This window comes from Thalassophryne amazonica, chromosome 6 (assembly GCF_902500255.1).
Source record: "Thalassophryne amazonica chromosome 6, fThaAma1.1, whole genome shotgun sequence".
Lineage (NCBI taxonomy): Eukaryota > Metazoa > Chordata > Actinopteri > Batrachoidiformes > Batrachoididae > Thalassophryne > Thalassophryne amazonica.
In genome coordinates, this window is record NC_047108.1 from 7118913 (window position 1) to 7407270 (window position 288358).

The 288358-nt window shown below is 41.9% G+C and overlaps 2 protein-coding genes and 1 long non-coding RNA gene across 4 annotated transcripts; 1 reads left to right on the forward strand and 2 right to left on the reverse strand.

Annotated features, from left to right (window-relative positions):
* The first annotated feature begins 878 nt into the window (after positions 1-878).
* On the forward strand, positions 879-39812 carry LOC117511807 (vesicle-associated membrane protein-associated protein B/C-like). Of its 2 annotated transcripts, none has more exons than XM_034171722.1 (7): positions 879-932; positions 965-1127; positions 6632-6784; positions 10009-10112; positions 14337-14417; positions 22741-22923; positions 39389-39812. In XM_034171722.1, exons 2-7 carry the CDS (start codon positions 1070-1072, stop codon positions 39554-39556), a joined length of 747 nt encoding a protein of 248 aa, XP_034027613.1. In that variant the 5' UTR covers positions 879-932; positions 965-1069; the 3' UTR covers positions 39557-39812. The 2 variants fall into 2 exon arrangements, with proteins under 2 accessions (XP_034027613.1, XP_034027614.1); XM_034171723.1 differs by having other exon boundaries at positions 22792-22923.
* Positions 18499-35720, reverse strand: LOC117511808. The gene is made up of 3 exons (XR_004561085.1): positions 35710-35720; positions 20373-20378; positions 18499-18594 (listed from the first exon to the last, which is right to left on the reverse strand). It is a non-coding gene; the product is annotated as an uncharacterized LOC117511808 (long non-coding RNA).
* Positions 39813-64025: 24213 nt separating the features above from the next.
* On the reverse strand, positions 64026-221886 carry gnas (GNAS complex locus). The gene is made up of 12 exons (XM_034171724.1): positions 220904-221886; positions 186970-187042; positions 166771-166825; positions 166554-166673; positions 118179-118276; positions 98838-98892; positions 95801-95874; positions 94283-94341; positions 83431-83551; positions 72777-72907; positions 71712-71779; positions 64026-66153 (listed from the first exon to the last, which is right to left on the reverse strand). Exons 1-12 carry the CDS (start codon positions 221040-221042, stop codon positions 66007-66009), a joined length of 1140 nt encoding a protein of 379 aa, XP_034027615.1. The 5' UTR covers positions 221043-221886; the 3' UTR covers positions 64026-66006.
* Between the last annotated feature and the right edge of the window lie 66472 nt (positions 221887-288358).

The following is a 288358-nucleotide window of genomic DNA, read 5'->3' on the forward strand; positions in this document are numbered from 1 at the left end:
AAGAGAGAGAAGAGAGAGAAATAAATAGATAGGGGAAGAGAGAGCGAGAGAGATAGGGAGAGAGAGATGGGATAGGGAGGAGAGGGAGAGGGAGAGAGAGATAGCTAGTATAGAGAGCGGTAGAGGGAGGAGAGAATGAGAGGATAAGAGCTAGAGTGCAGAGCAACGAGAGCGGAGCGAGGAATATATGGAGAGAGAGAGAGGGAAGAGGAGAGGGAAGAGGGGAGAGGAGAGAGGGAGAGGGAGAGAGAGAGAGAAGGGAGAGGGGTGAGAGAGAGAGAGGAGAGAGAGGGAGAGGGAGAGAGCGAGGAGAGAGCAGAGAGAGAGAGGGGAGAGAGCAGAGAGAGAGAGAGAGGGGAAAGGCAAAGAGGGGTGGGGAGTAGAGTGGAGGGGGGATGTAGGGTGGAGGTGGGGGTGTATAGGAGCGAGATCAACCCATTGTGAGAATACAGATTTAAACCATGGGGTCACACTGGAAAACGTGTTTAGCCCAAATCACACTAACAGATCGAGTCCAGATTAAAAAAAAACAAACCCTCTGCTGCTTCTCTGTGTCATTCACTGGAGATAATGGAGACAGACGCATGTTTTTATCCACTTTTCTGATTATGCAGATCCAGGAGCTTGATTTGTTTTTGGTGTGGCACCAAAAAAAAATAAAAATCAAGCAATCATATATATATATATATATATATATATATATATATATTATGTATATATATATATATATATATATATATATATATATATATATATATATATATGTGTGTGTGTGTGTGTGTGTGTGTGTAAAATAAATAATAAAAAAAATAAGTTGCCAAGTAACAATTTCAAAACTCCACCTGTCAAAACATTCCAGGAAGCGTTTCGAATCTCACAGTCACGTGTTTTTTTTCCACGAGACAAGTACCGAACCGAGCTTCATCCCGGTGTCCCGACGATTCGTGAACCGCAGCCTATTTGTTACCGAGTCCGGCACAAAGTTTGAAACTGTAACATCATCAGCCTGCAGTAAAATCGTTGCTCTCGCCGTCTGAAAGAAGTAGGGAAAACACCGAAGCTGTGGGACATGGCCAGACCAGAACAAGTCCTGGTGCTTGAGCCACAACAAGAACTGAAATTCAGAGGTAAAGCCCAGAGCAAGGCCGAGCATATAATGTCTATGGGTCGAGGCTAGTTAGCTGTTTTCACGGTGGCTACTGAATCGAATTCTGCGTTCACAATGCAGTGTTATTTATTGTTGGCTTTATTTAAATGAAGCGACTATAACTTCTTGTTAACCGTATAATGTGTCGCAGTAGTAGCTGTGACGGGTGACAAACACTGCTAGTTAGCTAACTACCTAGCGTTCGGTTAACTAGCAACGTGCTAGCTGTCATTGCAGCGTCAGGAGAGGCCCACTTGCTTAGAAAACGTGTTAAAACTCCATGTTGTGTACAGTCACGTTCCACACATTTCGTTATCTTGTTATTGGAAGGTAGTTGCTGGTAACGACTGACTAGTGAAGCATGTTGCACCATCAAAGTGGCATTGCTGTTGCATTTATTGTTGCTCCAACTGGGTAATTCTTGCCCTGATTTTTTTTTCTACTCCTACATCAACAGTATAATTATTGTGGAAAAGGTGCTTAAGCTGGCCAGCTAGGAATGAATAAGCATTTATTTTAAGGGCACAAAAGGATGACAGCAATGATCAAAACAAAGAGCACCTTGTGTCTGCAATCTCTGTCATAGAGCTGACATTCTCCAAAAAACAAGTAAAGCAGGTCTCAGAATCATAGCTATTAATTGGTAAAATAAGCAAATGGCGACATTAAGGCTGAGAACCTCTTTGTGACATCCTGCAACACCTCAGTGACACTCCTGTTGCATATTGTGCCACAGGAGTGTCACTGAGGTGCCACTAGAGGAGTCCTGCTGACTGTTACCTCCGCCAACTGCAGGACTCCTCTAGTTGCCTCCGCCAATGAAGTTGGAGGAGGTATCAGACAGTCAGCAGGACTCCTCTAGTTACCTCCGCCAATGAAGTTGGAGGAGGTATCAGACAGTCAGCAGGACTCCTCTAGTTACCTCCGCCAATGAAGTTGGAGGAGGTATCAGACAGTCAGCAGGACTCCTCTAGTTGCCGCCGCCAATGAAGTTGGAGGAGGTATCAGACAGTCAGCAGGACTCCTCTAGTTACCTCCGCCAATGAAGTTGGAGGAGGTATCAGACAGTCAGCAGGACTCCTCTAGTTGCCTCCGCCAATGAAGTTGGAGGAGGTATCAGACAGTCAGCAGGACTCCTCTAGTTACCTCCGCCAATGAAGTTGGAGGAGGTATCAGACAGTCAGCAGGACTCCTCTAGTTACCTCCGCCAATGAAGTTGGAGGAGGTATCAGACAGTCAGCAGGACTCCTGTAGATACCTCCGCCAACGAAGTTGGAAGAGATATCAAACAGTCAGGACTCTTCTAGTTACGTTGGTGGAGGTATCAGACAGTCAGCAGGACTCCTCTAGTGTCACTGAAGAGCCACTAGAGGAGTCCTCTAGTGTCAGCTGCCAGCTCAGCATGCAGCCGAGGAGGACAGCGAACAGAGATTCTGTCCGCTGAAAGGGAAAAAATCTCCTTTAAAATCCTGTGCGTGAGCGTAGGATTTTAATGGAGACTTTTATTTTATACATTTATTTTACAGTTGAAAGGTTGATATCAAATCTATCATTTTCCTCTAAAAGTCTGGAAAACGTGGTGTCACAGCAGCTCGTAGATGATCTTATTGAGAATAATCTCTTTGAGCCACTGCAGTCTGCTTTTAGAAAATATCATTCCACAGAGACGGCTCTCACTAAAGTGGTGAATGATCTTCTGCTTACAATGGATTCAGACACCACTATGGTTCTGTTGCTGTTAGATCTCAGTGCTGCATTTGATACAGTGGATCATCATATTCTACTTGATAGGCTGGAAAATCATTTTGGGATTACTGGGAGTGCCCTTGCATGGCTGACGTCTATACTTGACCAGTCGTTCTCACTGTGTTTTGTACAGTAACACTACCTCTAACCTTAGTGACATGACTTTCCTTTTTGATAAAAAAGCTTATAGTTAGGGCTGGATCAGGTGACCCTGAACCATCCCTTAGTTATGCTGCTATAGACTTAGACTGCTGGGGGGTTCCCATGATGCACTGAGTGTTTCTTTCTCTTTTTGCTCTGTATGCACCACTCTGCATTTAATCATTAGTGATTGATCTCTGCTCCCCTCCACAGCATGTCTTTTTCTTGGTTCTCTCCCTCAGCCCCAACCAGTCCCAGCAGAAGACTGCCCCTCCCTGAGCCTGGTTCTGCTGGAGGTTTCTTCCTGTTAAAAGGGAGTTCTTCCTTCCCACTGTCACCAAGTGCTTGCTCACGGGGTCGTTTTGACCGTTGGGGTTTTTACGTAATTATTGTATGGCCTTGCCTTACAATATAAAGCGCCTTGGGGCAACTGTTTGTTGTGATTTGGCGCTATATAAATAAAATTGTTGATGATGATGATGACATGAAATTTGGGGTTCCTCAGGGGTCTGTCTTAGGCCCCCTGCTTTTCTCCCTTTATATAGCACCCCTTTGGCACATATTGCGGTGTTTTGGGATTACCTTTCACTGCTATGCAGATGATACTCAGTTATATATGCCGATAACTGCTGGTAATCTCATTCACATAAAATCCTTAGAAGATTTCCTTGTAGCAGTGAGAAGTTGGCTGTCTAGAAACTTCCTACTTTTAAACTCTGATAAGACTGAAATGATGGTTCTTGGTCCAGTGAGACATCGGCATCAATTTGACCAGTTAAAACTCAGCCTAGGCTCGTGTGTCATACATCACACTGACAAAGTGAGGAACCTTGGGGTAATTTTTGATCCTTCATTGTCCTTTGGCCTCCATATTAGAAATATTACTCGGACTGCTTTCTTCCACCTGTGAAATATAGCGAAGATTTGTCCCATCCTGTCTATGGCTGATGCTGAGACCCTGATCCATGAGTTCATCTCTTCTAGATCGGTGTACTGCAATGTTCTATTGTCTGGTGGCTTCCTGTCCCAGTGAGATTAGATTTTAAGGTTCTGCTACTAACCTATAAAATTATTCATAGACTGGCACCTCCCTTCCTAGCTGACCTAATTAAACTTTACGTAACACCCCAGGCTTTACGTTCTCAGGGTGCAGGACTACTTTGTGTCCCTAGGGTGAATAAGAAGTCTGCGGGTCACAGAGCTTTCTCTTATCGTGCCCCTGTTCTGTGGAATGGTCTCCCTGCGTCAATAAAACAATCAGATTCTGTGGAGACTTTCAAGTCCAGACTTAAGACAGACTTATTTTCCCTTTCATATGGCTGGCATACTGGTACAGTTTTGTTTACGCTTTTTACTCTTTTAATTCATGTTATTAGTAATTGGAGCGGGCCGCGGCCTCAACTTCACCTAAATTCTGGGTCTTTTAGTGAAGCTTAGGGCTTAGTGTTTAGTATCACCTTAGTATTTCTTCTGTTTTTCTTGTTGATTAATGCTGACAAATTATACAGTATTTTTTGTCTTTCTGATGCCTGATTCTGTTTTTTCTCTGTTTAAGGTGCAGCTCCATCCAGAGATGGGAGTTGTGTTTGTGTTGGCGATCCTCCTGTCCTGTGCACCAACAGCAGTTCTTGTATAGTCATCCATGAATTGTTCTGTGAATTATTTCTTAATTTATGTTTGTAGCATGGCCCAAGCAGAGGGTCACCCCTTTGAGTCTGGTCTGCTTGAGGTTTCTTCCTCAGAGGGAGTTTTTCCTTACCACTGTTGCTCTGGGGGTTGGTAAGGTTAGACCTTACCTGTGTGAAGCGCCTTGAGGCAACTCTGTTGTGATTTGGCGCTATATAAAGGAAAATAAATTGAAATTGAATTGAAATTGAGCAGATTGCCTTGCATCAGTGAGAAGCTGGATGTCTAGCAACTTCCTACTTTTAAACTCTGATAAGACTGAAATGATGGTTCTTGGTCCAGTGAGATATCGGCATCAATTTGACCAGCTAATGCTTAGCCTAGGCTCGGGTGTCATACATCACACTGACAAAGCGAGGAACCTTGGGGTAATTTTTGATCCTACGTTGTTCTTTGGCCTCCACATTAAAGATATTACGAGGACTGCTTTCTTCCACCTGTGAAATATAGTGAAGAGTCGTCCCATCCTGTCTATGGCTGATGCTGAGACCCCGATTCATGCGTTTGTCTCTTCTAGATTGGACTACTGCGATATTCTATTTTCAGGTTTACCGCAGTCCAGCATTAGGGGTCTCCAATTGTTTCAAAATGTTGCTGCCAGAGTTCTGACATGAAACAGAAAATTTGACCACATTACACCCATTTTGGGATCTCTTCACTGGCTTCCTGTCCCAGTGAGATCAGATTTTAAGGTTCTGCTACTAGCGTATAAAATTGTTCACTGACTGGCTGAAGCTAAATGTAGCATGTGGACATCGCAAACTCTTAGAGCTCTCAAGTTTTTAAAAGAAGAATTTTGCAGCATGTCTGTGTCACGGAGCGACATCAGACAGAGTGAAGATGGCGAGAAAGACCGTTTGATAAGGACAAGAATCCATGGAATTATTGCTGGCTTCATAGACACACCTGAAAGATAAACGGGAAAAGCAAACTACCATCAAGAAACACAGTAACAATTTTTCTCTCCCTGAAAAATAAACATTGTGCTGTTCAAACAGGATTTTAGACAAGATTATGTGACTTTTTTATTATTAATCTAGACTTTCTTTCATTAGAAAAAAGACATTGTGGCTTTGAATGGATTTACAGGAATTTACACAAGGATATAAATGAGTTTTTATTAATGTAGACTTTTTTCGTGGGGAAAAAGACACTGTGGATTCAAAGGAATTTCCACAACAATATGTGACATTTTTACTATAATGTATGTTATTGATATTTTACCCTGATTTTCAAAATATTCTACAAGCTTTAGCTGTGGTTTTTGAAATACATTAACAGTCTTTTCAGTCTTCATGAATTTCATGTAGTTTAATTGTTCTGAGTTGATGCATAATTTGGTTTACAATTAAAAGGAAAATCATTCCAGGTCCTACTTCCACGTCATATTCTGTTATTTCAACATGATCATTGACAGTTCAAATGAAAGATGGAGTGTCGGATCATTTAAATATGCACTTCTTTTGAGATTTTTTTTTTTTCTTCCAGGAAATGCTGAAAATGTGTCATTAGATACACAATTAGTTTGGTTTCTGGGCCCCCGCAGGCCCTAAACCCCAGCTTGAGCCCCTGCAAATTTTCCTCGAATTTTACAATTTTCATTTCACAGCCCTGTTAGACCTTACTTGTGTGAAGCGCCTTGAGGCAACCTCGTTGTTATTTGGCGCTATATAAATGAAATAAATTGAACATTTTTTCCAAGGTAATTGGATTTGGAAACTTGTGTTGAGGGATGTTTGCTCTGTACAAGCGTGGTGCTTTAGTTGTTTGTTGTTTTAGGTCACTGCGAGTTGAACACCTTGGGCTGTGGAAATTTGTCCTATGTTTGTTTTTATTTATTTTATTTCATGAACCAAACAACTGTTTATTATTGGGTAAAGAACTTGACTTTCAAGCTTCTGTCTTCTTCAGGCCCCTTTACAGATGTCGTCAGTGCCACCCTGAAGCTCACCAACCCCACAGATAGAAATGTGTGTTTCAAAGTCAAGACCACGGCACCCCGCAGATACTGTGTGCGCCCAAACAGCGGCGTCATTGATGCTGGAACGTCCATTAATGTTTCTGGTTTGTAACCATTTTCTCATCCTCTCAATATATTTGTGATAAGCCAGTTGTTAGGTCAGTGCCAGATTTTTTTCACAGTTCAGAGTTTGGTAAAGCTGATGCTTTCATTTGATACAAAGTGTTTGAGTACTGTTTATAGTCCATGAGCCAGTCATGAATTTTGACCTAATCGGTACCACTTAAGGGGAAAAAAAATGACACTTAGAATCCAGCCTCAGTGTATCATGGCCTACACAAAAATGTATGATAGCCACTCCAGGGTGGTAGCTGTAGCCAGGTAGGGGTCAGTGAAGAATTACACAGGGGTCAAACTTTAAAAATGCTCCAGTCATGTTGAAAACTATATCACATTATTTGTCTGATCATAACAATTCCAAAAAGGTGTAGTTCGGACTATCTATGATGGAATGTTCTGGAGTTATGCGGTAAAACCAGCAAAAATGGTAGCAAAGGTCAGTTTCACTTTGTACACGGGTCAAAAGTTAAAATTGCTCCAATTTCAGCAAAAATATTATGCATATTATTGGTTGAAATAAAAGGATCAGTAAAGGGAATAGTTTTGACTGTGTTGAATGTTTTGTCTCCAAAATAAAGGTCAAACAAGGTCAACATCCATTGCATTCTATGACATGTGACATATGTTACCCTGTAACATGATAACCAAGCATGACAGATGGTGCACACTATTCCTTTTTAGAACCCCATTGACCCAAACAATAATTTGCATAATTCTTTACACTGAGGCTGGATTCTAAGTGTCAGGGGTTTTTTTTCCCCTTAAGTGATACCGAAAACCTGCATGGACTATTTTGTGTGTGTGTGTGTGTGTGTGTGTGTGTGTGTGTGTGTGTGTGTGTGTGTGTGTGTGTGTGTGTGTGTGTGTGTGTGTGTGTGTGTGTGTGTGTGTGTGTGTGTGAGAGAGAGAGAGACTTTGTTCCATAGTTGATACAGATTAGTAATATGTGTGTGTGCGTTAGGGATGAGCGAGTACATCACTATCTGTATCTGTTGAACCATAAATGATCTGTATCTGTACTAGGGTTGGGTATCGGGAACCGTTTCTTTTTGGTTATCGTTAAGAAATGATTTGATCCATTGACATCAATAGTCTTCTTGCTTAACGATTCCCTTATTGGTCCTTCAGAGCGGCTGTTGTTTTGAGTGTTTGTTGGGAAAATGATCATTTCTCTACATTGATTACAGACCCTGCAGTGGGTCTGTAATCATCCATTTCTGCAGCGTGGCTTTGAACCTTGAACGAATGAAGCAGTGTTTTGATCTGCTGCTTCGTTGGTTCATTGCTTTGCTTCTCTTCAGAAGCGGCAACTCCGCTTCTTAACCCCTCTCAAAGCTGTTAAAATATATCAATTGTGATTCACTTTTGTGTGGATTAAAGTGACTAACTGGGACTCCTTTCTTGTTGCAAGAAAGAAACGAGACTCATCCTTCGTTCTGTTGCTCCAAATGCTGCGCCGCTCTCTGCCGAGTCGAGTTTGCTTTATAACTTCAAAGCGAATCACCTTTTAAATCAAATGACCCCTCTTTCCAAATGTTGTAATACAAACAATAAACTGCAATTGACCAAATGTTTGTTTTTTTTTCTCCCAAAATGAGACATCCTGCGCTGATGTGCAGCAGCCCAAGACTGTTTGGCTGCAGACCTGCAGATTTCAGCAGCTGTCTGAGATCACCTCAGATGTATGGAGAGACAATCATGCCATTAATGTCTGAAAGGAAATGCTTTTGACAAAAACTACAGATTTTATTTCTGTTTATGTCCAGTGATCAAGGATCCAGTGACCAATTTCATATTTATTTACTTCAAGACTCAATAAAATGTTGACATAGCCTGTAAAGCCTACTTTTAGTACACAGAAAATTAACAGGGATGTATCGATTAAAGAATTGGATCAATAAGTGGAATTGATAATAGTATCTATCGATTAAAATCTTATCAATACCCATCCCTAATCTGTACCCAGAGTGGGCGGGGCCTAAACCGGAGGTGGGCATGGTTTAACTGGAAATGGGTGGGGCTTAAAATAGTACATTATTTTAAGCCTGAAATTGATATGGATTGATAAGAAGTTGCTATGACAGCCTCAAATTTGAGATTCAAATAAATGATTTTGATCACAAAAGTAAGAGAACTATTTACAGAACAAATTTTTTTTTTTTTTTTTTTTTTTTTTTTTTTTTTAACTCAGAAGAATATTCTTAAGTGTATGAATGAATATTTACAGAGCAGCCTCAGAATTGAGATTTAAAAACCCCGACCAGAGTGGAGGCAGTGACCGACACAACATGAGCCGTTTTCAGCTCTGTCTTGTCAAATGCAACCCGTGTATTACAAAACAAGTTCACCAAGGAACTTTAAATACCCTACAAACCAAAATAGAGGCTAATTGAAGAAAACCTAAGGAGTACTGAGAGAGCAACATGAGGTAGAGCCAAGCACAGACAGAGAGATCACTTCCTGTCTGTCTGTGTGTGAGAGTGAGGTGTGGGTGCAGAGACGTGTCTGTGTAGGGAGGGGTGGGCACTGTGTGTGACTGGCCAATCACAGAGCATGAAGACAAGTCAGTTACCCAATCAGGATTTTCCTTCAGCATGAGCACAGATATTGACGAGTTTTACTCGTCTCATGCTCATCAAAAATGCTTTATCCGTACCAGATACTCGTCTGAAATGAGCATCATATTATCAAAATCATATTTTACACATTTTGTTGGCTGATTAGAAGGCAGTGTTTACTCACCAGGGGAAGAAATTTAAGCTTTATTAAGATCTTGGGATGTAGGCAGCCGGTCTGCTCTGTGTCAGCCTGATCCCGTCAGATCTCAGAAGCAAAGCAGAGCAGGATCTGGTTAGTACTTGGATGGGAGACCTCTTTGGAATACCAGCGGCTGTGTGTGTTTCTCCGGGAAAAACTGGAGTTGCGTCAGGAAGGGCATCCGGCGTAAAACTTGTGCCAATTACCAATGCGGATCTGGTTGTATCCGCTGTGGTGACCCCCGAACAGCCAAATGAACAACAACATTAAGATCTGTGATGTCCTGAATCACAGGTGGTCTCTTGTCATTTCATTAAAAGGAAACTGTGTGATCAGATTATAAACCCCAACTGATGCCTTTTCACTTGCTGCTTATAGTTGTGTGGCAATCCAGGAAGTTACTCTTATGCTAATGTCTGGACCTCTGTTGTGCTATTGTTTGTGTTCACAGTTATGCTTCAGCCTTTTGATTATGACCCCAATGAAAAGAGTAAACACAAATTCATGGTACAGTCCATGCTGGCTCCATATGATATGACTGACATGGAAGGAGTTGTGAGTATCTGAACATAAAACTGATTTCTGAATGTGCACAGTTCATCGAATGCATCTATTTAAAATGCATGCATTGGGTCTGTGGTAGCTTGCAGCACCAGCACAAGTTCATTTTAAATAATTGCTCATCCAGTGGAACCCCGGTTTTCGAACGGCTCTCTTTACGGTTCATGAACATATTTTTTGAGTGAAAAAAATGCATCACTTTTTGAACAAAGTCTAACAGGTGAAGCTACTAACAGATGCTAAAAGTGTTAACACCATTAGCAGAGAAGTCCAGAAATTCAGCTACCTGATGTTACTATATGGAGGGGGATTCCCCTTCTGTAGAGTAACATCCGTGCCCTTCACCTTCCATGTATGTCATCAACTCGCTTCTGTACAGGTAAGTTGAAATGAAATGGTCTTTTTTGTTATAATTATTGTACAGTGTTTTGTATAAGATACTATGCATATTCTTTGTATTTTGTCTGCCTGTTGTGCATTAAATGTTGTTAAAAAGGTAAAAACACCATGTTCTTGTTGGGGCAAGGAACCGATTAATCCATTTTCTATAGTTTCTTATGGGAAAACTGGTTTTGGTTTAAGAACAGCATTTAGGAACCAATTAAGTTCTAAAACCGAGGTTCCACTGTACTTACGGAACAGGATTATGGTCTTATGGAAAAACTAGCATGTCTCTTGGAGAGCACAAGGAAACTGACAATACCATTATTACCTCTATCAACTGACAAAGGAGGACAGCCACAACTGTGACTTTTTTCCACTTCAGCTAATTCTGGTGTCATAAGGCAAAAATGTCAAGAGAGAAAACTAAAACCAGTCTTACTGTTTTTTTTACTGTTTTTTTTTTTTTTTTAAGTCCTGTCCTCGGGGACAGAACAAAAATTCAGTGAAGCTTTGACTGAATTGCAGACTGGGGAAGGAAGATGACAACAGAAAGATGAGAAAGTTATGGTGAGAGAGATGGTAGACCAGAAAAACTTTATTTGTTTATTTATTTTTTAGTAGAATATTCAGACCATGTGAAGCACCCCCCCCCCCCCCAAAAAAGAATAAATAAATAAAACAAAGATTAAAAAAAAAATTGTTTGCGGTGGGGGATCTAGCTTTGACTGTGCCACTTCCATAGAGGTGCAGGATTTGCAGATGCAGTGAAAAATCATCCCACAGTGAGTGTGCAAAAACAACAAAAAATGCTTAGATACTGCTTGGGATTGGGGTTCAGAAGGTTTTTATTATTTATTTATTTTACTTTTTAATGATGAGTTTTGTTTAAGAGCCCCGCCCTCCCCCAAGCAGCCAACACTGTATTTGGGCATAAAACACTACCATAGATATTTACGGATATGTAATATTCCCAGTTGCAGTCAGGAAACATGGCATTTTAGAAGCCCATGATGGCACGTTCCTGGAATAACTACAAAAATAAAAAATACACTCAACAAAAATATAAACGCAACACTTTTGGTTTTGCTCCCATTTTGTATAAGATGAACTCAAAGATCTAAAACTTTTTCCACTTACACAATATCACCATTTCCCTCAAATATTGTTCACAAACCAGTTTAAATCTGTGATAGTGAGCACTTCTCCTTTGCTGAGATAATCCATCCCACCTCACAGGTGTGCCATATCAAGATGCTGATTAGACACCATGATTAGTGCACAGGTGTGCCTTAGACTGTCCACAATAAAAGGCCACTCTGAAAGGTGCAGTTTTGTTTTATTGGGGGGGATACCAGTCAGTATCTGGTGTGACCACCATTTACCTCATGCAGTGCAACACATCTCCTTCGCATAGAGTTGATCAGGTTGTCAATTGTGGCCTGTGGAATGTTGGTCCACTCCTCTTCAATGGCTGTGCGAAGTTGCTGGATATTGGCAGGAACTGGTACACGCTGTCGTATACGCCGGTCCAGAGCATCCCAAACATGCTCAATCAATCAATCAATCAACTTTTTTCTTATATAGCGCCAAATCACAACAAACAGTTGCCCCAAGGCGCTCCATATTGTAAGGCAAGGCCATACAATAATTATGAAAAACCCCAACGGTCAAAACGACCCCCTATGAGCAAGCACTTGGCCACAGTGGGAAGGAAAAACTCCCTTTTAACAGGAAGAAACCTCCAGCAGAACCAGGCTCAGGGAGGGGCAGTCTTCTGCTGAGACTGGTTGGGGCTGAGGGAAAAATGGGTGACATGTCCGGTGAGTATGCCGGCCATGCAAGAACTTGGACATTTTCATCTTCCAAGAATTGTGTACAGATCCTTGCAACATGGGGCCGTGCATTATCCTGCTGCAACATGAGGTGATGTTCTTGTATAGCACAACAATGGGCCTCAGGATCTCGTCACAGTATCTCTGTGCATTCAAAATGCCATCAATAAAATGCACCTGTGTTCTTCATCCATAACAGACGCCTGCCCATACCATAACCCCACCGCCACCATGGGCCACTCGATCCACAACATTGACATCAGAAAACCGCTCACCCACACGACGCCACACATGCTGTCTGCCATCTGCCCTGGACAGTGTGAACCGGGATTCATCCATGAAGAGAACACCTCTCCAACATGCCAAACGCCAGCGAATGTGAGCATTTGCCCACTCAAGTCGGTTACGACGACGAACTGGAGTCAGGTCGAGACCCCGATGAGGACGACGAGCATGCAGATGAGCTTTCCTGAGACAGTTTCTGACAGTTTGTGCAGGAATTCTTTGGTTATGCAAACCGATTGTTTCAGCAGCTGTCCAAGTGGCTGGTCTCAGATGATCTTGGAGGTGAACATGCTGGATGTGGAGGTCCTGGGCTGGTGTGGTTACACGTGGTCTGCGGTTGTGAGGCTGGTTGGATGTACTGCCAAATTCTCTGAAACGCCTTTGGAGACGGCTTATGGTAGAGAAATGAACATTCAATACACGAGCAACAGCTCTGGTTGACATTCCTACTGTCAGCATGCCAATTGCACGCTCCCTCAAAACTTGCGACATCTGTGGCATTGTGCTGTGTGATAAAACTGCACCTTTCAGAGTGGCCTTTTATTGTGGGCAGTCTAAGGCACACCTGTGCACTAATCATGGTGTCTAATCAGCATCTTGATATGGCACACCTGTGAGGTGGGATGGATTATCTCAGCAAAGGAGAAGTACTCACTATCACATATTTAGACTGGTTTGTGAACAATATTTGAGGGAAATGGTGATATTGTGTATGTGGAAAAAGTTTTAGATCTTTGAGTTCATCTCATACAAAATGGGAGCAAAACCAAAAGTGTTGCGTTTATATTTTTGTTGAGTGTATTTCTGTCCTCAGAATCAGAACAAAAATTCTGTGAGTCGTTGACTGAATTGCAGGCAAAGATAAAGTTATGGTGGGAGTGATGGTAGACCAGCAAAACACTGCTTTTTTTAGTAGTGTATTCAGCCCATGTGAACCCCCCCCCAAGAAATAAATTAAGACAGAAAAATTATTTTGGGGACGGGACAGTTCTGCCTACATCTAGCTATGAATGTGCTGCTTCCGTAGAGGTGCAGGATTTGCATGCATTCAATAATTTTCTGCCAGTTATCTGGGTCGCGGTGGCAGCACACCAAGCAGCTCATCCCATACTTCTCTATTAGGGATTAGGATTTGCAGGTGTAGTACAGTGAGAAATCATCCTGCAGTGAGTAATAAATTAATAAATGTCTGGACCATCGGGTCGCAGCCGAGTGTGAAGCACCTGGGATGAGAATCAGCACCTCTAAATCTGAGGCCATGGTTTTCAGCAGGAAACCAGTGGATTGCCTACTTTTTGTGATTTTATCTCATAATCCTGAATTTGCATGAAGTATTATTTTTCCATGTTGGGCAGGGGTGATGGCCAAGTGGTTATTGTGCTTGGTTTCCATGTGGAAGGTTCCTGGTTCAAAAATCCCACCCCTGCCTATTTCTACATGTAATGTGGTGTTGCGTCAGGATGGGCATCTGGCGTTAAACCAAATCAACATGCAGATCCTGCTCAAATGCTGTGTTGACCCCGAGTAGGTTTCCTTGTGCTGACCCTGAGTGGGGTCAACACAAGGGAGCAGCCAAAGGGACTTAATATTATTTGAACATGTGGCCTTAATTGTTTTCTCACTATATAATTATACAAAACATTTTGCTCTGTTATGACTGTAAAGAAGTATGGCTGCTAAAAGTCTTCTTTCTTTCTTTGTCTCATGATGTCTGCAGTGGAAGGAGGCAAAGCCAGAAGAACTGATGGATTCAAAGTTGAGATGTGCATTTGAGATGCCGCTAGAAAATGACAAAACTGTATGTACAAGTTTGATTCTTATCTTAACTTGTTTGTTCATTCATGGAAGTCCGATTACACCAATCATCATCAAATCAGCAAAGCTGGATATGTTAAAGGGGGCATTTCATCTCGAAAGATGTCACACATACGAGGCTTCAGAACCAGGATCTTTTTATGACACTCCGACACACTGCCACTTGTGTGCCAGAAACTAATTTCTTCTTCTTTATTAGTTTGTGTTTATTATTAACAATAAACAGGCAGCATGATGACTTGGTGGTTAGCACTGTTGCCTCACAGCAAGAAGTTCATAGGATTGATTACCGCCTGCGGCCTTTCTGTGTGGAGTTTGCATGTTCTCCCCGTGTTTGTGGGTTTCCTCCGGGTCCTTAGGGCTTCCTCCCACAGTTAGACATGCAGGTTAGGTGATTTGGAAACTTTATAATTGTCCAGGTCTCCCTTGCAATAGAGATCTCAATCTCAGTGGCACTAACCTGGTTAAATAAAGGTTAAATGAATTTTAAAAATAAACCATTTGTTGCATTGTCTTTAAGAAGGCACTGTCATTACCACGCTGTCACTTCCAGTCTACCTGTTAGACGCTGCAGGCTTTAATCCTGGCTTTTACTTCCGTGCTGCTGAATGTCAGAGCTAGACGTGGGCCAATAACCAGTTTCACGGTATACCGCTGTATGAACAAGCCACGGTATCAAAACCATTAAAATTTTCTGTTATACCATCCCTACAGTATGAGCGGGTTATGAGAATTCTTGACAGGCAGAGCGGAGGCGGCCGTTGCCGCCCTTCCCCCTGGCGTGCACCTCCGTCTCTGTTTACAAACAGGCAGCTAACATTAGCTAGCTCTGCATCATGGCTGAAGGAGGCGAAGCCTGCACTGAACTTTTCCCTCCGTCTAAAAGGAACAAGTCAGCTTTTTCATTTTATTTTCTGTGGAATAGCCCTTCAAGCCAAAAACAGTGGCAACAAAGCACCGTAGCTATGGCCTTTGTCGGACGCAGAGCGATTCAAGATACCTGCAAAGGATTACATGGAAGGAGTAAACTTTATCCCGGCTTTGAAAACACTGAGAAGTACAAGCGGTGGACTCGAGTCGTGCTTGGGGTCGACCAAATTTCCGGACCTCATTCCAACCACGTTTCTCCCGAAGCAAGTCATGTTTCCCACGGGGCAGATGCTACATGTCTAAAAGAGTGACTATTATTTTGGTATTTTCTCTAAAGTTATCAGTTGTATAGTGTTCGTAGCGGGAGACATCTTGTCAATTAATGTGCCTGAATCATGCGCGCTTCATGCAAATAGCCATAATGTTGTTAAAGTACATTTTAAAGCTATACATAATACCGTGAAACCGCGGTATTTTTGCCCACGGTTATCATACTGGCCCATGCCTAGTCGGAGTCTTGATCAACGGTGTGCTGATGGGGGTGCAGAGCCTGTTAGCGGAACATAGTATGCTAGCTCATCTAGGGAGAGGACATATGTGAAAAGAAAAGATTTACCTGAGTTTCAAAATGTCACCAACAGCCTACTGTTTTAATCATCAACATGCTAGCAGCTGCCACAAGCTGATTAGCTCATTCAGGAGCCTGTTTCAGACGGGAGGCTCAACAAACTCTTGAGTCTGACTCTGAAATCTGAGTTGATTTGCCCTGAAATGGAGAAACGCTTGAGATTTTGGTTCCAGAACACCTGATTTGAGTTAATCAACTCAGAGTAGGTTGACTCTGAGTTAAGTGTGTGCACAAAAGGCAGAATTAATGGTGCCGCGATGCTGGGATTCACCAGGGCAACAACTAACAAAAAATAAATAAATAATTCAGCACAACACAGCTGCGGTTGCAACAGCTTGAAATGGTGTGGGAGAAAATTGCTGCTCAAGTCACTGTGTATATTGATATATTTATTTAATATTACAGGTGAAAACTGGTAGCGTGAATTAAAATTTTACTCATTTGATTGCACTCCTTCAACTGGAAAAAACCTGCATCGCTTTGTCCCTCACTGGGCTCCAACTCAGTTCCCAAAGTAGGAGACAGAAGCTCTAACCAATCAGGTAAAACCCGTCTTCCAGTATTTCTACAACATGTATCGTTCTAGGAGAGTGAGGTTTACGTTACTGCACAGCACCCCCTGTTGGCCACGGTTACACATGAAAGCACCTGAAAATGAATATAAGAAAGTTCCAGCTGGTAAGACTAAGACTTGAAGGACTTGTGGCTGCGCCTCACTTTAATCTGACATTTATTTGACATGTAATGGTAAATGTACTGGCCCTAGCTGTCTGTGCCTGAATGAGCTACTGAACTTGTGGCAGAGCAGATATAGAAATTCTGCAGGTTAGGTGGTCCTTGGGAACCGGGTTAAGATCTATTGGTGTAGATGTGAATTTTGTACATGACGGCACATTCACATCGGGGTGAAATGTTAGGTGTCGCTGTAAAGCGCGTTGAGCATCTACAGCAGCTGGGGGAAAGTGCTATACAAATGCAGTCTGTTTAAGTTGTGTTTATTTTCATTTTAGGGGTGTGAGATCTCTCTCTCTCTCTGTGAGATCTTGTAAACGCAGAAAACCATGTTTTAAAATCTTTATATTCTGTGGAAAAAAATCCATTTCCAAGTAAAAATATATGTTGCTTAGTTTCGATGCGAAAATATCGCAAAGCAAATGCAATTGCAGTTTGGCTTCTTTGTCTTTCTCTGTGTCCTGTCTGCAAGTGGAGGAGGGGGGGCAGTGTGTTTGAGTGTCTCTCAGCCTCACAGTGCGGTGGTGACACAGCGAGCAAAACATTTTTAAACTTTTCTTTCAAATTCTGCTCTGAGTGTCCTCGCTGTGGTTAAACTAAAAACACAACTTCAGACCCGCGGCACATTAACAGCACACACGAATATTGTTTTTTTTTGTTTTTTTAGTACACCTAAAATCTCTTTCTGAGGATGACATAATGTTCCTGCTCAGAAAGTGCAAACCAGGGGCAAATCTCTCCGTACAGACTGAGCAAGTGAGGTTTATAATTCTGTTCTAGGATTTATTGATGAGCCATATAAAGATAAGTTAATTTAACTTGCATAAATAACGTGGGATGTGAAGGAATATATATATATATATATATATATATATATATATATATATATATATATATATATATATATATATATATATTTTTTAATGTAATGTCTTAGCTCTGGCATTGCTCGGTCTGTTTGAGGTTCTAGCTTTAAAGGGCATGTCGCACGTTATTTAACATCCCAGTTAGCAACACACAATAAAGCAGTCATGAGTGTAAGCCTATCTGTGCACATGCATTAATAATTAGTGGTAGCTGATGTATTTTATTGCTAATTATCCCTCTTGCTGAGCGAGTCAACAGGTGCATTTCCAGAAAACATCTTACTCTGCAATTCTCGGTGTGTGATGTACATCATGGAATAAGCAGAAATATTCTGATCGCTGACATACAGGTTTTTTACCTTGTCTTGTTAACATAAATTGTGAAATGTGGTTGATTAAACAGTTCATTCTGTTGAAATCATGAGTTTGTTTTACCTAAATTTGTATGCTAAAATGCAGGAAATGGAAGGGAAAAACGACCTGTTAGAAACATTTTCTGGGAGAGCGTGCCCCTGGGCCCCCCAGCTTCCTCTTTTTTTTTTTTCCCCAATTTGCCACTCACATCGTGTAATTTAAAATCGGCAGAATTATAAGCCTAAGTCAGGAATAGGTAGATGCCCATTGATTTCCTCTTCAGCATTTTTAATGAGATTAGTCTCATGTGGTAATGTTGTCAGTAGTGTTGCCACAGTTGCTTTGAAAAAGTAATCTAATTACTGGTTACGGATTACTCCTTGAAAAAGTAACTTGGTTACTTTGCTGATTACTCAACTTTAAAAGTAACCCAGTTAGATTACTAGTAACTTTATTAGTTACATTCAGCAGCTGCCGACAACAACCCCTCTGACACCTCAGCATGGAAATGATAACCTGTTTTGCCAATACTCACGTTATTGGAGGTGTATTTTTAACAGTAACGTGATGTAATCAATGTACAGGTTAGCCCTGTTAACTCACACAGGCGTAAGTCGCAATTTGGCTTTACTCGTGGTCAAGTTGTGGACCCTGAAAATTTAGACCACCTATAAATGTCCATTTTGATTTGACTGTTTTTGGGAGGGATCCTCAGTGCAGACAATGATTTCTTCTTCCTCCTCCGGTTGCTGCAGGTCAGCGATGAGGGCAGACAATTCTGTGTGGAAGATTCCTGATGATTCAAAGTTTTGGATGCGACTCTTTAGGTCCTTACTGCCCGTTCAGATTGGGCTGGAATTTATACACGCGCCTGCCACACGAATGTCAGTGGCCGATGGGCGAAAAAAAGATTCCAAACCCACTCCAGATGAAGAAATTATAACTCAGAAGCTTCCGCACTGACAAACCTCTCTCATCGCTGACCTGCAGCAGCCGGAGGAGGAAAAAAGAAACCCGAACCCACTCCAGATGAAGAAATCATCACCATCCAGGAAGGAATCATGCTTCAATTGTTGAAACTATTATAATATGGCAAGGTAAGCTGATTATTTTTATTTATTTTTTTTATGGTCAACTTGATTAACTTGGGGTTTCAGATAATTCCGATTTTGTGGACCCCAACTCGTGAATTGACATACAGACATACAGGCTCACCTGTATGTCCTGACATTTTAGGTTGAACTTAAATACTATTTCCTGGAAAAAGTTTTTGTTAAACATGAAATAAAGTCAGTCATTCTTGACTTTGATGAACATAAATATTTGTTTTATAAAAATAAAATACAATTCTTTGTTGACCTCATTTAACTGTTGACAGCACTGTAACGGTAAAACTTACAATTTCTAACCAACATTGTTTATAAATGTCACTAATGAATTCTTTCTAATATTTTTTTCTAAAATTTTAATTATTTCTATACGTTGTAGTTCTTGAAATTATCATTATTATAAGTAGTAGTAGTATGGGAAATAAATGTCTTCAAAAGTGGTCCTTTGATCTAGGGATGTTGTGGGGAGCTGAGCTCCCCCTCCACACCCTTTTTCCATCTGGATTCATTTGCTGTGTGAGCAAGAAGAATGGTTAATGTGTATTTATGGGTGATTCTTAGACTACAGGCACTTATGTCCTTTGATCATATTGTATGAAAAACAGAAAAAAAGGGGAAATTTCACACTTTTGTAGTTATCTTTACAATGAAAGTGTGTTAAGAACTTTCTTCTAGTAGTCTATGATGACTTCTTCACCTTTTTTCAGCATCATTATATGCAAATATTGCCAATTTGTGCTTGTCCCACACCCAGACTTTTGATCTTCAATGATAAAAATGAATGGTAAAGAAACATTTTTTCTAATGTTTTAAAATATCTCTGAATAAAATATCAGTAAAATAATCAAAACATAATTGGGGTATTCAATGTCATACAACTGTTGTGGTTTTTTTTTAAACAAAATGTAGTTGTCCCACACTATTGCCGTAATTTCCACCACAACACTGTAATGTCCCTTTAAACAGTTTGTATGAAAGATTGTTTGGGTAGTTTCTATGGAGATAAACAGTGACATCAGAGCACATGTATATAGCGCCAAATCACAACAAACAGTTGCCCCAAGGCGGTTTATACTGTAAGGCAGTGGTGTGGTGGAAATTACATTTACCAGGCCAATAGTGCCCGTAGTTAAAGAATCACCCTTATGCAGAAAACACGACCAGATTGACAGGTAAGAAAGTTTTATTGGCATTTTTTACGTCATGTCGTCCTCAGAAAGAGACTTTAGGTGAATTTGGGTGATGAAAAAAATTTTCTTAAGTTGTCTTTAGTGAGGACACTTTTAAAGAAAAAAAAAAAAAAGCATAACAATATTTTGTAAAGCTCAGTGCAGGTGTGCTACTGTCACAACGCTTTGAGAGACACCTGTTTTTTCAACTCAGAGCTGCTGCACAAAACAGCAGACAAACAGCTCACAACATCAAATGCTAAAAGTGGTTGAAGTGGGCAGTTCAGCCAAACCCGGCACCCCTGATTTATACTGTATGAAGATACAAAAATAATAGTAACACACAGTGGCTTGGAGAAGTAACTTTAATCCGATTACTGATTTGACATGGAAATATTAATTTATTAGATTACTCGTTACTGAAAATAGCGGTCAGATTAGAGTAACGCAGTACCGGCATCACTGGTTGTCACAAAAACAGAGCACCATAGACAAAGTTCTGTTTGAGTTTCTTGCAGAGTGAAGATAAATGCTGCCTGCACCATGAAATGCCTTTTTTACCCTCAGACTTCTGCATCTTGGAGGCCCTGCCTGTGTTGGAAGCCTCACGTGCTGTGGAATTGGACGCACAAAGATTAAAGACCCAAAGTGGACTGCTTTTTAATTTCACTGTTTTTGTTGATCTTTTGTTCTTTATGTTATGTAAAAACCTTGCCACTGTTAGGATGGCCTAAGCAGTGGGTCACCCCTCTGAGTCTGGTCTGCTTGAGGTTTCTTCCTCATTATCATCCGAGGGAGTTTGTCCTTAACACTGTCGCCTGTGATTTGGCGCTATACAAATAAAATAAATTGAACTGAATTGAATCGTTTGACCTTTCAGGTTGTTGCTTTTAGACTGGCCGGATATGATTTGTAGAAAAAAAAAACATTTTTAAGTCCCCTTACACTTTGTTTTTACACTTTTTGGTGAGTATACAACCCCTGGCAAAAATTATGGAATCACCGGCCTCGGAAGATGTTCATTCAGTTGTTTAATTTTGTAGGAAAAAAGCAGATCACAGACATGACACAAAACTAAAGTCATTGCAAATGGCAACTTTCTGGCTTTAAGAAACACTATAAAAAATCAAGAAAAAACGATTGTGGCAGTCAGTAACGGTTACTTTTTTTAGACCAAGCAGAGGAAAAAAAAATATGGAATCACTCAATTCTGAGGAAAAAATTATGGAATCACCCTGTAAATTTTCATCCCCAAAACAAAACACCTGCATCATATCAGATCTGCTCGTTAGTCTGCATCTAAAAAGGAGTGATCACACCTTGGAGAGCTGTTGCACCAAGTGGACTGACATGAATCATGGCTCCAACACGAGAGATGTCAATTGAAACAAAGGAGAGGATTATCAAACTCTTAAAAGAGGGTAAATCATCACGCAATGTTGCAAAAGATGCTGGTTGTTCACAGTCAGCTGTGTCTAAACTCTGGACCAAATACAAACATGGGAAGGTTGTTAAAGGCAAACATACTGGTAGACCAAGGAAGACATCAAAGCGTCAAGACAGAAAACTTAAAGCAATATGTCTCAAAAATCGAAAAATGTACAACAAAACAAATGAGGAACGAATGGGAGGAAACTGGAGTCAATGTCTGTGACCGAACTGTAAGAAACCGCCTAAAGGGAATGGGATTTACATACAGAAAAGCTAAACGAAAGGCATCATTAACACCTAAACAGAACAAAACAAGGTTACAATGGGCTAAGGAAAAGCAATTGTGGACTGTGGATGACTGGATGAAAGTCATATTCAGTGATGAATCTCGAATCTGCATTGGGCAAGGTGATGATGCTGGAACTTTTGTTTGGTGCCTTTCCAATGAGATTTATGAAGATGACTGCCTGAAGAGAACATGTAAATTTCCACAGTCATTGATGATATGGGGCTGCATGTCAGGTAAAGGCACTGGGGAGATGGCTGTCATTACATCATCAATAAATGCACAAGTTTATGTTGATATTTTGGACAATTGAAAGGATGTTTGGGGATGATGGAATCATTTTTCAAGATGATAATGCATCTTGCCATAGAGCAAAAACTGCAAAAACATTTCTTGCAAAAAGACACATAGGGTCAATGTCAATGAGCAGATCTGATTTGATGCAGGTGTGAATTTGGGGGATGAAAATTTACAGGGTGATTCCATAATTCTTTCCTCAGAATTGAGTGATTCCATATTTTTTTCCTCTGCTTGGTCTAAAAAAGTAACCGTTACTGACTGCCACAATTTTTTTTTCTTGATGTCTTATAGTGTTTCTTAAAGCCAGAAAGTTGCCATTTGAAATGACTTTAGTTTTGTGTCATGTCTGTGATCTGCTTTTTTTCTACAAAATTAAACAACTGAATGAACATCCTCCGAGGCCGGTGATTCCATAATTTTTGCCAGGGGTTGTATTTCCAGCCTCCCTCCCATCTGCAAAACATCACTGCATCATTTATTTATTCATTCATTTATGATTTGTTTATACTTTCATCTCACTCCCTGCATGTCTGCAACCTATTTTACCCCCTCCCTCCACAGCATGAGAGTGAAAGCAACAGAACTCTGTCTTCCTCTGCCTCCCCTGTCAAGACTGAGCATTCTGCACTGCCGAAGTCAGCCAGTGCCTCACTGGATGATGGAGAGGTGAAAAAGATCATGGAGGAGTACAAGCGGCTGCAGATGGAGGTGCAGAGGCTACTGGAAGAAAACAGAGAATTCAGGGTGAGTCAGTCAAAAACAAAAACTCTCAGGTTTCCTCCTGTCATACCTATACGAGGTCTGTTAGAAAAGTATCCGACCTTTAGGCGGGGAAAAAAAACTGGCATACCTGGAGCGTTGGAAACCTAATCACCCTCAAAGTAGTCTCCTTGGGACTCCACACTTCTCCTAGCGGTGTCGCCACTGTTGGAAGCATTCCAAGAAAACCTCTTTTGAAATGGAGTTCAGCTCCGCTGTCGTTGCAGCCATAATCAATCAATCAATCAATTTTTTTATATAGCGCCAAATCACAACAAACAGTTGCCCCAAGGCGCTTTATATTGTAAGGCAAGGCCATACAATAATTATGTAAAACCCCAACGGTCAAAACGACCCCCTGTGAGCAAGCACTTAGCTACAGTGGGAAGGAAAAACTCCCTTTTAATAGGAAGAAACCTCCAGCAGAACCAGGCTCAGGGAGGGGCAGTCTTCTGCTGGGACTGGTTGGGGCTGAGGGAGAGAACCAGGAAAAAGACATGCTGTGGAGGGGAGCAGAGATCGATCACTAATGTCCTCTCTCGTCTCAAATGTCGTTCCTTTCAATGGCCTCTTGAGTTTGGGGAACAGCCAGAAGTTGCAAGGGGCCATATCAGGAGAGTAAGGAGCCTGTTGAACCACAGGAGTCTGTTTTTTCATCAAAAAAGTCTGAATTAAGTTCGAGGAATGTGCTGGAGCATTGTCGTGGTGGATGCGCCAATTTTCTGTGGCCCACAACTCCGGTCTCTTGCGCCGCACAGCATTACGTAGGCGACGGAGGACATCCCTGTAGTACTCCTTCGTGATTGTTTGACCCTGTGGTGCATACTCGTGGTGTACCACACCACAGGAGTCAAAGAAAACAGTCAGCATCACCTTGATGTTGCTGCGCACTTGACGAGCCTTCTTTGGTCTTGGTGACGTGGAATGCTTCCACTGTGACGACTGGAATTTGGTTTCCGGGTCGTACTCGTACACCCAGGACTCATCACCAGTGATGATGGTGTTCATGAAGTCAGCGTCACTTTTTGTGGAGTCCAGCATGTCCTGTCAGACTTCAACACGAAGTTGCTTTTGCTCCGCAGTTAGCAGCTTCGGCACGAATTTCGCCGCCGCTCTCTTCAAGCCCAAATCTTCTGTCACAATGGAATGTGCCGAAAAAGTGCTGCTGTCCACCTCTTCCGCAATTTCTTGGATAATCACATGATGGTCCTGCATCACCACAGCGTTCACTTTGGCAATGATCTCGTCATTTCGGCATGTTGATGGCCGACCAGAGCATGGCTCGCTCTCCACCGTTACGCGGCCGTCTTTAAACTGGTTGTACCGTTCCTTAATTTGTGTGACGCCCATAGCATCATCACCGAAAGCCGTCTGAATCTTACCAAATGGTTTCCACCTGGCTGTCGCCCAGTTTCTGGCAAAATTTGATGCGGTAACGCTGCTCCACTCGTTCCGCCATTTTCCTTGGAATGAAAAAAACGCCGAGTGCACAACACACACCTCACACAGAGGCTGCTTACCAGGAAATGATGCAATTGACAGGCGTGGCAAAGTTCACTCATTCGCACGAAGGTTCAAGGTTTGCTCATGCAAGCACATGTGATTCAAATCCATCAGGTTTAAAAAAAATAAAAAGTAAAAAGGTCGGATACTTTTCTAACAGACCTCGTATAGAAGTCCAAGACATATTTAGGCCCTCGGACCTGTTGGTGTCGGTGCATATCCCCGGATTCTTTAACTTGAAGCAGATAAAAGTCTGACTCCTTTTGAACAGGAATTCTGTCTGTCACAGTTTATTTCCTCAGTATCTTTTTACAGCTGGGTGCACTGGCACAATGGAGACTGTTTTGGTAGCATGAGCAGGAGTCAAACTCAGCTCTACCTATTGGTATCCCACCTTGTTATCCCACTTAGATACCTGCTCCCAAGTCTTATTACAAAATCTGGTATCCACTGTTTGAAATGGTAGCAAACAAAACCGCATTGCACAAATGAATAAATAACAATATTACATTTTGTGTGCACACATGCACATTGCTCACATTGCTGTAAGACTATGAACTTTTAAAATGTTGTTATAATGCCGAGTGTCTCCATGGCTCCAAAACCAGTGAAATCAGGATAATATTATTATTATTATTATTACTACTACTACTACAGTGCATCCAGAATGTATTCACAGTGCTTCACTTTTTCCACCTTTTTATTTACAGATTTATTCAAAAAGGGATGAAATTATTTTTTCCCCCTTAAACGTCTACACAAAATACCCATAATGACGATGTGAAAAAATTTTTTTTTTTTTTTTTTTTTTTTGGTGTTTTGAGATTTTTGCTAATTTATATATATAAAAAAAAAACCCTAAGAAATCACATGTGCACAAATATTCACAGCCTTTGCCATGAAGCTCAAAATTGAGCTCAGGTGCCTCCTGTTTCCACTGACCATCCTTAACATGTTTCTACAGCTTAATTGGAGTCCACTTGGGATAAATTCATTTGATTGGACATGATTTGGAAAGAAACACACCCGTCGACAACTAAGGTCCCACAGTTGACAGTCAGAGCACAAACCAAGCATGAAGTCTAAGGAATTGTCTGTAGACCTCAGAGACAGGATTGTCTCAAGGGACAAATCTCTTTCAGGGTACAGAAACATTTCTGCTGTGTTAAAAGTCCCAATGAACACAGTGGCATCCATCATCCGTAAAGAGAAGAAGTTCAGATCCACCAGGACTCTTCCTAGAGCTGGCCGCCCATCTGCACTGAACAATCAGGGAAGAAGGGCCTTAGTCAGGGAGGTGACCAAGAACCCGATGGTCACTCTGTCAGAGTTCCAACATTCCTTTGTGGAGAGAGGAGAACTTTCCAGAAGGACAACCTTCTCTGCAACAATCCACCATTCAGGCCTGTATGGTAGAGTGACCAGACAGAAGCCACTCCTTATTAAAAGACATATGGCAGCCTGCCTGGAGTTTGCAAAAGGCACCTGAAGGACTCTTGGACCATGAGCAACAAAAGTCTCTGGTCTGATGAGACAAAAATTGAACTCTTCGGTGTGAATGCCAGGTGTCATGTTTGCAGGAAACCAGGCACCATCCCTACAGTGAACCATGGTGGTGGCAGCATCATGCTGTGGGGAAGTTTTCCAGTAGCAGGAACTGGGAGTCTAGTCAGGATTGAGGGAAAGATGAATGCAGCAATGTACAGAGACCTGCTCCAGAGTGCTCTTGACCTCAGACTGGGGTGACGGTTCATCTTTCAGCAGGACAGTGACCCTAAACACACAGCCAAGTTATCAAAGGAGCAGCTTCAGGACAACTGTGAATGTCCTTGAGTGTCCCAGCCAGAGCCCAGACCTGAATCTGATTGAACATCTCTGGAGAGATCTGAAAATGTCTGTGCACCGACGCTCCCCATCCAACCTGATAGAGCTTGAGAGGTGCTGCAAAGTGGAATGGACCAAACTGCCCAAAGATAGGTGCACCAAGCTTGTGGCATCATATTCAAGAAGACTTGAGGCCGTAATTGCTGCCAAAGGTGCATCAAGAAAGTATTGAGCAAAGGGTGTGAATACTTACGTACACGTGATTTATTAGTTGTTTATATATATATATATATATATATATATATATAATTATTTTTTTTTTTGCAAAAAAAAAAAAAAAATCAAATACTTTTTCATGTTGGCATTATGGGGTGTTGTGAGTAGAATTTTGAGGGGAAAAATGAATTTACTCCATTTTGGAATAAGGCTGTACCATAACAAAATGTGGAATAGAATTAAGCTTTGTGAATACTTTCTGGATGCACTAGTCACATTTTTAGTCCATCTGGTGATGACCCAAATGTTGACTTTTAAAAATGGATGCATACACTCATTAAGTTGACCAAGGTCAATTAATTCATCTGGATCTTGTGGGCAAAATAATTTTATTTTTACATTTGTAATTTTGAGTATGTGCAGCACATTTTCCAAAACACATATATAATGTAAAAGCACACTAACTATTCTCAGCATTGAGGGAATTCCAACAGAAGTGTTTTGAATGTGCAGCTACAGTGTAAGGTTAGCAGCAGTGTTATAAATTAGTTTCCTGTTCAGTGTGGGTGAACCTAATGTAAGCTTTTGGGGTCAGGTTTCAGTCCGTTAGATGAGACATGTCCCAGGAATGACACTTCCTGTTGTGTGAAGCTGCATTTTGAGGGTTTGAGTTTGAGGTTGGCGGCTCTGAGGCGGTCAAACATCTCTCTCAAATGCTGAAAGTGGAGAGAAAAACTGGGGCTGTACACAATAATGTCATCAAGGTATACTAGACATGTTTTCCAAGACAGACCTTGTAAAACCAGCTGCATGAGATGCTGAAAAGTGGGAGGGGCATTTACCAGACCCATAGGCATCACACGAAACTGGTAGAGTCCTCTGCCTGTGGTGAAAGCTGTCTTTGCTTTGTCTTGCTTATCAATCAATCAATTCAATCAATCAATTTTTTTATATAGCGCCAAATCACAACAAACAGTTGCCCCAAGGCGCTTTATATTGCAAGGCAAGGCCATACAATAATTATGTAAAACCCCAACGGTCAAAACGACCCCCTGTGAGCAAGCACTTGGCTACAGTGGGAAGGAAAAAACTCCCTTTTAACAGGAAGAAACCTCCAGCAGAACCAGGCTCAGGGAGGGGCAGTCTTCTGCTGGGACTGGTTGGGGCTGAGGGAGAGAACCAGGAAAAAGACATGCTGTGGAGGGGAGCAGAGATCGATCACTAATGATTAAATGCAGAGTGGTGCATACAGAGCAAAAAGAGAAAGAAACAGTGCATCATGGGAACCCCCCAGCAGTCTACGTCTATAGCAGCATAACTAAGGGATGGTTTCAGGGTCACCTGATCCAGCCCTAACTATAAGCTTTAGCAAAAAGGAAAGTTTTAAGCCTAATCTTAAAAGTAGAGAGGGTGTCTGTCTCCCTGATCTGAATTGGGAGCTGGTTCCACAGGAGAGGAGCCTGAAAGCTGAAGGCTCTGCCTCCCATTCTACTCTTACAAACCCTAGGAACTACAAGTAAGCCTGCAGTCTGAGAGCGAAGCGCTCTATTGGGGTGATATGGTACTACGAGGTCCCTAAGATAAGATGGGACCTGATTATTCAAAACCTTATAAGTAAGAAGAATAATTTTAAATTCTATTCTAGAATTAACAGGAAGCCAATGAAGAGAGGCCAATATGGGTGAGATATGCTCTCTCCTTCTAGTCCCCGTCAGTACTCTAGCTGCAGCATTTTGAATTAACTGAAGGCTTTTTAGGGAACTTTTAGGACAACCTGATAATAATGAATTACAATAGTCCAGCCTAGAGGAAATAAATGCATGAATTAGTTTTTCAGCATCACTCTGAGACAAGACCTTTCTGATTTTAGAGATATTGCGTAAATGCAAAAAAGCAGTCCTACATATTTGTTTAATATGCGCTTTGAATGACATATCCTGATCAAAAATGACTCCCAGATTTCTCACAGTATTACTAGAGGTCAGGGTAATGCCATCCAGAGTAAGGATCTGGTTAGACACCATGTTTCTAAGATTTGTGGGGCCAAGTACAATAACTTCAGTTTTATCTGAGTTTAAAAGCAGGAAATTAGAGGTCATCCATGTCTTTATGTCTGTAAGACAATCCTGCAGTTTAGCTAATTGGTGTGTGTCCTCTGGCTTCATGGATAGATAAAGCTGGGTATCATCTGCGTAACAATGAAAATTTAAGCAATACCGTCTAATACTGCCTAAGGGAAGCATGTATAAAGTGAATAAAATTGGTCCTAGCACAGAACCTTGTGGAACTCCATAATTAACTTTAGTCTGTGAAGAAGATTCCCCATTTACATGAACAAATTGTAATCTATTAGACAAATATGATTCAAACCACCGCAGCGCAGTGCCTTTAATACCTATGGCATGCTCTAATCTCTGTAATAAAATTTTATGGTCAACAGTATCAAAAGCAGCACTGAGGTCTAACAGAACAAGCACAGAGATGAGTCCACTGTCCGAGGCCATAAGAAGATCATTTGTAATCTTCACTAATGCTGTTTCTGTACTATGATGAATTCTAAAACCTGACTGAAACTCTTCAAATAGACCATTCCTCTGCAGATGATCAGTTAGCTGTTTTACAACTACCCTTTCAAGAATTTTTGAGAGAAAAGGAAGGTTGGAGATTGGCCTATAATTAGCTAAGATAGCTGGGTCAAGTGATGGCTTTTTAAGTAATGGTTTAATTACTGCCACCTTAAAAGCCTGTGGTACATAGCCAACTAACAAAGATAGATTGATCATATTTAAGATCGAAGCATTAAATAATGGTAGGGCTTCCTTGAGCAGCCTGGTAGGAATGGGGTCTAATAAACATGTTGATGGTTTGGATGAAGTAACTAATGAAAATAACTCAGACAGAACAATCGGAGAGAAAGAGTCCAACCAAATACCGGCATCACTGAAAGCAGCCAAAGATAACGATACGTCTTTGGGATGGTTATGAGTAATTTTTTCTCTAATAGTTAAAATTTTGTTAGCAAAGAAAGTCATGAAGTCATTACTAGTTAAAGTTAATGGAATACTCAGCTCAATAGAGCTCTGACTCTTTGTCAGCCTGGCTACAGTGCTGAAAAGAAACCTGGGGTTGTTCTTATTTTCTTCAATTAGTGATGAGTAGAAAGATGTCCTAGTTTTACGGAGGGCTTTTTTATAGAGCAACAGACTCTTTTTCCAGGCTAAGTGAAGATCTTCTAAATTAGTGAGACGCCATTTCCTCTCCAACTTATGGGTTATCTGCTTTAAGCTACGAGTTTGTGAGTTATACCACAGAGTCAGGCACTTCTGATTTAAAGCTCTCTTTTTTAGAGGAGCTACAGCATCCAAAGTTGTCTTCAATGAGGATGTAAAACTATTGACGAGATACTCTATCTCACTTACAGAGTTTAGGTAGCTACTCTGCACTGTGTTGGTATATGGCATTAGAGAACATAAAGAAGGAATCATATCCTTAAACCTAGTTACAGCGCTTTCTGAAAGACTTCTAGTGTAATGAAACTTATTCCCCACTGCTGGGTAGTCCATCAGAGTAAATGTAAATGTTATTAAGAAATGATCAGACAGAAGGGAGTTTTCAGGGAATACTGTTAAGTCTTCTATTTCCATACCATAAGTCAGAACAAGATCTAAGATATGATTAAAGTGGTGGTTGGACTCATTTACTTTTTGAGCAAAGCCAATAGAGTCTAATAATAGATTAAATGCAGTGTTGAGGCTGTCATTCTCAGCATCTGTGTGGATGTTAAAATCGCCCACTATAATTATCTTATCTGAGCTAAGCACTAAGTCAGACAAAAGGTCTGAAAATTCACAGAGAAACTCACAGTAACGACCAGGAGGACGATAGATAATAACAAATAAAACTGGTTTTTGGGACTTCCAATTTGGATGGACAAGACTAAGAGTCAAGCTTTCAAATGAATTAAAGCTCTGTCTGGGTTTTTGATTAATTAATAAGCTGGAATGGAAGATTGCTGCTAATCCTCCGCCCCGGCCCGTGCTACGAGCATTCTGACAGTGTGACTCGGGGGTGTTGACTCATTTAAACTAACATATTCATCCTGCTGTAACCAGGTTTCTGTAAGGCAGAATAAATCAATATGTTGATCAATTATTATATCATTTACCAACAGGGACTTAGAAGAGAGAGACCTAATGTTTAATAGACCACATTTAACTGTTTTAGTCTGTGGTGCAGTTGAAGGTGCTATATTATTTTTTCTTTTTGAATTTTTATGCTTAAATAGATTTTTGCTGGTTATTGGTGGTCTGGGAGCAGGCACCGTCTCTACGGGGATGGGGTAATGAGGGGATGGCAGGGGGAGAGAAGCTGCAGAGAGGTGTGTAAGACTACAACTCTGCTTCCTTGTCCCAACCCTGGATAGTCACGTTTTGGAGGATTTAAGAAAATTGGCCAGATTTCTAGAAATGAGAGCTGCTCCATCCAAAGTGGGATGGATGCCGTCTCTCCTAACAAGACCAGGTTTTCCCCAGAAGCTTTGCCAATTATCTATGAAGCCCACCTCATTTTTTGGACACCACTCAGACAGCCAGCAATTCAAGGAGAACATGCGGCTAAACATGTCACTCCCGGTCTGATTGGGGAGGGGCCCAGAGAAAACTACAGAGTCCGACATTGTTTTTGCAAAGTTACACACCGATTTAATGTTAATTTTAGTGACCTCCGATTGGCGTAACCGGGTGTCATTACTGCCGACGTGAATTACAATCTTACCAAATTTACGCTTAGCCTTAGCCAGCAGTTTCAAATTTCCTTCAATGTCGCCTGCTCTGGCACTGTTAGTATTCGTTTCAGTGAGGCAGACACCTGGGGCTTCTGGAGGAGTAGCTGATGAGTGCCCCGCATCACCAGCTAATGAGCGTTTCCCTGATGAAACCTGCTGTGATCTTTGTAGCCACTCTTTGTGGGGTATTGTTGACCATTTTCCTCATACTGCTGGAATGACACATATTTTGGATGAGGACTTGGGCTTCGCTGATGAGTCATAGTACCGCTGGTGGGGTGAGGTATGTCTCCTTTGCCTTTCCTCATAAGGGTTAAAGGCGTGGTCTGAGTAGCCTTTATCACCATAAGGCTGTCTGTAGCTGTCAGGTTCTCTGTGAGTGTAGTCTCGATAATGACGGGTCAGGGGAGGAGAGCAGCGCTCAGGTGATGAATGGTGAGAATATGAATGTCTGGTGGGGGAATGTCCATAACCAGACCTCCAGGGATTTCTCTGTCTATTTGGGCTCCTTCCGTAAGGTGAGAGAGACCGCGGAGAACGTGCATGTCCATGCCGATCATGGTGCTGCATGCTGCTTCGCTCAACCAGTTTCAATTTGAGGGCATCAAGATCATTACTTAAGTCTTTGACAGTGGCAGTGAGGGTCTGGATGGCTTTCCTGAGTTCAGTGTCATTTTCACGTACAGAATTAACAGTCTGAGTGGGGCCATTGTCTCTAGCAACATTAGCTGGTGATACAGGCATAATTAACCTGGCTGCCTGACGTGCCCGCTCTGCTAGGGAGGCGAAGTCAAAAGCTTCAGTGAAATTTTTCACTCCTCGTTCATGACACTTCACCTGTAGCTCTTGAACCAGGCCGGCAATTAAGCCAGATATTTTCATATATTCAGTGGCTTTGTGTTCAAAGTCAGGGAAGGCTTCTTTAACAAGTCGACATACATCTGCAGCATAGACTTCCATGGCTTCATTAGGTGGTCTATGACGGGCATTTGGGAATGTTTGAAATGATGCAATGACATCCTTTTGGCCAAAAGCTGCCTGCAGATGTTTCTTTGTTTCAACATATGAGCTCTGGGTGTCAGGAGGCAGGTTATCCCACACAATGAACAGTTCAGGTGGTAGTCGAGTGGGTAACTCAGCTGCCAACACTGTCGGAAGATCCACATCGCTACCCCTATAGCATGCATCTTGAATTACTTCGTAGCAGCGTGCCCACAGCTGAAAAGACTCACAACCGTCATTGAGAAAAGGTGGCGGCAAAGGAATGCCCCGCGGCACTCCCTGTGCACGGCTGGACTGTGGCAAAGCTGCCACTGAAGCTCCGAGTGAGCTTGTGCTGGCTGGCTGCTGCTCTCCAGCAGGGTGTTCCTCCTCAGACTTTTTCCTTTTTTTTTTTTTTTCTCTTTTCTGGCAGAGATAGACGACCGGAACACGGTTTCTAAACTCTTTGAAGCTAGCAAAACAATAAAAGGTGGACGATATGGCGCGGTAGCTCACTGTACTGAAGCTTAATCAAAGCTAGCGGCTAGCGCGGCTAACGTTAGCTTCTGGTGTTAGAGACTCACAAAGTTGAGAACAATCCTAATAGGCGATTTTCCACAGCAAGATCATCCCACCACTGCCACCAGTGTAAGCGACATGGGTGTGTGTGAATGAATAAAGCAGTCAACACTTTCTCGTAACTCCTTTTAGTGAGCTCCCACACACACCGCGCCCTTACTCCTTCTTCTCTCCCTCTCTCGCCTCCACCGTGCCCCCTAGGTGGAATACCCAATCAGTCTCAACTTAGCATTACTGCAAACCTTTATGCCCACACAACACCAACTGTTTGCATAAATTTGGACACCCCAACAGAAAAAATACATCAGTATTTGCATCAGTATTCTCTGAAAAAGAGAGCTTTAAATCAGAAGTGCCTGACTCCGTGGTATAAGTCACAAACTCGCAGCTTAAAGCAGATAACCTGTAAGTTGGAGAGGAAATGGCGTCTCACTAATTTAGAAGATCTTCACTTAGCCTGGAAAAAGAGTCTGTTGCTCTATAAAAAAGCCCTCCGTAAAGCTAGGACATCTTACTACTCATCACTAATTGAAGAAAATAAGAACAACCCCAGGTTTCTTTTAGCACTGTAGCCAGGCTGACAAAGAGTCAGAGCTCTATTGAGCCGAGTATTTCTTTAACTTTAAGTAGTAATGACTTCATGACTTTCTTTGCTAATAAAATTTTAACTATTAGAGAAAAAATTACTCATAACCATCCCAAAGACATATCGTTATCTTTGGCTGCTTTCAGTGATGCCGGTATTTGGTTAGACTCTTTCTCTCTGATTGTTCTGAGTTATTTTCATTAGTTACTTCATCCAAACCATCAACATGTCTATTAGACCCCATTCCTACCAGGCTGCTCAAGGAAGCCCTACCATTATTTAATGCTTCGATCTTAAATATGATCAATCTATCTTTATTAGTTGGCTATGTACCACAGGCTTTTAAGGTGGCAGTAATTAAACCATTACTTAAAAAGCCATCACTTGACCCAGCTATCTTAGCTAATTATAGGCCAATCTCCAACCTTCCTTTTCTCTCAAAAATTCTTGAAAGGGTAGTTGTAAAACAGCTAACTGATCATCTGCAGAGGAATGGTCTATTTGAAGAGTTTCAGTCAGGTTTTAGAATTCATCATAGTACAGAAACAGCATTAGTGAAGGTTACAAGTGATCTTCTTATGGCCTCAGACAGTGGACTCATCTCCGTGCTTGTTCTGTTAGACCTCAGTGCTGCTTTTGATACTGTTGACCATAAAATTTTATTACAGAGATTAGAGCATGCCATAGGTATTAAAGGCACTGCACTGCGGTGGTTTGAATCATATTTGTCTAATAGATTACAATTTGTTCACGTAAATGGGGAATCTTCTTCACAGACTAAGGTTAATTATGGAGTTCCACAAGGTTCTGTGCTAGGACCAATTTTATTCACTTTATACATCCTTCCCTTAGGCAGTATTATTAGACGGCATTGCTTAAATTTTCATTGTTACGCAGATGATACCCAGCTTTATCTATCCATGAAGCCAGAGGACACACACCAATTAGCTAAACTGCAGGATTGTCTTACAGACATAAAGACATGGATGACCTCTAATTTCCTGCTTTTAAACTCAGATAAAACTGAAATTATTGTACTTGGCCCCACAAATCTTAGAAACATGGTGTCTAACCAGATCCTTACTCTGGATGGCATTACCCTGACCTCTAGTAATACTGTGAGAAATCTTGGAGTCATTTTTGATCAGGATATGTCATTCAATGCGCATATTAAACAAATATGTAGGACTGCTGTTTTGCATTTACGCAATATCTCTAAAATTAGAAAGGTCTTGTCTCAGAGTGATGCTGAAAAACTAATTCATGCATTTATTTCCTCTAGGCTGGACTATTGTAATTCATTATTATCAGGTTGTCCTAAAAGTTCCCTGAAAAGCCTTCAGTTAATTCAAAATGCTGCAGCTAGAGTACTAACGGGGACTAGAAGGAGAGAGCATATCTCACCCATATTGGCCTCTCTTCATTGGCTTCCTGTTAATTCTAGAATAGAATTTAAATTTCTTATTCTTACTTATAATGTTTTGAATAATCAGGTCACCCTCTCTACTTTTAAGATTAGGCTTAAAACTTTCCTTTTTGCTAAAGCTTATAGTTAGGGCTGGATCAGGTGACCCTGAACCATCCCTTAGTTATGCTGCTATAGACTTAGACTGCTGGGGGGTTCCCATGATGCACTGAGTGTTTCTTTCTCTTTTTCCTCTGTATGCACCACTCTGCATTTAATCATTAGTGATTGAGCTCTGTTCCCCTCCACAGCATGTCTTTTTCCTGGTTCTCTCCCTCAGCCCCAACCAGTCCCAGCAGAAGACTGCCCCTCCCTGAGCCTGGTTCTGCTGGAGGTTTCTTCCTGTTAAGAGGGAGTTTTTCTTTCCCACTGTCGCCAAGTGCTTGCTCACAGGGGTTCGTTTTGACTGTTGGGGTTTTTCCGTAATTATTGTATGGCCTTGCCTTACAATATAAAGCGCCTTGGGGCAACTGTTTGTTGTGATTTGGCGCTATATAAATAAAATTGATTTGATTTGATATTTTAGTAGATCCTCCTTTTGATGAAATAACAGCCTCTAAACACTTCCTGTAGCTTCCAGTGAGATTCTGGATGAAGGTATTTTGGACCATTCTTCTTTACAAAACATCTCAGGTTTGTTGGTTTCCGAGCATGGACAATGCACTTAAACTCACACCACAGATTTTCAGTAATATTTAGGTCTGGGGACTAAGATGGCCATTCCAGAACGTTGTACTTGTTCCTGTGCATGAATGCCTTAGTAGATTTTGAGCAGTGTTTAGGATCGTTGTCTTGTTGAAAGATCCAGCCCCGGCGCAACTTCAACTTTGTCACTGATTGATTCTTCAACATTGTTCTCAAGAATCTGCTGATATTGACTGGAATCCATGTGACCCTCAACTTTAACAAGATTCCCAGTACCTGCACTGGCCACACAGCCACACAGCATGATTGAACCATCTCCAGATTTTACTGTAGGTAGCAAGCGTTTTTCTTGTAATGCTGTGTTCTTTTCCAGCCATGCATACCGTCTCTTGTTATGTCCAAATAACTCAATTTTAGTTTCATCAGTCCACAGCACCTTATTCCAAAATGAAGCTGGCTTGACCAAATGTGCTTTAGCATGCCTCAAATGACTCTTTGTGGCGTGTACACAGAAAAGGCTTCCTCTGCATTACAGCATCACACAGCATCTCTTTGTGCAACGTGCACTGTATAGTTGAACAATGCACAGAGACATCTGCACCAAGATCATGTTGTAGGTCTTTGGAGCAGGTCTGTGGATTGACTATGACTGTTCTCACCATCCTTTGCTTCAGCTTATGAGATTTTTCTTGGCCTGCCACTTTGGGCCTTAACTAGTAATGTGCCTATGGTCTTCCATTTCGTCACTGTGTTCCTCACAGTGGAAACTGACGGCTCAAATCTCTGAGATAGCTTTTTGTAGCCTTCCCCTAAACCATGATGTTGAACAATCTTTGTTTTCAGGTCGTTTGAGAGTTGTTTAGAGGCTCCCATGTTGCGACTCATTAGAAGAGATGCAAAGAGGGGAAACAATTGTAAATGACCACCTTAAATACCCTTTCTCATGATTGGATTCACCTCTGTAAGAAGGTCAAGGGTCATTGAGCTTACCAAACCAATTTTGTGTTCCAGTAATTAGTGCTAAATGTGTTCAAATCAATAAAATGACAAGGGTGCCCACATTTATTCTCCTGCCTAATTTTAAATAATTATTGCACACTTTCTGTAAATACTAGAAACTTCATTTCACTTCTCAAATATCAGTGTGTTCGTCTACTGTATGATATATTTAACTGAAATTTCTGATTCAGACAACCAATGATTTTTAAAGGAAAATCATGAAAATTATCAGGGTGCCCAAACTTTTGCATACAACTGTACCATGACTTACTACATAATATTTTGACCACTTTACATTGAAGTACAGGTGAGCCCCATTAACGTTTGTGAGTTTGGGGTCCACAAAATCAGATCGAGAGTTATCTTAAACCGCAAGTTCATGAAGTTGGCCGAAAAAATGCACAGTATATTTATACAGTAGTCCAAATTTTGAAGGGCCACAAATCGACATTGAGTAAAGCCGAATCTCGACTTACACACAGGTTAACGGGGTTCTCCTGTATTTATATAATATTTTTCATATCCATGTGCAGTTATAGTTTTGATTAAAATGGAAATGACTAACTTTAAAGTAGGAATGAGATGACTAGTCATAATAGTTGAGTACGACTAGCCAACACCCGACTAGTCCACTATTTTTTTTTTTTTTTTTTTAATTAGTCGACTAGTCAAAAGCCATTTATTAAGTTCATTTAACCCTTTAAAGAATGGAGCTGCTACTGCTCCCTTCATTCAGTGAAGAAAGTGTGTGAACCTAGGCAGGTGAGTTAGTCAGCTCAAACGGCTCGTTTATTACTAGTAAATCAATGCAGGTATTGTCTCCATACTAATGCTGTTTCTTGTATTTGTGATTTTGTGCTTATGTTTGTTAAAATAAAAGTTCCTGCATGAAGATTCAAAATTGGCTTAATTCATTCACAGGGGTAGAGAAATCTGACGTCGCGGACCAGTAATATTTGGCCTATGTCTAACAGATATTTTCCCCTACTAGACCAAAGTTTTGTTAAAAAGCTTGTCAGTCTTGTGGTTAAAAGTGTTCGCAAGTCAGACTTTTTTTTTGTTGTTGTTCTCAAAATTGCACCTTAAATAGCTGAGCCATTTGGAGATAACAACCGAGTTTGGATAGCAAGCCATCCAGCCTTGATTTGGATGGTCAGTTTTCAAAAAAGATGGTGGAAAAATCCGTGGACTGCTTTCTGAAAGCTGTCTAAAATGCGGAGTTTTTCAAACGAGCTGTCTGTGTGTGTGCGGAGCTGGTCAGTCAGCTGACTCACACAGGCAAGGAAAGTGCGGGGGGGAGGCAGCTGAACAGAGCAGTGTCTCATTGCGCAGATTTTCATATTAATCAGGTGAGAACTCTGAACTTTAATAAGCTTTTATTTTTTAAAAGTATTTATTTTAGATTGTGACTTAATGTTGTTTTATGTTCAAGCACGAAACATGACTGAGGAGGAGAAAAAAAACAGGATGAATTCCATCATCACACTAAAATGTACTCCAGTCAGAATAAAAATACAAGCTGCAAATTTATTTTTCTAAAAAACACAGGGAGTCTAATCAGCCTGCATTGTTCTGTTCAGTTTATATCAGTTTTCCTGCACATGTCCATGTATTTTTTTCCTTCTTTATAAGAGTTTAGTGTTTACATTCGTTCTACAAACTTTGAAAAAAACAATAAAATGTAAACACTTTTCTTTATAGCAGGTCTGTAATTTCAGAAAAGCAACAGAAAACAACCACAAATCAGAAAAAGTTGGGACTGTATGTAAAATGAAGATAAAAATAAAAAATGGTGCACTAGTCCCAGTTTCTCCACTCAACCCACAAAAGCCAAAAGTTCTTCCAGCGTTGTCTTGGTGGCTTCCCTCACATGTCTCCTTCCAGCATGGACATTTAGTTTTTGAGAACTGCCTACCTGACACAGATTTACCATAAAGTATCACACTGTTTGTATTTCTGAATAATTGATGTAAATGAAGTCTAATAGTCAGTGATTTGGAAATGTTCATGTTTTCATCCCCTGACATTTCTCAGGGGAAGAAAAGAAAACTGGCTGTAAAAATGATTAATTCTTACATTTTAGAATAAGCTGCCCTGTGCCAACCTTTTTTTTTTTTTTGTTGGAAAATGCTGCAGGCCTTAAATCTAGGAATATATTAACAAATAAAGCTTACCACATGAAATGTGAAATATGTTGATTTTAAACAGTCTGCAGTAAATAGAAGTCAAAGTAAATGTCAGGATCATTATGCCCCCACCCCCACATATATCATCCAAACTTTTCTGATTTGAAGTTATACAAATAAAAATTTTTTTACATACATTCAACACAAAATGAAAACATTCCATCATGCTATAGATTTATAAATGCAATATTAATTGAATACATATGCATGATGTTATGATGATGATAATCTCTGCTGAGGCTCGCCGTTAGAGGCTCTGAGCTTCCAAATACTTGGGGCCACTACCTCAGACCAGAAGGACCAGCAACAAAATTAGTGCTATGGTCCTGACCAGTAGGCTCAAAAAAATATTTCTCTAACCCTGATTCAATGTCAAATTTAGTCATCAACTAGTGGATAACTGATACCTGACGATTTATGGCCTTGCCTTACAATATAAAGCGCCTTGGGGCAACTGTTTGTTGTGATTTGGCGCTATATAAAAAAATTGATTGATTGATTGATTTGACTAATGATTTTCATTAGTGGTCTCAGTCCTACTTTAAATGTTCTGAGGTCAGTTGTCTCTCATGTTGGTTTTGAGCTTTAGATTCTTGAGTGTGCAGACATGTCTCTGTACCATTTGTAGACTTTTTAATCTGTACTTTCATGCATTTCTTTTATTTGTTCCTGCTGTACGGCAGGAGGACAACGGGCTGCGGAAGAGAAAGATCACGTCAGCGACTCACTCCTCTTCATCCTCCGCCCTGATGAGCTCCTCTGTGAGGGACGAAGGCCTACGCACTCGTGTGGTGGCGCTCTGCGTGCTCTTCTTTGTCATTGGAGTCATCCTGGGCAAGCTCGCCCTGTAGAGACACGGCCAGAGCGCAGTGGCAGGCGGACGGACAGCGTGTTGGGATGTCTTCTGGGTTTATGTTGACTTTTCTTTCCTTCTCGGTTGATCATTTAAGGCAACGTCATGATTGTTTGTCTGGATAAAACTTTTTAATGTGCAATCACTTCCATAAATATTTTGACACTGCAGTTATTTTTTTTTTAGTTGTTTCGAGCTGAAAGCAAAGAGTTTTAAGTGTTGACTTTCAATGTCAAATTAAATGTATTTGCATCTAAATCAAATGAACTGTTTTTACAATAATATACAACCCCTGGCAAAAATTATGGAATCACCGGCCTCGGAGGATGTTCATTCAGTTGTTTAATTTTGTGGAAAAAAAAGCAGATCACAGACATGACACAAAACTAAAGTCATTTCAAATGGCAACTTTCTGGCTTTAAGAAACACTAAGAAACCAGGAACAAAAGATTGTGGCAGTCAGTAACGGTTACTTTTTTTAGACCAAGCAGAGGAAAAAAATATGGAATCACTCAATTCTGAGGAATAAATTATGGAATCACCCTGTAAATTTCCATCCCCCAAACTAAAACCTGCATCATATCAGATCTGCTCGTTGATATTGACCCTATGCCATGACATTGATCCTATGTGTCTTTTTGCAAGGAATGTTTTCACAGTTTTTGCTCTATGGCAAGATGCATTATCTTCTTGAAAAATGATTTCATCATCCCCAAACATCCTTTCAATTGTCCAAAATATCAACATAAACTTGTGCATTTATTGATAATGTAATGACAGCCATCTCCCCAGTGCCTTTACCTGACATGCAGCCCCATATCATCAATGACTGTGGAAATTTAGATGTTCTCTTCAGGCAATCATCTTTATAAATCTCATTGGAACGGCACCAAACAAAAGTTCCAGCATCATCACCTTGCCCAATGCAGATTTGAGATTCATCACTGAATATCACTTTCATCCAGTCATCCACAGTCCACGATTGCTTTTCCTTAGCCCATTGTAACCTTGTTTATTCTGTTAGGTGTTAATGATGGCTTTCGTTTAGATTTTCTGTATGTAAATCCCATTTCCTTTAGGCGGTTTCTTACAGTTCAGTCATAGACGTTGACTCCAGTTTCCTCCCATTCGTTCCTCATTTGTTTTGTTGTGCATTTTTGGATTTTTGAGACATATTGCTTTAAGTTTTCTGTCTTGACGCTTTGATGTCTTCCTTGGTCTACCAGTATGTTTGCCTTTAACAACCTTCCCATGTTTTTTGTATTTGGTCCTGAGTTTAGACACAGCTGACTGTGAACAACCAACATCTTTTGCAACATTGCGTGATGATTTACTCTCTTTTAAGAATTTGATAATCCTCTCCTTTGTTTCAACTGACATCTCTCGTGTTGGAGCCATGATTCATGTCAGTCCACTTGGTGCAACAGCTCTCCAAGGTGTGATCACTCCTTTTTAGATGCAGACTAATGAGCAGATCTGATATGATGCAGGTGTTAGTTTTGGGAATGAAAATTTACAGGGTGATTCCATAATTTTTTCCTCAGAATTGAGTGATTCCATATTTTTTCCTCTGCTTGGTCTAAAAAAGTAACCGTTACTGACTGCCACAATCTTTTTTTCTTGATTTCTTATAGTGTTTCTTAAAGCCAGAAAGTTGCTATTTGAAATGACTTTAGTTTTGTGTCATGTCTGTGATCTGCTTTTTTTCTACAAAATTAAACAACTGAATGAACATCCTCCGAGGCCGGTGATTCCATAATTTTTGCCAGGGGTTGTAGACTACCTGTTTTTGAAGTGTACCAGTATTACCCTCTATATTTACATTTAAGTCTTTATTGATGTAATTCTTGGAGGATGTTCTTATTGAAGGTCCTTTCTGTGAGGCCGTGGAAATTTGAGCCAGTGAGGTCTGGTTGTCAATACTCGCAAATTAAGAAATTTAGCAAGAAATACACTGGATCTCTGCGGTCCCTCTAGTTTTAAGCATGAATCTAACAGTTGATTGGGCTACACCTGATAATTTTTTTCGCTAGCACTGTCGTGCTTCACTCAGTTGGTGTTTTGGCCTTCGTGTTCTCAGGTAACTCCAATACATTAGAAATGCAAACACTATACTTTAAACCTGTCTTTTATCTACTCATAACAGTGAACGTCCTCCTCGCTATGAAGCATCTCTCCAGCTAGTTGTCCAATTACTTTTGATCCTTTTGGGGGGGGGGTGTCATGGCTGTAAATACCTTGGACTTGAAGCTGAAATGTGTTGCTTTGAGATTAAATATTTGCTTTCAGCTCCGTCACGCTGTGGTCACAAGTTAAAATGGTGACTCTTATCGACAGTGTTCAAATATTTATGGAGCTGACGTCCTCACAAAAAAGAAACAGCAGGCATCCTCGGTTTGAGTGTGTCGTCATCACAGGTTTTGCCTTTTCATTTTTGTGAATGACCATCACTGATTCAGTAATCTTTCCATCCGTGGCTCCTTGCTAACCCTTGCACAGGTAACAGTGGCTTTGCACTGGTTGAATGTCTTCATTGGTCACATTGTACTGGAGGAAGATTCCTCTTTTGATAATCTCTCTTCCACTTAATGAACACAAAACAAAGACATTATTTCTCAGTCGGTCTTGTCTTCTTGGGGTGAAAACATTTGATCCCCCCCCCCCCCCCTTCATGCAGGACGGCCTGCTGTGGTTGTGTGTTGATTACTTGACGTCACTACAGATGGCTAAGTTTTGGTACAAAGAAAAGAGGAATGCAGCAGTTTAAAAAAAAAAAAAATTATATGACCAAAGTACATAGTGGAATTATTGGAGTGATTTTTCAGAAGAAACAAAACACTTTTTGGGCATTTGTATGGTTGTTGGTGGATTACGTTATTGACTTTATGCTGCACTGTGATGCACAGAAACGATTAGCTATAATTTACGGCTTTTTATAGGCGATGTTTTGATTTCCAGACTGTTTGTTTTAGAAAATTTACTCACTATATTATACAACAGTAACAGTTCTGGCCACTTTATTAAAGCTGCCACCGTTTTAGTGTTGTTACAATTTTCTTATATTCCACAAAACTTCAGTTTATAATGTTCATGTACACTATATTCAAATGTCTATTCTGCACAAAATGACAAACTGATTTCTGTGTGTTGAGGTTATAGTCACAAAAGAGAATGTTACTGTCCAGTTCATCAGGGACCATTTTGGGGCTCACTACTCCTTCACAAAGCTTATCTAGTTCAGGACCAGTTCAAATAAATGGATTTTTCTGTCAAAGCTCTGTGTTAGTTGTTGGGATTAAACGTGACAAAAGAAGCACAAGTTAACTGAGACTAAAGTTAAACCACAGAAACACTGAGTTTTGCGCACTGTGTTCCATGTAGCATGACCATACAATGTACGTAAAATGGAATCGCTTATCCCAAAACTGATCTAAACAGCACTTAATATAGAACATCTTCCTCTTGCAACCTTTGGAGGTTAATTTCTTACATTTATTTCTCTTTCCTCCAAAAATGTAATTTTTAACATTTTTCATTTTGCCGCCTCCTCAGAGATGGTTTGTTGCTCCGTGGGGAGAGGCATTCTGCTGCTACACTGATTAAAAGCATCATGCCTCCTGTAAAATGCAGTGAGTGAGTAGATGAGGCCAGTCCCTTCACGTTGTGAACACAGTTACCCACAAATAAGAAATACTATCTTTTAGGCCTCCAAATTTTAAAATGGCATATGATGAAAATCAGATTCAAATTTAGTGAGCTTTGATGGACCAGATCAATGGTTTTGCTCATATACCAACACAGTGCAGAGTAGCTACCTAAACTCTGTAAGGGAGATGGAGTATCTCAATAGTTTTACATCCTCATTGAAGACAACTTTGGATGCTGTAGCTCCTGTGAAAAAGAGAGCTTTAAATCAGAAGTGTCTGACTCCGTGGTATAACTCACAAACTCGTAGCTTAAAGCAGATAACCCGTAAGTTGGAGAGGAAATGGCGTCTCACTAATTTAGAAGATCTTCACTTAGCCTGGAAAAAGAGTCTGTTGCTCTATAAAAAAGCCCTCCGTAAAGCTAGGACATCTTTCTACTCATCACTAATTGAAGCAAATAAGAACAACCCTAGGTTTCTTTTCAGCACTGTAGCCAGGCTGACAAAGAGTCAGAGCTCTATTGAGCTGAGTATTCCATTAACTTTAACTAGTAATGACTTCATGACTTTCTTTGCTAACAAAATTTTAACTATTAGAAAAAAAATTACTCATAACCATCCCAAAGACATATCGTTATCTTTGGCTGCTTTCAGTGATGCCGGTATTTGGTTAGACTCTTTCTCTCCGATTGTTCTGAGTTATTTTCATTAGTTACTTCATCCAAACCATCAACATGTTTATTAGACCCCATTCCTACCAGGCTGCTCAAGGAAGCCCTACCATTATTTAATGCTTCGATCTTAAATATGATCAATCTATCTTTGTTAGTTGGCTATGTACCACAGGCTTTTAAGGTGGCAGTAATTAAACCATTACTTAAAAAGCCATCACTTGACCCAGCTATCTTAGCTAATTATAGGCCAATCTCCAACCTTCCTTTGCTCTCAAAAATTCTTGAAAGGGTAGTTGTAAAACAACTAACTGATCATCTGCAGAGGAATGGTCTATTTGAAGAGTTTCAGTCAGGTTTTAGAATTCATCATAGTACAGAAACAGCATTAGTGAAGGTTACAAATGATCTTCTTATGGCCTCGGACAGTGGACTCATCTCTGTGCTTGTTCTGTTAGACCTCAGTGCTGCTTTTGATACTGTTGACCATAAAATTTTATTACAGAGATTAGAGCATGCCATAGGTATTAAAGGCACTGCGCTGCGGTGGTTTGAATCATATTTGTCTAATAGATTACAATTTGTTCATGTAAATGGGGAATCTTCTTCACAGACTAAAGTTAATTATGGAGTTCCACAAGGTTCTGTGCTAGGACCAATTTTATTCACTTTATACATGCTTCCCTTAGGCAGTATTATTAGACGGTATTGCTTAAATTTTCATTGTTACGCAGATGATACCCAGCTTTATCTATCCATGAAGCCAGAGGACACACACCAATTAGCTAAACTGCAGGATTGTCTTACAGACATAAAGACATGGATGACCTCTAATTTCCTGCTTTTAAACTCAGATAAAACTGAAGTTATTGTACTTGGCCCCACAAATCTTAGAAACATGGTGTCTAACCAGATCCTTACTCTGGATGGCATTACCCTGACCTCTAGTAATACTGTGAGAAATCTTGGAGTCATTTTTGATCAGGATATGTCATTCAAAGCGCATATTAAACAAATATGTAGGACTGCTTTTTTGCATTTACGCAATACCTCTAAAAATCAGAAAGGTCTTGTCTCAGAGTGATGCTGAAAAACTAATTCATGCATTTATTTCCTCTAGGCTGGACTATTGTAATTCATTATTATCAGGTTGTCCTAAAAGTTCCCTAAAAAGCCTTCAGTTAATTCAAAATGCTGCAGCTAGAGTACTGACGGGGACTAGAAGGAGAGAGCATATCTCACCCATATTGGCCTCTCTTCATTGGCTTCCTGTTAATTCTAGAATAGAATTTAAAATTCTTCTTCTTACTTATAAGGTTTTGAATAATCAGGTTCCATCTTATCTTAGGGACCTCGTAGTACCATATCACCCCAATAGAGCGCTTCGCTCTCAGACTGCAGGCTTACTTGTAGTTCCTAGGGTTTGTAAGAGTAGAATGGGAGGCAGAGCCTTCAGCTTTCAGGCTCCTCTCCTGTGGAACCAGCTCCCAATTCAGATCAGGGAGACAGACACCCTCTCTACTTTTAAGATTAGGCTTAAAACTTTCCTTTTTGCTAAAGCTTATAGTTAGGGCTGGATCAGGTGACCCTGAACCATCCCTTAGTTATGCTGCTATAGACGTAGACTGCTGGGGGGTTCCCATGATGCACTGTTTCTTTCTCTTTTTGCTCTGTATGCACCACTCTGCATTTAATCATTAGTGATTGATCTCTGCTCCCCTCCACAGCATGTCTTTCCTGGTTCTCTCCCTCAGCCCCAACCAGTCCCAGCAGAAGACTGCCCCTCCCTGAGCCTGGATCTGCTGGAGGTTTCTTCCTGTTAAAAGGGAGTTTTTCCTTCCCACTGTAGCCAAGTGCTTGCTCACAGGGGGTCGTTTTGACCGTTGGGGTTTTACATAATTATTGTATGGCCTTGCCTTACAATATAAAGCGCCTTGGGGCAACTGTTTGTTGTGATTTGGCGCTATATAAAGAAATTGATTGATTGATACCTGTCTGCCACCTGCTGGACATGTCTGGGCTTGTTGGAGGGATGATGGAAATTAGGAGCAGGTGTGAATGAAGTGGACTGTATCTTAAAATTAGATTATGTATTTGGATTAACAAAATATTTGGAGCCCTATTTGTTACAGAAAATTGATAACATCTAAATTTATACGTTCCAGTAAACATTTCAATGTGCACACAATTCTTGTTGACTGAACGTACAGTAGTGTTCAGAATAATAGTAGTGCTATGTGACTAAAAAGATTAATCCAGGTTTTGAGTATATTTCTTATTGTTACATGGGAAATAAGGTACCAGTAGATTCAGTAGATTCTCACAAATCCAACAAGACCAAGCATTCATGATATGCACACTCTTAAGGCTATGAAATTGGGCTATTACAACCCCTGGCAATAATTATGGAATCACCGGCCTCGGAGGATGTTCATTCAGTTGTTTAATTTTGTAGAAAAAAAGGAGATCACAGATCACACCTTGGAGAGCTGTTGCACCAAGTGGACTGACATGAATCATGGCTCCAACACGAGAGATGTCAATTGAAACAAAGGAGAGGATTATCAAACTCTTAAAAGAGGGTAAATCATCACGCAATGTTGCAAAAAAATGTTGGTTCACAGTCAGCTGTGTCTAAACTGGACCAAATACAAACAACATGGGAAGGTTGTTAAAGGCAAACATACTGGTAGACCAAGGAAGACATCAAAGCGTCAAGACAGAAAACAAAGCAATATGTCTCAAAAATTGAAAATGCACAACAAAACAAATGAGGAACGAATGGGAGGAAACGAGTCAACATCTGTGACCGAACTGTAAGAAACTGCCTAAAGGAAATGGGATTTACTTACAGAAAAGCTAAACGAAAGCCATCATTAACACCTAAACAGAAAAAAAAACAAGGTTACAATGGGCTAAGGAAAAGCAATCGTGGACTGTGGATGACTGGATGAAAGTCATTCAGTGATGAATCTCGAATCTGCATTGGGCAAGGTGATGATGCTGGAACTTTTGTTTGGTGCCGTTCCAATGAGATTCATAAAGATGATTGCCTGAAGAGAACATCTAAATTTCCACAGTCATTGATGATATGGGGCTGCATGTCAGGTAAAGGCACTGGGGAGATGGCTGTCATTACATTATCAATAAATGCACAAGTTTACATTGATATTTTTGACACTTTTCTTATCCCATCAATTGAAAGGATGTTTGGGGATGATGAAATCATTTTTCAAGATGATAATGCATCTTGCCATAGAGCAAAAACTGAAAACATTCCTTGCAAAAAGACACATAGGGTCAATGTCATGGCCTGCAAATACTTGTAGTCCGGATCTTAATCCAATTGAAAATCTTTGGTGGAAGTTGAAGAAAATGGTCCATGACAAGTCTCCAACCTGCAAAGCTGATCTGGCAACAGCAATCAGAGAAAGTTGGAGCCAGATTGATGAAGAGTACTGTTTGTCACTCATTAAGTCCATGCCTGAGACTGCAAGCTGTTATAAAAGCCAGAGGTGGTGCAACAAAATACTAGTGATGTGTTGGAGCGTTCTTTTGTTTTTCATGATTCCATAATTTTTTCCTCAGAATTGAGTGATTCCATATTTTTTTCCCTCTGCTTGGTCTAAAAAAGTAACCGTTACTGACTGCCACAATTTTTTTTCCTGATTTCTTATAGTGTTTCTTAAAGCCAGAAAGTTGCCATTTAAAATGACTTTAGTTTTGTGTCATGTCTGTGATCTGCTTTTTTTCTACAAAATTAAACAACTGAATCAACATCCTCCGAGGCCGGTGATTCCATAATTTTTGCCAGGGGTTGTATAATTATTTGCACCTGCATATAAGTTTTCCCCTCTCCAATCAACTTTTTAATCAAACTACACTGTTCTTCTGAACAATGTCTTGAACGTCCCATTTTCCTCAGGCTTTCAAAGAGAAAACCATATTCAACAGGTGCTGGCTTCATCCTTAAATAGGGGACACCTGATTCACACCTGTTTCTTCCACAAAATTGATGAACTCACTGACTGAATGCCACACTACTATTATTGTGAACACCCCCTTTTCTACTTTTTTTTTGCTAATAGCCCAATTTCATAGCCTTAAGAGTGTGCATATCATGAATGCTTGGTGTTGTTGTATTTGTGAGAATCTACTGGTACCTTGTTTCCCATGTAACAATAAGAAATATACTCAAAACCTGGATTAATCTGTTTAGTCACATAGCACTACTATTATTCTGAACACTATCAATCAATCAACATTTATTTATAAAGCGCTTTACGGCACCGACTGGTGTCCAAAGTGCTTAACACTAAAAACACAAATTCACAAAAATAAAACACATATAGAATAAAATTTTAAAACAGCACATAAAAAAACAGAACGTCACCTCCCCACTAAGTGTTAAAAGCCAGTTTAAATAAATAAGTCTTTAACTTAGATTTAAAAAGTGTTAGGTCAGGAATAGTACGTAACTCAAGAGGTAGCTCGTTCCACAGTCTGGGGCCAGCTACCGCGAAAGCATGATCACCCCAGCGTTTATATCTTTGACCTTGGAACATCTAAGTAAAGTTGGCAAGACGCCCTTAATGTCCTACTGTAGGTGTGCAAAGTTAAAATTTCAGACAAGTAGGGAGGTGCAAGGCCGTAAATAGCTTTAAAAACCAACATTAAAATTTTAAAATCAATTCTAAAACGAACTGGAAGCCTGTGGAGTGAGTACAGGACGGGCGTAATATGCTCACGTCTAAAAGTGTTTGTTAAAAGACGAGCAGCAGCATTCTGCACCAATTGGAGACGTGCAAGAGACAACTGTAAGATGCCTGTGAACATGAACACAGTTGCTGAGCAGTAAAACCAAACCTTTCTCTACAAATTTACACTTTTCATTCTAGTCTTCAGAAGAGGTCTGTGCTTTTACAATTCTACAAAAATTCTGTCATTTTGAAGATGTTCAAAATTCAATCTTAAAGACAAAAGGAAAATTTTGAAGCAGAGATGTTACAGCTGTTGTCTTTGTTGAATTAACCTGTAATGTGCTGTCAGAAAAATTTTGTCACTGTTTTGGACTATGGCTGGAGGAAGAGAGACAGACAGCTTGCTTCAGTTGAAGACTTTATTACCCAGCGAGTGGACAGTGCATAACATTACTTCCTTCCACTGAAGGCCCTCTTACAAACCTCAAGCTTTTATGCATTTTAAAAATAACAGGAAAGTAGTGGCTACCTAGCAATAGCTTTCAGCCAGTCATTTCTGAAACCCCCCCCAAGAGAGACGTCTGCTCGTATCTTTACTCCCTGAGGAGAGCCGTCTCTTGTCTTTTCACATGAAAACCTCAGCATTAATGGTCTTATTAAAATGTAAGAATTAGCACAATATATGCCAACATTTTCCCATCAAGATAATTAATAAAACACAAAAAACAACTTTTCCAACATGTGCAAAATTGATTTAGCATTCATTGAAATTGCACTTATTCCCCCTTTTTTGTTTTGAGTATTTGCCGTTTTTAATGCGTAGTATCAATTTTTATAGAAGCAATTAAAGCTTCTTTGTATTAAAATGTCTAAAATCATGTCTTTTAAACACAGTGGAAAAAGTTTACAACATGGCATAAATAAAAATAACACAAAAACTATGGCGAGCATTAAGCTGCATAAAACAACTAAATACACAGTCACTTTTACAGCCAGATTTCTTTAGACAATTTAAGAGGTCATACATGAACATTTCAAGTCTTGGCCCTTATTTACAGCAATTATTAACAAAATACAATATAGTAAATCTGTCTGGAGTAGGCAGTTTTCAAAACCTGAATTGCTACACAAGAAAGAGACTAGTGAGGGAAGCCACCAACCTGTGTCTCTGTGATTGGAGAACCTACATGGTGCGTCTTTGATTATTATTTTTTTTTCTCATGTAGAGATTTTAACTGTGTCTAATAAAGAAGCCTTAATTATTTTAATTTGATGGCATAAAAGATTACAATGTATTACAAAGGACCTTTTTTTTTTTTTTTTTTACAGCTATTTGCTTTTTTTTGTGCAACTTGATAGTGTCGTTAATACAATCAATCAATCAATCAATCCATTTTTTTATATAGCGCCAAATCACAACAAACAGTTGCCCCAAGGCGCTTTATATTGTAAGGCAAGGCCATACAATAATTATGTAAAACCCCAACGGTCAAAACGAACCCCTGTGAGCAAGCACTTGGCTACAGTGAGAAGGAAAAACTCCCTTTTAACAGGAAGAAACCTCCAGCAGAACCAGGCTCAGGGAGGGGCAGTCTTCTGCTGGGACTGGTTGGGGCTGAGGGAGAGAACCAGGAAAAAGACATGCTGTGGAGGGGAGCAGAGATCGATCACTAATGATTAAATGCAGAGTGGTGCATACAGAGCAAAAAGAGAAAGAAACAGTGCATCATGGGAACCCTCCAGCAGTCTACGTCTATAGCAGCATAACTAAGGGATGGTTCAGGGTCACCTGATCCAGCCCTAACTATAAGCTTTAGCAAAAAGGAAAGTTTTAAGCCTAATCTTAAAAGTAGAGAGGGTGTCTGTCTCCCTGATCTGAATTGGGAGCTGGTTCCACAGGAGAGGAGCCTGAAAGCTGAAGGCTCTGCCTCCCATTCTACTCTTACAAACCCTAGGAACTACAAGTAAGCCTGCAGTCTGAGAGCGAAGTGCTCTATTGGGGTGATATGGTACTACGAGGTCCCTAAGATAAGATGGGACCTGATTATTCAAAACCTTATAAGTAAGAAGAAGAATTTTAAATTCTATTCTAGAATTAACAGGAAGCCAATGAAGAGAGGCCAATATGGGTGAGATAAGCTCTCTCTTTCTAGTCCCCGTCAGTACTCTAGCTGCAGCATTTTGAATTAACTGAAGGCTTTTTAGGGAACTTTTAGGACAAACTGATAATAATGAATTACAATAGTCCAGCCTAGAGGAAATAAATGCATGAATTAGTTTTTCAGCATCACTCTGAGACAAGACCTTTCTGATTTTAGATATATTGCGTAAATGCAAAAAAGCAGTCCTACATATTCGTTTAATATGCGCTTTGAATGACATATCCTGATCAAAAATGACTCCAAGATTTCTCACAGTATTACTAGAGGTCAGGGTAATGCCATCCAGAGTAAGGATCTGGTTAGACACCATGTTTCTAAGATTTGTGGGGCCAAGTACAATAACTTCAGTTTTATCTGAGTTTAAAAGCAGGAAATTAGAGGTCATCCATGTCTTTATGTCTGTAAGACAATCCTGCAGTTTAGCTAATTGGTGTGTGTCCTCTGGTTTCATGGATAGATAAAGCTGGGTATCATCTGCGTAACAATGAAAATTTAAGCAATACCGTCTAATAATACTGCCTAAGGGAAGCATGTATAAAGTGAATAAAATTGGTCCTAGCACAGAACCTTGTGGAACTCCATAATTAACTTTAGTCTGTGAAGAAGATTCCCCATTTACATGAACAAATTGTAATCTATTAGACAAATATGATTCAAACCACCGCAGCGCAGTGCCTTTAATACCTATGGCATGCTCTAATCTCTGTAATAAAATTTTATGGTCAACAGTATCAAAAGCAGCACTGAGGTCTAACAGAACAAGCACAGAGATGAGTCCACTGTCCGAGGCCATAAGAAGATCATTTGTAACCTTCACTAATGCTGTTTCTGTACTATGATGAATTCTAAAACCTGACTGAAACTCTTCAAATAGACCATTCCTCTGCAGATGATCAGTTAGCTGTTTTACAACTACCCTTTCAAGAATTTTTGAGAGCAAAGGAAGGTTGGAGATTGGCCTATAATTAGCTAAGATAGCTGGGTCAAGTGATGGCTTTTTAAGTAATGGTTTAATTACTGCCACCTTAAAAGCCTGTGGTACATAGCCAACTAACAAAGATAGATTGATCATATTTAAGATCGAAGCATTAAATAATGGTAGGGCTTCCTTGAGCAGCCTGGTAGGAATGGGGTCTGATAAACATGTTGATGGTTTGGATGAAGTAACTAATGAAAATAACTCAGACAGGACAATCGGAGAGAAAGAGTCTAACCAAATACCGGCATCACTGAAAGCAGCCAAAGATAACGATACGTCTTTGGGATGGTTATGAGTAATTTTTTCTCTAATAGTTAAAATTTTGTTAGCAAAGAAAGTCATGAAGTCATTACTAGTTAAAGTTAATGGAATACTCAGCTCAATAGAGCTCTGACTCTTTGTCAGCCTGGCTACAGTGCTGAAAAGAAACCTGGGGTTGTTCTTATTTTCTTCAATTAGTGATGAGTAGTAAGATGTCCTAGCTTTACGGAGGGCTTTTTTTTTATATGGCATTAGAGAACATAAAGAAGGAATCATATCCTTAAACCTAGTTACAGCGCTTTCTGAAAGACTTCTAGTGTAATGAAACGTATTCCCCACTGCTGGGTAGTCCATCAGAGTAAATGTAAATGTTATTAAGAAATGATCAGACAGAAGGGAGTTTTCAGGGAATACTGTTAAGTCTTCTATTTCCATACCATAAGTCAGAACAAGATCTAAGATATGATTAAAGTGGTGGGTGGACTCATTTACTTTTTGAGCAAAGCCAATAGAGTCTAATAATAGATTAAATGCAGTGTTGAGGCTGTCATTCTCAGCATCTGTGTGGATGTTAAAATCGCCCACTATAATTATCTTATCTGAGCTAAGCACTAAGTCAGACAAAAGGTCTGAAAATTCACAGAGAAACTCACAGTAACGACCAGGTGGACGACAGATAATAACAAATAAAACTGTTTTTTGGGACTTCCAATTTGGATGGACAAGACTAAGAGTCAAGCTTTCAAATGAAATGGACAGAGAGATCGTTAGATGCCTTTATTGTCACTGTACAAGTACAATGTGATGTTCAATCCAGTTGGCAGATTTTCTGTTAAAAGTACAAATAAACAATTAAAAACTATGGATGAGAGAATAATAATATAAACATGGCCAGTTAATCAGTAATGTTCTATCATTTAAAATCAGTTACATGACCACATTAGATCTTTCTGGAAGTGCTGCCCTGAAGAGAGATGATACATGATGGCTTTTAGCTGTCAAAACCTTTTAAAATTCAGTCTAGTAGAATTGTATTGGTAAACAGAGTTGATTACTTGAGTTAAACCTCAGAAACCTTCACGTCCAGCTGTTTTTAAGTAATTTTTGAGGTGTTCAGTAATCAGGTTAGATCCAAAACTTCATGCAAGTCTACTTTAATAAGGACAAACTTTGTGACAGAGTACCAGCCCTCTGAGCCGTCACCATCAGGTTTTGTTTCCTCTCTTTAAATCTTTGTACTTTTGTTTCATGATTCTGCTGCTGTATTTTCTCGGGTTATCAAGTGATCTTATTTATGCACTTCTGGTTGCTTGAGGGAGCAGATATGTGAAAGGAGGCCTGACCTGTGAATACACACATTACCAAAAACACATCAGCGCCTCACACCACCAAATGCAGAGTCACACGATGGTGAAATCACAGTGATCGCTCACCTTTTGTATGTACATAAGAATAAAAAATGGAAAAGATTACTGGCAGCGTTATGAACATTCTGCATTAAAGTCAGAGCAGAAACAACCGTAGGTCATGTAGCGTCATTCATTCTAAACTAAAATACATAAACCCACAATGGTCTTTCTGTGAAAAATGTTTGAATTTCAGTACATAGATTATTTTTGTTTGTGTATTTGTGTTTTGTTGTTTTTTTTTTGGTGTGGGGGGGGGGGGGGTGAACAGCTGAACCATTGATGTGTGATGAAGAGGAAAAATAGCTTTAATTGCTTTGAATTTATTCAAACTTAAATATACACCAGATCTTACAGATTAATGATGTTGAAGAAGTTGGTTGTCAGATTTCAGCAAAATTACATATTTTCCACAGATTTATGAAATTATCAACATATGTGCTTAAGAAAAGAGGTTTTCCTCATTTTTATTAACAAAACATGCAGGAATTACAAGGTGTTTAAAGGGAGGCTAAAGACTCCAAAATGACATAATTTGTTTACAATGTATGCATGCATTTGTAAGTATTGTCCTGAAACATGAGCTTCACAAATGTCTAAATTGCATCAGTAATTTTCCCTGTAAGATTTCAGTGTGTTATTTATTACAGGAAGACTTCCAACCTGTCAAGACAATAAACCATAACTCAAAAAGTACTGGACCACACACACACACACACACATATATAATAGAACAACACAGATTTGACCAACATGAAAATGATGCACAAACACAGGATCCAAGGAAAAGTAGCTGTGGGTGGTCCAAAGTGATGACTTACAGGGGCCTGAGAATACACAAATGGAAGGCTAAATGTGGAACGATGGGCCAAAGGTCAGCTTCCATTGCACGAGCAGGTGGACTCGGAGATCGTGTGCTGCTAATGACTATATTACCAATGGTCAGAGGAGGGAGCAGCCTTGCCAGAAGCAGGCGGATGGACAGCAAACAATGCATAATGCACAACATGAGCACCTAGCAGTAAACCCACGAGACAAGTAAGAGTGATGTCCAGTCAGGAGACCCAAAGTCAAATGGCTTGGAGGAGTTTTAACCAAGATGTGCACACATTCCTTGAGAAGTCACTGTGAAGTACTGTAACCACCAAAGTGAACCTTTTTGGCAGCACTGTCCACAGATAATCCAGGAAGAGGTTTGGCAAGATGGTTCAGAGGAAGCACCTCACCAGGGAGATGGGAAGGTGAGAGCTGGACATATTGAAGCTTGTAAAGGGGAGGCGGCTACTCAGGAGGTCCTGGCAGAAGACAAACCGTAATGAGAAGAAAGGTCTAAAAGGTGTTCTGGGGCCAGAGTAGCTGATCTTGGGGCCCAGCTTTCTGATGTGTTCATGGATGCTTCTTGTCTGATCCTGGATTGTGGCTCTGACACGCTAATCCTTGCTCTCTCTTTCCCTGGCTCATAGAGCCTCAGGGTGCTGGACTTTGGGTGAAAAACTCCCCGTATTGTGATGAGTTTTCATGTCTTGACAACAGTGGCATCTTTCTTCTCCTGTGGACAATTTATTATTCCAGCTGGGTATCTGATGACTGGTTGGACGTATGTACTGATGGCGTGGATCTTGGCTTCTCAGCACTTGTGTTACTTTCTGGAGGTATTTGGTTGTGGCTGACCTTCTTGCATCTTCATCGTGGTTTCCATTGGCTTATGGGAATCCAGGTACTTGTAGCTGTCCTGCCTTCGGGCGACTCCACCCCCACAGTCTGGCTCATCTTCCCTCTCTTTGCCACCATTCAACCACACTTATCCAATCCGACTGGCATCTCCATGTCCTTTGTAGATCCTGGTGAGGTGGATCAGTGAGTCAATGTCTCACTTATTCTTGGCATACAGCTTGATGTCATCCATGTACAGGAGGTGGCTGATTGTTACTCCACCCATGAATCAATATCCATATCTGCTCTTTGTGATGAGTTTGCTGAGGGGGTTGAGGCCTATGCTGAACAGCATAGGCCTCAACCCCCATATTTGTACAGTAGTGTTCAGAATAATAGTAGTGATATGTGACTAAGAACATTAATCCAGGTTTTGAGTATATTTCTTATTGTTACATGGGAAACAAGGTACCAGTAGATTCACTAGATTCTCACAAATCCAACAAGACCAAGCATTCATGATATGCACACTCTTAAGGCTATGAAATTGGGCTATTAGTAAAAAAAAAAAAAAAAAAAAAAGTAGAAAAGGGGGTGTTCACAATAATAGCATCTGCTGTTGATGCTACAAACTCAAAACTATTATGTTCAAACTGCTTTTTTTTTTTTAGCAATCCTGTGAATCACTAAACTAGTATTTAGTTGTATAACCACAGTTTTTCATGATTTCTTCACATCTGCAAGGCATTAATTTTGTTGGTTTGGAACCAAGATTTTGCTTGTTTACTAGTGTGCTTGGGGTCTTGTTGTCTTGTCTTGTTGAAACACCCATTTCAAGGGCATGTCCTCTTCAGCATAAGGAAACATGACCTCAAGTATTTTGACATATCCAAACTGATCCATGGTACCTGGTATGCGATATATAGGCCCAACACCATAGTAGGAGAAACATGCCCATATCATGATGCTTGCGCCACCATGCTTCACTATCTTCACTGTGAACTGTGGCTTGAATTCAGAGTTTGGGGGTCGTCTCACAAACTGTCTGCGGCCCTTGGACCCAAAAGAACAATTTTACTCTCATCAGTCCACAAAATATTATATGTGTTAGCTTTGTTGAAGCACCTTGCAAATGGTGCAGTCCGACGTGAGCATGTATTCAGGGAACGCGAGGATTTCCTTGCAAATGATAATTGGCTCATAAGGCGATTTCAATTACCAAGGCCACTGTTACTGGAGTTACGCACAGAACTGCGGCCGGCCCAGAGAACAAGATTGTGAAGAGCCATAGGGCATGTCTGTGCCCACACAGGTGCTGACCACACTGGGTGTGCTGGCAACAGGGGCATTTCAGCGGGAGCTGGCCGATTGGTCAGGAGTGTGCCAATCAACCTTGAACCATGCCAGCTGTGTGGGGGGCGGAATTACCTGAATGTCATCCAGGTGTTTTTGTTTATAGGGGACATTTTCATTCCATCAATGTTCAAATCATATGTGATGTGCAAATGCACTGGGTTGGTTGGATGGATGGATAGCTTTATTATCATTGTCATTACAACGATTCCCACACTCACATTCCACAGACAAACAGCAATTAATCCACAATTATTACTTGTTTACTGTAATAATGGCACACATCAGAATTAAGACAACACATATACATTTGACATTGTTTATGTGCACTAAACTTGAAATGGTCCGTTTTCCAAATTGAGGCATGTGAGTGTGTGGTAGCCGCTGCAACTGGAGTCGCCCCGCCTGCCAGCTTGGGAAGAACAGGGGCCTGCCGTGGGCGGGGGGGAGTTGTCAGGAAGGGAGGTAAAGGGAAAAGCTGGAGCATGCTTCAGTCCATGTGTCAGTCAGTTTATTGTCTTTGTGGGTTGAGATAACAATGGAGCCAAATAATCTCACCAAGGCCTGAATAAATTCCTCTGGAGGTAAACAGTGGGCAATTTGTCCTTGAGGCTAGATAAGCCTGGAGTGTTGCAGATGAGCAGTGAAAAACACTTTTAACAGTTCCACTTTAACAACCAAATCCCAATTATGAATTAAGAATATTCACCGTTGAATTGGGAACAGGCTAGAGGTTGGCACAGTGCGCGATGGATGGCTGCTTAGTGAGTATATAGTTTGTGTAATTGTTCCTTTTTTTTCATGATGGTGAAGCTGCATCACTTCTTATCAAATCCCTGATTGTTTCCATGTGTTCAGTAGTTGTCAGTAAACACATGTGCAATGTTGTGAATGTCACACGCTGTCAGCTGCAGGCAGTGGGACATTTTTCCAGTTTCATGTTTATTCAGTTTGATAAGGAACCAAATAAACTATCCCTGCCTGTCTCCATATCAGTCCCAGTCATCTGTAGCTCACTCAATATTTCTTTTCTGTGTTCATGTTAATTGATCTGACGGAGGGGAATCCCTGCTCCCAGGACCTATTTACAGATTTGCACATTTAAATAGGAGTGCAGAAAGAGAGGAGTTTGGTACATATGCATGTGCGCTCAATTTCATGTTCAGTGGGATGTACAAACGGAACATGCTTGGATCCATATGTATGCACACTGATATCTGGATTTTTTTTACTTACGCCAGTTTCTGGGTTTTAACATACTCCATGTTTCATAGGAAATCCACAGCAGTTACATGAGACCCCAGAGGTGGATCTGCATGTTGCACAAGTGTTATATTGCAAGGCCTTTCTGATGCAGCTCCATATTCCATAAAGAATGGGCAGGGGTGGGTTTTCAACCACACTGAAAACAAGCACACTTAACCGCTTGGTCTCCACCTCTGCCCTGTTTTGCAATATTGATAAAAGAGAAAAGAAATTCCTGATTCTGTCCATGGATCTAATTTGTTGCCTTTTGATAGACAGTGTGAAAGTTCTTCACAGACGTACATCGGTACATGTGTAGTTACTCTGTGTGTGTGTGTGTATATATATATATATATATATATATATATATATATAGCAGCAGGACCTTCGTGGCCGGGAAGACGGTGGAGGATCGAACCCACGCGGCTCGCACCAAAAGACTGTTCCTCTACCACGTCAGCCAAAGGGGAACTCCCCGTTAGCCAAGCTAGCGGGAACGTCTTTTCAATTGGGACCCGGGACTTTCATCTCGCTACACATCTCCCCACCATTTTTGACTTCGTCCCGAAGTCACAGGTGCATGTTAGCATACTCTGTGATCCACATCCTGTTCGTGACGCCAGATTGAAGCAGCAGGACCTTCGTGGCCGGGACGATGGTGGGGGATCGAACCCATGCAGCTCGCACCAAAAGACCGTTCCTCTACCAGGTCAGCCAAAGGGGAACTCCCCGTTAGCCAAGCTAGCGGAAACATCTTTTCAATTGGGACCCGGGACTTTCATCCCGCTACATACATATATATATACATATATATACATATATACACATACATATATATATATATGTGTATATATATATTCTGCTGGGGGGTTCCCATGATGCACTGAGTGTTTCTTTCTCTTTTTGCTCTGTATGCACCACTCTACATTTAATCATTAGTGATCGATCTCTGCTCCCCTCCACAGCATGTCTTTTTCCTGGTTCTCTCCCTCAGCCCCAACCAGTCCCAGCAGAAGACTGCCCCTCCCTGAGCCTGGTTCTGCTGGAGGTTTCTTCCTGTTAAAAGGGAGTTTTTCCTTCCCACTGTCGCCAAGTGCTTGCTCACAGGGGGTCGTTTTGACCGTTGGGGTTTTACATAATTATTGTATGGCCTTGCCTTACAATATAAAGCGCCTTGGGGCAACTGTTTGTTGTGATTTGGCGCTATATAAATAAAATTGATTGATTGATTGATTGATTGAAGTGATTCAAGAAATTAGAGATCTGTCATTTTAGCAGGGTGGTGCACTTGTTTCTGGTGCAGAAGTTTGTTGTGATTTGGCGCTATATAAAAAAAAATTGATTGAATTGATATATATACATACATACATATATATATACATACATACATATATATATACATACATACGAGGGTTGTCAATAAAGTATAGGTCCTTTTTATTTTTTTCAAAAACTATATGGATTTCATTCATATGTTTTTACGTCAGACATGCTTGAACCCTCGTGCGCATGCGTGAGTTTTTCCACGCCTGTCGGTGACGTCATTCGCCTGTGAGCACTCCTTGTGGGAGGAGTCGTCCAGCTCCTCGTCGGAATTCCTTTGTCTGAGAAGTTGCTGAGAGACTGGCGCTTTGTTTGATCAAAATTCTTTCTAAACCTGTGAGACACATCGAAGTGGACACGGTTCGAAAAATTAAGCTGATTTTCTGTGAAAATTTTAACGGCTGATGAGAGATTTTGAGGTGATACTGTCACTTTAAGGACTTCCCACGGAGCGAGACGTCGTGCAGCGCTCTCAGGCGCCGTCGTCAGCCTGTTTCAAGCTGAAAACCTCCACATTTCAGGCTCTATTGATCCAGGACGTCGTGAGAGAACAGAGAAGTTTCAGAAGAAGTCAGTTTCAGCATTTTATCCGGATATTCCACTGTTAAAGGAGATTTTTTTAATGAAAGACGTGCGGACGGGTCCGCGCGTCGGGACGCAGCCGGCGCGGTGCAGCGCCACAGGAAAAACACCTCCGTGTTGATAACCATTTGTAAAATCCAGGCGGCTTTTGATGGCTTTCAGTGGAGTGAGTATATGAGAAATTGTTTAACAGCTGGACATGTTCCAACTTGTCCTTAAGGCTTCCAACGGAGGTGTTTTTCCTGTGGTGGAGCGTTGTGGCGGCTGCGAGCCGACGCTGCAATCCGTCCGCACGTCTTTCATTAAACAAACCTTTAACAGTGGAATATCCGGATAAAATGCTGAAACCGACTTCTTCTGAAACTTCTCTGTTCTCTCACCACGTCCTGGATCAATAGAACCTGACATGTGGAGGTTTTCAGCTTGAAACAGGCTGACGACGGCGCCTGAGAGCGCTGCACGACGTCTCGCTCCGTGGGAAGTCCTTAAAGTGACAGTATCACCTCAAAATCTCTCATCAGCCGTTAAAATTTTCACTGAAAACCAGCTTAATTTTTCAAACCGTGTCCACTTCGATGTGTCTCACAGGTTTAGAAAAAATTTTGATCAAACAACGCGCCAGTCTCTCAGCAACTGCTCAGACAAAGGAATTCCGACGAGGGGCTGGACGACTCCTCCCACAATGAGTGCTCACAAGCGAATGACGTCAACGACAGGCGTGGAAAAACTCACGCATGCGCACGAGGGTTCAAGCATGTCTGACGTAAAAACATATGAATGAAATCCATATAGTTTTTGAAAAAAATAAAAAGGACCTATACTTTATTGACAGACCTCGTACATACATACATACATACATATACATATATATACACAGTGAGGAAAATAAGTATTTGAACATCCTGCGGTTTTGCAAGTTCTCCCACTTAGAAGTCATGGAGGGGTCTGAAAATTTCATCTTGGGTGCATGTCCACTGTGAGAGACATAATCTAAAAAACAAACAAACAAACACAACAACAACAAAAAAATCCAGAAATTACAATGTATGATTTTTTTTTTTTTTATTATTTGAAGGGAGGATGGATGGGGTCATGTATTGTGAGATTTTGGCAAACAACCTCCTTCCCTCAGTAAGAGCACTGAAGATGGCTCATGGCTGGGTCTTCCAGCATGACAATGACCCCAAACACACAGCCAGGGCAACTAAGGAGGGGCTCCGTAAGAAGCATTTCAAGATCCTGGAGTGGTCTGGCCAGTCTCCAGACCTGAACTCAATAGAAAATCTTTGGAGGGAGGTGAAACTCCAAACCTGAAAGATCTAGAGAAGATCTGTATGGAGGAGTGGACCAAAATCCCTGCTGCAGTGTGTGAAAACCTGGTGAAAAACTACAGGAAACATTTGACCTCTGTAACTACAAACAAGGAGTCGAGCCGCTGCTCCTCCACATTGAAAGGAGCCAGTTGAGGTGGCTCGGGCATCTTTTCCGGATGCCCCCTGGACGCCTCACTAGAGAGGCGTTCCGGGCACGTCCCATTGGGAAGAGGCCCCGGGGAAGACCCAGGACATGCTGGAGGGACTACATCTCTCAGCTGGCTTGGGAACGCCTCGGGGTTCCCCCGGAGGAGCTGGGGGAGGTGTGTGTGGATCGGGAGGTCTGGGCGGCTTTGCTTGAGCTACTGCCCCAGCGACCTGACTCCAGATAAAGCGGAAGAAAATGGATGGATGGATGGGTTTTTGGAATGTTTTGTACACCAACAGTAGAGGTGAAATGAAATAATCAACATGTGCTTGTAGTAACAGATTTTCCGCTTTAATTAAAGTGGTGTAACAAAAATATTGCATGAACAATTTAGGAATTACAGCAATTTCTGTCCATAGTTTATCCATTTTCAGTGGCTGTAAGTGCAGTAATTGGACAAACGAATTATTACTTTTACAGCCAGTTTTCTTTAGATAAGTCAGGGGAAAGATAAATGTACAGTTCCAAGTCACTGAGGTGGTCTTGGACTTTTACAGCAATTATTAGGTAATACAAAGTTTGGTAAATCTGTCTGGAGTAGGTCGTTCTTAACAACTGAGTGACTGTGTGGGGGACTAGTGAGGGCAGCCACCGAGACACCTGCAACAACTGAAGGAGTTACATTTTTTTGTGGCTGTGATTGAACAAAGTAGTACTTTTGCTTGTTGCACCCCCAGTTTCATGGTGGAGTGGAAGAGAGAGAGAATAGTTTTCATACCATTGATCAAATCTAGGTTCAGGTCTACTATGTGCGTTCTGGCAAACTGTACCTGAAATTTCACATCTTCCTTTTTAATAAAATCCTTCCGTTCTTCTCCACCATGAAGCTGTATAGCTGGTGATGGAAACAAAAAAACCCTAAACCTCCTTCAGTTGTCTTGGCAGCTTCTCCCCTAGATCTGTTGACTCCAGACAGATTTACCATAATATTTACTAGTTACTGCTAATAACTGATGGAAATGAAACCTAAGATCTAAGTAACTTGGAAATGTTCATGTGTCCATCAGCCTACTAGGAGAAAAGAAACCGCCTGTAAAAGGGAATACTGTATTTATATTAACAATAATCCTTACATTGAGTTTTTCCTGCTATTTACAGCCTCCGAAATTGGAGAGACTTAAAGCTGAAAGTCGACATTTTTGATTGCTTCATTTCAACTGCATTGTGGTGATGTACAGAGACAAAAATCACAAAAACTGTGCCACTGCCTAAATACTTACAGACCTGAGCATGGCCAACCTTCAAAGCAGAGTTTTATTTTATTTTTCCATGAGAATTCCACTTTACAATCTTCAGTCCCAAAAAAATACTGTCTGAAGAGGAAATAACTTAAACCCCCGTCACACAAAGCAGGAATGAGACCGAATGGCGTTCGAACGAAGAATCAACCCACATTTGAAAAGTATCGAGGTGCAATCTGAAAAAGTCTGACAGCTGTCTCGGAGCAGTTGACACAGCCGGGCCCATTCGTGCAGCTGCCTTGACAGTTTTCCACATGTCCAAAACACTCCTGGCACAATCCAGGTGGGACACCCATCGAATGGCAGTCTATGTGCAGTCTGAGCGCAAACTCACTGCAATCTACGTATTTGTATGATGCCATTATGGCATTCGGAACAATCTGATCACGGTCGGGGGAACACCGAAATGGAATGGACATATCAAATCTTGCCGGCATGTCCCACTTGTGCCACATATGTGCACCTCCACTGGATCCCGTTCAGGGAGCGCAAAGGAAATGTCGATATGCAACATGTAAGCGGCATGCATCCACCATGTGGACGTGAACATTGCAGTCAAACAATAAGCGCCATATGTCACTGCAAGCCAATGTGTCATTGTGCGCGTCAGAGGCTTGGCGAGGTGCTTGCAATTCAGCTGAATGCGATGTCACCCCGTAGCACAGATATTATGACATGTTCACTATCAAACACTGTTGGAGGAATGATGGGGGAACTGTTTTGCCAGCCCATGACACCATAAGCAAATGTAAACTCACCTCCGGTGCAGCCCCAGGTGTGTGTCAGGGGCTACAGCTTGTGATGAAGTCTCTCTCGCCTGGCTGCGCTGTGTGCTGACAACTTCGGCTCACAAATGCTTTGTCCACCCCTGCAGAAAAATATCCCATGTCAAGCGCTTTCCCACGGTGTGCCGATGATCCAATCGGACAGCACAGTGCACAGCTCCTCTATGTAATCTGTGTGCTTATCACATCGCTGTGCTGTGTCTGTGAGCACAGTGCTGACAGTCCATCATGTATAGGAGACACATGTCCATCCCGCCAGCGCAATGTCCTGCTCAGATGTCAGTGTGCACGAGGGAGAGAGTGGACGAGCAAATCAGTGAGTGAGTGACAGCACTCGAGCACATCCGTCTGGCAGTCTGGGCACTTTATGATTCTGGTGCAATCTGACAACAGTCTGTGTCTTTGTACTGTTGTCCAACAATGTTTGGGCTGCGGACGTACAAGACTCAGTCCGGAGTGGACCTGCCCACATTCCACATGGTTGTCAGGCAGTTGTACACGGCTGTCCAATTGTCTGTCCCTCCTGACTGCGTCTTAATTATTGTCATTTTTGTAGTTTTGACTCCAGTCGGTGTGCTTCGTGTGCATTCGTACCATGTGTGACGGGGGTCTGACAACCAACAGGAAACTCCATTTCCTTTTACAGTGATTAACACTCTTCCTGCTGATGCTAATTTAAGGAAAAAAAAAAGTGCAAATTAAAAAATATTTTAATAAAAATTGGACTTAGAGTGGGACTGCCTGTTTTTATGTAATGTCAAATTTGTTGATGTAGGCACCCCCCCCCCCCCCAAAAAACCCTTTATTTTTAGAACTCCTGTAAAAAACAAAAAACTAGGTCAGATGTGCACATAAGATGAAGACAAACGCACTGAAATAAACTATGCTAATACTGTACAGGCTGCTTCTGCACTGCAACACCAAGAAGGATGACCCCTCCCTCATCACATATTTATTTTTATATCATATTTTGTATTTCATTAGCAAAAGAAATGAATTTGTATAGAAACAAGTGATGTTTTGCATTTGAGTATTTCTCATCACCTTTACTTTAAAGCAAAAAAAGTTTGAAGGAAATCAAAAAGTAAACACTTCTCTTTAACCCATCAAAATGTCAATGAAAATGAAAGAAACCTGAACACAATGTCAGTTGAACGGATTTAAGTTATAGCAATATGCACACTATCAAGTGTACAATTTCGTAAGGTTCATTTCATTCTAATAAAATACTTTTTTTCAAACCCATATATATTTCATATATCTTTTTGGGGTGTATGGATTCAAAAATAGACATTTAAATCAAAGAGAAAATGGGACGGGGGTGGGTGGGTGTTAGAAATAAAAGTACAAAAGCTGTGCATGGTTGTCCTCCGGCTGTGCGAGAACAGGGCGAGAAAAGCGAGAGTGACAAAGATGGCGAGATGATGTGAGGGAGGTAGGAAGGGGATTGGCCAAGCTATACAGCGCAGTATGACACCCACTTTAGCTCATTACACACGTACAGTCGTGATCAAGGCACAGGGATCTTCTAAAAGTTTTTTCTTCAGTAAAGTTGTACAAAATAATACATTTTACAGTCTGTACAAGAATAATAATTCAGCAGTAAAGTAAAGACGGACATACAAAGGAGCAGGAGGCCGGGGAGGAAAGATGAAGGGAGGCGTGGCCATGAGATTAAAAAAAAAAAGAAGAAAAAAAAAGAACCTGTCCCATTTGTTGTCTTTCATCTTTAAATTGCTGGATAATAATATCTAATTTGCCCTTAAACAGATACTGCCAGTGAAGGTGTGAAGGAGGAGAGAAAATAAAATGAGAATGCCGGCACAAAAAAGGAGTGAATGGTAGAGTAAGAGAAAGAAAAGAGCGCACAGAGCACAATGGCACAAAGTCTACACAGACGAAAACAGCTGTGGAGACGGTAAAACAGGGTCAACCATGGCGAGAATTCTCTTTAATTTATATGGTTCTGTACTGAAGACGGACGCTTCGTGTCACCCGTTTAAGTTCCAGAGACGTTGGCTTTTTATTTTTTTTTCTTTATGAATTATAGCCTCCTAATGTTATGCTTCATCGCCATCAAGGCAAAGTCAAGTGGCAAAACAAGCCCGTGAAGAAGTCCAGCATCAACGTCGTCCTTGTTCTTCTCAAATACCTCTGAAGTCCAACACGGGACTTGACCCCATAGTGTGACGCGCCAACGCCGCGCTGTCTGTCTGTGTGGTGTCACCGGAACATGCAGCTGCTGACCTCAACCTGCTGCTCAGTCTTGGGCCGATGCACCGGACACATTAATATGTTTGCGGTCTCTGCGTCCCGGCAGCGGTGAAGTCCAGTGAAAAGCGTGTGTCTGTGTAAAATGGGAGAGATGGGTGGCACGTGTCCACACGCTCGCACAGCACTTGTGCAGCGTTTCAAGGTTTGTAGTTAGATACTGCATTCAGCCAGGCTTCACTGTCCACCTGCAGAATTTTAGCAGTGGCTCTGTCACTTTTTATCTTGCATCTCAACCGCAGCTCAAGCAGACAAGGAAAAAAAAAAAGAGCCTGGCCTGGACCACTCGGGTCAGACACAAATTCAGAGGGGTTTTCTTTCTTTTTTTTTTGTAAAAGCAGAGTCAACGTGTGGGACAACACTCGTGTCAGGGCCATGGCTGAAGAGACTGTTCACGGATCGAACCCTTCCACCAGTGCAGTTCAGGAGGATGCATTAGGAGAAGTTCAGAGTTTTCTCTAAGTAAGAGTGTGTTGTCATTTTGGCCCCCAGATTTCTGTTTCTTCACAAGAGCTGAGACATGTCTTCAGAAGACAAAAGTTCAGAGACTCAGGATTCAGTTTTGTTGTTGTTGGTGGTGTTTTTTTTTTTGTTTTTTTAAATAGTCCAATCTTCTTTGTGTTTTTGGCCTAAACACCGTTCCTCTGCATCACAACAACTCGTACTGCCGGAGGTGCATCCGCTGGATGATGTCTCGACAGTCGTTGAAGACACGGCGGATGTTTTCTGTGTCCACGGCACAGGTGAAGTGGGGGTAACAGTAATGCCGCCCGTCTCCGCTTGCTGTGCTGATCCGCTGTACATGAACAGAAAACAGAAAGATGGGAAACGCTGTAGAAATGTCACTCATGTCATTGACAAGGAGTGAAACTACACCCAAAGTGTGAAGCTTTGAATAGTGACACTGAAAAAGACGTATCGTTATCTTTGGCTGCTTTCAGTGATGCCTGTATTTGGTTAGACTCTTTCTCTCCGATTGTTCTGTCTGAGTTATTTTCATTAGTTACTTCATCCAAACCATCAACATGTTTATTAGACCCCATTCCTACCAGGCTGCTCAAGGAAGCCCTACCATTATTTAATGCTTCGATCTTAAATATGATCAATCTATCTTTGTTAGTTGGCTATGTACCACAGGCTTTTAAGGTGGCAGTAATTAAACCATTACTTAAAAAGCCATCACTTGACCCAGCTATCTTAGCTAATTATAGGCCAATCTCCAACCTTCCTTTTCTCTCAAAAATTCTTGAAAGGGTAGTTGTAAAACAGCTAACTGATCATCTGCAGAGGAATGGTCTATTTGAAGAGTTTCAGTCAGGTTTTAGAATTCATCATAGTACAGAAACAGCATTAGTGAAGGTTACAAATGATCTTCTTATGGCCTCGGACAGTGGACTCATCTCTGTACTTGTTCTGTTAGACCTCAGTGCTGCTTTTGATACTGTTGACCATAAAATTTTATTACAGAGATTAGAGCATGCCATAGGTATTAAAGGCACTGCGCTGCAGTGGTTTGAATCATATTTGTCTAATAGATTACAATTTGTTCATGTAAATGGGGAATCTTCTTCACAGACTAAAGTTAATTATGGAGTTCCACAAGGTTCTGTGCTAGGACCAATTTTATTCACTTTATACATGCTTCCCTTAGGCAGTATTATTAGACGGTATTGCTTAAATTTTCATTGTTACGCAGATGATACCCAGCTTTATCTATCCATGAAGCCAGAGGACACACACCAATTAGCTAAACTGCAGGATTGTCTTACAGACATAAAGACATGGATGACCTCTAATTTCCTGCTTTTAAACTCAGATAAAACTGAAGTTATTGTACTTGGCCCCACAAATCTTAGAAACATGGTGTCTAACCAGATCCTTACTGTGGATGGCATTACCCTGACCTCTAGTAATACTGTGAGAAATCTTGGAGTCATTTTTGATCAGGATATGTCATTCAAAGCGCATATTAAACAAATATGTAGGACTGCTTTTTTGCATTTACGCAATATCTCTAAAATCAGAAAGGTCTTGTCTCAGAGTGATGCTGAAAAACTAATTCATGCATTTATTTCCTCTAGGCTGGACTATTGTAATTCATTATCATCAGGTTGTCCTAAAAGTTCCCTAAAAAGCCTTCAGTTAATTCAAAATGCTGCAGCTAGAGTACTGACGGGGACTAGAAGGAGAGAGCATATCTCACCCATATTGGCCTCTCTTCATTGGCTTCCTGTTAATTCTAGAATAGAATTTAAAATTCTTCTTCTTACTTATAAGGTTTTGAATAATCAGGTCCCATCTTATCTTAGGGACCTCGTAGTACCATATCACCCCAATAGAGCGCTTCGCTCTCAGACTGCAGGCTTACTTGTAGTTCCTAGGGTTTGTAAGAGTAGAATGGGAGGCAGAGCCTTCAGCTTTCAGGCTCCTCTCCTGTGGAACCAGCTCCCAATTCAGATCAGGGAGACAGACACCCTCTCTACTTTTAAGATTAGGCTTAAAACTTTCCTTTTTGCTAAAGCTTATAGTTAGGGCTGGATCAGGTGACCCTGAACCATCCCTTAGTTATCCTGCTATAGACGTAGACTGCTGGGGGGTTCCCATGATGCACTGTTTCTTTCTCTTTTTGCTCTGTATGCACCACTCTGCATTTAATCATTAGTGATCGATCTCTGCTCCCCTCCACAGCATGTCTTTTTCCTGGTTCTCTCCCTCAGCCCCAACCAGTCCCAGCAGAAGACTGCCCCTCCCTGAGCCTGGTTCTGCTGGAGGTTTCTTCCTGTTAAAAGGGAGTTTTTCCTTCCCACTGTAGCCAAGTGCTTGCTCACAGGGGGTCGTTTTGACCGTTGGGGTTTTACATAATTATTGTATGGCCTTGCCTTACAATATAAAGCGCCTTGGGGCAACTGTTTGTTGTGATTTGGCGCTATATAAAAAAATTGATTGATTGATTTGAAAACTGGATTGAATTCACTTTTTTCTTTTTTTTTTTACACAATTCTAGCTAATTCGCAATTCAGCTAAGGTGATTCTATGATTTATTACAAATGTTATCATTTACAAATAAACGAGCCACAGAATTCTCAAACACTGAATTTCATTGCACGTTGCATATTGGCCACGTTGGCCAAAAGAAGCAGTTTTCTCACATTCTGTGCCTGGTACAATAACAATTAGCTCATTAGCCTCTGCTGACAAATGCAGTGTTTGCATTATAAATAAATAATGTCATTGAAATTCATTTTGTTTTTAATGCATGAAGCAGTAGCACATTTCAAAAATAAATGTGACATATTCCAATGTGACGTATGTTTTTTTTTTCCTCTTGATGTTGCATCTTTTGACAGATGCAACAAATCTTGGTGCGACTTATAGACTGTAAAATACATATTATACGAGGGCTGTCAATAAAGTATAGGTCCTTTTTATTTTTTTCAAAAACTATATGGATTTCATTCATATGTTTTTATGTCAGACATGCTTGAACCCTCATGCGCGAGTTTTTCCACGCCTGTCGGTGACGTCATTCGCCTGTGAGCATTCCTTGTGGGAGGAGTCGTCCAGCCCCTCGTCGGAATTCCTTTGTCTGAGAAGTTGCTGAGAGACTGGCGCTTTGTTTGATCAAAATTTTTTCTAAACCTGTGAGACACATCGAAGTGGACACGGTTCGAAAAATTAAGCTGGTTTTTGGTGAAAATTTTAACGGCTGATGAGAGATTTTGAGGTGATACTGTCGCTTTTAGGACTTCCCACGGTGCGAGACGTCGCGCAGCACTCTCAGGCGCCGTTGTCAGCCTGTTTCAAGCCGAAAACTTCCACATTTCAGGCTCTATTGATCCAGGACGTCGTGAGAGAACAGAGAAGTTTCAGAAGAAGTCAGTTTCAGCATTTTATCCAGATATTCCACTGTTAAAGGAGATTTTTTTAATGAAAGACCAGCGCATATATAAGATATATTATATATAAGAAATATGCATATTTGCATATAATGATGCTGAAAAAAGGTGAAAAAGTCACCATAGACTACTGGAACAAATTTCTTAACACGCTTTCATTGTAAAGATAACTATAAAAGTGTGAAATTTCCCCTTTTTTCTGTTTTTCATACAATATGATCAAAGGACATAAGTGCCTGTAGTCTAAGAATCACCCTTAAATCTTTACTGCCTTACTGCCCAACAGGCACGAGTGTCAGGCAGGTGTGTAAATTCCAGCCAAATCTGAACCGGCAATAAGGATCTAAAGAGTCACATCCAAACACTTTGAATCATCCAGAACTGTCCGCACTGATGAAGCCCTCATCACTGACGTGCAGAAAAAGATCCCAAACTCAATCCAGGTGACAAAACCATCACCATCCTGGAAGGAACCACACTTCAAATGGTCAAAACTACTGTAATATGGTACAGTAAGCTGATTTTAAGTTTTTTTAGTCAACCTCAGTTTCAGATAACTTGCAGTCCGATTTTGTGGACTCCAACTCGCGCAAGTTAACTAGGTATATATTGTATACATACTTAAACACTTTTTTAAAATAATGTCTCCTGGCCTGCCTGCAGTACCTTTATGGTCCACTGGAGGGCTGCTGCCCACACTCTGGGAACCACTGATACAAGGTCTAAAAGCAGCTTGAGCCCCTTTCACACTAGATCTGCATAGAGTTGCACTGTGCTGCGTATCTAGTACGCAGGAATGGCTGCGTAAGTTACGCACGGGGTAATGCTTGACCAGCTTCTTGTTCTTCTGTGGTTTTGAAGCTTCACTGCCAGCAAAGTTCAGCAGAGTCCAGAGGGATGAATAAAATCTAGTAATGCACGTATGTACTGGTAAAAAAAACCTAAAGGATTTTTCGCCGGAGTGGCGTAGGGTTTCGTACAACTGTGGAGGCATGGTGTACAGTAGTGCAGTGTTGTGTAGACTTACATACAGTAGCAGAGTGTTGCATAGACTTATGTAGAGCACTGCGCCCAGTGCTGTACGCAGAAAGTTGGCAAAAAAATTAAACATTTAATTTTTTGCGTCCATTTTGTGGGCCACTTTGTATCCCTCAGCATATTGCTACGTAGCACTGCATAAACTTGGCATAGTCAGTACGCCGCATTACGCAACTCTACGCTGGCCCGGCATGAAATGAGTACACCTCGCGTGCAGCATAGCTCTAGCTAATCGAGCAATGCCTTCTATTGATAACGACCAATCAGATAACGCAATACAACGTCTACTTTGGCTGTCAGTTTGTTGACAAGATGGCAGAAGACAGGTTTGCGTCTGCTAGTGACACTGACTTAAAACGAATTTTACACGAAAAAGATGCGAAGAACACCCGCAGAAATACACAGTCAGCAGCCAAACTGTTTCACAAGTACGTCACTGAAAAGGGACATGCGCCCAACTTTGAAACTTATGACAGAAACAGCTTGACGGAGTACTTGGACGATTTTACGTGGAAGCCAGACAGGCGAATGGCGAACTTTTTAAGAAAACAAACCTGATGACTCTTCGTCACGGACGTAACAGGCATCTCCAGTCGATTGATGGGATGTCAGTTGGTGCAGTATGACAGCAATAATAAAGAGTTGAAACTTAAGATTGATTTTTCAGTTTTACTATGTTTGACAAACTCCCAATTTTCTTGTTTACCATATAATAAAGCAGCTACAGAAGGCTATCCTGACCAGGTCTGCACAGGTACACCTCATCAAAAGTCCATAATTGTATAAAGTATTAAAGTTATAGCCAATGTCAAAGTTTTTTGTTGTGTGTCAAAAACCAGGTTTTTACCCCAAAAATACGCATGGGTATAGGATAAGAACAATACATCATCCAGTAATCATCCAGACAAAAGATGCTGTCTAATATGGAATGTCTGTCCATATTTAGTGAAACTATTGTGTCTGGAAAAAATTTTTGATATAGGATCCATGACAACAACAACGACGACGACAACAGACGGCTCATTCATTACACAGACTCACACTGCATTACATGTGAGTCAATAAATAAATAAATCAGCAGACTGTTATATTTATACATTTGTCAAAATTGTCCATTTTTTTTTTTTTTGCCAACTGAAAGTGATTTAATTAGTTTTGTTTCAGCTGTAAAACCCTAAATAGCTGGTGTGTCTGCAGAGTCCACAGTGTGTTTATTCCTTACCTTTAAAATAATAAGAATAAAAAAGACAAATACACACAATCATCTGTCTCTCTATTAAACACACACACACACACACACACACACACACACACACACACACACACACACACACACACACACACACACACACACACACACACACACACACACACACACACAGCAGGTAAAACAAAATATACAGCAAGCCCCCCTACTTACTAGAAATTCATCTCGTATGAAGTATTTTGCTCTTGTAACACGTGGATGTTCTCCAGGTTCTGGTGTGGCTGCAGAAGAAGAGACAGATGTTCTCTTAAGACACAATCTTTAACAGTGTGATTAACAAATACAATGATGGAATCAAATATTACTATATCAAAAATGGTTATAGCATTTTTAAATGCATAAGAAGTAAGCACAGTAAATGTGTTTTCCAAAAAAGTAAATTAAAAATATCACAAATACTAAAACAGTTTTGGCATTTGTGAGTATTTACCCTCTGAAGAGTCAAGTTCCACATCACTCAGACACTGGTGACCTCTTGTGGCTAAAACCCAAACTACACTTGCCTTTAAAGATGCTTTTTATTTTTTTTCCTAGACGGGTCAGTGTTTTTTGAATGACATCTCATTTTTATTCCACAGGGCCAATGACATGGCTCATAACAGTTATAATCTCTGCCACATCTGCTCATAAATACCTGAATATAATACGAAAATGCTTCATCTGAAACAGACATAAAAATGTTGAAAATGTGAACATGGAGCATATGTTACGAGGCATTATCTGATGTCAGTTGTGATTTATTTGTTTTGTTTCTGCAAACAGAATAGATCTGTGCTGCATACAGTCACATCAGTGGACACAAATGTTTCACAAATGAGGCTCTGTGTTGATTTGCTGACACATAAAAATATACTAAACACTTACTGTAATTCAAAGCAATAGAATTTCCCCATGTTGAATAAACTTCAGGATTTTTATTTATTTATTTTTTTTTTAACTGGGACATATTTGGAACAGGTGGTAGAAACTGGGACATCTTGGTGTTTTCCAGACGCCTGCTTCCAGCTGGGACTGTTTGAGACAATTTAGTACATCTGGTTGTGCACCCTACTTTGTCAAGATGAGATTACCTTTAAAAATGGGAACTTGCTAGGAACTGAGGTATGTAGAGTTTGTCAAAGGAAAAACAAAAATGAAAAGAAAAGGGAAATTAAAACTGGACACTTTTCCCAAGAAGGATATACAGATTGCAGATTTGTGCATCGTGTGACTCCTCACCATCGTCGGGTGTGGTGTAGCGAGCAAATTCAGGAAAATATTCCTCAATTTTGGACTTCCCTGCCAGCACTTTCAATGCCAGCAGGTCCTGTTTATTTAGGAACAAGATGACCGAAATGGTCCGCAGCCACCTGCAGAAGACAAAACACTGATCAAAGAATTGTTTCTCTGAGCAATGATGAAATGACTGCATATGAAGCTGTGAAACAGGAAGCTATTCTGATACATTTTAGGTTGTTAAGACACGACTGGCTACACAGATGACAGTCGCATTCCTTCAATGTCTCTTCACAGCTAAACTAGTATAAATGCACACTTTTGTTTTTGTTTGTATTTTTCATGCATTGAAGCAAAACAGCTAAACTGTCTTTGATGCAATTTCTCTCAAATTTCATAAATTTGTTAGTGAGCACTTTACCTTTTGCCAAGATAATGCATCTACAAAATGCTCATTAAACAGTGTGACTATTGCCCAGATGTGCTGTGGACTGGTCACAGTGAGATGCCACAGCACTTAATCATACACATCATCACGCATCTCTTTTTATCTTTCACAACACACTGCATGTACATTCATGTAACACCTCTTGTCAATATACTTAGTAACTGATAAAACTGTATATTTGTATGATGTCTGCCGTCATTCTGATTATCTCCTCTGTCAAGCATGAGCTCTTTTTTATTTTTTGTTAAAATCCTCGTTGCGGACACCATCTCTGTCAGCATTTTTCACTATCACAGTTATTGTCGTTAGGCAAGTTTCCATTACCCTCTAAATTACACATTTTGAAGTAAGTTGAGTAAACTGAAAATATGCGTAATGGAGACACGGGTATTTTGAGAAAACGTGTTTGTTTTTCAGGAAAAAATAAGTCTTTTATAAACTCTGAGGCCCGTTTGTACCAGTGCTCATCTCCAGATTCCACGCCAGTCCGACACACATTTACAGCTGGGTGCACCCTCATGATAAATATGAATGAAACTGGCTAATTGGTTCTTGAGATATCACACTAACAAGCAAAAACGGACGGACAGTGGACATGATGAACGCTATAGCTCCTGGTGTTCCATACGGGGGGGGGGGGAATACTTTGTCCACTATTACATCTCAGATGACATTCTAAAATACATGGCACAGTACATGTGGACAAAGTAAGAGAGGGATAGCGTGTTAAACATTTAGAGCTGACATTATGGCAACACTGGATAGAACAACAAAAAGACAAAGGAAATGTCAATAGTTAGTGGAACTTACTGATCAGTCATTATGGGTTTTGCAACGATGGTTCTCATGAGATGACAAAATCCAGCAGTGGCATTCAGGCGCTCAATGGAAACACAGCCTTTTTTTGTAATCATTTTTGTGTTGACATTCAGAAAATAACTGATAAACTCTTGTAGGAAACCCAACTACTGCTAGTGTCCACTTCATATTTTTTGATTGCCACCCCTTTAATTTATGGAAAATAAAAGGGGGCAGCAAATTAAAAATTTCATATCACTATAATGGCGTCAGCCATCGGTAACTCCTACTAGTGTGACACTTACAGACAAAAGAAAACAGGCCAGATAGTGCTGAGCACACTGTGTAGCCTACCTAGAACCAGCTAACTATTTCAAACATTATTTCTCTTTACGTGCTAGTTTGTTCGTCAAACATTTGTGAAGCTGACGTCTAAGTCAAACTCTTACAAGGTACATAGCCCAATATTTAACCTCCCTACTTAGCTGACCTAATTAAACCTTACGTACCAGCCTGGGCTCTGTATTCTCAGGGTGCAGGGCTACTTTGTGTCCCTAGGGTGAATAAAAAGTCTGCGGGTCACAGAGCTTTCTCTTATCATTTGAAACTGCTGGTTAAGGCTAAGCGTAAATTTGGTAAGATTGTAATTCACGTCGGCAGTAATGACACCCGGTTACGCCAATCGGAGGTCACTAAAATTAACATTAAATCGGTGTGTAACTTTGCAAAAACAATGTCGGACTCTGTAGTTTTCTCTGGGCCCCTCCCCAATCAGACCGGGAGTGACATGTTTAGCCGCATGTTCTCCTTGAATTGCTGGCTGTCTGAGTGGTGTCCAAAAAATGAGGTGGGCTTCATAGATAATTGGCAAAGCTTCTGGGGAAAACCTGGTCTTGTTAGGAGAGACGGCATCCATCCCACTTTGGATGGAGCAGCTCTCATTTCTAGAAATCTGGCTAATTTTCTTAAATCCTCCAAACCGTGACTATCCAGGGTTGGGACCAGGAAGCAGAGTTGTAGTCTTACACACCTCTCTGCAGCTTCACTCCCCCTGCCATCCCCTCATTACCCCATCCCCGTAGAGACGGTGCCTGCTCCCAGACTACCAATAACCAGCAAAAATCTATTTAAGCATAAAAATTCAAAAAGAAAAAATAATATAGCACCTTCTACTGCACCACAGACTAAAACAGTTAAATGTGGTCTATTAAACATTAGGTCTCTCTCTTCTAAGTCCCTGTTGGTAAATGATATAATAATTGATCAACATATTGATTTATTCTGCCTAACAGAAACCTGGTTACAGCAGGATGAATATGTTAGTTTAAATGAGTCAACACCCCCGAGTCACACTAACTGTCAGAATGCTCGTAGCACGGGCCGGGGCGGTGGATTAGCAGCAATCTTCCATTCCAGCTTATTAATTAATCAAAAACCCAGACAGAGCTTTAATTCATTTGAAAGCTTGTCTCTTAGTCTTGTCCATCCAAATTGGAAGTCCCAAAAACCAGTTTTATTTGTTATTATCTATCGTCCACCTGGTCGTTACTGTGAGTTTCTCTGTGAATTTTCAGACCTTTTGTCTGACTTAGTGCTTAGCTCAGATAAGATAATTATAGTGGGCGATTTTAACATCCACACAGATGCTGAGAATGACAGCCTCAACACTGCATTTAATCTATTATTAGACTCTATTGGCTTTGCTCAAAAAGTAAATGAGTCCACCCACCACTTTAATCATATCTTAGATCTTGTTCTGACTTATGGTATGGAAATAGAAGACTTAACAGTATTCCCTGAAAACTCCCTTCTGTCTGATCATTTTTTAATAACATTTACATTTACTCTGATGGACTACCCAGCAGTAGGGAATAAGTTTCATTACACTAGAAGTCTTTCAGAAAGCGCTGTAACTAGGTTTAAGGATATGATTCCTTCTTTATGTTCTCTAATGCCATATAACAACACAGTGCAGAATAGCTACCTAAACTCTGTAAGGGAGATAGAGTATCTCGTCAATAGTTTTACATCCTCATTGAAGACAGCTTTGGATGCTGTAGCTCCTCTGAAAAAGAGAGCTTTAAATCAGAAGTGTCTGACTCCATGGTATAACTCTCAAACTCGTAGCTTAAAGCAGATAACCCGTAAGTTGGAGAGGAAATGGCGTCTCACTAATTTAGAAGATCTTCACTTAGCCTGGAAAAAGAGTCTGTTGCTCTATAAAAAAGCCCTCCGTAAAGCTAGGACATCTTTCTACTCATCACTAATTGAAGAAAATAAGAACAACCCCAGGTTTCTTTTCAGCACTGTAGCCAGGCTGACAGAGTCAGAGCTCTATTGAGCTGAGTATTCCATTAACTTTAACTAGTAATGAGTTCATGACTTTCTTTGCTAACAAAATTTTAACTATTAGAGAAAAAATTACTCATAACCATCCCAAAGACGTATCGATATCTTTGGCTGCTTTCAGTGATGCCGGTATTTGGTTAGACTCTTTCTCTCCGATTGTTCTGTCTGAGTTATTTTCATTAGTTACTTCATCCAAACCATCAACATGTTTATTAGACCCCATTCCTACCAGGCTGCTCAAGGAAGCCCTACCATTATTTAATGCTTCGATCTTAAATATGATCAATCTATCTTTGTTAGTTGGCTATGTACCACAGGCTTTTAAGGTGGCAGTAATTAAACCATTACTTAAAAAGCCATCACTTGACCCAGCTATCTTAGCTAATTATAGGCCAATCTCCAACCTTCCTTTTCTCTCAAAAATTCTTGAAAGGGTAGTTGTAAAACAGCTAACTGATCATCTGCAGAGGAATGGTCTATTTGAAGAGTTTCAGTCAGGTTTTAGAATTCATCATAGTACAGAAACAGCATTAGTGAAGGTTACAAATGATCTTCTTATGACCTCGGACAGTGGACTCATCTCTGTGCTTGTTCTGTTAGACCTCAGTGCTGCTTTTGATACTGTTGACCATAAAATTTTATTACAGAGATTAGAGCATGCCATAGGTATTAAAGGCACTGCGCTGCGGTGGTTTGAATCATATTTGTCTAATAGATTACAATTTGTTCATGTAAATGGGGAATCTTCTTCACAGACTAAAGTTAATTATGGAGTTCCACAAGGTTCTGTGCTAGGACCAATTTTATTCACTTTATATATGCTTCCCTTAGGCAGTATTATTAGACGGTATTGCTTAAATTTTCATTGTTACGCAGATGATACCCAGCTTTATCTATCCATGAAGCCAGACGACACACACCAATTAGCTAAACTGCAGGATTGTCTTACAGACATAAAGACATGGATGACCTCTAATTTCCTGCTTTTAAACTCAGATAAAACTGAAGTTATTGTACTTGGCCCCACAAATCTTAGAAACATGGTGTCTAACCAGATTCTTACTCTGGATGGCATTACCCTGACCTCTAGTAATACTGTGAGAAATCTTGGAGTCATTTTTGATCAGGATATGTCATTCAAAGCGCATATTAAACAAATATGTAGGACTGCTTTTTTGCATTTACGCAATATCTCTAAAATCAGAAAGGTCTTGTCTCAGAGTGATGCTGAAAAACTAATTCATGCATTTATTTCCTCTAGGCTGGACTATTGTAATTCATTATTATCAGGTTGTCCTAAAAGTTCCCTAAAAAGCCTTCAGTTAATTCAAAATGCTGCAGCTAGAGTGCTGACGGGGACTAGAAGGAGAGAGCATATCTCACCCATATTGGCCTCTCTTCATTGGCTTCCTGTTAATTCTAGAATAGAATTTAAAATTCTTCTTCTTACTTATAAGGTTTTGAATAATCAGGTCCCTTCTTATCTTAGGGACCTCGTAGTACCATAGCACCCCAATAGAGGGCTTCGCTCTCAGACTGCATGCTTACTTGTAGTTCCTAGGGTTTGTAAGAGTAGAATGGGAGGCAGAGCCTTCAGCTTTCAGGCTCCTCTCCTGTGGAACCAGCTCCCAATTCAGATCAGGGAGACAGACACCCTCTCTACTTTTAAGATTAGGCTTAAAACTTTCCTTTTTGCTAAAGCTTATAGTTAGGGCTGGATCAGGTGACCCTGAACCATCCCTTAGTTATGCTGCTATAGACGTAGACTGCTGGGGGGTTCCCATGATGCACTGTTTCTTTCTCTTTTTGCTCTGTATGCACCACTCTGCATTTAATCATTAGTGATCGATCTCTGCTCCCCTCCACAGCATGTCTTTTTCCTGGTTCTCTCCCTCAGCCCCAACCAGTCCCAGCAGAAGACTGCCCCTCCCTGAGCCTGGTTCTGCTGGAGGTTTCTTCCTGTTAAAAGGGAGTTTTTCCTTCCCACTGTAGCCAAGTGCTTGCTCACAGGGGGTCGTTTTGACCGTTGGGGTTTTACATCATTATTGTATGGCCTTGCCTTACAATATAAAGCGCCTTGGGGCAACTGTTTGTTGTGATTTGGCGCTATATAAAAAAAAAAATTGATTGATTGAATTGATCATGCCCCTGTTCTGTGGAATGATCTCCCTGCATCAATAAAAGTCAGATTCTGTAGAAACATTCAAGTGCAGACTTAAGACGCACTTATTCTCCCTTTCGTATGGCTAGCATACTGGCATAGTATGGAATTAATACTTCTTATCCCTTTAAATTCATATTATTAGCAACAGAACAGGTGTCTGCCTCACTTCATTTAACACTACTGTAAGTGTGATGTCGCGTTATGGTGACCCATTTTTAAGTGAAAACTGTTCATTTTGATGCAGTCACGGTAAAAGCTACAACTCCGAGAAGGCTGACGTGCACCTGCAGCCATGAGTCATAAATGCAACCTGTCAGCAACAATCCCTGCTTTTAATTTCAATCTCTGCTTTTAATTTCCAGATGAAGATTCATAAAGAATCTTTTATTTTTTACTATTTTAATTAAGTGTTCTAGTGTAAGATTTTTTTGTTTTGTTTTTTGTAAGTGTAATCAAATTAATTTTGAGGTAAAAAAAAACATTTGCAAGGATTTTCTTCAGAAAACTGCTGTGTACAAATGAGCTTTTCTGTGACACGTTGTCTTCTGTGTTTTGGCCTGATGTCTTGTTTCTACTGGACAGCACAAAGCTACGTCATAGCGCACAGTGATGAAAGTTGGACTGGGTTGAGGTTTGACCGCAGCAGCTTGACGACAAGCGGCAATGTGCAATCCCGGTGGAGCATCGCATGAGCTCAGCTTCTGACGCAAAAACACGAAGCGTCTCATTGAAAATAATGGTTTTTAGGGTGATCCGTGGTGCATCTAACGCACTCAATGCTTGCAGTGTGAAAGGCCCTTAAGTCTTTACTGAATTTGACAGCTGTCAACTGACAATTCCCAATCTGTTATAACTCTCGGTTGAAAAACATGACACTGGCAACAAACAAAGGCCCCCTGCATGTTTCTAGATATGAACGAGTTGAGCAAAAGATGAGCAAAACCTGCATGACCATGCAACACGCAAGGTATACAGATTGAGACCGTCCATTGCTAGGTTTTTAGATATGCTGTCTCTGTTCTGTATACCAGTATTATATACCGTATATACCAGGGGTCTTCAACTCCAGTCATCAAGGGCCGGTGTCCTGCACCTTTTAGATGTGTCCTTGCTCCAACACACCTGAACAAATGGCTGAATTACCTCCTCGGTATGCAGTCAAGTTCTCCAGAAGCAGCGAAACATCTAAAAGTTGCAGGACACCGACCCTCGAGGACTGGAGTTGAAGACCCTTGGTATATACATTGAACATAAATAAACCTCAACACTTTTGTTTTTGCTCCCATTTATCATGAGCTGGGGCCTACGAAGCGGGGTTAACTTACTCAGATGTAACCCAGGGTCAACCTCTTAAACCGGGGTTGACAAAACCTGGTTTTCTCAAGTGGTGTTAATCGGTACTACGACGCTGAATAAGATGTTGATTTGTTGAACCTGTGTTAACCTAAGTGGAGTATGTGCGTGTTCACATAAAAGGGGCAGGTTGCAGCACACGTCACCATTTTTCAATGATGGCGCGGTCACCTTACGTTACCAAAGAAGAATGCACGATTATTATGCGGAGCTACGAGGAATTTAAATTAACGTTAAGGGGGAAATCGAACACATCGTCTGCCAATAAAGCAAGACAGGCTTGTTGGCAACGTATTGCTGATCTGGTAAATGCGTAAGAACAATTCAATTGTTCTCCAAATCTGTTAGAGATGATTAACCTGTGGAATGTCTAATATGTGTAAAAAAAAATGACCCTCTTTCATTAATTACGGCCAGATGCAACACGATTCAGAGGTGGGCATAGGCCTACTAATAAATGTTAGGTTAATTTAATGTTTCCTAAATAGGCTACCTTGACTATATGATTGCTATTCCTAATCCTGTCAATATGTCAGATGCAATAGTAGTGCCAAACGCACCTGGCAGCAGGTGAAGATGAAATATAAAAACATCCTTCAGAACGGTAGGTTTATAAGCCCACTTCGCCTAATTAATGGACATGCATTAGACCTATTTTGATATTAGTAATTACCCGCAATTGCATAAAACCTTTCTTTGATTTGCATTGCGGATAAATGGCCAGGGAAAACGACAAATGCATCCAACAGTTTAGATAGAGCAAGTACTACCTTGCGAATCTCAGATGTTCAGCATCACCGATGGAATACATAAATTGTCCACTGGCAAAATAGGCACAAGGCACATTATCTGCTCGATCGTCGGAGCATTGATACACTGTAAAAAATGACTTGTTTTTACAGGAAAACGCTGGCAGCTGTGGTTACCGGGGAATTCCTGTAAAACATACAGCAGCACAGTAGATAACATTACAGACATAATATGTATATGGATTTACAGTGAATGAACCATGGCTGACTCATTAAAAGAACTATTAAATCTACAAACAAGAGCTCTCTTTTTTTGTACATTTAACTGCTGTATTTTTTACAGCAATTCCCTGGTAACCACAACTGCCAATGTTTTCCTGTAAAAACAAGTCTTTTTTTACAGTGTACGATGGGTGATGTTACAGACATCTGGCCCGATCAGCTGACAAAGATGACGAATTCCCTCGGCTGAGAATCAATATCTTTCATAGAGAATATCGTCCGGGTATGTCAGCGGATTCTGGCGGTCTTTAAAAACTCTCGCCCTGCAAAGAGAGCCCCTCACAATTTGTGGCCCAGTATCAAACGGATCATGCAGGTAGGCCGGCATTGTCTTCGGAGTGATTGAAGGTGGATGGACGGTACTTAAAAAGGGAGTGGTTAAGCAAAAACCTCAAGCTAATCCTGGAACATAACCTGCTCGGAGCAGGTTTGCCGCACGGCATAAGTTGCCGTGGCAGCATGCCTCGGTGGAAACCTATCCACCTTTCGTAGTACAGGTTAGCCGGGAAGTTACTCCACATGTCATCAACTTACTCCCGAAGTTACCCTGATAAGCCAGTAAACCCGCTTCGTAGTACAGGCCCCTGAACTCAAAGATCTAAAACATTTTCTACGTACACAAAAGAGCAGTATTGTTCACAAATCTGTGTTGGTGAGCAGTGTATGTACATAATGATAACTGGTGCACTGTACCAGACTGAGTACAAGTACGAGTACATATATTTGAGTACTCGTCGAAACCAAGTACCAATATGAATACTTAATGATACCAGTTTCATGATGACTTTGAGAACATGTTTTATTCATCAGTTGATTGACTGCTACCAATATCATTAGCTTTGTTTTTATTTACAAACATTTCACTTAAATCATGTAACTTCATTTTTGGACTACAAGAAATTGTGCTTTAACATTAACGTGTGTTTCTTTACAAACATGACACTGCCAGACATCTCACTTGAAATGTAACCTGTGGACTTCAACACTACAAAATATACAACACCAGGAGCAGAACAACTTTAATTATGTCTGTGAGAACAAAAGGCTTTTTTTTTTAATGTGAGGGGTAGATCTTTTCAATAAAAAGAAGCTTTTCTGCATGATCAGCTGTGAGACTGTTTTTATCTACAATGTGTGACAGAGCTAAACAACCTTTCCCTCTCCACGCTATTTAACTTTTAATTAAATATATACCAGTAACATACACAAATCCAATCCGTGAATGGTTTTTCCCCCTAAAGTGGAACTTGTAAACACTGATGAGCACGCCGTGCGCGCACACGGTGTCGCGTGGCATCTCTGCAACACATGGAGGCAAAACGGAGTAATTTTAGCATTATTTTATTTTTTCTTTGTGGATCATGGGATAATTTCATCACGTTCAGACAGAACAGCCCATTGCCTATGGTAAATGAGCTGTTAATGAGGATCAGCGATACTTTCAACTTCTGGAGCAAAAGTGGGGCTCGTAGAGGTGAACGGAGGGTTCGAATGCAGCACCACAGACATCCAATAAACGGATTACACCTGTAGCGGACCGAGCCAGTCTCAGATCGTCATGGACAGCCAGATCAGGTGCTGAAACGCACCAACCTGATGGACAATCTCCGCCGCTGAAACCCATATCTGAGTTCTGTTGGAGGAACTGGCACAAAATGCAGGTGTCATGGAGGAACTTTTTCAGCCATGTATTTTCAGATGTTGTTTTCCAAACTCAGGAGGCTTTATGTGGATTAATTTTCTTCATGATCATGTGATGATGAATTCCACTGAAATAGGCAAGACTTTATTATTTACTCTGAGTGTGAATTTACTCCGCATGAGGACCACAGCTTTCAGCCAATTAATGACAGCACTGATGGATTATTTCATCTTTTGAGTAAATTACATGAAAGCCTGTAAAAACCCATAAATTAGCCACATCATTATTTAAGCCACAGTGTTCAACAAAACGTATGAAAACATTCGTGCCTTATAGTCCGGAAATTATGGCACGTGTGTGAAAATCCCCCATTGAGAGGTCGACATCATGCTGCTGCAAAGGGTTATTGGGTCATGTAGTATTGGAGAAGTTTTATGATTACAAGTACGAGTAAATGAATACAGGATCAGGCCGATACCAGATCGGTACACCCTTAGAAAGTCTGTAGGATGCACAGCGGCTCACAAATGCATTGTGCGGTGCCTTGTTTGCACTAGTATACTGGCCAAATATGCTTTTTCCAATTTTGCAGCCCATGTGTTCAACTGGCCATACAACAACGTGGACCTGGCATGATGCTTTACAGCTGCTTAAAAAAGCTGATTTAACTTTTAAGGGAAAGCTCACACACATACTGGAGCAGCGCTGATAATGCTGATTTGGTTTACTGAAAGGTTCTCTGCTCTGAGTGTTCCTGGAACAGAGATTTGTTGGTTTGTGTGTTTTCAATTAATTCTATATTAAAAAAAAAATTTAAGGAACCCAGATGAGAGCACATTTGGAAATAATACATAGAGACAGACAGAGAGAACCTGTTATTCCAGATGTTCTTGAAGAGGTTGAGGGCCTCTTGCAGACGGTTGGTCTGATTGTCTTCTCTGATCACCATGTTGTAACTGCTACTGGCCACCACAAAGATGATGGCTGTTACATCTGAAGACCGAACACACAGCATCACAGGAAAAGATTAGAAATGAATACAGCAAACAATGCAGAGACAAACCAAAGAAACATTATTATTACAGATTATAATCCCTGAATGAGAAAGACATTAGTAAATTGCCAGTGAAATCCCTGGATTGGAAGCACACATTTCTGCCCACCAGATCCACATGGATCATTCTATTTGCAGTTTTCAGCACTTCATATAAGTTGAGCATCATCACCATCATCACGATGTGCACATGTGCAGTAGTCAAACCACAGGAAGTATGAGGTTAAGTCAAATATGTCACCCCTCTACTTTTTTGTTGTTGTTGCTTGATCCAAAAAAAACAGTTATCTTTCATGACTCATCAACAAGAGGAGTCAGTCTGATGTAACATAATTTAGTATGATTTAAGGGTTCTTGGACACAGAGTTTTTTGCCATTCAGTGATACGCAGGCTCTGCATGTCAAATTAACTGCGGTCACAAACTTCCTGTGATTGTCAGCAGTAAACTCTATGGAAGGAGGGTCTTGAAAACATGACCTGGTGTGACAACCGTTACATAAAACTGACCTTAAAAGTATGATGATAAGTTATTTTGTTGAGTTGCCTTTTTGCAAAATGCTCTGAATTTATAGAAGAGTCTGCTGGTCAGCAGCAGTGTATGTTTTGTTTGCAAGGAGTGTGTCCCTTCTTTGTGTAGACCACAATTCTCCTGAAAATGAGCAAAGAGCAAGAGGAAAACAAAATAAAAACAGAACACCCCCCGCCCCCACCCCCCAAAAGTAAGATATGGTCATATATATATGTGTGTGTGTATGTATACACACAGTAAGAAAAGCATATAATAGATTCAGGTGAACCAGTGAATTTTGTCCATTATAATAGAAATCTGTTATATGTATGAAAGAGACAAAATTTGTTACATGTATGAAACAGATTAGTTACAGTCAGAAGGACCCGAACGATCTACAGCAGTGGTTTTCAAACTGTGAGGCCCCCCCCCCGGGATTGCCAGCCTTCAGGGTGGCGCAAGGGATGGGTATCAAGAACCGGTTCTTTTCGAGAATCGTTAAGAAATTATTCGATCCATTGATATCAATAGCCTTTTTGCTTAACGATTCCCTTATCAGTCCTTCAGAGTAGCCGTTGTTTTTGAGGGTGTTTTATCGGGAAAATGATCATTGATTTACGTTGCTTGCAGACCCTGCAGCGGGTCTGTAATCAATCACTTCTACAGTGCCTGTTCTTGAAGCAACAAAGCAGTACTCTGACCTGCTGCTTCGTTGGTTCTTTGTGTTGCTGCTTTTCAGAAGTGACAAGTCCGCTTCTTAACCCCTCTCAAAGCCATTTAAAAATGTCAATCGTGAGTCACTTTTGTGCGGATTAAAGTCACTTACTGGGACTCTTTTCTTGTGAGCAAGAAAAGAGACTCATCCTCCGTTCTGTTCAGCTCCAAACGCTGCGCCGTTCTCTGCTGAGTCACGTTAGAGTCCAGTCAGAATTAATAACTTCAAAGCGAATCACCGTGTTAAATCAAAGGACACCTCCTTCTAAACACTGTAACACAAACAAACTACAACAGGCTAAATTTTTATTTTCCTCCCAAAATGAGACGTCCTGCATCCTTTATGAATTACACTGATGCTGATGTGCAACCAGCCTGCGGTAAGAGCTCAGAGGTATGGACATTCATGCCATAAGTAACTGAAACGAAATGCTTTTGAGAAAAAAAATACAGATTTTATTTTTATTCATGTCCAGAGATCAAGGATCCAGTGACCAATTTCATATTTATTTATTTTAAGACTCAATAAAATGTTATTGACATAGAAAACCTGTAAAGCCTACTTTTAGTACACAGAAAATTCACAGGAGGTATTGATAAGGGAATTGATAAGAAATCGGATCGAGAAGCGGAATCAATAATGGCATCGATGGGTAAAATCTTACCAATACCTATCCCTGTTTGAATTCATATTTATGTTAAAATGTGTTAGTTATGCCAAAGACATTTTAAAACACACAGAGATGTTTAAATGTTTAAAAAACATTTAAAATATGACTAAAGGTAAAAAATAGAAGAATAGAAAGTTCTTTAAAAATATGTTTAAAATGTTTACAAAGGCTGTAAAATGTGTAAATGCATAGACAGTTCCTTAAAAATGCACAAATACTTTTAAAATGTGTTTAAGATGTGTAAAACAATAAAAAGCAGTACACGAAGATGCTGAAATTGTGTGTAAGTGTGTCGGGGGGTCATTTGTTCTCTGAGGGGGGGCTCACTCTCCCACACTTTGAAAACACCTGATCTACGGAGAATCCTCAGCACCAATTAGGCTTATGCATTTCCTTGATTAAACGAATGACCCTGAATAGGGGCCTGCCTCATTTAATGACCAGGGCAAAACTTCATCTGAAAACAAAAATAAAAGCCCGCATTAAGGAACATGTTGCACGTTTTTAACATCCCAGTTAGCAAGACAGCATAAGAGTACTCATGATTGAAAGCCTCTCTGGACACATGCGCTAATAATTAGTGGTCACTGATGTACAACCCCTGGCAAACATTATGGAATCACCGGCCTCGGAGGATGTTCATTCAGTTGTTTAATTTTGTAGGAAAAAAGCAGATTACAGACATGACACAAAACTAAAGTCATTTCAAATGGCAACTTTCTGGCTTTAAGAAACACTATAAGAAATCAAGAAAAAAAGATTGTGGCAGTCAGTAACGGTTACTTTTTTAGACCAAGCAGAGGAAAAAAATATGGACTCACTCAATTCTGAGGAATAAATTATTGGAATCACCCTGTAAATTTTCATCCCCAAAACTAACACCTACATCAAATCAGATCTGCTCGTTAGTCTGCATCTAAAAAGGAGTGATCACACCTTGGAGAGCTGTTGCACCAAGTGGACTGACATGAATCATGGCTCCAACACGAGAGATGTCAGTTGAAACAAAGGAGAGGATTATCAAACTCTTAAAAGAGGGTAAATCATCACGCAATGTTGCAAAAGATGTTGGTTGTTCACAGTCAGCTGTGTCTAAACTCTGGACCAAATACAAACAACATGGGAAGGTTGTTAAAGGCAAACATACTGGTAGACCAAGGAAGACATAAAAGCGTCAAGACAGAAAACTTAAAGCAATATGTCTCAAAAATCGAAAATGCACAACAAAACAAATGAGGAACGAATGGGAGGAAACTGGAGTCAACGTCTGTGACCGAACTGTAAGAAACCGCCTAAAGGAAATGGGATTTACATACAGAAAAGCTAAACGAAAGCCATCATTAACACCTAAACAGAAAAAAACAAGGTTACAATGGGCTAAAGAAAAGCAATCGTGGACTGTGGATGACTGGATGAAAGTCATATTAAGCGCCTTGGGGCAACTGTTTGTTGTGATTTGGCGCTATATAAAAAAAAAGTTGATTGATTGATTGATATTCAGTGATGAATCTCGAATCTGCACTGGGCAAGGTGATGATGCTGGAATTTTTGTTTGGTGCCGTTCCAATGAGATTTATAAAGATGACTGCCTGAAGACATGTAAATTTCCACAGTCGATGATATGGGGCTGCATGTCATGTAAAGGCACTGGGGAGATGGCTATCATTACATCATCAATAAATGCACAAGTTTACATTGATATTTTGGACACTTTTCTGATGTTTAAGGATGATGAAATCATTTTTCAAGAAGATAATGCATCTTGCCATAGAGCAAAAACTGTGAAAACATTCCTTGCAAAAAGACACATAGGGTCAATTTCATGACACAGGGTTAATGTCAACGAGCAGATGTGATTTGATGCAGGTGTTAGTTTTGGGGATGGAAATTTACAGGGTGATTCCATAATTTATTCCTCAGAATTGAGTGAGTCCATATTTTTTTCCTCTGCTTGGTCTAAAAAAGTAACCATTACTGGCTGCCACAATCTTTTTTTCTTGATTTCTTATAGTGTTTCTTAAAGCCAGAAAGTTGCCATTTGAAATGACTTTAGTTTTGTGTCATGTCTGTGATCTGCTTTTTTTCTACAAAATTAAACAACAGAATGAACATCCTCCGAGGCCAGTGATTCCATAATTTTTGCCAGGGGTTGTATTTTATTGGTAATTATTCTTCTCACTCTGAGCATTAGCAGGTGCATTTCTGGAAAACATCAGCAGCAATTCTCAGCATTTCTCAGCGTGTGATGTACGTTTTAGAATGAGCACAAACATCCCAATGACTGACAGAGCAAAATGAACCTGCTATGCCCGAAAACGAAGCTTCTGAGCTTTCATTCAGAAGTGACGGCTCTGATTTATAGATGACACACTTCACCTTGAAACGCTTAACGTGGACATTCTCCACCATGCTGTTTTTACACACTACCTGAAAATGCAGGTGTATTTCTCATATTGGAAAAGTCAGAAGATGCTATTTCCAGGAGATAATGGACTCTCTATCTAATGCCCCAAAATGGTGACAGAACTTGAGCTGAAGGCAGAGATGCGACTGGACATCATTCTCTGGTCGGCGATCAGGACCTGAGGACACGTGGAGCTGGACTTGTTTTCTGGCTGGCGATCCATGCCTGAAGACGAGTGGACCTGTTCTCTGGCTGGCAATCGTGCGCGCGTGCGTGGGAGCTACTTTGATGTTGTGGACTTTTTATTTTGAAATCTTTACAACTGGGTAAGTGGCATGTTCATTTTTTTCATCTTTTGCTTTGTGTTCCTTACAATGAAAGTAAAATTTTTATTTTACTTTGAGAGTCTGTGGGAATTTGGATCTTGGTGTGTGTGTGCGCGCAGCAGGCTGCCACTTGAAACATGGACGTAAAATATCACAGATCTGATCGCATCTGATCTGACAGATTTGATCAGATCTGTAATATTTTACGTCCTCTGTTTTATGGCCTTTGTACATGGACATGAAATGTCTCCGCAATGCTGTTTTTCACAAGCAACATGATGACACACACACACACACACACACACACACACACACACACACACACACACACACACACACACACACACACACACACACACACACACACACACACACACACAGTTGTATGTAAAGGTTTGTGCATCCCTGATGATTTCCATGATTTTCCTTTATAAATCATTTGCCTCTACTGGTGGTTGGCTCTCACTGCGGTATTGTATCACTTCCTGTTCCGGAGCACAGCGGTGTTTTTCTGTATCTGTTAGCTGTTTAATCTGCGCAGTTAGATTGATCTAGTTATCTAGATTACGATTTGTTTCCCAGTGTAATCTTTACGTGCCTTAACTAAAGCACTCCTTCTGCTGAATCACCTCTAAATTATTTACACATTATTCACTTTGCGTGTTTTTAGGAATCCGCTAGCTTAGCATAGCTACTAGCTCTTAGCCGATTTAGCATGGTGGCTTCTCCTGTCTCTCCCGCACTTTTCTGCTCTGGGTGTGAAATGTTTAGTTATTCCTCGGCCTCCTTTAGCAGTAACGGTACTTGTAATAAGTGTAGCTTAGTCGTAGCTTTGGAGGCCAGGCTGGGCGAATTGGAGACTCGGCTCCGCACCGTGGAAAATTCTACAGCTAGCCAGGCCCCTGTAGTCGGTGTGGACCAAGGTAGCTTAGACGCCGTTAGTTACCCCCTGGCAGATCCCGAGCAGCCGGGAAAGCAGGCCGACTGGGTGACTGTGAGGAGGAAGCGTAGTTCTAAACAGAAGCCCCGTGTACACCGCCAACCCGTTCACATCTCTAACCGTTTTTCCCCACTCGGCGACACACCCGCCGAGGATCAAACTCTGGTTATTGGCGACTCTGTTTTGCGAAATGTGAAGTTAGCGACACCAGCAACCATAGTCAATTGTCTTCCGGGGGCCAGAGCAGGCGGAAGGAAATTTGAAACTGCTGGCTAAGGCTAAGCGTAAATTTGGTAAGATTGTAATTCACGTCAGCAGTAATGACACCCGGTTACGCCAATCGGAGGTCACTAAAATTAACATTAAATCGGTGTGTAACTTTGCAAAAACAATGTCGGCCTCTGTAGTTTTCTCTGGGCCCCTCCCCAATCAGACCGGCAGTGACATGTTTAGCCGCATGTTCTCCTTGAATTGCTGGCTGTCTGAGTGGTGTCCAAAAAATGAGGTGGGCTTCATAGATAATTGGCAAAGCTTCTGGGGAAAACCTGGTCTTGTTAGGAGAGACGGCATCCATCCCACTTTGGATGGAGCAGCTCTCATTTCTAGAAATCTGGCCAATTTTCTTAAATCCTCCAAACCGTGACTATCCAGGGTTGGGTCCAGGAAGCAGAGTTGTAGTCTTACACACCTCTCTGCAGCTTCTCTCCCCCTGCCATCCCCTCATTACCCCATCCCCGTAGAGACGGTGCCTGCTCCCAGACTACCAATAACCAGTAAAAATCTATTTAAGCATAAAAATTCAAAAAGAAAAAATAATATAGCACCTTCAACTGCACCACAGACTAAAACAGTTAAATGTGGTCTATTAAACATTAGGTCTCTCTCTTCTAAGTCCCTGTTGGTAAATGATATAATAATTGATCAACATATTGATTTATTCTGCCTTACAGAAACCTGGTTACAGCAGGATGAATATGTTAGTTTAAATGAGTCAACACCCCCGAGTCACACTAACTGTCAGAATGCTCGTAGCACGGGCTGGGGCGGAGGATTAGCAGCAATCTTCCATTCCAGCTTATTAATTAATCAAAAACCCAGACAGAGCTTTAATTCATTTGAAAGCTTGACTCTTAGTCTTGTCCATCCAAATTGGAAGTCCCAAAAAACAGTTTTATTTGTTATGGTCTATCGTCCACCTGGTCATTACTGTGAGTTTCTCTGTGAATTTTCAGACCTTTTGTCTGACTTAGTGCTTAGCTCAGATAAGATAATTATAGTGGGCGATTTTAACATCCACACAGATGCTGAGAATGACAGCCTCAACACTGCATTTAATCTATTATTAGACTCTATTGGCTTTGCTCAAAAAGTAAATGAGTCCACCCACCACTTTAATCATATCTTAGATCTTGTTCTGACTTATGGTATGGAAATAGAAGACTTAACAGTATTCCCTGAAAACTCCCTTCTGTCTGATCATTTCTTAATAACATTTACATTTACTCTGATGGACTACCCAGCAGTGGGGAATAAGTTTCATTACACTAGAAGTCTTTCAGAAAGCGCTGTAACTAGGTTTAAGGATATGATTCCTTCTTTATGTTCTCTAATGCCATATACCAACACAGTGCAGAGTAGCTACCTAAACTCTGTAAGTGAGATAGAGTATCTCATCAATAGTTTTACATCCTCATTGAAGACAACTTTGGATGCTGTAGCTCCTCTAAAAAAGAGAGCTTTAAATCAGAAGTGCCTGACTCCGTGGTATAACTCACAAACTCGTAGCTTAAAGCAGATAACCCGTAAGTTGGAGAGGAAATGGCGTCTCACTAATTTAGAAGATCTTCACTTAGCCTGGAAAAAGAGTCTGTTGCTCTATAAAAAAGCCCTCCGTAAAGCTAGGACATCTTTCTACTCATCACTAATTGAAGAAAATAAGAACCCCAGGTTTCTTTTCAGCACTGTAGCCAGGCTGACAAAGAGTCAGAGCTCTATTGAGCTCAGTATTCCATTAACTTTAACTAGTAATGACTTCATGACTTTCTTTGCTAACAAAATTTTAACTATTAGAGAAAAAATTACTCATAACCATCCCAAAGACGTATCGTTATCTTTGGCTGCTTTCAGTGATGCCGGTATTTGGTTAGACTCTTTCTCTCCGATTGTTCTGTCTGAGTTATTTTCATTAGTTACTTCATCCAAACCATCAACATGTTTATTAGACCCCATTCCTACCAGGCTGCTCAAGGAAGCCCTACCATTATTTAATGCTTCGATCTTAAATATGATCAATCTATCTTTGTTAGTTGGCTATGTACCACAGGCTTTTAAGGTGGCAGTAATTAAACCATTACTTAAAAAGCCATCACTTGACCCAGCTATCTTAGCTAATTATAGGCCAATCTCCAACCTTCCTTTTCTCTCAAAAATTCTTGAAAGGGTAGTTGTAAAACAGCTAACTGATCATCTGCAGAGGAATGGTCTATTTGAAGAGTTTCAGTCAGGTTTTAGAATTCATCATAGTACAGAAACAGCATTAGTGAAGGTTACAAATGATCTTCTTATGGCCTCGGACAGTGGACCCATCTCTGTGCTTGTTCTGTTAGACCTCAGTGCTGCTTTTGATACTGTTGACCATAAAATTTTATTACAGAGATTAGAGCATGCCATAGGTATTAAAGGCACTGTGCTGCGGTGGTTTGAATCATATTTGTCTAATAGATTACAATTTGTTCATGTAAATGGGGAATCTTCTTCACAGACTAAAGTTAATTATGGAGTTCCACAAGGTTCTGTGCTAGGACCAATTTTATTCACTTTATACATGCTTCCCTTAGGCAGTATTATTAGACGGTATTGCTTAAATTTTCATTGTTACGCAGATGATACCCAGCTTTATCTATCCATGAAGCCAGAGGACACACACCAATTAGCTAAACTGCAGGATTGTCTTACAGACATAAAGACATGGATGACCTCTAATTTCCTGCTTTTAAACTCAGATAAAACTGAAGTTATTGTACTTGGCCCCACAAATCTTAGAAACATGGTGTCTAACCAGATCCTTACTCTGGATGGCATTACCCTGACCTCTAGTAATACTGTGAGAAATCTTGCTTTTTTGCATTTACGCAATATCTCTAAAATTAGAAAGGTCTTGTCTCAGAGTGATGCTGAAAAACTAATTCATGCATTTATTTCCTCTAGGCTGGACTATTGTAATTCATTATTATCAGGTTGTCCTAAAAGTTCCCTAAAAAGCCTTCAGTTAATTCAAAATGCTGCAGCTAGAGTACTGACGGGGACTAGAAGGAGAGAGCATATCTCACCCATATTGGCCTCTCTTCATTGGCTTCCTGTTAATTCTAGAATAGAATTGAAAATTCTTCTTCTTACTTATAAGGTTTTGAATAATCAGGTCCCATCTTATCTTAGGGACCTCGTAGTACCATATCACCCCAATAGAGCGCTTCGCTCTCAGACTGCAGGCTTACTTGTAGTTCCTAGGGTTTGTAAGAGTAGAATGGGAGGCAGAGCCTTCAGCTTTCAGGCTCCTCTCCTGTGGAACCAGCTCCCAATTCAGATCAGGGAGACAGACACCCTCTCTACTTTTAAGATTAGGCTTAAAACTTTCCTTTTTGCTAAAGCTTATAGTTAGGGCTGGATCAGGTGACCCTGAACCATCCCTTAGTTATGCTGCTATAGACGTAGACTGCTGGGGGGTTCCCATGATGCACTGTTTCTTTCTCTTTTTGCTCTGTATGCACCACTCTGCATTTAATCATTAGTGATCGATCTCTGCTCCCCTCCACAGCATGTCTTTTTCCTGGTTCTCTCCCTTAGCCCCAACCAGTCCCAGCAGAAGACTGCCCCTCCCTGAGCCTGGTTCTGCTGGAGGTTTCTTCCTGTTAAAAGGGAGTTTTTCCTTCCCACTGTAGCCAAGTGCTTGCTCACAGGGGGTCGTTTTGACCGTTGGGGTTTTACATAATTATTGTATGGCCTTGCCTTACAATATAAAGCGCCTTGGGGCAACTGTTTGTTGTGATTTGGCACTATATAAAAAAAATTGATTGATTGATTGATTGATCTAAAGCAGCTGTCTTTGGTTGTCACACCCAGGAAAATGTGTGAAACATATAGTCCAGTGCAGGCAGCAAGCAGCACCTTGTTAATAATCACCAGCCTTGAAAAAAGGCCTGCCTCATTTAGGCAGTGGGTCTGAGCATGGTCTGAAAAGTATGAAGGGCAGTGCTTTTAATCAAGGAAATATGGTAGCCACATTCCTCGAATCGGCAAGTGTCAGTTCTGAACTTAATTTTGTACCTCTGTTACAGTTGGGCACATCCAGACTGCTCTGTCCAGTACATGCGAGGCGTTTTTAATAGGAATACATTGCAATGGGGTGGGCTGTTTTGTCCAATGTGAGCAAAAATCCTGGAAAACATACGAAAACATTGGGACTTTGCTATGTCCAGTGAGTGCGAGTATCCGGTTTACACAATGACAGTTTAGGCGAATTTTATTGTAACATATTCAAAACTTTTTCCAATGTAAAAAATACATGGATGTTCAGGCACCCTGTAAAAACAGAGTTGTGGCAGAGTTTCAGCTACAAGTACAAACAGCCAGCTAAAGGAGTGTTTCTGCATTTGCTCAGACTGACGTCACCTGTTGAGAACTGCAGAGTAAAACGTTTCCCGGAAATGCACCTGCTGATTTTCATAGTGAGAGGTTTAATGTTTAATTAGCAATAAAGTATGTCATCAACCACTGATCATGACCATGTGCGCAGACAGACTTGCAATGACAAATACTTTGATGTTGTGTTGTTGAATGGCATGTTAAATAATATGTGACATGTCTTTTAAACCACCCCCCCCAACTCAACCATCTATAAATATCCCCAAAATTGACACTGGATTGTCAATTTTTCCAATATGCTGTATCCTTAATTGAAGCAGTCCAATCACAAGATGTAATGTCAACGTGTAAATTTATCATTTTTTTCTTTTGTTTGTTCTTCCATGGTCAGGCCCACAGAATGAATAAACATTCCATCCTACCCACCCAAGAAGAAATTGAAAAAAATTGGATTACGACAATTACCGTTAAAGCACTGGATCCATTTCCGCCGTTCATCTCTTTGACCGCCAACATCAAACATACTGTACGAATCACACAAAAGACACACAGGCTGGTCAGTTAAACTGCTGTCAAATCACATCATCCATGATAATACTGGTATACATTTTTATGTGATTAAAAAAAATGTTATATCACAATATCAAAAGCTGGGCTTCCATTACAGATTCAGAGGGAGTACTAAGACGGTGTTAGTGTATTTGGCTAGCTGTCAACTCTACTTTTCCTTCATTGTTTTACTGTTTTTTTTCCCTGGTTGGCGATGCTTCTCCTCTCCTGGTTTATGACAGCTTTATTGCTCCAGAAACCATCTGCAGGAGGTTTCTCTTGGTGTAGATCAGAAAAACAAGCGGCATTCCCCTTTTCTGTCTGCTGTGCCAGTGTTCTGTTGCATTTTTTTTTGTGTCAATTACATTTTTGTCACAGGAACTGTCACAGGAGGTACAGAAGATGCATGAAACTTGGTGGATTGTCAATGAACACCTACCAGACATTTTTTTTTTCTGAGAGGGTTCCTGATCTATGACAATGGATCTTGCCTGTCTTTGCTCATTCCCCAGCTCAGTCTGGTCTGCTCCAACCTCACTGATCATTGCGGTGCTGCGAACAGAGCGGAGTGGACCTCCATAATCTCTGCTTGCTTGCATTTGCATATTTGTATATTCTGCTGCTTGTGAGTCCGCTAAATTGACTTTGGTTTTAGCCTGGTTGCAAGTGTGACACTCACTCTTTTCTTTGCAGAAAACCAGCACAAAATGCACTGGCACCTGGCAATAATTTTTCTGACTACAGGCACAGACACCCCCACCCCCCACCCCTCAGATTTAAAACCTCCAGACAGAGAAATCTGACCACTGTAAAACTCATGTACTGAACTGACAGCAGTGTTTTGTGTCATACACTCAGGAATGACATTACTTTTGGATCATTGTCCACCAAATCCCTCTTGGTCAATTTGTTAGACCATGGATTAAATATGTTGGATTTGTGTGAAACCTAGCTGAGGCCTGGTGTTTTCACTGTATGACTCATCAACCACAGATTTTTAAATACGGATGTTGCTTGGGACTAGACATTAGATGGAAGGCTGGTGTTGATATATACGTCTATATGATAGCGAAATGACAGCGTTTCAATTGAGTAATGCAATGAGACTGCTGTGCTTTATCCTCTTGTGATAACTGTAATTTCAATAGTCATGGCAGTGGATGGTAAGCATTACCGTATTTTTTCTCTAAAAAATACATTTTCATTATGCATATTTTAAATTTGCTACTTACAATTTTGCACTTACATTTCCAAGCCAGCACAAAGACAAGCTCAAATGTGTTGGTGCGAGAGCAGCGTGTTGATCGGTCTTCATTTTTTCTCCCATTTTCTGTATCATCATAAGTTATCCCAAATTCCCCTGAAATATCATGAGATACCTTTGAAGCTATATTATCTACCCCTAGTGTTTAGGCCTTTCTTGTTTTTACTTACTGGAAATTAACTTTGTCCACTTGGAATCTTGTCTCAAAGATCCCTGAAGTCAGTACTCTGCATCGCAGCAAATCCTGGTAAAAATAAATAAATAAATAAATACATTTAGAAAAACAACTGTAACTTCATTTGTAGATCAGCGCAAAAAGAGAATGTTATGGAAAAAAAAGGGGGTCACAAGATTTTTGAATTTTAACTCCTCTCTCTGAGGTTTTGGGTAAAATATGAAATTTCTGAAATCTTAGGTATGAATATTTTATATTTGTGACTACTTTCACGTTCAACATGAAAATAAGCACTGGATGATACCGGACTGAATTTTATGACTCCTTTTGTTCAACAGAGGGACCAAAAAAGATATTCAGTACAACCCCAAAATAAAAAAAAAAGTTGGGATGGTTTGGAAAATGTACAATAAAGAAAGCAGTGACTCTTACATTTACTTTGAGTTCTATCTCATTGCAGAGAGCATAAACCCAAGATTTATGTTTGGTGTGGTCACATTCATTTCATTTAATTTACAGTTGTATGCAAACGTTTGGGCATCACTGATAATTTGAATAATTTTCCTTTATAAATCATTGTTTGTCTGGATCAGAAATTTCAGTTAAATATATCATATAGCAGATGAACACACTGATATTTCAGAAGTGAAATGAAGTTTCTAGTATTTACAGAAAGTGCAATAATTATTTAAACAAAATTAGACAGGTGCATAAATTTGGGCACCCTTGTAATTTTATTGATTTGAATATATTTAGCAGTAATTACTGGAAAACAAAATTGGTTTGGTAAGCTCACTGACCCTTGACCTCCTTACACAGGTGAATACAATCATGAGAAAGGGTATTTAAGGTGGCCTGCATCTCTTCTAATGAGTGGCAACATGAGAGCCTCTAAACAACTCTCAAATGACCTGAAAACAAAGATTGTTCAACATCATGGTTTAGGGGAAGGATACAAAAAGCTATCTCAGATATTTCAGCTGTCAGTTTCCACTGTGAGGAACATAGTGACAGGCACATTACCACAGGCACATTACTAGTTAAGGCCCAAAGTGGCAGGCCAAGAAAAATCTCAGATACGCTGAAGCAAAGGATGGTGAGAACGGTCATAGTCAACCCACAGACATGCTCCAAAGACCTATAACATGATCTTGCTGCAGATAGTGTCTTTGTGCATTGTTCAACTATACAGCGCACTTTGCACAAAGAGATGCTCTATGATGCTATAATACAGAGGAAGCCTTTTCTGTGGACATGCCACAGACAGAGTTGCTTGAGATATGCTAAAGCACATATGGACAAGCCAGCTTCATTTTGGAATAAGGTGCTGTGGACTGATGAAACTAGAATGGAGTTATTTGGACATAACAAGGGGTGGTATGCATGGCTGAAAAAGAACAGCATTCCCAGAAAAATACTACCTACAGTAAAATTTGGAGGTGGTTCCATCATGCTGTGTGGCTGTGTGGCCAGTGCAGGTACTGGGAATCTTGTTAAAGTTGAGGGTCACATGGATTCCAGTCAATATCAGCAGATTCTTGAGAACAATGTTCATGAAACAGTGACAAAGTTGAAGTTGCGCCAGGGCTGGATCTTTCAACAAGACAACGACCCTAAACACTGCTCAAAATTTACTAAGGGATTCATGCAGAGGAACAAATACAACATTCTGGAATGGCCATCTCAGTCCCCAGACCTGAATATTATTGAAAATCTGTGGTGTGATTTTAAGCAGGCTGTCCATGCTAGGAAACAAACAAACCTGAGATGTTTTGTAAAGACGAATGGTCCAGAATACCTTCAACCAGAATCCAGACTCTCATTGGAAGCTATAGGAAGCGTTCAGAGGCTGTTATTTCTGCAAAAGGAGGACCTACTAAATATTGATGTATTTTTTTCTGTTTGGGTGTCCAAAGTTATGCACCTGCCTAATTTTGTTTAAATAATTATTGAACACTTTCTGTAAATCCTATAAACTTCATTTCACTTCTCAAATATCACTGGGTTTGTCTGCTATATAATATATTTAACTGAAATTGCTGGTCCAAACAACCAATGATTTATAAAGGAAAATCATGGAAATAATCAGGGGTCCCCAAACGTTTGCATATAACTGTACATCCATTACTCCATTTAAGGCCTGCAACACTTTCTAAAAAAGTTGGGATACTTTTGTGGATACTGCGTTGGTAACAAATCATGGTGACAAGCACCTGTTGACATTCCCAGTTTGAAACAACTTTAAGTTTTTAAACCTCGTTATTAACCCCAAATTACTCCGATCCAAACTTTTTTGGAACGTGTTGCAGGCCGGAAATGCAGGATTAGATATATATTAATTTTTTAAAATGTTGACCCAAGAAAATGTGAAATATTTTTGGTTCATACTGTATGCAATGAAACACAAGTCAAAGTAAAGGTAAATCATTGCGGGTTTATTTATTTATTTTTTAAATTTGCCATTTCCATGCAGTCCCAATTTTTTTTTTCCTTATTTGGGGTTGTACATACAGTTTTACCATCAGAGAGCCTCATCCACAACTACCACAAAAGACTCCAAGCTGTCACTGATGTTAAAGGGGGCAATTTGTTGTATTAGGAATAGGGGTATGTCAACTTTTGATAGGGGTCATTTGAGGAGTTTCTGTTGTCATTATGTCATTAAAAAGAGTAAACACAGTTGTTTGACAATAAATGGCTTCACCCAACCACTAACCATGAGTGAAAAAAAAGTCTGTTATTCATATTCTTTGAAAAATGGCCAAAAAACAAAAAGTCTGCCAGTGTAGGACAACTGAGGATATACCCATCATTTCTGCCAAGGGTTCATCTTTACTCTCAAACTCCACTGTGTACAGTTAGCTGGAAATAACTGTCAAAGACATCAGCCGTTTATAAAATACTGAGCTGTGTATTCAGAGTTGCAAGCAGTATGTGACTGTTTTTAAATGTTAATTCACAATTGCACTGTGAAAAAAGTTGTTCTTGATTTATGGAGAACTTCATGTAAAACTTTCTAGACACTCACTCACCTGATCTGTTGGAGTGTAATCACTTTGTTTCACAATGTCAATCTTATCTAGAAAGCTGCAGAGAGAAAACAAGTTTGTTATTCTAAAACACAAACACGTTCCCAAAAGAGACAGGAAAAAAATTATAATGTGTATATATATTAATATTTTGAATTGATAATTCTGGATTTCTCAATCTGCACAATTTGAGCGAGCCTTCAGTTTGTTATCCTCTCTTCCCAATTTCTGTTAACTAACTACACAATAATTTAGCACATGGAAACGATACATGAACTGTAGCTATGTGCCAAAATGTTTTTTTTCGGGGGGGGGGGGGGGGGGGGGGGGGGCTCGCAAATATGGCTGAAACAATTAGTAAAAATAACCCAATAATTTAGAAAAAAAATATTCCAATAATAATTTACTAGTTGAATTCTCTTTATGGCCCAGTCACACGGAATACCACAATTCCTGAACAAAGGGAAAAAAGTTTTAAAAAGTCACAAATAACTGAGAAGAGGTGGACAAACGAGCTTTATCACCGAAAAGCTTGCGAATCAAGAGCGCAAAAGGGACAAAAGAGGAACAAAATGAAACCGAAGCTAACGATGATCTTGATGCTTTAAAGAAATGGGCCTGGAGCCACAGCTGGAGCAGTGTGTGTCTGCATCTCTGAGTTCCAGGATTCAGTGCTGGGATGGAGCTCATAGTGCCTGAGTTCTGGAGAAACTGCAGAGTGCGTGATCCAACCCACTGTGTAGATTTGTGCGCACGTTGGTGGGTCCACCTGCTCTGGTTCCTCGTCCAGAACAAAAGAGGAATCATCTCCTCCATCATCAGAATCCTCACTGTCTGACGACACGCTGCGCGCTACGTCTTGCTCCATTAAAAAAAAAAAAAAAACGCTGGTGTGCCGTGGTGACTGCTCTATCACTGTATTACGTTACTAAGCCATATATATTGATTTATAACAGAACATTGTCAAAAGGGGGAATAAATATAAGTGTAAAGATGATTGAATATATCAGAGCAGTAAACTGGTCAGTCCGTGTGAACGCGCACTGACTCACATGCGGTTATTTACACCTCACTGATCCACAACGTGAATTCTGCCTTCCAGAACAGCTCTTTATATAATCATCTGAATTATCTACCTGTTGCCACATGTACAAAATGGCTGGATTGTTATTCCTACACTCATATTGTTGTATTTAATAAAAAAATAATAAGTGCACACAGGAGCTGCTGCTGCCGCTATGTTCAACAAGTACCATCGGAAATTACACAACTTTTTTTGTTGTTTCAAATTCAGCAATTGCTTGCGGCAAAATAATTGTTTTCACACAAAAGATTCATTCTGGCCTATATAAGGTGCCTGAGCCCAGTGAAGATGACCCCCCCCCCCACCAGATTTAAAAAAATCCAAGCAAACAGCCTGAGTTTGCCCTGTAATTTCCGATGGTACATGAACACAGCAGCAGCGCTCACAAACTGCTTCTCTACTGTATGAAAACATTTAGCTGATCAAATGAAGTCAAACTAAACGCTAATGTTACAAAAACTAAGGAAATGATTAAAAAAAACCATCAAGAACAACAACAAAATGAAATACGGACAAATTTAGGTTTTCGGTGGCATTTGTTCACATTTTTAAGCAGTTTAAAAATCCTGATGAAGCAACAGCTGCAGGAACAAAGCTGCGCCAAGGTGAAACGATGCCACTAAAAGTCCAGATTTCTTGTTTTGTTTGGGCTTCATTGCCCTTCGTTAAGAGCCGTGTGACCGGGCCTTTAGGACAATCAACTACATTTCAGACTGCTATAACCAGAGAGCCTGGCAGGGTAAAGTAGCGACACAAGCCATCTCAAGATGTCAAAGATGTGTAAAAGCAGCAGTGTATAGGAACATTTTATAAAGCCGCTGTCTAAAAATGCAGTCATATTGTAGCATCTGAACAAAATTAACTCTGCCATGGGAGGAACTGGAAGTAGCAAAAAGTCAAAGCAGTTCAAATGGTGCTAGCTAGCTAAACCTATGCCAGTTAGTTAACTAGGATAATTTTTAAAAACAGGCTGTGTTAGCAAATAATATCCTCATTGTTTTTCTTTAACATGTCAAGATATGGCATGCCCTGGATGTTAGCCTTTGCATGGATGCTAATTATACAATAACATGACTTTGACAAACCTGTGGATGCTAATGAAATGAGAGGCTGCCAATCACAGAAAGAGGGCCTATTATGGAGTTAAATTTGTCTCATTAAGGTCTGCAAATGCACAGAGGGTGAATAGTCCTTGATTTGCATACGTGTTTTGCGATCCACAAGCAAAAATGTCTGATTTGTAACTTGTGTGTTGGTTTTTACAAATAAATATGTATTTGCAAACATATCAGTTTTTTTCATTTGTTAAAAAAAAGGCATTTGTAAAACTGAAAATTCTGTTTGTGAAGTGTGATTCAGCATTTGTGGATTACCGATCACACACATTTATGGCTTTGCTCGCTTAGGCAATATTGAGACATCCTGAGCGCAAAACTACATTGAGATACATAAATATGTTGGTTGCTATTCACACTCACATCCAGTAGATGGCACTGTTGTTCTATGCAGTTTTATATGGGGGGGAGGGGGGTTGACGAGAGGAGACTCAGAAAATATCATTTCCCATAGTGCCTTTTGGTGCATGTGTCGATTAATGCGCAAACCTTTAAAAGATGTGCGCAACATTTTCACTTTGTCAAAATGACAGAGTTGCTGTTAATGTCGATAAACTGTCCGGAATTAGTTTGTTTATAAATGAAACCATGAGTGAACCTCCCCAAAAACAAACAAAAAAACAAAGTTTCATTTTATGGTTTCATTGCTTCACCTGGTTGAATGGAACATTCCAGCTTTCACCTCAGAGAAGAATATTGAAGAAATGATGGATAGCTGTGGTGAATGCTGGGATGGTTGTGCCAAATAAAATAATTACAGTAAAGAGTTATATCTCTTAAAATAAGTGATGTTTTTCTTCATGTTGGTGGCTGAGAAATGCACCTATTGTCACGCACTACTTCTTTAATAACACTGCAGTTATTCACAAGCAATTCCCACAAGAAGGAATTAAAGAATTTCCGGATGTCTTCTGTGTTTTCATCAGGCTGTGATTTTGACAAAGAATACCACCAGGTCAGATTAAAAAACTTCATTTACTCTCTGTGCTGCCAATACATCTGCTTCAAATGACGCAAACTTTGTTTTTGTTGATAAAATAAAAAATAAAATACAGGATCTAACAGAAGAAATTCTTCCTGTTCCCTGGCTGGGAATTTGTTTAGAATGGAAATGGAGACATTAACAGCATCAGGTCTGGATAGAGTTCAGACAGAAATGTGAACCACATTTCAGAAAAGTTGTACTCTAATGACCAACGCGAAGCAACACAAATGCAAAGTATGCTTATGATTAGACAAATAATGTGATATACTTTTGGAATGGGCAAGTAAATTATATTTATACGACAACATGATTTTAAGTGTTTTGAAGAGATAGTTATACTTTTTTATATTTATTGTTAGCTAGCACATGCCTAATATTAACACAAGGCTACAAAGTAAAACATGAATATTCAATTTAAAGCCATTGTTTTGTGCATTAATTGTCCATTTACTAAATTAAGGTCGTAATCATGAGATTAACTGATAATCAAAATAAACATGAGCTGCTACTAAAAACTGGAGTCAGGAACTACTGTAAGTCAAGAACTAAAATGGTTTCTCGTTCTTTATTGTGAATCCACAAAAAAATTAATGGGTTCTTCATGTTCCCAGTTACAAGCCTCAGTGACTCACAGGGAACTAAAAAGTTCACATTCCGCACTTGTGGGAGGTCATTTTCTATTGGTTCCGCCTCAGTCTTCTTCCACACTTAGAGTCCCATATCATAAACATGAATAAATAAATGTACACTCCTGAGACTGACAAAGACAGAGTGCACGTGAGAATCAATGTGAAAAGGGGATAAAAAGAGAGGAAGAAACAAAGAATGAAAGTGTAGTGGCGTCTGTCTGACATCACAGAGCAGATTTCAAAAATAACTCCTCGGCACCCTGGCCTCCAGCAGGGTTACCATGGAGACCCAACCACAGGCACTATTATTAGTCTATCACTTACCAAACCGGTGCAGCGAGAGTAGATCCAGACAGAAGACAGAGAGGGAGAAAAGCAGGAGGGGGAAAAAGGAGGAGCACAACAAACTTGGTGTTGTATGTGTGAAGGTGAAGAGGGAGGCAGAAAACCCAGGACTGGACCGTCTCACCCACTTGAGAGAAACGTGTCAGGGACACGCACTCGTAAATCTTTTCAAAGCAAAACCAGATGAAGGAATCTGTTTAAGCACAAATAAAATCAGAATAATTTACTGTTTTGTTTTTATTAAAGTGCCGGTACACTCAGTCCAGATCTGCTCCTCACGTCAGCCCTCCTTTTCCAAACATCCGCCGCTCTATAGATGACTCAGCCACAACCATGTTCAGCCCCAAATACTACAAGTTGCAGCTAAAAGAACATAAATATAACACAATGCTAAAATACCCTCGGCCGTATGACCATTGTCTTCTTTAGGGCCCCTTCACACATCGTGTGAAGTTTGGTCAAAGTGCGCACGAAGTGCGCATGAAGCAGGAATCGTGTGCAAAATGTGTAAAATCGTCTCTGCCTCAAACGACTCGTACACCTGTTGCTATAACTATTTGCGCACACCAGCAGCTGAAAGACAGCATGTGTGCTGTGAGAACCCATCAATCCCTCTTGCGGCAGGTGTCGGCCCAATTCCAGCTGACACACACAAACATCTAACACCGCTTGTTTGACACTTACAAAATGTGTGGCCATTCGCACTCTTGGCACAACAGTCTGCAGACAATCACTGTTGTGCTGGCAGTGAAATTTGTCTAAGTTCTCCATGAGTGTGGCTTTGGTGTGTCAGACCACTGAAGCGGCTGTGGAGATCTGTCATTCTGGACAACCCAGCTGGACAACAAGTACTGTGTTTGGACGGACATGGACTAACAACTGACCACTGTGACACGTGTGTGTCTGTTTGCTGTCATCACGTGGACATAAATAAAAATATATATCCCTATGGCGATATATCCTGTAGGCTGCAGCGAGTGTGCACGCGCGCTCCCTTGCTGCAGTCCACTGACAGGCTACCCCAAGGTTGAAACAGACCATCAGACCAGAACACACAGCGGGCGATCTGACTTCCACGTCACCCACGTGAGCTCTGTTCCATATGATGTAGTATCGGTTCTGGCGCGCCGTCCACAAGACACGCATGTCGGGCAGGACACGTGCGCGGGCCAGATGTGGATATGAGAAGAGCGAATTGCTTCTCATTCATGTCATTTCATGACTATGTCTGTGATCATGGGTCATCTACAGAGGAACAGATGGATCATATTTGTATTGCCCGCTTGATAAGAGCAATTCAATATAAAATTATGTGTTTTTATGGTGTAAGTTTTTTTTTTTTAAATACATCCAACTCTTTGATTTCAGGCATTTTCCCCGCACCATTTACAGGCAACTGATGGTAGCTCAGTGGTAAAGTTTCAGGCTAGCAATTAGTAAAGTGCATATATATATATATATATATATATATATATATATATATATATATATATATATATATATATATATATATATATATATATGTATACACACACACACACACACACACACACAAGGTCTGTGAGAAAAGTATCCGACCTTATTATTTTTTTAAAAAACCATATGGATTTGAATCACGTGTGATTACATCAGCCAAGCTTGAACCCTCGTGGGCATGCAAGAGTTTTTTCACGCCTGTCGGTGACGTCATTCGCCTGTGAGCACTCCTTGTGGGAGGAGTGGTCCAGCCCCCTCGTCGGAATTCCTTTGTCTGAGAAGTTGCTGAGAGACTGGCGCTGTGCTTGATCAAAATTTTTTCAAAAACTGTGAGGCACATCCGAGTGGACATCATTCGAGAAATTCAGCTGGTTTTCGGTGAAAATTTTAACAGCTGATGAGAGATTTTGGATTGTTTCTATCGCTGTAAGGACTTCCCACGGAGCGGGACGTCGCGCAGCGCTCCGAGGACGACGTCGTCATGCTGTTTCAAGCTGAAAACCTCCAAATTTAAGCCTCTGTTGACCCAGGACGTCGTGAGAGAACAGAGAACTTTCAGAAGAGCTTGGAATCAGCAGTTTATCCTGACATTCCACTGTTAAAGGAGATTTTTTTTTTAATCAAAGACGTGCGGACGGATTGGCACGTCGGCTCGCAACCAGCGCTGCGCGCCCGCCACAGGAAAAACACCTCCGTTGGAAGCCATAAGGACAAGTTGGAACATGCCCTGCTGTTAAACAATTTCTCAGATACTCACTCAACTGAAAGCCACCAAAAGCCGCCTGGATTTTACAAATGGTTATCAACACGGAGGTGTTTTTCCTGTGGCGGGCGAGCCAACACGCCAATCTGTCCACACGTCTTTCATTAAAAAATCTCCTTTAACAGTGGAATGTCCGGATAAACTGCTGATTCCGAGCTCTTCTGAAAGTTCTCTGTTCTCTCACGACATCCTGGGTCAACAGAGGCTTAAATTTGGAGGTGTAGAGCTTGAAACAGGATGATGACGTCGCCTCGGAGCGCTGCGCAACGTCCCACTCCGTGGGAAGTCCTTACAGCGATAGAAACTATCCAAAATCTCTCATCAGCCGTTAAAATTTACACCGAAAACCAGCTGAATTTCTCGAATGGTCTCCACTCGGCTGTGCCTCACAGTTCTTGAAAAAATTTTGATCAAGCACAGCGCCAGTCTCTCAGCAACTTCTCAGACAATGAAAATCCGACAAGGGGGCTGGACCACTCCTTCCACAAGGCGTGCTCACAGGCGAATGACGTCACCGACAGGCGTGAAAAAACTCACGCATGCGCACGAGGGTTCAAGATTGGCTGATGTAATCACACGTGATTCAAATCCATATATTTTTAAAAATAAAACTGTCGGTTTCTTTTCTAATATACCTCGTATATATATATATATATATATATATATATATATATATATATATATATATGGAAGTATCATGTGGCAAATTAGATGGGCTTGATTGAACATGTACAAATTGTAAATAATTCAGTAGGATCTGAATAATTAGTGTAAATAAAAATAAATGTATAATTTATATATAATTTGCACTGGGACACCAATTAAACACCTGCAAATTATAAAGGCCCATTCGTCTTTGGAACACCAGCGGCTGCGTATATATATATATATATATATATATATATATATATATATATATATATATATATATATATATATATATATATATATATACTCAACAAAAATATAAACACAACACTTTTGGTTTTGCTCCCATTTTAAATGAGATGAACTCAAAGATCTAAAACTTTTTCCACATACACAATATCACCATTTCCTTCAAATATTGTTCACAAACCAGTCTAAATCTGTGACAGTGAGCACTTTGCCTTTGCTGAGATAGGTGTGCCATACCAAGATGCTGATTAGACACCATGATTAGTGCACAGGTGTGCCTTAGACTGCCCACAATAAAAGGCCACTCTGAAAGGTGCAGTTTTGTTTTATTGAGGGGGATACCAGTCAGTATCTGGTGTGACCACCATTTGCCTCATGCAGTGCAACACATCTTCTTGTCAATTGTGGCCTGTGGAATGTTGGTCCACTCCTCTTCAATGGCTGTGCGAAGTTGCTGGATATTGGCAGGAACTGGTACACGCTGTAGTATACACCGGTCCAGAGCATCCCAAACATGCTCAATGGGTGACATGTCCGGTGAGTATGCCGGCCATGCAAGAACTGGGACATTTTCAGCTTCCAAGAATTGTGTACAGATCCTTGCAACATGGGGCCGTGCATTATCCTGCTGCAACATGAAGTGATGTTCTTGGATGTATGGCACAACAATGGGCCTCAGGATCTCGTCACGGTATCTCTGTGCATTCAAAATGCCATCAATAAAATGCACCTGTGTTCTTCGTCCATAACAGACGCCTGCCCATACCATAACCCCACCGCCACCATGGGCCACTCGATCCACAACATTGACATCAGAAAACCGCTCACCCACACGACGCCACACACGCTGTCTGCCATCTGCCCTGGACAGTGTGAACTGGGATTCATCCGTGAAGAGAACACCTCTCCAACATGCCAAACGCCAGCGAATGTGAGCATTTGCCCACTCAAGTCGGTTACAACGACGAACTGGAGTCAGGTCGAGACCCCGATGAGGACGACGAGCATGCAGATGAGCTTCCCTGAGACGGTTTCTGACAGTTTGTGCAGAAATTCTTTTGTTATGCAAACTGATTGTTTCAGCAGCTGTCTGAGTGGCTGGTTTCAGACGATCTTGGAGGTGAACATGCTGGATGTGGAGGTCCTGGGCTGGTGTGGTTACACGTGGTCTGCGGTTATGAGGCTGGTTGGATGTACTGCCAAATTCTCTGAAACGCCTTTGGAGACAGCTTATGGTAGAGAAATGAACATTCAATACACGAGCAACAGCTCTGGTTGACATTCCTGCTGTCAGCATGCCAATTGCACGCTCCCTCAAATCTTGCGACATCTATGGCATTGTGCTGTGTGATAAAACTGCACCTTTCAGAGTGGCCTTTTATTGTGGGCAGTCTAAGGCACACCTGTGCACTAATCATGGTGTCTAATCAACATCTTGATATGGCACACCTGTGAGGTGGGATGGATTATCTCAGCAAAGGAGAAGTGCTCACTATCACAGACTTAGACTGGTTTGTGAACAATATTTGAGGGAAATGGTGATATTGTGTATGTGGAAAAAGTTTTAGATCTTTGAGTTCATCTCATACAAAATGGGAGCAAAACCAAAAGTGTTGCGTTTATATTTTTGTTGAGTGTGTGTATATATATATATATATATATATATATATATATATATATATATATGCACAGCGGGGGGGGGGGGGGGGGGGGGGGGCGGCGTGAGTGGCCCACTGCGGCGTTTACCGAGCCCGCAGACTCAGTAAGCGCCATTGGAGGCAGTGAGAGCAATCGCGGCGATGCCAACCGGTGCTGCAACCGGCCCGCCTGATAAGGACGCAATGCGCTGTAAAAAAAAAAAAAAGAAGCATGCAAAATTGCACTAAAAAAATCAGCGAAACTGCAAGGCTGCGAAAGGGGAACCGCGTTATAGCGAGGGACCACTGTACTCCTGAGTACTTGTCAACACCCCCGAGTCACACTAACTGTCAGAATGCTCGTAGCACGGGCCGGGGCGGAGGATTAGCAGCAATCTTCCATTCCAGCTTATTAATTAATCAAAAACCCAGACAGAGCTTTAATTCATTTGAAAGCTTGTCTCTTAGTTTTGTCCATCCAAATTGGAAGTCCCAAAAAACAGTTTTATTTGTTATTATCTATCGTCCACCTGGTCGTTACTGTGAGTTTCTCTGTGAATTTTCAGACCTTTTGTCTGACTTAGTGCTTAGCTCAGATAAGATAATTATAGTGGGCGATTTTAACATCCACACAGATGCTGAGAATGACAGCCTCAACACTGCATTTAATCTATTATTAGACTCTATTGGCTTTGCTCAAAAAGTAAATGAGTCCACCCACCACTTTAATCATATCTTAGATCTTGTTCTGACTTATGGTACGGAAATAGAAGACTTAACAGTATTCCCTGAAAACTCCCTTCTGTCTGATCATTTCTTAATAACATTTACATTTACTCTGATGGACTACCCAGCAGTGGGGAATAAGTTTCATTACACTAGAAGTCTTTCAGAAAGCGCTGTAACTAGGTTTAAGGATATGATTCCTTCTTTATGTTCTCTAATGCCATATACCAACACAGTGCAGAGTAGCTACCTAAACTCTGTAAGGGAGATAGAGTATCTCGTCAATAGTTTTACATCCTCATTGAAGACAACTTTGGATGCTGTAGCTCCTCTGAAAAAGAGAGCTTTAAATCAGAAGTGTCTGACTCCGTGGTATAACTCACAAACTCGTATCTTAAAGCAGATTACCCGTAAGCTGGAGAGGAAATGGCGTCTCACTAATTTAGAAGATCTTCACTTAGCCTGGAAAAAGAGTCTGTTGCTCTATAAAAAAGCCCTCCGTAAAGCTAGGACATCTTTCTACTCATCACTAATTGAAGAAAATAAGAACAACCCCAGGTTTCTTTTCAGCACTGTAGCCAGGCTGACAAAGAGTCAGAGCTCTATTGAGCTGAGTATTCCATTAACTTTAACTAGTAATGACTTCATGACTTTCTTTGCTAACAAAATTTTAACTATTAGAGAAAAAATTACTCATAACCATCCCAAAGACGTATCGTTATCTTTGGCTGCTTTCAGTGATGCCGGTATTTGGTTAGACTCTTTCTCTCCGATTGTTCTGTCTGAGTTATTTTCATTAGTTACTTCATCCAAACCATCAACATGTTTATTAGACCCCATTCCTACCAGGCTGCTCAAGGAAGCCCTACCATTATTTAATGCTTCGATCTTAAATATGATCAATCTATCTTTGTTAGTTGGCTATGTACCACAGGCTTTTAAGGTGGCAGTAATTAAACCATTACTTAAAAAGCCATCACTTGACCCAGCTATCTTAGCTCATTATAGGCCAATCTCCAACCTTCCTTTTCTCTCAAAAATTCTTGAAAGGTTAGTTGTAAAACAGCTAACTGATCATCTGCAGAGGAATGGTCTATTTGAAGAGTTTCAGTCAGGTTTTAGAATTCATCATAGTACAGAAACAGCATTAGTGAAGGTTACAAATGATCTTCTTATGGCCTCGGACAGTGGACTCATCTCTGTGCTTGTTCTGTTAGACCTCAGTGCTGCTTTTGATACTGTTGACCATAAAATTTTATTACAGAGATTAGAGCATGCCATAGGTATTAAAGGCACTGCGCTGCGGTGGTTTGAATCATATTTGTCTAATAGATTACAATTTGTTCATGTAAATGGGGAATCTTCTTCACAGACTAAAGTTAATTATGGAGTTCCACAAGGTTCTGTGCTAGGACCAATTTTATTCACTTTATACATGCTTCCCTTAGGCAGTATTATTAGACGGTATTGCTTAAATTTTCATTGTTACGCAGATGATACCCAGCTTTATCTATCCATGAAGCCAGAGGACACACACCAATTAGCTAAACTGCAGGATTGTCTTACAGACATAAAGACATGGATGACCTCTAATTTCCTGCTTTTAAACTCAGATAAAACTGAAGTTATTGTACTTGGCCCCACAAATCTTAGAAACATGGTGTCTAACCAGATCCTTACTCTGGATGGCATTACCCTGACCTCTAGTAATACTGTGAGAAATCTTGGAGTCATTTTTGATCAGGATATGTCTTTCAAAGCGCATATTAAACAAATATGTAGGACTGCTTTTTTGCATTTACGCAATATCTCTAAAATCAGAAAGGTCTTGTCTCAGAGTGATGCTGAAAAACTAATTCATGCATTTATTTCCTCTAGGCTGGACTATTGTAATTCATTATTATCAGGTTGTCCTAAAAGTTCCCTAAAAAGCCTTCAGTTAATTCAAAATGCTGCAGCTAGAGTACTGACGGGGACTAGAAGGAGAGAGCATATCTCACCCATATTGGCCTCTCTTCATTGGCTTCCTGTTAATTCTAGAATAGAATTTAAAATTCTTCTTCTTACTTATAAGGTTTTGAATAATCAGGTCCCATCTTATCTTAGGGACCTCGTAGTACCATATCACCCCAATAGAGCGTTTCGCTCTCAGACTGCAGGCTTACTTGTAGTTCCTAGGGTTTGTAAGAGTAGAATGGGAGGCAGAGCCTTCAGCTTTCAGGCTCCTCTCCTGTGGAACCAGCTCCCAATTCAGATCAGGGAGACAGACACCCTCTCTACTTTTAAGATTAGGCTTAAAACTTTCCTTTTTGCTAAAGCTTATAGTTAGGGCTGGATCAGGTGACCCTGAACCATCCCTTAGTTATGCTGCTATAGACGTAGACTGCTGGGGGGTTCCCATGATGCACTGTTTCTTTCTCTTTTTGCTCTGTATGCACCACTCTGCATTTAATCATTAGTGATCGATCTCTGCTCCCCTCCACAGCATGTCTTTTTCCTGGTTCTCTCCCTCAGCCCCAACCAGTCCCAGCAGAAGACTGCCCCTCCCTGAGCCTGGTTCTGCTGGAGGTTTCTTCCTGTTAAAAGGGAGTTTTTCCTTCCCACTGTAGCCAAGTGCTTGCTCACAGGGGGTCGTTTTGACCGTTGGGGTTTTACATAATTATTGTATGGCCTTGCCTTACAATATAAAGCGCCTTGGGGCAGCTGTTTGTTGTGATTTGGCGCTATATAAAAAAATTGATTGATTGATTGTTTTTCCAAATGTTTCCAACAGCATTTATGTAGCTTTGAGGAAAATGTCCCAGCACACACTTGACTGGAATGTAGCTGCTAACCTTAAGAAGAGAGCCGCAGAGTAATTGCAAAGTTTATATAAGTGTGATGTTGTGTTATGATGACTAGTTTTTAAGTGATAAATTTTCATTTTGATGCAGTCACGGGATAGACGACAAATATCTATACAGTAAGGTCTATTGTGGATATAAAAGTCTGTTAAGATTTGCAGCGGCGTGCGCGCAGTAGTGCACAGTGCTTTCGGTTTGATAGCCGCTCTTCGCATTCACTGTACATGAAAATAATTCATAATTATTATCATGATGAAGCGTGCTACATACATTTCAAAAGTTTCTTTGAGCTCCAGGGGGTGGACATTATTATACGTGGCACGTGCAGATCATACCGGCATGCTTTGCCGTACCAGATCCATCTTGAGGTTCGCTTGCACGCGCTCAAATTATTTTGGATCCTGTTTTTCCACCATCAAAAGATGTAAATTGCGGTCAGATGGTGCTCAGACTGTGCATGGACTGCCATCGGATAGGTGGCCCATTGACGGCACCTGGAGGGTTTTGAACCTGTGCATCATATTTATTTATTAGTTTATTTGACAGGGACAATACAATCAGACATAGCTACAAATCAAAGCTTGTAGCTGATGTGATGCATACAGAGTATAGCAACAAGTGCTAATTTACAACTCCAGTCCCTGGTTAGGCTTTTCTACTCTAACACAACCTAAAACATCTTAATTTACATTTGAACATCTATAATAAATACAACAGTGCAATTCACTGTCATACTCGGGGCCGCAGGCTGATTTTGACCAACTGTGTGGACTCTCACAGATGGCTGTCAGATCATTTTCGGACTGCAACTGGACACTTTTCGGATGTGGGTCGATTTGTCATTCTGACGCCAATCGCCCTTAATCCGGCTATATAAGAATAGACGGAATAAGGGTGATTGGCGCTTATTCCGGCAAAGGGTGATGCTTTCACTCACTTGTAGAATCATTTCCAAGAATAAATATATAAAGTCCATACCATCAAAGAAGTCGTCACGCATGGATCATACTCAATCACCAGCCAGAGAACAATGTCCAGGTCCACTCATCAAGAAATTTGTCACGCACGGATCACGTGCGATCGCCAGCCGGAGAACAATCTCCCATGGTAGCTCCATCAACTCCTCACAAAATTCTCTCACGATTCTGACACGTTAAATAGAAAGTCCATTATCTCCTGAAAATAATTCTGACTTTTTCCAATGTGAGAAATACACCAGTATGTTCAGGCATCCTGTAAAAACAGCATCGTGGAGACATTCCACAGGCGTATTCACAGTAAAATAGCCTCCAGCGGCACAGACAGCAGCATCAGCACATGATAAGATCTGAAATCTGAGTGACTCTTAAAGAATTAAGAGGTTCGGGGTGAAGGTCCCCTCCTGTCTGTACATCCTCTGTAAATCCAAGCCATCATTTTCAAATGAAAGCTCAGAAGCTTTGTTATCGGACATAGCAGCATTCATTTCACACTGTCTGTTGACGATTGGGATGTTTTTGCTTTTCCTAAAATGTACGTCACATGCTGAGAAATGCTGAGCAAAATGTTTTTCCAGAAATGCACCTGCTAACTCGAAGAGCAAGAGGGAAAATGAGCAATAAAATACATGAGCGACCACTAATTATTACCACATGCTCGCGGATAGACTTACAATCATGAATACTTTGATGCTGTGTTGCTACCTGGGATGTTAAATAATGTGCGACATGTACTTTAAACAGTTTTGTTGGTACAGGGTCATAAAGACAGGTTGTGCATTTAGCTGAAGGTTTCTTCAACAGACCTAGCCAAATAGTATCAAATTCAGTAAATCTTGGTGATGTATCAGTGATGGCACCCACATCAGTAACAGGACGCAGTGATGGGACTAGGGATGGGTATCGAGAACCGGTTCCTTTTGGGTATCGTTAAGAAATGATTCGATCCACCGACATCAATAAGCTTTTTGTTTAACGATTCCCTTAACGGTCCTTCAGAGAGTGGCTGTTGTTTTGGGGGGTGTCTGTCAGGAAAATGATAATTTCTCTACATTGATTACAGACCTGCAGCGGGTCTGTATCAACTTTTCTGCAGCGCGGCTTTAATTTGAACCTTGAACCAATCGAGGCAGTGATTTGCAGATCAAAGCAGTGCTTCGATCTACGATTCGTGGATTGTCATCGCTTTATCCTAATTTTCCCCCGCTAAAACCCTGAAGAGCATATGTCTGAGTAATATTTAATATTTTCATGTTAAACCGGCCTGTTATGGGTCTTCTGTAACAGTTGATAGATGTATTTTATAACTTAAAAATGGGACCGATGCTAACGCGTTAGCATGTCTATGGCGTTTTCAATGTTAAAGTTAGCACTCACTCATGCTGCACTCACTGCAGTTTATTGTCTGGAATAGTCCCAGATTGCATTTCAGAGATTCAGAGAGGGTGGTGTTGGGGGGTAATTTTGGGTTTCATCTTTTTGTTTTTCACCACTTTCATCCCTGAATATGTCAATCGTGAGTCACTCCTCCGTTCTGTTCACACAGCTCCAAACACTGTGCGGCTCTCTGCCGAGTCAAGTTAGAACGACAGAGTCCCGTCGGAATTAATAAATTTAAAGCGAAACGCCGTTTAAATCAAATGACACCTCTTTCCAAACGTTGTAATACAAACAAACTGCAATCAATCAAAATATTTTTTCCTCCCAAAACGAGACGTCCTGCACTGAGGTGCAGCAGCTGGCTGAGCTCAGCTCAGAGGTACCGAGAGACATTCATGCCAAAATGTCTTTTTATTTATGTCCAGAGATCAAGGATCTAGTGACCAATTTAAAATGTTGTTGACATAGAAAACCTGTAAAGCCTACTTTTAGTACACAGAAAATTCACAAGGGGTATCGATAAGGGAATCGATAAGGAATCGGATCGATAAGCAGAATCGATAATGGCATCGATAGATAAAATCTTATCAATACCCATCCCTAGATGGGACTAAAGCATGCTGGCATATATTTAACCTAATGTCATCCATTCTTTTCAATGTAATCTAAGAAATCTTAGGCTGTAAATGGAGAGTGACTTACAGGTGGTTGCCATTGAATAAGTGTTGCCACCATGTCGAACAGGAACTCTGAGTTATGATTCTTTTTTGTTAATGAAACCAGAGTAATAGGTCTGCTTTGTATCCAATAGTGCGTGTTTATAATCCAGAATAGCATCATGCCACACAAGGTGGAATACTTCTACTTTTGAACAATGCTATTTCATGCTAGACTTATGCTCGAGTCCACATAAATGATCACTGAACCGTCACTGAACCATGGTGAGTTTTTTTTTTTTTTTTTGAGGGGAGGTTGTAGTGTAGGTGGAGCGATCATGTCCAATGTGCACATGAGCACTGAATTGAAGCTGTCAACAAGGCTATCTACTGAATCATCATGTCCCAAAAGTGACACTAAGATATCAGGGAGTCTGGCTCCAAGTTCATTTGTAATTAAGGAGTTGATATGACGCCACGATTATGAATAAGTGTCTTGTAATAAGACTGTAAACTTAATAAGTGAGTCATGTAAAACCACTGACGTAAGAGACACAATGTCAATATTTGAGACGGTAATACAAGCAAGGACTCTAAGGCCACATTAGGTCCTGCAGGCTCTCTAATCACATGCTCCATGTCCTGCTGCAAAGTCCTAATGATTCCCTCCCTGTAGAACTCCATCTATGTTCGTAGATAAGATGGCAGCGCCTTCCCCAGTATGGTGAAGGATGTCTGGTGTCGGAGACAGAATGGTCCGCCCTACCTCCACTGCGCATGCGTCATTTTGGAGCGTCAGCAGCTCATCTGAGACAGACGCTCTTCACCCAAAGCAATCAAATGGATTAATGGGATTATTAACTATCAAATGACAAAGTAAAACCTTTTAAATAATTCTAAAGTCAGTTTTAAGCAGAAATGAGGCGAGACTCGATGATGCTTTGAAATGACCGATGCACAGTGAAGGCATCAGCGCATGTACACATGTAGCCGCTATGATCGCTTCCTCCGTCTTTTGTGATGAAATAATGCTGAATTCATGTGGAAATGATTGTTGTACAAAACCTTCAGATATCTGTCGCTGAGATAGATGATGACTGGAGTGCAGTCTTAAGCAGAAATGAGGCGATAATCCGTGAACTGCAGCTGATGACGCATGTGCAATGAAGGCAGGGCAGACTGATTTTTAGTGGGGACTGTTCGGTCGGCGACACCGACATCAGCAAGCCAAAGAGACCCCAGAAGGAGGGCCAGTTATCAATAATACTAAAACTTTGCTGCCTGCAGAACTGTGCCAGCCATTTGTTCAAGATGTCAGCCTGCATAAAGGCCTCGTCATGACCCGGAGAGGGGAGGGGAATATGTTCTTCTAATTTAGTGAGCAGGGGTGCTGAAAAGGGGAGACTAAAGCCCCGTTTACACATAGATGGTAAGAGCTCCCGGAAGCGTCCCGGAAGAGTTTTTGGCCGTCTTAAGGATCACACGCCGTTGTTAACACCGGCACTAGGGGGCGTGGCTTAGTTCCGGCTTTACCGGGAATCGTCGAAAAAAATTATTCAACATGTCGAATAATTCCGGGAGCGCTCCCGGAGAATTCACGTGACGACGGAGACAACGCGAACAACGGCGTTTGATACTTTTTAATCACCGTTTCATCCTGCCTCTTCCTGTAGTGCCGCAGTTTACACCGCTGTAATTGGCGGCCGGCATTGTATCCCTAATCAATGGCGTGTAAAACGGCGATAGAGCCCACATTGGCTTCCTCAAGGGCGCTTTAACCAGCAACAGAGGCAGACAAAACGGCGGCGATAGCGGAGAGTACGGCGTTCTAAATGCCACCTCCCAGTTAACGGCGTTCCAAACGGCAGATGGGCGACGGTCAGTATAAAACGCTAGCGCACTGCATGCAGGCCTCTCACTCGCGGCCAGCTCCAGATATTTTTGCATAGAAGCTCCAGTATGCTTCCTAAAATAAAACTGGCAGCGGCAAGGACTTACCAAGAGGTCTGGTTCAGAAGCAGAGGGTAGCCCTGTGGTGGAGACGGAGCAACACGCTGAGGAGGGGAAAAGGAGAAGAAAAGGCTGAGTATGATCTCCCTCCCCCTGCAGTGACAGAGGCATGTATTCCTGCTGCTTCAGCCTATTATACTCTGGGGGCGGTGCCTATATGCAAAAGTTCCTGAAGTAACGCAGGATTTGCCTGGATAAATCCAGCGATACACAGGGCATTATCAGCGGCAGCAGAACACCGCCATTCTCACGCGCGTCTTAACCTGCGATTGTAAAGGATAGAACTGGGTATTAACCCCCGTTGCCTGACGTGTGCTGGATGTTACGGCTTCAAAACACCGCCGGCGAAACACCGAATTTAGCTGCGTTTTATCCGCGTATTTGCGGCTAGTACGGTGGTCAAAACGCCGGCGAAATGCTCCGCTCCTTTCCACCGTGAAAACAGCCGGAACTACTGTGAACTTCGGTCTACGTACTACCCGCCGACAAAACCGTCTATGTGTAAACCATGCTTAAGGAGAAGGGCTCTAGGGGCCCATGACTGACAGAGGCCCAGAGAGGGCCCTTATACAATTACAATACTGATAAAATAATACGGGGGTTCTCCAGTAAGATTTCTTTTCATGGGACCCAAAATCCCTGGCGGTGTCCCTGTTGGTGAGTTATAATGATAGAATTCATTATTTTGAGTGACTGTCTACACAGGCTTGCTGGAATGGACTAACTCACTCACTCATTTCTGCTGACCAAGGCCGATGCTGTGTCCAGCACAGGGGAGAAAAAACAAAACAAACAAACAAAAAAAAAACAAACAACGCTAAAATACCCTCGGCCATATGAGCACTGTGTTCTTTATCATTTTCAGATGTTTAATTCATTACTGAGAGCCTATTGTCTTACAATTTGTACATGTTCAATAAAGCCCCCTATCAATCAGTCACTTATACTAACATCCATGAATTGTTTTGTAAATAAGCTCAAAGGTATTGTTAGGTTCCAAAAACAGCATTTTCAGTTTTACAAGTGTTTATTTCTCACTAGCTTTTACATAATATATGAGAAAGGTGTTATTTCTAACCAAAAATGAAGCAAAGTTAGCAGCTAGCAACACCAGGAAGTAACATCACCACGCTAATGTCCATGAGATCCTGCCATAAAATTAGGTACAGAACATGACTTTTTAACATCTTAAAATAGGTCAAGGTTAGCCATCTTCGAACTTGTCCAAGGTCTGTGTCCCAAGAATGTCCCCTGTAAATTTGAAGACTGTGGCAGGAACAGAACTGGATTTATGCTGTACAAAGTCAGACGGACGGACGGATGACAGGACTTCGCAATACCCGATGGCCCATTATGTTGACCTCGGGTAAAAAAAAAGTCACGTAAGAGCTACTGTGAATAATTCCACCTGTGTTACTGTAGGTCATGTTGGTGTTACCACACTACAGAGCTGCCACACATCCTGAATAGGAACCACTCAGACAAGCAGTTCATCCCCACCTCCTGAAAGTAGCCATCTGTCTAATCTATCTACACCAGCCAGGTGCCTTATATAATATATATATATATATATATATATATATATATATATATATATATATATGTGTGTGTGTGTGTGTGTGTGTGTGTGTGTGTGTGTGAGTGAGTGAGAGAGGATACACATACTGATTGCAACATCTTGGGAGAAAGGCAGAGGTAGAAAGTGAAAATAATATCCTTTGAGCAAGACTCCAATAATACAGTTCTTTTTGTGCAGTTGTTCTTAATGAATAAAGTTGGAGCATCAATCATGACAAAGCTAGCTGGCAGACTGTTACTTACTATTGTGCACAGTCGATTAGCTGGTACTCGTTGGATCTCTCAAAGCAGGCCTTGACACCCTCGTCTTGCCACAGTGCCTTTGCATGGTCATAAAACTCCTGAGACCAGACGAAAAGAGAGAAGCAAATGAATGACAGGTGGTACAAAGGGATGAAAAGATGTAAAACAACAACAAAAAAGAATGAAAGTCATTTTTACTTCACAATAGCAAGTATGGAGTAACTTAAAATGAAATGTTGGACAAAAAAGCTTAAACCAGAGAATTGAATTAGGAAATGTAGCTGAGTTTTTTTTTTGAGTGAAGTTAAATGCAAAGGGATTCATGTGTTGCTCATTATTTTTCATTAATTACTCAGAGAAATCACACATCACTTCAAACATCAAAACAGAAAAGTGCTCATGCAAAACAAAACAAGCACAATTTAATTTTTGTGCACGTTCTTCCGAGGATGAAGATAATAAACAGAGAATGTAGGGCAAGGTTGTGTGTCATTACCAGAACGATCACATGCATGTTGACACCACGTGCTGTGTACATGTGTGCAAAGGTGGAAGGAAAGAGACAGGCTTGATGAAATACTGCAGCATCAGTTTTTAGTGGATTCTTTGAACTAACATACTGAAAGTAAATTTCATGTTTATTGCTGTTCAAAAGTAGTACCACCACTCTGTCCGAACTGTAAAAAGTACACCTGTGCTTAGGGATGGGTATTGATAAGATTTTATCAATATCGATGCCATTATCGATTCTGCTTATCGATTCTCTTATCGATACCTCGTGAATTTTGTACTAAAAGTAGGCTTTACAGGTTTTAGATGTATTTCATTGAGTCTTAAAGTAAACAAATATGAAATTGGTCACTGTATCCTTGATCTCTGGACATAAATAAAAATAAACAAAACTGTGTTTCGCTTTGAAGTTATTAATTCCAACTGGACTCTATTATTTATTTATTTATTTATGTTCATTGTTAGTTGGTTTTATATTTTTTCTGTTGTGTTTTTATTCAGGTTCTTTATGTCTCTTTCTCTAAAATTGTATATAATCATTAGATTAGTTATTATTACTATTATTGTTGTGCTTGCTATTATTAATATATAAACAAAAATAAATAAAAAAAAATTACAATTTGTAATACATTTGACTCTTACGACAAACGCTTGACAGCTGCAACTGCTTAATGCTAATTTTAACATTGAAAATGCCATGGACATGCTAACGTGTTAGCATCGGTCCCATTTTTGTTATAAAATACATCTATCAACTGTTTCAGAAGACCATAAAAGGTCTGTTTAAGATAAAAAAGGTAAATAACACTGCTCTTTAAGGCTTTAGCGGGGGAAAGCAAAAGAAAAAAAATTAATCAACGAAGCAATGATCAAAGCACTGCTTCGAACTGCAAATCACTGCTTCGATTGGTTCAAGGTTCAAAGCAAAGCCGCGCTGCAGAAAAGTTGATTACAGACCCGCTGCAGGGTCTGTAATCAATGTAGAGAAATTATAATTTTCCTGACAAACACCCCAAAAACAACGGCCACTCTGAAGGACCGATAAGGGAATCATTAAGTAAAAAGGTTATTGATGTCGGTGGATCGAATAATTTCTTAACGATAACCGAAAGGAACCGGTTCTCGATAACCATCCCTACCTGTGCTTTTCCCTTCTTCTTTCATAAATAATAATGTATGATAAAATAAAGAACACTGTTTAGTTGGACATACAAATCAAAACTTCTTACATCTAAGTAGCAACTAAACATTCAACAAATCCTTTCCAGTGCTACGTCACAACCAAAGGTCTGTTTTTTGGAAAGTGGAAAGTCAAAACTCTGTAGTGTTAAATTTACCAATAAATAAATAAATAAATAAATAATAGCATCAACAGCATTTATGATTTTACAGCAACTGGCTCAATAAAATCATCTGATGATGAATACAGCTAGAATGTGGGAATTTAGCATCTATCAAAATGACAGGTTGCTCTTAAGTGGTTTCTCCCTCATTTCACTCTGTGTTGCCAAAGCAGATTCGAGGTGGATCTGCATGTTGATTTGACACACGTTTTTCACCAGATGCCCTTCCTGACAACTCCACATTATATAGAAAGTAGGCATGGGTGGCCTTGTACCAGGAACCTTCTGCACCAGAAACAAGTGCACCACCCTGCTAAAATGACAGATCTCTAATTTCTTGAATCACTTCAATCAATCAATCAATTTTATTTATATAGCGCCAAATCACAACAAACAGTTGCCCCAAGGCGCTTTATATTGTAAGGCAAGGCCATACAATAATTATGTAAAACCCCAACGGTCAAAACGACCCCCTGTGAGCAAGCACTTGGCTACAGTGGGAAGGAAAAACTCCCTTTTAACAGGAAGAAACCTCCAGCAGAACCAGGCTCAGGGAGGGGCAGTCTTCTGCTGGGACTGGTTGGGGCTGAGGGAGAGAACCAGGAAAAAGACATGCTGTGGAGGGGAGCAGAGATCGATCACTAATGAATAAATGCAGAGTGGTGCATACAGAGCAAAAAGAGAAAGAAACAGTGCATCATGGGAACCCCCCAGCAGTCTACGTCTATAGCAGCATAACTAAGGGATGGTTCAGGGTCACCTGATCCAGCCCTAACTATAAGCTTTAGCAAAAAGGAAAGTTTTAAGCCTAATCTTAAAAGTAGAGAGGGTGTCTGTCTCCCTGATCTGAATTGGGAGCTGGTTCCACAGGAGAGGAGCCTGAAAGCTGAAGGCTCTGCCTCCCATTCTACTCTTACAAACCCTAGGAACTACAAGTAAGCCTGCAGTCTGAGAGCGAAGCGCTCTATTGGGGTGATATGGTACTACGAGGTCCCTAAGATAAGATGGGACCTGATTATTCAAAACCTTATAAGTAAGAAGAAGAATTTTAAATTCTATTCTAGAATTAACAGGAAGCCAATGAAGAGAGGCCAATATGGGTGAGATATGCTCTCTCCTTCTAGTCCCCGTCAGTACTCTAGCTGCAGCATTTTGAATTAACTGAAGGCTTTTTAGGGAACTTTTAGGACAACCTGATAATAATGAATTACAATAGTCCAGCCTAGAGGAAATAAATGCATGATTTTAGAGATAATGCGTAAATGCAAAAAAGCAGTCCTACATATTTGTTTAATATGCGCTTTGAATGACATATCCTGATCAAAAATGACTCCAAGATTTCTCACAGTATTACTAGAGGTCAGGGTAATGCCATCCACAGTAAGGATCTGGTTAGACACCATGTTTCTAAGATTTGTGGGGCCAAGTACAATAACTTCAGTTTTATCTGAGTTTAAAAGCAGGAAATTAGAGGTCATCCATGTCTTTATGTCTGTAAGACAATCCTGCAGTTTAGCTAATTGGTGTGTGTCCTCTGGCTTCATGGATAGATAAAGCTGGGTATCATCTGTGTAACAATGAAAATTTAAGCAATACCGTCTAATAATACTGCCTAAGGGAAGCATGTATAAAGTGAATAAAATTGGTCCTAGCACAGAACCTTGTGGAACTCCATAATTAACTTTAGTCTGTGAAGAAGATTCCCCATTTACATGAACAAATTGTAACCTATTAGACAAATATGATTCAAACCACCGCAGCGCAGTGCCTTTAATACCTATGGCATGCTCTAATCTCTGTAATAAAATTTTATGGTCAACAGTATCAAAAGCAGCACTGAGGTCTAACAGAACAAGCACAGAGATGAGTCCACTGTCCGAGGACATAAGAAGATCATTTGTAACCTTCACTAATGCTGTTTCTGTACTATGATGAATTCTAAAACCTGACTGAAACTCTTCAAATAGACCATTCCTCTGCAGATGATCAGTTAGCTGTTTTACAACTACCCTTTCAAGAATTTTTGAGAGAAAAGGAAGGTTGGAGATTGGCCTATAATTAGCTAAGATAGCTGGGTCAAGTGATGGCTTTTTAAGTAATGGTTTAATTACTGCCACCTTAAAAGCCTGTGGTACATAGCCAACTAACAAAGATAGATTGATCATATTTAAGATCGAAGCATTAAATAATGGTAGGGCTTCCTTGAGCAGCCTGGTAGGAATGGGAATTTCCTCTCCAACTTACGGGTTATCTGCTTTAAGCTACGAGTTTGTGAGTTATACCACGGAGTCAGGCACTTCTGATTTAAAGCTCTCTTTTTTAGAGGAGCTACAGCATCCAAAGTTGTCTTCAATGAGGATGTAAAGCTATTGACGAGATACTCTATCTCACTTACAGAGTTTAGGTAGCTACTCTGCACTGTGTTGGTATATGGCATTAGAGAACATAAAGAAGGAATCATATCCTTAAACCTAGTTACAGCACTTTCTGAAAGACTTCTAGTGTAATGAAACTTATTCCCCACTGCTGGGTAGTCCATCAGAGTAAATGTAAATGTTATTAAGAAATGATCAGACAGAAGGGAGTTTTCAGGGAATACTGTTAAGTCTTCTATTTCCATACCATAAGTCAGAACAAGATCTAAGATATGATTAAAGTGGTGGGTGGACTCATTTACTTTTTGAGCAAAGCCAATAGAGTCTAATAATAGATTAAATGCAGTGTTGAGGCTGTCATTCTCAGCATCTGTGTGGATGTTAAAATCGCCCACTATAATTATCTTATCTGAGCTAAGCACTAAGTCAGACAAAAGGTCTGAAAATTCACAGAGAAACTCACAGTAACGACCAGGTGGACGATAGATAATAACAAATAAAACTGGTTTTTGGGACTTCCAATTTGGATGGACAAGACTAAGAGTCAAGCTTTCAAATGAATTAAAGCTCTGTCTGGGTTTTTGATTAATTAATAAGCTGGAATGGAAGATTGCTGCTAATCCTCCGCCCCGGCCCATGCTACGAGCATTCTGACAGTTAGTGTGACTCGGGGGTGTTGAATCATTTAAACTAACATATTCATCCTGCTGTAACCAGGTTTCTGTAAGGCAGAATAAATCAATATGTTGATCAATTATTATATCATTTACCAACAGGGACTTAGAAGAGAGAGACCTAATGTTTAATAGACCACATTTAACTGTTTTAGTCTGTGGTGCAGTTGAAGGTGCTATATTATTTTTTCTTTTTGAATTTTTATGCTTAAATAGATTTTTGCTGGTTATTGGTGGTCTGGGAGCAGACACCGTCTCTACGGAGAAGGGGTAATGAGGGGATGGCAGGGGGAGAGAAGCTGCAGAGAAGTGTGTAAGACTACAACTCTGCTTCCTGGTTTGAGGCGGCAGTGTCTCGCCGTTTCAAGTTGAAAACTTCCACATTTCAGGCTCTGTTGACCCAGGAAGTCGTCAGAGAACAGAGAACTTTCAGAAGAAGTCGGCATGAGGAGTTTATTCGGACATTCCATTGTTAACGGACATTTTGTAATGAAAGAACGTGCGGGCAGAGTCGCACGTCGGGCTGGACCCGACCGCGGGGGGTCGCGACAGGAAAAACACCTCTGTTGGAAACCTTAACGGACAAGTTGGAACATGTCCAAGCTGTTAAACAATTTCTGTTACTCACTTGTTGAAAGCCATCAAAAGCCGCCTGAATTTTACAAATGGTTTTCAACACGGAGGTGTTTTTCCTGTCGCGGCGCACACAGATTTGCATAAAGTCCTCATGCCGGCCTCTTCTGAATCTTCTCTGTTCTCTCACGACGTCCTGGGTGAATTAAGCCTTAAATTAGGATGTTTTCAGGTCACAACAGCCAGACGACGTCGCCTGGAAGCGCTGCGCGACGCCCGCTCCATGGGAAGTCCTTACAGCGACAGAAACACCCCATAATCTCTCATCAGCCGTTAAACTTTTCACCGAAAACCAGCTAAAGTTCTTGAATAGTGTCCACTCGGATATTCCTCACAAGTCCAGAAAAAATTTTTGATAAAGCAACGCGCGCCGTCTCGAGCAGCGTGTGAAACAAAGGAATTCAGCTGAGAGGGCTGAACCACATCTCACTCAAGGCCTGCCCACAGGGAAATGACGTCGCCGACATGTGTGAAAAAACTCACGCATGCGCACAAGGGTTCAAGCATGATTGGTGTAATCGCACGTCATTCAAATCAATATAGTTAAAAAAAATAATAAAAGCGTCGGTTTCTTATCTAATACACCTCGTATAAACACATTAAGTATATACAGTTGTGCTCAACAGTTTACATACCCTGGCAGAATTTTAGCTTTTTTGTCCATTTTTAAGAGTATATGAATGACAACACAAAAACTTTAATTTCACTCATGGTTAGTCGTTGGGTGAAGCCATTTATTGTCAAACAACTGTGTTTCCTTACGTGGCTGTGATTGGAGAAATTATGCACAGTGCAAGCTTTGCATTTTGTATCACCAGTTATCCATCTTCATGATGAAGTGGTATAGAGGAGGATTTTCTTAAACAGAAGACCTGAAAGTTTTGCTACAAACTGCCAGAAGGTACATCTGAGATGCAAGCCTGGATCTGATCCGTTTTGGTGAAAGAAAATCCTTCTCTGCTCTCCTCCACTATGAAGCTAAGAGAAGTGATGCAAAATGCAAAGCTTGCACTATGCACAATTTCTCCAATCACAGCCACATAAGCCCATAACTTCTCCTGGGTTGTCTGGGTGTCTTGATGGCTTTCCTCACTCTTCTCCTTCTTGCACAGTCACTCAGTTTTTGAGAACTGTCTACTCCATGCAGATTTACAATAGAGTGCCATACTGTTTGTATTTCTTTGTAATTAAAGTCCAAAACATATTCAGTGGCAGCTTTACCATCAGAGAGCCTCGTCCACAACGACCTCAAAAAACTCCAAGCTGTCGATGTTAAAGGGGCAACACACAGTATTAAGAACAGGGGTATGTAAACTTTTGATCAGGGTCATTTGGGTAGTTCTCTTGTCATTTTGATTTAAAAAGAGCAAATAGTTGTTTGACAATGAATGGCTTCACCCAACCACTAACAAGTGGGGAAAAAAAAACAAAAACGTTTTTGTGTTGTCATTCATATTCTCTTAAAATGGCCAAAAAAAAAGCAAAAATTCTGCCAGGGTATGTAAATTTCTGAGCACAACTGTATTTTAAGAGAATCATTGGTTCTACAGGTCTTATGACAAATGGCTTTCACGGATTTATCCTCGCATTCACAAAGACCAGAAACAGGAAATGCATTTTCAATTCTTAAATTTGCAATGTCTTTCTTAGGTCTTATGTTAATGATTTAAATTTCTCAAATCTGTAACAGAAGTTCTATGCACCATCCTTAAATCTATCAAACAAAACCATCAAATATGAACTCTTTTCTGCACATCACAGCATATTTCAATATTACATTTGAATAATTTTTCTTTTTCTTAAATTTCTTATTTCAGAATGCATGCTCTGAAGATTTTTTCTACATTTTTTTGATATGGATTATTAGTTCACCTTAAGTTTACTGTCTTAATTTTAAAAAGACAGAAATCCGCCTTACCATGGTTAAAGTCGTTTTTTTGTTTCACACAACAAAGTATCAGAGGGGTGTAATCTGGTGGAGCTCTTTAAAAGGTGCAGAGAAATGATTCATTGAGCCAGTGTTGTCAACTCCTCAGTAAGAAAAGTAGCTACTGGCTACATCAATGGTTAATTTGTATATTATGGCATCATAACAGTTGTGGGAGAGAACACTGAATACATTATCAACCTTTTAATACTGTTTGGTAAATTCCATATTCATAAATGCAGAGTATTGAAAAGGGAATTTACACAGACTTCTGGCTGCATTTGAACAATATATAAGCAGTATTAAGCTATAGATGCTCCCAAATGTCATACAAACTGTCACGCTCTATAAGGATTTTTTTTTTTCTTTTTTAGGAGAATTAATGTTAAAGAAACCTTTTACTTTTGTTCTTGTACAATTTATTTATTTTTTAAATCTCATTCTATTGTGGCCTTGTCCTTTGTTCGTTTACTGTTAATGTATTTGTTTAAATACAGTTTTGGGGGAAAAAACGTGGGAGAGTCAAAAAAGTGATTCTTGATTTTGCCATTAAAATTGGCTATCACTCCTCAAAATAAAATAACTTCTCAAAGCCAGGCTGACCAAGTCCGAGTGAGGTTTGCAATTCAATGTGGGAACAGCCGCGGAGCCATGGCGCGTGCGTGTTTGAACGCGGAGGACTGTAGATATCTCCCCGCTCAGTGCTTTAGGCTCTGTGGCTTTGCAGCAGCGGGTGTGGGGGAACCCGCTGTTGCTCGGTGAGAACTAAGACTTGAGTCGACAAACACCAGAAAAGTCTCTAGTGATGCCAGGAAAAGTAGCTAGATTTGTCGCTAGTCGCTATTGAGAAAATAAGTCGTCAAGAGGGTTTGGAAAGTCGCCAGATTTAGTGAGAAAGTCACCAAGTTGGCAACACTCCACTGAGCAGTGAATCACTGGAACACATCTGGACATAATCTCAACAGACATGCAGGACAAGTCCTCAGCAGCTCACAGAGTTAACACCAGGTGGCACTGTTTTCTACTCCTGGAGCTCCACAACGGAAATCTGACATGACTGGAACCAATGATTCATGTGGATCAGAGTGAACAGTTATACACATAGCAAGTCCTTTCGGCTGCTCCCTTGTTTGCACTCGGGGTCACCACAGCAAATCCAAGGTGGATCTGCATGTTGAATTGGCACAGGTTTTATGCCGGATGCCCTTCCTGATGCAACTCCACATTACATGGAGAAATGTTTTGAACCCGGAACCTTCTGTACTGAAATCAAGCGCATTAACCACTTGGCCACTACCCCTGCTGCTGGACAGTTATACACATTAAGATAGAATTATCAGCTCTCCTATGAAACTTAACATTTTCTTCAAAATTTTCCTTTTTTTTTTTCTTTTTTTTTTTTTAAACAAAGCAAGGAACTGCCAACACTGCATTTCTAAACATCCTTGTTTTATGTTGGATGGTTACATTATTTTACTTTGCACAGAGGAACAAAACCTTTTCACAAAATCCAAGAACTACAAGGGTCAAAATGATTAGCCCCCTTTTTGTTGAACCATAGCACAAATCACTGCTGTGCAATAATGTGCTGTAACTTTGTGACGCTCAAAGCTTGTACTTAAGTTAAAACTCAGGGTTGTCTTCCAGTGTACATACAGTATAAAAACTTCAGCAATGGTTTAAGCTGTCACTTGAGAAAGCATCATGCCAAAAACAAAAGAAATCAGCCTACACTTGAGAACAATTGTTGATGCTCACAAAGCAGGAAAAGGAGCTATTATCACAGCGTTTCCAAGTGTCAAGAACTGGAGTGAGAATTGTCATCAAGAAATTCAAAGACAGCCACACAGTACAGAACAAGTCTGGCAGAGGTAGGAAGGGAACGCTTTCAAAGACTCTGGAAAGAAAACTAGTCTGAAGACCCCAGAACAAGACACCAGTGAATGACTTAGTCAAGTCAGAACTGTAGTCTGAAAGAAGATAATCACTTGAGCTCTGGACAGGAATGAACTGAGAGGTTACAGAACAAGAAAAACTCCACTTCTGCAGAAAAGACATCTTAAAGCCAGACTGAAGTACGTTAAGGACAACCTGGAGAAACATTATCAATATTGCACGCGTGTCCTTTGATCAGATGAGACTGAACTAAAGCTTTTTGGCCACAGAGACACTGCTCATGTTTGGAGAAAGAAGTGTGATGCGTATAACCCAAAGAACACCGTCCCCACAGTGAATTGGCAATCTTCTCAAAGTGGAAGGAATCATAAAGGAAGAAAGACAACGTGAAGATTCTGAAAGAAAACCTCACGTGGTCAGCAGAAACTAGGTCTGGGTCATCGCTTTGTCTTTAAACACAACAACGTCCCGAAACATACGTACATCTCATCTGGTGAAGAACTACTTCCAGAAGACCAAAGTGAACGCTAAGGCCGAGTCACACTTTGATGGATAGAGCAAAAACAGTTACACATTTAAATATTTTGTCCGTTGTAAAATACGTCAGTCTCCTGTGAAGTTGGGGCGCTAATGGACAGCTGACATCACATCTCCTCGGAGCTCCGCGCTGACCAGGATTTTATTGGTTTACAGACAAATATGTGGCATTTGAGCAAAGTCTGGCACTCAGGAAGTATGACGTCATGTTTCCTAAGCTAAGTCGTGTCTTCTCAGTGAGAGACATATTTATTTCTTCTAAACATGTAGCTGCACTTACTGGACTTTTGACGAATTGGAAAGCGAGAATTAACTGTCAGACAGCTTCAGGAAAAATAAATGACACGCAAATGGCAAAACAGCAAAAGAACATGTAAGGTCTCTGCCTGATATCTGCTCGTTTAGAATCAGTACCTCTTAGACTTCACTGATCAGTCACAGTGTGACTGGGGCTTTACTGCCTGGCCTGCACAAAGCCCCGACATAAATCTTATTCAAAATCTGACTAGGGGTGTTAACAATACACAAAAATCACAGTTAGGTACGTACCTCGGTTCTGAGGTCACGGTTGGGCTAATTTCGGTACAGTATGGGAAGAAACTGCAAAACCTAAATTTGCTTGTTGTTTAAACCAACAATTTATTGTAACATTATACAAACAGGAAAATAAAATAATTGCAAAGTGCTGCCGGTAATAGGTTAAATAAAACGTTCTCAAATAAACGACAAATGTATGAAATATTATTACAAAATACACTCCTTGTAAACAGCTTTTAACAAAACCATTCCACAAGTAAAGTGCAGCACAACTGTTCCAGCATGAAGCCCTGCTCAATTTTATTCAACCTTCATATTTTTTTGCCAGAAAAATGAACTTGTCCAAAACTGTCACACCCTGTAAGGAATTTTTTTTTAAAGAGAATTAATGTTAAAGAATCCCTTTACGTTTGTACAATTTATTTTATTTTCTATCTCTTTCTATTAACTGTTCATTTAATGTTTGTTAATATATCTTTTTAAATAAAGTTTTGAAAACAAAAACAAGCAAACAAACAAAATCACTTACTAAAATCAAATAACTTCTCAAGGCCAGGGCTTCTCAAAGTCTGGGGACTATTTAATCACAGTGTAGCAAACGTGTAGGCTGAGTGAGTCCGAGTGAGGAGGATTGTTGATATCCCTCCACTCCAGTGATTTCAGGCTGGGGGGGGGGGCTGCCACTCGGTGACAACAGAGACTTTCACTTTCAGTCACCAAATATAAGAAAAGTCTCCGGTAACGCCAGGAAAAGTAGCTAGATTTGTTGCTAGTCGCTTTTGAGAAACTATTTCGTCAAAAGGGTTTGGAAAGTCGCCAGATTTAGCGAAAAAGTTGCCAAGGTGGCAACACTGAATGTAAACACGCAACACAAACTCACCCGTGCACAGCCCTGTACCGAACCGAACATCCTGTACCGAAACGGTTCAACACAAATACATGCACCATTACACCTTTAGAAGTGACCCATGGTCCATGCCAGAAGACCAACAAATCTGGAGGCGCTTGAGAGATTCACCAAAAGAGGAATGGGCTGGGATTCCTCAGGAGACATATCTGAGACTTGATGAAAACTAGAACAAATGACTGCAGGCTGTTATCCAACATAACATGCAATTATATGCACAGAACTCCTCCAAACTCTAATTAGCTCATCTACACTTTCCATGACACTTACAGGATAAACATGAAATGCCTACAACATTGCCAACATTATAGTATGTCCAACAAACCATTTTTACAGAGATGGGAAGTATTAGAGGTGCACCGATCGATCGGGCACCGATCATTATCGGCCGATCACGCCTTGATCGGTGATCGGCAAAATGCGCCGATCAAAAGGACCGATCACAACAGTGCAGGCAGTAGCGCAGGGAGCGCTTGGTCCTGTCATGACACGCTTTCCTCTGACGTAAACTCATTTTGACCTCTGATATGAGCTGGATGGACAAGGAGAGCAGTCACCATCATCTAATGTAGTCCATGTCCGTCCAGCTCATATCAGAAGTCAAAATGAGTCAAATGGCTCTGAGAGATCTAAATAGACTGCTGTGTAATAAATGGAACCACACTGCCATCTAGTGGACATCCAGTGTGCGTGAGTGTGTATTTATGAATCAGTAGGCATTTGTTTGTGGATCTGTGGATTTTGCAAAAAGAATGTCTCAAAATGACGTCACACAGGAAAGCGATGAATGCATGTAATTGGTGATCCACAAATGCTGAAACTCAATTCACAAATATAATTTCCAGTTTTACAAATGTAATTTTTTTTTTACAAATTAAGTTTTATATTTGCTTGCAAAGACCAATTTACAAGTTACAAATATGAAATTTGCATTTGTGGATATCTGAACACATTTGCAAATCAATGATTATTTGTAGATCACCCTGTGTGCATTTACAAATAGAGACAATTTTAACCCCATAGAATGAGGGCTGTATTTTACATTCTCAACGTATTCTCTGTAGGCTGTAACCTGAGCAACATGAAACATGGGAAAAAAAGCTTGCTGGTAGAACAAAGTGTAATAAAACAAAAGTTGGCAGTTTATTCTAGTGTCTTTATTTGAATGCATGTTTTTGTTTTCATCATTACGTTTTAATGCAAAAATAGTCCTATACATTAGACCTATATTGTTATTTTGGGCATGATCCAAATATGTACTTGATCGGTATCGGCAGATCAAAATTTCAGTGATCGGCCTAAAAAATCCTGATCGGTGCACCTCTAGGAAGTATCATTAACAATACCAGATTTCTCTGAGATACTGGATCTCTAAAGTTTTGTTTCCCCGGGCCACACCAACATTACCACGTTTTTTTTTTTATCATCATTTCTTTCAGCGCAACATTCATTCATTTTATGCCTCTTATCCAGGTCTGATTAAGCAGCTCATCCCACATTTCCCTATTGTCTCCCAATTTCTTTAACTGTTCCAGGGGGCTTCTTTTAGTGCAACATTTAGCAATAACTGGTTCATAACCTTTTGACTTCCTGCTAAAAATTGAAAAAGACACTGCTGAAGCAATGTTGGAGGCTACAAAGCACACATTCGATAAACCACATTCCTCTCTCATGAGGCAGGAAATGCACTATAGAGTCCACAGCGGGGATGGGCAGCTAGCTACGTGCCACAATAAGACAGTCTGCGAGTTTTAATTCTCATTAGTGAAATCACCTGATGAGGGGAGCAGCTCGACTGTTGTGTTGCCACAGCACGGACAGCACCTGTAACACGTGTTCACACTCGTGAGTTTCTAATTGTTTTCATTATTTAGGATATCAAATCCTAATGCACAAATATTCATGCTTCTTTGTACAGATATTTCTTTTAAACAATAACCATCTGAAATTCAGCAACAAGGCCATGATTGGTGAAGCAAAAGGAGAAACTTTTGCAATGATAAGCTAAGTTATGAAGTAATTTCAGATCAACAAAACTAAATCTATAGGAAATGTTTCAAATTTCCGTGACTGTATTAGCAGATTGTCTACAATATTTGAGATTTTTTTCTTTTCACTTTTTAAACCTTCATCACACATATTAAGTAATCACTCAAAAATGCACAAGTCATAAATAATGCTTTTACAAAATAATCCTAGATGAAACAAAATGCAATGAGTAATTTAATAATGTGCATCAAGCCCAGACACACTGAGGATCTCCCACCTCACACAGAATACCAGTTCCATGAGGAGCATCGTGGACACACGAACGCACAAGCTGGATGAACAGCATTAAAATGGTTACTGGATGACGCCTGTAAAATTATCAGATACCGCCATTCAATTTAATCTTGTGTGTTTAGAAAGCTGTCACTCCTCAATGTATAGAGACTCTGAAAGAGTTAAAGAATTAAAAGTAAAATGAACAAAGAAATTAAATCTTGCCGCCGCAATCGTTTTTTTTGTATCATTTCAGGTGTGTATGGGCACAAATGTGCGCATGCAGATCAGGACTAAAACAACTAAAATCTAATCTGTTTTAATTTGTAGGGGGTTAGCGATCAATGCCTCCATGAGTTGTCCTAATTGGGCCAACCACAGGTCACCACCAGCTCCACAAAGCCGACTGTTGAATAGATTTTTTTCTAATAAACAGTAGTATGATATAACACCTGTCCCTAATTCTAAAAAACAAACACCCGCCCTGTGATTTAAGGCCGAGTATTATCTTATGTCTTGTGAACTAATCACAAAAGAGTCAACTAGTCAAACAAATTAAGACAAACAACGCCTGTAAATAAATAGCTGCACCTCTGCAGTTCTGCATGAGCTGAATTCCTGAGAGGTGAAAGCATAAACCTGTTCTGTATGTAGAAACTCAGGCATAATTCCTGTAACAGCAATTTATTGTCCACGGTCACTTACTGCAATTCTCAATTATGTGCTCATCTCAAATTACTGTGACAAATCATTTTGAGCACACACACAGAGAGGTGCAGGCCCTGGACCTTGTACATTGATGATTACTGCAGACAGCAGCAAGAGAACGACATACATGAACATTCAAACGACATCTGATGAAATACAAAGCTGAAAGATGCGTAATTAAAAGGCAACCCTGCTGCTGGCATATGAGCTACACTGTTGTCTTGCTTCAGCAATCAATAGGCTGAAAAACAAAGTCATAAGAAAGTGCACACAAAATCATTTGGAGTGGCCAAATCAACCAGTGTGTTCCATTCTTGAAACAAAACAAGGCACTGATGACATCAGAAACACCACTGTGAATAACAAGGGAGGAAGATGGCAGAAGAAATCATTGTCTGATGTGTGTGTGTCTCACTGCGCTTGGCCCTCAGAAGGCCAGTATATATGGCCAAGTCAACAATCTAGAGATGACTTCGCAGTCAAAACATAAGGGTGATCATTTACAAGCCAAACCAGGGACACCTGCAAATTAGATATGGCCAGACATCCTGTATCCATTAGTATGAGCTGCATTTTTTTATTTAAATGCAACAATGATTAAATGTATGGTTTCTGTTTATATATATATATATATATATATATATATATATATATATATATATATATCAATCAGTGTTCTATGCATTTTGACCCATCAGTGTGAATGAGGCCCAGTTATATCACACCGTTAAGCAGAATTAAACAGAACTTAACAGAATTTTCAGTTTTGCAAATGCCTTTTTTTTTAAAATGAAAAAACAAAGAGACATTTTCCAAATACACATCTATTTGTAAAACATTTGTGTGTTGGTTTTTACATGTAATGAATCAACCAATCAGTGATGAACGGAGGCTCAGTTTATCCACAATGCATTTTGGCATCTTTGTGTGCAAATGTTCAAAACTTCAAAATTCATGCCTTATTTTAAAATTAAAAGATGTGTTATATTTTCACTTTGTACAAATGACAGACTTGACATTAATGTAGTTAAACTATCCAGATTAATTTGGTTTATAAATCAAAACCATAAGTCAAACCCGTTTTCCTACTGAGGACTTCGGCCTGACGGCTGGACCACTGTATGCTGTAAAGGGAAATGACTTTTGTTTTTGTAGCAGCCTGGCGGTCACACCACTTCTGCTGGGGTAAAATTGAGCTCAGCTCCTCTCAGCTGCCTCACGGCTGCAAAATACGTAGCAGACAGAAGCCAACAGGGTTTATAAATGTTTTTCACCGTTACTATGTACAAAAACGTTAGCGGTCTAAAAGTTATTGGAGCTGAATTCATCAGAACCTAATTGGTCTGCTAATGGTTTTTAAAGTTAGCTGAAAAGCTAATCTGTTAACAAAAAAGTTAGCTTGGATAATTAGCAGTTAGCAGAACTCTGCGATGACAGACAGAGACAGTAGTGTTCAGAATAATAGTAGTGCTATGTGACTAAAAAGATTAATCCAGGTTTTGAGTATATTTCTTATTGTTACATGGGAAACAAGGTACCAGTAGATTCAGTAGATTCTCACAAATCCAACAAGACCAAGCATTCATGATATGCACACTCTTAAGGCTGTGAAATTGGGCTATTAGTAAAAAAAAAAAAAGTAGAAAAGGGGGTGTTCACAATAATAGTAGCATCTGCTGTTGATGCTACAAACTCAAAACTATTTTGTTCAAACTGCTTTTTCAGCAATCCTGTGAATCACTAAACTAGTATTTAGTTGTATAACCACAGTTTTTCATGATTTCTTCACATCTGCGAGGCATTAAATTTGATGGTTTGGAACCAAGATTTTGCTCGGTTACTACAACCCCTGGCAAAAATTATGGAATCACCGGCCTCGGAGGATGTTCATTCAGTTGTTTAATTTTGTAGAAAAAAAGCAGATCACAGACATGACACAAAACTAAAGTCATTTCAAATGGCAACTTTCTGGCTTTAAGAAACACTATAAGAAATCAGGAAAAAAAAATTGTGGCAGTCAGTAACGGTTACTTTTTTAGACCAAGCAGAGGGAAAAAATATGGAATCACTCAATTCTGAAGAAAAAATTATGGAATCATGAAAAACAAAAGAACGCTCCAACACATCACTAGTATTTTGTTGTACCACCTCTGGCTTTTATAACAGCTTGCAGTCTCTGAGGCATGGACTTAATGAGTGACAGTACTCTTCATCAATCTGGCTCCAACTTTCTCTGATTGCTGTTGCCAGACCAGCTTTGCAGGTTGGAGCCTTGTCATGGACCATTTTCTTCAACTTCCAAAGATTTTCAATTGGATTAAGATCTGGACTATTTGCAGGCCATGACATTGACCCTATGTGTCTTCTTGCAAGGAATGTTTTCACAGTTTTTGCTCTATGGCAAGATGCATTATCATCTTGAAAAATGATTTCATCATCCCCAAACATCCTTTCAATTGATGGGATAAGAAAAGTGTCCAAAATATCAACGTAAACTTGTGCGTTTATTGATGATGTAATGACAGCCATCTCCCCAGTGCCTTTACCTGACATGCAGCCCCATATCATCAATGCTTGTGGAAATTGACGTTCTCTTCAGGCAGTCATCTTTATAAATCACATTGCAACGGCACCAAACAAAAGCTCCAGCATCATCACCTTGCCCAATGCAGATTTGAGATTCATCACTGGATATGACTTTCATCCAGTCATCCACAGTCCACGATTGCTTTTTCTTAGCCCATTGTAACCTTGTTTTTTCTGTTTAGGTGTTAATGATGGCTTTTGTTTAGCTTTTCTGTATGTAAATCCCATTTCCTTTAGATGGTTTCTTACAGTTCGGTCACAGACGTTGACTCCAGTTTCCTCCCATTCGTTCATTTGTTTTGTTGTGCATTTTTGATTTTTAAGAGATATTGCTTTAAGTTTTCTGTGTGCCTTTAACAACCTTCCCACGTTGTTTGTATTTGGTCCAGAGTTTAGACACAGCTGACTGTAAACAACCAACATCTTTTGCAACATTGCGTGATGATTTACCCTCTTTTAAGAGTTTGATAATCCTCTCCTTTGTTTCAATTGACATCTCTCTTGTTGGAGCCATGATTCATGTCAGTCCACTTGGTGCAAGAGCTCTCCAAGGTGTGATCACTCCTTTTTAGATGCAGACTAACGAGCAGATCTGATTTGATGCAGGTGTTAGTTTTGGGGATGTAAATTTACAGGGTGATTCCATAATTTATTCCTCAGAATTGAGTGAGTCCATATTTTTTCCCCTCTGCTTGGTCTAAAAAAGTAACCGTTACTGACGGCCACAATTTTTTTTCTTGATTTCTTATAGTGTTTCTTAAAGCCAGAAAGTTGCCATTTGAAATTACTTTAGTTTTGTGTCATGTCTGTGATCTGCTTTTTTTCTACAAAATTAAACAACTGAATGAACATCCTCCGAGGCCGGTGATTCCATAATTTCTGCCAGGGGTTGTAGTGTGCTTGGGGTCATTATCTTGTTGAAACACCCATTTCAAGGGCATGTCCTCTTCAGCATAAGGCAACATGCCCTCTTCAAGTATTTTGACATATCCAAACTGATCCATGATACCTGGTATGCAATATATAGGCCCAACACCATAGTAGGAGAAACATGCCCATATCATGATGCTTGCACCACCATGCTTCACTGTCTTCACTGTGAACTGTGGCTTGAATTCAGAGTTTGGGGGTCGTCTCACAAACTGTCTGCGGCCCTTGGACCCAAAAAGAACAATTTTACTCTCATCAGTCCACAAAATATTCCTCCATTTCTCTTTAGGTCAGTTGATGTGTTCTTTGGCAAATTGTAACATCTTCTGCACGTCTTTTATTTAACAGAGGGACTTTGCGGAGGATTCTCGCAAATAAATTAGCTTCACACAGGCATCTTCTGTCACAGCACTTACAGGTAACTCCAGACTGTTTTGATCATCCTGGAGCTGATCAATGGGTGAGCTTTTGCCATTCTGGTTATTCTTCTATCCATTTTGATTGTTGTTTTCCATTTTCTTCCACACGTCTCTGTTTTTTTGTCCATTTTTTAAGCATTGGAGATCACTGTAGATGGCCCTGACCGAATACCAGGGAGGGTCCTTAAAGACTGTGCACACCAGCTGTCTGAGGTTCTGGCGGATATATTCAACACCTCTCTGTCCTAAGCCAGAGTTCCACCGTGCCTCAAGACATCAAGGATAATCCCTGTGCCAAAGACCTCTGCACCATCCTGCCTCAATGACTACAGGCCAATTGCACTCACCCCCATCACCACAAAGTGCTTTGAGACGCTGGTGATGAGGCGCCTGAAGCAGACCATCGATGTGACTGTAGATGGGCACCAGTACGCGTACAGGCAAAACCGGTCCACAGCTGATGCCATCTCCACCGTGGTGCATCAGGCCCTCTCCCACACAGAGAACAAGGACTCCTATGCAAGGCTGCTGTTCCTGGACTTCACTTCTGCATTCAACACCATCAACCCACAGAAACTGGTTTCTAAGCTGGCTGAGCTAGGAGCCCCCTCAGCACTGTGCAACTGGATCCTGGACTTCCTGACTGGGAGGCCACAGAGTGTCAAGACCACCTCATCCTCCACCATCATACTGAACACTGGCTCACCCCAGGGTTGTGTGCTCAGTCCACTGCTGTACACATTGATGACCTTCAACTGCAGAGCCCAGAACAAGAATAATCCTGTTCTTAAATTTGCAGACAATACAGCAGTGATCGGGCTCATTAGCCAAGGGGATGAGACAGCGTACAGGCAAGAAGTGGAGAACCTGACACCGTGGTGCGGAGACAACAACCTCATCCTCAACACCCAGAAGACCAAGGAGATAGTTGTTGACTTCCGCAGGTCAGCCCCCACCACCCCCTCCCCCCTCTACATCAACAGAGCAACGGAGATCGTCTCCTCCATCAGGTATCTTGGAGTCCACCTCTCCAACACTCTCACCTGGCACACCAACACCATGGCTGTCATCAAGAAAGCCCACCAACGTCTCTAATTTTTGAGGAAATTGGGAAGGGCCGGACTGAACACAGACATCCTCAGGGCCTTCTACAGCTGTGCAGTGGAGAGTGTCCTGTCCTGCTGCCTCCCTGTGTGGTATGGTGGCTGCACAGTGGAGGAGAAGAAAGCGCTGCAGCGGGTGGTGAAGTCTGCACAGAGGACCATCGGATGCAGCTTACCACCCATTGGGGACATCTACATCTGGAGATGTAGAGACAAAGCCACCTGCATGCTCCGAGACTCCACCCACCCTGCGCACAGTCTGTTCACACCCCTTCCCTCTGGAAGGAGGCTGTGCAGCATCCGGGCAAAAACATCCAGACTGAAAAACAGCTTCTACCCGAATGCTGTCAGACTGTTGAACAGTTCAACATCCACCACCAAACTGAACATTGCACTACATGCACATTGTCACCTTCTTAATACTCTAACGCTGCTGCCGACCATGTGCCTTGTATGTATATTCTATGGCCACAGGGGTGCGCATATTGTACATTGCAAAAGTGTATATTGCAAAAGTTTATACAATAAGTTAGGTTAAAAAAAAATTTTGTCCTGGTTAACTACACCAAGACCTGGAGAAACTGCGTTTCGTTCTGCCTGTAAGGGCCAAGTGACAATAAAAGTGAGTCTGAGTCTTGTTACCTGTATAAAAGACACAATCAATCACACTCCAACCTGTCCACCATAGCCAAGACCAAAGAGCTGTCTAAGGACACCAGGGACAAAATTGTAGACCTGCACAAGGCTGGGATGGGCTACAGGACAACAGGCAAGCAGCTTGATGAGAAGGCAACAACTGTTGGCGTAATTACGAGAAAATGCCTGAAATGCAAGAACTCGCCTCGTGGGCTAAGGATGATTCTGAGAAAGCCCAGAATGACACTGGAGTTGCTGGTCAATGACCTGAAGAGAGCTGGGACCACAGTCGCAAAGATTACATTAGTAACAAACTACGCCGTCATGGTTTAAAATCCTGCAGGGCAGCAAGGTCCCCCTGCTCAAACCAGCACATGTCCAGGCCTGTTTGAAGTTCACCAGTGACCATCTGGATGATCCAGAGGAGGCATGGGAGAAGGTCATGTGGTCAGATGAGACAAAAATAGAGCTTTTTGGTATCAACTCAACTCACTGTGTTTGGAGGATAACAAGCCCAAGAACACCATCCCACCCGTGAAGCATGGGGGTGGAAACATCATTTTTTGTGGTTCTTTACTGCAAAGCGGACAAGATGACTGCACCGTATTGAAGGGAGGATGGATGGGGTCATGAATGGTGAAGTTTTGGCAAACAACCTCCTTCCCTCAGTAAGAGCATTGAAAAGGGGTCGTGGCTGGATCTTCCAGCATGACAATGACCCCAAACACAGCCAGGGCAACTAAGGAGGGGCTCCATAAGAAGCACTTCAAGGTCCTGGAGTGGCCTAGCCAGTCTCCAGACCTGAACTCAAGAGAAAATCTTTGGAGGAAACTGAAACTTGAAATGTAAATAAAAATTAGAATACAATGATTTGCAAATCCTCTTCAACCTATATTCAATTGAATAAACCACAAAGACAAAATATTTAATGTTCAAACTGACAGACTTTTTTGTTTTTGTGCAAATGTTTGCTCATTTTGAAACGGATGCCTGCAACACATTTCAAAAAAGCTGGGACGGGGGCAACAAAAGACTGGGAAAGTTGATGAACGCTTGATGAACACCTGTTTGGAACAGGTTAACTGGAAACAGGCGAGTGTCATGATTGGGTATAAAAGGAGCATTCCCAAAAGGCTCAGTTATTCACAAGCAAAGATGGGGGAAGGATCACCACTTTCTGAACAACTGTGTGAAAAAAATAGTCCAACAGTTTAAGAACAATGTTTCTCAACGTTCAATTACAAGGAATTTTGGGATTCCATCAACTACAGTACATAATACAGGGTTGTGAAATGAAACTGTGAAATCTGAGGAAAATTTGCGGGGGGTCGAGCCCAGGTTTAGGGTCCGCGGAGCCCCAGAAACCAAACTAATTTTGTATCTAATGATACATTTTCAGCAAAAAAAAATCTCAAAAGAAGTGCATATTTAAATGAAACTTGGACAGACGAAAAGTGTAAAAGTGTGCTGTGGTCTGATGAGTCCAGATTTCAAATTGTTTTTGGAAATCATGGATGTCGTGTCCTCTGGACAAAAGAGCAAAAACACCATCCAGATTGTTACCAGCACAAAGCTCAAAAGCCAGCATCTGTGATGGTATGGGGGTGTGTTAGTGCCCATGGCATGGGCAACTTACACATCTGTGATGGCACCATCAATGCTGAAAGGTACATCCAGGTTTTGGAGCAACACATGCTGCCATCCAAGCAACATCTTTTTCAGGGACGTCCCTGCTTATTTCAGCAAGACAATGTCAAGCCACATTCTGCACGTGTTACAACAGCGTGGCTTTGTAGTAAAAGAGTGCAGGTACTAGACTGGCCTGCCTGCAGTCCAGACCTGTCGCCCATTGAAAATGTGTTGCGCATTATGAAGCGCAAAATACGACAACGGAGACCCCGGACTGTTGAACAACTGAAGTACATCAAGCAAGAACGGGAAAGAATTCCACCTACAAAACTTCAACAATTAGTGTCCTCAGTTCCCAAATGCTTATTGAGTGTTAGAAGGAAAGGTGATGTAACACAGTGGTAAACATACCACTGTCCCACCTTTTTTGAAACATGTTGCAGGCATCCATTTCAAAATGAGCAAATATTTGCACAAAACAATAAAGTTTATCCATTTGAACATTAAATATCTTGTCTTTGTGGTGTATTCAACTGAATATAGGTTGAAGAGGATTTTCAATCATTGTATTCTGTTTTAATTTACATTTTACACAACGTCCCAACTTCACTGGAATTGGAATTGTATTATTAGCACTTGGATACTTCTTTGGCAATCAACACTTGTCTAATTGTCCAAAAAAAAAAAATTTGGAGGGAACAGTACAGCGTAAGATTTTATAAAGAGTTTAATAATTAAAGTTACTTATAATATGAATACATTAGGGGAAATAAACACTAAACTGATGAGATGAGAAAACAAATTTTGATTCAAAGTATCTGCACAGACTAAATAAATAGTGCAGGTTTATTTTGTATTTTTTTTGGTCTCATTGGCAGCATAATATCCCCAAAAGCTTCACACAATAACTCAATCATTGTGGCAATCCCTTGGAAGGCCCAGTCTTGACTAACCGTTTCTGACAGACACTGCAGGTGGTTGCTGCAGGAAGCTTCAGCCAGTCAGGATCCTGCTCTGTCTCCTTCCTCTTTGTCCTCTGTGTTGTTTGTCTGCTTTTTTTCATCTTGATGATGGCGCACTTGATGCTCTGGAGCTTGGCTGCAGCCAGGACTCTAATGTTGGTATGATAGCCATCCCACCTAATGCAGAGGATACTCCTGAGGCAGCGCTGGTGGAACTGCCCAAGGGTCTTCAGGTGGTCGCGGCGGCAGATGGTCCAGGCCTCATATCTGTACAGCTGTGTTGGTTATGACGACAGCTTTTTAGACAAGGCCTTTCATCTCATGTCAAAGGTCCCTGCTGTTAAAAACATGGGTGTGAAGCCGGCCGAAGGCAGTTCCTGCACATGGGTGACAATGATGGGTGGAGATTGACGCAGGATCTGTGTCTTCTCTATACCAGGCTGTAAACATGGCATAGCCATTCTGTAACTCATCAGTGAGAGGTGGTGTTTCATGTACTGCTGGACCCCCACCCGAGAACATATTGATCATAACAGGCCGAAATTCCCAGCGACGTGTGGTGACCTGTATATTCATTATACGAGGTCTGTTAGAAAAGTATTGGACATTTGGGGTTTTTTTTTTTTTTTTTTTTGTTTTTTTAAATTGTGGAAGAGGTGGACATCAACACTTTTTCGGCACATTTCACTGTGACAGATGATTTTGCCATGAAAAGAGTTGCAGCGAAATTCATCGGCACGAAGCTGATGGCAGAACAAAAGCGCCACTTCTGTAACAGTGGAATGTGCCGAAAAAGTGCTGATGTCCACCTCTTCCACAATTTCTTGGATAGTCACACGACGGTCCCGCATCACCACAGTGTTCACTTTGGAAATGATCCGGTCATTTCAGCATGTTGATGGCTGACCGGAGCGCGGCGCGCTCTCCACCGTTGTGTGGCCATCTTTAAACCGGTTGTACCGCTCTTTAATCTGTGTGATGCCCATAGCATCGTCACCGAAAGCCGTCTGAATAATCCGAATGGTTTTCACCTGGCTGTCGCCAAGTTTCTGGCAAAATCTGATGCAATTGCGCTGCTCCAGTCATTCCGCCACTTCCTTGCAAAGAAAAAACGAGAGACTCCACCCATCCTCACACAAAGGCTGCTCACAAGCAAATGACGCAACCGACAGGCGTGAAAAAAAAAAATCACGCATGCGCACGAAGGTTCAAGGTTGGCTCATGCAAGCACACGTGATTCAAATCCATCAGGTTTTTGAAAAAATAAAAAGGTCTGATACTTTTCTAACAGACCTCGTATAATATATACACACACACACACACGAGGTCTGTCCAAAAAGTAACGGACCTTTGAGTGAGCACTGGTCCACCCCCCTCGTCGGATTTTCATTGTCAGGGAAATGTCTGAATGATTTCGAGCTTTGCTGCAACAATTTTTTCCAGAAACTGTGACAGACCTCCAGGTGGACACCATTCGCTAAATTCAGATGGCTTTCAGGGACGAATTTATGGGGATCACACAGATTGAGGAGTGTTACAACCGGTTTAAAGACCACCCACGGCGGCTGAGAGCGCGCCGCGTTCCGAGCGGCAATCGACAGGCTCAAACGACCAGATCATTTCCAAACTGAACGCTGTGTTGATCCGGGACGTCGTCTGACTACCACAGAAATGGCAGAAGATGTGGACATCAAGACTTTTTCGGCACATTCCACTGTTAAGGAGTTTTTGTCATGGAAAGAGGAGCGGAGGACTGCGCCACCGTGCCACGAATGGCGCGGCACAAAACCGCCTCCGTGTTGGTCTCACAGGACGGCTTTCAGACGGCTTTCGGTGGCTTTTCAGTCGTGTGACTATCCGAGAAATTGTGGATTAGCTGGACATGCCAGAACATGTTGTGTGAGGCTTCATCACGGCGTTGCTTTGCGCCATGCAGCTCTGTCCCGACACGCGAATTCCTGTGGTTTTGTGCCGCGCCATTCGCGACAGTCGTGAAAAAACTCACGCATGTGCACGAAGGTTCAAGCTTGGCTGATGCAATCGCACGTGATTCAAATCCATATGGTTTTTGAATAAAATAAAAAGGTCCATTACCTTTTGGGCAGACCTCATTTTATATATATATATATATATATATATATATATATATATATATATATGTGTGTGTGTGTGTGTGTGTGTGTATTTTGCTCACTATATTTCTTTCTTCCTTTCTACAGTGCTGCCAAAGAGTTTGTACACCACTTACCTTTAATGTTTGAGCTTTTAAATTACAAATAACTAACAAAAATATTATTCAGTGTTCTTCATCTTAAAATTTCTAAAAAGATGCCCTTTAAACACACAGTCAAAACTAATCTCTCCAACATAATTTAAATAAGATACAATACAAAAGCCAAAACAATGGCATGCATACCTTTAAGTATGATACAACTAAATCATCACTTTTACAGCCGTTTTTTTCAGACAAGTCAGGTGATGGATACATGAACATTCCCAAGTCACTGAATACATCCTGGACTTCCTTTACGTACATTAATTATTAAGAAACACAAACAGTATGGTACCATGTGGTAAATCTGTCTGGAGGAAGCCATTCTCAAGAAGGAAACTAGTGAGGAAAGCCACCTAGACACCGACGCCAACTCACACCATCTGCGCATCTTGTTTCTGCGTCTTCTGTCAACTTAGGGCCCTGTTTTTGTTGTCAACAAACGACAAACAGGCAGATCCCCATAAAAACCTAATGGCCCAGATGACAAGCACCACAATTACATGATGGTAAAATTAATTGAATGTTATCTGATTGCTTGCAAATAAACTTCAGCTGAAAAGTGAATTGAGTCTAGACCCTCAGGCGGCTGTAGATCTGCAACAAAATTCCCCAGACATTGAGGTTTATTCTCTTGGTGCGGACAATTAGTTAATGGCAATGCCACACTGAACATACTCATGGCCCACAGAGACATACCCATCACATCATTAGTACATCACAGTGTTTGCTCCCGATGTAGAGGGATTAACAATCAGGCTACTAGGACTAAACACACAACAGAAACAGATCACTTCACCTGCTGCAAATGTATTACTATGGAGTTCATTACTTGGGTCTTACTTGGAAAAGTTATTACTTAGATTTGTACTCTTACTATTCCAATGTCTACAAACTAGGGATGCACCAATACCACTTTTTCCCAGACCGAGTACAAGTACGAGTACTTACATTTGGGTACTTGTCGATACCAAGTACCGATACGAATACTTAATGATACCATTACAATTTTATGATGACTTTGAAAATGTTTTATTCATCAGTTACTTTTTGACTATGAATGGTATAAATATTAAATGGACTGCATTTATGTAGCGCTTTTCCATCTGCATCAGACAAACAGAAAGCACTTTACAAATAATGCCTCACATTCACCCTGATGCTGCCATACAAGGCACGCACTACACACCGGGAGCAATAGGGGACTAAAGACCTTGCCCAAGGGCCCTTAGTGATTTTTCCAGACAGGCTGGGATTTGAACAGAGGATCTTCTGGTCTCAAGCCCAACACTTAACCACTAGACCATCACCTATAACTGCTACCAATATTATTAGCTTTATTCTTATTTACAATCATTTCACTTAAATCATGTAACTACAACAAATTGTCATTTTAACATTAACTGTGTGTTTCTTAAACGTGACACTGCCAGACACCATCACACTGAAATGTAACCTGTGGACTTCAGCACTACAAAATATACAACACCAGGAACAGAACGGAATCTGTCCATCAATAACCTTACTTACATCTGTGAGCACAAGTGTTACCACAGTTACTTTGAAAAAGTAATCCAATTACTGATTACTCCTTGAAAAAGTAACTTAGTTGCTTTACTGATTACTCAATATTTTAAAAGTAACTAAGATTACTAGTTACTTTAACCTTCAGCTGCTGCTGACAACACCCCCCCACCCCCGCCACCCCAACATGAAAATGATAACCAGTTTTGCCAATACTCACTTTATAGTCACCCTTTCTTGACTTCAATAAACATACTCGTTTTATAAAAAAATGACATCTTTCTTGACCTCATATTTAAATGGTGACAGCACTGTAACAGTAAAACTTACAATTTATAATCTACATTGTTTATAAATGTAACTATTAAATTCTTTCTAATATTTTTCTAAAATGTAAATTCTTTCTCAACATTTTCATTGTTAAAATTATTAATATTATAGTAGTAGTAGTAGTATGAAAAATTCTCTTCAAAAGTGGACCTTTAATCTCGGGGTGTGGAAAGGGAAGCATGCCCCCCCCCCGTCTATATTCGGCCCTGGATGGCTGTCTGAGCAGGAAGAACTGACAACGTGTATTTATGGAAAAGCACCACCAGATTGATAGGTCAGGAATTTTTTAAAAATGTTTTCCAGCTTTTGTTTTTTTTTTTTTTTTACTTCATGTCATCCTCAGAAAGAGACCTTAGGCGCATTTGAGTGGAAAAAATAAGCATTAGCATTTTTTAATCCGTGCGGATCAGCTGTTTTGAGCGAGATCCCACATGAAGCGGCACAGAGTTTTAAAGAAAAAGCGTAAAAATATCATAGTAAAGCTCAGTGCAGGTGTGCTGCTGTCACCACGGTCTGAGAGACAACAACTGTTTTCAACTCTGAACTGCGCTGCAGAAAACAGATGAAAAGCTCGCAACATCAAATGCTTTGTGGGCGAAGTGGGCAGTTCTGTCAAACCGTGACCTCTGCCTGCTCATGGGCTGCAGTGAGAGGTTGACATCACGCTGCTGTAAAGGGGTATCAGGGGTCTAGTATCTGAGCAGTTATCATTACAAGTACAAGTAAATACATACGGGAATGGGCAGATACCCGATACTGGTATCGGGATCGGTGCATCCCTATTAAAAAACATTCAAATGAAACAACCAGAAACCAGGAACCCATTCCAAATTTCCATTTCGTGCAGTAACTGACGAATTTTATTCACGGGCACGTTTCGAGAAGCAATGCATTTCCCGAGCGGGCCAACTCTAATGAAAACAAAGGTTTTGAAAATTATTCACAAACATTTTCATAATAAAAGATGCACATCATTGTGCCATGTGCAAGCCATATCTGAAAGCTGAGGCCAATCTGACAAACAGAAACATGCGAGCCACATACTCGCACTTACACAGACGTTTCTTGCTTTATAGATAGACTATTTATTTAACATTTAACATATGACTTTAATTAAATCTCATCAATTTTGATCTTGGACTACCTCACAGAACGACCACAAGGGCGTAAGGGCTCGGGACTGTGTCTCTGTGACATGGTCATCTGCAGAACAGGGGCCCCGCAAGGAACTGTTTTGGCTTCTCTTCACCCTCTACACCGCAGACGTCATGTACAACTCTGTCAACTGTCGCCTGCAAAAGTTCTCTGATGATTCTGCAATCGTCAACCTCATCACTGACAAGGATGACAGACAGTACAGAGGGGTGACCCACGACTTTGTGGATTGGTGTCAGCGGATCTTCTTCCAGATCAATGCGAGGAAAACCAAAGAGCTGGTGGTGGATTTCTGCAAGTCTTACTTTGATAATGTATTATTTAGACTTGTAGAGAAGGCAGAATTGGTAACCCTAACAATACCTGCAACAGCAGACCCTGTTGGCAGGGCTGGCAAATGTAAGATTAATTTAGGCAACAACTATCCAAAAATAAAATAAGTAAATAATAAACCCCAATATCTTTCAAAAAAATTCTGTAATTGCTTTGCTTGTGAAATATACTTCCAATGTCTAAAAACCATTCAAACAAAACAATCAGAAAAAACAGGAACCCGTTCTGAATTGTAACACACTTAAGCTTCTCTTATACATGCTTAAGTTTGGCACCATTTTCTGCAGTAACTGACTGAGCCACAACTCGAGGCACCTCATTTGACCTCACCAGAGCAGGAACTGTCTGGTTGTGTTTGGCACCAAATCCAACCAAGCAGGTGCACCACTCGACAAAAGTCAGGTGAATTCCTATCTAGGCCTGAAACAATTAGTCGAGTAACTTGAATAATTCGATTACAAAAAAATGTCTGTGGCAAATTCTGTGCCTCAAAGTTCCATTTAACATTGTAGTACATATGCCAGGCCTGTCTGTGGCACTGTAACATCCCCAGGAAAAAAAAAAACAAAAAACAGAAGAAGACTAGAGCATACGCATAAACCATGTAAGAGCTAATCTATGTAGCACCAAAAAACTACAGCTTTCCAAAGTGACACAGAGAGGAAAGTAAAGCCTTTTACAGAGATGAGAATGGGCAAAGAAAAAAAACTTGGCGGGGAACCAGGTGCCACCGTAGACCCCAGCAGGGTCCAGGGGCAGCGCCCCTGGTGGGGGCCCACAGGTTTTGAGCATTTTAGAGGCCACTAGAGCAACCTAATTTCATGAATTTCCATTTTATATTTTTTGTATGTTGGGTAAGTGGAAACCTGACTCTAATAAAAGAATCTGTCTATGTAGACCTTTCAGTGATACCTACCTTGTGCTATAGCATACGTACTGACTATAAATGCTATAGCATTGGACAGATATCACTGAACTTGGTCAGAACTACTCTTTAAGTGTCTTTCCTTAACCTGCAATGAGCTCTGAAATATACTGGAACTGGAATGCAAGTATGTGTAAGTCATTTGAAGAGATTAAAACCTATCAAAACAACATTTGTGGTGTAAAACAGTGACTTTATTAATATTTACAAATTACTGCCCCATAATAAATTCCTAAATCACACCATGTAGATTTGCACCCTGTCTACCTATGTCCGTCAGCAGAAAAACCCCACAGGCACATACAGCAAAGTATCATTAAAAAGCACACATCCTGAGCACCAGCTGTACGTCTATGACTTCACCAAAATAAATAAATAAAATTGATGCAGGATGATTCTAGCATGCAGGCAAAATATATCTTATTTTTGAATGGTTTATCTATTAAAGAGTAAAAACTGAATTTTAGCCATAAGGTCAAGTGAGAGGGGGGAGTGTTGGCTTTTTAAATACTGATGCAACAGGTGGCAGTAGTGCAACACTCAGGAGGACAGCTGCCATTATACACCACAAAAGAAGAAGGGTTTGTTTTGTTTTTCTCCACAAGTTTCTGTGTAGGCTCTCAGTTGTCCAGGTGGTTTCCATAGTAGAGAAGCTTGAATCTTCGACTGGACTGGGTTGCTTGACGTGAGGACGTTTCGCTTCAAGTCACAGAAGCTTCCTCAGCTAAAATTCTTGCTCTGGTAGTCTGACTTCTGTCTTGACTCTTGTAGAGAAGAATAAACCAGAAGCCAACAAAAGCTACCTACCGAGAGGCCGACTGCTATAGGCTAGTGACTAAACAATAGCTCTAATTAGCACCTATTGTGCTCTAGTTAGCACCCTCCTAATGACAGGATGGAAGCCTCCCCTGATGGCTCCCTTGACGACTCTCTCCTGATGACGTGAATGACTCATTACCATGAACAAAAGACTGAAACTGCTTTGACCTGAGTACCACATTGTAAACAGGGGACAAAGCGTGTCTGAGACCCGCTCCGCGGTTGAGGCTGGGTTTCAACTGTTTCACAAAGAATGCTTCCTTGACACCTCTCTCAAACCATTTCTTCTCTCTGGCTAAGATTTTAACTTCCTTCTCCTCAAACGTGTGGTTAGTGTCTTTCAGGTGGAGGTGAACTGCAGACTGAGGTCCACTGGCGACCTCTCTGCGGTGCTGGTATAGCCTCTTGTGTAAAAGTTGCTTCGTCTCACCTATGTAGTGTTCATTACAGTTTTCCTGACATCTGATATGATACACTACATTGCTCTGTTTGTAACTAGGGATCCTGTCCTTAGGGTGAACTAATTTCTGTCTTAAGGTGTTGACTGGTTTAAAGTAAACTGGGATTTTGTGCTGTCTGAAGATCCTCTGTAGTTTTTCCCCTACTCCTGCTAAATAAGGGAGAGACACTCTTCTTCTTGTCTCCGTCTCCTGTCTATCAATCAATCAATCAATCAATTTTTTTTTTATATAGCGCCAAATCACAACAAACAGTTGCCCCAAGGCGCTTTATATTGTAAGGCAAGGCCATACAATAATGATGTAAAACCCCAACGGTCAAAACGACCCCCTGTGAGCAAGCACTTGGCTACAGTGGGAAGGAAAAACTCCCTTTTAACAGGAAGAAACCTCCAGCAGAACCAGGCTCAGGGAGGGGCAGTCTTCTGCTGGGACTGGTTGGGGCTGAGGGAGAGAACCAGGAAAAAGACATGCTGTGGAGGGGAGCAGAGATCGATCACTAATGATTAAATGCAGAGTGGTGCATACAGAGCAAAAAGAGAAAGAAACAGTGCATCATGGGAACCCCCCAGCAGTCTACGTCTATAGCAGCATAACTAAGGGATGGTTCAGGGTCACCTGATCCAGCCCTAACTATAAGCTTTAGCAAAAAGGAAAGTTTTAAGCCTAATCTTAAAAGTAGAGAGGGTGTCTGTCTCCCTGATCTGAATTGGGAGCTGGTTCCACAGGAGAGGAGCCTGAAAGCTGAAGGCTCTGCCTCCCATTCTACTCTTACAAACCCTAGGAACTACAAGTAAGCCTGCAGTCTGAGAGCGAAGCGCTCTATTGGGGTGATATGGTACTATGAGGTCCCTAAGATAAGATGGGACCTGATTATTCAAAACCTTATAAGTAAGAAGAAGAATTTTAAATTCTATTCTAGAATTAACAGGAAGCCAATGAAGAGAGGCCAATATGGGTGAGATATGCTCTCTCCTTCTAGTCCCCGTCAGCACTCTAGCTGCAGCATTTTGAATTAACTGAAGGCTTTTTAGGGAACTTTTAGGACAACCTGATAATAATGAATTACAATAGTCCAGCCTAGAGGAAATAAATGCATGAATTAGTTTTTCAGCATCACTCTGAGACAAGACCTTTCTGATTTTAGAGATATTGCGTAAATGCAAAAAAGCAGTCCTACATATTTGTTTAATATGCGCTTTGAATGACATATCCTGATCAAAAATGACTCCAAGATTTCTCACAGTATTACTAGAGGTCAGGGTAATGCCATCCAGAGTAAGGATCTGGTTAGACACCATGTTTCTAAGATTTGTGGGGCCAAGAACAATAACTTCAGTTTTATCTGAGTTTAAAAGCAGGAAATTAGAGGTCATCCATGTCTTTATGTCTGTAAGACAATCCTGCAGTTTAGCTAATTGGTGTGTGTCCTCTGGCTTCATGGATAGATAAAGCTGGGTATCATCTGCGTAACAATGAAAATTTAAGCAATACCGTCTAATAATACTGCCTAAGGGAAGCATATATAAAGTGAATAAAATTGGTCCTAGCACAGAACCTTGTGGAACTCCATAATTAACTTTAGTCTGTGAAGAAGATTCCCCATTTACATGAACAAATTGTAATCTATTAGACAAATATGATTCAAACCACCGCAGCGCAGTGCCTTTAATACCTATGGCATGCTCTAATCTCTGTAATAAAATTTTATGGTCAACAGTATCAAAAGCAGCACTGAGGTCTAACAGAACAAGCACAGAGATGAGTCCACTGTCCGAGGCCATAAGAAGATCATTTGTAACCTTCACTAATGCTGTTTCTGTACTATGATGAATTCTAAAACCTGACTGAAACTCTTCAAATAGACCATTCCTCTGCAGATGATCAGTTAGCTGTTTTACAACTACCCTTTCAAGAATTTTTGAGAGAAAAGGAAGGTTGGAGATTGGCCTATAATTAGCTAAGATAGCTGGGTCAAGTGATGGCTTTTTAAGTAATGGTTTAATTACTGCCACCTTAAAAGCCTGTGGTACATAGCCAACTAACAAAGATAGATTGATCATATTTAAGATCGAAGCATTAAATAATGGTAGGGCTTCCTTGAGCAGCCTGGTAGGAATGGGGTCTAATAAACATGTTGATGGTTTGGATGAAGTAACTAATGAAAATAACTCAGACAGAACAATCGGAGAGAAAGAGTCTAACCAAATACCGGCATCACTGAAAGCAGCCAAAGATAACGATACGTCTTTGGGATGGTTATGAGTAATTTTTTCTCTAATAGTTAAAATTTTGTTAGCAAAGAAAGTCATGAACTCATTACTAGTTAAAGATAATGGAATACTCAGCTCAATAGAGCTCTGACTCTTTGTCAGCCTGGCTACAGTGCTGAAAAGAAACCTGGGGTTGTTCTTATTTTCTTCAATTAGTGATGAGTAGAAAGATGTCCTAGCTTTACGGAGGGCTTTTTATAGAGCAACAGACTCTTTTTCCAGGCTAAGTGAAGATCTTCTAAATTAGTGAGACGCCATTTCCTCTCCAACTTACGGGTTATCTGCTTTAAGCTACGAGTTTGAGAGTTATACCATGGAGTCAGACACTTCTGATTTAAAGCTCTCTTTTTCAGAGGAGCTACAGCATCCAAAGTTGTCTTCAATGAGGATGTAAAACTATTGACGAGATACTCTATCTCCCTTACAGAGTTTAGGTAGCTACTCTGCACTGTGTTGTTATATGGCATTAGAGAACATAAAGAAGGAATCATATCCTTAAACCTAGTTACAGCGCTTTCTGAAAGACTTCTAGTGTAATGAAACTTATTCCCTACTGCTGGGTAGTCCATCAGAGTAAATGTAAATGTTATTAAAAAATGATCAGACAGAAGGGAGTTTTCAGGGAATACTGTTAAGTCTTCTATTTCCATACCATAAGTCAGAACAAGATCTAAGATATGATTAAAGTGGTGGGTGGACTCATTTACTTTTTGAGCAAAGCCAATAGAGTCTAATAATAGATTAAATGCAGTGTTGAGGCTGTCATTCTCAGCATCTGTGTGGATGTTAAAATCGCCCACTATAATTATCTTATCTGAGCTAAGCACTAAGTCAGACAAAAGGTCTGAAAATTCACAGAGAAACTCACAGTAACGACCAGGTGGACGATAGATAATAACAAATAAAACTGGTTTTTGGGACTTCCAATTTGGATGGACAAGACTAAGAGACAAGCTTTCAAATGAATTAAAGCTCTGTCTGGGTTTTTGATTAATTAATAAGCTGGAATGGAAGATTGCTGCTAATCCACCGCCCCGGCCCGTGCTACGAGCATTCTGACAGTTAGTGTGACTCGGGGGTGTTGACTCATTTAAACTAACATATTCATCCTGCTGTAACCAGGTTTCTGTTAGGCAGAATAAATCAATATGTTGATCAATTATTATATCATTTACCAACAGGGACTTAGAAGAGAGAGACCTAATGTTTAATAGACCACATTTAACTGTTTTAGTCTGTGGTGCAGTAGAAGGTGCTATATTATTTTTTCTTTTTGAATTTTTATGCTTAAATAGATTTTTGCTGGTTATTGGTAGTCTGGGAGCAGGCACCGTCTCTACGGGGATGGGGTAATGAGGGGATGGCAGGGGGAGAGAAGCTGCAGAGAGGTGTGTAAGACTACAACTCTGCTTCCTGGTCCCAACCCTGGATAGTCACGGTTTGGAGGATTTAAGAAAATTAGCCAGATTTCTAGAAATGAGAGCTGCTCCATCCAAAGTGGGATGGATGCCGTCTCTCCTAACAAGACCAGGTTTTCCCAAGAAGCTTTGCCAATTATCTATGAAGCCCACCTCATTTTTTGGACACCACTCAGACAGCCAGCAATTCAAGGAGAACATGCGGCTAAACATGTCACTCCCGGTCTGATTGGGGAGGGGCCCAGAGAAAACTACAGAGTCCGACATTGTTTTTGCAAAGTTACACACCGATTTAATGTTAATTTTAGTGACCTCCGATTGGCGTAACCGGGTGTCATTACTGCCGACGTGAATTACAATCTTACCAAATTTACGCTTAGCCTTAACCAGCAGTTTCAAATTTCCTTCAATGTCGCCTGCTCTGGCCCCCGGAAGACAATTGACTATGGTTGCTGGTGTCGCTAACTTCACATTTCTCAAAACAGAGTCGCCAATAACCAGAGTTTGATCCTCGGCGGGTGTGTCGTCGAGAGGGGAAAAACGGTTAGAAATGTGAACGGGTTGGCGGTGTACACGGGGCTTCTGTTTAGGGCTACGCTTCCTCCTCACAGTCACCCAGTCAGCCTGCTTTCCCGGCTGCTCGGGATCTGCCAGAGGAGAACTAACGGCGGCTAAGCTACCTTGGTCCGCACCGACTACAGGGGCCTGGCTAGCTGTAGAATTTTCCACGGTGCGGAGCCGAGTCTCCAATTCGCCCAGCCTGGCCTCCAAAGCTACGAATAAGCTACACTTATTACAAGTACCATTACTGCTAAAGGAGGCCGAGGAATAACTAAACATTTCACACCCAGAGCAGAAAAGTGCGGGAGAGACAGGAGAAGCCGCCATGCTAAATCGGCTAAGAGCTAGTAGCTACGCTAAGCTAGCGGATTCCTAAAAACACGCAAAGTGAATAATGTGTAAATAATTTAGAGGTGATTCAGCAGAATGAGTGCTTTAGTTAAGGCACGTAAAGATTACAATGGGAAACAAATCGTAATCTAGATAACTAGATCAATCTAACTGCGCAGATTAAACAGCTAACAGATACAGAAAAACACCGCTGTGCTCCGGAACAGGAAGTGATACAAGTGATATCTGGTCTCTATTTTCTGGGACTTCTGCACTTTGTCCAGGGACCAACGTGGGTACCCACATACTGTGAGGGCTTTCCATACAAGTTGTTGCCCTTTAGCCCTGTTGCTCTTTTGCCCACAACTGCAGAGGGAAGGGCTAAAGAGTGTTAAAGTGTCTATCTGACCAGCAGACCATTAAGTGTTTAATCTGGTCATATTAAAGATACTGTCTGTAGATTTATGAACACAGTAGCAAATGCCATATTAATCCAATATTAATGCATTTTTAACCTTTTAAGTTATTTATACAACCCCAAATCCAATGAAGTTGGGAAGTTGTGTGACATGTAAATTAAAAAGAGAATACAATGATTTGCGAATCCTCTTCAACCTATATTCAATTGAAGACACCACAAAGACAAGATAATGTTCAAACTGAAAGACTTTATTTAAATATTTGTCGTTCGGACAAAAGAGGAAAAAGACCATCCAGATTGTTACCAGCGCAAAGTTCAAAAGCCAGCATCTGTGATGGTATGGGGGTGTGTTAGTGCTCATGGCATGGGTAACTTACACATCTGTGATGGCACCATCAATGCTGCAAGGTACATCCAGGTTTTGGAGCAACACATGCTGCCATCCAAGCAACGTCTTGTTCAGGGACGTCCCTGCTTATTTCAGCAAGACAATGACAAGCCACATTCTGCACGTGTTACAACAGTGTGGCTTCGTAGTAAGAGAGTGCAGGTACTAGACTGGCCTGCCTGCAGTCCAGACCTGTCGCCCATTGAAAATGTGTGGCACATTATGAAGCACAAAATACGACAACAGAGACCCCGGACTGTTAAACAACTGAAGCCGTACATCAAGCAAGAATGGGAAAGAATTCCACCTACAAAGCTTCAACAATTAGTGTCCTCAGTTCCCAGATGCTTACTGAGTGTTGTTAGAAGGAAAGGTGATGTAACACACTGGTAAATATACCACTGTCCCAGCTTTTTTGAAATGTGTTGCAGGCATCCATTTCAAAATGAGCAAATATTTGCACAAAAACAATAAAATTTATCAGTTTGAACATTAAATATTTTGTCTTTGTGGTGTATTCAACTGAATATAGGTTGAAGAGGATTTGCAAAACATTGTATTCTGTTTTTATTTACATTTTATACAACGTCCCAACTTCTTTGGAATTGGGGTTGTACATAAATACTTTATTAAGTTAGCGGTTTTATATGATGAAATAAACGGAACATGGAAACAAATTTTGCTGAAAATCCATATACTGGATTTTTGCTGGTTGCAAAATAAATTTCACCTCAGTATGTGCACAGTATAAATAACAGCGTCACACTTAAGAATTTCAGTGATTGTCAACACATTTTAATTGCATGAATAGAATTTTTGGGCATGCACCTGAGCACTGGATGTTGGGTCACTGACCGGTACAAGTGCTGTGGGCTTTGGGGTTCACTGTGCCTCTTCTGTGCTCTGGAAGCGGGCAGATTAGTCTGTTTAATATTAATTTGATGACATGTTTCGTCGTCTTGCAGTGTTCTCCCAAGGTTCTGTTGATGAAATCTGAACATAGGGTGCAGAGGGCTTTACCAGGCAGTTCAACCTTGCGGACGAATTCAGAGTCTTGCTTTTGTCCCGTTCACGTCCTCCTCCCGCTGCAAACATGTCCACTTAAAGCTTTTTTTAACACAACTATTTTTGTCTTTAATGTGGTCTTCGTCCTCTCTCTCTGTAATTTTGGCCATGTTACAGACGCAGCTCAACAGTGCAAACTTGCAGAAATTCAAAATGACCACGTCCGGGCACTTTCAGTGACTTTAGATATTGCAGAGATTTTGATTGGCTGAAAGTTCACTGTTGTAGAAAAAGTAACCAATGACATTGCGCATTTTAGCTTGCAGGTTCGACAATGCGGTTCCCGTGCATGCGGAAAGGTTTAACAATCACGGCCGGCCCTGTGGTATGGAGCTAAATTCAGGCCAAAAGTTTTGTAATCTGAAAATAAAAAAAAGATTGAAAAACTAAATTTTGAAACTGAAAATTCAATGTTTATTCTTGAATTTTATAATCATTAAAAAAGTATTATCAAAATAAAAATAAGTGTAAGATATATATTTTTCAGTTTAAATAAATTTTTGATTCAGCTCTAATTATTTTGATCAAATTTATTTTCATTCATATTTCTGTTTTTCACCTTCAGATCTTTTTTCCACTTTCAGATCTTATTTTTTCAGTTTCAAACTTTGTGTGGATTCGATTGAGAGGGGCGTGGAATTATGAGTGACAGGAGAGCAATCAGTCCTCACATGACGTGGTTACTTTGATAGATAATGACTTAACACTTTCTCTCCACTGTATTGTCTTGATACCTGTAGATAAAGTGATGCTAAAGATGTCTATTAAGTAATTCTAGACCACTCTTGGTCATTTTTGATGTTTAAAAACTGGAAAATATGCAAGATTGTAAAGTTTAACACCTATACCTAAAAACCGATGTGTCCCAAATCCACACAAGACCGTGAACGCAGCATCGCCGCATAAAAATGAGGCAGGTCGCTCATTTTACAGGCTGAAATGGAGTGTTACGAGCTTTCTAAGTGACACACAGAGACCTGGCTCAGCAGATCTGAAGGAAGCTTTAATATGGACACAACCAAGCAGGCCGCCCATAAATCCAAATCCAAAGCTCCAGCTACCGGCAGTCTCCCAGCGGTCTCTGAAAGAAGATCCTCTCAGCAGAAGTCCACTCTTTCTTCTGTTTTGCTCAGATTCGCACAGGGTGTTTCGTTTTTTTTTTGAGCAACACACAACGCTTCACAATAGGGCTGAAACGATTAGCTGAGTAACTCGAATAATTCGATTACAAAAAATCTTTGAGGCAAATTCTGTGCATCAAAGCTTCGTTAACATTGTAGTACAATAGTCAGGCCGTTGTGTGGTGCTGTAACATCCCCAGAAAAACAAACAGAAGAAGACTAGAGCATGCATAAGCCATGTAAGCGCTAATCAAATTAGCACAATAGCTACAGCTTTCCAATGCAACACAGAGTGAAATCAAGCCTTTCAAGGTTTGTTTACACATAACCAAGACACGTTACGAATGTCATTTTTCTGTCATTTGTGACACATTCCTGACATTCTTAATGTGACTTAACGCATCTGAATAGGTTTCTTAATAGTGCGTGTTGGTGCGTGATATTCTTGATATTCGTGGAGCATGTTTTTGCCTGTCAAAAAATCTTCCACGAATATCACAAACCACCCTCAATTCGTCTCACATCGTGAAGGTCGCAACTGAGCGTGTTGATCCGTTTTGATGAGTACTGATCCTTAACAGAACGTGACAACATTCGTAGTGGTTCCTGTGATGGTTCTTGGAGCCCAAACTGTCACGCGTTATTACGAAGTGACACAGAAACTGTCAAGTTTTGACACAACTTGTAACGCGGCGTCACATTTCACTGCGTACCGCGACAAATCAGTTTTCTGTCACGTGCGCACAATTAAACTCGGCTCCAAATGTCGTTCAACAGTTCTTGCTGAAGCTCCTCAGGATGCTCCTGCAGGTGTTCCACCTGCTGCATGTGCCTGATGCCGCATGAAGCCACACATCTGGCGCTGTCCGTCTCCTCCTCTTCCTCCTCTCTGCGCCACTCCATGGCGCAGAGCCCAACTACACATGCAGTCACAAAGTTCTTCTGAAAAACTGGAGCTATCTGAATTTGGTTGGATGAATATGGGTGTGTGTATGGAGACAATTCACCTCATTCACAACGTGACAGAATTTAACGATGCGCTGTTACGCGCAATAGCGCGCAACATGCGGAACACTATTCTTGACCGTGTGTAATGGTTCCTGATAATTCTCCAGCAACATGTGCCATTAATTGTAATGTGTGGTAACAGGTTGCAGCAGTTCCTGAGGACACCTGACGCCTCTGCCCCGAATAATCACATTCGTGATCAGCGGCCAAGAATGTGTACTTCGTAGCATTCGTGACTTGCCGTTATGTGTAAACACAGCATTAGGAGAAAAACGGTCCACACTGATCATCTGAAATAGCTTGCTGCACATTTAAAATGAAGCAGTGTGTTTGTGTATTAAAAAACACACACTTTCGTCCGCTGCCTGCTCTCCGCTCTACGTGGGGAGTGGCTATTCACGCAGTGGCCGGTGGCTGCCTCTGCCCGGTGTGAGCGGCTCGGCACTGCCCTCACACAGCTCCGGCTCCGGCCACACTAACAGTCTCTGGAAGAAGTCCATGCTTCCTTCTGTGTTTTGCTCAGACTCAAACTGAGTGTTTCACATTTTAATGTTCGCTTTTTGGGCGAAACACGCTTCACAAACACAGTAACTCAAATAAAATAATAATTTTAAAAAGCTGACTGAGGCTTGCATGTTCAACCTTCAGCTGAAATGCATCCTCTGAATCACAGAGAAAGAGGGATAAAAAATAAAAATCACGCAGGGACCCAGTTCACCAACTTAAAAACCCATAAAATGGTTAAATTTTACAAGTTGGGGAAAACAAAAAAACAGAAAGCCACATCCCATCACCATTTCAGCAAAATGTGAAGACTTTGACCCGACTTTGGCTGAGCTCCTGACACCAGGGAAGATCCAAAACTTGTAAAGATGTGAAAAAATAAATAATTACCCAGGAAAACAGAAAGGGATACACTAAATTTGACAATCTGTGTGGTGATGCAGCAACATTGTGCCATTACTTAGGGAGAGCCCTGGACTGTTGATGTTGTTTAAAAATGCAAAAGTACTTTTTATCCGATTACTCGATTAATCACCAAAATAATCAATTGAATACTCAATTACTAAAATAATCTATAGCTGCAGAAGCTGCAGGAATGTCTTGGGGTTTATCTGTGATTAATGTATGGCTTTTGCCTTGCAATATAAAGCGCCTTGGGGCAACTGTTGTGATTTGGTGCTATATAAATAAAACTGATTTGATTTGATGACAATTCAATTCTTCACAATGCGATTTGGTGTGATACGATTAGGGATGGGTATTGATAAGATTTTATTAATATCAACGCCCTTATCGATTCCACTTATCGATCCGATTCTTCATCACTTCCCTTATCAATACCGCTTGTGAATTTTCTGTGTACTTAAAGGACATATCTTATGTTTTTTAACATCCCAGTTAATAATTAGTGATTTCTGATGTATTTTATTCCTCTCGCTCTGACTGTTAGCAGGTGCATTTCCGGAAAACGTTTCAATTTTCAGTGTGTGAAGCACTTATAAGCAAAACAGAAACATCCGGATGACTGACGGAGGAAATGAACCTGCTCCGTCCAAAAACGAAGCTTCTGAGCTGCAGTTCGAACGTGATGGCTCGGATTTACAGAGATCAAACGACACGCTTCGCCCTAAAACTCTTAACTTTTTCAGAGTGTTGGATTTTGGAGCCGAAAGTGTGGACATGTGCTGTTTGTGTGGATGCTGGTTTATTGAAGCTGTGTACATGGATGCAGGACATCTGACACTGTTTTTAACAGACTGCCCAGACACGGAGATGGATTTGTTACATTGGAAAAAGTCAGAATACATTATTTCCAGGAGTTCATGAACGTTATTTTACGTGCCACAATGGAGGGAGAGGCAGAGCTGCAGCCAGCGATTTCATGCATGCACGTGTTTTTGATCGTGTAAAGTTTACATGTGGAAATTAATCCACAACACGATGGTGAGTGTAGTAAGTTTCCCTTTTGTGTTTTGTGGCTAGATTTCTTTTTCATTTTTTTACTGTGAGTGTAAATTTGGAGCTGTGTATGTGTGCTGCGAAGCTCACTGTATACGCGCACGCGTGCGTGTGTGCGCGCGCTGTGTGCAGCTGACAAGACACTAGTTTTCCCATGGCAGCAGATGTATTTTTTTTTTCAGATTTTATTGATAACAACAATCATAATGGTGTACAAAGCTGAACCTGGAGCAGAGATGATTAGTGACAGGCTGAGTTTATGACTCATGACAGTGCAGGTGCACAGAAACATTCTTGGAGCTGCAGATTTTACCGTGACTCCATCAAAATGAACAGTTATCACTTAAAAACAAGTCATCATAACACAACATCACACTTACTTCATCATAGTACAGAAACAGCATTAGTGAAGGTTACAAATGATCTTCTTATGGCCTCGGACAGTGGACTCATCTCTGTGCTTGTTCTGTTAGACCTCAGTGCTGCTTCTGATACTGTTGACCATAAAATTTTATTACAGAGATTAGAGCATGCCATAGGTATTAAAGGCACTGCGCTGCGGTGGTTTGAATCATATTTATCTAATAGATTACAATTTGTTCATGTAAATGGGGAATCTTCTTCACAGACTAAGGTCAATTATGGAGTTCCACAAGGTTCTGTGCTAGGACCAATTTTATTCACTTTATACATGCTTCCCTTAGGCAGTATTATTAGACGGCATTGCTTAAATTTTCATTGTTACGCAGATAATACCCAGCTTTATCTATCTATGAAGCCAGAGGACACACACCAATTAGCTAAACTGCAGGATTGTCTCACAGACAAAGACATGGATGACCTCTAATTTCCTGCTTTTAAACTCAGATAAAACTGAAGTTATTGTACTTGGCCCCACAAATCTTAGAAACATGGTGTCTAACCAGATCCTTACTCTGGATGGCATTACCCTGACCTCTAGTAATACTGTGAGAAATCTTGGAGTCATTTTTGATCAGGATATGTCATTCAATGCGCATATTAAACAAATATGTAGGACTGCTTTTTTGCATTTACGCAATATCTCTAAAATTAGAAAGGTCTTGTCTGAGTGATGCTGAAAAACTAATTCATGCATTTATTTCCTCTAGGCTGGACTATTCATATTCATTATTATCAGGTTGTCCTAAAAGTTCCCTGAAAAGCCTTCAGTTAATTAAAAATGCTGCAGCTAGAGTACTAACGGGGACTAGAAGGAGAGAGCATATCTCACCCATATTGGCCTCTCTTCATTGGCTTCCTGTTAATTCTAGAACAGAATTTAAAATTCTTCTTCTTACTTATAAGGTTTTGAATAATCAGGTCCCATCTTATCTTAGGGACCTCATAGTACCATATCACCCCAATAGAGCGCTTCGCTCTCAGACTGCAGGCTTACTTGTAGTTCCTAGGGTTTGTAAGAGTAGAATGGGAGGCAGAGCCTTCAGCTTTCAGGCTCCTCTCCTGTGGAACCAGCTCCCAAATCAGATCAGGGAGACAGACACCCTCTCTACTTTTAAGATTAGGCTTAAAACTTTCCTTTTTGCTAAAGCTTATAGTTAGGGCTGGATCAGGTGACCCTGAACCATCCCTTAGTTATGCTGTTATAGACTTAGACTGCAGGAGGGTTCCCATGATGCACTGAGTGTTTCTTTCTCTTTTTGCTCTGTATGCGCCACTCTGCATTTAATCATTAGTGATTGATCTCTGCTCCCCTCCACAGCATGTCTTTTTCCTGGTTCTCTCCCTCAGCCCCAACCAGTCCTAGCAGAAGACTGCCCCTCCCTGAGCCTGGTTCTGCTGGAGGTTTCTTCCTGTTAAAAGGGAGTTTTTCCTTCCCACTGTCGCCAAGTGCTTGCTCACAGGGGGTCGTTTTGACCGTTGGGGTTTTTACGTAATTGTAGGGCCTTGCCTTACAATATGAAGCGCCTTGGGGCAACTGTTTGTTGTGATTTGGCGCTATATAAATAAAATTGATTGATTGATTGATTGATTGACTTACGTCACCTTTGGAATTAATCTGTGCCTCCGTTCTTAACGTTATCAGTTACATTCCACTGAAGCACACGCTGGAACACTTCTAGTTGCAACGTCACTTGTCGGAAACACCTGAGTACTCGAGTATTTTGTTTTTGTACGTCTCCGTAGCTGTTTGTTGCGAATGCTGTATACTTTGAAACAAAGTAATCCCTGTGGATTATCGGATGGTCACTAACAGCCTAAATCTAAATTGTTCTGATTTTGGTGCGACATGTCCTTTAAAGTAGGCTTTACAAGTTTTCTATGTCAGCAAGATTTTATTGAGTCTTAAAGTAAATAAATATAAAATTGGTCACTGGATTCTTGATCTTTGGACAGAAATAGAACAAAATCTGTAATTTCCTTTCAGATATTAATAACACAAATGTCACTCCACAGACTCTGAGCAGAGCTCTTGCAGCTGGCTGCGCTGCAATGTCTGGATGCAATTCATAAGAACCAGAGGATGTCTCTTTGTGGGGGGGGGGAGACAAAAAACAGTTTTGATCAGTTGTAGTTTACGGTTTGTATTATAATGTATGGAAAGAGGTGTCATTTGATTTCAAACAGCGATTTGCTCTGAAGTTATTAATTCTCACAGAAATCTGCGTGGCATTTTGGACCTGTGCACTTAGTCCCACAAAACAGAAAATATTATTATTATTTCCATTAACTGGTGGAGAACTTCAGTTTAAGCACTGGCTGGTGCTCATGCCAGAGAACCATTGCGTAAAACTCCAGTGTGGAAAGGAGGACAATTCTCGTTTCTTGCCCGCAACAAGAGTCCCAGTTCATGACTTTAATCCACACAAAGGTGACTCGCCACTGACGTCTTTAAATGGCTTTGAGAGCGAAAGAAATGAAGAAATTGAGGACTTGCCACTTCTGAAAACCAGTAAAATTACAGTAAAATTAAAATGAGTAGTCAAATCAAATCAATTTTATTTATATAGCGCCAAATCACAACAAACAGTTGCCCCAAGGCGCTTTATCCAGAGTAAGGATCTGGTTAGACACCATGTTTCTAAGATTTGTGGGGCCAAGTACAATAACTTCAGTTTTATATGAGTTTAAAAGCAGGAAATCAGAGGTCATCCATGTCTTTATGTCTGTAAGACAATCCTGCAGTTTAGCTAATTGGTGTGTGTCCTCTGGCTTCATGGATAGATAAAGCTGGGTATCATCTGCGTAACAATGAAAATTTAAGCAATGCCGTCTAATAATACTGCCTAAATAAAGTGAATAAAATTGGTCCTAGCACAGAACCTTGTGGAACTCCATAATTAACCTTAGTCTGTGAAGAAGATTCCCCATTTACATGAACAAATTGTAATCTATTAGATAAATATGATTCAAACCACCGCAGCGCAGTGCCTTTAATACCTATGGCATGCTCTAATCTCTGTAATAACATTTTTATGGTCAACAGTATCAAAAGCAGCACTGAGGTCTAACAGAACAAGCACAGAGATGAGTCCACTGTCTGAGGCCATAAGAAGATCATTTGTAACCTTCACTAATGCTGTTTCTGTACTATGATGAATTCTAAACCCTGACTGAAACTCTTCAAATAGACCATTCCTCTGCAGATGATCAGTTAGCTGTTTTACAACTACCCTTTCAAGAATTTTTGAGAGAAAAGGAAGGTTGGAGATTGGCCTATAATTAGCTAAGATAGCTGGGTCAAGTGATGGCTTTTTAAGTAATGGTTTAATTACCGCCACCTTAAAAGCCTGTGGTACATAGCCAACTAATAAAGATAGATTGATCATATTTAAGATCGAAGCATTAATTAATGGTAGGGCTTCCTTGAGCAGCCTGGTAGGAATGGGGTCTAATAGACATGTTGATGGTTTGGAGGAAGTAACTAATGAAAATAACTCAGAACAATCGGCGAGAACGAGTCTAACCAAATACCGGCATCACTGAAAGCAGCCAAAGAGAACGATATGTCTTTGGGATGGTTATGAGTAATTTTTTCTCTAATAGTTAAAATTTTATTAGCAAAGAAAGTCATGAAGTCATTACTAGTTAAAGTTAATGGAATACTCGGCTCAATAGAGCTCTGACTCTGTCAGCCTGGCTACAGTGCTGACTAAGAAACCTGGGGTTCTTATTTTCTTCAATTAGTGATTAGTAGTAAGATGTCCTAGCTTTACGGAGGGCTTTTTATATAGAGCAACAGACTCTTTTTCCAGGCTAAGTGAAGATCTTCTAAATTAGTGAGACGCCATTTCCTCTCCAACTTACGGGTTATCTGCTCTAAGCTGCGAGTTTGTGAGTTATACCACGGAGTCAGGCACTTCTGATTTAAGGCTCTCTTTTTCAGAGGAACTACAGCATCCAAAGTTGTCCTCAATGAGGATATAAAACTATTGACAAGATAATCTCACTCAGAGTTTAGGTAGCTACTCTGCCCTGTGCTGGTATATGGCATTGGAGAACATAAAGAAGGAATCATATCCTTAAACCTAGTTACAGCGCTTTCTGAAAGACTTCTACTGTGATGAAACTTATTCCCCACTGCTGGGTAGTCCATCAGAGTAAATGTAAATGTTATTAAGAAATGATCAGACAGAAGGGGGTTTTCAGGGAATACTGTTAAGTCTTCAATTTCCATACCATAAGTCAGAACAAGATCTAAGGTATGATTAAAGTGGTGGGTGGACTCATTTACATTTTGAGCAAAGCCAATTGAGTCTAACAATAGATTAAATGCAGTGTTGAGGCTGTCATTCTCAGCATCTGTGTGGATGTTAAAATCGCCCACTATAATTATCTTATCTGAGCTAAGCACTAAGTCAGACAAAAGGTCCGAAAATTCACAGAGAAACTCACAGTAACGACCAGGTGGACAATAGATAACAACAAATAAAACTGGTTTTTGGGACTTCCAATTTGGATGGACAAGACTAAGAGTCAAGCTTTCAAATGAATTAAAGCTCTGTCTGGGTTTTTGATTAATTAATAAGCTGGAGCGGAAGATTGCTGCTAATCCTCCGCCTCTGCCCGTGCTACGAGCATTCTGGCAGTTAGTGTGACTCGGGGGTGTTGACTCATTTAAACTAACATATTCATCCTGCTGTAACCAGGTTTCTGTAAGGCAGAATAAATCAATATGTTGATCAATTATTATATCATTTACCAACAGGGACTTAGAAGAGAGAGACCTAATGTTTAATAGACCACATTTAACTGTTTTAGTCTGTGGTGCAGTTGAAGGTGCTATATTATTTTTTCTTTTTGAATTTTTATGCTTAAATAGATTTTTGCTGGTTATTGGTAGTCTGGGAGCAGGCACCGTCTCTACGGGGATGGGGTAATGAGGGGATGGCAGGGGGAGAGAAGCTGCAGAGAGGTGTGTAAGACTACAACTCTGCTTCCTGGTCCCAACCCTGGATAGTCATGGTTTGGAGGATTTAAGAAAATTGGCCAGATTTCTAGAAATGAGAGCTGCTCCATCCAAAGTGGGATGGATGCCGTCTCTCCTAACAAGACCAGGTTTTCCCCAGAAGCTTTGCCAATTATCTATGAAGCCCACCTCATTTTTTGGACACCATTCAAACAGCCAGCAATTCAGGGAGAACATGCGGCTAAACATGTCACTCCCGGTCCGATTGGGGAGGGGCCCAGAGAAAACTACAGAGTCCGACATTGTTTGCGGGAAATGTGGGGGCTATTGTTTGTACAGCTCTGTTAGGCCACTTACTTTGAACTCCATTATGTTGAAGAAAACTACAATAATTATTTTGCCGTATCCATGTATGCAACTGTGAATAAATGCTGAGAGCAGACAGTTTAAGAAGTTGTTGCCACATAAGTTACACTATAAATCGTCGATACCGCAGGTTCATCCCTGCTGCTGTCAGACTGTACAACAACTCTGTGAAATAACCACATGCAATATGTCCACAAATCACGTGCAATATTAATCTGTCTACAAATCATGTACAATAACAACTTGTTTACAAATTCCAGCACTAGTGTCACCTTATCACATCTAAACATTTCACATATTGTAAATAAGATGCTCCTATTTTGTAATTCCAATCATGTTTATATACGCATATATACTTACATATGTATATATATTTTATTTCTACCTCATTTTCTTATTTTACTGTATTGTTACAAGTATTATTATTATTGCTTATCTTTGCACACGCTGTCTGATGCACATTTTCTTCTACTTGCACTCATCTTGTGTGTTTGTTAAGAGCTGACGTAACATGAATTTCTCCACTGTGAGATCAATAAAGTCTTATCTTATAATTCAATCGAATGAAAAAGTGTGTCCAAACTTTTGATTGGTAGTGTATATTCTGAAATCTCAGGACTAAAGTTTTTTTTTTCTTTTTTAAATCTGTTCAAGCCCAAACCATTTTTCAACCTTTGATCAAAAAAGGGAAAAATAATTCATTCATTCATCCATTTTCTGCCACTTACCCAGGTCATGGTGGCAAAAGATTAAGCAGCTCCTCCCACACTTCCCTATCCTCGGCCAAGTCCTGCAACTCTTCCCAGCGGACCCAGAGCCATTCCCAAAACAGCTGGGAAAATAATCCCTCCCGTGTCTCTTGGGTCTTCCTTGGGGGCCTCCTCTCAGTTGGACGTGCCTAGAAGACCTCCCTAGGGAAATGACTAGAGGCCATCCTCACCAGATGCCCGAACCACCTTAGCTGGCTCCTTTCGATGTGAAAGAGCAGCAGCTCCACTCTGAGTCCCTCCCAGATAGTTGAGTTTGTCACCATGTCAAGGAGTGTAAGCCCAGCCCACTTGTGTCTGCCACCTTATTCTGTTGGTCATTAACCAAAGTTCATGACCATATAGGTGAGTATAGGAGTGTAAATCGACGAGTAAATAGAGAGCCTTGCCTTCTGGCTCAGCACCTTCTTCACCACAACGGCCTGGTACGGCGTCCGTCAAAACATTAGCACCATCAGGCACCACAGCAATATTGGGGCAATAACTTTCCCATGGCCCAGAGGGGTCAATCCACCCTCTTCTGACAGAAGACCATGGTTTCAGATTCAGAGGTGCTGATTCTCATCCAAGTTACAACACACTCGGGCTCAAACCTGCCCAGCGCACACCTGAGGTCAGTGCCTCTAGGGGAAAAAAAAAAAAAAAAAAAGGGCTAACTTAAAATAGTGTGCACATTATTTCAAAAGAAACTGATGAAAAAAATTCTGTCACTGGATCCTAAACAGCAGCAAAATGCAGTGTGTTCTTTCACCTGTTTCCACACATCCCTCTGCCAAGTTTAATGAAAGTCAGGTCGTAGATTTTTTTTTTTTTTTTGAGCAATTGTGGTGAAAACACAAACGAACATTCAAGGCCAAAAACATAAACTCTGAAAAAGGTCAGGTAAAGTGAAAACTACTACTACTGTCCTACTTACAGACGGAAAATCAAAGTTCTTCTGGCCGACGAGACTGAGGACATATTCAATATGGTACTGGTTCTCTGGGCACGCCAGCTGCACCGGCGGTGTCAGTTTGCTCATAGCCGTTACTATGGTCTGCAACACAAACAAACCGAGTACATCAATGTGTGGATGACTAAAAAGGTAAAAATGGTCAAGAAAACGGGGTATCTTGCACTGTACAGTTGCTTACCTCAATAGCCTCTTTAATATTATTCTTGATATCCTGAATTTTCTGCTTCTTCTCCCTGAAAGACACACAAACACACACAGGCTCAATGGCACGTTCAGACTGCAGCAATGAAATACAAATAAATAAATCCAGTGAAGGAGATCTATTCTTTTTGTGAATTAAAACGGTGTACAGAGGAGTTCCGTGTTACCATGACTTGGTGTACTGCAGTCTGTTTTTGATTTGAGGCGAGTAAACAGACCTTTTTCAAACATGGTAGAGGAATTATGTCTGTCTGGCCTAAAAGATAGCAATTAGTACAAGACGTTTGGACTCTCTGTAACAGAAATGTCTCTAATAAAGGCAACAGACAGATGGTTAAGTCTGGCTTTCACCTTGAGCCACCCGGGACAACACATCGTGTTTACGACAGCTCGGTCACTGACAAAGTGAGAAAGACCCATTTTGCCATTTATGTGTTTTCTTCAAATACTACTGCTCCAATGGACCAAAATCAAATCAAAAAAATGCGAGCACAGTAAATCATAAATTTTAAAAATGTTCCTTCTATGACTGAATAGCGTTTGATCACCAACTTCCTAATTTTTTGCATTTTCTGAGACGTTTGATCTAATAACTGGAACTCTACATATGGTTGCTTAGCTGCAACACTTCGCTCTCTGCACGTTTGACAGTTTCTTGGTGAGCTTTTATTTTATTTAGTTGTTTTATTTGTGTTAGGATGGCCAAAGCAGATGATTACCCCACAGATTCTAGTCTGCTAGAGGTTTCTTCCTGTAATCAAAAAAATGCATGATGGAGTATTTCCTTACCACTACTGCCTATGTGCTTGCTCAGGGGGTGGGTACGGTGAGGTGCCACGGGGCAACTTGTATTATGATATGGCTCTGTAAAAATACACTGAATTCAACAAGGCTACATGACTTGTCTGGAGGTGCAGCTTGTTGGCAAAGCATGCATGAACACTACAGAAAGGGTGAACGTACTCCAGTATATGGCAAAAACAAAATGTGGGTTAAAGGAAGGGCAATATTCTGTCAGCATTCTCCTTGTCTATTCAAACAGAATGGCTTCACCACATTAATGTCATCATACAATAAGTACCTTTCTGCATAAAGAGTTGGTGTGTGCACTGTAGCTATGTTAGACCTCAAATATTCCTGACCATGTTAAGAACATTTTAAAGTCTAACAAGAGCAATTGGAGATCTGACGTCCACCAATCTGAATCTGGATCATCTCCAAAAATTCAGTGGAGTCTTCCATGGCCTAATATCTATCTGTGGTGCAAATTTTGTCAAAATCCGTGCAGTAGTTTTGACATAATCCTGCTAACAGATAGATAGATAAATAAATAAATAAATAAATCAACACTGATTATTTTATTACGTCCTTGGTGGACGTAATGAAGTTTGTCAAATAACCTTCATACTTGTTTGTCAGTAGGAGTCAAAGTAAAGATTTCATCTTCCAGTTAAGTCCAAAATTTCACTTTTAGCAGTGATCAACATCACTCATGGTGTTGAGGCTGAAAATAAGATAAAAAATATTTTGACTTCTTCACTCAGGAAACAATATTTTTTAGATGTCAGTAAACATACGATCATGAGACATAATACAACCATCACACCTGGGATCACCACAACAACTACGAGACAAAGCATATTTTGACAGCAATTTTCTAGAAAACAACTATAGTAGACAGATCTTAACAGAATGCCCAAAAGACATCCTACTTTGGACGTTTTTCCGGTGTCACAGACCGAATAGTTTCCCAAAAAATTGGTCCCCCCCGATGACGTGGTTCACAGATTAATACCTCGTTTGTGCTTTAAACGGCCTTGTTTCTGCTTCAAACTGACTTTAGAATGATTTAAGAGGTTTTACCTTTATCATCTGATGGTTGATAATCCCATTAATCCAACTGACTGCTTTGGGTGAAGAGACTCCATCTCAGATGTGCTGCTGTGGTCCAAAATGATATGTGTAGATTCAAAAGGCAGACCGTTTGGTCTGCAACACCGGCACATCCATCATCATCATCATCATAATTTGGCTCTCAATGCACCGCTGAGTTCTACACAAGAGCCCACCAGCCTCCTCTCTCAAACCCGTTTCCACTTTCACCAACATGCATCATGGTATGTTACGGCCTCTAACTGTGACAAACCGGTAATGGAAAATTAGCTGATCAGACCAGTTACCATGACAATTGCTCCGGATCGCATATCACATTTGGTACAAACCAGAAAGCCAAAAACACAATTCCAAAAACCAAGTTGGACATGAACATACTCCATAAATATCTAAATAGGATTGAAAAAAAAAAAAAAAACGACTGAAAGTTTACCAGCTAACGACCGGACCATCTGTTAAAAAGTTCTTCACGGAGGTGAAGCGAACAGGTCTCACTACGAGCAGCCAGCAGCATATATCACTAATCTTTTAATCAAAAAACTTAATGGGCTTCATAGGAACAGGAGGGTTTACCAACGTACATCAAAGTTCATGACCCCAACTATAGAAGCAATTTCTTAACTTGAAAAATTCGCTACAATGGCAGAATATCCCAGTTCATCACAGCCACCATCCTAGACCCGCTAATGTTTTCCAAGGTATGGTCAATCCCAAACCTCTGTCTGGTTCAATGAAGCAAACACTGAAGTGGAAAATCTTGCAGTTCCTTGAACAGCTGCAAGGCTGGCTCGAAAAGCGAGTTGTAATCCTGTCAAAATGTTAATCCGATGTTGCAGACCAAACGGTCCGCCCCTAAAAATTGGTCCGCCTGCCTTCACTGCGCATGTGTTATTTGGGACCACAGCAGCTCGTCTGTAAATGTGATTATTAGCCATCAGATGACAAGGTAAAACCTCTTAAATCATTTAAAAGTCAGTTTTAAGCAGAAATGAGGCCATTTTAAATAGAAACGAGGCGAAAGTCTGTGACACTTAGAAATGACCGAAGCGCAGCGAATGCATCAGCTAGCAGCTTGTGTCTTTTATGATGATATGCTGCTAAATGTATGTGGAAATGATTGTTGTACAAAAGCTTCAGATATCTGTCACTGAGATAGATGATGACTGGAGGCAGTTTGAAGCAGAAACAAGGTGATAATCTGTGAACCGCGGCTGATGACACGTACAGTGAAGGCAGGGTGGACCAATTTTTAGGGTGGACCGTTTGGCCAGCGACACCAGTGTCAAACTTTAGAGCAGAAATTAAAATGTTCACAGCCTGGTACAAAAAAATAAAATAAGTAATTAGTCCCTATACCTATTTTACTATGGGGGGGTAATATATAACGAATCAGTTTAAGCCAAATTGTTATGAATAACTAAGGTTGTGGTTACTCTGAGTGACACCTAGTCCATTAATTTGTGCCGTAACAGTGCACGCGCACCCACACACAAAAACGTTTGTTCTTTTGTGGCACAACAGCACACACACAGACGTGAACATCCATTCGTTTGTGCTGTAACAGTGCGCACACACACAAACACACACGAACGTCTGCTCGTTTGGACCATAACAATGCATGCATACACACACACCCACCCATTTATTTGCACCATAACAGCACGCGCACCCACCCACCCACCCACACGCCCGTTCTTTTGCGGCATAACGGCACACACAGAGGTTAACATCCATTCGTTTGTGCCGTAACAGCGCACACAGACACACACACGAATGTGCGTTTGTTTGCACCGTAACAGCACACACACACGCAAACATCCGTTCATTTGCACCATAAACCCCCCCCCCCACACACACACACACACACACACAGGCAAACATCCGTTCATTTGCACCATAACCCCCCCCCACACACACACACACACACACACACACACACACACACACGTCTGTTCTTTTGTGGCATAACAGCACAAAGAGGTTAACATGCATAACCCTAACCCGTAGCAGCGCACGCACACACACACACACACACACACATGAACGTCCGTTTGTATGCACCGTAACAGCGCACGCACGCACACAGACAGACATGAACGTCCATTTGTTTGCACCGTAACGGCGCACGCACACACACACACACACACACACACACACACACACACACACACACACACACACACACACACAGGTGAACATCCATTCGTTTGCACAGACACACACACACACGAGCGTGCGTTTGTTTGCGCTGTAACACCACATGCACGTCTGTTCCTGTGCGTTTTTTACAATCAAATGTATGTAGATCTGAGCGCTCTGCATGGGAACATTTACACTGACTTATTTCCTGTCACAGAGTACGCCACATTTTTGTACGTCACAAAACTTTGTGTACGTCAAGCTCTATAGCATTCCAATTGTTACAGAACCAGCTTGGAACTATGCCACGAGTTAGAGCGCACTGTTTGGTACTCACAACACATCTGGGTTTGAACGCTTCAAGCAGAAGCAAACAGTTTCAACACATCTCTCTTAGTTGCTGTACGTCATGTTTTTGTTTGTCACATTTTTGTGCATCTTGTATTGGACCAGAAATATGGCATACCATTGGAAGAGTGTTAGCTTTAAGGAAGCAGACTAGTCAAAGTATGGTACAAGAATCTTCAAAAATGCTTTTTTTTTTTTTTTTGCCCACAGAGACGTGATCTGAATGTTAATTCAGCTGTCTCTCTCACCGAGCAGGTATTAAACTCTGGAGCTTCACAGGTTAATACATCAGACAGGACCCTTTAAAACGGTATATTACATTACATATTTCAAGGTACTACCTCTTCTATCCTATGGTGGCCAGAATCTGTACACGTTCCCATGCTACGAGCCACTGTCCCAATTCAAAACACAATCAGTGTCAGGTCACAGCTTCATTTTTTCCACAGTTGGAATTTGTACAGATCAGGTAGAATTTATAGTGCCTAACCACGCCTCAGCTTGATGGGCTGTATATGCCATCACGCATGTCAAGACATTAACTTTCTTGGTTATAAAAATTGTTGGTGCTACAATTCAAATGTTAACAAAAACGGTCATTCTGTGGACAGCCACTATTGTGCACACAAGAATGACATCACTTTTGGGATCCCTGAATTCTCCGATTTATCCCACCGATCCTGAGAACTGTTGGAATTCCTCATGATGATCTTCCCACACAGAAGTGTCGTAAAAGGTACGGATGGACATTTATCCTCTTGTTGATGTAAAGCTATTACTACTGTTACTCAGAAGTGCTAAAGTTCTATTAACAAAGAAAATGTGTTGAACAAAAACACAGACTTACAGTAGAATCATTTTAAAGCCCTCACTGAGACTCCGGTGTGAGTGATCGCGTGGTGACTAATGGACTGAAACATATACACAAACACCTTTGCGCACTGTTCATTGACAAATGGTAACGAAGGCTGAAAAGCCTGTTAAGGTCACCGTGCACTAAGAAACAAAAAGAGAAGAAAGAGAACAACAGGGAGAGAGGGGAGGGAGATATGAGGAAGGAGCCGCAGAGGGTTTATTGGGTTAGGAGGGAGACTAAGATGGCTGTCTTTACATTTTCAACCTGATCCTGATAATCGGAAAAGGGGAGAAGAAAAGCGAAGGGATGGCCCTTAGAAAACTGTCCACTTTCCAGTCATAACCGTACAACCATATGACTGGAATGTTACACGCTGTGGTAGTGTTCAGTGATACGCACGTGTAACTGAACACAGAAGGACTACCAAGTGTGAGAAGGTTCTTGAACTACCAAGTCACAACTGTGTTCTCACTTAACCCCAAAGTTCCCAGTTCAGACAAACTCTTATCCTCTCTTCCCGAGCAGCTGCTGTTGAAACTGTCACAGCCACGTCTTACTTTTGTGACAATCGTTGAACATCACAGTGAAATATGTTAAGCATGCAACATAGAACCAGAATGTTGAAGAAGTACCTTCACATTCCTCATCAGTTCCTCCTTTAATAGCATCATTTTTTAGTTATCTGCCTCCCGTTCTCCATCTTAGAATGTTATATGGGTCTGACGTAGACGACAACTTTCACCTGTATTCCCCTTATCCAGGTCAACAGCAGGAACAACTCTTGACTGGAATGCATGTGTCAAAATGATTTTAATTGAGAGGAAACACACACACAAAAATTCTGAAAATATAAATGAATAAATAAATAATGCACATTTCAAATCTGTACACACCAATTCAATTAAATTCATTCATCTTCTTTGTCTTTCAGCTGTTCCCGTTAGGGGTCGCCACAGCAGATCAATCGTTTCCATCTCACCCTGTCCTCTGTATCTTCCTCTGTCACACCAACCACCTGCATGTCCTCTCTCAGCACATCCATGAACGTCCTCTTTGGCCTCCCTCTTCTCCTCCTGCCTGGTGGCTCCATCCTCAGCATCCTTCTCCCTATATACCCTGGGTCCCTCCTCTGCACATGTCCAAACCATCTCAATCTCGCCTCTCTGACTGTCTCCAAACAGTCCCACCTCAGCTGTCCCTGTGATATGTTCATTCCTAATCTTGTCCATTCTTGTCACTCCCAAAGAGAATCTCAACATCTTCAGCTCTGCCACCTCCAGCTCTGCCTCCTGTCTTTTTGTTAGTGCCACTGTCTCTAAACCATACAACATAGCTGGTCTCACTACTGTTTTGTAAACTTTCCCCTTCACTCTTGCTGATATTCTTCGGTCACAAATCACTCCTGCCACCTTTCTCCACCCACGCCACCCTGCCTGCACTCTCTTCTTCACCTCTCTACCACACTCTCCATTACTTTGAACAGTTGACCCCAAATATTTAAACTCATCTACTTTCACCACTTCTACTCCTTGTAACTGCACTATTCCACTGGGCTCCCTCTCGTTCACACACATGTACTCAGTCTTGCTTCTACTGACTTTCATTCCCCTTCTCTCCAAAGCATATCTCCACTTCTCCAGACTAGACTCAACTTGCTCTCTACTCTCACTACAGATCACAATGTCATCTGCAAACATCACAGTCCATGGGGACTCCTGTCTGATCTCATCTGTCAACCTGTCCATCACCACTGCAAACAAGAAAGGACTCAGAGCTGATCCTTGGTGTAATCCCACCTCCACCTTGAATGAGTGTCATTCTGACTGCGCATCTCACCGCTGTCACACTATTCTTGTACATGTCCTGCACTACCCTAACATACTTCTCTGCCACTCCAGACTTCCTCATACAATGCCACAACTCTTCTCTTGGCACCCTATCATAAGCTTTTTCTAAGTCCACAAACACACAATGTAACTCTTTCTGTCCTTCTCTGTACTTTTCCAACAGTATTCTCAGAGCAAACATTGCATCTGTAGTGCTCTTTCTCGGCATGAAACCATATTGCTGCTCACAGATCTTCACCTGTTTTCTAAGCCTAGCTTCTACTACTCTTTCCCATAACTTCATGCTGTGGCTGATCAGTTTTATGCCTCTGTAGTTACTGCAGCTCTGCACATCACCCTTGTTCTTGAAAATAGGAACCAGCACACTTCGTCTCCACTCCTCAGGCATCCTCTCACTTTCCAAGATTTTATTAAACAATCTGGTTAGAAACTCTACTGCCATCTCTCCTAGACATTTCCATGCCTCCATTGGAATGTCATCTGGACCAACTGCCTTTCCACTCTTCATCCTCTTCATAGCAGCCCTCACTTCTTCCTTGCTAATCTCTTTTACTTCCTGATTTACTCTCGTCACATCATCCAGCTTTTTCTCTTGCTCATTTTCTTTATTCATCAACTCTTCAAAATATTCCCTCCACCTTCTCAGCACACACTCACTTGTCAGCACATTACCATGTGCATCTTTTACCACCCTAACCTGCTGCACATCCTTTCCAGCTCTGTCCCTTTGTCTGGTCAATCGGTACAAGTCCTTTTCTCCTTCCGTACTATTCAACTTCTTGTACAGCTCGCAATATGCCTTTTCCTTTGCTTTTGCCACTTCTCTTCTCACCTTACGCCGCATCTCCTTGTACTCCTGTCTACTTTCTTCATCTCTCCGACTATCCCAAAACGTTTTCGCCAACCTCTTTCTCCTTATGCTTTCCTGGACCTCTTCATTCCACCACCAAGTCTCCTTGTCTTCCTTCCACTGTTCAGATGTCATACCCAGTACTGCCCTAGCTGTCTCCCTCACCACATCTGCAGTACTTTTCCAGTTGTCCAAAATTGCTTCCCCTCCAACTAGTGCTTCTCTCACCTGCTCGCTAAATTTCACGCAACAGTCTTCCTCCTTCAGCTTCCACCATCTGATCCTTTGTTGAGCTCTCACTCTCTTCTTCTTTACCTCTAAAGTCATCCTACAAACAACCATCCTATGCTGTCTAGTGACACTCTCTCCTGCTACCACCTTACAGTCTGTGATTTTTTTTAGCTTGCATCTCCTATAAAGAATGTAGTCCACCTGTGTGCACCTTCCTCCACTTTTATATGTTACCCTGTGCTCCTCCCTTTCCTTAAAGTAGGTATTCATCACAGCCATTTCCATCCTTTTTGTAAAATCAACTACCATCTGTCCTTCCCCATTCCTATCCTTGATACCATATCTACCCATTACTTCCTCATCACCTCTGTTCCCTTCACCAACATGCCCATCGAAGTCTGCTCCTATCACCACTCTTTCATGCTTGGGCACACTCTCCACCACCTCATCTAATACACTCCAGAAATCTTCTTTCTTCTTCATCTCACAACCTACCTGTGGGGCATATGCACTGATGATATTCATCATCACCCCTTCAATTTCCAACTTCACACTCATCACCCTGTCAGACACTCGCTTAATCTCCAACACACTTTTAACATACTCTTCCTTTAAAATGACCCCAACACCATTTCTCTTCCTGTCCTCACCATGGTACAACAACTTGTACCCACCGCCGATGCTCCTGCTCTTACTTCCCTTCCACTTGGTCTCTTGCACACACAATATGTCTACCTTTCTCCTCTCCATCATATCAGCCAGCTCTCTCCCTTTACCAGTCATACTACCAACATTCAAAGTCCCCACTCTCATTTCCACCCTTCTAGTTTTCTTCTTCTCCCGCTGTTCGTGGCAACGTTTTCCTCCTCTTCTTCGTCATCTTCGCCCAGCAGTAGCCGAATTTCCACCGGCACCCTGTTGGGCAACAGCACCGGTGGCGGACGTTGTTAACCCGGGCCGCGACCGATCCGGTATGGGAATTCGATTCTGAGTCTGCATAGTTAGGTTGGCTTGTTTTACGCCGGATGCCCTTCCTGACGCAACCCTCCTCATTTATCCGGGATTGGGACCGGCACTCAGAATGTACTGGCTGCACACCCCATGTGGCTGAGTTCAATTAAATTCATTCATATAGCACAAAATCACAAAGAAAGTCATCCCAAGGTGTTTCACAAGGGTAAGGTCAGACCTTACCAACCCCACCATAGGCAAGAGTGGTACGGAAAAACTCCCTCTGGCAGTTTGATTGGAGGAAGGAACCTCAAGCAGACCAGACTCAGAGGGACAGCAATCTGCCTTAGCCATACTACCAATGACAAAACTCAAAGTACAACCCCTGGCAAAAATTATGGAATCACCGGCCTTGGAGGATGTTCATTCAGTTGTTTAATTTTGAAGAAAAAAAGCAGATCACAGACATGACACAAAACTAAAGTCATTTCAAATGGCAACTTTCTGGCTTTAAGAAACACTATAAGAAATCAGGAGAAAAAATTGTGGCAGTCAGTAACGGTTACTTTTTTAGACCAAGCAGAGGGAAAAAAAATATGGACTCACTCAATTCTGAGGAATAAATTATGGAATCACCCTGTAAATTTTCATCCCCAAAACTAACACCTGCATCAAATCAGATCTGCTCGTTAGTCTGCATCTAAAAAGGAGTGATCACACCTTGGAGAGCTGTTGCACCAAGTGGACTGACATGAATCATGGCTCCAACATGAGAGATGTCAATTGAAACAAAGGAGAGGATTATCAAACTCTTAAAAGAGGGTAAATCATCATGCAATGTTGCAAAAGATGTTGGTTGTTCACAGTTAGCTGTGTCTAAACTCTGGACCAAATACAAACAGCATGGGAAGGTTGTTAAAGGCAAACATACTGCTAGACCAAGGAAGACATCAAAGCGTCAAGACAGAAAACTTAAAGCAATATGTCTCAAAAAACGAAAATGCACAACAAAACAAATGAGGAACGAATGGGAGGAAACTGGAGTCAACGTCTGTGACCGAACTGTAAGAAGCCGCCTAAAGGAAATGGGATTTACACACAGAAAAGCTAAACGAAAGGCAACATTAACACCTAAACAGAAAAAAACAAGGTTACAATGGGCTAAGGAAAAGCAATCGTGGACCGTGGATGACTGGAGTCATCCACATATGGAGTCATATTCAGTGATGAATCTCGAATCTGCATTGGGCAAGGTGATGATGCTGGAACTTTTGTTTGGTGCCGTTCCAATGAGATTTATAAAGATGACTGCCTGAAGAGAACATGTAAATTTCCACAGTTATTGATGATATGGGGCTGCATGTCAGGTAAAGGCACTGGGGAGATGGTTGTCATTACATCATCAAATGCACAAGTTTACGTTGATATTTTGGACACTTTTCTGATCCAAACATCAATTGAAAGGATGTTTGGGGATGATGAAATCATTTTTCAAGATGATAATGCATCTTGCCATAGAGCAAAAACTGTGAAAACATTCCTTGCAAAAAGACACATAGTGTCAATGTCATGGCCTGCAAATAGTCCGGATCTTAATCCAATTGAAAATCTTTGGTGGAAGTTGAAGAAAATGGTCCATGACAAGGCTCCAACCTGCAAAGCTGATCTGGCAACAGCAATCAGAGAAAGTTGGAGCCAGATTGATGAAGAGTACTGTTTGTCACTCATTAAGTCCATGCCTGAGACTGCAAGCTGTTATAAAAGCCAGAGGTGGTGCAACAAAATACTAGTGATGTGTTGGAGCGTTCTTTTGTTTTTCATGATTCCATAATTTTTTCCTCAGAATTGAGTGATTCCATATTTTTTTCCCTCTGCTTGGTCTAAAAAAGTAACCGTTACTGATTGCCACAATTTTTTTTCCTGATTTCTTATAGTGTTTCTTAAAGCCAGAAAGTTGCCATTTGAAATGACTTTAGTTTTGTGTCATGTTTGTGATCTGCTTTTTTTCTACAAAATTAAACAACTGAATGAACATCCTCCGAGGCCGGTGATTCCATAATTTTTGCCAGGGGTTGTACAACAGAGAACAGACAAACAAAGAGCTGATGGAACCAAGCATCCAGGCACTTGTCAGTTCCAATGGTCATAGTGACTAACCCATCCAGTTCCAAGAGAGACCCCGAGTGTTCTGGACCCACGCAGAGTGCCCACTGTTCTGAAAGTCCCCCAGACTCCACAGCACGGCCTCCACCAATATGATGATAATAATATACCAATGACACCAATAAATTACTCTGGAGATTTATGGAATGTCACTAGTTAAGGTACAGTTAAGATTTAGTCTTTGAATGTATTTGATGCCAGGTCCATTAACGATGGACAAATATGGTACATCACAATTTGTGTACGTCACACTCTATAGCATTCCAGTTGTTAAAGAACCAGCCTGGAACTATGCCATGAGTTAGAATGCATTGTTTGGTACTCACAACATATCTGGGTTTGAACGCTTCAAGAAGTAGCAAACAGTTCCAACAGTTGCTGTATGTCATGTGTTTGTATGTCACATTTTTGTGCATTTCGTACTGGACCAGAAATATGGGCAGGCAGTTGGACAAGTACTAGTTTTAAGGAAGTAGACTAGTCAAAGTATGGTCCAAGAATCTTCAAAAATGCATTTTTTTTCCCCACAGCAAGGAGATCTGAATATTGATTCAGCTGTGTCTCTACACTGAGCAGGTATTAAGCTCTGAAACTTTATAGGTTAATGCTCCAGACAGTACCCCTTAAAATGGTATATGACATTACATATTTCAAGGTACTTTATTTTCTACCCTACTGTGACCAGAATGTGTACACGTTCCCATGCTAAGAGCCTCAAATGACACCTCTTTCCAAATGTTGTAACACAGTCAACAAACTACAACGAACCAACCCCCCCCCCCCCCCCCCAAAAAAAAGAGACGCCATCCGATCTTTATGAATTACACTGATCTTGATGTGCAGCACAGCCGTTTGCAGACCGCAGCTCGGGGTCTATGGAGTTAAATTTGTCTCATTAATACCTGAAAGAAAATGCTTTTGACAAAAACTATAGATTTTATTTGTTTCAATTTATGTCCAAAGTTCAAGGATCCAGTGACCAATTTCATATTTATTTATTTTAAGATTCAATAAAATGTTGCTGACACAGAAAACCTGTTAATCCTACTTTTAGTACACAGAAAAAAATCAATAAAGAATAAGCAGAATCAATAATGGCAAAGACAGATAAAATCTTATCAATACCCATCCCTCGTCTCAACTGTACGTGATTTTGTTCTAGGGTTTTATTCACCTCAGATATTGCATTTAGGTATGCAAAAATTAATTAAAGCTACATTTTTACAAAATGCAGTTCATCAAAACCTTTTGTGATTTCAACAAGTTTGAAATAGGCTCCAATAAGATGTTTTATTGTCATGGTTTGAACATATTTAAACTGATGGCAGACAGTTATGAACTGACTTCAATGTGCCTCAACAAAGATCAGGGTTCATGCTGATGCCATCCTGGTGCAAAATCGTCAATACTTGATGCAAAAATAAAATGGATAGCATCCCCAGGACACATTGTCCGTGGGACGCATATGCATCCTGGGAGTGATGCCCATTCGAGAACGCGTGGGACGTTCAAAAATCAATTTTTAGGATAACGTTGCCTCAGTTTTGTTTGATTCTCCCCGCTGCCATCAGCAAATCCCTGTATCTGTTCCTTCGTCTTCTGTCTGCAGGAGTAGGAGGAGAAGGTGGGTCATCCTGCTGTGTGTTTGAGCATACAACCCCTGGCAAAAATTATGGAATCACCGGCCTCGGAGGATGTTCATTCAGTTGTTTAATTTTGTAGAAAAAAAACAGCAGATCACAGACATGACACAAAACTAAAGTAATTTCAAATGGCAACTTTCTGGCTTTAAGAAACACTATAAGAAATCAAGAAAAAAAAATTGTGGCAGTCAGTAACGGTTACTTTTTTAGACCAAGCAGAGGGAAAAAAAAATATGGACTCACTCAATTCTGAGGAATAAATTATGGAATCACCCTGTAAATTTTCATCCCCAAAACTAACACCTGCATCAAATCAGATCTGCTCATTAGTCTGCATCTAAAAAGGAGTGATCACAACTTGGAGAACTGTTGCACCAAGTGGACTGACATGAATCATGGCTCCAAAATGAGAGATGTCAACTGAAACAAAGGAGAGGATTATCAAACTCTTAAAAGAGGGTAAATCATCACGCAATGTTGCAAAAGATGTTGGTTGTTCACAGTCAGCTGTGTCTAAACTCTGGACCAAATACAAACAACATGGGAAGGTTGTTAAAGGCAAACATACTGGTAGACCAAGGAAGACATCAAAGCGTCAAGACAGAAAACTTAAAGCAATATGTCTCAAAAATCGAAAATGCACAACAAATGAGGAACGAATGGGAGGAAACTGGAGTCAACGTCTGTGACCGAACTGTAAGAAACCGCCTAAAGGAAATGGGATTTACATACAGAAAAGCTAAACGAAAGGCATCATTAACACCTAAACAGAAAAAAACAAGGTTACAATGGGCTAAGGAAAAGCAATCCTGGACTGTGGATGACTGGATGAAAGTCATTTAGTGATGAATCTCAAATCTGCATTGGGCAAGGTGATGATGCTGGAACTTTTGTTTGGTGCCATTCCAATAAGATTTATAAAGATGACTGCCTGAAGAGAACATGTCAATTTCCACAGTCATTTATGATATGGGGCTGCATGTCAGGTAAAGGCACTGGGGAGATGGCTGTCATTACATCATCAATAAATGCACAAGTTTACGTTGATATTTTGGACACTTTTCTTATCCCATCAATTGAAAGGATGTTTGGGGATGATGAAATCATTTTTCAAGATGATAATGCATCTTGCCATAGAGCAAAAACTGTGAAAACATTCCTTGCAAAAAGACACATAGTGTCAATGTCATGGCCTGCAAATAGTCCGGATCTTAATCCAATTGAAAATCTTTGGTGGAAGTTGAAGAAAATGGTCCATGACAAGGCTCCAACCTGCAAAGCTGATCTGGCAACAGCAATCAGAGAAAGTTGGAGCCAGATTGATGAAGAGTACTGTTTGTCACTCATTAAGTCCATGCCTCAGAGACTGCAAGCTGTTATAAAAGCCAGAGGTGGTGCAACAAAATACTAGTGATGTGTTGGAGCATTCTTTTGTTATTCATAATTCCATAATTTTTTCCTCAGAATTGAGTGATTCCATATTTTGTTCCCTCTGCTTGGTCTAAAAAAGTAACCGTTACTGACTGCCACAATTTTTTTTCCTGATTTCTTACAGTGTTTCTTAACACCAAAAACTTTGGTTTTGTGAGCATGTCTGTGATCTGCTTTTTTTTTCTACAAAATTAAAACTGAATGAACATCCTCCGAGGCCGGTGATTCCATAATTTTTGCCAGGGGTTGTAGCTCTGTAAAGACCACCATAGTGGACACAAGCCTGCTCCCTCCAGAACATTTGGAAGAATTGCATCCGGAAAGTTTTCACAGTGCTTCACTTTCTGCACATTTTATGGTACAGCCTTATTCCAAAATGGAGTAATTCATTTTTTTTTCCTTTAAAAATTCTACTCACAACACCCCATAATGACAACATGAAAAAAAGTTGTTTTTTTTTTCCATTTTTGAAAATTTATAAAAAAATAAAGAAATCACATGTATATAAGCAATCACACCCTTTGCTCAATACTTTGTTAATGCACCTTTGGCAGCAATTACAGCCTCAAGTCTTCTCTATTATGATGTCATAAGATTAGTGAATCTTTCTTTGGGCAGTTTTGTCCATTCCTCTTTGCAGCACCTCTCAAGCTCCATTAGGTTGGAAGAGGAGTGTTGGTGCAAAGACATTTTCAGATCTCTCCAAAGATGTTCAATCAGATTCAGGTCTGGGCTCTGGTTGGGTCACTCAAGGACATTCACAGTTGTCCTGAAGACACTCTTTTGATATCTTGGCTGTGTGTTTAGGGTCACTGTCCTGTTGAAAGATGAACCATCAGTCTGAGGTCAAGAGCGCTCTGGAGCAGATTTTCATCCAGGATGTCTCTGTACATTTCTACATTCATCTGTCCATCAATCCTGAGCAGTCTCCCAGTTCCTGCCAACGAAAAACATCCCCACAGCATGATGTTCCCACCACCATGCTTCACTGTAGGGATGGTGCCTGGTTTCCTCCTAACATGACGCCTTGCATTCACACCAAAGAGTTCAACCTTTGTCTCATCAGACCAGAGAATTTTCTTTGAGACAATCCTGTCTCAGAGGTCTACAGCCAATTCCTTTGATTTCATGCTTGGTTTGTGGTCTGACATCACTGTCAACTGTGGGATCTTATATGTAGACACGTGTGTTTCTTTCCAAATCATGTCCAATCAACTGAATTTACCCCAGGCAGACTCCAATTAAGCTGTAGAACCATCTCAAGGATGATCAGTGGAAACAGGAGGCACCTGAGCTCAATTTTGAGATTCATGTCAAAAGCTATGAATACTTATCATATTCATTTGAGTTCTTCAGGTTTTTTTTTATTATTAATAAAAGAGCAAAAATCTAAAAAACTTTTTCACATCGTCATTATGGGGTATTTTGTGTAGAATGTTAAGGGGCCAAGGGTGGCGTACAAGCGGTTAGTGCACTTGGTTGCAGTGTGGAAGGTTCCTGGTTCAAACCCTACCCTGCCACATTTCTCCATGTAATGTGGGGTTGTGTCAGGAAGGGCATCCGGAGTAAAACTTGTGCCAGATCAACATGCAGATCCTCATTCATCCATTTTGGAATAAGGCTGTAACATAATAAAATGTGGAATAACTGAAGTGGTGTGAATACGTCTCCCTGTGCACTGTAAATGAAATTGATTAACTTACATTTTCCTTATAAAGTAGGAACCTAAAAGCCAATATGTACTGAACCACATATATGTTTACTGACTGTGCATTTAAGAAAACAGCACTGATTACACTTCACGACTAGTCCAAAAAAAAAAAAACGTGCTGCAGAGTAAATTCAGCTGGCGCAAATGACGACCATTTAATGAAAAAAAGAGTTTACACTTACAATCTGTCTCAGTGTTAAAGTGTCTATGTGACCAGCAGACCATTAAGTGTTTAATCTGGTCAGATTACAGATGAACACAGTAGCAAATGCCATATTAATCCAATATTAATGCGTTTTTAACCTTTTAAATGTTATTTATACAACCCCAAATCCAACGAAGTTGGGACGTTGTGTGACATGTAAATAAAAACAGAATACAATGATTTGCGAATCCTCTTAAACCTATATTCAATTGAAGACACCACAAAGACAAGATAATGTTCAAACTGATAGACTTTATTTAAATATTTGTCGTCCGGACAAAAGAGGAAAAAGACCATCCAGATTGTTACCAGCATCTGTGATGGTATTGGGGGGGTGTTAGTGCCCATGGCATGGGTAACTTACACATCTGTGATGGCACCATCAATGCTGAAAAGTACATCCAGGTTTTGGAGCAACACATGCTGCCATCCAAGCAACGTCTTTTTCAGGGACGTCCCTGCTTATTTCAGCAAGACAATGCCAAGTCACATTCTGCACGTGTTACACCAGCGTGGCTACGTAGTAAAAGAGTGCAGGTACTAGACTGGCCTGCCTGCAGTCCAGACCTGTCGCCTGTAGAAGAATTTTTAGGTCCTTATTTGAACTGTGATGAACTATCAAGTGTCCTGATCCGAACTGTATGTCCTCTGGTTGAACTAGCAGGTGTTCAACCCAAAAAAAGGGCTCTATTAGTCATTTAGTCTGTCAGGGGCTTTCCAAGGCCTTTTAGGTGCTTTCCCGCAGGCCACGTGCAGGGGCCTCAGGCCAGCTGCACGTGTGACTGAGGCCACGTGCGGGGGGGGCCTCAGGCCAGCTGCACCTGTGGCTGAAGGTCTTTTAAAAAAAATCAGTTGTAAATCCTTCATGTTTTAATGGGAGCGTTTGTCACATTGAAATAATGGCCTAACACCTGCTTAGGGTTCACTAGAGGACGCTTCCAATAGAAAACCATGTCTTGGGAATGAAATAAATAAAAAAGTTGAAGGAGGAGCGATGCCCGCGGGTCTCCAATAAATAGACGAGCGCGGTTGTCATATTCAGTCTCTCTAGAGGACTCAGTTTGTCTAAGCTTTGTGTCGAAGGCTTAAATAAACTTAAAAACTCTGTGCATTTTATCTTGCTTAAGGCTGAATTATTCTAAAGTGTTGTGTCATTTTCTAGCATATCACTTGCAATTAGTTTGTGTTATCTAAAAGACGACATCCTGAGAAGACTAAAGACGAGCCGCGACACGCCCACTGAAAATGTGTGGCGCATTATGAAGCGCAAAATGCAACAACAGAGACCCCGGACTGTTGAACAACTGAAGTCGTACATCAAGGAAGAATGAAAGAATTCCACCTACAAAGCTTCAACAATTAGTGTCCTCAGTTCCCAAACGCTTATCGAGTGTTGTCAGAAGGAAAGGTTATGTAACACAGTGGAAAACATACCACTGTCCCAGCTTTTTTGAAACATGTTGCAGGCATCCATTTCAAAATGAGCAAATACTATTTACACAAAACAAAGTTTATCAGTTTGAACATTAAATATCTTGTCTTTGTGGTGTATTCAATTGAATACAGGTTGAGGATTTGCAAATCATTGTATTCTGTTTCTAATTTACATTTTACACAACATCTCAACTTCACTGGAATTGGGATTTTAACTAACACATAACAACAAATGCCATGAAATGTAACCAAATAATGAAACATGAAGTGTGCATCATATTTAAATTATATTGACATAAGTTGTGGCTCTTACAGTAGATGAAAAAACATTACAAATCTAGAATTATTTTATTAAGATTCACTTTAACATGTTTCCAGCCGATTCTGAACGTGCAAAAAGAATAACTAGCTTGAATGCTTGTTTCATTTCAAAAGACCCGCACCCCTAGAGTGTCCTGGATTTACTTTTGTTTATGTTGCCTTATTTAAATATAAAATGACATAACCTTAGACACACTTTGTTCTCATGGCATTGTCTGCCACATTTCTTAGCACACTGCAGTACACTTAAGTAGTGTCCTGAAATAAGCAGCTCTATGGAGTGAATTCAACGTTACTGTGAGGCGGCTTTGCTGCCTTGAGGTGCTCGGACTCAGTGCTGGACCTTTGGACTCAGTTTCAAGACCTACTGTGTCCCCGGATTCAGTAGCCAAAACCTCTAATGCAAACACAGAGATTTCAGATTGTGTGCCTAGACATGTACACTATAAATACAGTGAGTGAAGTGAATGAAGATACAGATAAGTTAATGAGTCCATCTCTTCCAGTTTGAATTATTCAAAGATCTCAGCATCGTCCACAAAAACATGGTCAGTAGAAATTTCGTTGATGACAAACACACCTCATCCACTGTTTAGTTTTATTAACAGCCCGACCCAACATACAGTCTATGCAAACACTGAATAGATCCCTGATGAACTCAAGAATACACTTCACTGGGGAAAAACTCAGTCTACTCCCTCTCAGCAAGGCACTTTGCAAAAATCAACACAGACCGCAAAAAAACAGTGTTGATGTTCACAAATGCATTCAGTGACACCTTGCAGATGTAGGATGTGGTCAATGGTAGACGACTTCCATGTGAGGCCAAGCTCCTCCAGCCATCGACTGGCATGTCTGCATTCTGCCTGCATTTTAAATGCACCAAATAAAGCCGATGAAATAAAAACTCAAGTGCAACTGTTCTTTTTTACATTTTATAATTACTGCTGTTTTACACTAAGTTGGCCACTTGATAAGTCTGATTTACTAAAAAAAAAAAAAAAGAAATGTATGAGACCAAATGGGATTTATTCATGCTCGTCTTCTGTGTGAGATGAAAAAGAAGGATGTGGTCAGCCAGAAATCAGGTCATATACCAGTTTAGAATTTCCCACAGGTGGAAAAACTTAAATGTACAGAAAAACCTCAGATGAAATGCCCAACACATTTCATGTTGTCGCCAATAACCCATAAGGGCAGTATGCTTCAAAAGTCATATATGCCAACATAATACCAAAATATGACTATGCACACTGTTTGAATTTTTATCTGGCTAACTGCTAATCTTGTTCTTGTGAAAAACTGTATGTGCATCATGATCATCATCAATTAACCCCCACAGAGGAAGTCATTGTCATTTGAGAAGTAGACCTTCAGCCAACTTAGAACTGATAAGATTTAGGTGGGGATCAGGACCAAGGTGCACATGTTGCATTTGCTCACTGATCCTGATCATAAGGTGGAGGGGATCCTGCCTTGAGCTTTGATCCAGATCCTGCCTAGCTTCCTTCTTCAGCCACTCTTCTTCAAACCTCCCCCTCCCTTTTGAGCAGAAAGAACAGCAGTTGGCGCTTTTAACAGGTCAAACAGGTTTCTATGTGTGAATCAGCAGAGGTCTGTGTTCCTATTGTGCCCTTCTGCATCAGACAATTTCAGGTTTATGCATAAATTCTTTCACACCTATAAACTCGCGTGGAATGCATCACAGCTGATTATGCAAACCACTGATCTCATACCATCTGCCATGAAGGGCCAGAGTGCAGATTTTCACTGCAGTTTAAGTCTACACCAGCTGATTTCAATGAATAACTCTACTTTGAATAATTCATCAGTGAAATTAGTTGGTGTTGTCTTGTGCTGCTATGAAAACCTACACCCTGCTGGCTCTTCATGAAACATGGTTTGTGACGACCGCTGCAAAATCACAGTGATTTATTGCTAGTCATTTTAATGGGCAAACACACAGCAATAGTCAGGCATACAAGCATCACCCAAATGCACCATTTAGTCTGTGTGAGGTTGGACGGAGTGAAACCCAGATCACATCTGGACTTTGGGTCAGAGTAAAAGGCTTCAGTGATAATGTCCTCTGAAAGACTGAGCCTGCTAGCTGTGTGTGTGTGTGTGTGTGTGTTGATTCCTCTCAAACTTACTCTGCATTGAAGCCGTTAACATGCAGGATCCTCATCTGTTTCACTATCGTGCTCTTTCCTGACTCTCCAGCCCCTGAGAAAAACAAACAGGATCAGATGAGGAGATATCAGATGTCTGTTAACATGTGAAACACGACCATGTGCATGTACACAAACATCAACGGCACTTGGGATACAGACCTCCCCAACACACACACACACACACACACACACACACACACACACACACACACACACACACACACACACACACACACACACACACACACACACACACACACACACTTATTTGAAATACAAACCAGCAACATGTACACTCAGTTTCTGGGAAAAAAAAAATACAAAGTTCTGATTTAAAATAAATAAAAAAAACATGCACACACAAGTTTGACACTTTATAAAAAATTTTGGCTCCAACTGCACAAAACATGAAATGGCTTCACAAACAGTCCGGGTTGGAATTATGGTCACTCGTGAAGTTTAAGTATAGAATTAAAAATATATTCACAAATTAATGCAAATGAACCAATTTTGTATAATCACAATATATAATATACCTAAAGTTGTTAAAAATGGTTACTGGCACGCGTGCACACACACACACACACACACTTATTTGAAATACAAGCCAGCAGCATGTACACTCAGTTTCTGGGAAAAAAAAATACAAAGTTCTGATTTAAAATAAATAAAAAACACGCACACACAAGTTTGACACTTTACAAAAAATTTTGGCTCCAACTGCACAAAACATGAAATGGCTTCACAAACAGTCCGGGTTGGAATTATGGTCACTTGTGAAGTTTAAGTATAGAATTAAAAATATATTCACAAATTAATGCAAATTAACCAATTTTGTATAATCACAATATATAATATACCTAAAGTTGTTAAAAACAGTTACTGGCGCGCGCGCGCACACACACACACACACACACACACACACACACACACACACACACACACGAATTTAGAGTAAATCTTTTTTTCTTTTTTTTTTACAGGCAGCAATTTACTTCAAAAAGCATTAGGAGTATGATGATACTCAGAAAAAGGTGATGTGCATGGCTTTTGTAAATATGACTAACAACATAAAGTCTATAAGAGTATTATTCAACTTTACCCCATAGTCTTTACAAAGAAACAAAACAGCCTCTTCACATATTCAACAATAATGAATTGATGATGATTCACCATTACTAATTTACTGCAACATGGTGAGAAACAGTGCACCTCAACAGATTTTCTTAAAGCCCCTGTCACACTGGAACTGTGTAGAGTTGCAGTGTGCTGCGTATCTATTACGCAGGAATGGCTGCATATGCTGCGCACGGTGGGGGCTGATCTAGCTAGAGTGCCTTTATTAGAGAGAGTGGCAACATCATGAGTTGGGGGGAAAAAAACAAAAAAAACACGGTCACGTGACTCATGGTGTCATCTTGGGTTCAAAATAATGTTCGCTGTTAATCTATCTGCATGTAAATACAGCTATTTTATTTATTCACTGAAAATGCCGGGATGATATGCATTTGGATGCACAAAAAGACGCAAGAAGGGCTTCAAGATGTACAGATTCCCTTCATATCCAAACAAGAAAAATTTGGGAAAATAAAGTCAGCCGTGTGGGATGGAAGCCGACATCATCGTCAAAGCTTTGAGAGGTAAATTTATTATTCAGTCCCATGTACAGTAAAACTCACCTAAACAGTCATCGTATAAGGCACATATTTGCAGTCACCGGACAAAAAAAAGTCCCAAAGTTTTTGTATTGTTTTCCATTAAATAAACAATGTATATAACAGATTTTTCACTCACATCAGATAAAATATCCCGTCCAATCGCAATGTATTTCCATTAAACCCTCCGCATGTGGGACTGGAGTAATTTCCGTGATTAAAAGCCTGACCATTTATTTTTTTCCCCACACTGTGCTCAGACTGTGAGCCGCAGCCTGATGTGCCCGTCAGGCTGCTGCAGGCTGCGCAATGAAAGCAGCAAACACACTGCTGTTTTTACATTTTGATAATGGATCAAATACACTCGTTTTTTTATTGCGAATAAATGTCTGAAATGTCTGACACCGTTCGGAATATGGCTTTCAGGGACGATTTTATGGGGATTACACAGATTAAGGAGTGATCCAGACAGTTAAAAGACTGCCCACAACTGCTGACAGCGCGCCACACTCCGAGCGTCGATCGACAGGCTCCAACCCCGCTGGAAAAACCAGATCATTTCCAAAGTGAAGGCTTTGTTTATCCGGGACCTCATCTGACTTTCACAAAAAGGCAGAAGGCGTGGACATCAGCACTTTTTCGGCACATTCCACTGTTACAGGAGTTTTTGCCATGGAAAGCGGAGGGACGCGCCACGGAGCCGTTCATTACGCGGCACAAAACCATCTCCATGTTGGTCTCACAGGACGGCTTTCAGGTGGATTTCAGACGGCTGTCGGTTGCTTTCCAGTCGTGTGATTATCCGAGAAATTGAGCATGAGCTGGACATGCCCCAACATGTCCTGCGAGGCTTCATCATGACATTGCTTTGCGCCATGCGGCTCCACCGCGACGCGCGGAACTCCGCTCCTCTTTCCATGACAAAAACTCCTGTAACAGTGGAATGTGCCGAAAAAGTGCTGATGTCCACGACTTCTGCCTTTTTGTGAAAGTCAGACGGCGTCCCGGATCAACAAAGCCTTCACGTTGGAAATGATCTGGTTGTTCCAGCGGGGTTGGAGCCTGTCGATCGGCGCTCAGAGTGCGGCGCGCTCTCAGCAGTTGTGGGCGGTCTTTAAACCGTCTGGATCACTCCTTAATCTGTGTAATCCCCATAAAATCATCCCTGAAAGCCATATTAATTTTCCGAACGGTGTCCACCTGGAGGTCTCTCACAGTTTCTGGAAAAAAAATTGATGGAGCAAAGCTCCAAATCATTCAGACATTTATTCGCAATAAAAAAATGACGAGAGGGGTGGACCAGTGCTCACACAAAGCCTGCTCACAGGCGAATGACGCAACCGACAGGCGTGAAAAAACTTGCATGCGCACGAAGGTTCAAGCTTGGCTGATGCAATCACACGTGATTCAAATCCATATGGTTTTTGAAAAAAATAAAAAGGTGGGATACTTTTCTCAGACCTCATATTGTTGTATGTGGTTAAATGATTTTTAAAAAATGTTGGAAACATTAAAGGTTCATTCAGTAGTTCAGCGCAGCTGGAACCAAAACGGCGCCACGTTCTGAGTTGACACCACTCTCTAACCAAGGCACTCTAGATTTAGCCTGTCCCTTCTTCTGTGGTTTTGGCCTGCCTCTTTCTTCTGTGGTTTTGATGCTTCACTGCTAGTAAAGTTCAGCAGAGAACAGCGGGATGAATAAAATCTAGCAATGCAAGTATGTACTGATAAAAATGGAAAAGGACTTTTTCGCTGGTGTAGGGTAGCGTACAATTGCTGAGGCATGGTGTACAGTAGTGCAGTGTTACCTAGACTTTCATACAATAGTGGAGTGTTGCATAGACTTGCGCAGAGCACTGCATCCAATGCTCTACGTCAAATGTCCAAAGCATTATTCAACCGCATTACTACGTTGGCATTACTATGTGAAAGGGGCTTAAGCAGCTGTTGGCTGGTCACGCACAGAGTCCTCCTCACCATTCAGTAAAAGTCAGGAAAAAGTCTTTTTTTGGTCAAAGTCCCAAGACTGTAGCAAAAGTATATTTCAGTATGTGTGTTTGTGTAACCAGATCCAAAAATGTGTTAAAAAGTATTTTGATTTGTGTGTGTGTAATCAGATCGTGTGAAAAAAAAAAAAAATCTGTATGTGTATCTGTGTGTCTGTAAAAATCAGGCCACTAGACACTAGATTGTGTCCTTACATGTGACTTTTGCTACACTCCTGCAGCAGAAGAGCCACAAAGGTGTGACGGGATTTGTACCTGTGTGGAGACTTGTCTGTGTGCCTCTGTAGCGATACGTCTTCACACCACCAGGGGGCATAAGCACCAATGATATCGGACACCCCTACCATTTTAAGCCTGGCAGGTCCCTCAAAGAACATCCATTGATTCGGTTGGATGGTGTCTTCATTCTGTGTTGCGGAGAGCAGTAACATGGAGGGTTTATGGGGCCATTATTGTAACAAAAGTATTCATTTACAAATACGTTTGCTACAGTAATGGCCCCATAATGGATATTCTACATACATTTCCGTCTTAATTTTAAAATAAAAAGTTCTAAAATTATCTTCCTTAAACTGGAAGCAAATCTCTACAACTTGATACACATTAATGAAAAATAAAGAAGCCAAGATGATGGGTTGTGTAAGTAATGGGCCCCCTCAGCTTGACTTTTAGGTTTTTAATTAATTGATATCAAGTTGTAGAGATTCGCTTTCCATTTGAGATGATGGAAGATAATTTTAGACATTTTTATTTTTTGTATTTTAAATGGTATAAACAAATTAAAATGTGTGAAATACCAAGTGTTCCAATACATAGATACATAGAACTCACAGTAGTTGTATTCTGTTTAACTGAATATCAAGTGACAGTGTTTTCTAAATGCAATGGAGGGAAGCCTGCATGGCCCACTCTGTTTGCTGAATATGGTACCTAAATAGCTGGGTTGTGAGACGCTTCCTCCATTTTTTCAGCAGCTTCAGTGAGGATATAATACTATTTGTGTTAACATTTTCTTATTAATATTACCATTTGTATTCTTTTGTTTATTTAAAATTAAAAGATGCAAATGTAAATAGAAGATCCTTTCTGGAGTCATCATTGGGCAGCGCAGTCTCGTTTGAGGGTGGGCGCTCAAGGGTTAAAATATGATACATATGATGCAATAATCCTACATCCGGGGACAGCTCTCGTACGCCCCCATCAGAAACATGGCCCTTTCTCTAAGTTTTTGGGTAAATTACACTGCAAACAAAGTGAAAATGCAAAGTGGCGCTGTAATGCTCCCACAAAAAATACAGAAGAAGACCATAGCGCTAATCAATGTAGCAGACGATGCTACAAGTTTGCAAAGCCACACGCTGAGTAAAATAAAGCCTTTTAAGAGAAAGATTCCGCGCGGATTGTCTGAAACGATCTTACTGCGCATTTAAAGTGAAGCAGTGTGTTTGTATATATTTAAAAAAACAAAACAAACAAACAAAAAACACACGTTTTGCTCCACCTCCGCAGATGAAGCGAAAGGACGCGCACTTTAATTGAGTCATGTTTAAGGATTAAAAAAAAACCTTTAATTCAGATTTGCTAAGAGTTTTTATCAACAGGCAGCTTTTGTGGAAACGCTGCAATCCACAGCCGTTTTTCAAAGGCTGTATTATTCACCAAATATCAAATCAATTTTATTTATATAGCGCCAAATCACAACAAACAGTTGCCCCAAGGTGCTTTATATTGTAAGGCAAAAACCATATAATAATTACAGAAAAACCCCAACGGTCAAAACGACCTTCTATGAGCAAGCACTTGGCGACAGTGGGAAGGTAAACTCCCTTTTAACAGGAAGAAACCTCCAGCAGAACCAGGCTCAGGGAGGGGCAGTCTTCTGCTGGGACTGGTTGGGGCTGAGGGGAGAGAATCAGGAAAACGACATGCTGTGGAAGAGAGTAGAGCTCAATCACTAATGATTAAATGCAGAGTGGTGCATACAGAGCAAAAAGAGAAAGAAACACTCAGTGCATCATGGGAACCCCCCAGCAGTCTAAGTCTATAGCAGCATAACTAAGGGATGGTTCAGGGTCACCTGATCGAGCCCTAACTATAAGCTTTTCTGTATCCACAGAAAACAAAGAATTTGACTTTGGTTTGAGCTACACTCTGTACAGCATGTATTATACACTAAACACTGAATAAATCACAGTAAAAAAAAGTGCAAATGAAATATGCAATAAGAAGGAAAAAAAGAATGCACTGTCCGCAGACTGAAGATTTCACAGACTGCCTGGGCTTATGTTTGGCAGAGCATATGAAAAAATAAATAATAACCCGGGAAAACAGAGAGAGGGAACACCCTAAACTTAAAAATCTGCATGATGGCACAGAAACATTGTGCCACTGCTTAGGGCCCTGTCCCTCTACCGTTTAGGAGGATTTGCGCATGGAATGTGCACAAAAGTGGCCCACATCCACCAAACAACCGCGATAACCGTGTAACATTCCTGTACGAGTCGGCCGCCATCTGAACACATCCGGGATCATCCGCAGAGGCACGCATGTCCACAGCCAGGATGTTTGAGCAGCTCAAAAATCCTGCCACGGACGTGTTCGGATGGCAGCCGACTCATACAGGAATGTTACACGGTTATCGCGGTTGTGGGCCACGTTTGTGCGCATTCCATCCACAAATCCTCCTAAATGCCAGTGGGACAGGGCCCTATGTCTCCTTTGTCCTTTATTTCACAATTATGAGAGAGTTTTGGAGCGAGCGGCAGCACCGCAGCAGGGGGAGTTTTTTTTTTTTAACGTGCGCGTGAGAGCGAGTTCGTCTGTGGAGAATATTTTAGTAATTAACTACACAGATGTATAACACCACAAATGGTGACTGGTTTATAAACACAATTATGACAGAGTTTTGGGGGGAAGAGGGAGGAGCAGTACCACAGCAGGCAGCAGAGTTTCATTTTTTATTATTATTGCTTACAATCGGGCGCGTGAACGGGACTCGGGAGCCGAGAGTGAACGGGAGTGCATCATGGCCGCTGTACCCCTCATGTGGGCACCTCCGCGGTCGCCTTCGCTTCTGTTCCCTGTTATATCCGCTTTTCTTCCTCATGTAGTCGCTGATCGACCCCAGGACATCTGTCATTTCCGCCAACCTTTGTTGCGGACACTCAGCTTTTGTCTTGTCATTTCATGCGCGAATCCTCCTACACGGCAGTGGAACAGGGCCCTTAGAGAGAGCCCTGCCACTACTGATATTGTTTAAAAACACAAAAGTACTTTTTATCCGATTACTCGATTAATCGATAAAATAATCGATAGAATATTTGAATCCAAAAATATTCGATAACTGCAGCCCTACTGCAAATGAATACTTTTGCTAGAATAATGGCCACATAATCCGTCCATGTTCCTGGTCTCCAAAACACAGAAAGAGAGAGACTCCCTCAAACCGAATCAATGAATGGTCTTCGCGGGCCAGCCAGGCTTAAAACTGTAGTGGTGACTAATGTCACTGGTGCTTGCGCCCATGGATGCATAAAGGTGTATAGCCACGGAGGCACACAGACAAGTCTCCACACATCGCTACACTCATTTGTGGATCTTCTGCAGAATGAGTGTATAAAAGTCACATGTAAGAACACATCCAATCTAGTTGCCCGATTTTTACAGACACAGATTTTTTTCTCACACATTTGTGGATCTGGTTACACATGCATGGATGGAAATACACACAGACTGTTTTTTAAGCTTCTGTCCCAACGAATAATGAAGGCTGAAGAAGGAGCCACGCATGGGTGTGGGGTGATTATTTGAAGAATGACCCACGTTTTAATCTTATCACGTATCCACTAGGAAGGTGCCACTATGTGCCTCTCTGTACCCCGCATGTGCCGCGTAGCAGCCTCTAGTGAGCCACGACCGACCTGTCATTACAGCCTCGAATGGCTCGCATCAGCCACACTAATCCACGTAGTGCCATGATAACGCCATGTTGGCGCACGTTTAGGCATGAGTTTGGTCCAAACCTCCAGCCCTCCCACACCTGGTCCCTTCAAAGTGTGGGTTTTCAATTCACAGCAGCATTTAAAGATGTCCCTTTTTTTTTTTTTTAAACGCAGTCCAAAAATAGACACTCCAGCATAGTTCTGCAGTTGTGCGCCAGGCTGCTGTCCACCTGTAATGCACCAGACCAGCTAGACCCGAACCACGGGCTCCTGGAGAGCCGCCTCTGTGCTCCTCGCTGGCTCCGCGGCTCTCTGGCTTCTTCTGCGCTTTAAACACACAAAACTTTGTTTGTCCGTTTATTTCTGCAAAAATCGCTCTTTTGCGCGCGCGCTGCTATTGTCCTTTCATGGACAGCCGCCTCTGTGCTCTAAGTGGCTTCCTTTCCATCCGTGGCTTGTTGGCTTTATTTTTTTTCCTTGGCTTTAAACAATCATTTTTACAACGTGAATCCACTTTTAACTGTGTTCGTTTATTTCTGCAAAAGCGCTCTTTTGCGCGCGGTGCCGTTCTGCATACAGAATGAGGTGGCCGTTTTATTATATACACCTGTGGATCAGATGTGTACCAATGCGCAGTTCTAAACCCATCAGCAGTACAGTATCTCCACGTGTGACATTCTGCCCGAATGTTCCCCAACTCCCTCATTTATGCTGCCTGATGGATTTCCAGGCAGCGAAACTTTTTTTTTTGAATATTTTATTTGTTTTTTTTCAGAATATGAATTTACAAAAACAAAAAAAAAAACGAGTAAAAATAGAAAAACATAGTCGCAGGCCCTCCCCAAACCCACACAAACTATAAACAACATAAAACAGGAGGCAAGGTAAAAGAAATCAAATATATACACATACATATATAAAATTAATGACCAAAGGCTCATTGTAATAATCCATCTACAGGCACTGACATTAAGCTTTTTAATGTCAGTGTTACTTGTCCATAGGGCAAGTAACACTGGCAGTTTACTGCCATTGCAGCAGCCCCCCCAACCCCCTGCAGTTGTGCGGAGGGGCTGCCATCATGACTGTGGCTCCATGCAACTTGCCCAACCACAGTCTGTGTATTTAAAGTGAAGCAAGAGCGATATGTTTTTGAAACACACTACCACACTGTTGGTGAGCTCACACATGTTGAATGGAGTAACAGACCATCAGTTCTGTCAATGTCACATCTCCGGACCACAGACAGCTTGGGGTGAGAATCATGCATAATCCAGCAGATTCCAATCAGTCCAACTACACTTCAATCAGACAATAATCAGAATACAGGTGCTGGTCATATTAATTAGAATGACATGAAAAAGTTGATTTCAGTAATTCCATTCAAAAAGTGAAACTTGTACAACCCCTGGCAAAAATTATGGAATCACCGGCCTCGGAGGATGTTCATTCAGTTGTTTAATTTTGTAGAAAAAAAAGCAGATCACAGACATGACACAAAACTAAAGTCATTTCAAATGGCAACTTTCTGGCTTTAAGAAACACTATAAGAAATCAGGAAAAATAATTGTGGCAGTCAGTAACGGTTACTTTTTTAGACCAAGCAGAGGAAAAAAAAATATGGAATCACTCAATTCTGAGGAATAAATTATGGAATCACCCTGAAAATTTTCATCCCCAAAACTAACACCTGCATCATATCAGATCTGCTCGTTAGTCTGCATCTAAAAAGGAGTGATCACACCTTGGAGAGCTGTTGCACCAAGTGGACTGACGTGAATCATGGCTCCAACACAAGAGATGTTAATTGAAACAAAGGAGAGGATTATCAAACTCTTAGAAGAGGGTAAATCATCACGCAATGTTGCAAAAGATGTTGGTTGTTCACAGTCAGCTGTGTCTAAACTCTGGACCAAATACAAACAACATGGGAAGGTTGTTAAAGGCAAACATACTGGTAGACCAAGGAAGACATCAAAGCGTCAAGACAGAAAACTTAAAGCAATATGTCTCAAAAACCGAAAATGCACAACAAAACAAATGAGGAATGAATGGGAGGAAACTGGAGTCAACGTCTGTGACCGAACTGTAAGAAACTGCCTAAAGGAAATGAGATTTACATACAGAAAAGCTAAACGAAAGCCATCATTAACACCTAAACAGAAAAAAACAAGGTTACAATGGGCTAAGGAAAAGCAATCGTGGACTGTGGGTGACTAGATGAAAGTCATATTCAGTGATGAATCTCAAATCTGCATTGGGCAAGGTGATGATGCTGGAACTTTTGTTTGGTCAGGGCTGTACGCTTAGCTTTTTCACTAGCAGCACAGGTGCTCCTAAATGAAAAAATTTAGGAGCACAGATAAAAATTTAGTAGCACTGTGAAATTTCTTGATACAATTTTATTATTAACGCAAAGACACATACTTTACAGAGAGTACCTTTTCCACACACACATGCACATTTTATATGATTCTATTGTTGTATTTATTTCATTGTTTTTACTTCCTTTTCTATCATTATTTACATCATTGCTATTGTCTATTTCATTACTTTTTGTATTATTTTTATTTGCAAAACATCATGCTATCCTCATGCACTAGCCACGGAAACATCTTAACCCAGTCTGATCTGAATTTATGAACTTTGCTAGTAGTTCTAGACCTACTCCCAGTTTCACTGCCTGTTGCCATCTCCTCCTGATCCTCCTCACCATTTTCCTCATCTCCCCAGGTTCCCTCCCCTGGTTCCTTGGGTTTCCTTTGAAAGTACGACAAAATCATTTTCTAGTCTCCTCACACACCTTTCGTTGTAAATGTAGCTGCTATGCTAGTGCTTGTTTATCTGACTGCACGAGCTAGTTGCAAGCCAAGACTCGGAGCGTAGGGAATCAGTGCAGCTTGTGCGTTGAGACGTCACCGTGTCATCACAAGAGATCTACATTTCCCCGCTCGATCACATTTTACAAGGGAAGGATAAAAAAGGAAATATTAAGTTGTAGACTCTTGTCAATTTGTACAGATGTGGGAATCGTTTTCTCTAAGGGATATACAGTGGTCCCTCGTTTATCGTGGGAGTTACGTTCTAAAAATAGCCCGCGATAGGCAAAATCCACGAAGTGGCCAGCGTTATTTTTTACAATTATTATAGACGTTTTAAAGCTGCTCTGTATGCACCACTCTGCATTTAATCATTAGTGATTGATCTCTGCTCCCCTCCACAGCATGTCTTTTTCCTGGTTCTCTCCCTCAGCCCCAACCAGTCCCAGCAGAAGACTGCCCCTCCCTAAGCCTGGTTCTGCTGGAGGTTTCTTCCTGTTAAAAGGGAGTTTTTCCTTCCGTTCGGTTTTGGCACCATTTGTCCTTGACCCAAAATACATACCAAAGGGCAAACGTCAGCTCTCCCCAGTTTGCGTATGATTAAAATTGCACACACGCACCGCTGTATGTCTTTTCTGCATTTTGCTGTACATGGATGCTTTTAATTTGACAGAGATGGTGGCAGAAGACATTAAAAGCACTACACATTTCACTCATCTTAACAGCAATATAACACTTAACTAAACTGAATTGAACTACAAAAATACAATAATCAATAACACTAATGGGCCTGTGAGATTGAAGGCATCAGGCACGGCAGTTAATGTGCATCAGTGACATCAGATGCGTCGCTTCATATGCGGCGGCGGGAGGGGGGTGATTTCTACATCACACTGAGTTTTCCCAAAGCCTTAGAAAGCTGAGTGATCGCCGTCTTGGATTTGCGTCTGTAGGGCCACAAACAAAGCTACGACAGTTGAACAACTCTCCCATCATCCTGCTCAGAGAAGCTTTTTACAGCTACTTTTCAGAGTTACGCCGAGCCGAGGGAGGACCGATGACTTTGTGGGGTATTGATCGAACCGCAACAGCGTACAGAGCTGCACAGAGGAGCCAGAGTTCAGGCCTCATCCCCAGGCAGAGCAAGGCAGGCAGCCGGGATGATGGAGCAGCCCGACTAAATCTGAAAATTTCTCACTTTTGGATATATACAAACACCCAGTTTGACCAACGGAGCTTAGTTCTACAGCTTAGTCTGAGGTGAGAATAATTTAAAAATAAAAACATGACGTTAATGCACAGCTGAAGTTCGGCAAACATTACCTTAGCCTTTTAGCACAGTTAAGCTGAGTGAATGCTTTAATTTGTAAATGGTTCAGTATATTTTTTATTTTTACCAAATAAAGCTACAGCTGTTTTTGTTACTTCTGAGACCATAAAAAGCCAAATTTAAAATAACTTAGATTTGTTTATCGAGCGTTTTTCCCCCCCTAGGGGTTTTATATATATATATATATATATATATATATATATATATATATATATATATATATATATAGTGTGTGTATTTTTTTATACTGTTTAGTGTTTCTTTGAATATTAAGGAGTATTTTGTTATTTGTACCACAACCAGGAACATTTCCTGTGCAGGCAACCTAAATTCAGATGCACTTAAAAAACTTCCAGTGATAAGCTGAACACCATGAAGTCCAGTCGGAAAAAAAACATCTCTGCTCTTCAAAATGGGACAAAAGTGTCTTCAAAAAGTCCACCAGAGATCAAAGCTGCAGAAGACCTTCATCTGGTTAAATGTCCAGCATTTCCAGCAAAACAACACCTGCTTCTACACTTCTAAATAAAACAAAGGCTCTTTAAACAGCAACTATTATTTTTTTTTTTTTAAAAAAGCAGTTTCATTTTATATTTTAACATTAAATGAATGGATCATTAAAAGTGTCCATGAAGCTAAAGTTCAGTCAAAGACATTTATTTGCACAGCCCCACCATTTCTCACAGTCACACGACTGAAAAGTCTTCGAAAGCCATCTGAATCTTCCGAATGGTGCAAGAGCTGGGCATGTCAGAACATGTCCTGTGAGGCTTCAACACGGTGGCGCTTTTGCTGCGCCATCAGCTTCGTGCCAATGAATTTCGCTGTAACTCTTTTCATGGCCAAATCTTCTGTCACAGTGGAATGTGCCGAAAAAGTGCTGATGTCCACCTCTTCCACAATTTCTCAGATAGTCACATGACAGTCCCACATCACCAAAGCGTTCACTTTGGAAATGATCTGGTCGTTTCAGCATGTTGATGGCCAACCGGAGTGTGGCTCGCTCTCCACCGTTGTGTGGCCATCTTTAAACCGGTTGTACCGCTCCTTAATCTGTGTGATGCCCAGAGGATCGTCACCAAAAGCCGTCTGAATAATCCGAATGGTTTCCACCTGGCTGTCGCCAAGTTTCTGGCAAAATTTGATGCAGTCGCGCTGCTCCAGTCGTTCCGCCATTTCCTTGCAAAGAAAAACACGACGAGAGACTACACCCATCCTCACACAAAGGCTGCTTACAAGCAAATGACGCAACCGACAGGTGTGAAAAAAATCATGCATGTGCACGAAGGTTCAAGGTTGGCTCATGCAAGCACACGTGATTCAAATCCATCAGGTTTTTGAAAAAAAATAAGAAGGTCGGATACTTTTCTAACAGACCTCGTATTAAGAAATCCTACTTTACAATCACACTGCAGTCATTGTTAAATCATCTCCTGCATTTAAAATAAACATTTGTATTTATTTATGGTGTCTGTTTTTCTGGTTGAAATGAGATATGAATAATCTACCAGACTTAAAAATGCACACATTTCCATGCCATTTTATTTGTCAAAAAATAAATGTCCAAGGTTCCTTATGTTAAACAAGAAATCATTCTGAAATAACAGGTAATTTATGGTTTTATTTTACAGATTAAGAAAGGTTTCTAAAGAATCTTATATATATATATTTTTTTTTTTACTATTTTAATTACAAGTGTTATAAACTTGTTTTTACAGTAATCAGAAATTAATTTTGAGGTAAAAAATGCGCACTGCGTATTTAAAGCGAACCGCAGTCAGTTGTTTAAATGGCACTCACCTTTGCAGACGCACAGCGGGACACACTGCTGCTACATCAATCAATAAATCAATCAATCAATTTTTTTATATAGCGCCAAATCACAACAAACAGTTGCCCCAAGGCGCTTTATATTGTAAGGCAAGGCCATACAATAATTATGTAAAACCCCAACGGTCAAAACGACCCCCTGTGAGCAAGCACTTGGCTACAGTGGGAAGGACAAACTCCCTTTTAACAGGAAGAAACCTCCAGCAGAACCAGGCTCAGGGAGGGGCAGTCTTCTGCTGGGACTGGTTGGTTGGGGCTGAGGGACATCAGGGCTCATAACATCAGATCTTAAAGTTCATAGCCCGTTGTACAATAGTGTTCCGAATAATAGTAGTGCTATGTGACTAAAAAGATTAATCCAGGTTTTGAGTATATTTCTTATTGTTACATGGGAAACAAGGTACCAGTAGATTCAGTAGATTCTCACAAATCCAACAAGACCAAGCATTCATGATATGCACACTCTTAAGGCTATGAAATTGGGCTGTTATTAAAAAAAAGTAGAAAAGGGGGTGTTCACAATAATAGTGTGGCATTCAGTCAGTGAGTTCATCAATTTTGTGGAACAAACAGGTGTGAATCAGGTGTCCCCTATTTAAGGATGAAGCCAGCACCTGTTGAACATGCATTTCTCTTTGAAAGCCTGAGGAAAATGGGACGTTCAAGACATTGTTCAGAAGAACAGCGTAGTTTGATTAAAAAGTTGATTGGAGAGTAAAATTGCTCTTTTTGGGTCCAAGGGCTGCAGACAGTTTGAGACGACCCCCAAACTCTGAATTCAAGCCACAGTTCACAGTGAAGACAGTGAAGCATGGTGGTGCAAGCATCATGATATGGGCATGTTTCTCCTACTATGGTGTTGGGCCTATATATCGCATACCAGGTATCATGGATCAGTTTGGATATGTCAAAATACTTGAAGAGGTCATGTTGCCTTATGCTGAAGAGGACATGCCCTTGAAATGGGTGTTTCAACAAGACAGTGACCCCAACCACACTAGTAAATGAGCAAAATCTTGGTTCCAAACCAACAAAATTAATGCCTCGCAGATGTGAAGAAATCATGAAAAACTGGTCATACAACTAAATACTAGTTTAGTGATTCACAGGATTGCTAAAAAAGCAGTTTGAACATAATAGTTTTGAGTTTGTAGCGTCAACAGCAGATGCTACTATTATTGTGAACACCCCCTTTTCTACTTTTTTTTTTTTTTTTTTTTTTTTTTTACTAATAGCCCAATTTCATAGCCTTAAGAGTGTGCATATCATGAATGCTTGGTCTTGTTGGATTTGTGAGACTCTACTGAATCTACTGGTACCTTGTTTCCCATGTAACAATAAGAAAGATACTCAAAACCTGGATTAATCTTTTTAGTCACATAGCACTACTATTATTCTGAACACTACTGTATGCTACCCCCCCCCCCCCAAAAAAAAATTGCCAGTACTCACAAACGTACTTAAACATCCCTTGTTTATTGTTTCAGCATTCTAAAGAGACAGCGAGAGAGAGGGAGGGAGGGAGAGAGAGCGCTTCATGTACTGTTTTAAGAACAGCGCGCATTTCCAAAAATCAATAAAAGTCCTTTATTTAGTCATATTTGGAGTTAGTTTGGGTAACTTATTGGAGTCAGTTTGGGTCAGTCTTGATAAATCGTTACACCACTGTGCTCACGTTCAGGTGCAGCCTGACAGGATTACACCGACCGCCTGTGCTTTCGGTCCAGTGTCAGGGAAGTGGTAAATGATTACCCAGGAAAACAGAAAGGGATACACTCAATTTGACAATCTGTGTGATGGCACAGCAAAATTGTGCCAATGCTTAGGGAGAGCCATGGACTATTGATGATGTTTAAAAACGCAAGAGTACTTTCTATACGATTACTCGATTAATCGCCAGAATAATTGATAGAATATTCGATTACTAAAATAATCGATAGCTGCAGCTCTACATCAGTAGTTTTTGCATCTGTAGTCTTCCGTGTTTTGCCCTGATGCCTCGTTTCTATTGGACAGCGCGAAGCTACGTCACAGCGCACAGCAGCAAAAGTTAGATTGGGTTGAACTTTGACCGCGGCAGCCTGAAAAACATGAACATGCACTCCTGGCAAAGCGTCACGTTAAATTGAAAATAATGCTTTTTAGACCGATTGACGATGCTTCTAATGCCGTCGACGCTTCCGGTCTGAAATGCCCTTAACAATACTGTTAAACTAAAATGAATGGTGCATTGCAGCATTGCTAATTTCTTCAAACATATTTGTCTCATCAACCTTCTGTTTTTGCAACATTCATCTTTGACCCAAAATACGTAAGCATACCGAACGGCAAATGTCAGCTCTCCCCAACTTACAACCCCAATTCCAATGAAGTTGGGACGTTGTGTAAAATGTATATAAAAACAGAACGCAATGATATGCAAATCCTCTTCAACCTATATTCAATTGAATACACCACAAGGACAAGATATTTAATGTTCATACTGATAAACTTGTTTTTGTGCAAATATTTGCTCATTTTGAAATGGATGCCTGCAACATGTTTCAAAAAACCTGGGACAGTGGTATGTTTCAGCTTGGGACTCCGGTGAGGGCAGTCGCATCTCCTCCTCTCTCATATATCTCTGCTCACCAGACTGAATTCTTCAAATTATATTGGATTAACCATGGAATTGATCAGCTGGTCTCTGAACGCTATTGACACCATCTTTTCTACAAGAAGATCAGGGCCGGGGGACCCTGCATGCCCAGATGGAAGCTACCCTGCAGGCCATGTTCGACGCCTGGGAGACATGGCGAGCCGCATGCTTTGTGCCATTCTGTGTGGAGGATGTCGAGGATTTATTTATATTTGGTTTCATAGTAGGAGGGCTGGTACTTATTGGCTTATGTGCTGCCCTGACCTACCGGAAAATTGGCAAGACGGATGCCGCCAAAACCACGACCCCTCACTTGTCCATCATGATTAATGAGTTGGGCAAGGCGATGCATTCTCAAACTGCGTTAACCCTTGAACGCAGACGCAAACTGGATAACATCTCAAGCAAATGTGCACCTTGCAGTGGAAGACTTCAGAGACAGGAATATTCATAATTGGGATCTGGATTGTTCATGTGAGACTAAAAGTGTTTTTCACTGCTCACCCACAAACACGGCAGGCTTATCAGCCTCTGAAGGACAAAATGCCCCGTTGTTTTCCTCCAGATGAATCTCTACAGTCTTGGTGAACATTCGGCTGCGTCCTTATCTTCTCTAACTCCAGTACACAAGTACAGAAACTGACTCACACATGGACAAAGACTGAAAGCATGCTAATTAATTGCTGTACCTTGTTTGTGGCAATTTGAGTGTGGACGTAATCTCGTTATTGCACTTGTAATGACAATGACAATAAATCATCCATCCATCAATGTTTACCACTGTGTTACATCACCTTTCCTTCTAACAACACTCAATAAGCGTTTGGGAACTGAGGACACTAATTGTTGAAGTTTTGTAGGTGGAATTCTTTCCCATTCTTGCTTGATGTACAACTTCAGTTATTCAACAGTCCAAGGTCTCCCTTGTCGTATTTTGTGCTTCAAAATGCGCCACACATTTTCAATGGGTGACAGCTCTGGACTGCAGACAGGCCAGTCTAGTACCTGCACTCTTTTACTATAAAGACACGCTGTTGTAACACATGCAAAATGTGGCTTGGCATTGTCTTGCTGAAATAACCAGGGACCTGAAAAAGACGTTGCTTGGATGGCAGCATGTGTTGTGCCAAAACCTGGATGTACCCATTCAACACTGATGGTGCCATCACAGATGTGTAAGTTGCCCATGCCATGGGCACTAACACACCCCCATACCATCACAAATGCTGGCTTTTGAACTTTGCGCTGGTAGCAATCTGGATGGTCGTTTTCCTCTTTTGTCTGGAGGACACGGCATCCATGATAACCAAAAACAAATTGAAATGTGGACTCATCACCATAATATGACATCATAACCATCCCAAAGACGTATCACTATCTTTGGCTGCTTTCAGTGATGCCGGTATTTGGTAAGACTCTCTCGACGATTGTTCTGTCTGAGTTATTTTCATTAGTTACTTCCTCCAAACCATCAACATGTCTATTAGACCCCATTCCTACCAGGCTGCTCAAGGAAGCCCTACCATTAATTAATGCTTCGATCTTAAATATGATCAATCTATCTTTATTAGTTGGCTATGTACCACAGGCTTTTAAGGTGGCAGTAATTAAACCATTACTTAAAAAGCCATCACTTGACCCAGCTATCTTAACTAATTATAGGCCAATCTCCAACCTTCCTTTTCTCTCAAAAATTCTTGAAAGGGTAGTTGTAAAACAGCTAACTGATCATCTGCAGAGGAATGGTCTATTTGAAGAATTTCAGTCAGGTTTTAGAATTCATCATAGTACATAAACAGCATTAGTGAAGGTTACAAATGATCTTATGGCCTCAGACAGTGGACTCATCTCTGTGCTTGTTCTGTTAGACCTCAGTGCTGCTTTTAATACTGTTGACCATAAAATTTTATTACAGAGATTAGAGCATGCCATCGGTATTAAAGGCACTGCGGTGGTTTGAATCATATTTATTTAATACATTACAATTTGTTCATGTAAATGGGGAATCTTCTTCACAGACTAAGGTTAATTATGGAGTTCCACAAGGTTCTGTGCTAGGCAGTATTATTAGAAAGCATTGCTTAAATTTTCATTGTTACGCAGATGATACCAAGCTTTATCTATCCATGAAGCCAGAGGACACACACCAATTAGCTAAACTGCAGGACTGTCTTACAGACATAAAGACATGGATGACCTGTAATTTCCTGCTTTTAAACTCATATAAAACTGAAGTTATTGTACTTGGCCCCACAAATCTTAGAAACATGGTGTCTAACCAGATCCTTACTCTGGATGGCATTACCCTGACCTCTAGTAATACTGTGAGAAATCTTGGAGTCATTTTTGATCAGGATGTGTCATTCAATGCGCATATTAAACAAATATGTAGGACCGTTTTTTTGCATTTGCGCTATATCTCTAAAATTAGAAAGGTCTTGTCTCAGAGTGATGCTGAAAAACTAATTCATGCATTTATTTCCTCTAGGCTAGACTATTGTAATTCATTATTATCAGGTTGTCCTAAAAGTTCCCTGAAAAGCCTTCAGTTAATTCAAAATGCTGCAGCTAGAGTACTAACAGGGACTAGAAGGAGAGAGCATATCTCACCCATATTGGCCTCTCTTCATTGGCTTCCTGTTAATTCTAGAATAGAATTTAAAATTATTCTTCTTACTTGTAAGGTTTTGAATAATCAGGTCCCATCTTATCTTAGGGACCTCATAGTACCATATCACCCCAATAGAGCGCTTCGCTCTCAGGCTGCAGGCTTACTTGTAGTTCCTAGGGTTTGTAAGAGTAGAATGGGAGACAGAGCCTTCAGCTTTCAGGCTCCTCTCCTGTGGAACCAGCTCCCAATTCAGATCAGGGAGACAGACACCCTCTCTACTTTTAAGATTAGGCTTAAAACTTTCCTTTTTGAAAAAGCTTATAGTTAGGGCTGGATCAGGTGACCCTGAACCATCCCTTAGTTATGCTGCTATAGATTTAGACTGCTGGGGGGTTCCCATGATGCACTGAGTGTTTCTTTCTCTTTTTGCTCTGTATGCACCACTCTGCATTTAATCATTAGTGATTGATCTCTGCTCCCCTCCACAGCATGTCTTTTTCCTGGTTCTCTCCCTCAGCCCCAGCAGAAGACTGCCCCTCCCTGAGCCTGGTTCTGCTGGAGGTTTCTTCCTGTTAAAAGGGAGTTTTTCCTTCCCACTGTTGCCAAGTGCTTGCTCACAGGAGGTCGTTTTGACCGTTGGGGTTTTTCCGTAATTATTGTATTGCCTTGCCTTACAATATAAAGCACCTTGGGGCAACTCTTTGTTGTGATTTGGCGCTATATAAATAAAAATGATTTGATTTGACTCATCAGACCACAGCACACTTTTCCACTTTGAGTCTGTCCCTTTCAAATGAGCTCAGGCCCAGAAAAGGCAGCAGCATTTCTGGATGTTGTTGATGTATGGCTTTCACTTTGCATGGTAGAGTTTTAACTTGCACTTGTAGATGTAGCGATGAACTGTGTTAACTGACAATGTTTTTCTGAAGTGTTCCTGAGCCCACACGGTAAGATCCTTTACACAATGATGTCGATTTTTAATGCAGTGCCGCCTGAGGGATCGAGGGACACGGGCATTCAATGTTGGTTTTCGGCCCTGCCACTTACGTGTAGAAAGTATTCCAGATTCTCTGAATCTTCTGATTATACACTCAACAAAAATATAAATGCAACACTTTTGGTTTTGCTCCCATTTTGTATGAGATGAACTCAAAGATCTAAAACTTTTTCCACATACACAATATCACCATTTCCCTCAAATATTGTTCACAAACCAGTCTAAATCTGTGACAGTGAGCACTTCTCCTTTGCTGAGATAATCCATCCCACCTCACAGGTGTGCCATATCAAGATGCTGATTAGACACCATGATTAGTGCACAGGTGTGCCTTAGACTGCCCACAATAAAAGGCCACTCTGAAAGATGCAGTTTTGTTTTATTGGGGGGGATACCAGTCAGTATCTGGTGTGACCGCCATTTGCCTCATGCAGTGCAACGCATCTCCCTCGCATAGAGTTGATCACATTGTCAATTGTAGCCTGTGGAATGTTGGTCCACTCCTCTTCAATGGCTGTGCGAAGTTGCTGGATATTGGCAGGAACTCGTACACGCTGTCATATACGCCGGTCCAGAACATCCCAAACATGCTCAATGGGTGACATGTCCGGTGAGTATGCCGGCCATGCAAGAACTGGGACATTTTCAGCTTCCAAGAATTGTGTACAGATCCTTGCAACATGGGGCCGTGCATTATCCTGCTGCAACATGAGGTGATGTTCTTGGATGTATGGCACAACAATGGGCCTCAGGATCTCGTCACGGTATCTCTGTGCATTCAAAATGACATCAATAAAATGCACCTGTGTTCTTCGTCCATAACAGACACCTGCCCATACCATAACCCCACCGCCACCATGGGCCACTCGATCCACAACATTGACATCAGAAAACCGCTCACCCACACGACACCACACACGCTGTCTGCCATCTGCCCTGGACAGTGTGAACCAGGATTCATCCGTGAAGAGAACACCTCTCCAACGTGCCAAACGCCAGTGAATGTGAGCATTTGCCGACTCAAGTCGGTTACGACGACAAACTGGAGTCAGGTCGAGACCCCGATGAGGACGACGAGCATGCAGATGAGCTTCCCTGAGACGGTTTCTGACAGTTTGTGCAGAAATTCTTTGGTTATGCAAACCGATTGTTTCAGCAGCTGTCCGAGTGGCTGGTCTCAGACGATCTTGGAGGTGAACATGCTGGATGTGGAGGTCCTGGGCTGGTGTGGTTACACGTGGTCTGCGGTTGTGAGGCTGGTTGGATGTACTGCCAAATTCTCTGAAACGCCTTTGGAGACGGCTTATGGTAGAGAAATGAACATTCAATACACGAGCAACAGCTCTGGTTGACATTCCTGCTGTCAGCATGCCAATTGCACGCTCCCTCAAATCTTGCGACATCTGTGGCATTGTGCTGTGTGATAAAACTGCACCTTTCAGAGTGGCCTTTTATTGTGGGCAGTCTAAGGCACACCTGTGCACTAATCATGGTGTCTAATCAGCATCTTGATATGGCATACCTGTGAGGTGGGATGGATTATCTCAGCAAAGGAGAAGTGCTCACTATCACAGATTTAGACTGGTTTGTGAACAATATTTGAGGGAAATGGTGATATTGTGTATGTGGAAAAAGTTTTAGATCTTTGAGTTCATCTCATACAAAATGGGAGCAAAACCAAAAGTGTTGCGTTTATATTTTTGTTGAGTGTATTATGGACTGTAGATGATGGAATCCCTAAATTCCTTGAAACTGATCATTGATAAACATTGCTCTTAAACTGTTGGACTATTTTTTCCACACAGTTGCTCACAAAGTGGTGATCCTCGCCCCACCTTTGCTTGTGAACGGCTGAGTCTTTTGGGGATGTTCCTTTTATACCCAATCATGACACTTATCTGTTTCCAAACAGGTGTTCTTTGAGCATTCATCAACTTAATCAGTCTTTTGTTGCCCCGTCCCCGTGAAATGTATTGCAGGCATCCATTTCAAAATGAGCAAATATTTGCACAAAAACAATAATGTTTATCAGTTTGAACAGTTTGTAAATATCTCGTCTTTGTGGTGTATTCAGTTGAATATAGGTTGAAGAGGATTTGCAAATCATTGTATTCTGTTTTGATTTACATTTTACACAACGTCCCAACTTCATTGGAATTGGGGTTGTACATATTGGTATGCCAATACAATATGCATCCTCTTTGGCAATTTATATATTATGCCTTTTATTGTGACTTCTTTAGAGTGATAACCCAGCACACTGCAGTTTGAGTGGTTACACAGGAGAGGCCAGAAGATAAAGTTACACATATTTGTCTCTTATGTAATGTGGAGAAATGCAGCCCACTAACAGTTCTGATACATGCATGCTGTCTTAAGGCCAATATACACTATAGCAATGCTGAATGCCGGAACAATCTTGACCAAAGTGCACGTGATTCAGTGTCTGCAGAGAGTGCAGTTTCAGATTCATACAGTACCAGAAAGGGCAGCACATACAGTAGTGTTCAGAATAATAGTAGTGCTATGTGACTAAAAAGATTAATCCAGGTTTTGAGTATATTTCTTATTGTTACATGGGAAACAAGGTACCAGTAGATTCTCACAAATCCAACAAGACCAAGCATTCATGATATGCACACTCTTAAGGCTATGAAATTGGGCTATTAGTAAAAAAAAAAAAAAAAAAAAAAAAGTAGAAAAGGGGGTTTTCACAATAATAGTAGCATCTGCTGTTGACGCTACAAATTCAAAACTATTATGTTCAAACTGCTTTTTTAGCAATCCTGTGAATCACTAAACTAGTATTTAGTTGTATAACCACAGTTTTTCATGATTTCTTCACATCTGTGAGGCATGGAGTCAACCAACTTGTGGCACCTTTCAGCTGTTATTCCACTCCAAGATTCTTTAACAACATTCCACAATTCATTCACATTTCTTGGTTTTGCTTCAGAAACAGCTTTTTTGATGTCACCCCACAAGTTCTCAATTGGATTTAGATCCGGGGATTGGACAGGCCACTCCAAAACATTAATTTTGTTGGTTTGGAACCAAGATTTTGTTCGTTTACTAGTGTGCTTGGGGTCAATGTCATGTTGAAACACCCATTTCAAGGGCATGTCCTCTTCAGCATAAGGCAACATGACCTCTTGAAGTATTTTGACATATCCAAACTGATCCATGATACCTGGTATGCGATATATAGGCCCACCACCATAGTAGGAGAAACATGCCCATATCATGATGCTTGCACCACCATGCTTCACTGTCTTCACTGTGAACTGTGGCTTGAATTCAGAGTTTGGGGGTTGTCTCATAAACTGTCTTTGGCCCTTGGACCCAAAAAGAACAATTTTACTCTCATCAGTCCACAAAATATTCCTCCATTTCTCTTTAGGCCAGTTGATGTGTTCTTTGGCAAATTGTAACCTCTTCTGCACGTCTTTTATTTAACAGAGGGACTTTGCGGGAGATTCTTGAAAATAAATTAGCTTCACACAGGCGTCTTCTAACTGTCACAGCATTTACAGGTAACTCCAGACTGTCTTTGATCATCCTCGAGCTGATCAATGGGTGAGCCTTTGCCATTCTGGTTATTCTTCTATCCATTTTGATGGTTGTTTTCTGTTTTCTTCCACGTGTCTTTTTTTGTCCATTTTAAAGCATTGGAGATCACTGTAGATGAACAGCCTATAAATTTTTGCACCTGCGTATCAAACTACGCTGTTCTTCTGAACAATGTCTTGAACGTCCCATTTTCCTCAGGCTTTCAAAGAGAAAAGTGTGTTCAACAGGTGCTGGCTTCATCCTTACATAGGGGACACCTGATTCACATGTTTGTTCCACAAAATTGACGAACTCACTGACTGAACGCCACACTACTATTATTGTGAACACCCCCTTTTCTACTTTTTTTTTTTTACTAATAGCCCAATTTCATAGCCTTAAGAGTGTGCATATCATGAATTCTTGGTCTTGTTGGATTTGTGAGAATCTACTGAATCTACTGGTACCTTGTTTCCCATGTAACAATAAGAAATATACTCAAAACCTGGATTAATCTTTTTAGTCACATAGCACTATTATTCTGAACACTACTGTAAAGTGCAGCCTAATAGCATATCTTAGGATCTCATTACTCCCACAGACATAATACTAGGGATGGGTATTGATAATATTTTAAGTCTTAAAGTAAGTGAATATGAAACTGGTCACTGGATCCTTAAATTCTGGACATAAATAAACTCTACGTGGTGGATCCTTGATCTCAGGACATGAATAGAAATAAAAAAAATCTGTAGTTTTTCGCAAAAGCATTTCCTTTCAGACATTAATAACACAAATGTAACTCCATAGCCTCTGAGCTGAGCTCAGCCAGCTGCGCTGCAAGTCAGCATCAATGTAATTCATAAAGAATGGATGACGTCTCATTTTGGGAGAAAAAAATGTTTTGGTCGATTGTAGTTTGTTGTCTGTATTACACCGTCTGGAAAGAGATGTCATTTAATTTAAAACAGCGATTCACTTTGAAGTTATTAATTCCAGCCGGACTCTAACGTGACTCAGCAGAGAGCGGCACAGCGTTTGGAGCTGTGCAAACGGAACGAAGGACGAGTCTCGTTTCTTGCCCACAACAAGACAAGAGTCCCAGTTAGTGACTTTAATCCGCACAAAGTGACTCATGATTGACATCTTTAAATGGCTTTGAGAGGGCTTAAGAAGCGGACTTGCTGCTTCTGAAAAGTAGCGAAGCAGAGAACCAACGAAGCAATGGGTCGCATCAGTGTTTCTTTGCTTCAAGCTGAGCCGCTGCAGAAGTGGCTGACTGCAGACCCACTGCAGGGTCTAAATTAATGTAGAGAAGTTATTTTCCTGACAAACACCCTTACAAACAATGGCTGCTCTGAAGGAGGATACGAGAAGTGGATCGAATCATTTCTTAACGATTCTCAAAAAGAACCGGTTCTCAATACCCAACCCTACATAATACATTTGGGGGGGGGGGGGGGGGGGGGGGGGGGGGGGGGCAGGTATTTACACAATTTTTCTGTGTGGTGAAATGGCTTTGTTTTTCTTGACATTTGGTGCAAACATCAAGCGCCTCCATTTGCACCACTACTTTGACATGGTTTGAGTTTGTCACCTAACCATAGCTGTAAATTCAACCAATAGGTGTCTATCCCTGTACAGCATGACAACACAATTGCAGAGCTGGAATGGCTGCACTTTTTTCCCCTCATGCTACACAGGTCCCAAGTCTAACTGGACTGGTGCTTATCCCCAGACACGATAGTGTAAAGCAGAAAAGAGCTGATGACTACTCTTGGACCAGACACCAGTCCATCACAGGATAATGCTGCATTCCATTTATCTCAGAAGTCTTAAGTCATAACCAGGAATGATATAACAAAGGTAAATACATTCCATTTTTCACACAGCACTGCATGCTAAAAAAAAATAAGGTGAACACCTCCAAGATTTTGGAGTATAGAGTCCTACAATAAATATACAGTCCACCAAAGAGTCCTTATGGAAAAGGACAGATGGTGCAGAAGTTCCATTCATGTTTTAATTTACTGCTCAGTTTGTAGCGCAGAGCAGACAGTCGCTGTGGTTAGCAATATCTACTGGGTTAGCCAGTATTCGTGCCACCAGCTGATGAACAACACATTACATGGCATTTCATGCATAAAATCCCCGACAAAAAAATCACCCGGGGCCCCAGGCAAGGTCATTACTCCCCAAATTGCACACCCTAACATCTGTGTCTATGCGTGATTGAGTGAGAAGCATCACTGTAAATATTTTATCATAAAAGTGCCCTCCAAAAGTATTGGAACACTAGGCATTTCACACTATTTATGACATTTCAAATACAAATAAAATTTTCAAAAATGATCGTCCTTAAACTCAAACTGAAAGCAATCTCTACAACAGGATATAAATTAATTAAAAATACAAAAGCCAAGATGATGGGTCGCATAAGTAATGGAACGCTTTGGTATAATGCCTGTAAATTTTTTTTACTGACAGTTTTCTTCAGACAAGTCAGGGGATTGATACATGAACATTTCCAAGTCACTGAACAGGACTTTATTTACACCAATTATGAAGAAATACAGTTTGGCACTCTATGGTAAATCTGTATGGAGTAGATGGTTCTCAAAAACGGAGTGACTCTGCAAGAAGGAGAAGAGTGAGGAAAGCCACCAAGACACCCAGAAGACGTTATAGGCTTCTCTGGCTGTGATTGGAGAAATTGCACATAGTGTAGTGCATGTTTTGTATCCCCAGTTATACAGCTTCATGATGAAGTGATACAGAGGAAGAGTTTCTTAAAAAGAAGAAAGTTCAGATACAATCTGCCAGAAGGTATATCTGAGATGCAAGCCTAGATTTAATAGGTATACGACGCATGCACAAATAGGTATAGAGACTAATTACTTTTTTTTTTTTACCAGACTGTGAACATGTTAATTTCTGCTCTAAAGTTGGACATTTTGACACGGGTGTCGCCGGCCGAACGGTCCACCCTAAAAATTGGTCCACCCTGCCTTCACTGCACGTGTCATCAGCCGCGGTTCACGGATTATCACCTCGTTTCTGCTTCAAACTGCACTCCAGTCATCATCTATCTCAGTGACAGATATCTGAAGCTTTTGTACAACAATCATTTCCACATACAGTGAGGAAAATAAGTATTTGAACACCCTGCGATTTTGCAAGTTCTCCCACTTAGAAATCATGGAGGGGTCTGAAATTTTCATCTTAGGTGCATGTCCACTGTGAGAGACAATCTTAAAAAAATAAATAAATAAATAATCCGGAAATCACAATGTATGATTTTTTTATAATTTATTTGTATGTTACTGCTGCAAATAAGTATTTCACCACCTACCAACCAGCAAGAATTCTGGCTCACATAGACCTGTTAATTTTTCTTTAAGAAGCCCTCTTATTCTGCACTCTTTACCTGTATTAATTGCACCTGTATGAACTTGTTACCTGTATAAAAGACACCTGTTCACACACAATCAATCACACTCCAACCTGTCCACCATAGCCAAGATCAAAGAGCTGTCTAAGGACACCAGGGACAAAAGTGTAGACCTGTACAAGGCTGGGATGGACTACAGGACAACAGGCAAGCAGCTTGGTAGAAGACAACAACTGTTATGATTATTTATTAGAAAGTGGAAGAAACACAAGATGACTGTCAGTCTCCCTCGGTCTGGGATTCCATGCAAGATCTCACTTTGTGGGGTAAGGATGATTCTGAGAAAGCTCAGAACTACACAGGAGGACCTGGTCAATGACCTGAAGAGAGCTGGAACCACAGTCACAAAGATTACATTAGTAACACATGATGCTGTCATGGCTTATAATCCTGCAGGGCAGCAAGGTCCCCCTGCTCAAGCCAGCACATGTCCAGGTCCGTTTTAAGTTCACCAGTGACCATTTGGATGATCCAGAGGAGGCATGGGAGAAGGTCATGTGGTCAGATGAGACCAAGATAGAGCTTTTTGGAATCAACTTCACTTACCATGTTTAGAGGATGAGAACAGCCCCAAGAAAACCATCCCAACCATGAAGCATGGGAGTGGAAACATCACACTCTGGGGGTGCTCTTCTGCAAAGGGGACAGGACGACTGCACCGTATTGAAGGGAGGATGGATGGGGTCATGTATTGCAAGATTTTGGCAAACAACCTCCTTCCCTCAGTAAGAGCATTGAAGATGGGTCATGGCTGGGTCTTCAGCATGACAATGATCCCAAACACACAGCCAGGGCAACTAAGGAGGGGCTCCGTAAGAAGCATTTCAAGGTCCTGGAGTGGCCTGGCCAGTCTCCAGACCTGAACTCTTTGGAGGGAGCTGAAACTCCAAACCTGAAAGATCTAAACCTGAAACTCCAAACCTTGTGAAAAACTACAGGAAATGTTTGACCTCTGTAACTGCAAACAAAGGCTACTGTACCAAATATTAACATTGATTTTCACAGGTGTTCAAATACTTATTTGCAGCAGTAACATACAAATAAATTATTAAAAAAAAAATAATACATTGTGATTTCCGGATGTTTTTTTTATACATTGTGTCTCACAGTGGACATGCACCTAAGATGAAGATTTCAGACCCCTCCATGATTTCTAAGTGGGAGAACTTGCAAAATCGCAGGTGTTCAAATACTTATTTTCCTCACTGTACATTCAGCATTATTTCATCGCAAAAGACGGATGAAGCGATCAGAGCGCTGCGGCTACACAAGCTGCTAGCTGATGCATTCACTGCGCGTCAGTCATTTCAAAGCGTCACAGAGTTTCGCCAACTTTCTGCTTAAAACGGCCTCGTTTCTGCTTAAAAGTGACTTTAGAATGATTTAAGGGGTTTTACCTTGTCATCTAATTGTTAATAATGCCATTAATCCATTTGATTGCTTTGGGTGAAGAGAGTTCGTCTCCAATGTGTTGCTGTGGTCTGAGATGACGCATGTGCAATGAAGGCAGGCGGGCCGATTTTTCTGGGAGGGGGGTATGGGACCATTCGGTTTGCGACACAGGATCTGTAATCAACCGTTTCTGTAGCGTTGCTCTGTTTGAAGCGTGAACCAATGAAGCAGTGCTCAGATCAACTGCTTCGTTGGTTCTCTGCTTCCCTGCTTTTCAGAAGCGGCAACTCTGCTTCTTAACCCCTCTTAAAGCCATTAAAATATGTCAATCATGAGTCACTTTTGTGCGGATTAAAGTGACTACCTGGGACTCCTGTCTTACTGCAAGAAAGAAATGAGAATCGCACTCTGTTCCGTTGCTCCAAATGCTGCACCGCTCTCTGAGTCAAGTCCACTCAGAATTTATAACTTCAAAGCGAATCACTGTTTTAATCAAATGACACCTCTTTCCAAATGTAATACAAACAATAAACTGCAATTGATCAAATTTTTTTCCCCTCCCAAAACGAGATGTCCTGTGCTGATGTGCAGCAGCCCAAGACTGTTTGGCTGCAGACCTGCAGACTCCAGCAGCCATCTGAGTTCAGCTCAGACGTATGGAGAGACATTCATGCCATTAATGTCTGAAAGGAAATGCTTTTGACAAAAACTACAGATTTTGTTTATTTCTATTTATGCCCAGAGATCAAGGATCCAGTGACCAATTTCATATTTATTTACTTTAAGACTCAATAAAATGTTGGTGACATAGAAAACCTGTAAAGCCTACTTTTAGTACAAAGAAAATTCACAGGCGGTAATGATAAGCGAATCGATAAGGAATCGGATCGATAATGGTATCAATATCGATAAAATCTTATCAATACCTGACACGGGTGTCAGGTATCAATACCTGGCTGAGTTCAGCTCAGATACTATGTATGGAGTTATGTTTGTCACATTAATATCTAAAAGTGAATGCTTTTGACAAAAACTACAGATTTTGTTTATTTTGTATTTATGTCCAGAGATCTACGACCCACCATGTACAGATTCATGTCTAGAGATCAAGGATCCAGTGACCAATTTCATATTTATTTACTTTAAGACTCAATAAAAATGTTGACATAGAAAACCTGTAAAGCCTACTTTTAGTACACAGAAAATTTGCAGGCGGTATTGATAAGGGAACTGATAAGGAATAGGATCGATAAGTGGAATCGATAATGTCAGTGATAGATAAAATCTTATCAATACCCATCACTACCCGGATTTCCTGAATTACCATTTCATAATTCACCAGCAAGGGTTGTGCGGGAAGCTTTTAAATACAGAGATGTGATGGATGTGGCTAACAAGACTGCGTATTCTGTTCAAGCCAGGAGTCTGCAGAGGCGATTATTTCATGCAGAGCTGGAGGAGACGGGTAGAGACAATACAGATCTACTGCTGCACGCAGACGTTCAAATGGCTCAGCAGAGTCAAATTTCTGGAATGGGGTCATTCCATGTCAATTCAACGAGGGCCTCACACACTTTGTCTCAGATTTTCTTCAAATTTTAATTAAATATTCCCAGAGTATTCAGAACAACAAATTTGAAGTTTGAGGCCTGTAGGCCAAATAGTTTCTGAGATATAGCCAATTTAGTGTGCATGGGGTCTGCCTTTTTTTTTTTTTTTTTTTTTTTTTTTTTTTTTAAAGGGAAAAATTATGGCCGTCATTTCTGTTGCCATGTTCAAGGTAGAAGATCTCAGACAATAATGGACTTAGAGGCCTGAAACTTTCTGTGGCAGTTGTCATGGACACCAAGACTTGGACTATAGTCAAATAACAGACATTGACACTAAACTATGAGGTTTATGTATGCTCAAAACTATGGAAAATATTACATTGACTATTGCGAGCATCCATGTTTGAGACACTGAAGCATACCATTACACTCAAAGAAGCCTTTCCATTTCTTGGCTCCTTTATGCCAGCTATACTGGCTATGAAATATGTAAATTTGACATATCTGTGGGAGAAACCTCAGAAATCTGAAAAAGACATTTTGTGGTCAAATTTTATTAGAAGAAAAGCTCATGTGGGCAGTAAATAAAACTCTTCAAACTGATTCCATTTGAAGGTATTGATATCTACTTTATGTGTTATAAATATGGCCTTCTTTATGAAACTCCTTCCTGGTTAATTTAAGCATCCAATTATGGCTAATTTGCACACTCGCGAATGTCTTTCTAGTGCTGAAATGACAAGTTAATTTTAATTGTGTGCACATACTGCATTCATGATTCATGGCACACCCCAGAATGCTTGCACATAGATCTGCCAGGGGGATTCCCCAAGGTTTCCATGGTTACAAGGCTTATATCCACCAGCATGATGAGTGTGATGTTGTGTGATGTGCCTGTTCTGCAAAGCAGAAGCTCTCTTGTTGCATCATCTAAGTCTGTGATGGACTTGACCCCTTGTTTCCTACAAGAAACCATGAAATTGAAAAGTGTTATTCCAAAGCATTACATGACTCTGACAAGACTGATCAATACCAATAGAAAAACTGCATTCAGTGTTTATTGGTCTGTTTACAGACATTTGAAATGTAGATCATCAAAATATTCACCTGCAGAAAGAAGTGTGATGACATTCACTTTCAGACCAAAAAGAACAGGGAGGAAGATGTGCAGCCATTCTTACTCCAACTAGACTGACAGCAGCAGCTTTGAACATGTCCAGACATGCAGTACCCCATTTACTGCATTGCTTATCATGCAGGTGGATATAAGCCTAGTAACTGTGGAAACCTTGGGAAATCCCCCTGGTAGGTCTATGTGCAAGCATTCTTGGGTGTGCCATGAATCATATGAATGCAGTGTGTGCACACAATTAAAATTAAATTGTCATTTCAGCACTAGAAATACATTTGCGAGTGCACAAATTAGCCATAATTGGATGCTTAAATTAACCAGGAAAGAGTTTCATAAAGGCCATATTTATAACAAAGTAGATATCAATACCTTCAAAATGGAAATCTGTGGTGTGATTTTAAGCAGGCTGTCCATGCTCGGAAACCAACAAACCTGAGATGTTTTGTAAAGAAGAATGGTCCAAAATACAATCAACCAGAATCCAGACTCTCATTGGAAGCTATAAGAAGCGTTTAGAGTCTGTTATTTCTGCAAAAAGACGGTCTACTAAATATTGATGTATTTTTTCTGTTGGGGTGCCCAAATTTATACACCTGCCTAATTTTTTTTAAAGGATTAATGCACACTTTCTGTAAATCCTATAACCTTCATTTCATTTCACTTCTAAAATATCACTGTGTTTGCCTGCTATGATATATTTAACTGCAACTGCTGATCCAAACAACCAATGATTTATAAAGGAAAATCATGGAAATCATCAGGGGTGCCCAAATTTGTGCATACAACTGTACAAGTCCAAGAGGTTGTCACATACATTACTGCTTTCAATGGTTGTGCTCTGATATAGCCTTCCCAGAGAATTATGCTTTATCCGTTATTTCTACCTCCTATTGCAAATAAGAAATCTCTGACAGCCAAATCACAGCAGGACCACTGAAAGCAGCAATGGGCATGACTAGGGATGGGTATTGATTTTAATCGATATTGATGCCATTATCGATTCTGCTTATCGATCTGATTCCTTATCGATTCCTTTATCGACACCTCTTGTGAATTTTGTACTAAAAGTAGGCTTTACAGGTTTTCTATGTATTTCATTGAGTCTTAAAGTAAATAAATATCCTTGATCTCTGTACATAAATAAAAATAAACAAAACGATGTTTCGCTTTGAAGTTATTAATTCTGAATGGACTCTATTATTCTAACTTGACTCGTCAGAGAGCCATGCAGCGTTTGGAGCTGTGTGAACAGAACAGAGGATAATTCTCGTTTCTTTCTCCCAACAAGACAGGAGTCCCAGTAACTTTAATCCACACAAGTGACTCACGATTTCACATATTCAGGGATGAAAGTGGTGGGGAAAAAAAAAAGAAGCTGAAACCCAAAATTACCCCCCAACACCACCTGCATGAAAATGTGTGAATTCTAGAAGCCCTGAAATGCAATCTGGGACTATTCCAGACAATAAACTGCAGTAAGTGCAGCATCCATTTAGGTGAGAAAAAAAAAAACAACTTTCCTTATTCAAATTCATTCCAGTAGTATTCTGCTCTTACTAGGATGCAGCAGTTTTCTAGTTTGGCAGATAGTACTGGAGGAAATCACTGAAGAAATTAACAAATTGAAAATATGGTTTGACCGAAACAAAATGTCAAACTTAAATAAGACAGGGATGAAATGGAGGTGTGAGAGTCACTAGGTGTTCACAGGAAACATTTATTTCTGTATGTATGTATGTATTTATTTATGTATGTTCATTGTTGGTTTTATATTTTTTCTGTTGTGTTTTTATTCAGGTTCTTTTTGTCTCTCTCTAAAATTGTATATAATAACTAATCATTAGATTAGTTATTATTACTATTATTGTTGTGATTGCTATTATTAATATATAAACAAACATTTAAAAAAAATTACAATTTGTAATACATTTGACTCTTTTACGACAACGCTTATTATACACAAAACAAATGCACCCAAACATGCTGACAGCTGCAACTGCTTAATGCTAACTAACACTGAAAATGCCATAGACATGCTAATGTGTTAGCATCGGTCCCGTTTTTAAGTTATAAAATACATCAACTGTTTCAGAAGACCATAACAGGTCGGTTTAACATAAAAAAGGTGACTAATACTCACAGACATATGCTGTTTAGGGTTTTAGCGGGGGAAAATTAAGATGAAGCAACGAAGCAATAGATCGAAGCACTGCTTCAATCTGCGAATCACTGCTTCGATTGGTTCAAGGTTCAAAGTAAAGCCGCGCTGCAGAAAAGTTGATCAATGTAGTGAAATTATCATTTTCCTGAAAAACACCCCCAAAAACAACGGCCACTCTGAAGGACCGATAAGGGAATCGTTAAGCATAAAGCTTATTGATGTCGGTGGATCGAATCATTTCTTAACGATACCCGAAAGGAACCGTTCTTGATACCCGTCCCTAGGCGTGACAGTCTCATGCAATTGCGAACATGGGTACTGGCCTTGGTTGGTGTAACCTGCAACAGACTGGTGTGCCATCTGGGGAAGGAGGAGCATAGACTGACATCTGCTTCACACATTGGACTTCAGGGCCTACATAGGACTTTCTTCTTCCAAATATTCCTGTCACACCATTGGAGCCCAATAATACTACACAAGCGTAACCCTAAATTAATACATACCATGTGTTATACAAAGGAAAATAAAACTAAAAATAACCACTTTTGTTGATGCCAATGTGCAGGATTTTCCTCATCAAATGCATCACTACTGATTGTCTTGTCAGCCTGTGGATGTATTTGTGCAGGAAATGGAGACAACCAAGGCATTGGTGCAGGCAGTTATCAGGGGCCTTTCTGACATCAAGATGCTGACAGGCTAGCACAGTGCTACACTGTTAGCCTCGTGCAAGTCACACTGTTGACACAATGTTTCCCAAAACAACATCCTCGAAGGTTATGCAGGGAGGAAGCAGACTGAGTGAGGCCTTCCCTGCAAAGAAAACAAGAAGAGGGGAGAGAATCACTCACCTAAAAGTAGTAGCCTGTGCGTCGCTCTGTATATCTGCTTGTCTTTTTGAAGCTGCTTTTCTATCTTCTTGTTTGCTTCTCTTTGTGCCTTCTCCTCATTTCTCTGGTCTTCAGTCTTACTGTTGCCCAAACAACCCATCTTCCCGCAAGAAAAAGGGAAAAGGGGGTCCAGGGAGGGAGGAGGAAGAAGTGGAGCTATGGGGGAGAAAAAACAAAACTAGTCTAGATCCTTAGTCCGAGCCGTGGATCCGGAACCCACATCTACCCAGTGTTCTGGTTCAAAAAGAGTTTGTGGTGTAGAACTTATAAGTCCAAAAGCAGATTTTTTTGTTGCTGTCAGAGAGGGGGGGAGCAGGATGCCGCTGCTGACGACACCCAGGCCGCCGAACCTCGCTTGAGCTTTTTTTTTTTTTTTTATTTCCTCCTTTTACACGCAGGTTTTGTTTTGATCCACTCTCTCGTCTTCAACTATGTCACGTCACAAAGTGTAAGCCAGAATGTTACTCAGTAAAACACCAAAAAAAGCTTGACTTTCACCTCAAACGGAGGCCGGACAGACAGACTAATCACCATCTCCACAAAGCCCGGGGCTCGCGTCTCACTGCTGCCCGTGACATGAAGCCAAACTCCGCGTGTCCGAAAAGGTCGCCCGCGCTGTAGCACGGCTAGTTTCCACGGCCTCGTTCATGCTAAAGGTTTCGCCTATGTAGTTTTGTTTTTAAAGCAACCTGTATTTCTCTGTCTCCCCCCTCCCCGACGGCTGCGTTGGTCGGGGAAGGAAAATATTGACACCCAAAGCAGCTACATGTGTGATATTCGCGTAGCTTCCGTAGTCATCCGGCTCCTTTTCTAACGCTGCATCAAAACCATCCACAACACCTCCGAACTCACTGCGGCTGTTTTTTTGTTGCTTTTTTTTTTTTTTTTTTTTTGCACAAAAATCCCCAACAACTCCAGCTGTGACAGGACGATGTGTGCAGATTTTTCGCTGCTCCTGGCTGTTTTCTCCTCTAAGGGGCCTCTGCTCGGCTCCTCGCTTAGTCGCCTTTTTTCTGTCTAAAAACGTTATCAGTCCTTCACATCGCCGCCGACAATCCAAAAACTGCGCAGCCACACTTTAAAAAAAAATCCAGAAAAGGTGAAAAAAAGATATACGTGACCGAAAAAAAAACCCTATAAAAATATATCCACGCTTGTGGAAAAGGGAATCCTCCGCTGCCTCAGTTTTTACAGCCTACATGAGGCCTGTGCGTGTGTACAAACACATATGATCCGAGGCTACAGGCTGGACGCTGCATGTGCATCTACGTTCCCAAAAAACACAAGGCTGCCGGAGCGGCACATTCCCACCACCGCGAAGGCCACTCCCCGAGTGGCAGTTGGTCGTGGAAGGTGACAGACGGGAACAACCGATTGTTGGAGGTAAATATTTTTCCCTTTCTCACCTCTCCCTCTCGCCTTCTCTCTCCGAGAATAGTAGTCTACATTGAGGACAGCGCTGGAGAGAGACGGGGTGGGGCCACGCAGCGCTCACTGAACCCTGAGAAGAAGGAAGAACCGAGAGCGGAGGAAAGGAGAGGCCGCGTCACGTGGTCCGTCCGGGGCGCGTAGCGACGCGGCGGCTCTGCGGAGGAAACGGCGCCTCCTTCAAAGAAAAGGTCCGCAATGGGTGGGAGTGCGCGCGCGGCAGTCACGGACTGCAGGTAGGTGAGGGGACACCTGTCACCGGGGGCCACCGAGCCAAGCACCGTCTTCACTGGGCCCCTGTGTGGGGAGGGCCTTTGAATTTCAGGGGCGGAGCCAGAAACTTCAGTAGGGTGGCCAGGCCGGGTGGAACCCGTGATCCCATCTATCTGGTTGTTAAGCGCTGACGTAACGCATCACGTGATAAATCTGTTTCCGGGTCCAAAGACCTCCAATTTTACAATTAAAGTTACGTCTGTATGATCCTTTTAAGGATTTACAGTTTAAGTTTAGTTTGTGTTTACATTGTGCGCAAACCTCCGTCCCTCCCTTCTCCGCCTCCAATTAAACGCATTCATCTGGCTCAATGGTCAATCAATCAATCAATTTTTTTATATAGCGCCAAATCACAACAAACAGTTGCCCCAAGGCGCTTTATATTGTAAGGCAAGGCCATACAATAATTATGTAAAACCCCAACGGTCAAAACGACCCCCTGTGAGCAAGCACTTGGCTACAGTGGGAAGGAAAAACTCCCTTTTAACAGGAAGAAACCTCCAGCAGAACCAGGCTCAGGGAGGGGCAGTCTTCTGCTGGGACTGGTTGGGGCTGAGGGAGAGAACCAGGAAAAAGACATGCTGTGGAGGGGAGCAGAGATCGATCACTAATGATTAAATGCAGAGTGGTGCATACAGAGCAAAAAGAGAAAGAAACAGTGCATCATGGGAACCCCCCAGCAGTCTACGTCTATAGCAGCATAACTAAGGGATGGTTCAGGGTCACCTGATCCAGCCCTAACTATAAGCTTTAGCAAAAAGGAAAGTTTTAAGCCTAATCTTAAAAGTAGAGAGGGTGTCTGTAAGATTTTAAGAACACTTAAAAAAAAATTTCTTTACTTTACATATTTTATTATGCACAGGTAAAATATACATGTATGTTTGTTAATAAAAAAATGTATGCAGACTTCACTTCCTCCCCGAACGACATGAACAGGGAGCCATCGCAGCTCGCAGCAACTCCCATTGAAAATAACGGAGAAACAACCTGAGCGTCTGACATTTTTACATAAAACAAACGCAGTAACAGCGTCTAAAAACCCAGTTAATATATCCAGGAGAGTTTTAGGCACAATATACACAGAGTTTTATGTTGTGATGTTAATGCTGTTGTCCGTGTTCAGCGGTGTAAGTGCAGCCTGATCAGAGCGTCCCAGTGCAGTTCTCAATGTTAATGACAGCGCGCCTTTTTTGTTTGGAGCCGGAAGTTGAAAATCACATGATGCGTTACGTCACACTTAACAACCGGATTGTAGAGTGCAAGTGTGCCAAGCTACTGAGTATTACTATTGTTATGAGAGTAGATATTCTGCTGAGTTTGTGGTGATCCATGAGTTCATCCTCCCAGTGCATCATCATGAATACAGAGTCAGATGTATGCTGAAGATTTAGATTAGATTAGAGACTTTATTTGCCATTTGTACTTGCACGCAAGGTTTGGGTCCATAGGAATAATTGTGCTGAATACTCGAGTAAATGAATATGAAGAAGTGTAAAAGTATAAAAAGGATCATTTCTTACCTGATGCTCCTAATAAATATATATTACAAAGTATCAGGTTAATGGAGATTGTGAATAGCAGTTATTGCACACTTTGTGTTCCAAACACAGTGGATATTACACAACTCATTCAAGGATTCAAAGGAATTTTATTGTCATATGCACAAAAGAACATGTTCCCTGCACAATGAAATGTGTCTACTGCATTTAACCCATCCTAATTGCCAGTAGGAGCAGAAGTCGCCATTAGGCGCCCGGGGAGTGGGATAAAGTGTATATTGCACATGTAAATCAAACAGATATCACACAAATCAGTTATTTCAGAAGAAATAATATGTTGCACATTAGGTTTTAAGCCCCAGCCACACGACACTAACAAAGGACACCGAAGCCAAAACGAAATAAGAAATCTGGACTTACATTGACTATCTGGGACATCGTTTAACCATCATCCAGTTTTGTTGCTGTAGCTGGCACTTCGTCTGAATTTTCAAACTGTTGACAAATGTGAAGGAATCCCAACAACAACTTCAAAACATCCGTAATCCGTTTTGCTTTCTGTCTTGACAGTTCCTCATCGTTTACGTAGTTCCCGTACCGTCACGTTTGATTGTCGTCCAACTTCGTCCAACCTCCCAAGTCCAATGTCTTGCTCAAACATCGATGATATCTGAATGGATCAATAACTAAAGATCCGACAAGCTTAACGTGACTCGTCCATGTGTGGGACGAAAAACATCATACAGAAACAATAGCAGAAAGAACATTTTATCAACTACTGTAACTATTTCCGCACATTAGCATGCCGTCTGTGGCTGGAGAGGCTGCGCGCATGCACACAAACAGCTGTGCGCCACAGATGGCTGTGCGCACGTTCTCGAACGTGCATGTGCGCACACGTTTCTGTGAAGACAGACCTGTTGTGAAGACAACTCTTGCACCTGCAGGTGCTGTGGAGAGCGCACGTTGGCTGCAGAAATGATCACAGGCTGGCGCTTGGTCTGATAGCTGCTGTCATGTTACGTCATCATGAATGTTTTGTTTGAGTTTGTTTAAAGCGTCAAGGTCGCCGTTCGCTTCGTTTTTCTTTTGTAAGTTTGTTTTGTTTCGTTCTTTTATGCGCTCTGGACTCGTAGGCTTTTCAGTGAAGGGAGAAGTGCCGGCTCATTCGTCTACTTTTTCTTGAGGATTTGTGACTTTGGGACGTTGTTCCTTTGTTCAGTGATGGCCATGTGACCGGGCCTTTAGTTGTGTGATAAGTGTTGCCCAGTGGATTTTGGTTGTGAACAGTTCATTACTCTGAGTTCAGGGATGCCATCACTCTCACTGTGGCCAGAAAGAAACTTTTATGGAATGGAGTTCTGTGTGTAAAGATGCCGTCTGCTGTAGTTTTCCTCAGACTGTAAGCTGTGTGTTTGAGCCTGAGGAGAAAGTGGGCAGGGTGGCGAGGGTCCCTGATAATGTGCTGTGCGCTCTTTTTGCATTGTTGTCTGTAAATTGAGTCCATTGATGGAAGTTCAGTCCTGATCATTTTTTTTCAGCTGTTTTTACGACTCTCTGGAGAGCCTTCTTCTCTGCCTGAGTGGTGTTGCCGTACCACACTGAGATGCCCGTGGTGAGGATCTCCACCAGGCTTATGTAGGCTTGTGTGATGGGACATCAGCTCAGCCCAGCCTTCCTGAGCAGTCTGCTGAAGTGCAGCCGCTTCTGAGCTTTTTTTTTTTTTTTTTTTTTTTAACAGTGGCTGCAGTATTTGCAGACCAGCTCAGATCAGATGCCACGTGAAGGCCGAGAAGCTTGTGGATGTCCACTCTCACTACTTCAGTGCCCCTGATGGTGAGGGGGTGCAGTTGAGGAGCTTTCTTTTTGAAGTCAATGATAATTTCTGTTGTATTTCCTACATTGAGGATAAGGTCGTTTTCCTCTCTGTAGGCAAGTGTGCTGTCAGCCACCACCCTGTTCCCAGTCTCGTCTCCACCCTTGATGAGGCTCAGGGTGGTTGTGTTGTCAGCATATTTGATGATGACTGTATTGTCCATGTTGGATACACAGTCGTGAATGTATAGATTTCTAAATACCTCTAAAACTTTTCGTTTTCCGTATGTGACATTTCATGTCATCTCAGATTTGAATCTAGCTGATTTTTTTTTTTTTTTTTTTTTTTTTTTTGCTTATAAATAGTTTAGATGCTGCTTCATCATGTTCTAAAAAAGTTCTCCATTATTTCCTGAACCAGACTTTATGTACACAGCGTTACACATGGGGGGGAATACCTCAAAATTGGACATCCGCACTGAGAACACTTTTCACAAAGTATATAAAAAACAAAAGAAATTACAGCAAGGAAATTATGTATATATATATATATATATATATATATATATATACACACACACTGTATAAGAGGTGGACTCCCCAAACTAAGTGGAAATACTTGGTTAAAAGACAAACACATTTGAAATTTATAACAAAATTACACACAATAAATGTAAATATCAATGAATCAAAATATTTCACTGTTTTTCCATTACAATTTTACAAACATAAAATGAATGTATTCAGGCAGGAAGGCAAACTGGGTTGTACAGGACAGTCAGGTGCTTAACAGTTGAGAACATAAAGTAGCTGAAGAATGGGATTAAATAATCAGAGATGGCCAACATATATACAGGGCTGGAAATTCGAATCTGCCTGGTCATACCCACAGCCGGCTATTTTTGGGGGTAATTTTCAGTTCAACTTTTAAAAAAAATGGTACCAGATTGTTCCCCATGTCATGAGGATTCAGAATATATCTAGTTTTTAGGAATACATATTATAGTTTGGGAGTTTATCCCGGACAGACAGAAAGACAGACAGAAGTGGCAGCATGAAAAGCACATGGTACAACACTGTATGGTCTTACAGAAATGGCTATTTTAGCATTAGTTTTCAGTTCAACTTTTAAAAAAATGATACATTTGCTCCCCATGTCATGATTCAGAATATATATATAGTTTTTAGGGCTACATATTATAGATTGGGAGTTTATCGCACAGTACAACACTGTATGGTCTTACAGAAATGGCTATTTTAGGTGTAGTTTTCAGTTCAACTTTTTAAAAAATGGTACCAGTTTGTTCCCCATGTCATGAGCATTCAGAATATATAGAGTTTTTAGGGGCTACCTATTATAGTTTTGGAGTTTATCCCAGACAGACAGACAGACTCTTCATACATATACGAGGTCTGTCAATAAAGTATAGGTCCTTTTTATTTTTTCAAAAACTATATGGATTTCATTCATATGTTTTTACGTCAGACATGCTTGAACCCTCGTGTCCATGCGTAAGTTTTTCCACGCCTGTCGGTGACGTCATTCGCCTGTGAGCATTCCTTGTGGAAGGAGTCGACCAGCCCCTCGTCGGAATTCCTTTGTCTGAGAAGTTGCTGAGAGACTGGCGCTTTGTTTGATCAAAATTTTTTCTAAACCTGTGAGACACATCGAAGTGGACACGGTTCTAAAAATTAAACTGGTTTTCGGTGAAAATTTTAACGGCTGATGAGAGATTTTGAGGTGATACTGTCGCTTTAAGGACTTCTCACAGTGCGAGACGTCGTGCAGCGCTCTCAGGCGCCGTCGTCATCCTGTTTCAAGCTGAAAACCTCCACATTTCAGGCTCTATTGATCCAGGACGTCGTGAGAGAACAGAAGTTTCAGAAGAAGTCGGTTTCAGCATTTTATCCGGATATTCCACTGTTAAAGGAGATTTTTTTAATGAAAGACGTGCGGACGGATTGCAGCGTCGGCTCACAGCCGCTGCGACGCTCCGCCACAGGAAAAACACCTCTGTTGGAAACCTTAAGGACAAGTTGGAACATGTCCAGCTGTTAAACAATTTCTCATATACTCACTCCACTGAAAGCCATCAAAAGCCGCCTGGCTTTTACAAATGGTTATCAACACGGAGGTGATTTTCCTGTGCCGCCGCACCGCGCCGGCTGCGTCCCGACGCGCGGACCCGTCCGCACATCTTTCATTAAAACATCTCCTTTAACAGTGGAATATCCAGATAAAATGGTGAAACCGACTTCTTCTGAAACTTCTCTGTTCTCTCACGACGTCCTGGATCAATAGAGCCTGAAATGTGGAGGTTTTCAGCTTGAAACAGGCTGACGACGGCGCCTGAGAGCGCTGCACAACGTCTCGCTCCGTGGGAAGTCCTTAAAGCGACAGTATCACCTCAAAATCTCTCAGCCGTTAAAATTTTCACCGAAAACCAGCTTAATTTTTCGAACCGTGTCCACTTCGATATGTCTCACAGGTTTACAAAAAATTTTGATCAAACAAAGCGCCAGTCTCTCAGCAACTTCTCAGACAAAGGAATTCCGACGAGGGGCTGGACAACTCCTCCCACAAGGAGTGCTCACAGGCGAATGACGTCACCGACAGGCGTGGAAAAACTCACGCATGCGCACGAGGGTTCAAGCATGTCTGACGTAAAAACATATGAATGAAATCCATATAGTTTTTGAAAAAAATAAAAAGGACCTATACTTTATTGACAGCCCTGGTATATATGTATGTACAGTGAGGAAAATAAGTTTTTGAACACCCTGTGATTTTGCAAGTTCTCCCACTTAGAAATCATGAATGGGTCTGAAATTTTCATCTTAGGTGCATGTCCACTGTGAGAGACATAATCTAAAAAAAAAAAAAAAAAAAATCTGGAAATCACAATGTATGATTTTTTAAAATAATTTATTTGTATGTTACCAGGCTTTGAGTGAGCACTGGTCCAGCCCTCTCGGCTGAATTCCTTTGTTTGAGACGCTGCTCGAGACGGCGCGCGTTGCTTTATCAAAATTTTTTCAGGACCTCTGAGGGATATCAGAGTGGACACTATTCGAGAAATTCAGCTGGTTTTCGGTGAAAAGTTTAACGGCTGATGAGAGATTATGGGATGTTTCTATCGCTTTAAGGACTTCCCACGGAGCAGGACGTCGCTGTTTCGAGCAGAAATCATCCTAATTTAAGGCTCTGTTGACCCAGGACATTGTGAGAGAACAGAGAAGATTCAGAAGAGGCCTGTTATGTGTCGGACGCAGTCGGAGTACCGACCAGCGTTTGAAGTAGGACCCAGCATAAAGGAAACAGAGCACGGTTCAAAGGATAACAGAATTTAATGACATAACAGTGAGTGCTAATTAATAACAAATAAGTGCGCGGTCTGGCGAGGTGGAAGAACGGTGCGCTCCCAGCAGCACAAATGGTCCAGAGCCAGAACAGTTCGGACCCAAGGACCCCGCCGACACCCCCCAGGTGGCCGCGACCAACCGAGTCTGTGAAAGAAGAAACCATCATGTGAGTCCACCACTCCACACACAGAGAGACCACTCAAAGGTGTACATAAACAGCAAACACTTCCTGGCTTAATCACCAATCAGCTTCCCACCCTGCAGGCATGTAACACCCAGTTCAATTCTCCACTGCAGTGGAAGCTGATTAAACGACTAACATAACAGCTCAATATAATAAGGTGTGAGGGACACCACATTTACTGACTGTACTCATGTTAGTCACAAAACCTAAAGTACCTCAGGAAGTGTGCTGACGAGCGTGAGACCTCACCCCCTCCTCTTTCACAGACCATGGCATCAAACCTGGTACGGTCTCTGCGTCCATGATGATGAGATGGTTCTCTAAACGTCGATCTCACCCGTCTGGTCACAAGGTCGAGTCTCTGGCAAATACACACTGTGTACTCCAGACTTAAATGCAACCATGCCCCAATCCATATAGATGCACCACAGCTGTGAGTCCTGACGAGCTGCACATGACCAGCCTCAGGTGATCAGGGTGAGGTCCTAATAACTCAGCCACACAGCCACTCAGTCCTGAACGCATGCCACCTGGAAGGAAAAATGAAAAGACAGAAAACAGAAGACAGAAACAAAAGCCAGCCAGGCACCCCAGCCACGCAACAAGGCCGGCATGAGGAGTTTATGTGGACATTCCACTGTTAAAGGTCATTTTGTAATGAGAGAACATGCGTGCAAATTCGCCGAGTCGTTTCCATGATGACGACGCAAATCTGTGTGCGCCGCGACAGGAAAAACACCTCCGTGTTGAAAACCCATTTGTAAAATTCAGGCGGCTTTTGATGGCTTTCAACAAGTGAGTAACTGAGAAATTGTTTAACAGCTTGGGCATGTTCCAACTTGCCCGTTAAGTTTTCCAACGGAGGTGTTTTTCCTGTCGTGACCCTCCGCGGTCGGGTGTGTCCCGACATGCGACTCTGCCCGCACGTTCTTTCATTACAAAATGACGTTTAACAGTGGAATGTCCGCATAAACTCCTCATGCCGACTTCTTCTGAAAGTTCTCTGTTCTCTGACGACTTACTGGGTGAACAGAGCCTGAAATGTGGAAGTTTTCAACTTGAAACAGCGAGATGACGCCACCTCAGAACGCAGATCACCGTCAGGTACTGTGGGCCATCCTTAAAGCGACACTACCAGACCAAAATCTCTCATCAGCCGTTAAAATTTTCAATGAAAACCAGCTGAATTTATCGAATGGTGTCCACTCAGTTGTGCCTTACAGTTTTGAAATTTTTTTTAACAAAGCAGCAGTCTCTGAGCCATTCCTAAACAATGAAAAAAAAAATCGACGATAGGGTGGGCGACTCCTCACTCAAAGACTGCCCACAGGCGAATGACGTAACAGACAGGCGTGAAAAAACTCTCGCATGCCCACGAGGGTTCAAGCATGTCTAATGTAATCACACGTGATTCAAATCTATATGGTTTTTGAAAAAAAATAATAAGGTCAGATACTTTTCTAATAGACCTCATATATGGATTTGATTCATATGTTTTTACGTCAGCCAAGCTTGAACCTTCGTGCGCATTTGGGAGTTTTTCCACGCCTGTTGGTTGCATCATTCGCCTGTGAGCACGCCTTGTGGGAGGAGTGCTCCAACCCCCTCATCGTATTTTCATTGTCAGGAAATGGCGGAATGATTTGGGCTTTTTTTTCCATCAGAATTTTTTCAGAAACAGTTAGAGACAAGCAGCTGGAAACCATTCGAAAAATTTATCTGGCTTTCGGTGAAAATTTTACGGGCTTCACAGAGAATAAGGAGTGTTACTACAGCTTTAAGGATGACCCACAGTGGCGCACGGCGCGCCGCGCTCCGAGCCGCCATTGAGAGGCAGAAACCACCACATCATTTCTAAACAGATGGCTGTGTGGAGCTGGGACCGTGGTGAGTAATTTCTCTGGTTATCACAAGAGCTCAGCATCAGCCATCATCAGCCATTTTCCGGCAGATTTCACTTTTAACAGGAGAAAGGAACACCTCCGTTTCGGAGTGCCAGGGGACAAGTTGGGACATGCCTATCTCGGCTTTCAATGCTTACCAGCCCAGTGAGTATAAGAGAAATTGTGGAGAGCTGGGCATGTCTCAACTTGTTCCCTGGCACTCCGAAACGGAGGTGTTCCTTTGTCTCGCTCGATCAGCGAATCGGTCCTGACGCGCGAAGCCTCCGCGCAGCTTTCCATGACAAAATCTCTTGTTAAAAGTGAAATCTGCCGGAAAATAGCTGATGTCCAGGTCTTGTGATAACCAGAGAAATTGCTCACGACGGTCCCAGCTCCACACAGCCATCCGTTTAGAAATGATGTGGTGGTTTCTGCCTCTCAATGGCGGCTCGGAGAAAAATTCTGATGGGAAAAAAAGCCCAAATCATTCCGCCATTTCCTCGCAATGAAGCAACGACGAGAGGAGTGGAGCAGTGCTCACTCAAAGCCTGCCCACAGGCGAATGACGCAACCAACAAGCGTGGAAAACGCACGCATGCGCACGAAGGTTCAAGCTTGGCTGACGTAAAAACATATGAATCAAATCCATATAGTTTTTGAAAAAAATAAAAAGGTACGATACTTTTCTCACAGACCTCGTATGCTGAGTACAGACAGACGGACAAATGGACAATTTCTTCACAATACCTGATGGCCATATTTTGATGACCTTAGGTAATAACTTCCTCTTTAATGCTTTAGAGTTAGGTTTAAGATTATGTTAAGGGTTAGAGATTTTTTTTTTCTTTGGAAAGTTTGGAAATTTGAATAGTGCTTCATATGGGATTCCATAATCAGGAACTCTTGTGCAGTAACAGAATTCTGATATGGTCTGTGTCCAATTCTTGAATATTCCACATATGCATACTGCACATAACACAGTCACATGAGGTGCTTCTTCCACCATGATGATTGGCGAAATAAATGTTCTGTACAATGCTAGGAGGTGGACTGAATTGGATGTACAGTATTTGTGCTTTCAAAACTGGCTGCCACTTCTGGAAGGGCACTGTCTAATATTGGAGTTGAAATGAGGCTCCAATTTAAGTTGATGTTTCAGCTGCCTCGCTGACCTTGCAAATTACTTTCTTTGAGATGGTTTAGGGCAGTGGTGTCCAAACTATTCCAGAAAGGGCCGAGAGGGTGCAGGTTTTCTTTGCAGCCACTGTCAGGGTTTGGTACCACTCAAGACAGGAATTGGACCCCAAATGCAAAGTATCCAAAACACAAGTAGTAAGTGCAAAAACAAGATATTTAATAAGTCCAAAAAAGGTAATTAGACAGTAAATCAGAACATCAAAATGGCAAAGGAGAAAAACTCTAGAAATACAATAAGTGTCCATGAACAAAGTTAAACAAACAAAAAGGCAAAAATCCAGAAAAAGGCAGACAAGATAATAAATGCAACAAAAGGTGACAGTGAAGTAACTTACAAAATGAAGAGTAACCAGTGTAGACTGACAGGACGCATGGCAGAGGACTCAGGTATGACATACAATCGACCAGCACAAGCAGAAATCAAGACATGACTTATATAACCAACAAATTACATACAGGTGTGGATAACGACCAGAACTAAAGAAGCACGTAAGAACAATCAATGTGCGCACGCACGAGACAATAACAGCAGACAACCTGAGCGGAACAAAATAAAACTGGAACAAGAATGAACTGATAGAACAGAAATACAAAAACTGCAATGACTGAAAATAAAATACATGAAAAGCAGGAGGATCGGCATGAGGGGAGAACAGCCTCCCTACAGCTGTCAGATAACCCTGCCTCGCTGTCAAGCGTTACCCTGACAACGGGCATAAACGCGAACCCGGAAACAGAATAAGAACCCAGACGACTAGACCACACACACACACACACACACACACACACACACACACACACACACACACACACACACACACACACACACACACACACACACACACACACACACACACACACCCCCACACACCGATAGAGCAAGAAGGCAGACGCAATCACCAGTCATGCTACTGACAGCCGGGACACGCCCACACTCTCTCACAGACTGGTTCACAACACGTAACAGAACTTACAAAGAAATAAAAACTGGCAAGAACAAAAAACAGAATAATCAGAAAAAAGAAATGCATACTGAAAATACAAGACAACCAAAACAAGAGGCATGAACTGAAGAAAAAAGCAGAGTGGACAGCAGACGTGAAACGAGGCCAGTTGGGAAAAGCTGAACGAGACAGACGGCAGGTGAGAAGCAGACCAGATAAAATACACACTAAGAAATAACAAAAAAAAAAAAAACAACAACTCAATGAGAAAATAATCTGTGAAGCCATGGATGCAAGAAATAACCCTAGGTCTATGATAACACATAAAGCCCTAAATCTCAAATGACAGCAGACACAGGCATCACACACACAGGACAGGTGTGACAAAATAAATAAAAATCCCAAAAACAGCAGAGAACATGACAGCCACTGACTCCAGCAGGTGATTTCACTCATCTCTGTACTTGTTCTGTTAGACCTCAGTGCTGCTTTTGATACTGTTGACCATAAAATTTTATTACAGAGATTAGAGCATGCCATAGGTATTAAAGGCACTGCGCTGCAGTGGTTTGAATCATATTTATCTAATAGATTACAATTAGTTCATGTAAATGGGGAATCTTCTTCACAGATTAAGGTTAATTATGGAGTTCCACAAGGTTCTGTGCTAGGACCAATTTTATTCACTTTATACATGCTTCCCTTAGGCAGTATTATTAGACGGTATTGCTTAAATTTTCATTGTTACGCAGATGATACCCAGCTTTATCTATCCATGAAGCCAGAGGACACACACCAATTAGTTAAACTGCAGGAATGTCTTACAGACATAAAGACATGGATGACCTCTAATTTCCTGCTTTTAAACTCAGATAAAACTGAAATTATTGTACTTGGCCCCACAAATCTTAGAAACATGGTGTCTAACCAGATCCTTACTCTGGATGGCATTTCCCTGACCTCTAGTAATACTGTGAGAAATCTTGGAGTCATTTTTGATCAGGATATGTCCTTCAATGCGCATATTAAGCAAATATGTAGGACAGCTTTTTTACATTTGCGCAATATCTCTAAAATTAGAAAGGTCTTGTCTCAGAGTGACGCTGAAAAACTAATTCATGCATTTATTTCCTCTAGGCTGGACTATTGTAATTCATTATTATCAGGTTGTCCTAAAAGTTCCCTGAAAAGCCTTCAGTTAATTCAAAATGCTGCAGCTAGAGTACTGACGGGGACTAGAAGGAGAGAGCATATTTCACCCATATTGGCCTCTCTTCATTGGCTTCCTGTTAATTCTAGAATAGAATTTAAAATTCTTCTTACTTATAAGGTTTTGAATAATCAGGTCCCATCTTATCTTAGGGACCTCTTAGTACCATATCACCCCACTAGAGCGCTTCGCTCTCAGACTGCAGGCTTACTTGTAGTTCCTAGGGTTTTTAAGAGTAGAATGGGAGGCAGAGCCTTCAGCTTTCAGGCTCCTCTCCTCTGGAACCAGCTCCCAATTCGGATCAGGGAGACAGACACCCTCTCTACTTTTAAGAATAAGCTTAAAACTTTCCTTTTTGCTAAAGCTTATAGTTAGGGCTGGATCAGATGACCCTGAAGCATCCCTTAGTTATGCTGCTATAGACTTAGACTGCTGGGGGGTTCCCATGATGCACTGAGTGTTTCTTTCTCTTTTTGCTCTGTATGCACCACTCTGCATTTAATCATTAGTGATTGATCTCTGCTCCCCTCCACAGCATGTCTTTTTCCTGATTCTCTCCCCTCAGACCCAACCAGTCCCAGCAGAAGACTGCCCCTCCCTGAGCCTGGTTCTGCTGGAGGTTTCTTCCTGTTAAAAGGGAGTTTTTCCTTACCACTGTCGCCAAGTGCTTGCTCATAGGGGGTCGTTTTGACCGTTGGGGTTTTTCTGTAATTATTGTATGGCTTTTGCCTTGCAATATAAAGCGCCTTGGGGCAACTGTTGTGATTTGGTGCTATATAAATAAAATTGATTTGATTTATTAACATCACTTTGAGCAGGTGGGATGAGTTCATCTGTGAAGGTGGAGACAGTGGCTGAAAGGAAAACCTGCACCCCCTTGGCCCTTTCTGGAATATAGTTTGGACACCACTGGTTTAGGGTAAGGGTGCAGAAACTGAGTTGGAAGCAATAAAAGGAGACGAGTGCTACATTCAAGTACGCATGGCATATCCCTTATTCACAGAAAAGTAAAAAACAGCAAAATCACTTTCACGATACTGTTCACCCGGCTTGTAACCGTGGAGGACAAAAGACCGGGCTGCTCGAACACACATTCCTCAGCTGCAGACGGATGTCTGCAGTTGAAAACAAAGCAGGCGAAATCAAACTTTTGCATACAGCATGTGAAAACCCTTTTTTTGTGGCTATCCACAGAACCCTGTGACTTTGAGCATTGAGGTGTGAACACATTTAATCATTCTGCGGCAGCAGACATTCGCATGTGAACAGGTTTAGTCATTCTGCGACACCGGACATTCACGTGTGAACAGGTTTGATCAACAGAGGTGTGACACATGCCCGTGTGTAAGGCAGGAAACCCCTTGTTGTTGTAAGTGCCTGCAGCTTTCAGGCTCCTCTCCTCTGGAACCAGCTCCCAATTCGGATCAGGGAGACGGATACCCTCTCTGCTTTTGGGATTGGGCTTAAAACTTTCCTTTTCGCTGGGGCTTATGGTTAGGGCTGGATCGGGTGACCCTGGACCATCCCTTGGTTATGTTGCTTTAGATGTAGACTGTGTTTCATAATTATTGTATGGCCTTGCCTTGCAATGTGGAGCGCCTTGGGGCAACTGTTTGTTGTGATTTGGCGCTATACAAGAAAAAAGTTGATTGATTGATTGATTGATTTCCTTCTGAACAACATCTGACTTGGTCAATTATGTCCAAAACAGTCTTTGCGTGTGCACTATACAGGCCCTCCCTGAATTCATCATATGGAAGAACAAAAAAATGGAGAAAATTAAAAGAAAAGTCAATGGGGGGGGTACAATCTGGCTGCAGTGGCTCTGCTGCAGGGGGCTGTCAGAGATGCTGCATATAGGAGCATTAGGCGTCCGTGTTGGGCAGCTAGGCTGGTTTGGCGGATGACCCCATGTAAGTGGGTGAGCCAGCTCTGTGGGTCTGTCCAGATCTAGGTGGGCTGGATTCAGGTGATCCACCTAAATGCATTCGGCTTTGCCCCTGACGTCAAAGACAAAGGATTTGTCATCTGTTTTCAGGGCACAAATGGGGCCATCTTAAGGGAGCTGTAGTGGTCCTCTGTGCATGTCATGATGAAAAAAAACATAATTCGCTGATTGCAGTTGTGGGGGCGTGTAGGAAAATGGAGTGCCGTGCTCTGTTGTTGGCACCGGTGCAAAAAGTTGAAGTTTTTCCTGAAGGTCACTCTTTTGGCAGGTCACTGACCAGGGGGCTGTGGTGTCGGGGATGAAACCCCCTGAGACCAGTAGTGGTTGACCATGAACCAGCTCCGCTGATGAGGACTGGAGGTCATCCATAGGGGTGGTCTGCAGGCCCAGCATGACCCACGGAAGCCTGTCAAGCCATCTGCTGTCCGTTAATCCAACACTTGGAGTGGCTTTCATGGAATGATGGAAGTGCTCACACAGTCCACTAGCTTGAGGGTGATACACTGTGGTCCGGTGGAGCTTCACCCCCAGGCTGTCAGCAACTGTGACCCTCTCTGTGAAGAGAGATCCGCTGTGATGATATCAATGCATGCTCTGCTCAGAGCGAACTACGCATCGGTTTGGGCAAACCAGGCAGCCACGGATGACTCCCGGAACTCTGGGAGCTTCAGTGAAACTGCATCTGTTGTTGCATTTGCGGTCATGGTGATGCTGGAGTGTCTTTCAAAAATGCTGAAAAACAGATGTGTGAACAGGTTTGATGTGACGCATGTCCCTGTAGGCAGAAAACCCAGTGTTATTGTAAGTGGTTGCATTTCCTTCTGAACAATGTCTGATTTGGTGAATTATGTCTGAAACAGTCCTTGCATGTGCACGTGCGCTTGTTGCAAGGGTATAACTTATCTGAAATCCACAAAAAGTCTTCAAATTTGAACAATACTGCAGATGCAGTCCAACGTCTGCACTTGTGTATGAGTGTTTCCAGATTTGCACAAAGGCTTTGCATACTTTTTTACGTAATGTGCAGTATTGGGATTCCAGTATGGTCCGGGTCCACTTACTGAAGTGAAGCAGTTTGGACTTTTTGTGGAACACATACACTCCATCCATTTAAGGTCCAGTCACACCTTGACTATTTAGCCTGCGTATGCCGGCCGTATTAAAAACGCTGGCACATGCTGGCGTACGTTTAATAAATTAATGCAGCTGTCACACCTTGATGATTAACCAGTAATTTAACATTGTTTATGTTCATTTTTTTTATCTTAGTGGACTATTTTCACTGTGTACAGAATGCTGTTGAGTCGACTGGCTGTGGTAGACCCTGTCGTGAATGAATGAAGTCTTGTCTCTTTAAATGTTTAAAGCGCTGTTGATTGCTGATCAGGTCCGCTGATCAGACATGATCAAGTCATCACAGACGTGAATAATGAAACGCTGTGAACCTGAATGACGTGCTGATTTGTCGGTGTATTATTAAAGCCTGGATATTAAAGTGACTTTAACCTGCCGGCTCTGTAATATAAAGTCTGTATAATGTCCCGATTGCACTCGTGTAACTAGCGTGGGTCTGTCTGGAGTAGTTACAGTAAATAACTGCGTGTGATGTTTCTAGTTTTTGCAAAATGGCAAGAATACTGATGTTCTTAGGTGAATGAGAAGGGTCATTTACATGAAGATGCCAACAAACATGTCTAACTGCAGAGACTACAAGATTCGGAAGCTTCTGTTAGAAAGCGATAACACTGAAATCCTCAGACAAATTCAAGAAACAATAAGAATGAGATGGGCTTTTTGGGGGAGGGGGTTGCATGCTATCCTATTTCCGATATGCACTACCCAACCACCACCCCCTGCTGAACCAAATGGAGGTTTTCCAGTGACTTACAGTACATAGGACATGGACACTCTTCTGTTGTGTATTACCTGTGTGAAAGGGCAACGCTGGACAATGACTGGACCTGATTCTCCTGACTGGAATTTCTGTGAGGAAAATGAATCAGATGACAAGGCTAAGGAATGACATTTGGCAAGTTGGGATACAGGATCTGTACAGTCCCTTTCTTCCATAAACTTCACAACTATGAAGTAAAACGGGGTAAACTTATCACTATATATCATGATGACTGACAACCAAATGGTACAAATCCAATTCTGTAACTGAATCAAAATTGACTTGAAGAGCTTCTTTCTGGGCCTGGACGAGCGTGTATTTCTTTAAAAACAAATAAATAAAAATAATAGCAATCTGGTCCAACAATAACTCATGGTTAAAGGGATTTGGTCCTAAATGGTTACAGGCTGGAGGTCAAAATAAGTCAAGTCTGGGAGCTTGCACCGGTGCTGTGCTTTGCCACATCCCAATACCACAGAACTGCCCTGGGTCCCTGATGGCAACCACCCAGGCAGACAACTGGTCCGTTCTCACAACTGAGGCTGCACTTGATTTAAAATGCAATGGAACAGAACAAATCCAGATCGATAAACACACTATATCACAATATTGAGATCTGTATTTAGGGGGAGGAAGGCTTGTCTGGACCGGCCTGTGATCGACCTTATAATGCTCTCTTTGATAGGGATGATATCTGACACCATCAGAAGGAGCCAGTCCTGTTGTGAAAGTGTAGTGACACGGACCCACAACAGGGGGCGCAAATGAACGGTCAATAGATGAGCCAAAAAGTAACAATTTAATGTTGTGAAGGTGCACAACGAATACACAGACAATCTCAGAATATGATAACAGTCAATCCACAAAGGTGACGTGTGGGCAGGCTCGAGGATAGAAGACGTCTGTCCTGAGAAGAGCCGGAACCACATGATTTCCGCCGCCACTGAACCTGGTGAATACTGGAGCCGCCAAGTCCCGAATTCCCAGGTGATCACCGTCCCCGACTGTCGGATCTGGTACTGCCGGCAAAGAACAAAGACAGTCAAGTGTGGGTGTGTGTACACCCAGTAACAACAACGGTGGGAATGCCACCTCCACCTCTCACTCAATATGCTGATGAGTTTGCAGTGATCCCTCAGAGGAAAAGAGTGCCGTCCTGCACTCACTCAGCCTCCACAAAACAAGGGACCGGTACGCCTGCAAACACTCACAATGTACAGATTATAGGTAAACACAAATGGCTGAGGATATTACCTCCATAGAAGTACGATATCTCGGCGATGAGGTGGAGATGACGTCTGGGTTTTATGGAGTGAGATGATGAAGAATGAGTGACAGCTGTCAGGAAGTAATGAGTAACAGCTGTCACTCCCGGCTGTGTCCGTGGCGGCAGCGCCCTCTCGTGCCTGAAGCCAGCACTTCAGGCAGGGCGCCCTCTGGTGGTGGGCCAGCCGTACCTCCTCTTCTGGCGGCCCACACAACAGGACCCCCCGCCTCAACGGGCGCCTCCTGGCGCCCGACCAGGTTTATCGGGGTGTCGGCAGTAGAAATCGGCCAGGAGGGCCGGATCCAGGATGAAGCTCCTCTTCACCCAGGAGCGTTCTTCGGGTCCATACCCCTCCCAGTCCACCAGATATTGGAACCCCCGGCCCATTCGACGGACGTCCAGGAGCCGGCGCACTGTCCAAGCCGGCTCCCCGTCAATGATCCGGGCAGGAGGCGGCGCCTGACCGGGAGCACAGAGGGGTGAGGTGTGGTACAGTTTGAGTTTGGAGACGTGGAACACTGGGTGGATCCGCAGTGAAGCTCCAGCTCCCAGCTTCACTGCGGCAGGGCTGAGGACCTTGAGGATGCGAAATGGGCCGATGAACCTGTCCATCAGTTTTGGTGACTGTACTTGTAGTGGGATGTCCTTCGTCGACAACCACACCTCCTGCCCGGGCTGGTATGCAGGGGCCGGGGACCGCCGGCGGTCTGCATGGGTCTTGGCCCTCGTCCGGGCCTTCAACAAGGCAGAACGGGCGGTGCACCACACCCGACGGCACCTCCGAAGGTGGGCTCGGACCGAGGGCACACCGACCTCTCCCTCCACCACGGGAAATAATGGGGGCTGGTACCCCAAACACACCTCAAATGGGGAGAGGCCGGTGGCAGAAGACACCTGGCTGTTATGCGCATAGTCGATCCAGGCCAGATGGTTACTCCAGGCCGTCGGGTGCGCATATGTTACACAGCGGAGGGTCTGTTCCAGCTCCTGGTTGGCCCGCTCTGCCTGTCCGTTCATCTGTGGATGGTACCCGGACGAGAGGCTCACGGTGGCCCCCAGTTCCCTGCAGAAACTCCTCCAGACGTGAGAGGAAAACTGGGGACCACGATCCGAGACTATGTTAGTGGGAATCCCATGCAGACGGATGACGTGGTGGACCAGGAGGTCCGCTGTCTCCTGGGCCGTAGGGAGCTTCGGGAGGGCCACTAAGTGGGCCGCCTTGGAGAATCGGTCCACTATCGTGAGGATGGTGGTGTTGCCCTGGGACGGTGGGAGACCCGTGACAAAATCAAGGCCGATGTGGGACCAGGGGCGATGAGGCACAGGAAGCGGTTGGCGCTGACCTTGGGACTTCCTATGGTCAGCCTTGCCCCTGGCACAGGTGGTACAGGCCTGGTTGTACTCCGGGACGTCGGCCTCCATAGACGCCCACCAGAAGCGCTGCCGGACAACTGCCACGGTCCTTCGCACCCCTGGATGACAGGAGAGCTTGGAACCATGACAGAAGTCAAGGACCGCAGCCCTGGCCTCTGGTGGGACGTATAGTTTGTTTTTTGGTCCAGTTCCCGGGTCCGGGCTTCGTGCCAGGGCCTCCCGGACGATCTTCTCCACGTCCCAGGTGAGGCTGGCCACGGTAGTGGACTCAGGCAGGATGGGCTCCGGTGGATCCGACAGTGCAGTTTTGACCTCCTCTTCGTGTACCCGGGACAAGGCATCCGACCTCTGGTTCTTGGTCCCAGGGCGATAGGTGATCCGGAAGTCAAAACGCCCGAAGGACAGTGACCAGCGGGCTTGCCTGGGGTTCAGCCGCTTGGCGGTCCTGATATACTCCAGGTTCCGATGGTCAGTGAAAACCGTGAACGGCACAGACGCTCCCTCCAACAGGTGTCTCCACTCCTCAAGAGCCTCTTTCACCGCAAGGAGTTCTCGATTGCCGACGTCATAGTTCCGTTCAGCCGGGGTCATCCTGCGTGAAAAGTAGGCACACGGGTGAAGAACCTTATCAGTCTCTCCGCTCTGGGATAGCACGGCTCCTATCCCTGAGTCAGAGGCGTCCACTTCAACCACGAACTGGCGGCTAGGGTCGGGCTGCACCAAAACTGGCGCAGTAGAGAACCGTCGTTTCAACTCCTTAAACGCGGCTTCGCACCGATCCGACCAGGTGAAGGGGACTTTTGGAGAGGTCAGGGCTGTCAGGGGGCTAACTACCTGACTGTAGCCCTTAATAGAAGACTTAACAGTATTCCCTGAAAACTCCCTTCTGTCTGATCATTTCTTAATAACATTTACATTTACTCTGATGGACTACCAAGCAGTGGGGAATAAGTTTCATTACACTAGAAGTCTTTCAGAAAGCGCTGTAACTAGGTTTAAGGATATGATTCCTTCTTTATGTTCTCTAATGCCATATACCAACACAGTGCAGAGTAGCTACCTAAACTCTGTAAGGGAGATAGAGTATCTCATCAATAGTTTTACATCCTCATTGAAGACAACTTTGGATGCTGTAGCTCCTCTGAAAAAGAGAGCTTTAAATCAGAAGTGTCTGACTCCGTGGTATAACTCACAAACTCGTAGCTTAAAGCAGATAACCCGTAAGTTGGAGAGGAAATGGCATCTCACTAATTTAGAAGATCTTCACTTAGCCTGGAAAAAGAGTCTGTTGCTCTATAAAAAAGCCCTCCGTAAAGCTAGGACATCTTTCTACTCATCACTAATTGAAGAAAATAAGAACAACCCCAGGTTTCTTTTCAGCACTGTAGCCAGGCTGACAAAGAGTCAGAGCTCTGTTGAGCTGAGTATTCCATTAACTTTAACTAGTAATGACTTCATGACTTTCTTTGCTAACAAAATTTTAACTATTAGAGAAAAAATTACTCATAACCATCCCAAAGACGTATCGTTATCTTTGGCTGCTTTCAGTGATGCCGGTATTTGGTTAGACTCTTTCTCTCCGATTGTTCTGTCTGAGTTATTTTCATTAGTTACTTCATCCAAACCATCAACATGTTTATTAGACCCCATTCCTACCAGGCTGCTCAAGGAAGCCCTACCATTATTTAATGCTTCGATCTTAAATATGATCAATCTATCTTTGTTAGTTAGCTATGTACCACAGGCTTTTAAGGTGGCAGTAATTAAACCATTACTTAAAAAGCCATCACTTGACCCAGCTATCGTAGCTAATTATAGGCCAATCTCCAACCTTCCTTTTCTCTCAAAAATTCTTGAAAGGGTAGTTGTAAAACAGCTAACTGATCATCTGCAGAGGAATGGTCTATTTGAAGAGTTTCAGTCAGGTTTTAGAATTCATCATAGTACAGAAACAGCATTAGTGAAGGTTACAAATGATCTTCTTATGGCCTCGGACAGTGGACTCATCTCTGTGCTTGTTCTGTTAGACCTCAGTGCTGCTTTTGATACTGTTGACCATAAAATTTTATTACAGAGATTAGAGCATGCCATAGGTATTAAAGGCACTGCGCTGCGGTGGTTTGAATCATATTTGTCTAATAGATTACAATTTGTTCATGTAAATGGGGAATCGTCTTCACAGACTAAAGTTAATTATGGAGTTCCACAAGGTTCTGTGCTAGGACCAATTTTATTCACTTTATACATGCTTCCCTTAGGCAGTATTATTAGACGGTATTGCTTAAATTTTCATTGTTACGCAGATGATACCCAGCTTTATCTATCCATGAAGCCAGAGGACACACACCAATTAGCTAAACTGCAGGATTGTCTTACAGACATAAAGACATGGATGACCTCTAATTTCCTGCTTTTAAACTCAGATAAAACTGAAGTTATTGTACTTGGCCCCACAAATCTTAGAAACATGGTGTCTAACCAGATCCTTACTCTGGATGGCATTACCCTGACCTCTAGGAATACTGTGAGAAATCTTGGAGTCATTTTTGATCAGGATATGTCATTCAAAGCGCATATTAAACAAATATGTAGGACTGCTTTTTTGCATTTACGCAATATCTCTAAAATCAGAAAGGTCTTGTCTCAGAGTGATGCTGAAAAACTAATTCATGCATTTATTTCCTCTAGGCTGGACTATTGTAATTCATTATTATCAGGTTGTCCTAAAAGTTCCCTAAAAAGCCTTCAGTTAATTCAAAATGCTGCAGCTAGAGTACTGACGGGGACTAGAAGGAGAGAGCATATCTCACCCATATTGGCCTCTCTTCATTGGCTTCCTGTTAATTCTAGAATAGAATTTAAAATTTTTCTTCTTACTTATAAGGTTTTGAATAATCAGGTCCCATCTTATCTTAGGGACCCCGTAGTACCATATCACCCCAATAGAGCGCTTCGCTCTCAGACTGCAGGCTTACTTGTAGTTCCTAGGGTTTGTAAGAGTAGAATGGGAGGCAGAGCCTTCAGCTTTCAGGCTCCTCTCCTGTGGAACCAGCTCCCAATTCAGATCAGGGAGACAGACACCCTCTCTACTTTTAAGATTAGGCTTAAAACTTTCCTTTTTGCTAAAGCTTATAGTTAGGGCTGGATCAGGAGACCCTGAACCATCCCTTAGTTATGCTGCTATAGACGTAGACTGCTGGGGGGTTCCCATGATGCACTGTTTCTTTCTCTTTTTGCTCTGTATGCACCACTCTGCATTTAATCATTAGTGATCGATCTCTGCTCCCCTCCACAGCATGTCTTTTTCCTGGTTCTCTCCCTCAGCCCCAACCAGTCCCAGCAGAAGACTGCCCCTCCCTGAGCCTGGTTCTGCTGGAGGTTTCTTCCTGTTAAAAGGGAGTTTTTCCTTCCCACTGTAGCCAAGTGCTTGCTCACAGGGGGTCGTTTTGACCGTTGGGGTTTTACATAATTATTGTATGGCCTTGCCTTACAATATAAAGTGCCTTGGGGCAACTGTTTGTTGTGATTTGGCGCTATATAAAAAAATTGATTGATTGATTGATTGATAATGAACCTCCTGTAGAAATTTGCAAAACCGAGGAACTGTTGCAGCTTCCTACGGCTTGTTGGTTGGGGCCAATCTCTCACCGCCGCAACCTTGGCCGGATCAGGGGCGACGGAGTTAGAGGAGACGATAAACCCCAGGAAGGACAAAGACGTGCGGTGAAACTCGCACTTCTCGCCCTTCACAAACAGTCAGTTCTCTAACAACCGCTGCAGGACCTGACGTACATGCTGGACATGGGTCTCAGGATCCGGAGAAAAGATGAGAATATCGTCCAGATATACGAAGACGAATCGGTGCAGGAAGTCCCGCAAGACGTCGTTAACCAAGGCTTGGAACGTCGCGGGGGCGTTGGTGAGGCCGAACGGCACGACCAGGTACTGAAAGTGACCTAACGGTGTGTTAAATGCCGTCTTCCATTCGTCTCCCTTCCGGATCCGAACCAGGTGATACGCATTTCTAAGATCCAGCTTAGTAAAGATTTTGGCTCCATGCAGGGGGGTGAACACGGAATCCAACAACGGCAACGGGTATCGGTTGCGAACCGTAATCTCATTCAGCCCCCTGTAATCAATGCATGGACGGAGTCCGCCATCTTTCTTGCCCACAAAAAAGAAACCTGCCCCCATCAGGGAGGTGGAGTTCCGGATCAGCCCGGCAGCTAATGAGTCCCGGATGTAGGTCTCCATTGATTCGCGTTCAGGTCGTGAGAGGTTGTACAGCCTGCTGGACGGGAACTCAGCGCCTGGAACCAAATCAATGGCACAATCGTACGGACGGTGCGGGGGAAGGGTGAGTGCCAGATCCTTGCTGAAGACATCAGCAAGATCGTGGTACTCAACCGGCACTGCCGTCAGATTGGGAGGGACTTTGACCTCCTCCTTAGCCTGTAAACCGGGAGGAACCGAGGATCCTAAACACACCCGATGGCAGGTTTCGCTCCACTGAACCACCACCCCAGACGGCCAATCAATCCGGGGATTGTGCTTCAACATCCATGGGAAGCCCAAAATCACGCGGGAGGTAGAAGGAGTTACAAAAAACTCAATCTCCTCCCGATGGTTTCCAGACACCACCAGAGTTACTGGTTGTGTCTTGTGTGTGATTAAAGGGAGGAGGGTGCCATCTAGTGCCCGCACCTGCAATGGCGAAGGAAACGCCACCAGAGGGAGCCCTACCTCCCTTGCCCATCTGCTGTCTAGCAGATTCCCTTCTGACCCCGTGTCCACCAGTGCTGGGGCTTGAAGGGTTAAATCCCCGCTCAGGATTGTAACTGGGAGTCGTGTGGCAATATGTGTGTGTCCCACGTGAATGTTTTGACCCCCCCTTAGCCCAGTCTCTGAGGGCGGTTGTTGTTGTGGCCATTTGGGGCAGTTTTTCTGTATGTGCTCCTTCGAGCTGCAGAGAAAACACTCCCCGCGGACCAGCCTCCTCATTTTGGCCCTGTGCGTTTCGCTAACAACATCAACAGGGGGAGCTGTTGCCCCACGGAGCACTGCGGCTGTGGAGCGTGGGGAGGGCGGCCCCTTTTCGAACCCGGAAGGGAGAGAGACGGCGCGTATCCGGCCACGTCCTTCGCCTCGCTCCCGACGGCGTTCCTCCAACCGATTGTCTAACCGTATAACGAGATCGATAAGCCCATCTAAATCCCGCGGTTCCTCCTTAGCTACCAGATGCTCCTTCAGGACCGATGACAGTCCGTTTATGAAGGCGGCGCGGAGCGCAACGTTATTCCAGCCGGATCTCGCAGCCGCGATGCGGAAGTCGACTGCATATTCGGCTGCGCACCGGCGCCCCTGTTGCATTGACAGCAGCATTGTTGAAGCGGTCTCTCCTCTGTTAGGGTGATCAAACACTGTTCTGAACTCCCCCACAAACCCAGTGTATGCTGATAACAACCGTGAGTTCTGTTCCCAGAGCGCCGTAGCCCAGGCGCGTGCCTTACCCCGAAGCAAAGCAATGACATAAGCCACCTTGCTGGCGTCAGACGCGTACATCACGGGTCGTTGTGCAAAGACGAGCGAACACTGCATCAGAAAGTCCACGCACATCTCCACACAAGCCCCATACGGCTCAGGGGGACTTATGTATGCTTCAGGGGATGGTGGGGGGGTTTGTTGAACGACCAGTGGAATGTTAATACCCGGCACCGGGTCGGCAGGAGGAGGAGCTGCAGCAGCGCTCTGATCGCGCGCTTCCACCTGTGCGGTGAGAGCCTCCATCCTGCGATTAAGGATGATGTTTTGCTCGGACATCAAATCCAGCCGAGCGGTAAAGGCGGTGAGGATTTTCTGCAACTCACCGAGCACGCCTCCTGCAGACGCCTGTGCACCCTGCTCTTCCATTGGCTGTCCAACAGATGGATGACGCCCCTCGAGATCCATGACGCTGGCCGAGATATCCTGTTGTGAAAGTGTAGTGACACAGACCCACAACAGGGGGCGCAAATGAACGGTCAATAGATGAGCCAAAAAGTAACATTTTAATGTTGTGAAGGTGCACAACGAATACACAGACATCTCAGAATATGTAACAGTCAATCCACAAAGGTGACGTGTGGGCAGGCTCGAGGATAGAAGACGTCTGTCCTGAGAAGAGCTGGAACCACATGATTTCCGCCGCCACTGAACCTGGTGAATACTGGAGCCGCCAAGTCCCGAATTCCCAGGTGATCACCGTCCCCGACTGTCGGATCTGGTACTGCCGGCAAAGAACAAAGACAGTCAAGTGTGGGTGTGCGTACACCCAGTAACAACAACGGTGGGAATGCCACCTCCACCTCTCACTCAATATGCTGATGAGTTTGCAGTGATCCCTCAGAGGAAAAGAGTGCCGTCCTGCACTCACTCAGCCTCCACAAAAACAAGGGACCGGTACGCCTGCAAACACTCACAATGTACAGATTATAGGTAAACACAAATGGCGAGGATATTACCTCCATAGGAAGTCCCAAAAAACAGTTTTATTTGTTATTATCTATCGTCCACCTGGTCATTACTGTGAGTTTCTCTGTGAATTTTCAGACCTTTTGTCTGACTTAGTGCTTAGCTCAGATAAGATAATTATAGTGGGCGATTTTAACATCCACACAGATGCTGAGAATGACAGCCTCAACACTGCATTTAATCTATTATTAGACTCTATTGGCTTTGCTCAAAAAGTAAATGAGTCCACCCACCACTTTAATCATATCTTAGATCTTGTTCTGACTTATGGTATGGAAATAGAAGACTTAACAGTATTCCCTGAAAACTCCCTTCTGTCTGATAATTTCTTAATAACATTTACATTTACTCTGATGGACTACCCAGCAGTGGGGAATAAGTTTCATTACACTAGAAGTCTTTCAGAAAGCGCTGTAACTAGGTTTAAGGATATGATTCCTTCTTTATGTTCTCTAATGCCATATACCAACACAGTGCAGAGTAGCTACCTAAACTCTGTAAGTGAGATAGAGTATCTCGTCAATAGTTTTACATCCTCATTGAAGACAACTTTGGATGCTGTAGCTCCTCTAAAAAAGAGAGCTTTAAATCAGAAGTGCCTGACTCCGTGGTATAACTCACAAACTCGTAGCTTAAAGCAGATAACCCGTAAGTTGGAGAGGAAATGGCGTCTCACTAATTTAGAAGATCTTCACTTAGCCTGGAAAAAGAGTCTGTTGCTCTATAAAAAAGCCCTCCGTAAAGCTAGGACATCTTTCTACTCATCACTAATTGAAGAAAATAAGAACAAGGTTTCTCCAGGTTTCTTTTCAGCACTGTAGCCAGGCTGACAAAGAGTCAGAGCTCTATTGAGCTGAGTATTCCATTAACTTTAACTAGTAAAGGACTTCATGACTTTCTTTGCTAACAAAATTTTAACTATTAGAGAAAAAATTACTCATAACCATCCCAAAGACGTATCGTTATCTTTGGCTGCTTTCAGTGATGCCGGTATTTGGTTAGACTCTTTCTCTCCGATTGTTCTGTCTGAGTTATTTTCATTAGTTACTTCATCCAAACCATCAACATGTTTATTAGACCCCATTCCTACCAGGCTGCTCAAGGAAGCCCTACCATTATTTAATGCTTTGATCTTAAATATGATCAATCTATCTTTGTTAGTTGGCTATGTACCACAGGCTTTTAAGGTGGCAGTAATTAAACCATTACTTAAAAAGCCATCACTTGACCCAGCTATCTTAGCTAATTATAGGCCAATCTCCAACCTTCCTTTTCTCTCAAAAATTCTTGAAAGGGTAGTTGTAAAACAGCTAACTGATCATCTGCAGAGGAATGGTCTATTTGAAGAGTTTCAGTCAGGTTTTAGAATTCATCATAGTACAGAAACAGCATTAGTGAAGGTTACAAATGATCTTCTTATGGCCTCGGACAGTGGACTCATCTCTGTGCTTGTTCTGTTAGACCTCAGTGCTGCTTTTGATACTGTTGACCATAAAATTTATTACAGAGATTAGAGCATGCCATAGGTATTAAAGGCACTGCGCTGCGGTGGTTTGAATCATATTTGTCTAATAGATTACAATTTGTTCATGTAAATGGGGAATCTTCTTCACAGACTAAAGTTAATTATGGAGTTCCTCAAGGTTCTGTGCTAGGACCAATTTTATTCACTTTATACATGCTTCCCTTAGGCAGTATTATTATACGGTATTGCTTAAATTTTCATTGTTACGCAGATGATACCCAGCTTTATCTATCCATGAAGCCAGAGGACACACACCAATTAGCTAAACTGCAGGATTGTCTTACAGACATAAAGACATGGATGACCTCTAATTTCCTGCTTTTAAACTCAGATAAAACTGAAGTTATTGTACTTGGCCCCACAAATCTTAGAAACATGGTGTCTAACCAGATCCTTACTCTGGATGGCATTACCCTGACCTCTAGTAATACTGTGAGAAATCTTGGAGTCATTTTTGATCAGGATATGTCATTCAAAGCGCATATTAAACAAATATGTAGGACTGCTTTTTTGCATTTACGCAATATCTCTAAAATCAGAAAGGTCTTGTCTCAGAGTGATGCTGAAAAACTAATTCATGCATTTATTTCCTCTAGGCTGGACTATTGTAATTCATTATTATCAGGTTGTCCTAAAAGTTCCCTAAAAAGCCTTCAGTTAATTCAAAATGCTGCAGCTAGAGTACTGACAGGGACTAGAAGGAGAGAGCATATCTCACCCATATTGGCCTCTCTTCATTGGCTTCCTGTTAATTCTAGAATAGAATTTAAAATTCTTCTTCTTACTTATAAGGTTTTGAATAATCAGGTCCCAACTTATCTTAGGGATCTCGTAGTACCATATCACCCCAATAGAGCGCTTCGCTCTCAGACTGCAGGCTTACTTGTAGTTCCTAGGGTTTGTAAGAGTAGAATGGGAGGCAGAGCCTTCAGGTTTCAGGCTCCTCTCCTGTGGAACCAGCTCCCAATTCAGATCAGGGAGACAGACACCCTCTCTACTTTTAAGATTAGGCTTAAAACTTTCCTTTTTGCTAAAGCTTATAGTTAGGGCTGGATCAGGTGACCCTGAACCATCCCTTAGTTATGCTGCTATAGACGTAGACTGCTGGGGGGTTCCCATGATGCACTGTTTCTTTCTCTTTTTGCTCTGTATGCACCACTCTGCATTTAATCATTAGTGATCGATCTCTGCTCCCCTCCACAGCATGTCTTTTTCCTGGTTCTCTCCCTCAGCCCCAACCAGTCCCAGCAGAAGACTGCCCCTCCCTGAGCCTGGTTCTGCTGGAGGTTTCTTCCTGTTAAAAGGGAGTTTTTCCTTCCCACTGTAGCCAAGTGCTTGCTCACAGGGGGTCGTTTTGACCGTTGGGGTTTTACATAATTATTGTATGGCCTTGCCTTACAATATAAAGCGCCTTGGGGCAACTGTTTGTTGTGATTTGGCGCTATATAAAAAAATTGATTGATTGATTGATTGATTGATTGATTGAAAGTTAAGCTGCAATTTGCCAAAAGGTACCTCTAAGATGGAAACCTCGATTTGATGTTTTGGTGAAACAATTAAGTACTTTTATTTTTTATAGACTTATTTTTTATAAACTTAAAAGAGACAGCTCTCTATCTTTCTCTCTCTCTCTTGTTGTCTGTCTCTGTCAGTCTCTCTCAGTCTGGCTCTCGTTCCCAATGTCAATGGAGCTTTTTTGACTTGGGAAACATATGTTTACATTGTCAAAACAAGTGTTACAGTAATGAATGAAAAAAATGAAAAATTAAGTCCTCTCTCCCCCTCTGTCTGTCTCTATCTCTCTCAATTCAATTTCAATTGAAACATACATTTAAATTGTCAAAGCAAGTGTTGGCGCAAAAAGTAATCTCCCTCTCGTGCTCGCTTTCTCCTTGTCTCTTACTCTCTCCCTCTCTGTCTCACTCACCCTCTCGCTCCCCCTCGTATTTTACTCTCTCCCTCTGTCTCACTCCCTCCCTCTCTGTCTCACTCCCTCCCTCTCCCTCCCTCTCTCACCATTTTCCCGCTAACGGCAAATGTGGAACTTTTTGGAAACACAAAGCCTTTCAACTGTAAAATAAACAGTAAATTTCTAAATGTATCATCAGTGAGGCTCACGCAAGGGACCGTGGATTAATACTGAAGAATTCTGATTGAGTTTTTTTTCACATTCAGCATACAGGAACAAACTCTGCTCCGCTCTTGTGCTCTGAGCTGCTGTTTATAGCGTTTTACAGCCTTGGCGACACAGACAATTTGAACCTGAGAGCCACTACCTGGCTAAATTTGCTGCTAGCTGTGGTTTAAAACCCTCTGCTGTGGTGCGTGGAAGAAACAGCTCAGCTTCAGCTCAGAAACCTCCCTCCTCGCTGAGCAGTAAACAGAGTAGAGAGCAAGCAGCAGTTGAGGTTTCACAGATGTGGTTTCTCTCTGGTATTGGAAAATGCCGATACTTGAATTATCTTGGTATCGGAACCCGATATTCATATTGGATTGGCTTGGTGGCACTCCTAGGACAAACCCTCACTCATCACCCTCCAGAGATGGAACTGTTGGTGTTTTCTGGTGTTTTATTTTCTTTTACAGGGATGAGGATCCAAGTGGCTTTCCCCCATCCCCTTTATAAGTACAGCGCCCTCTTATGAAAGGCAGCAAAGATTCTCCCACAGTGTGGATACAAGAGGTTTACATTTGACAGTAATTGGAGTGCCAATTTCAGCACCAAACCCCAAGAAGCAGATTTCCACATAATGAAGAAACTGCTGCTGCTTGTTACATTGCGTGCTGTGCTGCAAGGCAAAAAGCAGCAGAAACAAAAAGAGCAGCAGCAGATCTGACATTACATTAATTTTGAACCCTTAATTAACACAGCAACTTAAAATATTGTAAAGAGCAAATGCTCATATATATGAAGAAGATGATCATTTATTTAAAGATTTCTGATACAAACAGCGCACACTTCTTTACCTTGGTCCACAGGAGTGGAACCCTGCAGACTTACCTGAGGCATAAAAATGAGAAATATGCCTCATTTCAAGCTTTATCTAAATTATAGAATGCTATTCAAGCATAAATAATTTGAGAACCACTTACCTTTATCACAACATATCGTACTTGTTGAAGACAGCCCAGTTCTTTTGCTTCACTGGTGGTACCCGCTTGTCCTTCTGGTCTGATGGAAACTGTTGGGGAAAGTGTAGTGACATGGACCCACAACAGGGGGCGCAAATGAACGGTCAATAGATGAGCCAAAAGGTAACAATTTAATGTTGTGAATGTGCACAACGATTATACAGACAATCACAGAATCTGATAGCAGTCAATACACAAAGGTGACATGTGGGCAGGCTCGAGGATAGAAGACGTCTGTCCTGAGAAGAGCCGGAACCACACGATTTCCACCGCCACAGAACCCGGTGAATACTGGAGCCGCCAAGTCCCGAATTCCCAGGTGATCACCGTCCCCGACTGTCAGATCTGGTACTGCTGGCGAGGAGCACAAACAGTGAGATGTGGGTGTGTGCACACCCAGTAACAAAAACAGTCAGAAGGTGGAAAGTCACCTCCACCTCTAATCACACACTCGTGCAGCTCCTGTTATACAACTTATCTGGACTGGGTGTGAAGCGTAGCCGTCGCTGTTCACACCAAACACCAATCCAGCTGTTAAGGCACACAACAGGAAAACGGCTGCAAAAGAGTTCAGACTATTATTTAAGTTTAAGTCAGCAGAGAATATTACCTTCACAGGTAGATAATATGTCAGCAGCGAGATGGAGATGACGTCCGGCTTTTATGGAGTGGATTGATGAAGTGGAGATAGGTGACAGCTGTCATGAGTTGATGAGTGACAGCTGTCAACCCCGGCTGTGTCCGTGGCGGCAGCGCCCTCTCGTGCCTGAAGCCCGCACTTCAGGCAGGGCGCCCTCTGGTGGTGGGCCAGCAGTACCTCCTCTTCTGGCGACCCACACAACAGAAACATGTAGAATGAAATCTCATCTTTTGGTGGAGCCAGCTGAACATGGAACCACCATGTGACCTTTGTGCCAAAATGTTTAAAATGAGAGAATGCTAAAGAATTGGATTAATGTTTTGCTTGTCATGGCAATCGGAGCAAACCTTTCTTGTAATATAAGATGATGGATAAACAATACTGGTCAACACGACTTTTCTTGCATAGAGTTTTTCAATGTTTTTTTTTGTAATTTGGGGGCCCTGAATCCGAATCTGGTGTTAATTTTTGACAATCACATTTTTAGGTATGAAAACATATTCTCGTATCTAGCTGCAGTCTCGCACACCTCTTCGATGCCAGAAACAATATTACAGCTCTTGTTCCCATTTTGTGAACCTGGCTTAAAACTGTGCTTTTGAAGCTGCATGATTAGTGGCATCAAACTCATGAGTGAATGAGCAACTTTTGCGTAATCCATCAATACAGAACATGCAGATTGCAAAGAAACATGATATGACAGAGGAAATCTGAGCTCAGATCTGGATTCAGCACCCCAAAATTACGCTAAATCCATTCTCAAAGTCCATGTAAGAATTTTATTTTGTTTTGGTTTTTTTTGACCAAGTATCAGAGTGCTGATGCATAGCCTGCATGCTTTACACAGCATGATGTAAATGTACAGGTAAACATACATATGTCTGTAATGGTGTTTTTGAATATGTATGACTTCATCATATGACTTTTTTGTGACTTCATCATGAAGTCATTTATACCAGTCATTCATAAATATTTTGCAGATCGATATATGGTTTAGATCATCCATCTTCTTGATTTTTGTGATACACTACAAATAGGTGTTTTGGGACCATATTTTCCTTGACTTTGAAGTTTGACCTTTGACCAAACTACCCCAAGCAAACAAACACAACAATGAAAACAATAACCCGCCATTGTCACTTCGCTGATGTATAGGATAATGATGTCATGACTTTGACACTACTGCACCACATTTGTAATCGATAACTGCCTTAGATGTTATCACATTGTTACATTACTGTAAAAACTATTCAATCTTATAAACACAGGAGCTGAGTAACATGAAATTTCCAACACATTTTTATGTGACTTGTAGCAGATCAAATGCAGTATGTATGAAAACATGTTTTGTATTTAACTGTATGTCCTAATTAGATTTTTTTTTTTAAAGTGACAGTGTGTAGGATTTACAAGGGTTTATTTGGAGAAATTGAATATACGAGGTCTCTTAGATAATAAACCGACCCTTTTATTTTTTTTTTTAACTATATGGATTTGAATGACATGCGATTACACCAATCATGCTTGAACCCTCGTGCGCATGCATGAGTTTTTTCACGCGTGTCGGTGACGTCATTTCCCTGTGGGCAGGCCTTGAGTGAGATGTGGTCCCGCCCTCTCGGCTGAATTCCTTTGTTTCACACGCTGCTCGAGACGGCGCGCGTTGCTTTATCAAAAATTTTTCTGGACCTGTGAGGAATATCCGAGTGGACACTATTCGAGAAATTAAGCTGGTTTTCTGTGAAAAGTTTAACGGCTGATGAGAGATTATGGGGTGTTTCTGTCGGTGTAAGGACTTCCCACGGAGCGGGACGTCCTGCAGCGCTTCCAGGCGCTGTCGTCGGCCTGTTTCGAGCTGAAAACATCCTAATTTAAGGCTTAATTCACCCAGGACTTCGTGAGAGAACAGAGAAGATTCAGAAGAGGCCGGCATGAGGAATTTATGCGGACATTCCACTGTTTAAGGACATTTTTTTAATGAAAGACGTACGCGCAAATTCGCCGAGTCGTTTCCGTGACGACTCGGCAAATCTGTGTGCGCCGCGACAGGAAAAACACCTCCGTGTTGAAAACCATTTGTAGAATTCAGGCGGCTTTTAATGGCTTTCAACAAGTGAGTAACTGAGAAATTGTTTAACAGCTTGGGCATGTTCCAACTTGCCCGTTAAGATTTCCAACGGAGGTGTTTTTCCTGCCGCGACCCCCCGCGGTCGGGTCCAGTCCGACATGCGACTCTGCCCGCACGTTCTTTCATTACAAAATGACCGTTAACAATGGAATGTCCGAATAAACTCCTCATGCCGACTTCTTCTGAAAGTTCTCTGTTCTCTGACGACTTACTGCGTCAACAGAGCCTGAAATGTGGAAGTTTTCAACTTGAAACGGCGAGACGCTGCCGCCTCGAAGCGCAGATCGCCGTCAGGCGCCGTGGACCGTCCTTAAAGCGACACTACCAGACCAAAATCTCTCATCAGCCGTTAAAATTTTTACCGAAAACCAGCTGAATTTATTGAATGGTGTCCACTCAGTTGTGCCTTACAGTTTTGAAAAAATTTTTATCAAACAAAGCAACAGTCTCTGAGCCATTCCTAAACAATGAAAAAAATCGACGAGCGGGTGGACGACTCCTCACTCAAAGACTGCCCACAGGCGAATGACGTAACCGACAGGCGTGAAAAAACTCTCGCATGCCCACGAGGGTTCAAGCATGTCTGATGTAATCACACGTGATTCAAATCCATATGGTTTTTGAAAAAAATAATAAGGTCGGATACTTTTCTAATAGACCTCGTAGTGTTAATAATCACCTTTTAATCTATATTATACTAGTGTGCGTGCGTGTGTATGGCTTAGATCACGGTGAAACCAGGCAGAGCTGACATTTGCCATTTGATATGGTTATGTATCTTGGGTCAAGGATGAACACTGCAAAAACGGAACGTTGATAGGACAGATATTTTTTGAGAAATTAGCAATTTTAACGAACCAGTAAACAATGGATATTCTGCTGCAGTGCACCATGGAATTCGGGGTTTTGAGGTTTTAAATGTTGTTATTGTGGTTCATGTTAGTTTACCAGTATTGTTAGTGTGATTGATTCATTGTGTTTTTGTTGTTCAAATGGTTTAGTCACTGTAGTTAAATGTTATGTTGCTGTTACCATGAGTGACTTCAGTGTCATGTTGGTACCATAAGTGAAATGTGTAGTGCTTTTAATGTCTTCTGCCACCATCTGTTTGTCAAATTAAAAGCACCTGCTGACAGCAGATTACAGAAAGACAAAAAGCTGTGTGTGCATGCGCTTTTGATTAGACACAAACTGTGAAGAGCTGACATTTGCCATTTGGTATGTTATGTGTTTTAGGTCAAGGATGAACACTGCCAAAACTGAACACTGATACGATTAATATTTTTAAAGAAGCTACATATATTAGCTAACAATACTGAACAATGGACATTGATATTTACATTCTGGACTCATGCGTCATTCCAGCAGAGCAGAGAGCAATAAATCATCTATAAGTTAAAAGCGTGAGTGCATGTGCCTGCATGATTTTATTTACTAAATTCAATGTAAGTACATAATATAATTGTACATACGTTAAAAATACATGGATGACACAAGAAAGTGAAAACACTTATTTCCATTGTGGTCCGTTTAAAAATCAAATGACAAAATGGAATTAAACAACAACAACAACAATAATAATAATACTCACTCACTCACTCATCTTCAACCACTTTTCCAGGTTCGGGTCACGGGGGCAACAGCTCCAGCAGGGGACCCCAGACTTCCCTTTCCCGTGCCACATTGACCACCTCTGACTGGGGGATCCCGAGGCGTTCCCAGGCCAGTGTGGAGATATAATCTCTCCACCTAGTCCTGGGTCTTCCCCGGGGTCTCCTCCCAGATGTGCCTGGAACATCTCCCTTGGGAGGCGCACTGGAGGCATCCTTACCAGATGCCCAAACCACTTCAGCTGGCTCCTTTCAATGCGAAGGAGCAGCGACTCTACTCTGAGCTCCCCATGGATGATCAAACTTCTCACCCTATCTCTAAGGGAGACACCAGCCACCCTCCTGAGGAAGCCCATTTCGGCTGCTTGTACCCGCGATCTAGTTCTTTCAGTCATGACCCAACACTTATGATCATAGGTGAGAGCAGGAACGAAGATTGACCAGTAGATCGAGAGCGTTGCCTTTTGGCTCACCTCCGTTTTCGTCACAACAGTACGATAGAGTGAATGCAGTACCGCCCCTGCTGCGTCAATTCTCCGGCCAATCTCACGCTCCATCGACCCCTCACTCATGAACAAGACCCCGAGGTACTTGAACTCCTTCACGTGGGGCAAGGCTGGTTTCCTGCTGAGAACCATGGCCTCAGATTTAGAGGTGCTGATCCTCATCCCGGCCGCTTCACACTCGGCTGCGAACTGATCCAGTGAGTGTGGGAGGTCACCGGCCGATGAAGCCAACAGGACCACATCATCTGCAAAAAGCAGTGATGAGACCCTGAGCCCACCAAACTGGAAACCCTCCTCCCCCGACTACGCCTCAATATCCTGTCCATGAATATCACAAACAGTATTGGTGACAAGGCGCAGCCCTGGCGGAGGCCAACCTCCACCGGAAATGAGTCCGACTTACTGCCGAGCACCTGAACACAGCTCTCGCTTTGTGAGTACAGAGATTGGATGGACCCCCTCACTCCATACTCCTGCAGCACCTCCCACAGTATCTCCCGGGGTATCCGATCATACACCTTCTCCAAGTCCACAAAACACATGTAGACTGGGTGGACATACTCCCAGGCACCCTCCAAGATCCTTGTGAGAGTAAAGAGCTGGTCAGTTGTTCTACGACCAGGATGGAACCCGCATTGTTCCTCTTCAATCAGAGGTTCGACTATCGGCCAAACCCTCCTTTCCAGCATCCTGGAGTAGACTTTACCAGGGAGACTGAGTAGTGTGATGCCCCTGTAGTTGGCACACACTCTCTGGTCCCCCTTTTTAAATATGGGGACCATCACCCCAGTTTGCCACTCCTTAGGCACTGTCCCAGACCTCAACGGAATGTTGAAGCGATGTCTCATCCAAGACAATCCCTCCACACCCAGAGCCTTCAGCATTTCTGGACAGATCTCATCACACCCCGGGGCCTCGCCACTGTGGAGTTGTTTGACTACCTCAGTGAGTTCCACCAGGGAAATTGACGAAAATCCTCCATCACCTTCCAGCTCTGCCCTTACTATAGAAGGCACTCCGGTCTGATGCAGGAGTTCCTCAAAGTGTTCCTTCCAGCGTCAGATTACATCCTCAGTTGAGGTCAACAGAGTCCCATCCTTACTGTAGGCAGCTTGGATGGTTCCCCGTTTTCCCCTCCTTAGGTGCCTCACGGTCCTCCAGAAGCACCTTGGTGCCGACCAGTCTCAGTATAATAATAATACTGATAATAATAATAATAATAATAATAATAATAATTGTGTGTATATGATAACAAGAACCTAAACAATTTATAAATACATTAAGACAGTAAATTACCATTAAAAAATTACATCATTAATAGGAAATATAAGGGTTCCTCAAAAAACTGTTGAGGTCTAAGGGCCCTGTTCCACTGGCGTTTAGGAAGATTTGCGTATGGATTGCGCACAAAATTGTCCCATATTCGCCAAACATCCGCAATATCCGTGTAACATGCCTGTATGAGTCAGCCGTCATCCGAACACGCTCGTGATCATCTGCAGAGGCACGCGTGTCCGCAGCCAGGATTTTTGAGCTGTTCAAAAATCTGACTGCGGATGACATCCGCCTTACATACTCCATATATACTCAATTCATACACAAGACATACTCACTCTATGCGCTGTATATCTGCCGTTAACCGCTGATATCTTCAACTGATGGGGATGTGCGGCTTGGCAGCGGACCGGGACAGTGTGTAAAACAGATATACGAAGGCTGTCCGTAAAGTATAGGTCCTTTTTATTTTTTTCCAAAACTATATGGATTTCATTCATATGTTTTTACGTCAGACATGCTTGAACCCTCGTGCGCATGCGTGAGTTTTTCCACGCCTGTCGGTGACGTCATTCGCCTGTGAGCACTCCTTGTGGGAGGAGTCGTCCAGCCCCTCGTCGGAATTCCTTTGTCTGAGAAGTTGCTGAGAGACTGGCGCTTTGTTTGATCAAAATTTTTTCTAAACCTGTGAGACACATCGAAGTGGACATGGTTCGATAACCATTTGTTAAAATCCAGTTGGCTTTTGATGGCTTTCAGTGGAGTGAGTATATGAGAAATTGTTTATCAGCTGGAGATGTTCCAACTTGTCCTCAAGGCTTCCAACAGAGGTGTTTTTCCTGTGGCGGAGCATCGCGGCGGCTGCGAGCCGACGCTGCAATCCGCCCGCACGTCTTTCATTAAAAAAATCTCCCTTAACAGTGGAATATCCGGATAAAATGCTGAAACCGACTTCTTCTGAAACTTCTCTGTTCTCTCACGACGTCCTGGATCAATAGAGCCTGAAATGTGGAGGTTTTAAGCTTGAAACAGGCTGATGACGCCGCCTGAGAGCGCTGCGCGACGTCTCGCACCGTGAAAAGTCCTTAAAGCGACAGAATCACCTCAAAATCTCTCATCAGCTGTTAAAATTTTCACTGAAAACCAGCTTAATTTTTCGAACCATGTCCACTTCGATGTTTCTCACAGGTTTAGAAAAAATTTTGATCAAACAAAGCGCCAGTCTCTCAGCAACTTCTCAGACAAAGGAATTCCGACGAGGGGCTGGACGACTCCTCCCACAAGGAGTGCTCACAGGCGAATGACGTCACCGACAGGCGTGGAAAAACTCACGCATGCGCACGAGGGTTCAAGCATGTCTGATGTAAAAACATATGAATGAAATCCATATAGTTTTTGAAAAAAATAAAAAGGACCTATACTTTACGGACAGACCTCGTATATCGTGCCCATCATGTCCACATCACAAACTAAAATATGTTGTAGCAAATGCATACAAATTGGCCACGAATAAAGCGTTTTTATTACATCTGCTTTGTAGCTGATTTGTGGACAATCTGTGAATGCATAACAAACATGTCACGTAAACCCAAAGTACTGTATGTGGCAGAAAGCGACATACCTGCCAGTCAGTGACAGTCCGGCTGTGTAAATCCACAAAGACGTAGCTGCTGCAATCCAGGACTTTTATTTAACACCAACAAAAGGAAGAGTTGCTGTTTTAGCCACAACTCACTCAAAAACAAAACAAAACAAAAAAAAACACCGTCTCACACCCCGAGCGGCTTCCCCCCTCCCGCTCCCCAAACTCATCAACAGTTAACCCTCGCATGACAACAAACTCTGTGATCAACTTGTCCAAGTCCAGAAAATGCTCCAGAGGCTGTATTGTTGGTGTGAATAGTGATGCCGACGGCCCGAGTGCGCTTCTTTTATGACCGCAATGCAGATGCTGTGCACACGCAACAAGTGCGCGATGCATTCATAATACACCCGTAATACTGCCGTGATAATCTCAATGTGTCGGATCAGTTTCCTCACTACATGCGTTATACGAGGTCTATTAGAAAAGTATCTGACCTTATTATTTTTTTCAAAAACCATATGGATTTGAATCACGTGTGATTACATCAGACATGCTTGAACCCTCGTGGGCATGCGAGAGTTTTTTCACACCTGTCGGTTACGTCATTCGCCTGTGGGCAGTCTTTGAGTGAGGAGTCGCCCACCCTCTAGTCGTTTTTCATTGTTTATGAATGGCTCAGAGACTGCTGCTTTGTTTGATCAAATTTTTTTCAAAACTGTAAGGCACAACTGAGTGGACACCATTTGATAAATTCAGCTGGTTTTCAGTAAAAATTTTAACGGCTGATGAGAGATTTTGGTCTGGTAGTGTCGCCGTAAGGACGGTCCACGGCGCCTGACGGCAATCTTCGCTTCGAGGCGGCAGCGTCTCGCAGTTTCAAGTTGAAAACTTCCACATTTCAGGCTCTGTTGACCCAGGAAGTCGTCAGAGAACAGAGAACTTTCAGAAGAAGTCGGCATGAGGAGTTTATTCGGACATTCCATTGTTAACGGACATTTTGTAATGAAAGAACGTGCGGGCAGAGTCGCATGTCGGGCCGGACCCGACTGTGGGGGGTCGTGACAGGAAAAACACCTCCGTGTTGGAAACCTTAACGGGCAAGTTGGAACATGCCCAAGCTGTTAAACAATTTCTCAGTTACTCACTTGTTGAAAGCCATCAAAAGCCACCTGAATTTTACAAATGGTTTTCAACACGGAGGTGTTTTTCCTGTCACGGCGCACACAGATTTGCCGAGTCGTCACGGAAACGACTCGGCGAATTTGCGCGCACGTCTTTCATTAACAAAATGTGCTTAAACAGTGGAATGTCCGCATAAAGTCCTCATGCCGGCCTCTTCTGAATTTTCTCTGTTCTCTCACGACGTCCTGGTTGAATTAAGCCTTAAATTAGGATGTTTTCAGGTCGAAACAGGCCGACGACGGCACCTGGAAGCGCTGCATGACGTCCCGCTGCATGGGAAGTCCTTACACCGACAGAAACACCCCATAATCTCTCATCAGCCGTTAAACCTTTCACCGAAAACCAGCTTAATTTCTCGAATAGTGTCCACTCGGATATTTCTCACAGGTCCAGAAAAAATTTTGATAAAGCAACACGTGCCGTCTCGAGCAGCGTGTGTAACAAAGGAACTCAGCCGAGAGGGCGGGACCACATCTCACTCAAGGCCTGCCCACAGGGAAATGACATCACCGACACGCGTGAAAAAATTCACGCATGCGCACGAGGGTTCAAGCATGATTGGTGTAATTGCACGTCATTCAAATCAATATAGTTAAAAAAAAATAAATAAAAGGGTCAGTTTATTATCTAATAGACCTCGTATAACCGTGATTGTTCATCATATATTCGCTATATATTATTAATATATCCATAATTCATACTGGGACATTTGCCATTTTTGGCCATTTTTGTGGCGGATGACAACGAACGCCCACAATTTGTATACTCAATTCATGTGCATTCTCCCCAGTGGGACAGGGCCCTAAGGTTCTAAAAACATTCTGGACTCACACGCCATTCCTACTCATTATAGAAACTTTGTACAACTTATTACCATCCTTGAAAAATGTCAGCTACCTATTTTATAAATACTACCCAATCTAGAGCCCGTGGATCTCCACAGGCACCACGTTATAATACAGACACCAAACGGCAAATGTCAGCTCTCCACAGTTTGTGCGTGATCAAAATTGCACGCACGCACAGCTTTTTGTTTTTCTGCAATCTGCTGTTTGGCAGGTGCTTTTAATTTGACCAACAGAAATGTGGCAAAAGACATTAAAAGCACTACACATTTCACTCATGGTACTAACATGACAGTGATAATACAATATAGATAATTACACTTGGTGTGTAATGTGTTTGAACTATGTATGACCATGAAAAAATTCTTGATCCATTTTAAGATCTTTTGGTAAATGGACTGCATTTATATAGCACTTTTTCATCTGCATCAGAAGCTCAAAGCGCTTTACAATTATGCCTCACATTCACTCATTCACACAAACACACACCGATGTTAGATGCTCAATGTGCTCTGGCAAAATAATTTCCTTTGGGATCAATAAAGTTGATCTTATTTTATCAAAAAGTGTTGTGTGGGCTGCCAGAAGAGGAGGTACTGCTGGCCCACCACCAGAGGGCGCCCTGCCTGAAGTGCGGGCTTCAGGCAGGAGAGGGCGCTGCCGCCACGGACACAACCGGGACAGCTGTCAAGAGATAATGAGTGACAGCTGTCACCCATCTGCTCTACATCATCTCACTCCATAAAGACCGGACGTCATCTCCACCTGATTGCCGAGATATCATCTACCTGTGAAGGTAATATTCTCTGCTGTGTCAGAACTGTGACTTACGTGTGCTCTGTTTGCAGTCGTTTTCCTGTGGAGCCTTGTCAGCTGATTGGTGGTTTATGAGAGTGCCGACGTCTTCGCCTCTCACTCCTTCCAGGAGACAGGAGCTGCACGTGTGTGTGATTAGAGGTGGAGGTGACTTTCCACCTTCTGACTGTTTTTGTTACTGGGTGTGCACACACCCACATCTCACTGTTTGTGCTCCTCGCCAGCAGTACCAGATCCGACAGTCGGGGACGGTGATCACCTGGGAATTCGGGACTTGGCGGCTCCAGTATTCACCGGGTTCTGTGGCGGTGGAAATCGTGTGGTTCCGGCTCTTCTCAGGACAGACGTCTTCTATCCTCGAGCCTGCCCACATGTCACCTTTGTGTATTGACTATAATCAGATTCTGAGATTGTCTGTATATTCGTTGTGCACATTCACAACATTAAATTGTTACCTTTTGGCTCATCTATTGACCGTTCATTTGCGCCCCCTGTTGTGGGTCCGTGTCACTACACTTTCCCCAACAGGATATCTCGGCCACTGTCATGGATCCCGAGGGGCGTCAACCATCTGTTGGACAGCCAATGGAAGAGCAGGGTGCACCGGCGTCGGCTGGAGGCGTGATTGGTGGGTTGCAGCACATCCTCACCGCCTTTACCGCTCGGATGGACCTGATGACCGAGCAGCACATCATCCTCAATCGCAGGATGGAGGCTCTCACCGCACAGGTGGAAGCGCGCGCTCAGGGCGCTGCTGCAGCTCCTCCTCCTGCCGACCCGGTGCCGAATACAGACGTTCCACTGGTCGTTCAACGACCCCCCCCCACCATCCCCTGAAGCATACATAAGCCCCCCAGAGCCGTACGGAGGTTGTGTGGAGACGTGCGCAGACTTTCTTATGCAGTGTTCGCTCGTCTTTGCACAACGTCCCATGATATACGCGTCTGATGCCAGCAAGGTGGCTTATGTGATTTATTTGCTTCGAGGTGAGGCACGCGCTTGGGCTACAGCGATTTGGGAACAAAGTTCACGGCTCCTTGCCTCTTATACTGAGTTTGTGAGGGAGCTCAGAACTGTTTTTGATCACCCTAACAGAGGAGAGACCGCTTCAACAGTGCTGCTGTCAATGCGACAGGGGCGCCGGCGCGCAGCCGAATATGCAGTCGGCTTCCGCATCGCGGCTGCGAGGTCCGGCTGGAATAACGTTGCGCTCCGCGCCGCCTTCAGAAACGGACTGTCGTCAGTCCTGAAGGAGCACCTGGTAGCTAAGGAAGAACCGCGGGATTTAGATGGGCTTATCGATCTCGTTATACGGTTAGACAATCGGTTGGAGGAACGCCGTCGGGAGCGAGGCGAAGGACGTGGCCGGGCACGCGCCGTCCCTCTCCCTTCCAGGTTCAAAAGGGTTCCGCCCTCCCCCCTCTCCACAGCCGCAGCGCTCCGTGGGGCAACAGCTCCCCCTGCTGACGTTGCTAGGGAGACGCACAGGGCCAAAATGAGAACAACTGACAGAATGAGGAGGCTGGTCCGCGGGGAGTGTTTTCTCTGCAGCTCAAAAGAGCACACACAGAAAAACTGCCCCAAACGGCCAAAACGACAACACCCGCCCTTAGAGACTGGGCTAAGGGGGGGTCATAACATTCACGTGGGACACACACATATTGCCACACGACTCCCAGTTACAATCCTGAGTGGGGATTTAACCCTTCAAGCCCCAGCACTGGTGGACACGGGGTCAGAAGGGAATCTGCTAGACAGCAGATGGGCAAGGGAGGTAGGGCTCCCTCTGGTGGCGCTACCTTCGCCATTGCAGGTGCGGGCACTAGATGGCACCCTTCTCCCTTTAATCATGCACAAGACACAACCTGTAACTCTGGTGGTGTCTGGGAATCATCGGGAGGAGATCGAGTTTTTTGTGACTCCTTCTACCTCCCGCGTGATTTTGGGCTTCCCGTGGATGTTGAAACACAATCCCCGGATTGATTGGCCGTCTGGGGTGGTGGTTCAGTGGAGCGAAACCTGCCATCGGGCGTGTTTAGGATCCTCCGTTCCTCCCGGTTTACATGCTAAGGAGGAGGTCAAAGTCCCTCCCAATCTGATGGCGGTGCCGGTTGAGTACCACGATCTTGCTGATGTCTTCAGCAAGGATCTGGCACTCGCCCTTCCCCCACACCGTCCGTACGATTGTGCCATTGATCTGATTCCAGGCGTTGAGTTCCCGTCCAGCAGGCTGTACAACCTCTCACGACCTGAGCGCGAATCAATGGAGACCTACATCTGGGACTCATTAGCTGCCGGGCTGATCCGGAACTCCACCTCCCCGATGGGTGCAGGTTTCTTTTTTGTGGGCAAGAAAGATGGTGGACTCCGTCCATGCATTGATTACAGGGGGCTGAATGAGATTGCGGTTCGCAACCGATACCCGTTGCCGTTGTTAGATTCCGTGTTCACCCCCCTGCATGGAGCCAAAATCTTTACTAAGCTGGATCTTAGGAATGCGTATCACCTGGTTCGGATCCGGAAGGGAGACGAATGGAAGACGGCATTTAACACCCCGTTAGGTCACTTTGAGTACCTTGTCATGCCGTTTGGCCTCACCAACGCCCCCGCGACGTTCCAAGCCTTGATTAACGACGTCTTGCGGGACTTCCTGCACCGATTCGTCTTCGTATATCTGGACAATATACTCATCTTTTCTCCGGATCCTGAGACCCATGTCCGACATGTACGTCAGGTCCTGCAGCGGTTGTTGGAGAACCGGCTGTTTGTGAAGGGCGAGAAGTGTGAGTTTCACCACACCTCTTTGTCCTTCCTGGGGTTCATCATCTCCTCCAACTCCGTCGCCCCTGATCCGGCTAAGGTTGCGGCGGTGAGAGACTGGCCCCAACCAACAAGCCGTAGGAAGCTGCAACAGTTCCTCGGCTTTGCAAATTTCTACAGGAGGTTCATTAAGGGCTACAGTCAGGTAGTTAGCCCCCTGACAGCCCTGACCTCTCCAAAAGTCCCCTTCACCTGGTCGGATCGGTGCGAAGCCGCGTTCAAGGAGTTGAAGCGCAGGTTCTCGTCTGCACCAGTTCTGGTGCAGCCCGACCCTAGCCGCCAGTTTGTGGTTGAAGTGGACGCCTCTGACTCAGGGATAGGAGCCGTGCTATCCCAGAGCGGGGAGACCAATAAGGTTCTTCACCCGTGTGCCTACTTTTCTCGCAGGTTGACCCCCGCGGAACGGAACTATGACGTCGGCAATCAAGAACTCCTTGCGGTGAAAGAGGCTCTTGAGGAGTGGAGACACCTGTTGGAGGGAGCGTCTGTGCCGTTCATGGTTTTCACTGACCATCGGAACCTGGAGTATATCAGGATCGCCAGGCGGCTGAACCCCAGGCAAGCCCGCTGGTCACTGTTCTTCGGACGTTTTGACTTCCGGATCACCTATCGCCCCGGGACCAAGAACCAGAGATCGGATGCCTTGTCCCGGGTACACGAAGACGAAGTCAAAACTGTGCTGTCGGATCCACCGGAGCCCATCATTCCGGAGTCCACTATCGTGGCCACCCTCACCTGGGACGTGGAGAATACCGTCCGGGAGGCCCTGGCACGGAGCCCGGACCCCGGAACTGGTCCGAAGAATCGTCTGTACGTCCCACCAGAGGCCAGAGCTGCAGTCTTGGACTTCTGTCACGGTTCCAAGCTCTCCTGTCATCCAGGGGTGCGAAGGACCGTGGCAGTTGTCCGGCAGCGCTTCTGGTGGGCGTCTATGGAGGCCGACGTCCGGGAGTACATCCTGCACCACCTGTTCCAGGGGCAAGGTAGACCACAAAAGGTCCCAAGGACTTCTCCAGCCGCTTCCTGTGCCTCATCGCCCCTGGTCCCATATCGGCCTGGATTTCGTCACGGGCCTCCCGCCGTCCCAGGGCAACACCACCATCTTCACGATAGTGGACCGATTCTCTTCGTGGCCCTCCCGAAGCTCCCAACAGCCCAGGAGACAGCAGACCTCCTGGTCCACCACGTCGTCCGTCTGCATGGGATACCTACCGATATCGTCTCTGATCGTGGTCCCCAGTTCTCCTTACACGTCTGGAGGAGCTTCTGCCGGGAACTGGGGGCCACTGTGAGCCTCTTGTCCGGGTATCACCCGCAGACCAATGGACAGACAGAACGGGCCAATCAGGAATTGGAGCAAGCCCTGCGCTGTGTGACGTCCGCACACCCGACGGCCTGGAGTGAACATCTGGCCTGGATCGAGTATGCGCATAACAGCCAGGTGTCCTTTGCCACCGGCCTCTCCCCGTTTGAGGTGTGTTTGGGGTATCAGCCCCCATTGTTTCCCGTGGTGGAGGGAGAGGTCGGTGTGCCCTCGGTCCAGGCCCACCTGCGGAAGTGCCGTCGGGTGTGGCGCTCCGCCCGTTCTGCCTTGTTGAAGGCCCGGACGAGGGCGAAGACCCATGCGGACCGCCGGCGAGCCCCGGCCCCTGCTTACCAGCCCGGACAGGAGGTGTGGCTTTCCACAAAGGACATCCCCCTCCAGGTGGACTCCCCGAAACTCAAGGACAGGTATATTGGACCATACAGAATCCTCAAAATCCACTACACTTTCCCCAACAAAAAAGCATTGATTTGTGGTTGTAAGTAATTATACACTGACTAGCACATTGCTCGTTGGGATCCATGGGGTCTACATTGAGTAGTGTTTATAAAATAGGTAGCTGACATTTTTCAAGGGTGGTAATAAATTATGCAAAGTTTCTATGAGTTGGAATGGTGGGACTCCAGAATGTTTTTAGATCCTTAGATCTCAAAACTCAACCCTTTTATTTCCTGTTAATTATGTCATTTTTAAATGTTAATTTACTGTCTTAAGTTATTTTATTATTACTTCTATTTTGTCATTTGATTTTTTTTTTTAAATGGACCACAATAGAAACAAGTGTTTTCACTTTCTTCTGTCATCCATGTATTTTTAATGTATTTACAATTATATTATGCACTTGCATTGAACTTACTAAATAAAAGCACACATGCAGACACGTACACAGATGCCAGTTTGCTTTTAATATACAGAAGATTTACTGCCCACTGCTGGAATGCGTGTGAGTCTAGAATGCAATTATCAGTGTCTATTGTTCAGAGTTGTTAGCTAATAGGGCAGCGGAATCTCATTTGAACCCGTGCGTGATATCACGGGATTTGACCACTTCCGGGGACAGCCTGCCAATGCGCAACATAAACACAGCATCAGTTCACACGGAAAAATGGTGTACTGTTTTGTTTTTGGCTGCAGTCCGTGAAGCAGTTGCGAAAAATGCATTTTTTTTTTAAGTTTCCAGTGGAGAAGGGAAGATGAGGCAAAAGGGAGAGGTCGCGTCGGTAAGTTTTAGCCTGCACACCTAGCCAGAGTAGCTGTGGTCTTTTGCCTGCACAACCGCCTCAACATGTTTGAGCTCTGGTCATGAACAAACCACAACACATGTCCACTTTCCACCACGTCGTCACTTTTTCTTTGCATTTTCACTTTTGCCGTGTAATTTGCTCAAAGATTCAGAGAAAATGCCGTGTTTTTGATGGGGACAGACGAAGGCTGTCCCCAGATGTAGGATTGTTGCGTCATATGCATCATATTTTAACCCTTTAGCACCCACCCTCAAACCATACTGCGCTGCTCAATATCCAAAGTTTCTCCAAAAACATTTGTACTATCAACGTTCCATTTTCACGTCGTATATCCTTGACCCAAAATACATAAGCATACCAAATGAAAACTGTTAGCTCTCCACAGTTTCTCCATGATCGAAGCTATGCGCATGCATGCAGGCATATACACACACACACACGCACCACATGGCTATTAATATATAGATTCTAAATCATGAATCATAAATCAGGTTCTGTATGCAACCTGTGAGACCAGAATGGGAACTGCGTTTGTGGTCAACTATTCATAGAAAATATAAGTCCCTTTGGCTGCTCCCTTGTTTGTACTCGGGGTCGCCACAGCAAATCCAAGGTGGATCTGCATGTTGAATTGGCACAGGTTTTACACCGGATGCCCTTCCTTACGCAACTCCACATTACATGGAGAAATGTGTCATTTGAACCCAGAACCTTCTGCACTGAAACCAAGTGCATTAACCACTTGGCCACCACCCCTGCTATATATATATATGTATATATATATATATATATATATATATATATATATATATATATATATATATATATATATATATATATATATATATATATATATATATATCTTTCTGGTTTGTAATGAATGTGATACGCGTTCTGGAGTGATTGTCATGATAACTGGTCTGATATGGAAAAATATAGACAAGAATCAGCCGGAGCACCATATAATAAATGTGTTTATCAAGAAATAAATTTGTTTTGAGATTACAGCAGATTTGTTTAAAATAGCAAGTAACTCGTGGTCAACGAGTAGCGGTGGGCTTGGTGGCCACCAGACTTAGGCTTTGGAAATAAAATAAACTGACAAATAAGCACATTTAACGCTACATGGAACTTCAGTCACATCTGCTCCTAATTTTCATCATCCATTCAGCAGCCACCAGCAGGTGGCAGAAAGGTGTATGGATATTACATAAGCAAAGGAAAATTGCTTTGTGAATTTATCAGATGCATCATAATACACCCAGATTGAATCAGTTATCCTCATTATATGCCCTTTGAGTAGCATTTATTTTTGAATTATCATGTTCACAAACTGGAAGTGATGCACTCATAACATAGTCAACAAAGTCACTGCATTTTCCAGACTACTTGCCTAATAAGCTTTTCAAAATCTAGGAAAATTCACAGACACAGAAAAATCTGAGATGTAAAATTTTTTTATACCATTTATTTATTCATTTATTTATTTTAAAAAGAAAATTCAGCAAAGTGCAAACAAACAGCAGTGCATTACTTTTTGAAACTAATACTGATGTTTGACCTTTCTGAAAGTGATTTCTGAGGTTCAATTTGTACAGAATTTTCATGAAGTTCAACAAATTAGGTTTCTTACAGTAAGCAGCGAGTGAGTGAGTGAGTGAGTTTGTTGTGCTCTTTAATACTGTTAGTGCTGTCAAACACTAGATGGCAGCAATATTCTGGCTCTGAGCATCAGTCCTGGTGTTCAGTCGTTGACAGGAACAAAAAACAAACCGTTAATAAAAAATATGTGAGGAAGAGGTGCTCATTGAGTAAGGCGCCTTGAAATTTTGATAGTGATTCATATCTCTGCCAATGTTTTTCTTTAGTCTCTTTTTTTAACATTATTAGACCAGACATTATGAAGTGAATCACCATATGACATTTACTTCTTATATATATTTTAGAACTGTTTTTAACTGTTGGTTTATTTGTTTTTATTCATTGTGCAGTGTCCTTGAGTGTGTAGAAAGGTGCCTATAAATAAAATTTCTTCTTCTTATTTTATTAAAGACCAACAGAGCAACAAAAGGGCTGCTGTTAGTACTTAGTGTGTGAATTCTGAGTATCTTGTAAGCTCAGTTGTGATTCCACGTTTGACATTAGCATTAATGCTGTCAGAAGAGGAAAATCCACAAAATCCCTCCCCACACGCACTTTTGCATCTGGAATCTGTAAAGTGCATCTGGAAAGTATTCACAGTGCTTCACTTTTCCACATTTTGTTAAAACCTTATTCCAAAATGGAGAAATTATTTTTTCCCCTCAAAATTTTATACACAGTACCCCATAATGACAATGTGAATTTTTTTTTTTTTTAGATTTTTGAAAATTTATTTAAAACAAAAAACTAAGAAATCTCATGTACTTAAGTATTCACAGCTTTTGCCATGAAGCTCAAAATTGAGCTCAGGTGCATCCTGTTTCCACTGATCATCCTTGAGATGTTTCTACAGCTTAATTGGAGTCCATCTGGGGTAAATTCAGTTGATTGGACATGATTTGGAAAGGCACACATCTGTCTACATATAAGGTCCCACAGTTGACAGAGCATGTCAGAGCACAAACCAAGCATGAAGACAAAGGAATTGTCTGTAGACCTCTGAGACAGGATTGTCTCGAGGCAACAGCTCTGGGGAAGGGTACAGAAACATTTCTGATGCTTTGAAGTTTTCAATGAGCACAGTGGCCTCCAACATCTGTGAATGGAGTAAGTTCAGATGCACCAGGACTCTTCCTATAGCTGGTCACCTGTCTAAACTGAGCAATCAAGAGCGAAGGGCCTTAGTTAGGGAGGTGACCAAAAACCCGATGGTCACTGTCAGAGCTCCAGCATTCCTCTGTGGAGAGCAGAGAATCTTCCCGAAGGACAACCATCTCTGCAGCAATGCACCAATCAGGCCTGTATGGTAGAGTGGCCAGATGGAAGCCACTCCTTAGTAAAAGGCACATGGCAGCTCACCTGGAGGTTGACTAAAGGCACCTGTAGGACGGACAGATCATCTTTCTTTCTTTTATACTTCAATTTTTATTGAATTAAAATGTCATTATTAACAACACAAAATTGTACATCTCAATACAGAGAGAAAAAAATGAAACAGTAACAACAACACACACAAAAAACATAATAATAAGATAAATGCATTGTTTGTGGAAAACCATCTTTATTATAGCAACATGACCCCTCAGTGCAGTTGGGGAAATACTCTGTGTGGCTATAGACAAAGTGCTCCACCCAAAGCTGATTTTGATAGAACCAGTGGCAGTTTTTAGTACGGGCCATGCGGGCCGCCGCCCGGGTGGCATTTATGGCAGAGCGGCACCGTGGGCACAAGCACAGAAGCAGTGAGAAGGTGAAAGAAAGGGGAGGGGCGCGTGGTGGACAGTTCACCTTTTTGTAATAGAAGGGACAAGGTGGGGGGGGGTTCATGGGCCAAAGTCAGTTACACCTCGACTTTCTTCCAAATAACGCATCTCATTCATAATATTATAAATCCAGGCTTATAATTCCTGTACGTTTTCTGAATTGTGTGAAATGTCCTGCCGCACACGGAGAGGATTCGGCTGCATCCCGAGCTGGGCGCAGCCAAATCCTCTCCGTGTGCGGCAGGAACCCGGTGTCACAGACTTAATGGTCCCCCTAAAAATCGGTCCCCTCTCATGATGCGGTTCACGGATTAACACCTTGTTTTTGCTTCAAACTGCCTCCAGTCATCATCTATCTCAGCAACAGATATCTGAAGCTTTTGTACAACAATCATTTCCACATAAATTCAGCATTATTTCATCATAAAGCGGCGGAAGCGATCAGAGCTAAACAGCTAAACGAGCTGCTAGCTGATGGGTTCACTGCACGTCGGACATTTCAAAGCGTCACAGAATTTCGCCTCGTTTCTGCTTAAAACTGATTTTAGGATTATTTAAGAGGTTTTACCTTAAATCATCTGATAGTTAATAATTCCATTAATCCATTTGTATGCTTTGGGTGAAGAGACTCCGTCTCAGACGTGCTGCTATGGTCTGAAATGACGCATGCACAGATGCATAAGGCGGATCAATTTTTAGGGGCGGACCGTTTGGTCTGCGACACCGGTGACAGGCGCTCTCCTCCCGTGTGGTGTGCGGATCATCCAGCAGCAGCAACGAGGCAGGCAGTCTTTGAAAGCAGACAGACACGGTGTAAGAATGGGTTGAATGTCACCGTAGAGAACAACTGCCACTCATGGAAAAAGTTTGCAGACAGGAGAGCCTGCCTATTTGTAAAGACAGCTTTGAACTTATGCTGTGTTCACATTTCTAGCTGAAGTGACTGAATCTGACCCTTTTTTGTGTGCCTGCAAGAGTGTGTTTTTACAAAGATTTTCCAGCAGCTGGCAACTCTCTTTGTTGTCATGTACACTGACAAAATAATAATAATAATAATAATACATTAATTAATAATGTTTAAAATGAGCCTTATCTTCATAATTAACTGGTTTATTTGAGGAAGAAAAAGAATCACATTTGATTTCATTGGCATGGGGATGGTAGTAACATTTCAGTTTAGAATTTCTTTTCACCCACAGATGAAGGGCAAAAATTAGGGAGAAAAAAGGCAAATACTACATGATCAAATTTCTGTCAAACCTAAAACTTTAGCAGATTAGTTAATGCTAAGTATTTACACATTTAGCCTGATATTTACAAACATCAAGCTAAATATTTAGCTTGATGTTGAGATAAATCCATCCATCCATCCATTTTCTTAGGCTTTATCCAGACTCGGGTCGTGGGGGCAGCAGCTCAAGCAAAGCCGCCCAGACCTCCCGATCCACACACACCTCCCCCAGCTCCTCCAGGGGAACCCAGAGGCGTTCCCAAGCCAGCCGAGAGACGTAGTCCCTCCAGTATGTCCTGGGTCTTCCCCGGGGTCTCCTCCTGCTGGGACGTGTCCGGAACACCTCTCCAGTGAGGCGTCCAAGGGGCATCCGGAAAAGATGCCTGAGCCACGGTTGGCTCCTTTCGATGTGGAGGAGCAGCAGCTCGACTCCGAGCTCCTCCCGAGTGACCGAGCTCCTCACCCTGTCTCTAAGGGAGCGCCAAGCCACCCTGCGGCGGAAACTCATCTCGGCTGCTTGTACTCGCGATCTTGTTCTTTTGGTCATGAGCCAAATCTCATGACCATAGGTGAAGGTCGGAATGTAGATCGATCGATAAATCGAGAGCTTTGCCCCCCTACTCAGCTCTCTCTTCACCACGATGGTCCGATATAGCGACCGCATCACTGCAGACAATGCACCGATCTGTCTGTCGACCTCAGACTCCATCCATCCCTCGCTCGTGAACAAGACCCAGAGATACTTAAACTCCTCCACTTGAGGCAAGGACACTCCACCGATTTGAAGAGGGCAAGGCACCTTTTTCCGGTCAAGAACCATGGCCTCGGATTTGGAGGTGCTGATTTTCATCCCAGATGCTTCACACTCGGCTGCAAACCGCCCCAGTGCACGCTGAAGGTCCTGATTTGACGAAGCCAACAGACCACATCCTCCGCAAACAGCAGAGATGAGATTCTGTGGTTCACAAACCAGACCCCTGGCTGCACCTATAAATTCTGTCCATAAAGATAATGAACAGAATTGGTGACAAAGGGCAGCCTTGGCAGAGGCCAACGTGCACTGGAAACAGGTTTGAATTACTACCGGCAGTGTGAAACAAGCTCCTGCTGCCATCGTACAGGGACCAGATAGCCCTGAGCAAAGGACCACGGACCCCGTACTCCTGGAGCGCCCCCCCACAGGGTGCGCGAGGGACACGGTCAAACGCCTTCTCCAGATCCACAAAGCACATGTGAACTGATTGGGCCAACTCCCATGAACCGTCAAGCACCCCGATGGAGTTTGTAGAGCTGGTCCAGTGTGCCGCGACCAGGACGAAAACCACACTGCTCCTCCTGAATCCGAGGTTCGACTATCGGTTGAATTCTCCTCTCCAGTACTCTGGAATAGACCTTACCGGGGAGGCTGAGGAGTGTGATCCCCCTGTAGTTGGAACACACCCTCCGGTTCCCCTTCTTAAACAGAGGAACCACCACCCTGGTCTGCCAATCCAGAGGCACTGTCCCCGACCGCCACGCGATGTTGCAGAGGCATGTCAACCAAGACAGTCCCACATCATCCAGAGACTTAAGGTACTCAGGATGGATTTCATCCACCCCAGGAGCCTTGCCACAGAGGAGCTTTCTAACCACCTCGGTGACTTTGGCCTGGATGATGGATGAGTCCGCCTCTGAGTCCCCAGTCTCTGCTTCTTCTTCGGAGGATGTTACGATGGGGATTGAGGGAGCTCATTGAAGTATTCCTTTCTTCCTTCCACCGCCCGACAACATCCCCAGTCAGGGTCACAGCTCCCCACTCACACCGTAGAACAGTGCCGGTCGAGAGCTGCTTCCGCCTCCTGAGGCATTGGACGGTTTTTGCCAGAATTCTTTGAGGCCGACCAATAGTCCTCCTCCATGGCCTCCCCGAACTCCTCCCAGACCCGAGTTTTTGCCTCTGTGACTGCACGGGCTGCAGCACGCTTGGCCTGCTGGTAACTGTCAGCTGCCCCCGGGGTCTCACGTACCAACAAAGACAAGTAGGACTCCTTCTTCAGCTTGACGGCATCCCTTACTTCCGGCGTCCACCACCGGGTTCGGGGATTGCCACCGTGACAGGCACCAGAGACCTTGTGACCACAGCTACGAGCGGCCACATCGACATGAGATAAATATGCACCTTAATAAAAGAGCTAACTGTTCCTCCTTGAAAGACAGATTAATAAATGAATGATGAACTTATCAGCACACAGACAAAATGACAAATTAACCTCACAGCGAAAACAAGAGAAATATCTCTCTCTCTCTCTCTCTCTCTCTCTCTCTCTCTCTCTCTCTCTATATATATATATATATATATATATATATATATATATATATATATATATATACACACACACACACACCCATGATAAATGATACAAAATTTAAAGTAATCACTAAACTAAGATTTCAAAACACAAACATACATACAGCAATGGACCCATGCACAAACTAAAAAAGCAAAACAAATCAGTAAACCTAATTCATCACACCAGAACAAGTAATTAAATGATTTTTGAAGAGCATTTTGAAGGCAACCAAGTTACCGAGTGACTTTATGTTATTCGGGCACAAATTCCAAATATTAACACCTTTAACAGAAACACAGTGACTTTTTACTGTAGTTCGAATCTTTGGTTTTTGAAATGATGTTCCTCGCAAATTATGAACTGAAGTCCCTCATTTTGACAGGTCATGGACATGTTGTCATAAAAGGTTATTTTTACTTTAAACATAATTTGTATTAAGGTATAGTCAATCAGGTCCCAAAATTTTTTAAAATGTTTAAACCGTCAGTTGATTTGTAGGCTCACGATATGGTTTATTACTAATAATTCTTATGGCTTTCTTTTGTAGTAAGAATATTGAAAATGCATTTGTTTTTTAGGTGGTTCTATCCATCCATCCATCCATTTTCTTCCACTTTATCCGGAGTCGGGTCGCGGGTGCAGCAGCTCAAGCAAAGCCGCTCAGACCTCCCGATCCACACACACCTCCCCCCGCTCCTCCGGGGGAACCCCAAGGCGTTCCCAAGCCAGCCGAGAGATGTAGTCCCTCCAGCATGTCCTGGGTCTTCCCCGGGGCCTCCTCCTGCTGGGACGTGCCCGGAACACCTCTCCAGCGAGGCGTTCAGGGGGCATCCAGAAAAAATGCCCGAGCCACCTCAACTGACTCCCTTTCGATGTGGAGGAGCAGCGGCTCAACTCCGAGCTCCTCCCAAGTGACTGAACTCCTCACCCTATCTCTAAGGGAGCGCCCAGCCACCCTGCGGAGGAAACCCATCTCGGCCGCTTGTACTCGCGATCTCGTTCTTTCGGTCATGAGCCAAATCTCATGACCATAGGTGAGGATTGGAACGTAGATCGATCTGTAAATCGAGAGCTTTGCCCCCCTACTCAGCTCTCTCTTCACCACGACGGTCCGATACAGCGACCGCATCACTGTAGATGCTGCACCGATCCGTCTAGCAATCTCACGCTCCATCCGTCCCTCACTCGTGAACAAGACCCCGAGATACTTAAACTCCTCCACTTGAGGCAAGGACACTCCACCGACCTGAAGAGGGCAAAGCCCTTTTCCGGTCGAGAACCATGGCCTCGTATTTGGAGGTGCTGATTTTCATCCTGGACGCTTCACACTCGGCTGCAAACCGCCCCAGTGCACGCTGAAGGTCCTGATTTGACGAAGCCAACAGAACCACATCGTCCACAACAGCAGAGATGAGATTCTGTGGTTCCCAAACAGACCCCCTCTACACCCTGGCTGCGCCTGGAAATTCTGTCCATAAAAATAATGAACAGAACCGGTGAGAAAGGGCCGCCCTGGCGGAGGCCAATGTGCACTGGAAACAGGTTTGACTTACTACTGGCAATGCGAACCAAGCTCCTGCTGCGGTCATACAGGGACCGGATAGCCCTTAGCAAAGGACCCCGGACCCCGTACTCCTGGAGCACTCCCCACAGGGTGCCCCAAGGGACACGGTCGAATGCCTTCTCCAGATCCACAAAACACATGTGGTCTGGTTGGGCGAACTCCCATGAACCCTCAAGCACCCGATGGAGCGTGTAGAGCTGGTCCAGTGTGCTGCGACCAGGATGAAAACCACACTGCTCCTCCTGAATCCGAGGTTCGACCATCGGTCGAATTCTCCTCTCCAGTACTCTGGAATAGACCTTACTGGGGAGGCTGAGGAGTGTGATCAATCAATCAATCAATCAATTTTTTTATATAGCGCCAAATCACAACAAACAGTTGCCCCAAGGCGCTTTATATTGTAAGGCAAGGCCATACAATAATTATGTAAACCCCAACGGTCAAACGACCCCCTGTGAGCAAGCACTTGGCTACAGTGGGAAGGAAAAACTCCCTTTTAAAACAGGAAGAAACCTCCAGCAGAACAGGCTCAGGGAGGGGCAGTCTTCTGCTGGGACTGGTTGGGGCTGAGGGAGAGAACCAAGAAAAAGACATTCTGTGAGGGGAGCAGAGATCGATCACTAATGATTAAATGCAGAGTGGTGCATACAGAGCAAAAAGAGAAAGAAACAGTGCATCATGGGAACCCCCCAGCAGTCTACGTCTATAGCAGCATAACTAAGGATGGTTCAGGGTCACCTGATCCAGCCCTAACTATAAGCTTTAGCAAAAAGGAAAGTTTTAAGCCTAATCTAAAAGTAGAGAGGTGTCTGTCTCCCTGATCTGAATTGGGAGCTCCCCCTATAGTTTGGAACACACCCTCCGGTCACCCTTCTTAGAGGTGGGAGGGACCACCACCCCGGTCTGCCAATCCAGAGGCACTGTCCCCGATCACCACGCGATGTTGCAGAGGCGTGTCAGCCAAGACAGTCCCACAACATCCAGAGACTTAAGGTACTCAGGACAGATTTCATCCACCCCAGGAGCCTTGCCACAGAGGAGCTTTCTGGGTAATGGCCTGGGTAATGGATGAGTCCACCTCTGAGTCCCCAGTCTCTGCTTGCTCTTCGGAAGACGTGACGATGGGATTGAGGAGATCCTCAAAGTACTCCTTCCACCGCCCAACAACATCCCCAGTCAGGGTCAACAGCTCCCCACCCGCACCATAAACAGTGCTAGTGGAGAGCTGCTTCCACCTCCTGAGGCGTCGGACGGTTTGCCAGAATCTCTTCGATGCCGACCGATAGTCCTCCTCCATAGCCTCCCCGAACTCCTCCCAGACCCGAGTTTTTTACCTCTGCGACCGCATGGGCTGCGCACACTTGGCCTGCCGGTACCTGTCAGCTGCCTCTGGGGTCCCACCTACCAACAAAAATAAGTAGGACTCCTTCTTCAGCTTGACGGCATCCCTTACGTCTGGTGTCCACCACCGGGTTCAGGGATTGCCACTGCAACAGGCACCAGAGACCTTGCAACCACAGCTATGAGCAGCCGCATCGACAATGGAGGTGGAGAACATGGTCCACTCGGACTCCATGTCTCCAACCTCCCCCGCGATCTGGGAGAAGCTCTCCCGGAGGTGGGAGTTGAAGACCTCGCTGACAGAGGGTTCCGCCAGTCGTTCCCAGCAGACCCTCACGATACGTTTGGGCCTGCCAGGTCTGACCGGCTTCCCCCCCTCCCAGCGGATCCAACTCACCACCAGGTGGTGATCGGTCGACAGCTCTGCCCCTCTCTTCACTCGAGTGTCCGAGACACATGGCTGAAGGTCAGATGATATGGCTCAGGATGTCCTGGTGCCACGTGCACTTATGGACACCCTTGTGCTCGAACATGGTGTTCGTGATGGACAAACTGTGACTAGCACAGAAGTCCAACAACTGAATACCACTTGGGTTCAGATCGGGGAGGTCGTGCTTCCTGATCACCCCCTTCCAGGTCTCACTGTCGCCGCCCACGTGGGCGTGAAATCCCCCAGGAGAACAATGGAGTCCCCAGTCGGAGCGCTATCTAGTACCCCTCCCAGGGACTCCAGGAAGGTCGGGTACTCTGCACTGCTGAACTTAGGTGGTTCCCCAAACTTCAATGCAATAGGTCATGTACGGCACTAGTAATGAACGATATAAGGTAACTAATGACCGTTGTGGGAGGAAGTCTTGTGATTTGCACAAAATGGCAATGGCTTTTGACATTTTTGATTTAACATAATTTATGTGTGTTTTCCAACTCAGTTTCTCATCAATAAAAACCCCAAGAAATTTAGTTTCATTTACAAGTTCAATTTCAATATCGTGCACTAGTAAATTCCTAGATAAATTCCTGGGTTTATTTCCAAATAAGATACACTTTATTTTACCAAAATGAAGCGATATTTATTTGAATCAAACCATTCTTTGAACTTCTGTAGCTCCCTCTGCATCAAGTCCAGAACTTCTTCCAAATGATCCCCAATACAAAACACAGTCATGTCATCAGCAAACAAAATGCAACTCACAAATTTTGAAACCAAACATATGTCATTAATATACAAAAGAAACAACAAAGGCCCAAGGACTGAGCCCTGGGGCACCCCACAAGTACACTTCAAAAATTCTGAATTTACCCCCACCAACTTGAACATATTGATACCTGTTGTATCAATATGCAATTCCCACAGTCATCGACGAACCAGTCAAGCGTTTCGGAAGGTGGTACTCCCTCCCACTGACAGACAAGTTCAGAGGTGGTGAGGTGCAGGAACAGCTAGAGGCGGGACTGAAGGCAATAGATGGTTGTGGCTTACCTGGCAAGTTTAAGGTATGGTGCTTCCAGTTTGGCTTGCTGCCAAGGATCCTCTGGCTGCTCCAGATGTAGGCCGTCACAATGACCAAGGTGGAAGCTATGGAGAGATCAGTGAGTAGTCACATCAGGAGGTGGCTTGGAGCACCAAGATCACTGACCAATGTGGCCTTGTATAGCTCATCAGCAAAACTCCAGCTCCCCACAACCTCCCTGGTTGAAGAATTCAAGACAGCAAAGGCCCGGGTGTACCTCATGCTGAGGGACTGAAAGGATCCCTTCATCAGGGATGTTCAACCAGATGTGGAGTGTGGCAGGAAGGGTTGTGGCGGAACAGTGGACCAGGCAGAGAGTAACCTCAGACTGAAGGAGACTGTGGTGCTGTACAAAGGGACAAGGTGGGTACTGGCTGGAGACAGAACAACTGGTGGTCAACCAGAATGGGAAGGATAGAAGAGGCATGGTGATAGAAGAAATGAGGATGGAGGAAGAGAGTCGGACAGTGAGGGCAGTCAGCCAGGCGCAGCAGGGGTCCTGGACCACTTGGGAGGGTGGTTCGGACTGTAGAATCAGTTGGTCCAACCTGTGGTCCACGGAGCCACTTCGCATTAGTTTCCTGCTGCGCTCAGTGTATGACCTCCTGCCAACCCCTGCCAACCTGCAGAAGTGGAAGATGGTTGAGTCCAATGCATGCGTCAGATGTGGAAAGAGGGGTACATTGGAACGTGTCCTTGCTGGTTGTGGCTCATCATTACAGATGTATACATGGCGACACAATCAAGTCCTCAAGGTTCTTGTGGACGCCCTGAATACACAGCGGGAAGCAACCAGCTTTCAAAAGCCCTGCCAGGATATCCCATTTGTGAAGGCTGGTGCAACGGTCAGGAAAATGCCTAAACAGGACACTGTGACCTCTGTTAGTGCACTGAGACAGTGGAGCATCCAGGCGGACATTGGGAAGGCCCTAGTCTTTTCCACACCACATAGCAGTCACCACTCTGCGGCCGGACATAGTACTGTGGTCGGACGATGCAAAGGCCATCATGTTGGTTGAACTAACAGTACCATGGGAGACCAACATGGAATGGGCCTACGAGAGAAAACTGGCCAGGTACAGTGAGCTTAAGGGACAGTGTGAAGATCGAGGTTGGAAGTGTTCTATATACCCAGTAGACATTTGCTACCAAGGCTTTGTGGGGCGCTCTACCATCAAGTTTTTGACTGACAATGGGGTGCCCCCAAAGCTGAGGAGGGCCACTATGACCAAGCTCCAGGAGGCAGCTGAGTCTGCGTCTGCATGGATCTGGAATAAGGGCCAGGAGCCCTAGTACCTAGTTCTTGAGCTGAGCTGTTGCTGTCGCCCACCAGGTGGCACCCCTTGGGTGCTGCTGGGGCCGCCCATACATGTCTTCTCCTACTGGAATAGGCCCGAAAGGAGGTATGGGTTCCAGCTGAGGATGGTGAGTGACGAGCAGGGAATCTAATTCCCTGTCTGAGCTGTATTGTGCAGATAGCTTGCTATCCAATTGTGAGATAATCCTCTGATACCATACTTCCATAGTTTATCCAGTAATAAGGTGTGATCTATGGTATCAATTGCTTTCTGTAAGTAAAAACAAAACAAAACAGTAATATGTTCCACAAAATCAATCGCTGCCAATGAAGTAGTCTGATTTTTTTCTAAATCCATATTGTTGCTCATTTAGTATGTGATGTTTAGATATAAAACCATTTAACCTCTTAATAAATACCTTTTCCAAAATTTTTGAAAACTGAGCTAACAATGAGATTGAAAAAACATGTTTAATACTGGATTTGAACAGCGCTGTTACTCAGCTATTTCATTTTGGAAGAAAATTTCCCAGTCATTAATGACAGGTTTACAGATATAAGTTAGAGGCTAGCAACACAATCAATAATATTTTTATCAAAAACATGTCAAAATTTTCACAATCTGTAGATTTTTTTTTTCCTTTTAGTTTATGAACTATATCAATTATTTCATATTCATCACTTTCTCTGATAAACATTGAATCCGAAGGGTTATTTCTTATTATACTGTTATCCCAAGAACATATACGTATTAGAAGGCACTATAGAATTTGCTAATTTTTTTCCCCACATTAGCAAAATAATTATTAAAATGATCTACTATGGCTTCTTTTTCCTTAAGAATTGTTTCAGTATTTGTGTAAAAATATGTTGGATAGTCTTTGATAACTCTTTTATTTTTGATGATTTCGTTTAATAGCTTCCAAGTACCTTTAATGTTTATTTTTTCCAATAAATCACTGTAGTACTGCCTTTTGCAAGATCGCATAATGCATGATGTATGTCTTGTATTTGCTTTCAGCCTCAAATGTTCTGTGTTTTAAGAATTGCTTGTACAAAAAAAATTTTCTTCTTACATGCATTCAGCAGTCCCTTTGTGATCCAGTGTTTAGCTGCATTTCGTTCATTGCCAAGTTTTAATATCAATGGACAATGTTTATCGTATAAATTGGAAATAATGGCGATAAATGATTCATATGATTGATCAATATCCTCGTGTAAGTGTTACGCCAGTTTTGGTGCATTAATTCCGTTGTAGGTTTTGCCATAGATTCTTCTGTTATTTTTTCCTTTTGAAATTTGTGATTTCAGTATGTTCAATTTTATCAACTAAGGAATTATAAGCAATGAAGACTGGCAAGTGATCACTAATGTCACTAATAAGCAACCCACCCGTTAAATTCCCAACAATGACATTTGTTAGTATATATGAGTGTCGATGAGTTTGTAGTAATCCCAGTTGGATGTGTTATCACTGGATACAATCCCATACAAAACACAGAGTCTAAAAATTCATCTATTTGCATTTGACTATGAGGATTTAGAAAATCTATGTTGAAGTCTCCACAGACAAACAAAAACTTCTTATTTTTAATGAGTTGTACAACTCCGTCAATTTCTCCACAAAAATATTTATGTTAGATCCGGGAACTGTATAGATGCAACTTATAATTATGTTTTTGGATTTTTCACATGTAATTTCCACAGTAACACATTCCATGATGTTGTCCAAAGAAAAGGACATATTGTGAACAATTTCACAGTGATGCTAGAGCTAGCATAAAGTGCCACCCCATTTATTCACCCTATTTCTGGCAAAAACAAAATCATAAACCTCAAAATGGACAGAGTCAACATGCTCATCTTTTAACCACGTCTCACTGCAGTAACTGAAAAAACATTTGTTAGCAGTTTTTAAACAGTCCTGAATTTTTGAGAAATTCAGAGAAAAACTTCTGCTATTGAAATGTATTATATAAAATGTCCCATTCATGAAAGAACAATGCTTAAATTGTTCCTCAGTAAAATAATTACAAACATGATTTCTGTTTTCAAGAAAAAAAAAAAAAACAGTCCGGATCAGTATTATTTTTAATGTTATGAAATCTGTGTTCGACCTCATCAAAAACTTGTAAATTGAGCTCCCGTGCAAAAGTAAATTGTAAAGAAGAATCAGTTATCATTATAAAAGAAATATACTTCATGATATGAACCTAAACATGATATATAGTTCCTCAAAATTTGTCCCATAACAAAAGATGAAAAGACCACTCCAAGCAAGCAACAACCAAATTGTTTAACAGTATCAACAATCACTTAAAATGATCCAAGTCCAAAAGCTCACTTATGAACATATGGTCCATGTTGCTTGTATTTTTTCTGCTTTCACAAGGCTCTTGCTTGTCTGGCTATTTCGGCATTTTCTTTGTCAAATGTTCATTTACATACACATCTGTCCCTCATAACTTTTTTGTTTGTCGAAGCAACTCGTTCTCGAACTTCCTGTTCGCAAACTGAATAATAATGGCAGGTTTAGACTTATTATCTATTCTTGGTAATGAGTGTCAGTCTGCAATATTACTATTGTTAATGTGGATGTCCTTTGAAGAAAACAAATTCTGACTTGTTGCTCAATTTCTTCCTGCAAATCCTTGTTGACACTGGCACCATTACCAACGGCAACAGCCCACGCGTATGACTGATGTTTTATATTTAGTCCTGTTACAATTACATCCTATATTCTAGTGTATTGCTGGAGTTCATCCAAATGATTTTCCAGTATTCTGACTTTATTGTCCTTCTCTTGCATTTGCTTTCTGAGGTCTCAAACCTCCTTCAATAAACCAAGCAATTTGGATTGTTGTTTTACTCCACTGAGTTCATCTGACATATAGTTCAAGGATTGTTTGATTTCGTCCAGGTCTTCTCCGCTTTTGGCTTTTTTTGGCCTGATGAATTAATAAGAAAAGATTTTACCTTAGCCCTTCGAGTAGTTACTGAGAAGGGCCTGTCCCAATGTTTAGCTGCTGCTGGGTCTGAAGCTAAACTGGCCTGGTCTGATGCCCGGCAGCTGCACCGATAGCCCGGGAGGAAGCTGGTCTCCACTGGAATCTGGTCCCGATCCAATGGCAGCTGGGCCGCCGCTAAAGCTCGGACATAGCTGGAGCCCAGTCCCTGCTTGATAGTGGCTGCTGGCACTGAAGCGCCAGCCTAGCCCAGTGATGTTTGGTCCGCAGTGGGGCCTGATCCTGGCCCGGTGATGTCCGACCGCCATAGGAGCCTATGGTGGCTAGCCACCGCTGTTGCTTAGCGTTTAATAAAGTGTCAAATGACAGACATGTAGGGGTTGTGTTTATTCAAATTTGCAATTCATGGATGTTTTGTTTAAGAGCTATATTGTAGCCTGCAGTCTTTTGATGTCAATTTCAGTTGCAATTTCAGGGGCACTTCAAAAATATTAATAATAAAATTTATATCCGAGTATATCTATATATATATATGTTCTCCACTCAGATTGCAGTAGCCAATCACAGATTAGCCTTTCTGTCCATTATTTACCTGTATTTTGGCATGCTTGGCGCTAGTGATGGGATGATGATACCTCAAGGAGTGTACTGAGACACTACACAAACTGTGTCGGCGGCACTGTATTTGCTCAATAGTGACTCCTGGAGTAGTTATAAAATCATTGCAGGTAAATAAAATAAAAATAAGATGGAAAAGCGAACGTGCTGCAAACGCAACATCAGCCTGTGAAATAGTTAATCGCCAATCCTCTATTTAAAATATGATCTCATCATTGCATAATTTCATGTGCTCAATTTGTGTCTCGAGTTAAGCTGTTCATGAGAAGAGTTTAAAATTTGCTTAAAACCTTGTTTGTGTAAACGCTAAACTGAGTTGGTTTGTAAAATATAGCAAATTTGTCTGTAATAAAATTCAGACTTAAAATTTGTAACTTATGTATGGAAATTTGTGAACTTAAGTGTTAAAGCATACGAAATAAAAGACGAAAAATAGATTCATTTATGCATTTTTATTGAGGAACAAAGGTTTCTGAAGTGTCTGCTCCAAGGCGATTTCTCCTCTTACACACCAGTTGACCCTGCCTTAGAAAAAAACTCTTTCACAGGGTACAGATGAAGATGGTGAGCATAAAAATTTCAGTGCGAGTTGATAAAGGTGTGGATATGTTTTCTGGTTATTCTTCCAGTATTGTAAAGGAGTATAAACATATCTAGTTGGAAAAATAACAATAAACAAAGATTTACCTTATGTGGCGTCAAAAGATCAAAATTATTAAAGACTGGGGAAACGTCTTTCAACGATCCATGAAGTCAGTGGAACAAGGTGAGGGCAAGCAAAAATCCAACAGCAAAACTCCACCCAACAAATCCGCAACATGTCGATACAGTTTGTTTCCTTATAAACACAATTTGGCGCAGCGCAGCCGAACGACACAGTTCCTGTATCGGTCACATGATTTTTTCTTAAAGCGATACACGCACCAGTACGGGGTTTCACTCTTGTGTGCTCGGCACAGTGTTGATGCACCAGTGTTGTTCATCCCATCACTACTTGGCACCAGAAAGTTATGTTGGATCCAAAAGGATCCAAAAAGGCTAGGACCAAAAGTTATATTGGATCGGTTCCCACTGACCAATAGCGTTAGAGCTTACTGCCAACAGCTAGCCAATCAGAGAGCGGCATACGAAGGTCAGGAACTAGCTGACAGATGCTGGTTGAAAAAATGGCAACAAACATGTCAACAACAGCAGAAAATCGTCTGCCAGTGAGGTTTGCTGAGTTCACAGAGGAAGAACTGGTGGAAATATTGAACTCCAAGGATGCCACAAACACTAAGAAGGTAGACAAGCACGCTACTGACGTTTTAGAAGCATTCATATGCTGTTCACAACAAAATAAATTGATCTAATTTACTTGACTCTTTGTTGTTTGCTTAATTTGGGAGGGGGGTGGAGAACATAATTGATGGATGGCAAGTCGTCCAACATAGAGAAATATTGGATGAAGAAAAGTTATATATATATTATATATTGGCTATGCCTCGTCCAATATAATATACAAATATATATATATATATATATATATATATATATATATGGCTGTTTGTGCAAAATTTTGTTTGTGTGTGTGTGGGGGGGGGGGGGGGGCGCTAGGAGGGAGTCTTGCCTGAGGAGTTATCAGTGTAAAACCGCCACTGCATAGAACCCTCCATGCCCCACAAACGGAATACCCCCCGACACCAAAATAGAAAAGAAATACCCATTCTTCCTTCTGTGTTGTGTGGGCCGCCAGAAGAGGAGGTACTGCTGGCCCACCACCAGAGGGCGCCCTGCCTGAAGTGCGGGCTTCAGGCACGAGAGGGCGCTGCCGCCTACAGGAACAGCCGAGGTGACAGCTGTCACTCATCAACTATGACAGCTGTCACCGATCATCTGCATCTCACCCAGGATAAAAGCAGGATGACACCTCCACCACATCGCCGAGATATCGACTTCTGTGAGAGGTAACTTTCTCTGCCAGCATTCAGTGATTTCAAGAGCTATTGTGTTGCAGCTGTCAACCAGAGGACCGGCATGGGTCACGACTGTTTCGTCCTACGTCCCGTCAGATAAGTGGTTAAACAGACGCTGCACGAGTGTGTGTTAAAGGTGGAGGTGGAATTCCCATCATTATTGTTACGGGGTGTACACACACCCACACTTCAATCAATCAATCAATCAATTTTTTTATATAGCGCCAAATCACAACAAACAGTTGCCCCAAGGCGCTTTATATTGTAAGGCAAGGCCATACAATAATTATGTAAAACCCCAACGATCAAAACGACCCCCTGTGAGCAAGCACTTGGCTACAGTGGGAAGGAAAAACTCCCTTTTAACAGGAAGAAACCTCCAGCAGAACCAGGCTCAGGGAGGGGCAGTCTTCTGCTGGGACTGGTTGGGGCTGAGGGAGAGAACCAGGAAAAAGACATGCTGTGGAGGGGAGCAGAGATCGATCACTAATGATTAAATGCAGAGTGGTGCATACAGAGCAAAAAGAGAAAGAAACAGTGCATCATGGGAACCCCCCAGCAGTCTACGTCTATAGCAGCATAACTAAGGGATGGTTCAGGGTCACCTGATCCAGCCCTAACTATAAGCTTTAGCAAAAAGGAAAGTTTTAAGCCTAATCTTAAAAGTAGAGAGGGTGTCTGTCTCCCTGATCTGAATTGGGAGCTGGTTCCACAGGAGAGGAGCCTGAAAGCTGAAGGCTCTGCCTCCCATTCTACTCTTACAAACCCTAGGAACTACAAGTAAGCCTGCAGTCTGAGAGCGAAGTGCTCTATTGGGGTGATATGGTACTACGAGGTCCCTAAGATAAGATGGGACCTGATTATTCAAAACCTTATAAGTAAGAAGAAGAATTTTAAATTCTATTCTAGAATTAACAGGAAGCCAATGAAGAGAGGCCAATATGGGTGAGATATGCTCTCTCCTTCTAGTCCCCGTCAGTACTCTAGCTGCAGCATTTTGAATTAACTGAAGGCTTTTTAGGGAACTTTTAGGACAACCTGATAATAATGAATTACAATAGTCCAGCCTAGAGGAAATAAATGCATTAATTAGTTTTTCAGCATCACTCTGAGACAAGACCTTTCTAATTTTAGAGATATTGCGGAAATGCAAAAAAGCAGTCCTACATATTTGTTTAATATGGGTTTTGAATGACATATCCTGATCAAAAATGACTCCAAGATTTCTCACAGTATTACTAGAGGTCAGGGTAATGCCATCCAGAGTAAGGATCTGGTTAGACACCATGTTTCTAAGATTTGTGGGGCCAAGTACAATAACTTCAGTTTTATCTGAGTTTAAAAGCAGGAAATTAGAGGTCATCCATGTCTTTATGTCTGTAAGACAATCCTGCAGTTTAGCTAATTGGTGTGTGTCCTCTGGCTTCATGGATAGATAAAGCTGGGTATCATCTGCGTAACAATGAAAATTTAAGCAATACCGTCTAATAATACTGCCTAAGGGAAGCATGTATAAAGTGAATAAAATTGGTCCTAGCACAGAACCTTGTGGAACTCCATAATTAACTTTAGTCTGTGAAGAAGATTCCCCATTTACATGAACAAATTGTAATCTATTAGACAAATATGATTCAAACCACCGCAGCGCAGTGCCTTTAATACCGATGGCATGCTCTAATCTCTGTAATTAAATTTTATGGTCAACTGTATCAAAAGCAGCACTGAGGTCTAACAGAACAAGCACAGAGATGAGTCCACTGTCCGAGGCCATAAGAAGA

Bases quoted from the DNA above. Each gene is read 5' to 3' on its own strand.
- gnas (XM_034171724.1), bottom strand. From the start codon at position 221,042: ATGGGTTGTTTGGGCAACAGTAAGACTGAAGACCAGAGAAATGAGGAG. The intron at 166,826-186,969 runs GTAAGTTTGAGA...TGTGTCTTTCAG, and splicing joins GTTAACGGCTTCAATGCAGA to GGAGAAGAAGCAGAAAATTC. The intron at 83,552-94,282 runs GTAATTGTCGTA...TTCGGTCTTCAG, and splicing joins ATGGATCCAGTGCTTTAACG to ATGTAACAGCCATCATCTTT.
- LOC117511807 (XM_034171722.1), top strand. From the start codon at position 1,070: ATGGCCAGACCAGAACAAGTCCTGGTGCTTGAGCCACAACAAGAACTG. The intron at 14,418-22,740 runs GTATGTACAAGT...CTCCCTCCACAG, and splicing joins CGCTAGAAAATGACAAAACT to CATGAGAGTGAAAGCAACAG. The intron at 22,924-39,388 runs GTGAGTCAGTCA...GCTGTACGGCAG, and splicing joins AAGAAAACAGAGAATTCAGG to GAGGACAACGGGCTGCGGAA.